At 40.6% G+C, this 248611-nt stretch overlaps 1 protein-coding gene across 4 annotated transcripts; it reads left to right on the forward strand.

Annotated features, from left to right (window-relative positions):
* Positions 1-72436: 72436 nt before the first annotated feature.
* Positions 72437-202014, forward strand: LOC113134847 (cadherin-18-like). 4 transcript variants are annotated; one of them, XM_026314389.1, is made up of 12 exons: positions 72437-73509; positions 126348-126642; positions 130463-130582; positions 149571-149738; positions 152809-152996; positions 155170-155423; positions 160342-160478; positions 189876-190000; positions 193190-193304; positions 199114-199383; positions 200195-200378; positions 200559-202014. In XM_026314389.1, exons 1-12 carry the CDS (start codon positions 72586-72588, stop codon positions 200848-200850), a joined length of 3072 nt encoding a protein of 1023 aa, XP_026170174.1. In that variant the 5' UTR covers positions 72437-72585; the 3' UTR covers positions 200851-202014. The 4 variants fall into 4 exon arrangements, with proteins under 4 accessions (XP_026170174.1, XP_026170172.1, XP_026170171.1 ...); XM_026314387.1 differs by having other exon boundaries at positions 149571-149742; positions 152813-152996; positions 200195-202014; XM_026314386.1 differs by having other exon boundaries at positions 200195-202014.
* The last annotated feature ends 46597 nt before the right edge of the window (positions 202015-248611 follow it).

Here is a 248611-nt window from a genome sequence, read left to right on the forward strand (position 1 = left end):
AAAAAAATATTAAGCATCATACATCATAAATTCAGACATTTAGACAAACATACTTTGCCCTCTGGGAGAAACATGCAGCATTTCATCATTTTACACAATATCTTTACATAGTTTCACATATCTATAAATTCAGGGACCAAAAGACTGAAGGCTCTGTCTCAGACAGTAGACTGAACACTGTATTCACTGAAGTTGCTTCCAATGTGATTTTTTTCCAGGGTTAATGTTCAGTGATTTTAGCAGTTGCTCAATATTTCTCTGAAGTGGGGTTCAGGAGAAAAAGCCATGCCCTCAGTACAATCAAAATGAGAAAATGATTTCTATCTTAGCAGGAAAGCGAAGGCAGTTGTTACCAGCACAGTTCAAACAACATGGGCTTCTCTTTATCTTGAAAAACTCAAATTCACCAGGTAGGGAAATGACTATAATGATATAAAATGTTGCTTTAAGTGCTTTGTGACCTTGTTAAAGACTTTTACTTTCTGTAGGTTTTAAGTAAGCCACTAATGACTTTTAGTTGAGAACAACTTTAGGCTGGTGGTCAAACATGAAAAAAGATGACGAAAAGCTCTGTGCATTGATCATCTCACTAGAGCAACGTGACACCAATTCATAGGTAAGTTCCAACATTATGATAACCACATTTCATTAATATTATACCCAGGGATTAAACTGGGTTGGTGCTTACTGGAGTTAAACTCTGTTAAACATCCAAATGGCACAGCTCAGCTCCATCTACTTGAGTATTACAATGTTGGAAACTCAAAGACCTCCTTTTTATATGGAGCCAGAACAGTGACATTTAAACTTTGGCACTGAAAACAAAATCGGAACTGAAAAATAAAACAATGGCATTGAAACATTTGTACTGAAAAGAAAAACTTTGGCATTGAAAAAGTGTCAAGTTGTTCCTGATATATCACATTCACAAGAATGGGACAAATGCAAGGTCAGTGACCCTGACCTTTGACCACTAAAATCTAATCAGTTCATCCTTGATTCCAAGTGGACACTTCTGCCAAACTTGAAGAAATTTATCAATTACTTCATATTATTTGTATTGTGCCAAATCACAATACAATCATCTCAAGGCACTTTACAGAAACCCAACAAATCCCTTATGAGCAGCACTTGGTGGGTCCAGTAACGTACAGCTCCAGGACCAGGAACACCTGCACTAGGTTCAGAGAGAGAGAGAGAGAGAGAGAGAGAGGCTTTCCAGCTTTTTTGTACTCACGTCTATTTTCTGGTCATTCTCCTCTGTCGTACAGTAACCCAACATACACTGATTTAAAAAAAAACAAAAAAGCAAAACTGCAGTAATAAGTAAACATGCTGTATATGACTTGCCTCTTATGGACTGCTCTGAGTAGTTGGCTTGTAGTTGTCTCTCATTGAAATAAATAAATATTTAAAAAATATGTTCTCTACTTTCTTCCACTAATACTGCAGCTTACAGTTTCCAGACACTGCCATTTATCTAAAAACTAAAGGACAATACACTGTTGCAAATAAAAACAGTTAAACATTTGGGAGGCCATTTTATTTGTCCCTGGGAAATTGCCAAATCAATACCTGTCTATGTGCATCAAATCCATCTTCTCTTCTGCAGCTACGGTGATGGAAAATAGATTTTGTTGATTGCTATGGCATAACTGATAGCTTCAGAGACTGAGGATGACCTTCATTGTATCAAGCCTTAATTTCAACTGTGACAATGGATAACACTTGGCTCGCCACGACAGGGTCAATTCACTCCTGAAAGTAAATTATGGCCACAGTGTGATTGTTCCAATGAAAACTTGCCAGGATGGGAGAAAAATGATATATGGAATGTGAAATGTGTTTGGATTTATATGGAATTGAAAAATCTATTTCCCAGCTGATTTAATTAAAGACAAAACAAAGGCATTCTGCTGCACATTGGGAAAAAAAGAAAAACAATTGTGTCAAAGCATGGGGTGGAGAAGTGTTCGGGTTTACTGATATTGACTTTTCAGATATATTAGATCTTAATGTTAATTTGTGTTTTTCTAAAAACAACTTACTAAAACAGCATTTGGTATTCTGCTTATTAAGCATTTTATTTCATGAAGTGAAGTGCTGATGCTGAGGTTCACTCAATACAAAAATAGCCTCAACTTTACATAAACTGCAAACCTTCCAAAATCCAAGCAACCTTTCAAACACAGCAATGTTCAGAGATATTGCAAACGCTCTAAGGAGTTACATCAAACTACTGCCATACGAACAACTTGGTGAATCTACACACAAAGCAGAACAAACGGGTCAAAGGATAATGCTGCTTAATTACATTCTGGACTTAATTTTAGTTAATCAGTCGTATCAGTAACAATAAAGTCCAGCAGGTCAGAAAAAACACAAGCAGCCACAGTCAAGGTCCAAGCAATGATTCCAGAGTTCAGTAATTAACTAAGGTGTTCATTCATCATAACTACTAGGCATAATGGCTGAGAATGAAAATTAAGCTCATTATGTAATAAACAACTAATGTTTCTGGAACAACCTTATGCAAATAATGAATATCATTTCTTATGCATGGCAGACCACAGTACACATTAAGCCACATTTAACCCTAACTTGGTTACCCTCAGCAAAATCTGGGATCAAAACAAATTTTATCATCATTTAATAATATCTGAATACATTCCTTAGAGGCAATGCCTGGCTGCAGATCTAGCTGCTGCCAACTCCATTCCTCATAGGGCCACTGTCTTGCTTGTTTTCCAACTATCCCTGTCCAGCCCATTGCTGATTACCCGGATCAGGTGTGTTCAGCCAATCAGAAGGGTGAAATGGGGTGGGGGGTGGGGAAAATTTGAAAACATGCAGGACATGCAGGCCCTCAAAGAAAATGGGTTGAACACCCCTGACCCTAAATGATCAGCGCCCTGGGTTTTTGATGATCAACCGGATTAATAAAAGGTCACAAATTTCACCTTAAAAGAGATCCATTCAAAGATGCTACCTTTATTGTCAGAATTACTGAGGAAGCCTTCTTGTTTTATTGGGGTGCCAAATGATTTTCAAATGTAATGCAAAATGCAGAAAAGAACAGGACAAGATTTATTAATGCAGGAAAGCTTGAATGATTTTTATTGGATTTTTATTATTTGCAATGGTCAGTAATTCAGTCCAGAGTGTGATGTGGGTAATTTGCACCCTGTCTCAGTAATACTTACAACTAATTATCTAACATTTTTCTGTGAACTTTGCCAAATCTTGTCCAGAGAAGTGGTCTTTTATTTTAAAATGGATCTCTGAGATTTTTCACCAGGAGTGTGAAATATGGCTTTTGTATGAAAAAAAGAAAAAATGCTTTTGTTATTCTGATAGAGGGAAACATGTTAACACCAGTATAAAGACTTTTTTTAGTGGATTTATGGAAATGTATTAGCATTTATTGGTTTTCTCTTTGGGACTTTCCTACAGGCAGTAACGTTTTTATATATTTTTTGGTCACATGAGCCATTTTATAGAGGTTGTAGGGTCTTTCTGAACGATTTAACATGTTAAGGCATCTTAACATTGTCATGGACAAACAGCTGTTGCACATGCCTCCTCATTATTGTGCATGTGTTGTTTAGTACAGCACCCCCAGGAGATTTGGCAAGGTAGTCTGCCAACCATAATGGAATGCAGAGTGCAATAACCTTGTTAAAGCTGTAATGTGAATGTGCCATCAGATCCCAGCATCCCATGATTGTCTCTGTTACACATGTAGGCCTTTGTAACACAGTTATTTTAATTAGTAGAAATGGTTTCTCCCCATGGCTCATCAGTGAAATGGTTAGCAATGTTGCCTCACAGCAAGAAGGTTCCAGGCACGCTAGGGTCTGACCAGTGAATGTGTGTATTTTCACTTGAATGGATTTTTTTTTTTCTTTTGAGGTTCTATTTATTTTAGTACACAGACGAAAGAGGATAATCAACTTTTGCCTTTGTTACTCTTAAACCTCTGTTCTTTCTCAGTTGGACATTGTTTCCTTGGAGCTGTTCTGTGTCTGTTTAAATAAGGACACACCACTTCATGGGTCTGCTGGTTGACTGAAGGCCATCATTAACACTGCTGTTGTTTCTGAATACACACTCTTATCAGGAAAAGCCTGGCTTCAGATCCAGCTGCTGCCACACTGGATCTTCAGTTATTCTTTCTGCTCTCCTTCTCTTACACCTCTTTTGTTCCTGTTTTTATTAACCCCTCAGTTTGCATGGGGTTTTATTTTTGAGCTCTAGAAAAGGTAAGATTAGTAGATAAATACACTTAATATTTCCAGGTAGAGAGGTAGAATATTTAACAAACTTGTCTCTTATCCTGCAGGAGGGAGCGGGAGAGCTTTTTAAGAGATGAGTAGAAGAGTGAGAAGAAGAGACTGCCCTGTAAAAAATGATTCATGGGGTTAGTGGGTAGCTTTTTCAGTATAAAAAAATTAAGCTTGCTACATGTACATATTGTAATCAGTTGGTAACTTATTTTATTGAGCTGGTCAAAATGAAAACAAGGAAGATTGTCCCAACTTTTATGTATATATATATATATATATATATATATATATATGCAATTCTTATTTATATGTATGTATATATGTCTATATATACATATATAGACATACAGTTGGTAAATAAGTATTTGATACACTGCCAGTTTTTCAAGTTTTCCGACTTACAAAGAATAGCGAGATCTGTAATTTTCATCGTAGGTACACCTCAACTGTGAGAGACAGAATCTAAAAAAAAAATCCAGAAAATCAAATTGTATGACTTTTAAATAATTAATTTCCATTGTATTTCATGAAATAAGTATTTGATACAATAGAAAAATAGAACTTAATATTTGGTACAGAAAGCTTTGCTTACAATTACAGAGGTCAGACGTTTCCTGTAGTTCTTGACCAGGTTTGCACACACTGCAGCAGGAATTTTGGCCCACTCCTCCATACAGGTCTTCTCCAGATCTTTCAGGTTTTGGGGCTGTCGCTGGGCAACACAGAGTTTCAGGACCTTGAAATGCTTCTTAAGGAGCCACTCCTTAGTTGCCCTGGCTGTGTGTTTGGGGTCATTGTCATGCTGGAAGACCCAGCCACGACCCATCTTCAATGCTCTTACTGAGGGAAAGAGGTTGTCGCCCAAAATCTCGCGATACATGGCCCCGTCCATTCTCCCCTGAATACGGTGCAGTTGTCCTGTCCCCTTTGTGGAAAAGCACCCCCATGCTTCACGGTTGGGATGGTGTTTTTGGGATTGTACTCATCCTTCTTCTTCCTCCAAGCACGGCGAGAGGAGTTTATACCAAAAACTTCTATTTTGGTCTCATCTGACCACATGACCTTCTCCCATGTCTCCTCTGGATCATCCAGATGGTCTTTGGCAAACTTCAGACGGGCCTGGACATGTGCTGGCTGGAGCAGGGGGACCTTGCGTGCGCTGCAGGATTTTAATCCATGATGGTGTAGTGTGTTACTAATGGTAACTGTTGGGACTGCGGTCCCAGCTCCTTTCAGGTCATTGACAGGGTCCTCCCGTGTAGTTCTAGGCTGATCCCTCGCCTTTCTCAGGATCATTGATACGCCATCAGGTGAGATCTTGCATGGAGCCCCAGCCCGAGGGAGGCCTTCTCACTAAACTGTTTGCCTATTGTCCTGTAGCCCATCCCAGCCTTGTGCAGGTCTACAATTTTGTCCATAGTGTCCTTAGATAGCTCGTTGATCTTGCCCACCCATAGTGGAGAAGTTGGAGTCTGAGAGATTGAGTGTGTGGACAGGTGTTTGTTATACAGGTAACGAGTTCAGACAGGTGCAATTAATACAGGCAATGAGTGGAAGATAGGAGGGCTTCTTAAAGACAAACTAACAGAGCCAGAATTTCTGCTGGTTGGTAGGTGATCAAATACTTATTTGATCAAATAAATACTTATTTGATTATATAATATATATATAATAAACATATTATAGTTTCACCTTTACTGTATCATGTTATGCTTCCATGGATAACATTATTATTGGGAAAAAGGCTGTCCTCCTACAATTTTTAATTTTTGTTTTTTTTTTTTTTTTTGGCTTGATAAGACTATAGGCTTGTTTAAGAAGTGAATGCTAAGTTTGACATTAAGTTAGATGATAAGTACATATATTAATGGCTTTTTGGTTTTGCAGCAGGATCTGTAGAAGTATAAATTTCAACAGAACCGTACTGACTTATTGATCTCCGCCAGACTAATTTTTGGTATAGAATAGAAAAAGAGTTAGTCTGGCTGGACAGACTACTGACTTAGTAGTCAGTATTTCTGAGTAGAATAGAAGAAGAAAAAAAAAACATAGAATAGTTTAAATGAAGTAAATTGACTACTTAATATTACCAAGACCTTTTCATTAAATTTATGTTGGTTCACCTTAATAAAGCTTTTAGAAGACAAATCCAATCATGTTTGTGTTATGGTTTGTTGTTTCTGATTTCCAGTATGGACTTTTATTTTGATTCTGGAGTTTCCTGTATCTCCTATGTTAGTCATAGGAAGCTTTATGCTTATCAGTTAGATAGATGTCACCTGTGTTCTATTAGTCTTTTTGTTTCTAATGTATCTATACATCCTGAGTTCCTTTGTTCCTTGCTGGAGGATTGATGTGTTATGCCTCTCCTGACCCCGAATGGCAGAGTAACGTTGTTTCCCGGTATGCCGAGTGGTGGAGTTTATGTTTTGTGCCTGTACGCTGAGTGACAAAGTTTTGTACTGAGACGAAACTCAGCGTTTCAAACTCATAACAGTTTGTTGTACTAAGACTTTGTCTAGCTATAAAAGTATCATGGGATTTACTCAATACTCAGTTGAGTTGGAAGAATTTAAAAAGACCCATGCAAATTGTTACCTTAATTTTTTTTTAAAGATAAGCCAATGAATTATTTTTTAGAGTGTATGAGGAATTTGGGCCAATGAACAATGGATGAATAAAAAATGTAGGACACCCATACAAAGACAATAGTGCCTAAGGGATAAAGAGAAGGAAGCTATGAGTAAGGACTCAAACAGAAAGGATTGGGGGGATAGGGGCAAATGACCAGAGATATCTCTTGGTTTGACTGTAATGAGTAAGAATTGTAGACTCGTATCTGCATGTATATTTAACGGATGGCATATAAATACTGCAATAGAAACAACTGTTATATCATTTATGACCTGCATATGCAGAGTTACCAACATTTGTATCACCAAAATATTTAGAAATAACTTGGCACATACTATAATATGTGTTAACTCACAATGCATGTTGTAGTCGGCCTTCCTGCACAGAATCTGTCACTAGCTCACATTGTATTTAAAAAGACTGCTATGTCCTCAATGTTGACAAAAATAGAGAAAGGCAGCTAGAAAGAAGGAAGAGGAAAAGATGATGTCACAGTGTGGTGGTGGTGGTGGTGGTGGTGTGGAAGGAGGAGAGGAGAGGACCCAAGTGCAGGACACCAAGAGGCTTTATTAGCTTGGACTCACCAGACACAGGCAAAAAAATCACTAACGCCACTCGGCATTCAGGACACAAAACAAAGAAACAAATGGGCGAAAATCTCTCCTCAGACAAACATAACGTAAGCATGTAATGCTCCGACCAAGAACAAACAAACTCGGGAGATATAAATACACTCAGAACCAGGGACTAATCTAACACAGGTGAAACTGATCAAACTAATGAACATAAAGCTACCTAGATCAACATAGGTGAAACACGGAACCAGAAAAAATAAAAGTCCATAAACCAGAACTGAAAAATACACCTCATGACAGATGAACATGGAGTTTTAGATGGAAGAAACAAGTTCTGACCTGAATCAGTGCAGTCTTTAGCTAAAACATGTAAAATATCCTCATTGTGACTGGGGTCATTAAACAGGTTACAGTGAAAATCACAGATTAATCAAAAAGTATAGGAAACACTCATCTACATTCAAAGTGTCAATTAGGTAATTATACAAGTAGAGTTACTAAAGACATGTAAGCGTATCTTGTCCCAACCATGTAAAATCTGAATCTAAATAAATTTGCTGTTGAATATAATTGGAAAAGTTGATGGTGAAAGCTGAGTGACAGTGACTGATTTGAATGTGGTAAGGAAAAGCTATTACATGTGACAACAACAGTCACTGTAAACTACAAAAGCCTGCAAAGTAAAACTTTATGTGGTCCTTTGTTTTGTTCCAGTGCCTGGGATTGTCAAATAATAACTCACTGCAGGTTACAGCTAGAAACCAATGTGAGGATTTCATATTGCACTCGGAGGGTGTTATTTCCCCCTGTTTTCTTATATGAAGGCCAGTTTACACAGAGCATTAGTGGCCTGTGAAAACAGTCTAATTAATGTACAAAGGCTTCTGTGGCACCATAGGATTTATTTCAAGGTTTAAGAAAATTATTGATACCTCAACTTGGATGTGAGACTCTTAAAAGCCTGTATAACCAACTGCAGTTATAATGTTTGAAAGAACATTTTTACAGAGAAGGTCCTCCTAGGAACAATGGCAGCACTGTGCAAATCGGGAAGTACTCTTTAAATGAATATCTGAAACCTCTGAGAATGTACTTAGGCTATTTTTGTCCAGCCAGGCACATTGTTCAGTATAATACTATTCAAACCTGCCTCATAAAATGTATGTTTATATTGTAGAATACATTTCAGATAAAACAATTATCTGTGTAGAACCTGTTCACCAACAATGCTTTATCCTGTTTTTGTAATGGAAAACAGCTCATACAGTACCAGTGTGGGCATGGGATTGCAGGGTGGGGTGTACAAAGACCTTGGTAAAGACTGTGGTTTTGTCCTGTCTTATGATGCTACTGAATTTTTCAATACTTAAACAAGATCACAATTATCTCTTCACCATGCCTTGAGCTGCACAAACGTCATAGTTCAAAAAGTTAATCATGTTGTACTTGCCACAAGTGAATATTGTAGAAGAAAATAAATGAAGTATGTTGTAAATGTTTTGTAAATATCTATCTATCTATAAGAATATAGTTTGTTCACATTATATCATTATAAAGCAAGATAGACAACATCAAATCTCTGTCTAGTTTGCAATTTGGACTACATAACTATATCACCATATCATTACTCACATGGACATGCAAACAAATAAAAACAAGTGTCCTTGCTAGCCTCCTTCTTCCACCAAATATTAGTGTGCAGGTGTGACATGCAGTAAGTTTAAATATCAGATTGTGTTAATCACATGTAATTCCTCCATTACAGAAACAGCAAGGCAGCTTTTATATAACGCATTTCAAACAACACAGGGACAATTCAAAGTGCATTACAAATGAAGATAAATTACACGTAGACAAATATAATTGTAGACCAGAAATCTAGCTATATTAGTACAGGGACAACAGAGGAAACAAAAGTGCAGTACAGAAACCAATTAATCAAAGACACAGGAAAACTGCAGAGTTTTCAGTTTAGCGGCTGAGTTAGGCCACCTTTGAGATCATCAGCCAGTTTACATTCCTGGGTTTATATTCTTCAAAGAGATCAGAAATATATTTTTGCTCCATATAATTATCACTGAGTGACTTATAAACTAGCTGGAGCAATTTAGAAACTGCTCTGCAGGTGACGGGGAGCCAGGGTGAACTTAGGAGATGTTTATTTCCCCTGGTTCTTGTTAGAACTCTAGCAGTGTTCTGAATGAGCTGACTAAAGGCATTTATGATAGTCCACCCCACTGGTGATGAAGGCATAAATAAGTGTCTTGCTTTTTGTTTGAGATGATAAAATGCTGATTTAGGTACAGCCTTAATTTGACTGCAGAAGCTCAGGTCTGAATCCATTAATCCATTAAGTGACCAAGATTTCTGACATGTATTTTTGATTTTATAGCTCTGGACTCAAGCTGGGCAGTAACTTTTTTCTTGTTGCCAAAAACAATGCTTGTTGTCTTGTCATCAATTAGTTGAATGAAAATTGCTTCGAGTCATTCCCCACAATATGGACTGATGGGGGCAGTGGTGGAGTAAAGGTTCAGTCCCCCTGAACTGACAGGATTAAAGCAGTGGAGCTGCTCAGCCTGTGGTTCTACTGGGTAGTGAATGTGTAACAAATGTTTAGAGTGATCTGGTGGTCCCTCAATAAAATCTTCTTGACCAAATAAGAGAAAAAGCACTGGTAGAGTGAAACTAAGGCACTATAGTCACTTGGTGAAAGAGCTAAGTAAATCTGAGTGTTGTCTGTGATCAGGGCAGTATAGGGATGGATAACAGTTTCAGCAGGGTCTTGTAGGTACACATTTAAAGTTAGTGTATATCTCCTAGGTAGAAGGTTATGGTCAGAAATGTGCCCAATCAGCACTACTCTAGTGTAAGTAATTTGACATTAAACTAATGTAACATGGAACTGCATAGATATAATCTACATGCCTCCTATAGAAATTAATCAGAAGATAAAAGTTCATCAAACAAAATCATAACTATAATTATTAATTACACACAGATCCATAAACTCATTATATATCGGTTACCCTTTTACAACCAATTTATAATATTATCATCCTGATTTTAGATATTGTAACATTTTGTAACATTCTGAAAACCTGTATCAATAAAATATCTGTTCTGGAGGAAGGATCCATCCATTGCTCTTCCAGTCTCGACCTTTTACCTTGTTCAAGGGTTTTGTGTGAAGGATTTAATCTAAATGGAGAGTCTATGGATAGATGTGTTATTGTAAAACCCTTTGAGATAACCAGTTTTTGAAGTGCCATCTTAAGAGCTAGGTTTCCAGTGTTGTAAGTGAGCTGATCACATAACCACTGTGGAACAAAAACACTTATTTTGTTGCTTATTTTGATTGAGATTTTTCTCAATCAAAATAAGCAACCAGAGTGGCAGGGCAGCCAGTCGACTAGGAGCACTTGTGTGCCATGGTTGTACTAGAGACATGTAGACAGTGGATGTCAAACCACTTCTCATTGCGCTGAATATTTACACTTGTCTTCACCCACTGTTTGGATTGGAAAAGAGCCTACACAATGGAACAGCAATATTAAGCTGGGACTTTGTTCTCAGTTTGCAGTATAACAGAACTGGAGACACAAACACAGACTGGAATATACTGTCAGAGATACTCTGTGAAGATACACTGAGCACAGTAACCATGAGGAAGAAAGATGGTCTGAAACAGCAGCTGAAAAACACAATACCACCACCCTTCCATTTGTTATTCTTGGAAATGTATGCTCATTACAACATAAACTGGCAGAGGTGGCAAAAGTACTCACATTTTAAACTTAAGTAGAAGTACAGATACTTATGTGAAAAAAGACTCTGGTAAAAGTACAAGTACTGACTCAACTCCTTTACTCAAGTAAAATTAAGAAAGTCTGTTTTCATAATGTAACGAGTAGAAAGTACAGATATTTGTGTTTAAATGTAGGGAGTAAAAGTAACAAGTCACCAGAGTAAAGTTCAGATACCTGAAAAATCTACTTAAGTACAGTAATGAAATATTTGTACTTCATTATGTCCCACCTCTATAAACTGGATCATCTACATGTGAATGTGGACAATGTGCAAGAATGCAGTACTGTCTGTATCATGGCCTTCATAAAGACATGGCTTAACAATCAGATTTTGCATTCAGATCTGCATATTGAAGGTTCAGGCATAGGACATGGCGTGACAGAGACAAGACCAACACCAGTAAGCAGAAAAGGCATATGCTTATACATACTGTGTAAACAAAAAGTGGTGTAAGATTGTAGTTGTATGGTGGAAGTATGTAAGGTTCATTGTGAAATACTGCCATGTCTCTTTGCTTCAATTATTTAAAAAGAAAATTTCTAACTTACATACAGCGCGCAGACGTATACAACCAGCCCATCAAGTTGCATTGCCCATCAAGTTATATGGCCCAGATACAGTAGATAAAGCACACACACAGCAGATACCTTCGTTACAAAATGTATATGTATGCAGTTTAGTTGCACAGGACTGTTTTAGGAAAGAGAGTTGGCTGTTTGTCCTCATGAAGCCAATTAAAATTTCCACAATGTTAAAGTAAAGTAATACACTATCAACATACACACTAATCAAACACTTTGCCATGGCAGACTTTGATACTTTGAACTGCGACCACTGTACAGATGTGCCTAGGTTTTCTACTAGATTACGTCAACCATGATGAATGCTATGGCTCTGTTCCCAGCTCATACAAGTCTTTCCACCTGCTTGGCTTTGGTATCAATGATTGTTGTTGGTCTGTGGTTACTGCATACCAACGAGTTATTCAGTGAAAGAGACCTGTTAATTAAATATTTATGGCCCAGTCAGAGAATAACACTCTAGCCCTTAGGCACTGTTTGGAATGCCATCGAAATGGTAAGCCACACTGCTGTAGTTGCGTCCCATATTGCCTATATTGTTTACAGTACCCTTTTGATATCCATTATTATCATATAATAAATGTATCTAATTTTAAGTGGTGTTAATAAATTAAATATAAACTGCTCCATGTCATCTCTGTGTGATTTACCACTGTTATACTAGAGAGTTAAGTTAAGTTAAGTTAAGTAAGTTCCTAACCCAGAACCACATTCACTTAAGGGTCTAAATCCACTCATTTACAGATGAGACTCTGCTACATGAATTAAATTCATTCTTCATTCATTTTGACGCTAAAGATTTTAGTGCCTAACTTATGGTTCTATTTGAGCCACACTTACTTAGGCAGTGGCAGCAAGCTTCTACCCAGTCTGTTACTAAGCATTTTAAAGTGATCAAATTGCATTAAGCTAATAGTCCAGATGAAATAAGTTGAAGGATGTTAAGATACTCTGTTAGTATAACCTGGGGCTATATATCTATATGTAACTGCAACAGCAATTACCAGGACTATAAGTCGCACCGGAGTATAAGTTGCTTCTGTGTATAAGTCGCATTTCTAATTAACATAGCATAACAACAAGCATAAGTGCATTACAATATTCATTCATCTGTGTTAAGTACTGTTAAACAACTGCGCCAATGCTGAGACTCACTCCAAAGTGCAGGTAATAAAGTCTGCAGCCGAAACAAAGTTTGAAGTCTGCAGGATAGCTCTTTCTTTTGGACAGCATTTAAACTTGTGTTACACTAGGAGTTAGAGATCAGTGTGAACATAAATGTTTTTACTTTTTCTATGGTACAACATTTTCTTCAGAGTCAAGAGTTTCAAGAGTGCCATCTAACACTAGTGACTACTCGACAAAATGACTGTAAAATACACATAAGTCACTTCGCTTTAGAAGTCACACTGCAAGGCAGAGGAGTAAAAAAGCGGGCATATGATACGGGCCCACCCGGAGGCCTGGGGACAAGGTATGGGTGTTCTGCCCCGAGAGGAAGAGGGGGTTGTCACCCAAACTATCTCCACACTGGCAAGGACCTGGGGAGGTTCTTGACCAGATTTCTGAGGTGGTTTACTGGGTTAGGATGCCTGGGCAAGGTAGGCGAGTGGTGCTACATAAGGACCGGTTAGCACCGTACCACCCGCTGGCCCTGGAGCAACAGACTCATGAACCTCAAAGGAGCAGTCCATTACCTGCTCCCAGCCTTGGAGCGGACAGTGATGGCCTTGGGGCTGAACCTGGTGCTGGGAGAGGGACACCAAGGAGGCCGGCACATTTGTCAGACTTTGTTTTGGGGAGTTAGGGTTGTGAGGACACTAACCCTCTTGGGTGGGAGTTGTGTAATGACCCGGCAGTCACAGTTGACGGCCAGGTGCTAATGGGTGTTGTTAAATGTTAGTTGTCGGTTAACACCGTGTTTATGTTCTGTCATCTTCAATGTTACTGTGTTAGGTTGGGTTATGTTTTGGGAACTGGGTTATGTTCATGTTGGGTTATGGAAATGTAGCTGTCACCGTGACTTAGAGTGACGTGTGGGGAAAAGGGGCTCGGTGACAGCGCATGCATTTGTTAGAGTGAATTCTGCTTGTTTGTTGTGTAATAAATCAGCTGTGGGAAGACAACACTGCCTCCTGCTGGTTTGTCGAAGCAATTGCTCTAGTTGTCAGAGACACTCTGGGTCGTGCGGTGTATGGGACACGAGCGCTCTCTCTCTCTCAGTTATCAAAAGAGTTCGGCGATAGCTGCTAGCTCCCTGCTAGCCGTGTAGCTCAGGGCCAGTAACCAGATAAGCTTAGCGTAGCTCCAAGGAGAACCCACAGTCGTTACAATACATTTTACCACAAATATGCTTTTTATTAAACATTTTACTGATATATTCAGTATGAAAGCATTTTGGAATCACCAAAGACATGTATGATATTGACATATGACACATGACATGTAAACAATATATCCTCATTATGTTAAATAAAAAACACACTTTCACACAAAAAGTATTCCCTGTGGAAGTACAGTTAAATGTAATGTCTCAAAGACAGGGATTCTTGCTGTCTACTAGCATAGTGCCGAATGATGTCTTTAATATGTAAACCATCTTTGCCCCCTTATTCTATTGTTCAGGATGGCTATACTTACATTGAAAACCTCATACCACTTAACTGTCATCATCCCAATAAGAGATAAAGTGTATTTTTAACTATTTTGGGTTTACTTGGGAGCTGTTAATTTACACATCCTTCTTTTTGTATCCTTCTCTCTTAGAGTATTAGCTTCATTACTCTCACTCATTTTTTTTTTTTTTGTGTAGAATTATTCAGTGTTTTTGTAGTTAGGGTCACCATTTTTATTGATTACTGTTACTGATGTTACTGATTATTAATACATTTGATATTGCTAAAGGGAAGAAACACAAGACATGAGGTACTCTGGCAGGTTGTAAACAAGTTTTTATTATTGTAACCACTTTGTTTGGACCCAATTCTGAAACTGGTGTAGAGAATGTACTGTGTTTACAATAGACATTCTGGGTAAAACTTTCCATCTTTGTTTTACCTTCGATAAGTTTAGTGATTTATGTCAAACTCTCAGATGGTATGACTGCTTGTGTTCCAGGACCTCTCTGATTTATTTTTAGGAATATCACCTTGCTTTCAGAGATAAACACTTGGTCAGTACAATATTATCAAGGTACAGCTAAACATCAATTGTTTAGCTAAGGTTTTATTAAAAACTCACTTTTTGAGGTGCTTTGATATAAGCACTATTTCCAAAGCCAGAAAAATAAAAGCATTGAAACAAACACAGCAACTATACCAGAGCTCAAGAAACTGACAGACTTGGTTATGATGAGTCCGACTTTCTCTACCCTGCCACTGATGGGTGGCCAGGCCTTCATCTTATCTGCTGGACCAATGCAGGAAATTCACCTAGACAGGTCTACGTTGCATTCATGTACTCCAACTAAGGAAAGTCATTGCATTTTTAAAATGAGTCTGTCAATCTTTTTTAAAATGTATAGAACTCACAAGTCTGGAGAGCAGGACACTTGTCTCCATTTACAGTATGCCAGTGTTCACTGGAATATTGTACCAGCAATGATGTTACAATCACAAAGTGTATAGTCCTAAGTCTGACATTAGCAACAATCTTTCACTGCTAATGTAGACAAATTCACTGTCTGGCATGTACAGCCGGTAGACAGGTAACATGATTGGTCTTGCAGTGTGGTTTCAACCAAAGGTCAAGGAATTTTACACGCCTAATTAAGCTGCACATTGTTACTTACAGTACCACTAGCTTAAGCTTTAGCTTGTTCACAGGTAAGACTAGTTTGTGTATTAATAAATAACTTTTATTGCCACTTTACACATAAAATGGCCATTATTGTAAGTTTCTTAATGTACATGGTTGTTAGTAAGATCATTTATACACACAGTTTCTCTTTCTCCTCTGTGGCCTCCGCCTGAGGCCTTTTATGAGTTTGCGTGTATGTCTGTAGAACTCACCCACATCAATGCAGAGCTGATGAAGGACTCACTCTTCCCGCATTTCCATAAAGATAAAAATTAGCAGCATTAGTACTATTAATGCAACACGGGTCAATAGAGGCCACAAGAGCAAAAACTCAGTGATGCCTGAAAAAATGTCTGCAAAAAATTGGCACTTGGATTATATTATTATATTATATTATATATTTCCCTTCTCACCCCTATGGGTGGTGTGTGTGTGTGTGTCTTCCTCAATCTCGGGTCCTCTACCAGAGGCCTGGGAGTTTGAGGGTTCTTCGCAGTATCTTAGCTGTTCCTAGCACTGCGCTCTTCTGGACTGAGATCTCTGATGTTGTTCCTGGGATCTGTTGGAGCCACTCTCCCAGTTTGGGGGTCACAGCCCCGAGGGTGCCGATTACCACGGGGACCACTGTTGTCTTCACCTTCCACATCTTTTTTAGCTCTTCTTTAAGCCCTTGGTATTTCTCCAGCTTCTCATGTTCCTTCTTGGGATCGCTACATCTACCACTACGGCTTTCTTCTGCTGTTTGTCCACCACTACTATGTCCGGTTGGTTAGCCATCACCTGTTTCTCGGTCTGTATCTGGAAGTCCCACAGGATCTGTCCATACTCTGGAGCTCTGTAGTTCTGGAGCTCTGGAGACTGCCAAACAACGACTCACAGTGGGAGGGCAGTAACACAAGAACAGACCCACCAAGGCTGGAGACTGAACAATACTGGAAAAACATATGGGAGAGGGAGGCATCACATAACACCAATGCCCAGTGGCTGGCAGACCTGACAGCAGACCACAGCAACCTCCCTGAACAGGAACCAGTAACCATCACAACAGCAGATATCCGAGAAAGGGTCTCAAACATGAAGAACTGGACAGCACCTGACATGATCCACACCTACTGGCTGAAGAAGCTAACTGCCCTCCATGAGCGCCTGACAGCTCAAATGAACCAGCTGCTAATGGATGGAACTCACCCAGAGTGGCTAACTGAAGGCAGGACAGTCCTGATCCTGAAGGACCCCCAAAAGGATGCAGTCCCATCCAACTACCATCTGATAACCTGCCTCTGCACAACATGGAAGCTCCTGTCGGGCATCATAGCGGCTAAGATGAGTAGGCACATGGCTCAATACATGAGTGGGGCCCAGAAAGGATGGGTAAGGACACAAGGGGAGCAAAACATCAACTACTGGTGGATAAAGCAGTCACTCGAGACTGTAAGCCCAGACAGACCAACCTGTGCACCGCCTGGATTGACTACAAGAACGCCTACGACTCAATGCCTCACACATGGATCCTGGAATGCCTGGAGCTGTACAACATCAATAGGACCCTAAGAACCTTCATAAGGAACTCAATGGGACTGTGGAAAACAACCCTAGTGGCCAACCTCAAGCCGATTGCACAAGTCTCCATCCAGTGCGGCATCTACCAAGGAGATGCTCTGTCCCTGCTGCTGTTCTGCATAGGCCTGAACCCCCTCAGCCAGATCATCACTAAGACTGGCTTCGGATACCGACTACAAAATGGAGCAACCATCAGCCACCTCCTCTACATGGATGACATCAAGCTGTATGCCAGGAATGAGCGAGACATAGACTCACTGATCCATACCACCAGGATATACAACGACGACATTGGAATGTCATTCGGACTGGACAAGTGTGGTCGAATGATAACAAAGAGAGGGAAGGTTGTCAAGACTGAAGGAGATGAACTTCCAGAAGGCAGCATAGCGGATGTTGAGGGAAGCTACAAGTACCTTGGAATCCCACAGGTAAACGGGAACCAAGAAGAAGCCGCAAGGAAAGCAGCCACAGCCAAATACCTACAGAGAGTAAGGCAAGTCCTAAGAAGTCAGCGGAATGGGAAGAACAAGGTCCAACCCATCAACACCTATGCCGTTCATCAGATACCCCACTGGCATAATAAGCTGGCCAAGAGAGGACATAGAAGCCACTGATGTCAAGACAAGGAAGCTTTTCACAATGCATGGAGGGTTTCACCCCACATCTAGCATCCTGAGACTGTACGCTAAGAGGAAGAAGAAGGCTGGGGACTGGTGAGCGTCAGAGCCACCATCCAAGATGAAACAGCAAAGATCCATGAGTACATCAGGAAGATGGCCCCAAGCGATGGAATACTTAGTGAATATCTCAGGCAACAGAAGCCCAATGCAGAGGAAGAGGAGCAAGAACCATCATGGCAGGACAAACCCCTGCACGGTATGTACCACTGACAGATAGAAGTGGCTGATATCAAAAATCCCACCAGTGGATGGAAAAGGCAGTATTGAAAGACAACACAGAGGCACTAATCATAGCAGCACAGGAACAGGTGCTGAGCACAAGATCAAGGCTGGGATCCACCGCACCAGGCAGGACCCCAGGTGCAGGCTGTTCAAAGATCCCCCTGAGACAATCCAGCACATATCAGAAGGTTAAAGACATTAGCAGGCAGGGCATACATGGAACGTCATAACCAAGTGGTGGGCATAGTGGGAAGGAATATCTGTGCCGAGTATGGGCTGGAAGTTCTGAGGTAAAAATGGGATACACCTCCACAGATGGTGGAAAATGACTGAGCTAAGATCCTGTGGGACTTCCAGATACAGACTGATACACACTTTATAGCCATACTGACTCAAACTTACATGGAAATGGCAGACAGCCTGTACTGACTGAAGAACAATCTCAGAAGAAACCAAAAACAGTGCATCTCCCCTCTAAGTTAACCAAATGCACAGAAAGGTAAATAAAAATCAGTTACATTGAATATAAATCATTTCATACACTCACGCCGTTGTGCTGCTTAGTATTTCCCCAGCATGGTGGTGGGTGCTTAGCCGTTTTGTCAGTCCAGTCAATCTCCTAGGGATAGGGATAGGGATCACCTAGGGATATCCTAGGGATATTTGGGCCTAAAAATCTCAGAAATAACTTTTCTAAAATTATAGCTACTCTAGATGGCATAGCCCTGGCCTCCAGCACTACTGTAAAAAACCTTGGAGTTATTTTTGACCAGGACATGTCCTTTAACTCACACATAAAACAAATTTCTAGAACTGCATTCTTTCACCTGCGCAACATTTCCAAAATTAGGAACATCCTGTCTCAAAATGATGCAGAAAAACTAGTCCATGCGTTTGTTTCCTCAAGGCTAGATTACTGTAACTCATTACTATCTGGATGTCCTAATATCTTAATAAAAAGCCTCCAATTAATCCAGAATGCCGCAGCCAGAGTCCTGACAGGAACTAGCAAGAGAGATCATATTTCTCCTATATTGGCTTCTCTTCATTGGCTCCCTGTAAAATATAGAATAGAATTTAAAATCCTTCTTCTCACATACAAATCCCTTCATAATCAAGCTCCTTCATACCTTAAAGACCTCATAGTACCATATTATCCCAATAGACCACTTCGCTCTCAGAGTGCAGGCCTACTTGTGGTTCCCAGAGTTCTCAAAAGCAGAATGGGAGGCAGAGCCTTTAGCTATCAAGCTCCTCTCCTGTGGAACCAGCTCTCAGCCTGGGTTCAGGAGGCAGACACTCTCTGTACTTTTAAGGCTAGACTTAAAACCTTCCTCTTTGACAAAGCATATAGTTAGGGCTGGCTTCAGGCAACCCTGAACCATCCCTTAGTTAGTTATGCTGCTATAGGCCTAGACTGCCCAAGGACCATTGGTGCACTGAGCTCCCCTACCCTACCCGCCCCCCCCCCCCCCCTTCTCTCCGACCTCATGTATATTCCACCATTGAATGTTACTAACCTTGTGCTCTCTCTCTCCCCTAGTTTGTGCTCTCTCCCTCCCTCTCTCTCTCTCTCTCTCTCTCTGTACCTTCTGCAGGTGTCCCTGGTCCTGGAGCTGTTTATCGCTGATGTGCAGTTACTGGCCCCACCAACTTGCAGTGTCTATTTGTTGTTTATTGTTGCTGTTCTTTTCTCTCTGCTCTATCCACTCACCCCAACCGGTCGAGGCAGATGGCCGCCCAAACTGAGCCCGGTTCTGCTGGAGGTTTTTTTCTTCCGTTAAAGGGAGTTTTTTCCTCTCCACTGTCGCCAAGTGCTTGCTCATAAGGGAATTGTTGGGTTTTTAGTTTTAGTTTTTGTAAAGTGCCTTGAGATGATTTGTATTGTGATTTGGCGCTATACAAATAAAATTGAATTGAATTGAATTGAATAGTCAGCTGTTGCACTGTGATGACATCATGACTATTTGCTATGTCAATATTGCCACCACACAAAATGTGACAGCGCTACTCGCTGGATACTCACAAGAAATACACTTCGATGGCAAAAGACAGAATCATATGCCATCCTGGTGACATTTGCTGGGCATGTAACTCTTCTCAACATCTTGTAACGGCTCACTTTCTGCCTCAGTCCTGATCTCACCCTCTAGATGACTTTCCAGGTCTTCCAACCTTGGACCAACAGGATCATTAATCTCTTCCACCATTGGAAGAACTCAGTGGATTCAGCTTCTGTTCTATCTATTCCAGGCTCACAAACAGGAGGAGTTGCTTGTTGGTTTTGCCCCAGAGGTGGATTTTTGCATTCTGCTGGGCCATTTTTTCTGCAGCTGTCCTTTCTGCAAATTCTTTGCCTCTCTCATGGGCGTCCTGAAATGTAGGGAATGCTTGACTGAACTTAGTGAAGACATCAGTGATGATGCATGCGACTCATGATGATGAGGGTAAATAAGTGTGAATAAGTGTAGTGTAGTTGTGACTTCAAAAAGATGGGTAGCTAAGAATGGTGTTCGGGGTGTGTGGACATTGGTGTGGACCTTTTCGCCCACTGCTCCAGGTCTTCATGCCTACCTCCCCAAAACATCTTTGCTTCAACAGGCCAAGTGTTTGTTTGATGCCTCGGTGGCCCATCTGATCATGTACACTAGTAAGTACTTTACCGGTAAAGGCAACTGGTGAAATTTTCTTCAATCTCACAGTACAAGAGCCCATTTTTTTCTCTGAGTTGAAGCCACTGTCTCAATAGGGAACACTGGTATAGGCAAGGCTCGTCTCTTGAAATGAGGGTTTTTGTTTTCTGTCCCAGAACTCTTTCAACACTTTAAGCATTGGGTCGGAAGCTTGGAAATCCTGGAGTTCATCTTTGGAGTAGCTAGGAAGTAGGAGTGTTTTCGTGCACCAATTCACTTGTTTCACTGTTACTGGGTGTTACGGCCACTGGCCTTCCTACTCCTCTTCCCTCCCTGTATTGCCTTGTTTCCCTGGTTCTGTCTGTGTGCTCCAGACTGTGTGTGTGGTTAGATCCAGGAAGACCAACATCTGTCTGTGATTGGTGGAGCTGTTCTCTGTATTGCCATTGGCTGAGGAAAACCGCGAATCAGCAGCTGCAATGTCATCACCCATGGAGCGCGCCTCCCCGCCCGATTGGCCTACCACTCAATCTCTCCACCAACCGGCTACCCACACCCCAGCACACCAGTATTTAAAGTGCTGTGTTCCCAGTGCTCGGGGATGGCTGCACCTCCCCATGTGCAGCTTGCCTCGTTGCTGTGGTTAACCTTGGGCTTTGTGATTTTGTTTGGTAGTACGTGTGTACATGATAGCTGTTTTGCCATTCCTATGTTTTGTTATCTGTGTGTCCTTGTAGTTGGTTACTCTGAGTAAGTTGGCCTGGTCAGCCATCTTGCCCTTCTTCTTTGTTTTTTGTTTGACTTGATTGTGCTGGATCTAGTTTCAATAGAACAAATTCTGGAGATATTGGATGTTTGTTGGCCACTGGCCTCTTTATTCACCTTTGTGTTTTGTGTGTGGTTTTAGCTCCAGAGTCTGTTACTCCCTTAGTTTTTGTACTTGAGAATCTCAATTTTCTTGTGTTCTGAAAATAAATGTCTGCTTGGCTTTTAAACAATCTGGCTACTATGTTACTCCCTTACCTCCCCTAGACCCTTGGGTTGTAACACTGGGACCAGTTAGCTTAGCTTGCTAGTAATATGGCTTCTCCCTCTCTCTCTCTCCTGCTCGGTGTGCCACATGTTTAGTTATTCCTCTGCCTCCTTTAGTGATAATGATACCTGTAATAAGTGTAAGGTTCTGCTAGCTTTGGAGGCTAGGATCACTGATTTGGAAGTGCGGCTCCACACCTTTGAACAAAAGCCAGCTAGCCTAGCCCCGTTAGCAGGTGTGGAGCTTGAGTGACAGTCCGACAGAAACATACTCCTAAGCAGAAGCCCACGGCTCATCACCTGCCTGCTCACGTTTCTAACAGATTTTCCCCGCTGAGCGACACACCGGCTGAGAAACCGATAATTGGCAATTCTATAGTCAGAAACGTGAAGCTAGAGACACCAGTGACCATGTATTCCTGGGGCCAGAGCGGGCGACATTGAGTCAAATTTGAAGCTGCTGGCTAAGGCTAATCGTAAATATGGAAAAATTGTTATTCATGTCGGCAGCAAAGACACCCAATTACGCCAATTCGAGGTCACTAAAATTAACGTAGAGTCAGTGTGTAACTTTGCCAAATCAATGTCGGTAATTTTCTCTGGATCCCTCCCCAATCTGACCAGCTTTGACAGGTTTATCCGCATGTCATCGTTCTTTCGCCGGCTGTCTAAGTGGTGTCCAGCAAACGATGTGGGCTTCATAGAAAATTGGGTCACTTTCTGGGGAAAACCTGGTCTGGTAGCGAGGGCCGCACCATCCCACTTTGGATGGTGCGGCCCTCATCTCTAGAAATTTTTGAGTTTCTTAGCCAACCTAAGGTTTGATAATCCAGAGCGGGATGCAGAGACTCAGTCTAAAACGCCTCTCTGCAATTTCCCGCCACCCCCCTCAAAGCACATAGAGATTGTGTCTGCCCCTCGAACATATAGTCAAATAAATCAGAAGTTAACACAAGAGAAGTTATTCATAAAAACCTAATAAAAATTAAGACCACTCGTCTTATTGAACAGAAAAACAGAACAGTGTTGGAATTTAATAAAGGCCTGTGTGATGATTACAACACGAATGAATTATTTGCAATATCATGAATTAGTTTTGGTGATAGTATGATGATTAAAGTGAGTGTCAAAGGGGATTTAGAGAAGTAGAATAACATAGAGTAGTAGTTGTAGAGGCAGCAGGATTTTGTTTGTGTTGTGTGAGTGTTTGTTTACATACAGGGACAACGCCCGATGAATGGGGGTTACTGGCCCAAGGAGTGGGGGTCGCAGGCAGACACACGACAGCAGTTGGGAATTCCTCAGCATGGACCAATCAGCAAAGGAGAAACTTGGGACCCTGCATTCCATTCTCAATGTATATAATATTGGGTTAGAGAGAGTCAGGCGTAAGACTTCGTGAACTGACAGACTGTTGGTGATAGGGACAGTCTGACCCAGAGCTCTGTAATGCTTTATTCAGTGAATGTTTAATAAATATAATCAATTGGACCAAGAATATCTTCTCCAGAGTCATCAATTAAACGAACACACGGAACAGAGGATTTGAATGCCTGTTCCCACAGTTTGGTGACCCCCAATGTGATTGGTGAGGCAGAAGGATGGTTGACGAAGTAGATGGACGGCTTACTTTGACACACAACTTGTTGGCCAACATAAAAAGGTAAGCAACGCCTGTTCATATCAAAAGTCTGCAATTGAACATTCTAAAGTTGTCGGGTGTCAGAGGTAAGCCACACTTCTATCCAAATTTAATAAATGTTATGGTATCTGGTGGCGTCGGTGTGATGAAGGAAGGAGTGAGGCCCCAAGTGCAGGACACCAACCTTTATTCTCCCTTGATCGTCCAGGACTCAGGCAAAACACAAATGTTTTCCGTCATTTGGCGGGCAGGCAGACAAACAGAACGGGGAAGCGGTAAAACACCCATGTACAATGCTCCGTCAGAGAACAAAGGAAAGCCGGGGACATATATAGACCGAAACTCAGGACACAGGTGAACGTAATCTTACTAATGACCAAACGAAACACAAAACTACCTGGGATTCCACTGAATAGAACCGGAACACAGGAAACTTACCAAAATAAAAGACATGCAAGAAACAGATCTCGGGTTCTAACAATAAATTGCTGAATAAAGCATTTGCTTAAAGATTAATGGTTGAAAATAAGAAGTAAAGAAAAGAAGTTTGTCTGGACAGCCAGGTAATGCCATCAACAACACCAAAACAAAACCTAGGACAAAGAGAGCTAATGATGTGCCCACTTTTATCTTTTGGGCCAATCACACTTAAACTGACCAGTTTGATGTTTTGTAAAGTAGTTAACTGTGGTAATATGTGACAGGAATAACTAACATGGGCAGACAAGTATATTTATGTCACTAAAACATGTAGGTTACAAGACTCAATGCACAAAATGATCCAACAGGCTTGAACTGCACACTGCAGCTGTTTACTTCTATCTGCCCTCCAGCCAGTAAACAATGTCATTATATTATTTGATGCCACCTATTCCTGCTCTTACTATACCTTTCTTTACACCTTATACCTACTAATTATACCTGTTTTTGAGAAATTCCACTTCAGGGAGAAAAGTGGGTGATTTCCACTGGTGCAACTCTACCACCAATGTGACCACTCCTGGGGCAGGCTATGACCCTTCCTGGTTTACTGACCATTTTACTGCACATGCTGATCTGTGGTGGTATTGTGGGGGAAACCAATTGAGACCAGTGCTCCCACCTTGTTAGCAGGGAACCTGTGCTCTTATACAATTGGTGATGCCATTTTATGTGTTACCTCTGTCTGGTTCTTCCCTAGACATCCCACACCGTGTAAAAAGAGACAATGCAGCAGCCGGCAGTTTTGATAACTCTCAGGATCCTGCCAGGGACTTCCTGCGCTGGAGTTTTATTGTGAAAGACTGTGCAGGATCCACTCTGTCTGTCTGTTTCACTTTGTTTTAATATTGATTATTTTCACCTGTGTCTTGTTCTGTCCCTGAGTATATATGCCCCTCCTTTTCCCTTTGTTCCTCGCTAGCATGTTTGTCCTGTGTTGCTTGCCCTTTCCAGTTTTCAGTCATAGTTAGCTACCCAGCCTTTGTTCCAACCCTGCCAGAGTTTTCTCCTTTGTTTGGATTTTGTCTTTGGAGCTTCATTTGTTAAGTAGTCCTGTTTCATGTGTCTCTTTGAGTTTTCCTCTCTGTGTCTTGTGTATGTCTAGTTATTCCGAGTCAGTGTTTGTATGTCTGTTGCCTGGAGTATCCCCAAGTGTGTGCATGACCAAGGCCGTTAGCACCGAGTCCTGTATGCGTGTGTTAGCGTCCCCTGCTGTGTCCACGAGTGAGTGTGTGACCCAGGTTGGATGCCCTGATCCCGGGTTCTGTGTTTGTCTGTTAGCGTCCCCTGCTGTGTCCACGAGTGAGTGTGTTACCCAGGTTGGATGCCCTGATTCCGGGTTCTGTGTTTGTCTGTTAGCGTCCCCTGTTGTGTCCACGAGTGAGTGTGTGACCCAGGTTGGATGCCCTGATTCCGGGTTCTGTGTTTGTCTGTTTGCGTCCCCTGTTGTGTCCACGAGTGAGTGTGTGACCCAGGTTGGATGCCCTGATCTCGAGTTCTGTGTTTGTCTTTTAGCGTCCCCTGCTGTGTCCACGAGTGAGTGTGTGACCCAGGTTGGATGCCCTGTTCCCGAGTTTTGTGTTTGTTCTGTTTGCCTGAAGTGTCCCCAGTGTGTGTGTGACCCAGGCCGTATTCCTAGTTCCTCTGAGTCTGTGTTCTTCCGAAGTCTGTTTGTGTTGCCTGTTGTGTCCCTGAGAGTGTGTGACCCAGGCATAATTCTTAGTTCCTCTGAGTGTGTTCTTGAGTCTGTGTCCCCGTGAGTGTGTGTGATCAGACCATCTTTCTGTGTTCCCTGTTTGAGTCTGTGTCCCCGTGAGTGTGAGTGACCAGACCGTAATCCTAGGTTCCCCAAGTTCTGTGTTCGTGCCTCGGCACCTCTGAGTTCTGTGTCTCGTTATGTCTGGTGTTAACCCTTTGTTCGCCTTTGTTCCTGTGTTTATTGATTTCTGTTAATAAAATCACCCTGCACTGAGTAGCAGTTCTCTGAGCGTTTTTGGTCTTTTCAAATTAAAACCTCACGGTTTTGACAATAACAGAGGACAGACTGACGTCATCAGAGACCAGGGGAGAGAGCCACGCCCCGGCAGTTCATATGTCAGTGTTGACCCCAAAGGGGGAGGCACAGGAGTCAGATGACGAGGAGGTCACGGCATTTGGAGCACCCCTGTGACAAGAGAGTTGGTCTCCTGAGGGGAGACCAAAAGGGGGACTGTAGGACTTTAATAAAGGCCTGTGTGATGATTACAACACGAATGAATTAGTTGCAATATAATGAATTAGTTTAGGTGATAGTATGATGATTAAAGTGAGTGTAAAAGGTCAAAGGGGATTTAGAGAAGTAGAATAACATAGAGTAGCAGTTGTAGAGGCAGCAGGATTTTGTTTGTGTTGTGTGTGTGACAACGCCCAAGGAATGGGGGTTACTGGCCCAAGGAGTGGGGGTCGCAGGCAGAGACACAACAGCAGTTGGGAATTCCTCAGCATGGACCAATCAGCAAAGGAGAAATTTGGGACCCTGCATTCCACTCTCAATGTATATAATATTGGGTCGGAGAGAGTCAGGCGTCAGACTTCGTGAACTGGCAGAGAACACTGTTGGTGATATGGACAGTCTGACCCAGAGCTCTGTAATGCTTTATTCAGTGAATGTTTAAGAAATATAATCAATTGGACCAAGAATATCTTCTCCAGCGTCATCAATTAAACAAACACACGGAACAGAGGATTTGAATGCCTGTTTCCACAACAGTCAGATGTGGATTATTAAATATCAGGTCTCTTTCATCTAAATCTCTGTTAGTAAGTGATTTGATAGCTTACTCTGGCTTACTGAAACCTGGCTGCAGCAGGATGAATATGTCAGTCTAAATGAATCAACCCCCTCAGCCACAAAAACCTCGAGCACAGGTCGAGGTGGAGGAGTAGCTGCAATCTTCCACTCAAACTTATTATTAATCTTTCATCCTCAGAACAATTATAACTCATTTGAGGGCCTCACTCTTAGTCTCTCACATCCAAACTTTTTAACATTCATGTAGATGTTGAAAATAATAGTCTCAGCACTGCATTTAATTTAATTTAATTAGATTAAATTGGTTTCACTCAAAATGTTAATAAACCCATCCACTGTTTCTATCACACTCTTGATCTCATTGTGACTTATGACATTGAAATTGAACATTTAATAGTTTTTCCAAAAGACCTATTTTGTCAGATCATTCTTTAATAACTTTCGAATTTAAAATGATGGATCATGCAGCGTTTGCGAAAATTCCACTACAGCAGATGTTTGTCTGACAGTGCTGCAGAAAAGAAAATTATTCCATCTTTATTTACATCTATGCCATGTGCCAACACAATGAAGGGCAGCTGCCTCAATCCTACTTACTACCAAATTGATCATGTTGTTGTTAATTTAAGGAAATTTCATTTAATTTATTGAACAGGAAAAATTCAAAGCAGTGGTCGTACTACAATTAATTGGGCCTGGCTCAGTGAAGAACTAGTTTATAGCAGGTTCCTCTTCTGCAGTACATAAAAGATAGAATCACAAACACAAACAGAGATGCAGGAAGCAAAAACAGTTATTCTTAAAACACATCCATACAAAAAGGACTGTTCACTAATACAGGAAAATAAGAACAATCCCTGGTTTATTTTCAGCACTGTAGCCAGGCTGACAAAAAGTCACTGCTCTGTTGAGCCCAGTGTTCCCTTAGCTCTCAGCAGTGATGACTTTTTTTCTTTACAAATAAAATCACAACTATTAGAGATGAAATCCATCAGATGCTTCCTATAGCTGAAATGAATCTTCTACTATAGTAGCTCTTGAATCATCTGTAAGACCTCAGTTATGTTTAGATTGCTTCTCTTCCATAGATCTCTCTGAATTCACATCAGTAGTTGCTTCATCTAAATCAGCGTCTCTTAGACCCAATTCCGACTAAACTGCTTAAAGACACCCCTTAATTGACTCATCTTTGTTTGACTTGGTAAATTTGTCTCTAGTATCAGGCTACGTACCACAGGCCTTTAAGACTGCAGTAATCAAACCCTTACTCAAAAAGCCTAGTCTTGATCCAGGAGTCTTGGCTAATTATAGACCAATATCCAACCTGCCATTTATTTCTAAAATCCTTGAAAAAGCTGTTGCAAAGTTGCAAAAATGAACTATTTGAAGATTTTCAATCAGGATTTAGAGCACATCATAGTACAGAAACAGCAGTGTTAAAAGTCACCAACGATCTTCTCTTAGCCTCAGATAATGGACTTTCTTTATTTGTCCTGGAACTTAATGCTGCATTCAACATGCATGAGTGAGGATAGCGCACCACATGTGTCTCTCGCCCTACATCCTAACCATGAGACTAAAGAATTGGGGGGTATCCTCAAGAGGGCGTTGGCCCACAAAGACTGGCAGACCACCCCCATACCGCAGGTCTGGTACGCTCCCCAGATTAAAACTTTTTGCATTCAGCTGACAGCCACAGACCCTGCTATATTAGAACACAGAGAGGTGTCTAGGTACCATGACATGGCACGCACTGACCATCACCTAGCGGCAGACATGTTATCTCAGCTGTCGGACTATTTATGGGCTCAGTCTCCCACGGACGTGGGCTTAACGGACTGTGCCCCGGTCACCTTCCAGGTCCAAGGGGGGCTTCCCCTTTGGATCCGCCAATATCCACATAAACCTCAGGCAGAGGAGGGGATCAGGGATACTATTGAAGGCCTAATACGAGCGGGGGTGCTAGAACCCTCCTCGTCACGGTGGAACACACCCATTTTACCGGTTGAGAAAAAGGGTACAGGTAAGTTCCGTATGGCACATGATCTTAGGGCCATTAATGACATATTGGTAACTTCCACCATTCCGGTTCCTAACCCATATGTGGCCCTGGCTAACCTTGACCCTAGCCAGACTTGGTTTTCTTGTATTGATCTGGCCAATGCTTTCTTCTGCCTCCCGTTGGCAGAGGAGTGTCGTGACATTTTCTCTTTCATTTATTGGGGACGCCAGCTCAGGTACACCAGACTCCCTCAGGGCTTCGCTCTCTCGCCCGGTATTTTCAATCAGGTTTTGAAACAGGTGCGACATTCCTGCGCTTTGCCGGAAGGCACCACCTTAATCCAGTATGTTGATGACCTTCTGCTCGCCGCACCCTCTGTTGCGACCTGTCTTCAGGCCACGGAGTTCGTGCTGCGTCATTTAGCCAAGAGGGGCTTTAAGGTCAGCAAAGCTAAACTACAAGTGTGCTGTAAACAAGTTGCCTTTTTGGGTCGACTGATTTCGCAAGCAGGGGCGGGATTATCACCTGCTCACACGTCTACCATCCTGCACCACCCCCGGCCGGGATTGGTAAAGGATATGCTTTCCTTTCTGGGGCTCACGGGCTACAGCCGCTCTTACATCCCCGACTATTCAATTTTATTTATATAGCGCCAAGGGTAGGGGAGCTCAGTGCACCGATGGTCCTCGGGCAGTCTAGGCCTATAGCAGCATAACTAAGGGATGGTTCAGGGTTGCCTGAAGCCAGCCCTAACTATATGCTTTGTAAAAGAGGAAGGTTTTAAGGCTTTTTATAGAGATATTGGGACATCCAGATAGTAATGAGTTACAGTAATCTAGCCTTGAGGTAACAAATGCATGGACTAGTTTTTCTGCATCATTTTGAGACAGGATGTTCCTAATTTTGGAAATGTTGCGCAGGTGAAAGAATGCAGTTCTAGAGATTTGTTTTATGTGTGAGTTAAAGGACATGTCCTGGTCAAAAATAAGTCCAAGGTTTTTTACAGTAGTGCTAGAGGCCAGGGTTATGCCATCTAGAGTAGCTATAATTTGAGAAAGGTATTTCTGAGATTTTTTGGCCCAAATATAATGACTTCTGTTTTCTCCGAGTTTAAAAGTAAAAAGTTACTGGTCATCCAGGTCTTGATGTCAGTTAGACAGGCTTGAAATCTGGTTAACTGGTTTGTGTTAACAGGTTTAATAGATAGATATAACTGAGTGTCATCTGCATAGCAGTGGTAATTAATAGAGTGCTTCCTAATGACATATCCTAAAGGAAGCATGTACAGGGTGAACAGAATCGGTCCTAGCACGGAGCCTTGTGGAACTCCATAACTAACTTTTCGACTATATCAACCTCACTACTCCACTTCGATAGCTAGTCAAGGAACAGGGCATGCGGAATCTTTCAGCACCACTCATTTGGACAACTGAGGCAGAACGGAACTTCATCTCCCTCAAGCAAGCTCTGGCAACGGCCGCAGGTCTGGCCATTCCTGATTATACTCAGCCCTTCTTCTTAGATGTTTCTGTAAAGGACGCAGTTGCCAACGGCATCCTGTTCCAGAAGAAAGGGGGAGTCAGGAGAGAGACTGCAAAAGGGGGCATCCCCCCAGGAGAGAAGTCTCTGGAAAGAGAGAGGGGCTACTGAGGTAGAAGGATTGTGGAGGGGGCCGGATGGTCGTCCCATACTTCCTCCCGGAATCAGGAGGACAGCCCTCTTGGAAGCTCACGGGGTGGGGCATGTTGGGACAGCCCAAATGTTGAAGAACCTAGAGCAATGGTGGCATCCATATCTTAAAGATATGGCTAAAGACCTGGTCAGGGAATGTGACATTTGTACTAAGTACAACACCAGACCGACAGTGAAACCAGAGATCGGTAGGTATCCACTCGTTACCAGGCATGGACGAGAGATTGTAATTGATTTCACAGATATGGGCATCACCGTTCGAGGGTACAGGTATGTACTGATGTGTGTGGATGCGTATTCAGGGTGGCCAGAAGCATGGCCCGCCAAAAGGGAAGATGGTAAAACGGTTATTAAATGTTTGATAAATTATTACATCCCCAACCATGGTTTCCCAGAGAAAATTAGGTCAGATAATGGGACACATTTCAAGAATCAGGATTTGCAGAAGGTGGAGGCCATGATGGGGTTGAAACATGGGTTTGGAACGGTGTATCATCCACAGTCTCAAAGAAAGGTGGAAAGGATGAATCAAACTGTAAAAACCAAATTGGCAAAAATCTGTGCACAGACCAAATTGAACTGGGTTGATGCATTGCCATTGGCACTCATGTCCATTCCCTGTTCAGTTAACCAATCCACTGGGTTTACCCCTTTCGAACTCCAAACAGGGAGACCCTTTCCAGGGTCCCACACCACTAGCCCAGTAATTATTGTAGAGAATGAGGGTCTGTCAGTCAAAGCATATTTTAACTTTCTGCAAGCTCTCGTTTCAGCTTTCTCACATCGGGTGGCGGACCAGCACGGCGACGGAACACAAACTTCACCCGACGCCGACTGGGTGCTGTTGAAGGTGATTAAGAGGAAGTGGTCGGAGCCACGGTGGACAGGACCCTACCAGGTGACAGAAAGAACATCACACGCAGTGAGGTTAAAGGGAAAAGGAGACACCTGGTACCACTGGTCGCAGTGTGCAATAGGAGAACCGCCATCCAGATCTTTGACCGAGGTCCAGGAGGACCTGCTACAATATACCTCTGTCTCGGCTGAGGCAGGGAAGGACCCTCCTCAGAAAGGGGCAGAATAATCCCCGGGGAGCGAGTCAGGTACTGAGGTAGTCCACCCTCAGTCTGAAGAAAGAAGAAGCCGTCCGAGAGGGAGGCGGTGAAAAAGAGCGCCCCTCTCCAACAAGAGGTGTGCCAAGCCTCCAGCCGACGAATCAGAGCACAGAGGGAGGCAACGTCGAGGGATTGTTGGTTGTGATTTTGAGTGGTAGTTTTAGTTGTTGATTTATTTAGTTTATAGAGTATCAATTTATATTTTCTTATTGATTGAATAGATTACAGCACTGAGAGATGTGATCTCCTAAAGGAGATTAAGAGAGGGATAGCAAAATTCCAATTTGTTTAGATGGGCTCTTAGGAGAGCCCAAAAGGGGGACTTGTGGAATGCAGATGCACCTATGGGGGCTTCATATAAGATAAAGGAAGTAACTGGCCTTAGTTTGCTCAAGCGACCCCCACTCAGAACATATAGAAGACAGTTGGCAATAACAACTCCATATAAGGTAATATCATAAATTCCTTTTGGTGGGGCGCTGCCCAACAGTTTAAACATTGTATAGTTTCCATCTATTGTTTAGATCTCTCTGCCTGCGTGTGTGAGTGGATCTCCGGAGACGTCTCTGTACTTTTACAATAAACCGGTGTGTCGATTCCTAACTTACATTCCGTCTTCTTTTATCCCTACATTAATGAACCCGGGGAAAGTCACAAGGTCTGATTTTCAACAGTAGTTAATCCAGGCGGTGCACAGGTTGGTCTGTCTGGGCTTACAGTCTCGAGTGACTGCTTTATCTACCAGTAGTTGATGTTTTGCTCCCCTGGTGTCCTTACCCATTCCTTTCTGGGCCCCGCTCATGTATTGAGCCATGTGCCTACTCATCTTAGCCGCTATGATGCCTGACAGGAGCTTCCATGTTGTGCAGAGGCAGGTGCTTCCTTTTGGGGGTCCTTCAGGATCAGGCCTGTCCTGCCTTCAGTTAGTCACTCTGGGTGAGTCCCATCCATTAGCAGCGTGTTCATTTGAGCTGCCAGGCGCTCATGGAGTGCAGTTACCATCTTTAACCAGTAGGTGTGGATCATGTCAGGCCCAGGTGCTGTCCAGTTCTTCATGTTTGAGACCCTTTCTCGGATATCTGCTGTTGTGATGGCAACTAAAAAAAATCCATTCTCACCCCTTCAGGTGGTGTGTGTGTGTGTTCCTCAATCTCAGATACCAGAGGCCTGGGAGTTTGAGGGTTCTTTGCAGTATCTTAGCTGTTCCTAGCACTGCACTCTTCTGAACTGAGAGCTGTGATGTAAAACTCTTTGTCTGGAACCATCCGAAATGCTTCTTCACCCGTGCATCCAAACGCACAGCAAAAATAAGTAAATTCTATGATGAAGCTTGATGTTTTATGCCATTTTTTGGGGGCGTGCACATAATTACGTGGCTCACCTCATATTATTTCCATATGAACAGTGCACTCAGTGCGAGGCAGGATCACATTAGCTATAATGAGGTTAGACAGGACAAACCGAACCGCTCCTTACTTTCATACGAATTACATAACAAGAGATTGTTTTTACTTGAATTATTTCATTTAAAAGAAGACATTTAGGCCTTTCCATGCATACATTTCTGTATGTTTTTGAGGCTAAAATTGGGTTGTTTTATTTACGTGTCTGTGAAGAGAGATGACAGAGACAGAGAAGACAGACGGCGAACCCTGCCTGCTTTCTTTATTTTACTAAACCACAGCATTTTGTTGTTATTGAGTGTATACAAATAAAACTAGACCCTTTACAGATTCAATATATTGAATAATATATATTGCCCTTATCTGTACAATAAAAACTGACAGTAATTTAAGTTAATTTCGGCGTTATCAGGAGAAGATGCCACAAAACGAGCTATCATGTTTGTCGACCCAGAGGATTAGATTAGACCAGTGGTCTGTATGCTGGCATTAGCATAACAGTGGTATGGTCTGAGGCACCAAGGTAGGGGAGGGGTAGGTCTTGTAAGCTCCTCTCTGGTTGGTGTAAACAAGGTCCAGTACACTGTTTCCCTGTGTTGGAAAGTCTATGTGTTGATGTATTTTGGGAAACAGACTGTGCGTGGTTGAAATCCCCAGCCTAGGTGAGAAAAACATCTGCTGCTCACTGACATGCTGGTACAGTTCATTCATTGCCTGACTCCTGGTGTTGCTGGGGTGGATGTATTCCCTTGGTAGATAAAACGGTCTTGATTATCATAAACGGCACCAAGGCACCAAGCGTGTATGATGTAAACACAGAACCCGCCACCGCGGTTCTTATCTCCTCCGACGAGAACTCTGTCCGCTGAATGGTGCAGTCTGAGACGTTGTTGCTGAGCACACAAAAACACAGCACTCTCTCACACTCCTCTGAGTTGAGCATATTAGTCGGATGTAGTCCAAAGAGCGTTCGTTGGCCAGTGCGATGGTGGGGATAGCCGGCTTATGTGGGTTAGCCACTAGCCTAGCCTGGATACCTCCATGCTTACCTCTCTTCTGCTTCCTCTCACGCCGCTTGTGGTGCCTCCACTGTGGGTGAGATGTAGGAGTGGGGGTTGGTCATGGTGTGGACTTCCAGAGCAGACCGCGGTCACGTAGCTCTTCGGCAAGTATGGAGTTTAACTCTGTGAATGTGGTTGTGCTGACATCAAGCAGAAACTCACGACTGTATGTGCACTTGCACTCAGCAGGTTTGTGAATAGCTTAATTACTTGATCACTTTTAGTGCATACAGTAGTGTTAAAATAATACACTTTGGTGTAAATGGAAAATGGTATTATCGACCTAATTTGCCCAGATTAGAGTAATACTAACTGCCTGGAGGTGTGTCTCAACAACCAATGCTGGAATAAGTAATATTCATGTTGCCCACAGAAATCCTAAAAGATCATGGTGTGGGAGTGCAGACACACTCTGTGACTAGTATTGCAGTATAGTGTAATCCTATATGTTTAGACACGTGACAGGGTCACCGCTCTTCACGTCTTTACTATTAGGGAAGGTAAAGGGAATAACAACTCCATATATGGTAATAGTCCGAATTCCTTTTGTGGAAAAGTACTGGTATGTAGGGCGGTGACCAAGTTACAAGGTATATATTCAATTCAATTCAATTCAATTCAATTTTATTTGTATAGCGCCAAATCACAATACAAATCATCTCAAGGCACTTTACAAAAACTAAAACTAAAAACCCAACAATTCCCTTATGAGCAAGCACTTGGCGACAGTGGAGAGGAAAAAACTCCCTTTAACGGAAGAAAGTGAAAATATACATTCTATAGATTTCGCCTAGAGCTCAGATCTCTCCGTGTGCCACATGAGGGTTGATCTCCAGAGCGCTCTGTATAGTTTTAATAAAACCTGTAATCAGCTGAACCACCCAGCCGCCTCTGTGTACTTCCTCATCAACGGACCTGTGTAAAACATGAGTATTCAACAATGGCAAAGAGATAGTTTTGCCTAGTTCTAAACTGACAATTACTTGCCCAATACTTTCATCTATGAAATATTTGAAATCACCAGCTGGTATAAATTTCATCACTCATTTGGGCTATTATTAGTAATGCAGCTCTTTCTCCATTTCTCCCTTCATTTCTCCTATTCTCCTCACCACATCTCACTCATTTCCCAGCCTCTTTGCTGCATCGCAGTGTGGTATCTCTCTCCATCTCCATTCTTTTTCAATTTTCTTCATTACTCTCCTGTCTCTTCCTCTGCTCTCCTTCTCCATCTTTTATCCACTTCTTTATACTTACTGTCATTTTTTACCCTTCATTTTTTGGGAAGAATCTGTAAATGTTTTAGCCTTCTTTGATCCTTTCAGAAATTGGGTTATTCTGACCTGCAACACACTTAAGTGAAAGTATTTGAAGCTGAAGCCTCTTCACTGTTTCACCATATCTGAACTAAGATCAAACCTTAAAAAGCTCTACTGCTGTGGTTAAAACAGAGATTTATATGTGGTGGTTAACACCTTTGTAAGCAGTCTAAAGGTAGCGGACATGGAGAGGACCAAAGCATTGTGTTTATTTGTTTCTTCTGAGTTTTGCATTTTCAAGTTAACAATGTTACGTCTGATTTTTGCCCTTTTTTTTTAAATTTGTTTGTCATGAGTAGATAATTTTAGGTCCATTAACTTAAGTCCATTGTGTGTATTATTATGCTGTTTGCCCACCCTGAAGCCAAAATGTCTTTTTATAAACCTCTGTTCTTTAAGGGCTGTAATTGTTGCTGATGGTTCTTTGGAGCTGGGAAGAGGGGGGTTTCATTTTCATGTTGCATCTGGATCTCTGGCTGGTGTGTAACAATATCATATAAAAAGGTTCTTCTCATAACTTCTAATTTTTCCTTAAAATCTAATTTAAACATCTTCTTTAGTATCAACAGCATGAATTTGTAAATATCATGATATAAAGTGTAAAACAAAAATGACTGTTTCAGCTAACTTACTGTACTCATAACCTCATAACATCACTATTTACTTTTTTTGTATAATAGGAATAATAGTCAGCGAAAGTTTATTTTCAATACTTTTATATATATAAATATATTTTCTGACAGGACTACAGCTCAGTATGTCCTAGTCCTATTAGTGGAACTCGATCCACTATCTCCAACACTGGTCTAGCCTAGATACAATGGATAAAAAAATGACAGCAGGCTTTTCTTCACAGTGTGTGGGGTAGCCCAGCTCAGAGCCACAGATACATTGCAGGGTGTGTAGTCTGTAGCTTTTAAATATTTGTGCAACAGTCACTCATGCAATGGTGAATTGAAAAGTGCAGTTTATTCTCGTTTGCAATATTTTTAATGGTTGATTGGTTTATGGTTGTGAAGCTACTATTGGATCAAAATATAGCTGCTATTATTATGTTTACAGTATAACTGCAGTATATTGGAGCTGAACAGATTTAAGGAAAGCATATATTTATATAATAAAAAAACACAGCCTCACCAGATTCAGGAATAAAAATAGTAGTAATTAGATGTCACATTTGCTGTGTGTCAAATATACTAAATAAATATAATATTTGCATAGTCTCTGTCCACATCTGTATAAACTGCGTCTCAGTGTGTTTATTGGCAATAATAATATAAAACTCTGTTGTGTACACAAAGCTGCTTCCGTCCTCAGCTGCACTGTCTCTGCCCTCAGAGCATGTCTTGGCTCTGCTGTTGGCATTTATTTATTTATTGGTTTGTTTATTTATTTATTTACAAGTCTTTCTTTCTGTCTCAGGAGTCCCTTGGCCAATTACTGTGACAGTACACTCAGCATAAAATCTGAATCCACAGAGCAGTGCCTCTATAGTGCAAAATCCTGTGCAGACATACAGTATCTTGCTGCTTCAGCATTAGCAAGAAAAATGGTATTTGGCATAGTATTAGCAGTGATTTGGGAGGATGGTTAACTGCAACTTGGACGATGTTCAGCGCTATTCTCTGATCAGGAAAGAGGCATTGATGGTAGTTCTAGCACTTACACAGAATGGACTCTGTGTGTTTGAGTTGTTGCGTATGTCTGCTTAAATATCTACAGTAGCTGCCAAAGGCACTCCTAAAAATTGTGGACCCACTGAACACAGCTCATTTTAGACCCTGAAACAGCAACTATATCAAACCATCACCAGACAAAATGTTGATTAAGAACAATTCTGCCAGACCAGAGGGCACATTCATTTAATTATTTATTTATATCTGCACAAGGCAAGCACACCATAGTCAGACTTTAGGAAAACATGCTAATTCACCCATTCAACATGCTTGACAGCCTTACTCTACAGCTTGACACATGTATAAACGGTTTACAACTTCCTGCACTGTCACTGAATGTTGGCACTAAAAGGCTGTGCTGCAAAATTGTGCAAAATGAATGGACTGAAAGCTAATGGACTGAATATTTGTAATCTCTGCAGATTCAGCATGAATTTGAAGATGACATAAATTTGAGGAAGTGATATTAAAAACAAGTGAGCTTACCAGACCTCTGTAACCTGCTCCTCATTGCTGCCGGAGGTTAGTAGTTTGAGGCTATATTAACTGCCACTAGTGGCCAGCAGTCACATTGACTTGTGGGTAATGTAGGTGCTAGAACGGAAGGCATATACATATTTCTTTCCTATTTTTTAGATGTCCATTATGACTCTGACAGTGTCTTACAGGTGGACACTGATAAACAGATGGAGTACTCTTTTAAACCATGTGATAGCTACAATTTCAGTGAAATAACCCTGAATTACAGCATTTCTTGTGATTGCAGCAGTGGCTGGGCCCAGTCATAACCTCAGATAGGAGTGCAGACAGTAGAGCAGTAGCAGAGTACTTTGTGTGAAAATACCTGTTTTCTGTATCTGAAACAACTGATGCAAAGACAAAATAACCTAGGGTTACTTAGCAGGATATATTTATCTTGTTTTTCTGCACTGATATTAGAAGACATTCTAACCAAAGTAAGCAAAGCTTCTAAAATGTAATGCTCCTGTTCCTTTGTTTGCTGCTGTAGTGTCCAGTTTGAATTCTAATTCAATTAATGGAATGATAAATGTAGTAATTTTTCACACTTAGTTGTTTCAATAATGCTCCTTTCCTCACCCTGCAGAACACTGCAGGGGAGGAATCGCCAGACCTCATTACTCATTCAGCTCTAGACCTTTCTTTATTTTCATGCCACTGTCAGACTTTTCATCCCTTTCAAGTGTTGCTCTTGTTTTACACTTTTCCAGAGAATCAGTGTACAGTGGAACTGTGACTAAAGTTCCTAATATTCTCAAATCCCTTCTCCATGGCCTCAATCAGCCCATGTAACACAGAGCTCAGATTTTCTCACCCATGTTGAAGCTTTTTGAACAATTTCTGAGGGGCAACTCACATGCTCTCAGTTTCATTTTCACAGCTTTGTCAATATTGCCAAAGTGTTAAAGTAAATATGTTGAAATCCAACCAGCTTGTGCTGTTATGATCCAAAGTCAACCACATCTTGTTTGACAGATTTTCCAATCTTTTCACAGGGATTGTTTCTAGTAATCACAACTAAACACTTATTGGAAATAATCTACACATATAATATTAAACAATTTATATTGCAAGTTTCATGTGTTCATACAGATATTTGTCTACATTTTATACAAAAGTGACTCTGACCAACAAAGGCCAAGCCACTTGCAGTAAGTCCCATTTGCGGATAACTCAGTTCCATGCTTTTATTTTTTGTACCTCTCCTGTTCTGTGGCAATTCCTTCATTTGCATTATTCCCTTAATACCTCTTCCCTGCGTATCCATATAAAGACCCCTGTCCCTTTCTCTTCAGTGCCAAATTGTAACTCACCTTGTGCAGTTCTGTGCAACTGCCTAGTTCTTTATCTCTGTTAGATTTAACCTGAATCCGCCTGTTTCTAACCAAGCCTCCTGCCTTTATTATCTGGCTACCTGGTTTGTGACTGTCAGACTGATTATCAGATGCTGTTTTTGGTCTGTCTTCTGATCTTGAGCTTTAGACTGATATAGTTTGTATGTTTGTCAGCCTTGTTAAGTTTACCTTTGTCTGCTAGATCCCTGGCCTGCTTTCTGACTCTGACTGTTTTATTCTGTATTTGTACCATTTCTCACCTGTCTGACTGTTGGGGCATCTTCAGCAACCAACTCACTCTCCTCTGATCTGCCAGTGGGAAGCAACAGCATGTGGCCTCTGGCTCATTTGTTCCACCAGAGAGCCTCCACATTCTCTTCTTTGACTGCTGAGCCAATAATAACACAATAACATATAATAACATATATGCTACTAAGTCAGATGGAAACATTATACAAACAATGAGATGATTTTGATTATTTTATGTTATACAAATAAAATTTAATTGAATTAATTTGAATTAATATTTAAAGTAAAATTTTCTTATGGAAAAACAAACCATCATCAAACCATCAACAAACCACCACCATGAATTGTTTTAAAAACCCTCCATAGGGCAAAGGTTCATGGTGGTCTAGAATTACCAAATTTTTATCACTAGTTCCTGGAGGGATATAGAGCAAATGTTCTGCAAAGAAATTAACATCTATGACCTGCCTTCATCAACCCTATTTTCAAACAACAGAGCTGCTTTAAAAATACTTCTCTGACAGCCTGTTGGGAATTACTTAAAATGACCAGGTCACCTCCTCCATGCAAACTTACACCAATCTGGAACAATCCTGATATCAGGGCAGCATGGTGGTGCGGTGATGGGCACTATTGCCTCTCAGCAATAGGGTCAATTTTTTAAGTCATTTGCAAATTCTCCCTGTCTGCATGGGTTTTTTTCTGTGTGAGTTTGTGTGTCAGTGAAAGTATTTGTCTGTCTCTGTGTGTCAGCCTTGCAATGGACTGGTGATCTGATACTGGTTATTGTCAGCTAGGACTGGCTCTGCCCATCCCCACATCAACCTGGATATACCAGGATAAACTGTAGATAATGGATGGATGTATGGACATTGACATGGACGTTTCAGATTAGCTTAAGTGAAAAATGCTGTGGTATGTGGCATTGTTTCATACTCATACATTGTCAAAAAACATTAACATAAAATACATTTATTAAAAACTGCTCAGATAGTTTTACTTTACCACTCAAAAATGAGAGAGCTCTTTAACTGAGTTTTCAGTAATTCCATGTCATTTCATGTAAGATTATGTATTTCAGGTAATACCGTCCCCATGTGAGCCCAGTCAATAACAACATGGAGGAAAGAAGTTGATGTGCACTGACAGTTAGTGTCTCGTTCCACCACTTTATAAATGTCTGGCTGCTGGCTGTCAGCAGCAGTTAGATGAGACATCTCAATGACAAAACAAGGCCAAAATGTTTTTGGAAGGAAAATGGTAGCTGGAACTTTCTGATGATAGTGAATTGAAAGATACCATGTAAATAATATAAATGTATTATATTTTATACATGTTTACATGACAAACATATGTCATAACAATTATCAGGAATTGTCCCAAAGCACTTTTTTAATTCAGTCTTAAAGTGGTACTGGAGTGATTTAGTTTTTTACTTCCATAAAATTTGGGAACTTGCAAGAGACAGATTTAAAACATGTCAGATTTTTAGCAGCGGCAGCAGTTAATTTTCAGCCCCAAAGCCCTCCAGTATAGTGCAACTTGACTGTGTTTCATTAGACCCTTCTTGGCTGCAAAATGTCCATATCTTTCCAACTCCATGTACCCCATTTGTAGCGCAACCTTTCTGTTACTTTTTCCATAAATTTTCATACATTGGAAATTTAAGGGTTTATGCTACCAGTCAAAAGTCTGGACATACTTTACCATAGAAATGAATGAGAAAGTGTGTCCAGACCTTTGACTGGTACTGTATATATAACATACGTACATCTGATATCCATGTATGTATAAATAAAACCACACAACAAAACAAGCATTCTGTGTCTGGAAACAATTACAGTTTGTAAATATATTTTTGTGAACATAAACTTTATTACATACACTCAAAACTCAATTATTTCTTTGGTGTTTGATTTGCAAAATAGAAATCTTGGAATAATATACAGCGCACAAGAGTTAAAAGGTTAATCAATGTAAACATTTAAAAGTTTCATTATTCAATAACATTTCTATTTTGCAAATCTTAGTTGAGCTTCTTCAGTATATTAACACTGAAGCGACTGGTCACATATATGACTACAACCTCAGATTAATCTGACTTTATATTTGATGCATTTTGAAGCATGCCTGCTTTTCTTTTCCATTAAACTACAGACATTTGGGCATCATGGGTACATGAGGAAATTAAGGAAACCGCAGAACAAAATTTTAAAATTGCAAATAGATTTCATTCAATTGTGCAGGTATGTCTATTCAACTTCTTAGTGAGTGTAGGTATGACAAGATATTTGAAGCATTATATAGCTGGTTTTTCCATCATAAATTATTTTCTGAAATCTTTTTATTTCATTGAATAACTAAGATAACTAAAATACTTCTTTTTCTTTTCTTCCTTCCCTGAGCATACATAAAATGGTTATGAGTTAGCGGTTATAAACAAAATTCATCATGGTTGAGAATTTTTCAGCAAAATAAATAACATTAATTATGCAGTATTTATTAATAAGCAACTGTGCAAAATATGCAGTAAAAATAATTGACTCAGTGTTAAAAGTCTTTTGAGTTTCCAAAAGTTTGTCATAAAATTTTCAAGTTTTGACTTAATGGTTTTGATACATCCATCCATCCATCCATCTTCTATACCCGCTTTTTCCTGAAAGCCAGGGTCACGGGGATCTGCTGGAGCCTATCCCAGCTCTCTTTGGGTGAAAGGCAGGGGTACACCCTGGACAGGTCACCAGTCCATCACAGGGCCACATAGAGACAAACAACCTCACACACTCACACTCACTCCTATGGACAATTTAGAGTCACCAATCAACTTGACATACATGTTTTTGGACTGTGGGAGGAAACCAGAGTACCCGGAGTAAACCCATGCAAGGACAGGGAGAACATGCGGTTTTGATACATCTATAACCAAATTTAGTAAATGTCATCATTCTCCTAGCATACTGGTGTTGCATCACTGTTGTCATCAAACAACAGCTACAACAATGCTGGACTTGGAATGACAGGAATATGAGGACAGAGGAAGGGGAAAGAATAGTGTCTGTGGAAGATTCCATCCATCATTCCCTAATGCCTCTGACAGCATAATATCAAGATGAAACTAAAGTCAGAGCATAGAGAAGAAGGCTGTCATACTTTCACAGTGTAAGGAGAGTTGTCTCTCGTTCTTTTGTACAAAACAGAATTTAAAGCTCTCCACCTTTCTTTCTCTCAACATATTCATGTTTATTCTACATTAAATTATGCATGCAGTCTCATATATTATATAGTTTCACAATAAATAATGCTGCTTTCCTGATTAAATCATTTTTGGGGTGGTGCTGAAATCATTCTAAAGTTACAGAAAAATCTTTGAAGCAATGTTTAAGTAGAACTACTTTCAGGAATGAAAATGAAATGTAAGGAAGGGATGTCAAGTTTGTGTAAGACGCTTGGTCTCAGTTTGTAATGCAACTGTCGTGTGAGCACACTGAAATAGAGAGGGATGACAGGCACAAAAGAGGAGAGAAAGAAGGAGTACCAGGGATCAAGCATACAGTCCACAGGAGCGAATGCTACTTCAAACAAGAAGAACATTGTTTCAAACAGGAAGAAGCAAGTTTATGCGCATGCTGATCTACTGCATAATATATCTGCAGTAAAATGTAATTTTGTTTGATGAGTTCTTGAGATCTGTGTAGAAAAAGCTGGAATTCACACTATTTTGTTTATTGCTTTCCCATTAGAAAAAGCTGTGCCTCTGCTTCATTCTGTGCTGGCAATTGAATTTTGATTTAATAATGAGTAGCTGTCACTATCAGTGAACAATACACAGCACATTCCCAGTGTGAGCAACACAATACAAAGGGCTCTTGACATTCACTTTACTTTGTTGCCATCATCAACCAATCTGCATGCAGATCCCTGCTGATGTAATTTAATTTTATTGAAAATACTGTACACTTATCATTTTTTACCTGCTTCTTATCCAAAAAGATTATCAAAACACTGAAATATGTCATTTATCATCCATTCATCATTTATATCCCCTTACTCCTATTTAGGGTCACAGGGATCTGCTGGAGCCTATCCCCTACACCCTGGACAGGTCACCAGTCCATCACTGTCATATATCATTACCTTCTGATATAATACAAATTAACATCTGCCTCTCTGACTGGCAAGATAACATATTTTATCTGTACCATCTTCTGACTGGTGTTTAGGCTCCACCTGTGCACATAATCATATTCCAGTGATCAGTCTTATCTGTGTGTGGATAATATTACTTTAAATTAAGTAACCTGGAGCTCATAGGGTAAATCCCAATTCTCTTAAGGTGTATTCACACAAGGTGGTCCGTACTGTGCCCAGGCACGTCTGACCCCTGAAGTCCAGTTCATTTGACGTTTGTGACTGCTGTGTGTCGTGCCCTGGCACAGAGCATTGAAACAGAGCAATGCTACCTCTACAAGCGGGCCAGGGTATTGTTCAGTTGGCCTCTGTATGTTACACAGTGTGATCGCTAACTACTTGGGCATGGAACACTATGTGCTATACCAGAGCACTTCGCTTCAGTGGTATCTCAGTGACGTAAGCATGCTCGTTTCAAGTGCAGTGTGAGTGTAGACCAGCAGAAGAGTGGGGAGGTGGAGTAATCATGCTTAGCTGTGCTTAGTGTGAGTACACCCTTATTTTATCATTCCTCGGTCATCAGTCGATCTGGACGTTGTCCTGGTCTGCCATGAGGATGTTCCAAAACTCTTAATTCTGCTCTTAGGAATGAGGGGACTGCCTGGAAGTGCTTTAACCAAGGATATACAAATGCATCCTTTGCAGAAGTCAGTTACAGACTGACATGCCCCTTTATCAGAAATCAGTTTGTAATTGATGCCTTAAGGATTGGAGAAAAATACATATCATGTCACTTAAAACATCTTTCCTGGGCTCCTCTGTCCTTGCTTCTTCTCCTTCTATCTTATGTGAACAGGACTAAGACATGAGGAAAAGACACAAGTGAGGGAAACATGAATCGTGTTAGTGCAATTGGGATTTACCCATACATTATTTTAACTCATTTGTGTGAGAAAATAAACTGTCAGCAGGTCTGCCTGGGACAAAAAATGTCAGTTCCACATACTGTGCCCTTCAGTAGGGGACAATTTGTACAATTTGACCACATTAAAATACAGTATGTTTGTCTCTGAACTGGCAAAACTGGGGAATTTAACATAATAACACTTGTTATAGGGCTGTGTGGAACACAAGAGGTTACATATTGCAATCATGTTCTATGAACAGAGTCTGCTGGCCTTGTCTAGTCTACCAGACCTCAAATCACTGACTGAGACTGCTACTACCATTTAGATAGCCTAAAGAGGGAATGGATGGTAGCTCTTTTCTGATCGGCAAACCAGAACCTGCGAATTTCAGTGTGCTGCTCTGCAAGAGTGCATAGACAGGCCTATAGAGCCACTTGAGGTTTAGTTGTGACATCAAATCTAGAGTTCCAATATGCAGCCATTTCTACATATTTTCTGTATTCACAGCAATGTATACTTTATTTTCAAGGGAAATCTTTTTGTTACCTCCATGTAACAGAGCAACTGTATGCTTTTAGTACTCAGAACAACGCATGACACCTCAGTAAAAGCACTTGGTGCCCTAGCTTCACAGCAGTACCAGGAGTCATGACCAGCACTTACTCAAAACTACTCAAGTATATAAAAAAGAGCTCTTAGCAGGGGACAGCAACTGTAGCTAGTCGATGTGATGCTTAGTGCTCAATGTAGTTACCAAAATACACAGTGATATATACTGTACATATACAGTGTGATCGCTGTCACTGTCATCACATTGTCACTGTCATCTGGATGAAAAATTACATATAACACTGATAATATAAAAACAACTAACTGAGTGGTTCAAGTGTTAACCTAGTAGAAGTTGAGTAGCTTACTTTTACACTGCACTGAGAAGGTCTGCCACCTTAGCCTTAGTTCGCTCACGTTTACATGTCCCTATGAGTTAGTATGAGTAACACACAGGCAAGACTTACATTTGCAGACCTAACCAGGATACAAGTGTTAACCGGGATGGTAACAATCATATCAGCGAAAACATTTCAAAGTCTTGAATTCAGTCTTGTAGTGCATTTTATTACCCTTGCTGCTCCGTGCCCTCACAGTGTTAAAGTGATGACAGTGAACTCTTTATGCCCAATCCAGAATGAGAATGATTTCGATGGCTTCTTTCACGACCCTGAAAAACATCTTTGAGATAATGTCTTGTTGCTGTGCTGTATAATAATCCATATATAATCCATTGTATTTCTTGGTATTGAGTTTACTCATTTTGTTCAGCTTCACAGTTCCTGAAGCATGAGCTTACACTCATCTATGAAAGGACCTTGGCAGTCCAGCAAACTACAGTGGCTCTCTTTACTCTGCACACTGATATAAAAAAAAAAAAAAATTTCAAATAATGTACTGTAAATATCTGTCAGGAGTCCTTGTCATAGTTGTAGACCACACATTTGTTCAACACTTGGGAGATTAGACAGTGTTTTTTAAAGTGTTGTAAATGGTATTTTTCTAGAACTCAGCTTTAATGTGAGGTATTTGCCTGGGAAGTGGTGCCTAGAGTCTACAGCAATGCTAGCAACTCTGTAAGGCTGCGCCTATAGGCACAGCAGTGGTGCATTATATTAGTTATAGTAGTTATTTCAGTCTGGATCAAAAGTGGTGGACAGACCAACCAAGGACTCCCCACTAGTGTGGCTAAAAATTGTATAAGAAAAGAAATATTTACTTCCTTTATATTTACTGGATCACGTGGGTGTTTGCTTGGTGACATATCAGAAGAGGATGGAACAGATCCATCCTTAAATATATAATCTATGAAATATGGTTGTACATCATAATATTTTCTAGGTTCGAGAATAAATCAGATTCAAATATATATTCAGAGAAGAACTTGTCTCTTTATGCTCTATAATCTTTAGAGTTATGACTATAGAAAAAGATTGATGAAGCTCAAATACTGCTTAGAGGAATTGTATTAAAAATTGCATGTCAGATTTATTTTCTGCTGTTTGTGTCTATTTTGTATTGAACTACTGGCTGCCAGCTGGTGACACTGGTGTAAACCTTGCCTTCTTTTCTGAACAGCTCTTGTGCTGAGTGCTTAGTATTGCATCCATTACTAGAATATGTTTGGTGTAGTAGATATAATTTACCAGAAGATCTCTTAAAGTTGCATTGTAACAGAACTTGGCCACTCTGACAAGTATCTGCATAGACATTGCTGCACACATGCACACACTATTTTATGTAAGTCTACTCAGAATGGTTGCATAAATATCTATGTTTAAATTACTTTAATTATCCTGCATCCTTAAGTTTTGTGTGTGAGTGTGCATGTGAGCTGGAACCATTGTGAAACAGCTTTATCCTACTGATGATATGCTGCTGCATTTGTAATATTTTTTGCCCATGTATTCTTGTAAGAATCCTTTTTTTTTTACACCTCAGACTAGGGTTTGCATATATTTACTTTATTTTCATTCTTTACTTTCTAAAATTCGGATCTCCATTTTGATCGGTGTAGTAATGACTGACGATCTGGAACATGGTGTATCTTAATGTATCTGATGGGACTTATGTGTCATATTATACACAATGCTACTTCCTCATACCAAGGAACTGCAGCAATATAATACACATCAGAAGGAGAGATTTTATTTCAGCTATCACGTTTGAGTTTTAAAGTACAAACATTTGGAACTGATTTTATAGATTGACTGATTGAATGTTTGGTATTTTGTTGCCCACCACAGGGCCAACAGCTGGAACAAACAGGTGGGAGGTTCATTCTAATCATTCTAATAAGGAGAAAAGACATGTCAGAACAGTCTTGGCAGTATTCTAGAATTCATGGGTGAATTATGGTGCAAACACTCCTTTATCACATTTATATACCCATTTATTTTCCTTTTGTTAAAGACTCAGCTAGCACAGCTGTTCCATTGCTCCCAGCCATTCTACACTACTACACACCTACAATACATGACCCACACTCAGTTTCTTTAGCCAAGACTTTTATGCCACCTTATGATGTTCTGGCTCGTCCCAACCTAGTGTCTTAATCACATCCTCAACTCTCAGATATAAGCAGGGCTTAGGGCAACCTCTTCCCTTTCTTTTCTTCAGCTTAAGCACTAAAGAGCACTATTCCAGCTAAAGAGCACCTATTTCTAAAAGAGATGACTTCAGCAGACTGCGGCATCACCAGGATCTGTGGCGAGAGTGGTACTGGCTACATCTTCACAGACTACCTGCACACCGCTGTGTGTGCTGCTGTATCAGAGCAGAACATGGAGGAAGGGCCCTCATTCCAAGAGCGACCTGCGTTGTCCCTCAAGAAGCCCCGCCAGAGGGCAGAGTTAATCATTCTTGCTGCTAAAGAGTGCTATCAAGGCTGAGGAGACACTATCTGTTCTCATGGCCCCCCCACCTCTCTCCTTGCTAAAGAAATTCCCAGCCCATGCAATGAGCTCCAGTTGTACTGGAGCTGGCCTTGGATCAGGAGTCGGACCACTCTGCTTCCTTGCCTGACCATTCATCAGGGGGATTCCCACTCCACCCTGTCCCCGCCAGGGAGCCGCTGCAGTTTCCTGCCTCAAGGCATGCTAGCTGAGCGGCCAACGCCAGATTCTATGCATCTGCTAGCCATGGGATAGCTCTTATAGGAGCTTCCTGACATCGTCACATCGACAACTAACAGTTTTTAGCTCCCCGATCCCAAAAAGCTGGCCCAGGTGACTCAGGACGCCCAGTTTGGCGGATATGACCTTGCAGCAGGCCCTGCATTATGTATCAGGCTGGCCTTGATCTCCCACCATCAACACTTATCTCTCTGCAGTGCTGTCAGACCACCAAACCAGTAACAACATTGGGTCAGGTGATGGGGGAGAAGGGACCACTGTCCTGGTGTTGAAACATAGCCTGGAATCGCTGTTTGGGGCAAAATGAGATCCTACAAATGTGCCCTTCAGACCTGGCCCCCAAGCTCCTAATCCCCCTCTCTCTCCATTTTTCATCGGCCCTTTTGCGCAGCGCTCCCCATGGGTTGCCCCCAGGCTCACTTCCAGGTGTGCCAAACAATGGCAGAGGGGCTTAAAATGATGGCTCGTCCTCTCTCAGGTTTTTATCCAGTGGTGCAGGAATTGTAAGATGGACTGCTGGATGGACAAGCTTATGCGAAGCAGCCATACTCTTTAGTTTGCACGGTCCCCCTCCCCCATTCACCTGGGTGATAGAAACATGCTTCATCTTACTGGCGCTTGTACAGGCACTGCTAACAGAAATACCAGATCTGTTGAGTTATTTCCATTGTTTACATGGTTCCCCCGCATCTCTCCTAGCTGAGGAAATTCCCAGGGTGGAGCTGAACTCAGACATGGGGCCCTGTCTCTCAGAGGAGAGGGCGGTGACCCTCTTGTACCTACTGCACCGCTTCACTCCCCACCATGTGGGGACGTGAAGCTCCCCTGTGCTGTCACAGGGGGGTCTCCTGGGTGTTTCATTGACTTGTGTCGGTGTTCACTGATGCCTCTGTTCAGCAAGGGGGGTAGTGGGGGCGTGCCTCTTGTGGGCAGTCATAGGGAGTGGCTGCCCAGCAAGAAGGCACATATAAACGAGCTGGAGCTGCTCACAGTGTGGAAAGTTGAAGGACCACTGTTGAAAGGCCATGTTCTGGTCTGGATGGGTAACATGACAAGGGGATGTGTTCAGGGCATCTCCTCTTCCTTGGTGCCTCCAGTCTCCCTGATCCCTCCTCTGCTGGCAGGGGTTCAGGTGGAGGCTCTGGAGGTGATTCAGATCGCTCTGGGCTGGCCTGGAGCATTGTGGTTTACTCTGCTGCAACGCATGCTTGCCTCTTCTCTGTGGAAAATCGCATTGAGAGAGGATGCTCTCTCTCAGGTGGGGAGAATGATCCTCAGAGCCCAGTGATAGGGCAGCCCCGGTGGGTGTGGCCGCTGAGAGGGGATGTTTAGAGGGCTTGGGATTTTGCCCCGGCATTGTCACTCACAGTGTGTGTACTTTGTCTACTACAGTATTGTATGGGGAAAAATGGGCCGCACTTCAGCGATTGTGCACAGAAAACAGAATTTTCCATTGCCTGCCCTGTCACTATGGTTTTATCTTTTCTCACTTTTCTCAGCAGTTACTACTGGAGAGGAATTTGGTGTTTACCTCTATCAAAATGTATGCTGTGGCTAGATCTTCATGCCACAAAGGATTCGGTGACAGATCAGTGTTCAGTCATCTGCTCACCAAGGGTTTTCTGAGGGAAGTGAACAGGTAGCGCCCAATCGCATGTCCCTTAGCTTGCTAATGGGACTTTACTGAGGTCATACGGCTTCCCTGTTCAAACCTTTGCAGCATATCGCACTCTGTTTTCTGTCAGAAAAAACTGTTTTACTTCTGGCATTAGTGCCTGCAGAGAGGGTGAGCGATCTGTCAGCTCTCTCTGTATCCTCAGCTTGTCTACACCCTTTGACCCAATGCTGCATGCCTAAATTCATCACTAGCTCGCTCAGATCTAGAGTGATCACACTGGGGGGTTTCTTTCCTCTTCCCATGTATCCACAGAGGAGGCTGCGTCACATCTTCCATGCCCCGTGTGTACCCTGGAATGTTATGTTGAACGCATGGTGGAGTTTTGCCATTTGGAGTTGCTTTTTGTTCGCTACAGAGAGTGCTCGCTGGGCTCCAGCATGCCAAGCCCTTTGGTATACAAATAGTTTAATATTTTAAAAATAGTTTAATTTTAAGATACTTAAACCCCTTCACTTGGGTTGCAATCCACTTCCAGCTTGAAGGCAAAGAAACACCTCAGATATGGAGGTGTTCACTCTCATTCCAGGCACTCACCTGCAAACCATGCCAGTGCATGCCGAAGGTCTAATGAAGGTTTGATCATAGAGATTGTTTTCCAGCACCTAAGAATATGTTTTGCCAGGGAGATTAAGAAGTTTGGTACCCAAATAACTGGAGCACACAATCTGGTGCCCTTTTCTAATATGTGAATCAGTAGTTTGTCAGTGCATGAACACTATGCCTGGCCTTCATGCGACAGTGAAGGGCACAGTATGATGATTGATCGGGAACTCCCAAGGAATTACTGTGTAATGTTTACCTATGTTAACGTAGAAATTTATCAAATATCTACACTGGGTGAGACACATGCACACATGCAAACACCATTAATAGTGATATTAACGTGGCTATTTTTAATATTGTTATATTAACAATGTATCACATTAATGCGACAATGTAAAGAGGGTCAGAGGGAATTATCACCTAAATCTACAGCTGCCCATGCCTTTATGGAGTATAATAATGAGTTTCAGCTCATTGTTCAGTTTCCACTTCCACCACTTTTACAACATTATTCCAAACAGTTGTGAAAAAGCTCCAACAATATCATTTGTCCCTGCATTACATTACAATTCACTCTACCCTTCCAGTGGCACACTTGCCACACCTTTGTTGTCATGGTCATATGCTGCTATGACTGTTCTGTTGGCTTCATTAGACCTTCATTAGTCCAGGAGATTAGTCCAACATCCAGGTGTGTTTCTTCTGTTACAGAGTTTGTTTAGCTTATCAAAATGAATCTAAAGGTAAATTCTGTTGTTTCATTTGTAGATGCGTCTTAACATTTGTTTTAAAACCTTTATTAATTTAATTGCATTATCTGCAATTTTAGAGAAGTTTGAACTATTTAAATCAGTAATGTGAATATCTATTGTTAAAATTAATTAAGGGAACTAGGTAAGTACAGAACCGCCTGGAGTTTTGTCAGAGTCCTTGCTGAAAAGGTTTACTTCACCTCCTCACTGCTCTTTAATAGAAGTCAATACAAATTATTTTTAAAGGGTTTAAACTGACTGGATGCACCCCTGCCTTTCACTGAAAGAGGGAATGGCAGGAATAGGCTCCAGCAGATCCCTGTTACCCTAAATAGGAATAAGCGGTTATAGATAATGCATGGTTGGATTGGTTTAAATTGGCAAGTCATTTAATCAGAGATATGGGTAGTTTTATTGGCTATAGATGGTTCATATTCAAACCACAGTGAAATATTCTTAAACACACACTGTTTCAGATTTATAGTATGAATATGCAGATTGGAGTAGTTAGCATAAAGAGGAAGCAAAATATCTTACACTTGTCACAATTTACTATGTTTGACTGACAGGTGATCTGTAGGAAATTATGCTTAAATATACAATAGAGGGGGCAGCACGCTGATTTAGTGGTTAGCACTGTTGCCTCACAGCAAGAAGGTCCCGGGTTTGTAACCCATCAGGGACCTTTCAGTGTGGAGTTTGCATGTTCTCCCTGTGCTTGTGTGGGTTTTCTCCAGGTACTCTGGTTTCCTCCCACAGTCCAAAAACATGTATGTCAGGTTGATTGGTGACTCTAAATTGCCCATAGGAGTGAGTGTGAGTGTGTGAGGTTGTTTGTCTCTATGTGGCCCTGTGATGGACTGGTGACCTGTCCAGGGTGTACCCCTGCCTTTCACCCAGAGAGAGCTGGGATAGGCTCCAGCAGATCCCTGTGACCCTAAATAGGACTAAGCACATATAGATAATGGATGGATATACAGTAGAGCGAAATCACCTTTCCTAGGTCTGTTTTGTGACGCAGTGTTTTTTTTTTTAAGTTTAATGGTGTAAATGTACATATACAACATGACAGCAGCTGTCATTGTAACATGTTTAAGACAAAGTAAATGCTACTACCTGTAAGTCATATAATAATACAAAAATACAGAATTAAAAGGGGTCCTCCTAAAAACAATGAAAGAAGTCCTATCAGAAAAGGAAACGAAAGGGCCATTGTTTACATTCAAATGACAGCAGGTGTAGGAATTAGGTTGGAAGACAAAGAGAGTCAAATAAGCAACAAAGTCCACAGAAGGAGGCCAGTGTGAGCGGATGGGTCATATCAGCCAGTGCAGCTTCATGGCTTGCTTGTGTTTTTTAAACAGATTTTAAACTTTGGGTGATTTGTAGAATTTATAATGGTTACAAGAATTTAATTTATTCATTCATCATCTATACCTGCTTATTCCAAATTAGGGTCACTGGACTGGTCATCATTGCATCACAGGGCTACAAGAATTTCATGTAATTCATAAGGTGTTTTCAGAAAACAGATTTTTCCACTGTGATTTGTAACATTTGTAGAAGCATAGACAGTGTCCCCATGATTGGACTGTCAGATCAGGAAATGTTTCTGTGGTGCTACTTTCTGCATACAAATGAGACACATTTATCACTTGAATAGTGTGTGCACAGGGAAGTCAGATTATAACCAAAGGCGCCTTAACCCAAACAAAAATTGCAAACCAGACAATAAAATAAACTATAGCTATAGCTGTAGCTATAGTTATAGCTATCTCTGATACAGATAACCAGTTTGTCTGCTGAAGAGAACCCATGAGCTTATATGTGACTGCATGCAAATAACTACTCTGTGCTGGAAACTCTTTTAATACAAGATATTTGAGAAATTTTGTGCAATTTTGTGCAATTTACACACCACTCTCACCAGAAAACCCAGAATCCTCAGTGCAACATCACCCAAAAAGCCATTTCTACAAAGTCAAGTTAAAATATAGAAACAAATTTGAAAGAGCTACTGAAAATGTTGAAGATTATCCAGAATCCCAAATATTTAAAAAACAATAAATAATTCAAGTCTTTCAAGTCCCCCTCTGTCTGCAGGGTTTTCTCCAGGTACTCTTCGTAAAGACTTATGTCGGTTGCTGTTGGCCTTAATTTTTTTTTGGACAGTATACCATCCACATGGCCCCTTAAATAACTTTTCACTCATGTGACTCCTAATGATGAAATGGGGATAATACCTGCTGTTCCAAGTCCAATATATTTTATTTCCCGCACCAGTAAAGAATTATAACTTCAGTATTTCACATGACATTTTACATTAACATTTTAGGGTAGTTCGCTTTGGATTCCTATTCTTTGTTTCCAATACGTCTGACTGTGTGAGTTATTTTTGGGATACTTTATTGCTGTTGTTAGTAAGGTGATGACATGAAATGAGAAAGATGCAACCACAGTTCCTAGTTGAATTTGTGGCTCTTAACCCCATGAACCACAGAGACATCTACTGTTTGTTGCCCCTTCAAACTGCCATGTAATGCCTGCATGTCACTGGATCTCAGTAATTTGTTTGACTATAATGATATAACTTCTATGAGGTATATCAAATGCAAAAAAATTAAATCTGACCCAGCAATAAAGAACATGTCATAGTGAGAGATGAATAGAAGCTGACAAGTGTTCACAAGTGTGTGAACTGCAGAAGTCAATTTGTGGAACTAATCATTGTCTTCCCTGAGTCTGTGTGTTCCACTGCATATACATATATATATATATATATGTATATGTATATATGTGTGTGTAGAGAGCGAGAGAGAGGAGAGGAGATTAAACCAGAGGTGATGGGGAGAGGGAGTAAAGAGAGAGAGGTGGGGGCAGAGGCGGTCTTTTATTTTCCTCAGTGCTACAGCCACAGTGAGAGAGAGAGAGAGGGAGAGAGAGAGAAGAGAGAACCAGAGGAAGACAGAGACATACACTTGCTTGTCCACAGTGGCAGGCAGATGTAGAGTGAGCGAGCAGGATTGAGAGAGAGGGGAAAAGATAGATGAGAGTAATGCAGCGGGAGGAAGGCGAGTCCAAAAACATCCGTCTGCAAGAGGTAAAGACCATCATTCCTTTCATCTCTTCCTCTCATTTTTAGCTTTTCTTATGTCTCTTTTTGTTATTCTTTGCCTTTGTTTTTCTTTCACTCCTGCCCCACTGCTAAGACATGCAATTTAACTGCTGCAGCTCTTTCTGCTGTGTGTGTGAGTGTGGGGTAGAAAAAGTATCTGCAATTGGCACACTGTTCTGACTACTTAATGTGTGTCAGCAAGAGGTACATCTATTGTGTGTGGACTATTTGAGCACATGTATGTATGTAGATGAATAAAAATTCAATTAATACCAGTTTCACACTCCATATGTGAAAAGGCTGGTTTTGGGCATAGAGAATATTGTTTTTATGACTGCACATATGCTCACTGGTAACACACAAATACATGCACACACACACACCCTCAAACACACTCTCCGATAGCTCCATCCACCAGTATGTTGGTAGTGCAGGACTCCAGGCAGAGCAGAGCTTAAAGGAAATCAGATGCACAGTGAAGTGTGATCAATTCTCTGCAGTATTCCACACAGACCAAGCAGCTGGAATGCAGATTTTTAGAATATCCTCCCTTATCTGTGGATTTTTATAAGCCAACAAGAGTGCAAGATTTAAAGCCATTCTGGCAGCAACTGCAGTTTTCTAAGTGCAGATGCATGAAATGTGAAAATCCACTGGTAAATCAAGATCTGCATTTTCATGGGTAAATATAGCCAATTGAGACCCAGTGAAAAGTTTTACAGGAAAATGCTTTTTAATGTAGTGATCTCCATTTGTTTGTTTGTTTGTTTTCTTATTTTATTTTGCCTGAATCTTTGGCTCATGTCTGTGGTGTTATACCAAATATATTCCACTCTTCCCTTTAATTGTAGGTTTGTAATGTGAAACAAGTGGAGAAATTCATTTTCCTTGACACCTTTTCAATCTCAATAGCAGGTTAACATTTGGCTTAAAATGCCTCAACAAATATTGGATTCCTTACTGTGAAATTAGGTAGATATTTCCATGTTGCCTAGAACACTAATCCTAAAGACTTTCCAAATACCCTGACTTTATCTCTTGTACCAGCAGCAGTTCAGCAGCCTTCACTTATTGAGTGCAATATGTGAATAAAATTTCTTTTACATTCTTAGTCCTCAGAGGATGAACTCTCCACTACTGCTCTTCCCCTAACTATTATAGTTGTGGCTTTGCATGAAATGTTTCCACTGTTGGATGGATTGACATACTCATGACATTGGGTGTGAGTGAACCACAATGTTCCCTTAATTTTTCATGTAATAGCATATCAGGACAGAGTTTGATTGGTCAACTACTTTTATGTCTATGTCCATATACCTGCAAAACCATATGCTAAACTAAGATGGATGCTGATAGTCACATTAGCACTCCTGTGCGCACAATTGCAGAGCCTTATTGTTTGTACCGGTATTATAGTTTCTTCTGAAATAATTGTGTATATTAAGAAGTATTTCTTGGAACAAGGTAGTCTCTCTTGGAATGATTTCACATGTCATCATTTAAGTCCAATGCCAGTGTCCAGGGTTAATGCAGAAAGTCGTTTGTCCATTATGTTGCAAGGGTATGGTGGATGGGTCTATGTTTAAAATCATTTTTACACTGCCTGTTTACAGGCTTATTAGTGCCACACCATTCTGTATAAATGGGACCTAGCTGGCAATGCAGGTCAGTCTTGTCCCTTTATTCTGAGAGAGGTAGCAAAATTAGCACTGTAACTGTTCCATCTAAGTCTCTGTGAATAAGGGCAGAGAGGTGCTGAGGGCAGAACGATCTGATGTTTTGATGATGTGTTATTTTTTCAACCCATTGTCAGGGGATTTGGACAGCAGTTATTGACTAAAGAGGAGAAAGCTCTTGCTGTTATGGCCATTGCTGCTGTGTATTTTGGGAGAATGACTGAAGAGGAGCTTGAGATCACAGCAACAACAAAGCAACAGTGTTACCAGTTGGCTTTCTGTTTCATTTGCACTTGACATTACATTAAACGTCACACCTTTAATAGGGGATCCCAGTATAAAGAGCCACCAGTCTGTACATATATATATATGCGTGTGTGTGTATATATATATATAAGTTTATATATATATAGTTTTATATATATGTTGTTTTGTCAGTTTTGCTAAATTATTATTCATGTTCTTAACAAAATCATCTCTCAGTCTGGTGCTGTTAATTAAGGGGCTTCATTTTTAGTGCCAGAAGTCTTCAATTATCTAGTGAAGGGTCTGAGGCATCTACCAGTATGCACTGCAGAGCAGCTGGGAACACCCAGGACAGGTCTTCTTTTATCCAAAAAATCCATGATATATCTACTACATCATACTTACACATTATCAAAATAGCAACAGAGACACTGATTAAAACACTGAAATGATTTCCAACAAAACTCAGTTGACCCTCAGAGAAAAGAACAGACAATGTTATTTTAAATAAACAAGTCGTGTATAAATGAGAGCAAAACAATATATCATCTTCTGCATTATAAACAGTGGCATTTTCCCACAAACTGTAGTCACATGTTATTTTTTCCATTTCAAACTGCCGCTTATCAGAAATTTAAGAAGGTTCAGGCACAATAAATATAAGTTTTGGTATTCAAAAATATTCAGAACACAAGTTACATAATAGTAGATGATACATCTGAGGTATTATATTAGCACACCTAATTAAAAGTGAGTGGTTATGCATTGGTGTTTCTTGACGTTTGGAGTGCATTAAGGGCCTCTGCTGCTCTAACATCTGACTCCAAGTGATAACAGGATGACTTTTTGGCCTTATTAATGTTGGACAGTATTAATTTTTAATCAACCAAATAAAAATATTGGTTTGAAATAGAGATTATTGTATCATTTGGAGCCAAGTCAGGATTTAGACTGCTATTACTATGGTCAAGTAAACCACATCCAATACAGAATATTTTTAGTCAGGTCAGTCACAGACATCAAATGTCCCACAATTAAAATGATAGCATACGTCACAGTTGTATCTCTGTTTGTATTAAACAAAGCCTAAGATTCTTCAGTCATGCTTAAGGCACAGTATGGGTATGTACACGATATGTACATTTGCATGATGATTTTTATAGGTAACGGGGGTTCGCTGTGTGACAATTTTTGTAACTTTACTAGTCACCTGTGCAGAAGTGAGAAGATAACACAAAGTTTTCTGAAGCTTTAATTTTTTTGTATCTGTCACTTTTCACAACCAAGTTCAACATCATGAATGTCATCCAAGAGAAACTGTTGTTATCCCCAAGTGTGTCTACCCTCCTCTTTCAGTTTTCACTTTGCCTTCAAGAGTGACCATTAATAATAGCTATAAACCTATAAACATGCAGTTGGGCAACACACTATATGAACTAATTCTGTTTGGCCCTTTGGATATATCCTCTGGGGACCATGAATGTTAGACCATTCAGTATCTGCTGAGAGATATCAGTCTAAATCAAAGGAGTGGACCCTTGAGCCACACAGCCTACATTTGGGGCAACAGATTTAATAGGACAAAAAAATAACCAAATTAAACTGGGCTCCAGAGGGATAAACATCAAGTGCAATAATTATACTATTGCTACTGAAAGAAGAGAATGAGCGCCTTACTATAAGTAAACACATGTTCGGAATTTAAATGAGATTATGACTGACTGGGTACTGATTCCCTCAAGATATGGAGGAGTAATTTGCTGGTGCTGCTGCTGTTGCTACATGCTGCTATTTTCAATAATAAAGTAGAAGGAATTGAACTAAACACCACATAGTTTCAAGAGCAGACAAGGATCTAGTGGATGGACTTGTCTGTTTACGTTAGCTGACTTATGAATGTAGAAAGAGTGCAGGGACAAAAGCTGTCAAGTGGCTCACATCCGACTCACACTTTATACCCGGTGGACGCAGCAGTACCGAATGATCATGTCAGTTCTGACATATAAAGTCACAGCTAATAAGCAGCACATATGCATTTAAGATTTCCTTATTTAATGTGTGTATCTTTTTATTATATGGACAGGCTGACTGATGGTTGCATTGGAAAGCTAGTCAGAGCAATTGGGTGCAGTCAAGAATAATAATAATAATAATAAGTTGCAGAATTATTCAAGACATATCAAAATCATAACTACAATTTTGCAACTTGGATATACAGTTTACACCTGCATTACACCTGAGTCACAATTATTACTTGAAATCTCATCACTAAAAAGGTACCTGCAACGATAAACAAACATGTCACATCAGCCAAAGTCTGCTGTGTAATTAAAGCCTAATTTATAGGACATAGTACTATAGTGATCATGTACACTGTTTCTTAAAACGTCACACCTTCTATTTAATCATATAACCATCTTCAACTGAACAATTACATGAACACTGGATAGTAATAAATATGGGAATTTTGTACTTTTTTTAAAATAAGAATAGTACCATTTTTGAGAAATATTGTGAAATAGTGAACTAGTGAAATTACATTATGTGTGACAGCATAATGTCCTGTTAAAATAAAACAACAATTAATGATCATTTATCTTTTTAAGACCAACAGCCACTGGGGCCAAACATTTAGTGTAACGGTAGCACAAGGGATGAGTCACATAGTGAAAGAAATGGATCAGTTTTGTTAAAGTATCTAACATCAGTTTACATTGTACTAAGTTTTATCTACTGGTCATACCAATTAAAACTGTAGCAGTTCACCGGAAATTAGAAATTCACACCATGTTGAAGCCCAGTGTAGAAGCCAAGTGTCACTTTTTGCTAAGTGTAGTGACTGATTCAAATTAACAGCAGGTCTTCACACAACTGTTCCACACTTCATTGTATGTTTCTCACTGCTACAGAGGGTGAAAGAATGTGGAAAGTTACAGGTTATAGTTTTAAAAGTGTGGGAGTGTCTCAGACCGTTCCATCATTCAGTAGTTGGTGGTCTGCCCAGAAAGCCAGACAGTTTGCAGAGAATACACTGTAATAATTTTGTTTACAAAGCTGACACTTCATCTTCTCTACTGTTTCAGCAAAGTCTTTTACAGTAGCTGTGACTAATTACTGTAAATCAGTGTTGTGATTAGATCTGACATTTACTAAGCACTGGCAGTAAAACTGCCACTGCTTGCTCATTAACCTACCTAACCCAGACCAACCCATTATTTATTTTATTAGCAAACAAAATGCACATCACACATTTAAGTCAAATGTTTGTTATGTAGCTCACAGATATGGCTTAATTTGCCAACAGGCTCAGGGTCAGGTTAACTGTTATTACCATATGTTTGAAATGCATACAGGGAAACAGAATGTAATTTTTCATGGACCTCATTGCAACATAGCACACTTACTCTAGCAGCAAGTTGAATGGGACAGTTTATTTCTTCTCTTGTTGCAAATCTGACATGTTGGAATTTCTCCATGACAATGTTTAAAAAATCAGAATCAGCTTTATTGGCCAAGTTTGTGCAGCCAAAAAGGAATTTGACTCCTTTTCACTAAGCTCACTCTATGTATAATAATTAAATGAAGTTAACCCTTTGATGCACCTATGCCCATTTTTGCGTATTAACGTAACTTTATTGAAGGCACATCTAAGGGTTAAGCTTTGTAAGAAAGGAATATAGGGGGTTTAAAATAAAAAGGATTTTTTTTTCCCTTTTGGCTGCTCCTGTTTGGGGTCACCACAGCTGATCAATTGATCCACATAATCAATTAGGTTACAGGTTAAAGTTTCACGCCGGATGCCCTTCCTGACTCAACCTCAGTGGTTAAGGCTAGCGGCCCTTGATCTTCCAAGTTGGTCTCCGATCCAAGTATTAACCAGGTATTGGCCTGCTTAGCTTCTGAGATCAGACGCTATCGGGCACTCGCACTTGGGTTCGGCCAAAATAAACAAGAAATGAGATTAGATGGAATTAAATGAAATTAGATTTGGGACAATAAGAACTGAATAAACTATATGATGGTGGTATAGAAGGTGACCAGCTGCTCCTGTGGCAGGTTAAACTTTCTTAGCTGCTGCAGGAAGTACAGTTTCTGCTGGACCTTCTTCCAGATGTGGTCTATGTGGAAGGTCCATTTCAAGACCTGGGAAATTGTGGATCCCAGAAACCTGAAGCTGTCCACAGTAGACCCAGTGGTGTTAAGGATGATGAGAGGACAGGACGTTTTTTTTTCCAATATATTTTGCACAACAGTCTACATACTGTACATCCAGAAAGATATTTTATTGTTGTGACATCATTATCATGCACTGCTTTGCCACAGGTCACTGACTCATCAGTGAACCAGTGTTCAGTAACCTTATCAGTGTAGGAAAAAGGGAGCAGTTTGAGATGCATCTTCTTACTTTTATTTGTTGCTTTTTATTGGAAATTCCTGTTATGACCCATATGTTCTGTCACCATTGGTCATAATAGTGAATCCAGTTAATTATTATTTTAATTATTAAACCTTTATTTTACCAGGAAGTCCCTTGAGATTAAATCTCTTTTGCGAGGGAGACTTGGCCAAGATGCTCACTAGTGCACACAGTCAACAGCAACAGACAACACAGAAAATGGGCATAACAAATACAACAACATTACAGTGCCTATATATACTATACACACTTAAGAATAGCAAGTGCACATTTCTGTTAATTTGTAAAGAGAGAAGAGATGGGCAGTGCATGTGAAAAGATGTATGTAGAGAAATGAGAGTTCAACTTATCAAAAGAAGGAAGAAATATATTTATGTGAGTGTGTTTTGGTGATTAAATAGCCACAATTGTATTGTACTTTTGGCTAAAAGCAGGTCTATATTTTTCTACTGTGTTCTAGCAGCATGCACACAAAGACACACAAGCACACAATTATGATTGGACATGACATGCACTGCATTCCTGACAACTGCAGAGAGCAGTACCAGTCTTAATGAGGAATAGTGCCAAAATAACAAGGAGAGAAAGATGGAGACAGCAAGCTGACAAACAGTGAAGGTTTCACAATATTAATTTTTTTATGTTTTGCAAACGTTTTATAAGGAGGAAGAAAAGCATTGGGTTTTATAGTGCTTAGAGACACTGCTTGGTAGGTGAAAATGTCCAAGTTTAGTGTCCCTCAGCGCAACTATCAGTGTAACAGGGACACTGTGATAAATGAGATGACAGTAACACATATACTGCACCAATTTCCACTGCAGTTGTCTTATTTTACTAAAGACACAAAACTTACTGCATCAGTATAGCTTGAAAAATGCTATAACTGCATGCCAATTCTACGTTTTGTTGCTTTAAAGGCAATTCTCAGTCAGCTTCTTATTATGAGTGGTTTAATTTTATTTTATGAGTGAGTTATTTCACTTGGGAGATTTCTGCATTTCTTTTTTCCCTCTGTGCTCTTCTCATTGGTTTGCAGTGAATAGAGCCCAGTCAGAAACAGATGATGTCACATACCTCAGTGCACTAATCAGAGTTTAACAGCATTAAATTGGAATCTAATGACATTTGGTGGTTTGTTTGGTCACTGTTAACCAAATCAAAGCAAACTATACCCTGAAGTCCTGATGATGCACATTAGCTTCATTACAGTTTATAAATGCCAAACTCTTGACTAATACCTGAAGATGTTTTTTTTTACATTAAATCTTGATATTGTTGTTATAATTATTTAATGTTATAGAAAAGGAATTTTACTATAGAGAATAATTTTATTATAATGATTTTTCCACCCACAGTCCAAACACATGCAGCAGAGGTTGACTGGTGACTTTAAATTGTCCATAGCTGTGAATGTGAGTTTGAGTGTTTCTCTGTTTCTGTGTGCCAACACATCTTTCCAGCGTGTACTCCAGCTCCCGTCCAAGTCAACTGGGACTGCCACACCCCATCCCACACAAGTATCGATGGATGGTTTCAAATTCGCAAGAGTGTAAGGAATTATAATTTTTTTTTATAAGCTGTTCAAAGTCACAAATGACAAAAGATACGTTACATTATTGTATTTAACATTGAATCGAATGTTGAAGTATTGAGTCAGATGTCATCAAGTATGTAAAATATACTTTACATTTGTATTTGACTTCAGCGGCTGTAGCCAATTTCCAGCATGAATCTGGTAATAGGAAGGGTATAACCTAGCCTTACACAGACAGAAACACATTCATATTCACCTGCACACCTACACGCATTTCAGAGGCTTGCATATCTTTGGACTGTGGGAGGAACCCCACAGAGACATGGGTACAACATACTAATTTCTCACAGAAATCCCCAGTCAGCTCTAACAAGGTTCAGTTTTTTTGGACTTCCTACATGAAGTCCAATTGGACCAAATGATTTGTATACTAGAGGGAATTGATGTTATCGTGGTTGTTGGCTCCATTGAAGAACTTGTTGGACACGTGTGACTGAGCTGTACACTGTACTGCTGTATAGTTTATATGTACATCTTTAACCCTTTATGATGAACTGTTCAATTTGTGTCTGTATAGTGTTACTGTATTAGTGTAGTCTATATGACTATATAATGATTTTCAGTACCTGAATTCTGTTTGAATTCAAAGCAACTGACATTTTGGAAATAGTGAAATTGTTCCCTTACTGTGAAAGTGCATGTTTCCTCTAACAGCAGAGGTAGTCCATTAGTGGCCCTTGTAGGTTTGAGTCTCTGAAGTGTAGAATGCAGCAGCTTTTCCTTAAATAAGTGAGGTTTTGAGTGAGAGTGTGCTAAAATGAGTGAGCAGATCCACTGGCAACGTATGGTATTGAACTTCAACAACCTGCAGTCTGGTGCCCTTGAGCAAGGCATTTAACTGCGAGTGTGTAATCCTCTGCCTCGCTAAGACTCACCCTGGGTGTTTGCTGTAATTAATGCGTTCTCTGGTTCTCTCTCACATTTGATTCTGTTGAGTAAATTAGTGCTGCTTGGTGTTTACAGCTTTCCAGTGGCTGTTTTGCTGCCAGCAGGCACTGTCAGGATTTCAAATCTTATGACCTATATGTCCTGTCAAACCTACCATCTGCTAGTTTTCTCTGCAAATTTTTAAGAAAGTAAAACTGCCATAGAGTCTTTTTACAGGAAGGAAACATTGTGATCTAGATGGACTATCCATATATGAAATCTATTGAACACTGACATCCAAACAACATAAAGAGAGCAGTACTGAAATGTGCTTAGGTTCACTATCTTACCATTCATTCATCCAGCCACATGTATAATCTTGTATCAATCACAGTTTCCTGGTGGTAGGTCTTGCATGCTGCTATAGCATCACTGTACTGTATAGCCCTCTACCAAATGATATTAATCCACATCTAAAATATATTGCCACATTTACTTACAGTTAAATCTACCCATATGGTTAGTCAAGAACTAGACAGGTTTGTTGCTTCCTGCCTGTGGCCATAGTCCACGAACAATAATGTCGTTAAAGCAACTAACTAAAGAGAATCTTGGGAAATTAAGGGGAATTTGATTACAGAATTACCGTGTAACTTCTGTTATGGTTCAGTGATGTTTGCCTGAGAGACAAATAGTTGCAAGCTAAAGAAAATGGCTAATTGCTATATGTGCACACGTATGGAGACAAAAGCCTCACTTTAAAGTTAACCTGTTCTTGGCCTAACCTTCTGCCAGCACTGCTAAACTACCATTAGATGGAAAAGTGTCCTTTTCTTGTAAGCATTGATGTTTTTCTCCTGGCTTGTTCTTTGGCGACTCCATCCAATCCACAGTAGGAGAGTGGGGAGAAAATTAATGTCTTTTGTAGACTGCAAATTTATCTCAAAAATGACCATGTGAAACAGTGAACCAGTGCACTGTGTTTTTCTTGTGTTTTCTCCACCATGCCATTCATGGAGGAAAGATGACAAAAATGGCAATGAAAAAGCAGTCAAACCGTCTGGTCTAGAAAACATAAGTATTAAACAGGGAGTGAAACAGAATTCAGCAGATTTTGGAAAATGTTTTGTAAAAATTGTTAAATAATATGTTTGCATCTTTCTAACCAAATAATCAGACTGACTTGCCTTTGCATTTTCAGTTAACACTGAAGCTGCAATGGTGGTTTATAGGAGCAGTTAATGATTGTTTTTGTGGTTGTTGTATTGTGTGTTGATTTACAACAAAGTGCATAAGTACACTGATCTTATTTACCTGTTATTAGTCATGTGTGAAATGCATTCTCACTCTGGCACAGGAAGATGCCATGCCTACTCTTAATCCAGCCAACATAAGATTTCGACTGACTGACTAGGCTGCTGTTTTCCCATTACGGAAACAGCTGTCAATGAGACACATCCTGACCTATTTGAATCACTGAAAACTAAATGTGGACAGTGATTGAAGTGCACCCTGTTCGGCAATGGCTTCGTGAGCAATATAAGACGCTGCATTGTTGGGTGAAGGGCTTCAATGAGGGGTAAAGAATCATTAGGTTTTAGAGAAATTATGCACAATCCCATGAGAGTTATTAATGACTGTGACAATAGGTCATAGTTTATTTTAAATTCTTTAATGATACTGACATGGGAATACCGTCAGCCTAACAACCCAAATACCACTGCAATGAAGTACCATACGTTTTCCATAAAACAGTCAATCAAGGTTGGGGTTTCATTCCTGAGGTTTGCTACATTATCAGAGTAACTTATAGTATAATTATGAAAGAGGCAGTATTATAGTAACTGTAAAACAGTGCAGATAGACTTTTCTTTATCCCTCCCAACCCCTTACTAAATAATTCATTCAGCCTCTTATGACTGACCTTTTAATATAAATTACAGTAGAGTCCCCAGAATCACAAGACACCTAAAATGGGTTGACAGTGATACAAAATAAAGCCTGCTGTGCAGCACAATGTGTGTGCTGGCAATAAAGACTGCTGTAGCACAGGGGACTGTAGCTTATCATTCAGACACAGAACAAAAGATAAAGAAACAGTCACTTAGATCACTACTGAAACCTACAAGCTACATATGGTTTCTTCATCAGCACAGGGTGAAGATACCTATGACTGCTTGGACAGACTTTAGGTAGATAGTGATTGAATATTAAAAAGAATGTTGTAATTCCATACATCACACATAGAAATAGAGTGAAACCACATGAATATGTATAGAAAACTAAAAATTAAATCATAGGCTTAGTGAGCAATAAAATTAGTGTTTTGTGTTTGATATTGCACAAATGTAGCATAAATTAGATAGATAGATAGATAGATAGATAGATAGATAGATAGACGTACCAAAGTAGAAAGAGAACAGTAGAAATGAAAGTCAGAAACCTTGTCAGTATTCAAGTCAGAGCCTCAGCCTTCCTTCAGAGGTCCACTGTGTATTCCCCTCCAATTAGCATCATAATTAGCAACATTGGATGCTAATCCATGGCTAATTGGCTTTGATAGATCTCTAGAAACCAAAAGAAACTGTAGAAAAGCCTCTGCCCTTGGACTGCAACAGAAGGGCAGTGCTACATACACTGTTTTTTCATATTTCTGTTTAAACTGTTTGATCATTGGAAAGCATACCTTCACACACACAGTTCACTGTTTAAAGTACAGTAAACTCCAAAAGGTCACAATTGATTAACTCAGTTGATTTGTTTTGATTCATTCTCCCATTACCTAGCTCTAGCTTACATTTATGTTTTGGTAAAAGTACAATACACTGTAAAGCTTGCTCTTTTGGAGTAATTTTATTATAATTCTGAACATGTTAGAATTCATTTACTGTATGTGGTGAGTAAATCCTGCTTTTGGATGTAATTATTTCCTTCAGAAGTCTGTAGTGGCAACCTGTAAGAGTAGAAGAAGTTTCAAGAGGACTAAGACTTTTTTCAATCTCGTTCAGTGAAAAGTGAGGTTTCAGACAGTTACAGTCCACACTGTGGAGTTTTCCTTTTAGAGGTCATTACTACACAGTGGACTAACATTTCTGGTTATAATGAAAAAAAAAAAAGTACTTTTGAGTTCTTTCTTCACAGTATAACTAAAAATAAAAAGTTTTTTAAAAATAAATAAATTCTGTGAGCACTGTCACCAAGTGCTTGCTCCTAAGAGATTTGTTGGGTTTTGTTTTTGTTTTTTTGAAAGTGCCTGGAGATGATTGTAATGAACTGAATTGAAAATTGAGCTGAATCTTGGTAAAATGGCCACAATTTCAGTGTCTTGCGCCTATGAGTTACTGTTTGAACTGTTGATATGTAGTTGTTTAGAAATAGCTACAAGACACATTCCTAATTTCTGTAAATCTGCAATCTTCTACGATCTGCACTGTCCTCCTTGGACCTCCTCATTGTGCTGGGTGTATGTCAATGAGGGGTGGTCAAAAATTCAACCAAAATTATATCAGTAGTTCAATGGTGGTTACCAAAAGAGTCTAGTGGAAGTAAAGAATGCCAAGGGCCATTTAACCAAATAATATGTTTACTAAAGCAGTACAGGATTAATAATCAGTGTGAGTGTAGGTATATGTTTGAGCCAGTGTTGTTTGGTTGTTTGGGTTCTCCAATGTAGAGTTCTGACCATTCTTCCTTACATTGGACAGCATATACCACATTGCTCATATTTTGGGTGGTAGGTGTCCGGTCTTTAGGGTGAACCAGTCTCTGTCTCTATGTTTTTGGTATTGGTATCTGATGTTTCCCAAAAATCCATTTAAGCCTCTCTGAAACACCTGCTACATAGGGAATGACCAGGTTTTTCCTCTGTGCATCTTAAGGCTCAGCGGTTTCTCTTGTTTTTCTGCCTGATGTGGATGTTGCCTTGTTGAAGGCCCACTTAGGGTACTTTGAGGGCTGTAAATGAAGGTAGTGGTCTGTGTGTGTGGGTTTCCTGTAGACTTCTATTTCCATCAGACTCAATGACGACCTCACAGTCCAAAAAGGCTAGACTGTTCTCTTTGGTGTTCTCTCTGGTGAATTTGATGTTTGTGTCTACTGCATTGATGTGATCTGTGAAGGCTTGAACTACCTGGGTCTTGATTTTCACGTAGGTGTCAACCACATATCTGAACCAGTGAGTCGGTGCCATCCCTGTGAAGGAGCTGAGAGCTTTCTTCTCCACTTCTTCCATGTACAGGTTGGCAACAATGGGTGACACAGCGGAGCTCATGGCGCATCCATCTTTCTGTCTGTAAAATTCAGCTCTGTATGAGAAGTATGTGGTGTTCAGACAAAGGTCCAATAGCAGGCAAATTTGGTCTGGGTTAAGGCTGCTCCTGGTAGAGAGGGTGCTGTCCTCTTTTAGTCTTCTCCTAACAGATGTTAAAGCATCAGTTGTAGGGATGCTGGTGTAAAGGGATGTAACATCAAAGGACACCATAGTTTCATCTCTATCCAGTTTTAGATCTCTAACTTTGGAGGCAAACTCCTCTGAGTTCCAGATGTGGTGGTCTGTGTGACCTACCAGTGGCGTTAAGATGGTGGCAAGGTGTTTGGCAATGTTACATGTCACTGAGTTTATGCTGCTGACAATGGGCCTGAGAGGGGGCTCCTTCTTAGTGTATCTTAGGGAGCCCCTACAGACAGGGGGTGGTCTCCACAGGATACAGACTGTAGTAGGTGGTCCTCTCAATGGCATTGTCCTTTTCCAGGTTCTTTAAACAGTCAATCACCTTTTTCTTGTCTGCTGTGTTTAGAACCACTGTGCATCTCCCTTTGTCTGCAGGGATGACAGGGCCCTGCTCTCCTGGGTGGTGAGGTTGGATGGTGTCTTAGAACTATAGAGTGCTGCAGTGACTTTTAGCTGAGTTCCTCTACTTCTGTGTTAGGTAAGCCATTGTTGCAAATGGCAGATTCTGTGGCTGTGATAAAGTCTACCACAGGAACATGTTTGGATATGACCGCAAAGTTAAGTCCCTTGGCTCGGACATCTCTCTCTGCTTGGGAGAGTTCCCTGTCTGAAAGGTTCTTAACCCGTTTGTCCTTTGTGACCACTGTGGTTGTGCCATTTTCCTTTTTCTCCTGTCTCCCTGCGAAAGTGAAGGATATCAAACTTCTTGCTTTGTCTCTTTTTTAACCTTTCTGGTGTTGAGCCAACTGTGCCTACAGGACAAACTGTATGACTGCATCCCAAGCAGGTCTGGGCAGAGTGGAGGAAAGTTCTTGGAGAAGGTGGTCTGTAGTTTGTTTCAAGGTGTCAGTTGTAAAGTGAACCTGTCGTATCCTTTCATTTAGTAGCTGTTCTTGTGCCTTCTGAAGGATTTTGTTGTCTCTGTGGCACTTGACTTTGGAAGATACAGTGGGTACGGAAAGTATTCAGACCCCTTTAAATTTTTCACTCGTTGTGTCATTGCAGCCATTTGCCAAAATCAAAAAAGTTCATTTTATTTCTCATTAATGTACACTCAGCACCCCATCTTGACAGAAAAAAACAGAAATGTAGAAATTCTTGCAAATTTATTAAAAAAGAAAAACTGAAATATCACATGGTCATAAGTATTCAGACCCTGTGCTCAGTATTGAGTAGAAGCACCCTTTTGAGCTAGTACAGCCATGAGTCTTCTTGGGAATGATGCAACAAGTTTTTCACACCTGGATTTGGGGATCCTCTGCCATTCTTCCTTGCAGATCCTCTCCAGTTCTGTCAGGTTGGATGGTGAACGTTGGTGGACAGCCATTTTCAGGTCTCTCCAGAGATGCTCAATTGGGTTTAGGTCAGGGCTCTGGCTGGGCCAGTCCAGAACGGTCACAGAGTTGTTCCGAAGCCACTCCTTTGTTATTTTAGCTGTGTGCTTAGGGTCATTGTCCTGTTGAAAGGTGAACCTTCGGCCCAGTCTGAGGTCCTGAGCACTCTGGAAGAGGTTTTCTTCCAGGATATCTCTGTACTTGGCCGCATTCATCTTTCCTTCAATTGCAACCAGTCGTCCTGTCCCTGCAGCTGAAAAACACCCCCACAACATGATGCTCCCACCACCATGTTTCACTGTAGGGATTGTATTGGGCAGGTGATGAGCAGTGCCTGGTTTTCTCCACACATACCGCTTAGAATTAACGCCAAAAAGTTCAATCTTGGTCTCATCAGACCAGAGAATCTTATTTCTCATAGTCTGGGAGTCCTTCATGTGGTTTTTGGCAAACTCTATGCGGGCTTTCATGTGTCTTGCACTGAGGAGATGCTTCCGTCAGGCCAGTCTGCCATAAAGCCCCGACTGGTGGAGGGCTGCAGTGATAGTTGACTTTGTGGAACTTTCTCCCATCTCCCTACTGCATCTCTGGAGCTCAGCCACAGTGATCTTTGGGTTCTTCTTTACCTCTCTCACCAAGACTCTTCTCCCACGATTGCTCAGTTTGGCTGGACGGCCAGGTCTAGGAAGAGTTCTGGTCATCCCAAACTTTTTCCATTTGAGGATTATGGCGGTCACTGTGCTCTTAGGAACCTTGAGTGCTGCAGAAATTCTTTTGTAACCTTGGCCAGATCTGTGCCTTGCCACAATTCTGTCTCTGAGCTCCTTGGGCAGTTCCTTCGACCCCATGATTCTCATTTGCTCTGACATGCACTGTGAGCTGTAAGGTCTTATATAGACAGGTGTGTGCCTTTCCTAATCAAGTCCAATCAGTTTAATTAAACACAGCTGGACTCCAATGAAGGAGCAGAACCATCTCAAGGAGGATCAGAAGAAATGGACAGCATGTGAGTTAAATATGAGTGTCACTGCAAAGGGTCTGAATACTTATGACCATGTGATATTTCAGTTTTTCTTTTTTAATAAATTTGCAAAAATTTCTACATTTCTGTTTTTTTCTGTCAAGATGGGGTGCTGAGTGTACATTAATGAGAAATAAAATGAACTTTTTTGATTTTGGCAGATGGCTGCAATGACACAAAGAGTGAAAAATTTAAAGGGGTCTGAATACTTTCCGTACCCACTGTATATTAGAATTTCCATCCAACTAATGAAGTTACTGAGTAGTAAACAGAGTACACACACACAGGTCCATTCCAGAGCACATGATTTTAGCATGATTGTACACCACGCAGTGGCTATTCAGCAGACATCGTTGAGCTGATCCAGATGCATTTTTTGCTGAATGCCATTTTCACATAGTGAGATTTGACAGCAGCCTTGTCATGATTCCATTCCTACTCCATTCCAACAATGGATAAGGTGTGCAGGAAACTGTTCATTTCAGATAAAACTCCACAGGGCACATTAAATTGCTGTGGTTATGGCAAACAAAATAAGGACAAAAGGCTTCTGAGCAACAATGAGGTGCTGAACTGTCAAACATTAAGAAATCACTGGGCTGAAATATCATAGAGCCTCTTCAGAGGAATCACCCTCTAGTCATAGTCTAGAGTTACAAAATGTAATCTTACTTTTTATTGTCCAATGTCATTTTACAATAATAATCCATGAACTCTTAAGTACACATGGCTTTTTCTCTGATTAGAGTCCATTAGATCCTTGAAGCTCCAAATTGAACGTCATGTACAGATAAGACAGTTTGGCCCCTGAACTGTCAAATTCATTCATGTAATTGCAATAATAGAGCAGTTCTGTGCATTCACAATGGGACCATGTATAATAAGCTCAGACAGAAAGGCTGCCATTAAATGAAAACTAGCATAACAGGTTGAAACTCATATTATCATTTGGAGATAATGTGTTCACCCAGAGAGATAGGGAACCGTGTTTTATTGATAGAGTTCTAATTTATTTATGCTTCAATTTCATTTGCTGTTAAATACAATGAACACAGTCACTGTATGTAATATATTGGCTGTTTGTGTATCATTACAAGAGAAACTGCAGCATTTTAACTGATGTACAATTTATACTGACAACATTGGTTTTCTGGGCCTCGGCATATCATTAATAAAATAATTAATAATTAATAAAATGCACATCATAGTAAAAAAAACAAACAAAAAAAAACAAGCAAATTAATTTAAGAAAAACAAACCCCAACATTCGGTAATCTAATTCTGTGTATTAACATGGAGGGGGACCAGCAAATAGCCAATATGCAATCATTTCAAAAATAATTTCTTCAAGTACAAGGAGACAGTACACGTTCTCATTACAAATCTACATTAACTTTGTGTCTGGTGAAAATTAGCTTCGTAGCTCAAGCTGATGTATTCTCATTCTTTTCTTATAATCAGTTCATTCAAAATCAATCACTCACAAAAGACAGATGGAGCAGAGAGAAAAGAAGACTCATTTCAGCAGAGGCTTCTTCAGCTAGGCTCTATCATTGATGAAACATATAACTTCTGTATTTTTAATGCTTTGCATGCTTGTAGACGAGACTGGTGCAGGTGGCAGGTGGAGTGATTTAGATTGAAAGTAATGCAAGAAATCTTGCAAGCTTGTGCAGTGCATCCAATAAACAAGGAAAGAAAATACAAAACAATCCAAGCAACATGCTGGAGTTCGGGCTGTCAAACCAGCACATTCTTTGACTGGAGAATTAAAAGCTTTTGTTAGTTGCTATTGTTCTCAAGCTTCATTTTCTGCTTGAGATATGCTAATGTCTTCATTGTAACAATACATACAGAAAACTAAAGATGACAAACTGTGATAAAGTAGACATCTTGCTTGAGTAATTGGATAAGTAAGTATGTGAAAATGTGGAAAAAGTAGGTAAACAGGTGCATATGTGTAACTGAGATTGATTTAATTATTATTGTGATAGCTTAATTTAACACTGAACACTACTGCTAAAACCACACTTTAAAGTTTGTATGCCATATATCTCTTTTTCATATTGTCTGAGTAGATCGGTGTCAGTTGCAAAACTTATTTGCAGACACATTCAAAGGCAGTACATAAATGGCACTGCAATCTGTGTAGATTTGGAACATGATGACAGAAATCTTTCATTGTGTGCAAACTGGCAATTAGCTCTGTACTAAAAATTAATGACTTTAAGGTAAATCAACAAAACTAGTCTTAATCAGTGCTTAGCTTTGAAGCCTGGTCTGCTTTAATAAACAAACCTTTCTCCACTCTGAAACAGTTTTAGTGATTTACTTAAAGCAACACGCATTGTACAACCTTAAACTTGAAATTAGCCTTCCATAAATATTTGATTATAGGAGAGGTTTCAAAAGAGGTTGCCACTGTGAATCAGTGTGTTTTTGCAGGTTCATCCATGTTATATAGTGGCTTTTTTATTAGTTGTTGAGTGTAATTGAGTTTACTGGTACTTCTAGTTTTTAAAAAAAAGGCATTTGATCATGTTTTTTTCCTCTTTCTTTTAGGAGAGAAAACCATTGATGAGCATCTGACCCAACCAGCAGCTGTTTACATTCTGCCGTCAACATCAACAAAACAAAATTTAGCTTTTGACAATAGGTAATATTAGAAATATATACATGCATACATATATATATAAAATATATATATATATATATATATTGTTGACACAAATCTGTTGTGGACTTCAGTATATGATTGGTTTGTGCCTCTTTAATGTTTAACTAGTTGAGCTGCTTAGCTTATAAAAAATAATCCAAGTGGTCCTCATGTGGGAACAATGCAGGAAACAAGAGAACACCACACAATGTTAAAGCACTAAACGTGATTATGGATTTCTTTTTTATCTTTCTGGGGGAAATATATGGAATGATTCTTAGGACTGTACTATGTGGACATTTCTTGCTACCCAGAACTGTAAAAAGGACTGTGAATCTGTGTGTTTGAGTGTATACCCATAGTGGTATGACACAGTGGAGGTGAGAGGGGAAGACATTTCCAGACCACTCTGTCTTTACAATGAGAGTTCCATTTGGCGTGGCAGCAGTTTCCTGTCTTTGTCCTCTGGTGGTCTTCCTATGTGTTGTCTCCCAGAGTTGTTATGGGACCCAGGTCAGTCTGAGCCCTCACACTAACCCTAAGCCCAGCCTGTACCAAAACCCAAGGCTCAAATTACTACCTGAACCAACCCCAATCCCAAGCACCAGTCCTGACAAATATATGACTGCACTGAAGCCCAGCCTGCATTCAAGCTCCAGCCAGAACATCTGGACCAAGTCTCAGTTGAAGTCTAGGCTTAACACTATTTCCTACCATACAGACAAACACAAGTCAAACTCAAACTTTCCATCTGCTATCGCCAAGGCCACATCAAGCTCAAACACTAGACTGGAGCTAGAGCATGCACACAGACAGAGTTCTGATACAAGGCATGGGTTGGCAAACAAATCAAATTCTAATCATGTGGAAAGAAACACTTTAAACTATCCCAAGAAATCTTCAAAACTCAACACCAAAAACAATCCAAAACCAAGGCTTGCATCTCTGTCTCAGTCAAAGCCCAAGGTAGGCACCAACTCTAAGGTAATAACAAATATGACAAATTCTGAGTACAACACTAAATTACCTTCATTACCCAGCTCCAATCAAAGATCCAACTCATCTGGTACAATGAATCCCAGCAACTACTACAATTCCAACCCAGCTTTGATATCCAGTCCTAAATCCCATTCCAAAGCCCGACCTCCTTTACAAGCAAATGCCAGGTCTGACTCCAAGAACCCCAATGCCAACTCCAGAATATCCATTAGAGCACCAAGAAACCAGACCAAGTTAGTGGACATAGACAAGGATTCCCACCATCGCCCCAAGAGAGGCTGGGTCTGGAACCAGTTCTTTGTTCTGGAGGAACACATGGGACCTGAACCTCAGTACGTTGGAAAGGTAAGATATCTTTATTATTTTTTCCTCCAAAGCTGTTAATAAATTCAACAAATGAACTTTGTTTTCCTTTAAACCAATTTTGTCGTCTGAAAATATTTTAAGCAAAGAGCATGCTCTCTGGTACTGGTTTAATGCTTATTATTAAAGCTTATTCATTTTTATCTTTTTGAATTACTAGCTTGGAAATGAACAGCATTGTTTGTGCCAGCAATATACTTTAATATATTTTAATTATTCTAATGGTCTAAGAATTGGCCATTGTGTTGCTTTCTACTAAAGTGCAATTTTCACTACTACCATGAACAATTTTAATATCTCTGTATGATCCCCATTATCAAAATCAGGTTTGTAGGCAAAATGTAGTAGAATCTACCCACTGCTGTTGCTCACAAAATGTTCACATTACTGTTGTACAGCTGTAACAAATCTAGCAATTGTTGTGAGTGCACAAAAGCAAGATACACAGGCAGGCAGTAAGATAAAAAGCCAGTTTACTTGGTCTTTGTTCAAAAACAAGGTTGGCAATAGGAAGGCAATTAGAGAAGGCAAATACAAAAGAGAGTGGGCAGTCAAAGACACAAACAGCAGACATTATGGGCAGACAGGTAGACATAACAAGGGCTGGGAGACAGGTTAAAAAGCACAATATATGATCCTGCAAATGAGTGAAGCTGGATGAATGAGTGATAGAGGTGTAGGCAGGTATGCACAAGTGACTACAAATAAGAAATAATCAGGGACACTTTACAGCAATTGGACAGTGAATCAAAGTGATGGGCAAATGTGAATCAGACTATCCTCATTCCCAGAGCATCAAATAGTGATGCTCTGTCAAGTACCTGTGGTCTCATACAGATGTCAGTGGATACCTTTGCTGTATGTTAGTGATGCCCAGGATTAACCAGCATTAAACAGCATTAACCCAATTGTGTCAATAATTGCACTCAGCTCTTCTCATCAGTGTGTCAGTGGCTAAGACATTGAACACCTTCAGTAGTGTCTTAATGCTGTTGCTTTGTGTAAGAATGGTCAAAATTAGGGCAAAACTGGGAAGTACTCTGGATAGTAGTGTTACATAAATGCAAATAATTTCCATTTTCAATATAGTTTTTGTCATTAATAATTATAAAATGATTGATCAGAACAGTTGTAAAGAGTATACCTGTGTGTAATTATTATACATGAATTTGGTGTCAGGTATTGGACTGTACAGTGTTGGCTACTGGACTGCATCCCATGCCACTGTCTTCAGTTCAGCAGCCTCATTTTCATAATTTCTGTCATGTAGTAATGCTGAGTTTGCATTTTATCCATCATCATGCAGTGAAAATTTTACCACAGTTTCTCCTTCATGTCTGCCACAAATGCATTTTAAAATAGAAATGATAAGGTACAGTAAATACCATTCCTTAGTGATTTTTTCACACCGACGGGTATAATGAAATTATAAAATTAATACATTTATAGATTACTAATTTATTTTTGTAACATTTGAGATTTACCTAGCAGATTTTTTTGGGGAAGAAATAAGAGAAAATTTGATTTGGATCTAGTTAACTACATCTCTCAAATCAGTAATTTAGTACAGGTATAATGACGTGCTTACTATATTAACAGCATTTTGGTTATAAATGTATTGTCAAACTCGGGTAGAACAGTGGATGAGTCATGGGCACAGCAAGAAGGTTCCTGGTTTGAAACCCATCAGGGACCTTTCTGTGTGGAGTTTGCATGTTCTCCCTGTGCTTGTGTGGGTTTTCTCCAGGTACTCTGGTTTCCTCCCACAGTCCAAAAACATGTATGTCAGGTTGATTGGTGACTCTAAATTGCCCATAGGAGTGAGTGTGAGTGTGTGAGGTTGTTTGTCTCTATGTGGCCCTGTGATGGACTGGTGACCTGTCCAGGGTGTACCCCTGCCTTTCACCCAAAGAGAGCTGGGATAGGCTCCAGCATTACCCTTGACCCTAATTAGGAATAAGCAGAGGTGGAAAAAGTACTCTATACTATACTTAAGTAGAAGTACAGATACTTGTGTGAAAAAAGACTCTGGTAAAAGCAGAAGTACCACTTCAGCTCTTTTACTCAAGTAAAGTACAGGGTCTGAAATGAACTTAAGTAATAAAGTAAAAAGTAAAAATGTTTTTTGCTGTCAATGATACACAATACATCTTTTGATAACTCCACAAAACTAAAAAATTTCGACACAAAAAAAGGAAAATCTTCTTCTTCTGTTAACAACCTGCACAGTGCTGGTACAGGGAACAAAACACAAAATGTATTCACAATGAATCGTTGTTGGAGCTGACAACATCTAACAGTTGTTTTAAATACGGCCATGATTGGGGAATGTCTTGCTTTTCTGAATCTGGTTCATCATCATCGGACTCAGCAACACTCCCTGGATCCCTTTTTACCTCCATGTGGCACTGCAAGTTTTCTCTGTCATAACCTGTACACTCACTCGATTTCCCTCTTTAGTTAGTTACATCTTTTACGTCGTGTTGTCATCCATGGAGGTTGAAAACGTAATGAGCCTGTTTTCATAATGTAAGGAGTAGAAAGTACAGATATTTGTGTTTAAATGTAGGGTGTGTAAAAGTAAAAAGTTGTCAGAAAAATAAATACTCAAGTACAGATACCTGAAAAATCTACTTAAGTACAGTAACGAAGCATTTGTACTTTGTTACTTCCCACCTCTGGGAATAAGTGGGTATAGATAATGGATGGATGGATGTATTGTCAAAATCAGGTTGAACTGATTTGAAAGAAAAAATAAACCGAAGTTAAGCAACTGTAAAACCTGGCCTGTATGTAAGAATTGGAAGTATTGTTTTGCTGATATTGTTTTGCTGATAATGTTTGATTTATATGGTGGAGAAAAGACTGTAAACCAAAGCTTTCCTGAAAATATGTTGTTCACAGAACAAGGGAGAGAGAAGCAAATGAAGAAAACCTTTAACATTAACTTTTACTATTTAAAAAACATCGCAAAGTATTCAAATATGCTATGTTTTCACTGTACTCCAGGAACTCCCATAGAGTAACTTCTGCATGACTTCAGTGTTTCTCTTTGTGTTTTCTCTATTCTTAGTACACCTCTTTACATATAAATAGGTTTATTGTACTTACACATCCAGCAGACAGAATAAGGAGCACCTTAGAAATCTACAATCTATTATTATTCATTTAATATTTAATATCCTCCACATTTTATGTTCCTTAGTAAAGTACTTCATATTAAATTCAACTTTACCAAAAAAATAAAAAATAAAATAAGATATTGGTCCTAATGATATACAGTATTGGAAACTTGCAAGCGTGGAGTATGTACAGTGTGAGTGAATGGAGTTCTAATATGTATAAAATGGCATGTATTATGTATGCGTAAAGCTTTAAACTGAGAACTGGATCTCCCCAAGGTGACACAGACAGAGACATGAATCAACAATGTGAGGATATCCGAAGTCTTCTAAAACCAACAGAAAGCTACTGACGAGTCTGGCTGTCTCTTTTCACCTGCATATTGAAAAGATCAGCATCAGCTGTACCTGTAACACACACAAATCTCTGGTTTAGAAATCTCTGGTTTAATTAACTAACTTAAATAACTAGTTTATTATAATTTTAGTTGTTCCAATTCCCCAAACAGTGGTGAGTCTGTTGCCCTAGAAAAAAATAAATAAATAAAAAAAAAATATACAGTTTTCATTGGCAAAAAAACTCTACGTCTACACTAGAGATATGGAAAGTAGGGGAGACCAGGGATGGTTTTAACAACAGTCTCACCTGAAAGGGAAGACCTAAGAGTCATGTGATCAGATTCATGTATGACTATTTCTTTCCTGATCTTGTATGTGGAATTTGAGGGCTGTGTGAATAGGAACTAAGAATTTACAATCAAACACATTACAGGTAAGAAAGTAAGTTGTTTTAATCAAATCTGGAATTTGTTTAGTGGTGATACTGTTAAAGATAAAATTATACAATTTGTATTATATTAGAGAGTAGTCTCTAAGTTAAAATCGTTTCTCCAATTCTTTTATTCCTTCTGCTACGAGACTGCTAAATTCGGATGCTGGTGTTTTTCTAGTTTCTTCTGTCCATTAAAAGAATAAACTTGGTTGGGGTTGGGGCTCGCAAACTAAATGTTATAAATTTTAGGGGTTAAAGGATTATTTGAATGATATATTTTGTCTGGACTGATTGGACAGACACACAGTATGTTTGTATGTGTGCTTGTACATGTTCATGAACCTGAACATCCTGTATCGGAGCATTGAAATACAAACATGGCCATGGTGCAACCGTTGTTTTGTCTGTTTGTCTGTTGTCTCTGAGACCTGGCTTGCTGTTTAGAGAAAGTGTGCCCTGCAATCAGCTAATGTGACTGACTGGAACAACATTCTCAGGGGAAAGGTAGAGGATACACTCTCAGCAGAAAAGTACTAATTATCGAAAAAAGGAATAAGTAAGAAGAAATTACACTTGCAAATGTAAAAGACTGACAATGTATACGCTATGTGAGTGATGATAAAATACAAAGTCTATATGAGCAACAATAACATTTTTTTTTACCATGACAACTGCAGGTTAGGGGATAGATCTAATATGAATTATTTATTATGTATTTTTGGAATTTGTTGAAGTTTTGGTGTGCACTTAGAATAAACTAATTTATGCATAGTCTCAATTTTTAATTCCTCACTCTTATTGTTACAACTCCTTCAATTTGAGATGTATTAAGGAATTCTGTGAAACAGCTGGAGAGGGTGGAAAAAATGCTATTTGACGTAGACATGTCAGGGTACATTGTGTCAGTATTTCATATCTCTAATATAAATACACTATGAGCTATAAGTGCTGAGACAAAAAGTCACCCAGTGTCCTCTACAATAAAATACATACACCACGCTGCACATAACACAGTAGCTTACACCAACACACCTTAGTAATTTGGAGAGTACCTGTCCAAATTTTTTTATTTAGTATTTAACTTGACGGTTATCTCAGCTGGGCACAGTTTTCATCAGTTAACTACAGAAAAGTATTGTCCAAGTTAGCCATTTTGCTTAGTATTATATGTAATCGTTATCTGCTCCACTTTTTTCCTTCCTCTTCCTCATTTTTCTTCTTTCTCTTCTCACTCCCACAGAGGCAGCTCCTCTTCATTTTTTTCTTTTTCAGTGGATTTCATTGTTGTCATTCGCACAGAGTCATGCACACTGCACACCACTTGCACAGTGAGACATGAGGTCAGGTGTCCTATTATCATTTCAAACTTTGTACATTTCCACTGCTGTAGTTTAAAGTTTGTCCGCTCTCTCCCATGTGCTCCCAGCATTTGCTCCCTTTGCCTGCTGATAAGTGGCGGATCTGTGCCCAAATGTAAACACTTTGGAGGATCTTGGTTTGGGTCATAGTTGACTCAGTTTTGCCTGTTATCACTCAGTGTCTTGTGTTAAACATTTTGACCAGTTAAATATGGTCAGCTACTGTACATTACAGAGTCGGAAATACATTTGCAATGACACAGTACACTACCATACAATACATTTTCAGGTGCTAAATCAAAAACAATTATTTAAAAGGTTCCCTAGATTTGGGATGGACTACAGCGTCTTGTGACAATTCCTAGAGGGATCAGCAGTGACTTGTCTATGTATTCTGACTAAAAATGACTGCACGAAATGATCAAAGAATTAAGTAAAGAATTTAAGCATTCAGTGCAAACATTTATTACTGTCAGTTCTCTGTTTACCATGACAATTGACACCATTCTGTCAATTCTGCATAAATAAAAAGTATACAAGCATGTGATCAGCTGTAGTCTGTCAAAAAATATATCATCAACATCATAAATTATATCAGTAAAAACAAAAAAAAAATGAAAAATGGCACATCAAGGGACCCTGATGGTTCACTTAACATCTCGGGTGTCTTTGCTTATTTAAAAATAATCACATCTGAGACATCTAGTGTATTCCCTGTCTGACAATGGATTACATAATCTGTATACTCAATGACTCTCTCTAAAATGACTGTATCTTTGAAGCTCTGTAATCCATAATAGTTGAGGCAAGGATATAAATAAGTTCTCAAATGTCTAACTCAAATCCACATAGCCTCCTTTCTTGTGCTTGCATTGCACAGTTTGTACTGCCAGTGAAAAGCCCTCACTGCCATCTGATTGTCTGTTAATATATTAGAGGCAAGTAAAATGGACAGACAGGCTGCCAATATTTAAAGGGCTTCTATTTCAACACTAAGCATTAATTGTGCCCACGGTGCTGATGAAAATTACCTACTGTAACAGAAAGTTCCTGACCTGTATATATAGTTTCTTAAATAAACTCGATCCAAGGTATGCATGAAATAAAGTTAATTCTAGCATGACGTGACAAGTGAACAAACTGCACTGATGCACCTTGTGATATCACAGTCAGAAACAGTGTTTGTGCTGTTTCCTCCAAAGAAGAGTGTGTTGCTTCATTATAGCATTACATTTGTACAGAACTTGTGCAAAATCTTATTTATTTCTGCGTACCAACAGGCTCTTAGTTCTTGTGGAGAGATTAATTTGGCTCCCAGTAACACAGGAGAGGTATATTTCCAGTGTTGTCTTTAATACTAGTCAACTAGAATTGCTGTTGTAAACTACATCTACACTAGGTACCAAAAAACACACTGCAACCTGTGAGTGTGAGGACACCATTTTCATGTGAAAATGATTTTGTCACTGCTGGATTTTGTTAGATTCTCCATCTACACTAAAACTGTCTGAAAAACGGCTCATTTTCTACTTCATCTTTCTTTTTTCAATTAGTTTTCAATTAGTTGAACTACTCCAAAATCCATACTCCCCAGGATTTCCACATGCATCGCAAAAACTGCACAAGTACCATTTTGGGGAGTCATTGATCTGTCCTTTAATACAGTTGAGAATATTTTCCGTGTCTCCTGCCAAATAACTGAATGAACAAAAATAGTGTTTGTTTGTGGTTGTGAGAAATACTTACTGGAAAACACTCGATATGTCACTGAAACACATTTTACCACAAGGTTTTTTTGTTGTTGTTTTTTTTTTTTTTGTTTGTTTATTAGCTATGCCTTCTCATTCTTTGAGGTACAATGTGTTTCCACTGGTTTATGTGTACAATTGCTGCAAAGTTAACCAATTTCTTTTCTTTAATTCAATTTTCATTCAACTTTCTGAAGTTGGTATTGACGTTACAGGCTTATTTTAATGTAAATCATGTATAGTGGTCCAGTTACCATGGTGAGTGTTCTCTCAATTTTTCTCCTTTGTTTCTTTCTTCATTTGTGACATTTGGTCCTTGAGAACAAAGGTGTTTTTTGTGGTTTCAGTAGTTAAGATCAGCTGAACATATAGTGGCAGGGAAAAAATACAACAGCAGCAGGACTTGGAAAAAAGCAGATGTCTTGCTGCACTTGAATTAGTCAGTGCAGCTAAATGCAGTCTGTCTTTTACACAAAATCTGCCTGTTATTAAATGCCAGCATTTTATGTAGTTTGGGGCTTGAATAAAGTTTGTTGGACAGTAACCAGTGACTTTTCTTATGTCGCATGAAAAGAATTTTCAAATATTTTCTTAACAAATTTATTCAAATGGTAGTGCACAGCCTATTATCAACATTTGACTGTATGACAGTCAGTACTGACAAGTTGAACACTGTAGAGTAGAATTTACCACAAGATTCTTTTCAATTGTGAAGGTTTTTTTTTTTTTTTTTTTTTTTTTTTTTAATTTTATATTTTTTGGATACTCAGGGTTTGTGTTATCAAGCAAAGTTAAAACCAGCAGTGATTGACTTGTATTGACAAAGTTTGATTGCATTGGATTTGATAATGTTCTGGCATCTTTTCAGATTTCACAGTTTTATTCTTTTTATTGTCTGGATGAATGAATTAATTGAATAACATCAGACCAAACATCCTCGCTTGCGAAGCTGCATTGTTAATCTGTCATTTAGTGGTGTATTTTCATTTTAATTTCCTCTAAGCCTAAAATCAGCTGTAGAACATCTTATCTGAAAGCAGCTTGCTGAAGTTTGAAATGCTCAGTGTTGGTTTGGCCTGAAACGTGACTAAAATCTGAAATATTTGACTAAAAAAAAAGACTAAAATGTCACATTGTTGCACTGAATAAAACTAGACTAAAATGACCAAATCTTAATGATTTTCAGCCTAGAACGTTATGCTTAACGCCTTAAGTTATGCTGATGATGGCCTCTGGACCTCTTGGCCTCTCTTGTTTTCTGTGTTATCAGCATGCAGGAAGTTTTTGTGTAGGTGTGACTTGTTACTGGCTACACACACCTGACACACACCAGGGTTTGGATTTGGACCTATGAATCTAGTAACAATTACTGATTTCAATATTTTAATAAGACAACTTTTAAAGTGGGCAAATTTGAAACTCAACTAAAAATACAATAAATGAGTAATAATAAAATTATCTATAAATCAGTCAGTCATGCCAATCCAAAGGCTAGAGAATAGAAATAGGTTTTAAGTCGCGCTTTGAACATGGAAAATGTAGGGGCTTGTCTTATATACAAAGGCAAATTGTTCCACAACCTTGGGGCAGCAATAGAGAAAGCTGTATCTCCACGGAGCTTCCTCCTCGTCTTCTGTACAAGGCAAGCTGATCTGAGTGAGTGGCCAAGAGTGCTGGACTGGAAGTGCTAGGGTCAAACAGCATTACTTCAGTCTTGAAGTAATTAAAATGGAGAAGGTTCAGCACCATTCAAACTTTAATGTCACCAAGACATGTCAGTAAACAAGCAATTGAAAAACCCTCCTTTCATTTCAACAGAAAATAAACCTGGGTATCATCTGCATAACAATAGAACGATACATCATGGTGTCTGAGGATGAAACCCAGAGGAAGTAAGTAGAGAAAAGAGCAAAGGGCCCAAAACCGAAACCTGGGGGACCCCAGAGGAGCAGAGGGGGATTCAAAGCTGGCAAGACCCACAGGGAAGGTTCTAGCTGCCAAATAAGATCTAAACCACTCTAAAGCAGGGCCACAGATACCCATGACATCATGCAGGCGAGAAATCAAAATGTGGTGGTCAACTGTGTCAAAATCAGCAGATAAATCAAGGAGAATCAGCATCAGACGCAATAAAAATATCATTAAAGACTCCATAGCACGGATGATTCCGTGCTATGGAGTGGTTTAAAACCAGACTGAAGGTCTTCAGGATATCATGTTCATCCAAGAATGCTTTCAATTGAGCATACTTGAGGGTTCTTTGAAAAGAAGCGTAGAGAGAGGTCTTCTTAATTAGTGGTTGCACTACTACATGCTTGAAATTAGAAGGAACCATACCAGACGATAGACTACTGTTAATAATATTAAGGACCAAATGGCCTATACAAAGGAAAACTTCTTTAAAAAATCAAGGGGGTCATTTAATTCAGCTACTACTAGGTCTGTCCTCCTGTACTCTCTGCACCATCAGTCTGTGCTGACACACACACACACACACACACTGAACATCTTCTGTAAAAATACAGTAGTTACAATGAGAAGCCATGATTCCAAATTAAGTTTGAAAGTCTCTGATGCATTGCATTTACAGTCACATTACTACAGTTTATGTGTATACTATGTAAACAAAAAATGGCCTGCATAACATAGTTTCTTACAGTCACCTAAGTACCGACTGTCAGTGAGAATATGTTCATTTGTACCTGCAGGATGCTCTCTGTTTGCTTTGTGCTGTTTAATAATTCCTTCCATAGCACACTTCATGTTTGGAGAAGTTGTAATGAGGCTGGCAGCCTACCATGCTACAGTTGTTTTTTTTTGTACCTGACGTACACATGCAGATTCTTCACAATGGGATTAGGATTCATGTTGAAAAGATATACATTGTGGTTACAGATGTAAGGGCAAAGAGACAGTATAAAGCAACAAACTGAGCTCTGCCTTTACTTACCACTCAAGACCTGCCATTTATTTCCCTTTGATTATTATTTGATTTGCATTTAAAAGGCATCTAGACTCGCTTAGACCAGGCTGGAAAAAGTGTGTTTTAAAATGTCTACATCACATGTTTCAGTGGCTATTTTCCATATTGTGATGTGAAGCCAGTCCAGAAATGTTGAAATATAATCATTACATTGTTCTTTTAACCAACAAATCATAAGCATAAATAGTCATTTTTCAGACATATTTTGTCCTGTTTTCCATGTTCTTTCAATATGCACGTGTTTGAGGCTACAATGATTGTGTCTCCTCCTCTCTTATACCTAATCCAGCACTTATTGATCTTGGATATATATTTTTTTAAAAAGATATATTTTGATGATATTGGTCATTAAAATAGGCACAGACACTATTTATAGAATAATTTAAAATAGAGCTGTACTTCTTAAACTGATTAAATAACAAAAAGCATATAAGACGAGTCTCATCAGCATGTAATGAAATAAACGATTGAACATAACAAATGATTTTAACAAATACTGCAGACATGACCAAATAATAACCTCAATATTCTTCAATTTCTTGACCGACTTGCACAAAGTGCAGTTAAACTGCCTTGTAGATATGACACACCATCCAAGGAATTATGGCCGTGTTGTGTAAATATGCACAAGATTTGTGTTCCACACCAACATTCACTAGTGCAGGAAGTAGTGCGGGCTTTATTTAGCCATTCGGAAAACAAGCATGTAGAAATTAGAGTGGTAGAAAGGCTTGTGGCATGTCTCACATTTATGCTGGCAATAAGTTTTCAGACCTCCAACAAATGTACCTATTTATCATAGATACCAACAAGACTTTTTGTCATATATAAAAATGTCCACAATGTTATTTTTATAGAAATCTGCAAATGGGAGCTGAAGTCAGGGTCCAAATAGTGATATAACAATTGAAAATAGCTTCAAATTGTGGAAAAGAGTTTATAATCCAGATAGCCAGTCCAAATAAACAATAGGCGTAGTCTCAAAGACAACATGATGTCACTATAGCTAATTAAACTCAGCAACAGGTTACACAAACAGCAACAGCTGGAATACTAAGGCATGGGGACTACTGATTCCCTGAGAATTAGGTGATGTGTTGTATAGTAGCTGACAGAGGACAGAGGGACAGGAAAAGGGACATGACAGAAAAGCCCAGGGGCATGGATGTATGGAAAGAGGAAATGTCCATAAAATAGCAAGTGCCTGGGGAACAAACATTCAGGGAACTGTGACACTACAGGTGTTGGATGAAAAACAAAAAATGAGTCAAGATATAACAGAAAGTGGCACATATTCCCAAAAGGGGAATGAGGGAGATGGGACCCAAGTGCAAACTAAGGAGTTTTTATTTTAGGCAGACTTCAAAACATAAAGGAAAACTTAACGTTGACAGAACAAAAGACACAGGAGCCAGAATACGGTGATTCCACTACCGTAGCTTGGTGAGGTACGCCTGAAGCAACACAATCTCAGGTAAGGCACAAACAAAGGGCTACTGAAGTCCAGGCAGCTGTAGAGGAACTCCGTCGGTCTACTGAAGTCCAGGCAGCTGTAGAGGAACTCCATCGGTCTACTGAAGTCCAGGCAACTGAAGAGGAACCTTAGTGGGGGGACGGCTTCGTCGGCGCACTGAAGTCTGGGCAGCTGAAGAGGGGCCTCAGCGAGGACATCTTTGTCAATGAGCTGAGGACCTAGGAGTTGAAGAGGGGCTGACAGACTGGCCGATGTGGAGGATTGCCCTTTTGGACCGTGTTGGACCAGGGTTGGTAGGGAAACTGGGCCTGGATTGGAGGGCACTGAGTTCTGGTTGAGCAGTGCTGGACTCTGGCTGGAGAGCGCGAACCTCTGGATGGGGGGCGACACTAGGCTCTAGCTGGAGAGTGGCAGCACTGGATCCTGGCTGGGCAGCAGTCACACTGGGCTCGGGCTGGGCTGCAGCTCTGGAACCTGGCTTGGATGCGGTGGTGCTGGCAGGGCAGTGGCGTTCGGCTCTGGTGGGGCAGTGGCGCTGGGCTCAGGCTACACAGCACTGGCCTCGGGCTGCAAAGTGCTGGACTTGGGCTGCATAGTGGGAGCTAGGGTTGGTCTCTTCTGGCAGCAATGTTGCTGGCGTCAAGGTGGCTGAACTGGCATGCTCATCGACTGGCTCATCGGGTCGAGACAGTGGAGGCACTGCCTGCAGCTCTGGAGACTGGCTGGGCGGCACTGGGCCCCAGCTGAGCAGCACTGGGCTCCAACTGGGAGGCACTGGGCTCGGGCTGGAGGACTGGAGATGCGGTTAGCCCTTTCTAACGGTGGCGTCGCCGGCATCAAGGCTGAAAGACTGGAAGCTCAGGCTGCAAGGCTGGGAACTGGCCCCCTCTGACGCCACTGTTGTTGTGAAGTGGCGGATGTGCAGCTAGCAGGAGCACTGTCCCGCTCCGCAACATCGAGTTTCCGATATCCTACCTTTGTTTTGAAGGGCCCACGTGGGGCAGATCATCTCCCAGGTTCCGGTCTAATTAATGTGACAACATTGTTTACCTGTTTACTCTCTTATGACCCACAGCTCTTATACTCACCTTCAGCCACAGACAGATTGCTGGATTGTCTGCTCTCCACTGCCGAGAGAAGAGAAGAAAACGTGTTTTTCTCAGAACCAGGAAAACTCCAAGAGTCAAGTAAGCCACATCTTTCCCAATTACACTGAAGAGGATTAAGTTTCATTCTGTGGATAAATTATCACACACGAAGCCTTGTCTTCTTTGGCGAAGTTTTTGTTGGACAATTTATATTATTGGAAGTTTAATTTCAAGTTTAGTGTTTCCTTGGTCTGTAAATAAGCCAAGCGAGTAGCAGCTTCTCCCTCCAACCACGTCTTGAGTTTTTTATTTGGAGGAGATTTTCTGTTATAGTAACCACGGGCTGTCAGACCAGACCTTCCCTCTCTGGTCTGTTTTCTGTCAGACCATCGGGGTTCCCTGACCAGGACCATCAGAACCATCAGATGTTGCTCTGTGGGCCCAGTTCTGGTTTCAGGCTTCGATCCGTCTAGACTCCCCCGAGGTTACTGGGAGTGGGTCTAGACAGTAATCATCTCTTCCATAACTCTTCCTGGCAATGCATTCACAACCTACTGGTCAACCATCACTCCACGATCCTCAGTCATCTTCTCATGCCTTGTTTCTTGTTAAAGAAAGAAACCAGAAAAGACTAAGAGTGGTGTTGGCTTTAATTGGTCCTCTAAATCATTGAAAACCTGACAGGCACCATGGAATGAGCCTTAAGCTCCTGCCAGATGGCATGAGCCTCTGCCAGTGTCAGCAGCAAGGCAGACTCATCATCTGGCACTGGAGGGAAGCGAGTCGGTGTTGAAGCCTGGGCTGGTCGGAGACTGGGAAGCCAGCGGCGAGCATTGAGTAGCTGGTGTCAGAGACTGTGAAGCCAGCGTTAAGGGGTGAAGTTCCAGCGGTGAAGGCTGGGGGGCCCAGCATCGAGGCCTGAGTAGATATTCTGTGGGACTGGAAGGCCACAAGGTGGTAGCACAACCCTCGAGCCGACCCGATCGGGACCCAGAGGCGCTGGCACTCCTCCATCAAGGAGTGAACTGTGGTTACCCAAGCTAACAATTGGTCTGCCCTCTGCGTGGTCACGTAGTCAGGAGGAGGTATGAACTGCTTCTTTAGCCCAGTGCAATACTCCAGGACTTCCCAGTACTCTGGGCTTTCCGGATAATTTCCCTAAGGGTACCCAGAAGAATGGAGGTGAGTGTCCTCCCTAGTTGCTGGGACCATTATAGGGTCCCAGCAACTTATAGACTTATAGATTATTCTGTCACGTATTCCTGAAGGAGGAATGAGGGAGATGGGACCCAATTGCAAAATAGGGAGTTTTTATTTTAGACAGACTTCAAAACAAAGGAAAACTGTGACAAAACAAAAGACACAGGAGCCAGCACACGGTGATTCTACTACCGTAGCGTAGTGAGGTCGGTGAGGTACGCCTCGTTTGGCTGAATAAAATTTCACTGCAGCAGGAGTGAAACTACAAGCAAAAGAAATGGCTGTTCATGTTACACGCATGTAGAAAATTTTAAAAACATGAGGGCTTGATATGACAAATCTGGGGGCATGGAGAAGATAAAACAATTCTCACAAGATATTACATTTAGACTGTCTAGACAGAGGAGCCAGGGGCAGGTGGGATATTACCATGCTACTATTAACACCCATACCTCTGTGTGTGTCTGCATATGGAGAAACAGTGAGAAGCCAATGGTCAGCTGGTCCAGTGGCCAGTTGGGATGCATGAATGCAATGTGGCTGATCTAATCTGCTCTGACATTGACATTGCATGACATTGACACTGCACTCTTTATGAAGGTGAGAACATGCACTGGGACTGAGACCCTGGGGAGTTTTTGTGTATATGTGTGTCTTTGCATGTGTATGTCTGGCTGTATGAGGGTTATGCTATGTGGCTGGCTCACTGAAGGCGGAAGCAGATGTGCTTAAGGTGCAAAAATGCACACATACAGAGGGAGGATAAACACATACAGAACAACTCAGAGCTCCCCAGGTCAGACTGAGTCATTGTTTTGTAGGGTGCTGTGACAGCCAAGCTACATTTTTTTCTCACTCAGATGACGCCTCGCTTTTTATTGATCGCTTTGAGCATTAACAATGGGGAGGTTGAAGTGCAGGGCCAGCACCCACTTTGAAAACACATGCGTGCACACACACAGGTGCACAGAAACTCACATAGTGTGCATTGACATTGAGTGATGGAGAGAGCTATTCTGCTTGAAGGAAGTGCAGTAGAAAAGCACAGGTGAGTTAAGGTGAGTAAAGAATAGTATAGGAGAGAATAATGCTGCAGAGAGGAAAGCTGAGGCAAAAAATGGGAGGTTAAAAAGAGAATCAAAGCAAAGTTAGAGGAAAGAGAATGAAACTGCATCCAAAATATGCTGCAGAAATACAAAATGCAAGAAAACAACAGTATACATTAGCATGCCATTTACACTTTACCCATTTTGAGGAAATAGGTCAAATTTTACTTGAAACACTGTTGGAGTACATGTGACTGACGTTGTGCAGGATTTTTTGGTCCTGCACACTTGTCTTTATTACAATTGTAACTGTCCTAATGCCAACCAGCCATAGTGCACTGTATTTATTTTTTTTATCTGTATTTAAAACAGTGCTTCAGCCCTTTGTATTTTTTAACACATTGCTGTTTTTGGCCTGAACACCAGTACTCCAAGAGGCCAAGCAAAGGAATGAAAGGTGAGAAACTGAAGACAAGGAGAGAACAGGAGTGTTGAGCAGATGATGAGAAGCCATATAAAAAACAGAAGGGTAGAACAGAAGATGAAAGGAAACATGAGAAAAGAAAAGTGAAGGTGAAGTGAGGTAAGCAGAAGATATGGGAGAAGGGATGATGAAAGGAGGGAAGCGAGGCAATAGGTGGAGGGAAAGAAGGAAAACAGATGAAAATTAAAAAGACTTGCAGGAAAGACATGTCTAAAGATTCCTTTAGGGCACTGAATGTGAGACAGTTTGCTTCTGAACCCTGACACTGAGCAGTGCTTCACACTTTTCTGAACTACAGCCTCATCACTCCTGGTATTCTCTGCCACTGTGTCCTGGCCCTTCTGTCTATTTAAGCTTTCCCTCCTTCTTCCACTTACTTCAGATTCTGCAGTGCCCACATATCAGTGGCCAAGCGACGATGCAAAACATATAAAGAGAAATTTGCCAGGAAGCGGTGAACCTATTCCATCTTGTTATTACGTTTATAACCTCCATGTTCTGTCAATCAAATTTCACACTTCTCCTCACACATAAATGAGCTTGGCTGACCCTGTGAAGAGATTTATTGGAAAGGTCTTCAGAGTAACAACGGCTGCTAGACTTAATTTAATTTATTTATTTATTTGGCAATCAGGTACAGGTAGGACCAACAATGAATTACAGCACCATCACTTCCAGGCAGGTCTCCTTGATAACACCATTCACAGGGTGCATTTTTTTCCCTCTATGCACTGAGTTGCCTTGATTTCATTACTGCCTCTGCAGTGCCTGAGGTAAGGCCAACAATTTTGAGCCTTTAAGGGGCAATAAGAGGCAATAAGACAGAGTCCACAGTTTCTGTGTGATTGTCTTACTATATCCTCTCCCACAGAGAAAAGATGCCAGAGGCAGGCACCAGAGCAGCAGATTTAAACAGGCTGATAAATGCTGACCTTTAGATTGAAATGCCCTAGGACACTGTATTCCTACATAATAATAATAACTCCTCTCTGTCTCATCTAGCTATAAAATTGTCAGAAAAGAAACCTGAGTTTCAAATGGGTGTTAAATGGGGAATTGCTTCACAGAACTGGCTTTTTAGCTCCTTTTGTACTGGTTTTATAGATCTTTTTTTGTTTAATTCAGTCTGAGAGCACTGATAAACCCACTGTACACTACTTAAGAGACAATGCTGACCAGCCATGTGTCTTGGCCATTTTAATCAAATACATCTCATCTTGAAAAAAATACAATCCACCCTCACAACATGAGTAGCCACTATTTTACAAAGTTTATGTGGTTGAACACCAGACCTGGGGTCTTTGTGGGTTTCTCCAATAAGTCAGGTCTCTTCGCACAGTCCAAACACATGCAGGTTAGGTTAAATGGTGATTTTAAATTGCCAGTACGTGTGGATGTGAGTTTGACTGTTTGTCTGTGTGTGTCTACATGTCAGCCCCATGATAGACTGGTGATCTGTCTAGGGTGTACCCCCTCTCTTGCACAATGTCAACTGGGATTGGCTCCAGCCCCCCACTCTGGGTGTTTCACCATAAGAGTTAGATAATGGATTGATGGATGAATAAATGAACGGATTGCACAGTTTTCCTTCCTCTTCAAGCTGCCTGTTTGCAGTGTTTTCAGTGAAATATTCCACAGAATATTGTTAAAACTCCTGAGTGAGAACACCAATCAAAAAAAGAGAAGTAAAGTAAATAAAGTATAACCAGAAAGCAGACAAAAACATGCAATTCACCCAGCCATACAGTTCAACCCATATTACTTGCTTTATTGCAACTCATAGTTTATCACTTAAACTTTGAAAATAGTCTTCAAACAAACTTTACTTACATAATGTGACAATGAATATGTCGTATTTAGATAAATCAGCAGTTTCAATAGCAGTCTTACTAGTCTTAATAACAGCACTTGCATTGTCATTAAGTTTTTGACGCCATCCACATGTCCAACACTGAAAGATTATGAAAAAAAAAAAATCCCTTCTCAACCCTATGGGTGGTGTACGTGTCTTCCTCAATCTCAGGTCCTCTACCAGAGGTCTGGGAGTTTGAGGGTTCTTCGCAGTATCTTAGCTGTTCCTAGCACTGCACTCTTCTGGACTGAGAGCTCTGATGTTGTTCAACAACAACCTGCTGTTATGTGCTGGATTGTCTCAGGGGCATCTTTGCACAGCCTGCACCTAGGGTCCTGCCTGGTGTGGTAGACCCCAGCCTCTATCGATCTTGTGCTCAGGGCCTATTCTTGTGCTGCTACGATTAGTGCCTCTGTGCTGTTTTTCAGTCCAGCTTTTTCCAGCCACTGGTAGGACTTTTCGATATCAGCCACTTCTTGTATCTGTCGGTGGTACATACCGTGCAGGGGTTTGTCCTGCTATGATGGTTCTTGCTCTGATATTCCCTATGTATTCCATCACTTGGGGCCATCTTCCTGATGTATTCATGGATCTTTGCTGTTTCATCTTGGATGGTGGCTCTGACGCTCACCAGTCCTCGGCCTCCTTCCTTCCTTTTAGTGTACAGTCTCAGGATGCTGGATTTGGGGTGAAACCCTCCATGCATTGTGAAGATCTTCCTTGTCTTGACATCAGTGGCTTCTGTGTCCTCTTTTGGCCAGCTTATTATGCCAGCAGGGTATCTGATGACCGGCAGGGCGTAGATGTTGATGGCTTGGACCTTGTTCTTCCCATTTAGCTGACTTCTTAGGACTTTCCTTACTCTCTGTAGGTATTTGGCTGTGGCTGCTTTCCTTGCGGCTTCTTCTTGGTTCCCATTTGCCTGTGGGATTCCAAGGTACTTGTAGCTTCCCTCAACATCCGCTATGCTGCCTTCTGGAAGTTCAACTCTCTCAGTCCTGACAGCCTTCCCTCCCTTTGTTGTCATTTGACCACACTTGTCCAGTCCGAATGACATTCCAATGCCGTTGCTGTATATCCTGGTGGTATGGATCAGTGAGTCAATGTCTCGCTCATTCCTGGCATACAGCTTGATGTCATCCATGTACAGGAGGTGGCTGATGGTTGCTCCATTTCGTAGTCGGTATCCAAGGCCAGTCTTAGTGATGATCTGGCTGAGGGTGTTCAGGCCTATGCAGAACAGCAGCGGGGACAGAGCATCTCCTTGGTAGATGCCGCACTGGATGGAGACTTGTGCAATTGTCTTGAGGTTGGCCACTAGGGTTGTTTTCCACAGTCCCATCGAGTTCCTTATGAAGGTTCTTAGGGTCCTATTGATGTTGTACAGTTCCAGGCATTCCAGGATCCATGTGTGAGGCATTGAGTCGTAGGCTTTCTTGTAGTCAATCCAGGCAGTGCACAGGTTGGTCTGCCTGGTCTTACAGTCTCGAGCGACCGCTTTATCCACCAGTAGTTGATGTTTTGCTCCCCTGGTGTCCTTACCCATTCCTTTCTGGGCCCCGCTCATTTATTGAGCCATGTGCTTACTCATCTTAGCCGCTATGATGCCCGACAGGAGCTTCCATGTTGTGCGGAGGCAGGTTATCAGGCGATAGTTGGATGGGACTGCTCCCTTTTGGGGGTTCTTCAGGATAGAGGGTGAGTGAGAAGGTAATGAGTTATTATTCAGCAACACAATACTCAGCAAGCAAGCATGGAACGTTTTTTGTTGTTTGTTGTTATTTTATTGGCCTCAATTGTTTTTATAATTGGCAATTCATTATGCAGATTGGTCATGCAATTTCAAAATGCATTTTGCAACTGACAAATCAATATGCAATTCACTTTGAATCATGTTGGTTAAAAATTTTATTAAAAACAAAATCAATTGAATGTCATATTGCCATGGGTTCATGGCTCTTTATTTAATAGATAGAATAGATTATCTGTTTCTCTATATTTGCGCTTCCACAAACAGCCTAATGGGACACATGGTGGCAGAAAGGAGAACTGCATTATTGAATTTTTTTAGCCTAGATTAAAACCACTGCATACTAGGGGTGGGTAAAAAAACATTTCTATGCATCGTGTTTCTCTTCAAAATGATTTGGAATGAACACAGAAAAGTTAATAATTGATTTTCATATTTGATTTAATAAAGACTGCCAGTTGGACACATTTTACCACTACCAGACTAAAACCGGCTTGTATGTTGTATTTATAAAGATTTTCAACCAGACATTAATGAAGGTCAAACAAAACAGGTTTCAATTGTGGACATTTGTTTGTTCGTTTCATCAATTTGTCACTGTGACTGTAACTTTAGACATATAATATGGAAAAAAAACTGCAAATCATCCAAAATGATCACGATTGATTATATCTTACATGAAATTGGAGCCACATAGTATTTATAGAAATATCTGATTTTTTATGTTTGCCTGTGATTTTCGTGTGTTAATATTGATTTCTGTGGAACAATGTATGTGAATTAATATGATAAAAGTGAGTGGTACCAAGTTTCTCAGCAACACACCTGCTGAGAAACCAAGTGACTGGGGAAAATTGGTTAGAAATGTGCACAGGCAGGTGATGAGCCATGGGCTTCTGCTTAGAAGTATGTTTCCGTCATACTGTCACCCAAGCTAATTCTCTCTAATTCTCTGCTGTTGCTCTAGAGCTGCTGTTGGACAGCTAACCCTGACCCTGAGCTCGGTGGCTTCACATCTGCTAGCGGAGCTAGGCTAGCTGGCTTTTGCTCAAAGGTGCGAATTTAGTGATCCTGGCATCCAAAGCTACCTGAACCTTACAGTTATTACATGTACCAATAACCAACAGTGGCACACCAAGAAGGAGATAGAGGGAGAAAGAGAAGCCATGCTACTAGCTAGCTGAGCTAACTGTTAGGCTAACATGCGCTAAGTCTGGAAATAGCAAGAAGTACTGGGCAAAATAGAAAAGGTATTTGACTAGTACAGGTATATGTAGCGGTTAATGGGTTGTACAGAGAATTTAGTTTTTAGATGTGTTAGACTAAAACTAGTCTGTAGCTAATCTGTAAATGAGCTGTACAGAGCGCTCAGCACAACACACTTCCAACAGGAAGTGAATTTGCTTACCCAGGAAACAGCATCACTGGGTTTAAAAGGTACTCTGAACAAAAGTTATTTAGTTAATTTTTTTTAATGGTATGTTTGGCAAGATGCAAATAGATTGTTGTCTAGGGCGTCTATACCGCAATGCAAAAAGGGCAAATGCATGTAGAGTACAGATTCTTATTTTTCACTTCAGATCACCTTCATCAAGTGCATTAATAAGTTAATAGCATAGTTAAATTGCTGAAATTCAGTGGCCTCAGTTAATTAAATTACCAGCTCATCCTTGCTCAGGTTGGATGAAGAATTTTTGGAAGCAACAGTCTTGACTTTGCACAAACTAAGCTTACGCTTCACAACAAACCTGTTTACTTTTTTGGACTTGAAGTTGAAATAGTCCCTTAGATGTGGGTGAGAAAATGTTCAACTTCAGGCTCAGATGCATTAAAGTCTGTGTTTGGGTCTTGTGTGTCCATTTTTTTTTCATGCCAATCCTTGGCTACTTGGCACATGCTGTGGCTGTGTGGCATGGGAAACAACATAATTTCCTTGCTTATAGTTCGTTTTTGTTATGACAAAATGAACACACTAAAGTTATATAACAGTAGCAAAATTTCACTTTTTAAAAAATACTAAAAAGTATAATTAGACATAGTGCATGCTCACAATGTAATTCCAAGTACAAAAGACATAGCTTTGATTTCAGTCAGAATTCTGCTCTGGCTCTAAGGCTGAGCCAGTTTTTATGTTTTCTTCTAATAACTCAGATATATTTATACTAAGTAAAACACAACTATTTACTAGGTAAGTGAGCTGAAATTGGACTGTAAAATAAAGTCTTATAGTAGTTACCCATCACATACTGTAAGCTTTGCATTATCTAGTAAATTCTTAGTAATTAGGGGACTGTAAAAGGAAGCATTACCATTATTTTTAAACAGACAACAGAATGGAAACAGGCACATAGAGTGACACATGCACAGCAAAATCTCCAGTATTAAATAAACACTTAAAAATGTTTATATGTGGACAGTGGAAACATATAAACACTTTTTAGTTTACTCACAACTCTGAGTTTATTTAACACTGGTGACTCTTCTATTTTGTAGTAGGGCACATATACATATAACTTATCAAATATCTGCATCCACATTTTCTGTTTACTGGTTTTTCCCAGTATACAGTAACTTTATTACAAAGAGGAGGGTGATTAATAGCACAAAAAAGAAAAAGTAACAGCCAAGATAATCAGAATATAAACAAATACAATAAAAAATATACTTAATTAATGTGTAGTACACATTCACCATGACTGTTTGTCATTTATATCGCGGTTTAGCATATGTTACATTATAATGTCTGTAGGTGATGCTCAGCTTACACTGACACATACAGCACCCTGCCTATGCACAGACTATACTTTGGCTCATAGTGTAATTAATGTATATTTAGAAACTGTAGTAAAGAAAAGGCCCTGTGGTCAATTTTTGCTCTTAACTGTGATTGTGTGGGAGTTCTGCCTGTGTAACTGGCATCCCTCTTCATTGTCTCCTGTAAAGTTTTGAATAAGGAACTGTTTTTTCTCCAATGTAGAGTACTGAGCATTCTTCCTTACGCTGGACGGCATATACTACATTGCTCCTCTTTTGTTTAGGTGTCTGGTCTTTAGAGTGAAGCAGCCTGTCTCAGTGTGTTGGTGGGTTTGAAGCGAACTGATATCTGATGTTTCCCAAACACCCTTTTAAGCCTCTCTGAAACACCTGCTACATAGGGAATGACCAGGTTGGCTGATGTGGATGTTAAAGTCCTGATGACTCCTAGTTTGTGTTGCAGTGGGTGATGAGAGTCAAAAAGGAAGTATTGGTCTGTGTGTGTGAGTTTCTTGTAGACTTCTATCTCTAGGTTACCATCAGACCTGATGACGACCTCACAGTCCAAAAAGGCTAGACTATTCTCTTTGGTGTCCTCTCTGGTGAATTGGATGTTTGGGTTTTGATTTTCACCCAGGTGTTATCTACATATCTGAACCAATGAGTCGGTGCCATCACTGTGAAGCTGAGAGCTTTCTTTTCCACTTCTTCAGTGTACAGGTTGACAACGATGGGTGACACATGGGGAGCTCATGGCGCATCCTTGTTTCTGCCTGTAACATTCAGCTCTGTATGAGAAGTATGTGGTGTTAAGACAATGGTCCAATAACAGTAAGAAAATAAAAAAGCTAAATGGGTAAAAAACGGAATAAAAAATAAAGTCAGTAAACACTACCAGAGACTTAATACTAAAACTAGAGAATTATTTCTTAATCTTTATAAGTTAAAATTGTATTGATTACAAATTTTATTTTATGTTATACTATGTTATACTACATTCTGTTATACTAAATAATAAAATGAAATTAATGATCAAAATATACTGCTTTTTCATATAAAATAAAGCAAGTCATGCCTAGATAGCCAGCATTAGTAAGGCCATTTGTGCAGTGTAAATACATCATATTGTCTTTTTTAATGGACTTTTCTTTAGGAGTGTTGCACTAATTAGGGTGACATTCTTACACATTAACATCACAATAACACTGCATGTGTTTTACATATACAAAAACATGTCAGGGTTTCAACAAGGGTGAGGACCCAAATACACACAAGACACAAGGCTAGGAACGAGTGGCCTAACAAACAAGAAACAAGGCAAGGAAAGACACCAGGAAAAACACAGTACCTGATAAATCCATGCAGAAACACAAATCACACAGAGATAGTCCACAGATCACAGAGCACAGTCAGGAACAAGATGACAAGGCAACTAGATCACAAGACAAGGCAACTCTCTCACAGGAAGACAAGGTAACTAGATTTCAAGACAAGAAGATCAGACAAGGCAACTAGAAGACAAGGTAATTAATAGTGATGTTACCCCCAAGATTGAGGCTTCAAACCACGCTTCTAACTCTATAGATTATTTATTGCAAAGCAGTGGGCTGGAGCTCACTTCAGTGGGCTGGAGCTCATCACTAACATCTGAACTATTTCACTGCTTCATTCAGACTGAATCAGCTGACTGGGCCGATTTGACAGGCGGAGCTTTGAAACTTGGTGCGAATGTAGTGTATTTAAGATGGATGAAACGCCATTTCACGTTTTGTACCACATGTACTCTGCGTTACTAATAGCTGTCGCTTTTGTGAATGTCGGACTTTTCAATAATAATGGAGCCATTGCGGAAGCACACATTTCCAATACACCAAGCACAATACCAAATAAAATATCCAGTACACCAAACAAAGTAAAAAAAAAAAACACGTGAAAACACCAAACACAATCATGCCTACTGCGTCATTGCATAATGCAAATATCTTCCCAGTTCAGTATGTAATTCAGAATGAATAATGACAATCCCATCTCAAAATGTATTGTTTTTTTTTTTAAATTACTGTTTCATAAATGGAATTACTTAGGCAGATCATTTTTAATATGTTATACAAACAAAGACAAAAATAGAGGTTGGAATGCCAGGTCATTTCATTAATTGGCGCAACATGAGTTCAGAAATCTTATAATAGACATGAAAGGTTCATCATATTTGCAAGGCTTCATTTGGCTGTGCAACAACCACCATTGCCAGTAGATGTCACCTATGAGTGTATTGAATGAAGCTTCGAGTAGTGAACGGATTTTTGACACAGTGGTTCGAAATTTTTTTGGTTTTGTGAAAAAGTATTCAGTGGTACAATGCCATATTCTGCCAAAGAGATGGACATAAAAATCTTCTGGAATTATTGTGTTCCAGTGTTTTTGATTGAGTCTGTTCTGGCACATACTTAGACACAAAACACTGTAAGAAAGCAGAGTACAGAACTACCGTGCTGTACAGTATTGCGCTGTTTTAGTATATCTGTGTTTATTTTCTTCTCACATTCCTATGTCCTTTGCCTGTGTAAAACAAAAATAATGTTGAAATGTTTAATCCAGCCATACTTTATCTATACTTGCTCATTCCTATTTAGGGAACCTATCCCAGCTGTCTTTGGGTGAAAGGCAGGGGTACACCCTGGACAGGACACTAGTCCATTGCAGTAGAAATGTTTAATAATCGTAACAAGTAATCAAGTTGACAGCTGCAGCTGTCAGTCTATCCAAATACTGTACTGTATGTTTATGTCCTTTCTCATTTTAGATAAATCATAGTGAATTCCCCAAAAGGAACAAATCAATAGAGGTGTGTAGGGGGGCTGGTGCATTGTCATGGAGATGGTTCTGTCTCATTGGTGCACAGGCCTCTGAGTTATCGCTATGGGTCATATCCCTTCTTCACGCCTGCGCACTGAAGAGAAAATTCGTTATGCCCACCTGGTGTGTGCCCCCTTGGGCGAGCTCTCCCCTTTGTTTTCTTCAGCCTAAGCACTGAGAGCAAGATCTTTAAGCCATGACTTTGGCAGACTGCGTTGTCACTAGAATCTGCGGCGAGTGTGATACCGGCTACTTCTTCTAGGACAACCTGCACCCCCACTGTGTGGGCTGCATGGGAGCGGAACATGGCAGCAGAGCCCTCACCACAAGGGCGAACTGCACGTTTTGCAAGCGGCTGCCCCTCGAGGCACTCCTCCAGAGAGTGGAATCTTTCATTCTTGCTGCCGAAGAGTGCTGGCAGACCAAGCAGAGGCCCCATCTCTCTTCTCCCGTCTCTCTCCCACCAAGGAAACTCCTGGCTGGGATGACAAGCTCGAACCCATTCTGGAATTAGCCTTGGCCCTGGAGTTGGACGATTCTGCCTCCTTGCCAGACCACTCGCCAGACGGCTCCCAGCTCCACCCCCTCCTCTACAGGGAGGAAATGCAACTGTCTGCGCTAGCATGCTAGCTGAGTGACCCACGCCGGCCTCTTCTATGCCTCTGCTGGCCATGGTTCAGCTATTACAAGAGCTCCCAGGCATCATCATGATGGCAGCTAACAGGTGTAAGCTCTCCATCCCTCCTGAGCTGGTCCAACCACTCCAGGATGCCCACGGGCGCAGTAAGCGCCATGCCATGTACCGGGAGGAAAGAGCCGTATGACAGCAGTATGTTGGCTGTCACAGAGAGCAACAGAGGGGTCTTCACATGATGGCTTGCCCTCTCTCAGATTTTTATCCAGAGTGGTGCAGGCGTTGCGAGATGGACCGATGGATGGACAAGCTCATCCACAGTCGCCATACTCTTCAGTTTGCATGGCCCCCTCTGCCTTTCAGCAGGGTAATAGAGACTCGCCTCACCTCATCTGCGCATATGCAGGTGTTGCTTACAGAGGTACATAATCTGTTTTCAAAGGGAGTTGTTTCTGTTAACCGTGGATTTTATTCCCATTATTTCTCAGTCCCCAAGAAATCGTGAGATATGAGGCCCATCCTGGATCTGACGCGGCTCAACAAATCAATGCAGGTCAGTAGATTTCACATGTTCACGACGGCCCAGCTCCTGTGCTGTGTTTACCGGGGCGACTGGTTCACGTCGATAGATCTGATGGACGCATATTTCCACGTCTCCATCATCCCCCAACACAGGGAATTCTTACACTTCCGTTTTCAGGGGACCAGCTACCAGTATAAACGCCTGTAATTTAGTCTCGGAGCCCCTTCCGAGACAGGGAATGAGAGTCCTTTTCTACCTCACTGACCTGCTTCTGCTTGCCCACTCTGCAGAGGAGTCATGGCAGCAGACAGCAGAACTAGTGGATGATTTGAGTGCGTTCGGTTTCACCATAAATTGGAAAAAGAGCCCCAGCCCACTCAGTCCATAGTGTATCTGGGGGTGTGAGTTTCACTCATTACAAATGAGGGCCCATCTCTTGAAGGAGAGAGCAGTGACCCTCTCCCCCTAGTGTGTCACTTTGCTCCATGCAGATGCATCACAGCTCGATCGGTGATGCGCCTTCTGGGGATGATGGCAGCGGCTCACCCGGTAGTGCCACTCTGCCTATTGCATACGAGGAAGCTTCGGCGCTGGTTCATCCGACTGAGGCTCGACCCAGTACGCCACCACATACTATCCCTTCCCCCGTCAGTGGGCCCGGATCTGTATTACTGGGGCAACCCTCGTGATAGATTCTAAATCCAAACTGACTCATAGAGTTCTGTAAGAATTTTTTTTTAAAATGGAATGCAGTGTGTGGGTATGTACTTTATACCTTTGTCTGGACCACAGGGTGGCATCCAGCCATCCCACCAAAAATTGCATTCGCTTAATTAGTGATAGAGCAGGGTAATGCAGATGGCCTTCTGGCTCTGCAGTGGAAGATTAACATTTTGTGCTCACAGTGGCAAGTCTTCATCTTGTCATAATATGAGCTCTTCCAAGCATTCATCCAGCCCATCTAGCGCAAGAAATCTTTTCTTACCAGTGATTGGTCTTCTCTTAGTCAGTAAGATTTGGGTTGAAATGCGTAAACATTATTGGACAAGAATGTGAGCTCATCCACATTTATTGGCCATTATGGTTAAAATTTCAGGGTTTTTCCAATAGCAAACAGGTTACTTTGGTAACGAGAATTTCATTATTTCCTTTATGGATCACTGTCTTATTAAATTCCATAATATTTTAAACTTAACCACAATAGTATTATCATCATTTCTGTCCTCTGTTTAAAAAGGCTAGCTGTAATTGCTCAGTCAAGAGGCAAGGATGTTCTTTTAAATGGTTCATTCATGATAAGGTAGAGAGTCAATTACATTTCAAAGGTTTGTATAAACCCATTAAAATGAGAAATACTCTAAGTATGTACAACATTCAGGGTTACTCCATGTGAGGAAAGCAGCCACAAATGCAATCATTTTCACCACATTAATAATGACAATCATAGGCATCACTTATGTATATGCACACACGCTACACACAAATACACACATACCCTTCTTAGCAAATCCATCGTCTGGCTACCTAAAAGGGAGCGATCTTGTCAGATGGCTGCAGCACTGCTGTAGAATTGACCTTTCCATCAAGCAATGTGCAGTAATTTGGGGTAGTACAGCTGAGGATACAAAAGGCGTTTGCTCTAATCAGGATCTGCTGTTCATAGTGTCACGTTTGTTGCTGCTAGTTGTGGAGGGAAAAAAAGGTAAGAGGATACAATTTACAAGCAAAGTTACAAGTCATGTAACTTTCTAGCTTCATAACCATACTGTGTCCCTAGATAAGATTATGGATATCTGGTGTTTCTGCAAAGTGCTGGATTAAGTCTTCTGCCAGTTTTTTCATTCTTTCAATACATAGAAATAAGGCTGCCTTTTTGAGTTGATATGACCAGTTAGGCTGACATTACTGTTGAAAAATACAATCAATATTTCAACACTGATGGGTGATAATGTTGGAAGAAGAACCTAGTTTAATATTTTTGTTAGCAACATTTACACAATTTAACAGCATGTATTTAAAAAATAGCAATAATCATTTTTTTAATATTTCTTATCTTATAAAATTGCCTTTCATTAGGGCAGTTCTAATTAAATCTTATTAAAGCTGTTGAGATTTCTGCTACAGTTGAGTTGACTATCATCTGCATAAAAGTCAGAACTGCTACTTTGCTCTAAAAAGGAGCATATAGTTAATAAATAAGGATCAAGGATAGACTGATCCCTGAGGAACCCCACAAAGGAGGTATATGGACATAACACCACAGTATTACCACAGTACTATGAAAATAAATTATAAAAAAAAATTAAATGGGACAATTTTAAAAGGACAGGATGAACATTTAATTCTCTCAAAAAAAGTTTTAAACCAAGAGTTATCTGAAATAGCACTGAATCAGCAGAACAGATTTTGTTTAATCATTCTAATATTTTACATTAAAAAGTTTTTAGAAGCTGTTACAAGTTTCATGAAAGGGATCAATAGTTTAGTTGGTTTTGTCTGTAGTACAGCTTATGATAGTAAACAGTATTTTAAGGATCGAATGAAAAACTTAATGTACAGAGGTTTTTGGTTTCTTTATTCAATTTGCAGTTCATTTTAAAATTGGCAATTCAATAAGCAATTTGGTCATGCAATTTGCAAATACATTTTGCAATTCACAATTTAATATGTACTCAATACACTTTAAATTATTTTGGTTATAATTTTAAATAAAAAGCTAAATCAATTGCATTTCATATTGCCATGAGCTTTTGGTTTCTTTATTCAAATGTGAAACAGTCTCCCAGCTGTTTGCATTTTCATTGCATGCTCTTTTGGTGTCATGATTTAAATTGAAATGCAAACTGTCACTTCTCTCATCAAGGCAGGTCCATCCTGCAAGCTTGGAGGAAGGGAGTGCTGGTAGAGCTATGAAAACTGAGGCAGAGAAAACACCAAGGTTGGGCAGCAATGAGGATATCTTTATAATATTGCAGTTGATGTGCTAAATATTTAAAATGGATAATGAAACTGCTTTAGGATCATCATCCTGCAGAATGATGACAAGTCATTGTGTGGTTTGAAACAACTGGTCTAATCGGTGCTCACAGAATGCTGCTGTATATTGTACCTCTGCATCCCTTCTGTTGCTTCTGTCAAGAGTGAAATCATCAATAAATGCCAGTTGCACTGGCGGCCATACATGTCAAAGTCTTTACAGAATCACCATCACATTTGACAGATGAGGTGGTGCTTTGGGTCATGAGCTGTTCCTTTTATTTATTTTTTTTTTGATGCTCACTTCTCACTTCTTTCCATCATCTTGACAGGTGTTTATTTTGTTTAATCCAACTCTATCTTTTTTTTTTGGAGGTTTTGCTAACTGCAACCCGCCCTGGGTTCAAGGGGTCTTATTAGGAGCTGACTTCTTATGGTGAATGCGTTTAGGTTAGGGTTATAAAGTTTTTGTTGATAAGAAAACACATGAGAGGTCTATAAGGGTTTCTTACCATTTTCTAGTGTTGCAGTCTCCACCCTTTTTACAGTATACTCAGTAGATGATTTTTATATTCTCTACTTGAGAGTTGTATTCTGTACTTCATAGTATAGGGCAATAGTACAACTCTATCAGAACATTTTTTTTTTATTGCAGGATTTAATACTTTGCAGTTGAATACTTTGGGAAGCTCACATTCTTTTTTCTGCTAGATCTATTTAACATTTCGAAACTGTTAGGCAGAAGATGACATATGCTGTCCTGTATTTAGTTTCTTTTTGCCAAATGGCTGTCAAAACTCACTTCGTGAATTCATGTCATGCTAGTATAAAATGACTGGGAATGGGAAAATCACTGGAATCTTTATATTAATAATGAATTTTTCCTATTGTGATGCCTCTCTGTGTTCGTAATCTCTGCCATTGTTGTGGTCTGATGGGAAATTAGAGCACACATCTTAAATTAGATGCACAAATCAGCTGTCACTCTTCTTTATACTCTCAGTCCCAATTCAATGCTTATTGGAAAATCAGATCACACTTCTGCATGATCTGACTTATTTCTTCTGCCATAACAAATGTCATTAAAGTCCAGTATATTTAGGCTTAAACAAAGAGGAACAAATGGAGGAAAAGATGGTGTCAGACGACAGATAGCACAATGTAAAATGCATTGAATGCGCAGAAAACAAATACAAATAAACACTGAAATTTAGTATTGTCCCTAATAGAAAGACAAGACTATATTCAGAAAGTAGAATGTACTGTTTAAAGTAAAAACTATATTCTAAAAAAAATGAAGGTTTGTGCAAGGCACGCTAGGGTTCATCCAGTGAAGACCATCTTTTGGGAGAGCCCTTCTGTAAGGTTTGTCCCACATAATACAACTCAACAGCTGAGCTAAGTGAATGTATCCATGGCAATGACAGTTTCCCACTTATTGTGGAGAGTTTGTCTCACAGTTTACCTGTTTATTTATGCCCTCTGCCTTAATGCTAAGTGCCCTCCAGAGCCATGAGTGTGACTTCACATGGAGTGACGCTTGTGCAGAGTGAAGTGCTGTGAAGAGGGATCGATTTGGGAAATTGCCTTTGTTTGAAGCATTTGTTTTCAGCTCATTCAACATGCCCTGAAGAATATTTTACCTAAACTCTGGGAAGGGAGAGAAACGACTTAAATATTTTGAAAACCAATGGTTTGGATTAAGAACTAGACTGGTTTAAGTACTGATCATTCATGAGTTTATTTACTTCATTGCCTACTTACTAATGTAATTTAGGGAGAGATGTATATTTACCGTTTGTTATCAATGTATTTATTTTCTTGTAGCATGCAGGACAGTCGAGCGTTGATTAGCACTACTGCCTCACAGAAAGAACTTTTGTGTTTGAATCCTGTTGAACCTTGGGTCTTTCTGTGTGGAGTTTGTTCTCCCCATGTGTGTGTGGGTTTTCTCCAGGTACTCTGGCTTCCTCTCACAGTCCAAACACATGCAGGTTAGTTTATTTGGTGACTCTAAATTGCTCGTGTTTGTCTGTCTCTATGTCTCTGCCCTGTGATAGACTGGCGATCTGTCCAGGGTTATCCTACTCTCTCCTACCCCTACTCTCACCCAGTGTCAGTTGGGATTGGCTCCAGCCCCCTGTGACCCTGGATATGAGGTAGATGATGAATAGATAATTCACCACAATTTATTTAGTTAGTTTTCATTTTCTTATTTTATTCATATAATTATGGACTGGTGATTAATGATGTATGGATAAGAGATGTATGCGGTGCAGTTGGATTTCTGGAGAAAAAAGTATTTATCTGAGCTTAAACTTAACCACATCCAACATCAACCAATGAGATATGCAGTTTGGGTTGAGAATCAGTGTGTCATCTTTGTACATAGCTACCTAACTGCATCTATTAAAATAGCCCACAAGTGTTGGTGAAAGGATGCAATTGTACAACTAGAAATACCATTAATACTGATTATGGTTATAGTTATGGCAGCACAATGTCATATGAATAAAGTTAAACAGCAATTCACTTGCAATAGCAGTCTACACTTAGCATTACATAGCATATTATTTGATTTTTTTGTTGTTGTTTTAAAGTCGGGGCATATACAGTATTTCTTTCTAAAAGTGTAACTATGGAGATGTTTGCAGTGCATATAATGATATATATAGAATATCAAAATATATTTAGAAAGTGTAAGTTAATCTAAAAATATATGTCATGTCTGTGTGTTCAGTTTTGCTCAGAGAATAAAGTAAATTTTTGTATGGAACCTACGACATTACTTCCAATTCTACATTATTGTGGCTCAGCCATTATTGCTGCTGTATCTGCTGATTGTGTTGGTAACTGGGACAATTCAGTCCCAGAACAGCATACACCATACTTCAAGTTTACCCTGGATTATCTAAAGGTTGAGTCATGGCAACCGGACTTCCAGTTTTTCAGTCAAAACGTTTCACCACCCATCCAAGTAGCGTCATCAGTCTGAGGGAAAGCTGGTATGGAACCTCCAATTTATCTTCCAGGTTGGTTTCACTCCCCCATAGTCCCATAGGCTTATTAGGTGAGCTATGTAAATCAGGTGAGAGTCATTAGACCCACACTCCTGAGTTGGTTTCACTTCACACCTGGTCTGAATAGACTCGTTAGGTGAACAATAGAAGTGAGCTCAGGTGAGGGTCATTAGGATCTAATGGTGGACTCATGTGACCTCTCTGATCCACAAACTGGCTGCAGAGTGTGTCCTCCCTGGAAGACATTTGATGTGTTCCTTAATTTCCTGGGAACAGATGAAAGGACAGCCTGGTAGATTGAAGACAGGTTATGTCTGAGCCCTCCACTCCTGTTAAGGGAGGGGTTTTCCACTTGGACATATGTAACTTTTCTGACTCCTCTCTCAAACCATCTGTCTTCTCTGTCCAAAATGTGTACATCACTGTCTTCAAAAGAGTGTCCTGTCTCTTATAAATGGAGGTGCACAGTTGGTCCTGAGGAGCTGCTCCTCCTGTGCTGGGCCATCCTCCTAAGTGGTTGTTTACCCTACATTGTAGGTGCACCTCATAGTTGCAAAACCTCACATGTAAAGGAATAGTTTTACACAGGACATGCTGATTGCTAACATTAACCTACTTGATGAGGCAGGATTTGCTGAAAATAAAACAATAAAACAATAAAATTTGTCTTAATGTATGTGTGTTGTGAAGGAATGGTGAATACGCCTCCTTACACTAAGTCTAACAGTGTTTCACAATTTTTGCATCAATATACAGTAGTTGCATTGTTCATCTATTAGCTTCTATTATCAGTCCATCATTTCATCCACTGGTTCAATGAGTTATCTTTTTAGTCATTTGTTTAGTTTAATCTTTATTCATTTTAACTCTTCTTACTCCCCTGCTTTCAGTTTCATTGGTTGTATGTGTGTGCATTGCCCTGTGGCAAGCATCATTCTGGGACTTTCCTTGGCCATTAGGCTGTCAAAGAATCAAAAGACCCACATCCAGCACTGAATGCATCACATCTCTCTCCGTCTTTCTTCCTTTCTCTGCAGAACTGTTACTTTATGACTGTCAGTGTGGATTTGATGCCACCCATTTGTTTGTCATTTTTTCACCCATTTTTTCTCCTTTTGGTGTTCTTTGTGAGTCTGTTTTTACCCTGCTGCCTTTGCTGTTAGTGCTTGCATTTGCCTGTGTAGTTGATTGACATTTAGGAATATTTTTGAGAAAAATGTGATTTGACCAATGGTGATGTCCTGGTGGGCTAAAGATGCATGATTCATACTCAAAGCTCTCAGTGCATCTGATGTTAAAAATACAGTTTTTAACATTTAAAAACAAAAAAGACAAATAAAAAAAAACATATTTTGGACAATATACTTGAAATATAGTGATAGGCAAACATGTTGGTGTTTGAGAACAGCAGAGAATATTTCACTTTCAGCTCATGAAACCACTAAATTAGGGTGATTTTCATTTCTCAAAAGGGTAAAGTCCATCAAATCCAATGCGAATGCCAATATTAGGTTCCTAATACATCTAAGCAGTGGATGTAAACTAGGCCATGCCTACAAATAACTGAGATGTGCTCCTTGGTCAAATACAGTAAGTGAAGCATAATTATTTATGATTGAGAGCTGATATTTCAACTGCCTACTTAGCTTTTGTACAGGAAGAAGCCACATAATGATGTCTGTTATCTTCTACCATTACACAAAAACTGGAAAAGAATCACAGAAAATGAGAAACTATCAGCAACTAAATGTAATAAAACTAAAGCTATGAATGCAAATTATTTTGTTATGCACTTCCCCTCTTGTACATGGACATGAGGTGCGCTTTATCGCTTTAAGATCTACTCCTGACAAACATATATAAGTAGAGAGTGATGGTCAGTCATCTCCCTCCAACAGCATCTGGTAAAAACTGCTTTAATGGATGTATAAAAGGCTTTGGATAGGGTAAAGTGGTCATATACTTACCCCAGAACAACCTCTAATTATTGACTGGACAAAAGCACAGCCACATAAACCAAGAGAGGTGTGGTCTGTACCAACATTGTAATTAATATAAATGAATATCTGAACCTTTATACCGAAAGGCTGCCCTCTTTCACATGAATCTGTTGTGCAGGAGCCTTTGGCTTGAGCACTAAGACTTTTTGGGATGAGAACAGCTCATTGTTAATGGTAAATGGTAAGCATCAAGTAAGTGTTTTTAGATTCAATGTAATACAAGGCATGCTGTACAGATTGTAACAGATGGTACTGCAGCATCATTAGATGAACTCAAAAATTGTTTTAAGCTGATTGTCAATTTCCTACAATATGTGCAACTTACATCTATTTTGAAAATATACTGTATGTTGCAGAAGATACATAGGCATAATCTAAAAATGATAATGTACACAACTCAATACACTCTGTCTCTGTCACTTAAAACATGTATAGGCGTGCACCTAAACATGGCTCAATGCTGAGATATTCTGGAAACTACTACAAAGTTTGAGATATTATATATCTGAGAATTCTACATCATTTGAGATAGCTGTATTGGCATGCCCTTAAAGGTTTTGGATTGAATTAAATGATGAATTTCAGTGAATGTTCAAGGGTAAATGTACAGATCTGCTGCATCCAGCAATATGTTCAGGCTACTTTAAAAACAACTTGACCATATGCAACAAACACATCAAACATTGCTCAACATCACACACACAAACACATCAAACACTTCTCTCTCTGATATACTGCCTCAGTATACTGACTTCCAAAAAGTATACTGAACAAAAGTACAGAAGATGAGGTGGCCATAAAGTAAACAATGGTTCCTGAATAAAATAATTATCCTTGATTTCACTCTTTAGTTTAGTTACATCCAAGTAAATGGGTAGAGTAAAAATAAACTATATCTAATAAACTATTAATGTTTATTGTAACCTTACATACAATATTACAATATTATTATCACACTATTATGTCAACATGATCACTGATTATTACAGTTCTATTTTTTAAGCTCTTGTGTTTGTCATGGTGTCATGTAGTCATGTTTTAATGATAGATCTACAGTATGTATGGTATGTATATTGTATGTGTATTTTTGTCTCTATGATTTAAGAGTGTTATTTGTATTGTATACCTATAGTTAACATGTATTCCACCTTACCTTATAGGAGTATTGGGGGATGTATGTATTTAAATGAGAATAACATTTTAGTGAGGAATAATTCAGGAATGAGTGAAATCTGTTTTCTAAAGCCATAGGTAGTGACTTGCACAAACTCTAGATTAACAGACATGCAATTAAAAGCATCACAGCAATACCAACGATAAAGTGACATGCTGTGAACCTCAGCAGTGTACAGTCTTACTGTGACAGTATATGGGATTACTATCTATCTAGTCTGTCTCTATCTAGTGTGTGTACAGAACAACCCTTGTTTGGCTGCTACGTTGACATTAATGGAGGTTTCAGAAGAGTCATTCTGCATTCATTGATTGCCCTTTTCAAAATGCACACAACTACAAACCACAATAGATTTGCACTTTTAAAAGAGAAATTTGACAAAATTTATTTTAATAATTTCTTAGCCAATTTAGACCAATGTGGTTTTTAAACACACACTAAACTAGTAAAATAACTTTATGAGTGAGAAGTAGCAATATGTACTGTAACAGCAGATGGGTTTCAATAATTATTATTTTATTAGCAAATGTTCTTTCCCCATTTTGTTTGCTGATGTCATTGACTGATTTGCTCCATGCAGTGACCTGAGGATAAGGACTATTAGCGTTGGTTGAGATCCGGTGTAGGCCATAAAATGTGATTGAGTTCATTTTCATAATGAGTAGATAGTTTAGGGAGCCTTGCAACCTGCATGGAAGCATCTGTTTTTGTTTGATTCCTACATTAAACAATTCAATTTATTTCCAAACTATCAGGCGCATCCATGTTTAAAGAGAGTGTCCTGCAAAGAATGAATCCATATGTCGCAATTACAGTTACGGAAAAAAGTTATGTTACAGTTTTGCGACCTGTAGTGACTGAAGGAATTATGACACAAGCAAAGGGGGAAATTAGGTGATGTTTGAATATATAGTATTTAAAATGGCCAACTACAGTTTGCAAGACTTGTTTGACTATCAAATAATGAAATATTTGTTGGACATTGTAGGACACTTTGTAAGCTCTCTACTTTCATGTGATGTGATTCTGGCTAGTCATCTCCATCATATTGCAGTCACATCCAAGCACACTGGGATGATGTCACAATGGCTTATTTATGAATGTTTACAGCATTTAGAAAGACTGCAACTTGCTGAAAAGCCAGAATAGGAACAAGCCTCCAACAGAACACATATCAACTTAGTTGTCAGCGGCAGGTGAACATAAAAGGAGACAGATGCAAGTATAACAGACTACATCTGTTGTAGTAATGCATTTTACTTCCAAAGCTACTAGTCTGCATCGTCTGTAAATCCTGAAAAACAATAAACTGGCAGCTGCCACCCCACCCTGTCAAATTGAAACTTCAACACTTAGCTGTTAATCAGCAGAGCATTGATGACAGAACCTAACAAACAGTTGTACTTCTCATTAAAGCAGTCATAAACACAGTATCAGAGTGACATGTCTTACATCCAACCAGGTGTTTAATTTTTCTGTGCAGAAGCATCAACCACACTGTTTAATTGTAGAATTCTGAACAAATCATATCATAAAGTTAAGAAGACAAGTGAGTTCTGACTCATGTCGACTGTCAATTTGACAAACTGCTCGCTGGGATTTGTACTTCATTAGCTTTGTTTTTTTATTTAAACACATCCAGAGACACCTATATGCAGTCAGTCATACAGGAGATAAAAAAAACTAAACATTTTATGATAAAGTACTTTACCTCTGAAGTAAATGAATTACTGTCACAACCACTGCTGCAAGGAATGGTCATCGTCCAGGTAATCTAACCCAAGCTGCTGTGATTGAATGTTGGAAATAGCTTTTAAATGAGTGGAAGGGAGTGAAAGGAAAGATGCTTTGCATGTGTGTGCATGTGAGCATGTGTGCGCGTGTGTGTGCGTGATGTTAGGAGATAGCCAATCAAAGTATCTGTAACATATTGTGTGGGCACACTGGAAAAATACATGTATAGTTGACTGACCCTCAATGTCTGATTCTTGATAAAGTCATTCATCAATGCAACAATGAAACTGAAAAAAAAAACATTCATTATTGCCTCAACTGAAACTTTAGAAGGTGATGTTAATGTTGAAAAGCCACGAATAAATAATGGCTTTTTAATGTTCACTGTGATTGATTAGACAACTCAAATTTCACAAGCTGATAGAATTGAGTGAGAACCAATGGCTGTCTGGAATAAAATATTCAAATTTCCAGTTCACAGCAGTATGTTGTGCTTAAAAGTGTATTCCTGCTCTTGGAAACAGCAATCTACAAAACAGTTCCAACTCTAGCGCCACCTAATTGTTTGATCCAGAGCTTTTAACCATATGATGCAACATAGATGGTAGTAGTGGTGCATGGTATGTCAATAACAGAAAGACCTCACAATATCCTACACTAAAAAAAAGGTACTATACCTCGCTTTATAAATATTGATATTTGAACGACAGTTTGAATAACAGCCATATGTCTTATGTTAGGTTGCTGTATGGCAGCAGGCAGCACTGTGTGTGTCTATGTGTACAGTGCTCTGCTGTAGAGTGGGAGTGTCAACTGCTCTTTTCTCTCATGCTTCTCTCTGTAAACTGCAGCTTTCATGGTTAAAAAAAAGGCATGGCTGCAACCAAAAGTGCTCTTGTAGTTGCAGCTAAACTATCTACGGCTTGTGAACTGTGGTGTTACATCAATGTCAAAACTAGAGGGTACAAAAACAGGTGAAAGGTGAAAAATATAGACCTGTACGTTTTAATAATTTGCATACACAAATATCTCTCTTGCCAGCATAGAAAGAGCTGCACATATGTTTATCACAACATCATGCATCATGTTTTTTCTTTCTCACGTTTTTTTTCTTCTCTGTTTGATAGGTGATCTTACACACCACGTAGATTTCCCTCGGCTGCTTTCTGTGCTCGATTGACACGGGGGGTGGTTTTGACAGTTGGGGAAAGTGGGCTCATGGATGTTTGTGGCATTAAATGCTTTTGGTTTCTTTTGTGATTGACTGTACATTGAGTGATTGACTGAGATTGATTGACCACTTCTGCAGAAGTGATTACACTAGGTTGTAGATTTCTCTCTGATTTATAGTATATATAGTAGCAAGCTATAACATACAGAAGCAGCCATATGCTTGTTCAGCCTCTCATTAAAAGGTAGATTTGGCGTCTGTATCAGAAGCCAGTGGTACCTGACAAAGTTTCACTATTTGATGCCTTTGAAATGAAAATCTCTTGTGTCACTTAATAGCAAGGTCTTTGAAATGTTAAAGCTTTGTGACATCAATACGGTCACCTAGTGAATTAAGAAAAGAATTTAAAAGATTCATAGTACAGCATCTATAAAAAAATCAACATTAGTTGGCATTAAATTCAACTTTATGGACAGTGGTTTGCTGTATGAATGTGTGCGTTTGTATGTGTTGTCATAAGAGCACAATTCTCTGTGAACTATGGTGTTACAGAGAATCACAGCTCCGTTGAGCCCAGTGTTCCCTTAGCTCTCAGCAGTGATGAATTTATGAGTTTCTTTACAAATAAAATCACAACTATTAGAGATAAAATTCAGCAGATGCTTCCTATACCTGCAATAAATGAATCTTTTACTACAGTAGCTCTTGAATCATCTGTAGGACCTCAGTTATGTTTAGACTGCTCCTCTCCCATAGATCTCTCTGAATTTACATCAGTAGTTGCTTCATCGAAATCATCAACGTGTCTCTTAGACCCCATCCCAACTAGACTGCTTAAAGGCACCCTGCCATTAATGAACTCATCTTTATTGGACTTGGTAAATTTATCTCTATTATCAGGCTACGTACCACAGGCCTTTAAGACTGCAGTAATCAAACCCTTACTCAAAAAACCTAGTCTTGATCCAGGAGTCTTGGCTAATTATAGACCAATATCCAACCTGCCATTTATTTCTAAAATCCTAGAAAAAGCTGTTGCTAAGCAGCTATCAGACCACTTACACAAGAATGAACTATTTGAAGATTTTCAATCAGGATTTAGAGCACATCATAGTACAGAAACAGCACTGTTGAAAGTTACCAACGATCTTCTCTTAGCCTCAGATAATGGACTTGTTTCTATACTTGTCCTCCTAGACCTTAGTGCAGCATGCGACACCATTGACCACAACATCTTATTACAGAGACTGGAGCATGTGATTGGTATCAGAGGAACAGCGTTAAAGTGGTTCCAATCCTATTTATCGGACAGATTCCAGTTTGTTCATGTCCATGATGAACCTTCCACACGAACAAAAGTTAGTTATGGAGTTCCACAAGGTTCTGTGCTAGGACCGATTCTGTTCACCCTGTACATGCTTCCTTTAGGATATATCATTAGGAAGCACTCTATTAATTACCACTGCTATGCGGATGACACTCAGTTATATCTATCTATTAAACCTGTTAACACAAACCAGTTAACCAGACTTCAAGCCTGTCTAACTGACATAAAGGCTTGGATGACCAGTAACTTTTTACTTTTAAACTCGGAGAAAACAGAAGTCATTATATTTGGGCCTAAAAATCTCAGAAATAACTTTTCTAAAATTATAGCTACTCTAGATGGCATAGCCCTGGCCTCCAGCACTACTGTAAAAAACCTTGGAGTTATTTTTGACCAGGACATGTCCTTTAACTCACACATAAAACAAATTTCTAGAACTGCATTCTTTCACCTGCGCAACATTTCCAAAATTAGGAACATCCTGTCTCAAAATGATGCAGTTTGTTTCCTCAAGGCTAGATTACTGTAACTCATTACTATCTGGATGTCCTAATATCTTAATAAAAAGCCTCCAATTAATCCAGAATGCCGCAGCCAGAGTCCTGACAGGAACTAGCAAGAGAGATCATATTTCTCCTATATTGGCTTCTCTTCATTGGCTCCCTGTAAAATATAGAATAGAATTTGAAATCCTTCTTCTCACATACAAATCCCTTCATGATCAAGCTCCTTCATACCTTAAAGACCTCATAGTACCATATTATCCCAATAGACCACTTCGCTCTCAGAGTGCAGGCCTACTTGTGGTTCCCAGAGTTCTCAAAAGCAGAATGGGAGGCAGAGCCTTTAGCTATCAAGCTCCTCTCCTGTGGAACCAGCTCTCAGCCTGGGTTCAGGAGGCAGACACTCTCTGTACTTTTAAGGCTAGACTTAAAACCTTCCTCTTTGACAAAGCATATAGTTAGGGCTGGCTTCAGGCAACCCTGAACCATCCCTTAGTTAGTTATGCTGCTATAGGCCTAGACTGCCCGAGGACCATCGGTGCACTGAGCTCCCCTACCCTAACCCCCCCTCCCCCCTCTTCTCTCCCACCTCATGTATATTCCACCATTGAATGTTACTAACCTTGTACTCTCTCTCTCCCCTAGTTTGTGCTCTCTCCCTCCCTCTCTCTCTCTCTCTCTCTCTCTCTGTACCTTCTGCAGGTGTCCCTGGTCCTGGAGCTGTTTATCGCTGATGTGCAGTTACTGGCCCCACCAACTTGCAGTGTCTATTTGTTGTTTATTGTTGCTGTTCTTTTCTCTCTGCTCTATCCACTCACCCCAACCGGTCGAGGCAGATGGCCGCCCAAACTGAGCCCGGTTCTGCTGGAGGTTTTTTTTTCTTCCGTTAAAGGGAGTTTTTTCCTCTCCACTGTCGCCAAGTGCTTGCTCATAAGGGAATTGTTGGGTTTTTAGTTTTAGTTTTTGTAAAGTGCCTTGAGATGATTTGTATTGTGATTTGGCGCTATACAAATAAAAATTGAATTGAATTGAATTACATATGGTTGTGCATTCTACAACTCAAAACAAGAGCAGCAGTCAACATGAGGGCTCTCTCCTGCCCTGTATCCTTCACCCTATTCACATACTTGATGTATGTGTGTAATTCTACCAGTCTGTGTGTGTTGGAGAGATCAGTTCACTAATCGTACCCTGTTCGGGGAATACACTTGCTGCCAAGAATTAAGGAGAGCTACAGCAAGTACGTGTGTGCGCCTGCCTGCCTGGATGTGTGCTTGGTGGCTTGCCAGGCAACTGTGTTTGTGTGTGTGTCCTAAGCCAGGATCCTGTGTGTGCTCATATTTCTTGCTTCGTAACCAAACATGGCATCATCAGTCTGACACTCACTGCTAGTGAAGGCAGATATCTGTTTGATGTATGATTCATTTAGCTCTTCATACCCACAGAAATCCATATTGACATCTGGGACCTCTCTCCCTCTGTCGCTCTCTAACTCTGTCTCAGAAATACAGCAGCAGGAGGCTTCTGATCAGATTTGGAATTTTGTTAAGATGTAGAGACAGGAGCTTCACTCAATGATGAATGCCCATGATAACATTTTTCTGATAGCAAGCTGGTATTTTCACTGGTTTATGTTATGCCTTATCATTGGTGGCATGAACATCAATTTGCAGGTTGTTCAGGGAAGGACGGATTTATGGAGTTTTGCTTTCATTTTCTTTGTATGCTGATAAAAACAGATTTTTACAAATATTTGCAAATGTCATAGGTAGGTCAGTGATGGGGTTACATGGAACCATAGCTCCACCAAGAGTAACAATAGGACTGTTGTAGCCTCACCAACAAATGATCTGCATTTGTCAGACAAAATTCTTACAATCGGGGGTTAACCCTCAGGGGTCGACGAACGCGCGTGTGTGTTTTTTGGCATCTTCTCCTGATAACGCAGAAACAAACTTAAATTACTCCATCAGTTTTGATCGTACACGTAAGAGCAATATATAGGGGTTTGGGAGCATGTTATGTGTTATGTGTTATGTGTTTTGGGGAGATGGATTAGTGGCACTGTAAGTGTGGAGGATTGTTGTGGGAGAGACCTCCCTGATGATGTGTGTCTGTAGGGAGAGGGAGTAGTTAAGCTGAATTGTGCAACTAATAAAAGAGTATACAGGGACGTGCGGTGTATGGGGCACGTACACTCATAAAATACTAAGAAGTAGTGTGTGTCTTTTTAGCTAGCTAGCTGCTGTCCAGTCAGGTAGACCTGTTGGATTACTACAATATGATCAAAATACTACCCATCGTTGCACACCCTTTAATAGTATACCAACTCCTATTCCATAAAAGCACTAAAGTCATATAATAATAGGTAGGGGGCTGCTGGTTAAATGTCTCATAGGCCGGTCTGTCTGGAAAAAAAAAACTCCTATGCCAACTTTTTTTGACAAATACATTACACAGCCACAAAGACCACAGTGCCGTCAACCAATTTGGCAGAAAAACCTATAGGGTGCTAAGAGTTTTATGAGCCAATCAGACAAATATGGTATGAAGATGTATCAGCCTGGCCCAAAAAATACATCGGCTCAGCGGGGAAGTACCCAGTCTGCCAGATGGCCAGTCCAGCCCTGGCTCCAAGAATATAGAAACCTTTTTTACATGCCCCAAACACAACTCAAATGAATTACTTAAACATCAAACTCCGCACAGCAGCACACTACTACAGCACACAATGCCCACCTCAAATGAAAGCTGAGACTGTACAGACTCTGAAGATGTGTGTAAAAACACTGTACAACAAAGCATCAGAGAGATAAAAGCCAAAACAACAATGGCAGAAATCGCTTCTCTAAACAATAGCTGTAAAATTTCTCTTATTTTTGCGGTTTTACTGTGAAAAGTGTATTTTACTGGTAAATTCACACTAAATCCTGTTTGAATTGTCTCATGCAACATTCAAATCATTCTGGGTGTTTCTGAAGGGCTTTTCCAGCAGAGTTCTAAAAAAAGGCACTGGGTTAAGGAAACCCAGTTGACAATATTTCTGCTGATAAAATAAAAGACACTGTGATGGACTGGTGACCTGTCCAGGGTGTACCCCTGCCTTTCACCCAAAAGAGAGCTGGGATAGGCTCCAGCAGATTCCCGTGACCCTGGTTAAGGAATAAGCAGGTATAGAATGAAATGAATGGATGGATGGAAAATGAAAGATAACATATAGTTGTGATGGCAGGTGTGTGATATATCAGGTCTAAACCATGTTTTAGTTCTAGTAAACTGTACATGGTGTTTACTATTTTCATAACTTGTGCTCATTGTCTAATAGATCTAGATACATGAAACCTGGTGTAACATCCATCCATCATCTACAAATAGTAGCCTGGGGGCAGCTGTGGCTCAGGAGGTAGAGCAGGTTGATCATTAACCAGAGGGTTGCTGGATTGACCCTTGGCTTCCCTGGCCCACAGGCCGAAGTGTCCTTGGGCAAGACGCTGAACCCCAAGTTGCCCCCAGTGGCTGTTCCACTGGTGTATGTGAGTGTTTGTGTGAGGGAGTGGATGAATGGACAAATAGTGTAAAAGCTTTGAGTACACTTGAGTGTAGAAAAGCGTTATACAAGTATAGGACCATTTACCATCTATACCCGCTTATTCCTAACCAGGGTCACAGGGATCTGCTGGAGCCTATCCCAGCTCTCTTTGGGTGAAAGGCAGGGGTACGCCCTGGACAGGTCACCAGTCCATCACAGGGCCACATAGAGACAAACAACCTCACACACTCACACTCACTCCTATGGGCAATTTAGAGTCACCAATCAACCTGACATGCATTCATTGATGAAAAACAATTGGAGGGTATTAACATTAAGGAATATGTTGGTTTATAACGTGCATGATAGTTATGTATGTGAGTGTTTATGTTTAGAATTCATTAAATGAATTTAAATATTTTCCATATAGACATGATATAAATTTTTGTGCTGGGGCTACAGTTTTAGTTAGGGCTCTTTTGCCTTTTGCAAATGTGGCATGTGCTGTCAGCAACCTGTGTCTGGGGAATGAGGGGCTGGCTTTGGACATCATCCTGTCCCAGGCATGAGCAAGACACACTTGTGTTTATGAGTAATTTTAGAATTGAATGTATGAATGTAACTGCTTAGATTTAGGGACAATGGAAACATCAATAAAAGGCAGCCCCACACACTCCGGTTATCACACAGACCATTAGTGATGTCACCATGTTTACAGACTCAGCAACTTGCTTAGTAAAGTTACTAAAATTAGGATAATAGTCTGCTGTGCTCCACTCACCTTCAAAACATTCTGTCTGAGAAAGGTCTCATTTTATAGGAGCAGTGTAAAGACAGTTGATAGTGCCAGGCTCAGCCAATGAGAACCAAGCTACTTTAGGATTTAAGTTCTTATACAGGGACAAGTGAAATGTCACCTCACCTTCTCTTGTACACATGTCAGTGCGATAATGTCTACCTAAAATGATGGTCACTTTTGGGGAAAATGTAACATGCTCATAATGGCAATGCTAAAATGCGAATGTTTGATTAACGTATTACCATACTAAATATTGAAGATTTCACCTGGCAAATGGCAAAATGGCAAATGGCATACACTTGCATCTGTATGTTTTCACTGCATCATAGAGTTAAATCTTCTTCTTTTCCTTTCGGCTGCTCCCTTCAGGGGTCGCCACAGCGAATCATCTGCCTCCATTCAACCCTATCCTCTGTATCCTCCTCACCCACACCAACTATCCTCATGTCCTCCTTCACTACATCCAAGAACCTCCTCTTTGGTCTTCCTCTAGGCCTCCTTCCTGGCAGCTCTAACCTCAGCATCTTTTTACCAATATAGCATCATAGAGTTAAATAATCATATAGAATCAGACTCACAATGACAGTTGCCTAAATATTTAAATAGTTCAATTTATTTCAACAACAACAAGACACTGCACCTTAATTTACTGACCTCTCTTTCCATTTTCTACACTGTTCCTTTAAATTTGACCAACCACAACTAATAAGGAGCTGTGTGTAGTCACAAGTCTACTTTCAAGGACTGTCCCTGCTAAGGGCAAAGGCAGGAGAAAAAGCACAGAACCTGAAAATGCCACACAGAAAGGCTTCATTACACTGGTTCATTTATGACAACAGAATAGTGCACTGATCTTGTATAAACTTGATAACTAAGTCAAATCAGAGTGAAATCACCTTATCATGTCTCAGTGTTCTCATGGTTAGTGATGAAGCTTATTGTAACATGCCTTGTAATTCCCAACAGAAGGGAATTAACCTGTTTAAATTAATAACCGTTGCTTCCTGCCGCCCACATGCTTTTTGATTCATATTTCACACCCTCACAAGCCTTTGTTCTTCTTGCTGGAGAGACATGCACAGGGGGAACTACTTTAGCCTCAAAATGTCAGTCGCTACTCCTTCCTCGCCAGCTGCTGCTTAGAAACGCTGTTGTTTCATGCTGCTGTATTTTTATCCTCCTCCCCTCTTGTCTTTCTCTTCTCCTGTCTCCTCTTCTTTGTTTTAAATGTTTTATTTTGTGCCAGGGAGATGGATTTTCTTTGTCTTTACACTGCAGCATTGTTCAAGCTCATACTGGCAGTGTACTCTGTTCTTCCCTTAGTGCAGCTCATCTCACCATGTTGTCTGTTTCTGTTGCATTTATACAGACTGTCAAGATTTCAGTCCTTTGAGTATTTGTTCTTGCAACAAAATTTTGGAAAGCAGAGTGTCAGGAGGAATGTTGTTTGCATATTCACCATTTTCTTGTGGCCTGAATAATATGCTCCACCTTAGAAAAAAAAAAATCTGTGTGTTCTAACAGTGGCGCTTTTCCTCTGCTGTGTGCCTTTGAAGGTCTTTTGATGTGTGAACAGTATTTTTGGGTTGAGCTAGAAGCATGAAGGTTGGAGCAAGGTGTAACTGGCCCGATCAAATCCCCTCAAAAGATCAGAGAGGAAAAGTATATATAAAAAGTTATTTATTATTAATATTTTGGGGTTAAAAATCCTTTAAGCATCTATGGAACATGCATTATTGAGTTGATTTTTATTTTAGGAGCAATTAAACCATTCTTTAATATATAACTTGTCAATGTAACAATGTATCTACTACATTTTTTTATGTTCATGTTTTCTATGTTCTGTTCACAATAGAACATAGAAAACATATCAAACGTTTAAACTGAGAAAATGTATCATTTCAAGAAAAACAAGGTCATTTTGTAATTGACATCTTAGAAAAGCTGGGACAGAGGCAATAAAAGGCTGGAAAAGTAAGTATTTATGTTCTATTGTGAATAAAATATGTGTTTATGAGCTTTGCAAATCATTACATGAAAGAAAGTCAGGTGTTAGACACTTCACTGACAGGTGAAGGTTCAGCAGACAAACAAGATGGCAGAACAAGCTGTTCCGTAGGGGCTAGTGTAGCTCTCTGTGTCGCTTTGGACAAATAGAAAGTGGCTGTATTGATATGGTGCCTCTGACTGTGACACCTATTGCTTCATTATAGTTATAATTGGTGGCTAATAAGGTGCCATCATTATAATAAGAAGTCATTATAAGATAATATGATAGTGACATATTCTTTATCTTAAAGAAAAATGTGATGGTTAGTTAGTTGTGAGATCAGAGTGTGATTGGTGCTGCTCTCCTGGCCATACTGACTTATATCCTGCAGAATATATTATGTTCCTTCTGGTAGCTATTGCAGAGTCACCTAATGAAAATGTGTCAGTAAATGTAATGTTTAAGAACTCATTTGTGGCTGCATCAGTCAGAATTCTTAATTGTTGCAAATGGGAACCAAGTGACATAGCCAGGACATAGGTAACTTCTTTAAAACAGACAAACGGCTTTGGATACGTAAGTTATGTTTGTCCTGTATGTATGTGTTTGTATCGGTTGGCGCTTTCAAATGTGTGCAATGTGGAGCCTACCACAAATTTCCTCAAGGTCAAAAAAATAAATCTTAATTTCTAGTGAGGGTGTTCACAAACACACTGGAATCCTGAAAATCTGTCTTCTGTGTTATCATGCATGTAACAATCGTATTCTGCTTCCAGACACCTGGATAAGCTCAGCAAACACTGTTAATGAATTCATTTCCCATTTCTTACCTTCATTTTAATTAAACCATAATCATAGTGGTGGCGCAGAAAACTCTCATATGTTTTTGAAAGAAATGTGACTGTGATGTTAGTTTGTGATTTTTGGCAACATTGTTCAGCTTAGAAAATGTAATGTTTTTGTACTGCACAGGGATTAGAGGTAGGTTGTGTGAATACTTGGAGTACAAAGTGCAGAACTTTAACATCAGGCTGTGATCAAGTAGACCCCCACGATCAGTCATCATTGTTCCAGTTTGACTTCTGTTCTTGGTCAGTGGTATTTTTGTCACCTGAGTGTATAGGTCTGCATGTCTTGATGATGAAATGTTGGACTGAGGATTAGGTTATGGAAAGTTGTAGGCTACATGAAGCTAGTAACTTCTGAAATCATTTACTGTTGAAGTTGAAGGCGAATGTTATTTATATAGCTCACATTTGTCTCAAGAAACTTTACATTCTGTTCAACTTCAAAAGGTTGACCATTATTAAATTAGATGTAAGCAGGCAAGAGGGGACTGGCATGGGTCAGTGTCTACAGACCAAAAGGTTTCACATTTGAATCTCTAGGCCTTTCTGTGTGGACTTTGCATGTTTTTCCAATGTATGATTTTTCTCCAAGTACTCTGGCATCCTTCTACAGTTCAAACACATGCAGCTTTCCAGAAGGTGTGAATGTGAGTGTTTGACTGACTAGGAATGAATTAATTTAATGAATGAACATAATTTAACTCAGTTGTTATGTATTACCTTTACACTGGTATGCAAAGCTGGGTTGTAATGCTGCAGGTACTACATCAAATTTGATGTATTGGCTCTTTTAGCAGCAACTTTTTTATGGTAAGTGTTGCAAACAGGTGATCCATCATCTTTAATGATGCCCTCATCATTGTTGGTGTACCCAAAATGCTCCAACACTACTGGAAATGAAGCTTCCCTGTTTGGTCCCTCTGCCATAGTTAATCTAGCGTGTGTATGGCAAGCCGATTTAACATTAAATAGATTTCAATTGAATTGTGAATAGTAATATATTAGTTTTGGATATTCAATAAGATATATTTTACATGTGTTAAATTACAGATTTCTTTAATTGGAGTCCATTAAAGAAATCTGTAATTTGACTTCTGACTAATCAAAATGTCAATGCAGATATCTTAAATGACAGTTGACTAGTCATAAATACATTACAGATATCTTAAATGTGAATAGTGTCTGTTGATTAAATGCTAAAACGGCCTGCCATATTTATGTGTAGTAGCCTCAGTGTCTCTGATAAGCATGGCACTTTAAGCTGGTTGCAAGTTGCAACAGAAACACTCAACAATTATTTAACGGTGACGTGTTAAAGTGCGGATAACCTTGAAATTGGTTAATCTCTGCATCCATCCATCTATTATCCACACCCGCTTATTCCTAGCCAGGGTCACAGTGATCTGCTGGAGCCTATCCCAGCTCTCTTTGGGTGAAAGGCAGGGGTACACCCTGGACAGGTCACCAGTCCATCATAGGGCCACATAGAGACAAACAACCTCACACACTCACACTCACTACTATGGACAATTTTAGAGAGGAAACCGAGGTAGCCGGAGTAAACCCACACAAGCATGTGTGCAAGGAGAACATGCATGCTCCACATAGAAATGTCCCTTACGGGACCTTCTTGCTGTGAGTGACCTGGGACCATCTCTGCATCCCTAGTGGGAGATGTTGAGGCCAGTGGGTGAAGTTGAGTGTATGGGTTTGTTATGTTAAGTGACCTCAGTCAATCACCACCTGCTGCTTGAAACAAATTAAACTCTTTCGCATAGTATTGAGTGAGTTCATAACACAATTTGAAGCTGGAATGTTTTGAATTAGACTGTTGACAATTGTAGCAGTAGTAGTAGCAGTAACATGGCTATTTATATGAAAGCCATGTGGGCAGGAGAAGTTGAGAGAGCTATTGTCAGTGTCAGACTGAAGTGTAAGGCTGTAGCTGTTTCCCAAAGAGGTAAGTGCCAATGCAGACCTAACAAACTCCAAACAGAACTGATACAAAAACTTTATTTTATTGACTAGACATAATACCGAAGATAGAGGACAATAATGTATGTTAGGGTGAGCAAGTGTAAGCGTATTGGATAAAACAAATATAAGGACATACAATGTTGACTCCATTCATGACCTGAAAGTTGTTTCATTTTTTTCCTGTCTCTTTTTGTGCCTTTTGATTCTTAAATCAGATGGAGGAAGTGCAGTAGCAAAATATAACCACTGTGCATGACTGAAGAAAAAGTCTGGATTAAAGCATCAAATTAGGACTAGCATATTTGAGCTTCAGGATTTTATTTTTACGACTTTCCAAATCTTTACATAAGAATTCATGATACTAAAGTAGTGTTTCATTTCAAGAAGAAGAGGAGTACTTTATTAATTTTCAAGGGGAAATTCAATTGTTACAGCAGTTATACTAATTTAAAGTTATTAAATTTAATATTATTTAAATTATATTAATGATAGTAATTAAAGTCATTAATTAAGTAATTAACTTGAATGTAGAAAAATAATAAAGTAATTATTTATTTTTGGGGGTTTGTATGTGGTGTGCGTGTGTGTGTGTGTGTGTGTGTGTGTGTGTGTGTGTGTGTGTGTGTGTGTGTGTGTGTGTGTTATTGTTTATATTGTGGAATTATAGAGTCTTATGGCCGTGGACACAAAAGACTTCCAGTATGGAGTGTATTTTGTCCACCATCCTCCTCTCTGCCACAGCCTCCAGACTGTCCAGTTCCAGTCCAACAACAGATTTTGCCTTCCTGATTAACTTATTTAGTCTGTTGGCCTCACCAGCCTTGATGCCACCTCCCCAGCACACAACTGCAAAGAACAGTGCACTTGCTACTACAGACTGATAGAACATCTTCAGTAGCTTGTTGCACACACCAAAGGAACAGAGTCTCCTGAGGAAGAACAGTCTGTTCTGTCCTTTCTTGAAGAGTGCATCTGTATTGTTTGACCAGTCCAGTTTGTTGTTAATGTGGACTCAAAGGTATTTGTAGGAGTCCACAATCTCTACTTCATCTCCAAGGATGGAGACAGGGACTGGGATCTTCCTGCTCCTCCTAAAGTCCACCACCAGTTCTCTTGATATTGAGCTTTAGACAGTTGTTGTTACACCAATCAACAAAGCTTTTTATCAAGTTTCTGTACTCTTCATTGTTATCATTATTAATGCATCCAATGATGAGGTGACAGGTTCCTGAGTTGTAGTGGAAGTCTGAGGTGTAGAGTGTAAACAGGAATGGTGCCAGTAGAGTTCCTTGGGGTGCACCAGTGCTGCTCATCACCACATCAGATATGCAGCCATCTAAGTGAACAAACTGTGGCCGCCCAGTGAGGTAGTCTTTGCACTTAGCGGTTGGGCTGAATAGTATTGAAAGCACTTGAAAAGTCAAAGAACATGACTCTCACAGTGTTGCCCTGCCTCTCCAGATGGAAGTATGCTCTGTGCATCTTCCACTCTGATGTGTTCCTGATATGCAAACTGCACGGGGTCCAGAAATGACACTTGAGACCTCAGGTGTTGCAGGACCAGTCTCTCAAACATTTTCATGACGTGATGTTAGCGCTACTGGTCTGAAGTCAGTAAGGGAAATGAGACGGTCTCTTTTTGGTAATGGGACAATACAGGAAGTTTTCCATAACTTAGGCACCTTTTTGGGCCTCAGAGAGAGGTTGAAGAGTTGCTGAAAAACCTCTCCAAGCTGTCTAGCACACATCTTAAGTACTCTGGAACTGATCTCATCTGGTCCTTTTGCTTTGTTGGTCTTTAGTTTAGCTAGTTCCTTCTTCACCTGCTCTGTGGCAAAGACTGGGCCTGTGTATTGTGTTGATGAGTAGTCAGATGGTGAGGGCAGGGGAGGAGGTATTGGGGGTGAGGTATACTTCAATGTTGTATGGCTGCTGATCGAGGAGATGGCATCAGTGGGCAATGGGGAGGCAGCATTGGCAGAGATGTTGGGTGGAGGGATGTGAAGAGACCCCAAGGAATCAGCTAAGGTGGTGGAGGGAGGAGAGATGGTGTGTGAGGACACTGGGTCAGAGTAAGAAGCAGAGGTGGTGTCAAATCTATTGAAGAACAGGGTAAGTTCATTAGCAAACTTTGAGTCTCCTTCCACAGCAGTGTGTGACTTCTTATAACCAGTCATTATTTTCATCCCATTCCACACCTCTTTGATATTGTTCTGTCTCAACTTGTGCTCTACTCTGTCTCTATAGAGCTGCTTTGCCTCCCTCAGCTTCCTCTTGAGTTCTTTCTGCACCACCCGGAGTTCCTCCTTGTGTCTTGCCATGAACGCCTTCTTATTCTTGTTGAGGAGTCCTTTAATGTCCTTGTTTATCCATGGCTTATTATTGGGGAAACAACAAACTTTTTTGGCCTCACAGAAGCGGATGTAATCTGTGATGCAGTGAGAGATGCCTTTGATGTCCTCACCATGAGCATCCATGAAAAGGTCCCAGTTTGTAACCCTGAAGCACTCCTGCAGGGCCTCCTCAGCATCCTTTGACCAAACTTTCACATACCTCTTGGTAGCCGACTGCTGTCTTACTACAGGCTTGTATGTTGGTACTAAATATATTAAGTTGTGGTCTGATCCACCAAGTGGGGGTAGGGCTGAAAAGCTGTATGCCTCCTTCACATTGGCATAAAGGAGATCAAGAATCTTATTTTCTCGTGTCGCACAGTCCACATACTGTTTGAGGTTGGTCAGAGTTCCCGAAATACTGACATGGTTAAAATCCCCATTAAATAGTATAAGGGCACTGGGGTGTTTTGTCTGGAGACCAGCGACAACTGTGTGGATGATGTCACATGCACTCTGTGCTGCAGCTGATGGAGGAATGTAAACAGTCACAACAAAAACGAACACAATCTGCTGAACATGTGTTGGAAATGTCTGTCGCTGGCTGGACTGTACTGTATTTGTGTTTTGTTTGTCTTCATCATTTGTCAGGTCCTGGACCCTGAGCATTGCCTTCACTATCCAGCAGCAGCTCTGAGCCTGTATTTAATTATGGCTCAGGTCTTATATTAATAGATCGAGTTGGGTCCAGAATTGATTTAAAGATAATTGCAGGTAACAGATTGGTTCATGTTCATATTGCCTGCCTGGGCAAGTGAAGGTTTGAAAATGGAACCAGAGTGACAAAAGGAAAAAGATAACAACAGCCTCACATATGTGAACTTGTTTTAAAGATATTTTCTGTAATATGTTTTATTCATTCTGAAGTCTAGCTGCCATCCTTGCCACTGCCCCTCCCTCACAGCAAATTTATGATTTCTGCTGCTGTGTGATGTGACTGGGCGTTCTACAAGTTGTGGCCTCTTCATTCATCACATAAAACAGCAGTACTGATGCTTCTGCAGAATTCTGGGTCTGAGTATTACACTCATGCGAATGGGATTGTTAGTAATTTTTATCAATCTGAAGGTGTATTTTGATGCACATATCTGCAGTAGATAAAACAAGTTTAGGTAACAGAAAGAGGGCAGATATAATACAACTGAATAGTGCTTTTTGACTTTGGAGAGGACTGTGTGTGTCCATTTTTGCCAAGCAAAGTCTCAGAAATTGCTCTGAGTTGCAGTAAAAGATGGTCTGAGTACATTTTAAAGAAACACTACTGTAGCCCAAAATGATTGCTAAAATACAACATACCACCCAATCATCATAAACACAGCGTAAGCGGCAACCCTCCTCTCACACCAGCATAACCACAAAAAAAATAAATAAATGTGTGTACAATGAAGTTGTCTTATTTTACCATTTTTTGTTTTTTATCTGACTTACTCTTATCCATAATTTGGTTGGTGACACATCTAGCTCAGGATGGACTGCATGTTGTAGAATGTGTTCTGTCATCCATAGTAACTTTCTTCAGATACTAAACCTTCAGTACAAGATGTCACACTCCAGTCCTACAGTACTCCTGCTTCTCCTTTCCTGATTGGATAACTGCTTCTCATTTCCTGCTCCTCACCATTAACTGACCACTCATCCTGACACTTGGCTATTACTCTGCATTAGATTCTTGTCAGACACTGTAACCCCACCCCCCTACTCTCCCTCACTCATTTTCTCCTTCTTACAACTCCAGCTGCACTCCAACTCTGACAAGGGTGATGGCTCAGTGCGCTACATACTCTCTGGTGAAGGGGCTGGGTCTATCTTCATCATTGATGAGACAACGGGTGACATCCATGCCACCAAGAGCCTGGACCGTGAGAGGAAGTCCCAGTATGTCCTACATGCAAGGGCCATTGACCGGCTGACAAACCACTCATTGGAGGCAGAGTCAGAGTTCATCATCAAGGTCCAGGATGTCAATGACAATGCACCAACATTCCCAGATGGGCCATTCTCAGCCACTGTTCCTGAGATGTCTGATATTGGTAAGACAGGACCCTTACCCAGTGTCTAATAATGCAGGTGTATTGAATAGGTTAAATAAATTTTACAGTGAAGTTTAACAAGTAAGATTTAATGATATAAATTAGGAAACAGAACTCAGAACACTGCACAGAACAAATAAATATGTTTACAGTTTTTAAAAAGCCTTATAACATAAGAAATGTGCTTCAAGAACTTTGTCAAAAATTATATTCAAATGCATATTTTGATAAGATTCTCTCAGGTTTTGTCCTGGCATAGGAAGAATTTTAAATGCATAGAGTACTATGGGTTTAGGCACTAAAATATACCAGGGGTGATTTTAGTATAAATGACATAAATAATTTTTCATTTATCAATTATCTTTATAGAAAGTGCAGGAAAGGGAACTAAACCTAAATCTAATCAGTATTTGCAGCACTTTCCTTTGCCCTTAAAATAGCAGCAGTTCTCTCTGGTTTGACCTGCACTCAGTTTCTCCTGGTACTTTGCAACACCTTGGAGATGCTGCTGCAGTTCTTCTGTAGATTCAGGCTGTCCCAGTGTTTGTGTCTCCTCATGTGATCCCAGACTGACTCCACACTGCCTAGATATGGGTTCTGTGGGGGTCAGACCATCTGCTGCAGGACTCCTGGTTCTTCTTGCCTCTGGAAATAGTTCTTCATGAACTCTAGTGGGTTCTTTTTGGGCTTGTTCCCCCTGCACAATGAATCTGGGCTCAATCTGACACGTGATGGTGTTGTGTGATAAGAATCTAAAACATGTCTAAAATTTCTGCACAGCACTGTATATGAACACATTAACAAAAGAGAATGGCAGATCATAACTTTTGTGTGTGTGTGTGTGTTCAGTGCTTTTGATCATGTATATGTTATGTTCTTCACGGACACCATACTTGTCAGTTAGACAATTATTCACACTGTTTCTCCTACCAGACAGATTAGTAGCCCACTGACTAATCCCCAGAATCAATCACGCAGCATAACTTTGTAAAAACAGAAAACTAACAGAGCATTTTCATTTCAGCCTTCAGTTTTGCTTCTTAGGTCCTGTCTTTGTTGTTCTCCAAATAGATCATTATCTCTCTCACTGTCTGGCTCCTTCTCTTTCCTTTTCTCAGAGCATCTGTCATCTCTCTGAATGTCTCTCCTTACTTTTTATCCTTCCAACTCTGTTCTTCATCACCCATCCCTCCCTTGTCTCTTTCACATCCCAACTCTTCTGCTTTCTCAGTGCTTTCTGCTTTCTCTCACTTGGTTCATTCACCACTTTGCTATTTCTTGCAGCAGTTATATTTCTTCTTCTGTACTCTGCTTCCCTGACCTGCATTAATCAAGACAAATTGATTTGTGTTGAGTCAGGAGTGGACAGTATAGAAATTCATGAGATATGTATATAGTATGCTTTTTAATTAACAAAGGCAGTCTAGACCTTTGAAAAAGTAATGACTGTGTCAGGGTAAGGATTAACTTCTGAGGATAGGCGCAGCAGGAAAACAGGAGAAACAACCTACAATTGTTACCGTATGTAAGTACATTACTTGAATAAATATCAATGTGCAAATGTAGTACTGTCTGGGTTCACCAGAACCACAAAAGACATTATACTGTACAACTGTTTTTTGTGTGAATACACATGAAACACAGCTTATGACAGAAAACCAATAGACTGAATCATAGCATTATACTGTGAAATTCTGAACATACAACTCCCAGCACTGTGATGTTCAAAAAGACACCTTAGCACATTTTGAGCAGACGGGGACTTTAAAACTTAATGTTTTTGCAGCTCTTGACACCTCCGTAGCATAAAGCATACTTCTTCACAGAGCAACATAATAGTACTTACACCTTACTGATGCACTTTCCTTTTATCCTGCTTTTATACTTCCATTACATTTCAGAGAGAAAATTTTAACTTGATGCTACAGTATTTACTTACATACCTAAAAGATCTCAAGTTGGACAAGCAACATTAAATACAAAATAAAAAATATATAAAACCAGAAATAAAGAATGCTTGTATTACTTACGCTGTGGGCAAATAAATACAGAAATCAGTACAGATTGGGGTTTGTGTTAGAGATTTTGTTCCACTAGTTTTACTGAAAACAAAACAAAAAAAATAAGCTGTACAATAATAATAAAATAATTAGTTACTGAAGAATTTAAATGCATCAGGAACCTTAATTTAACATGAACGTAACATCTTAGACTGCCTTTGCCATGAGAACAACTGTGCCGCAGGTCTACCATGATGAATGAAATGGATATAAGCTTTGGCTTCTCCTGTCTGCTGCTACATGGTCAGCCTAATGGGCTGTGGCTCTTTACAAGAACACTGGTGACAACACACACTCTGCTTTAGTGCAGCTCATACTAAACATTCAGAGGGGATGTTTAGAGTGTCACATTTACATAGAAACAAGATATTGTCATATTATGAGAGAAAAAATTGTTTTTATTTGAGATTCTGACCAGAAGCAGGTGCGTCAACAGTGACAATAACATTATGGTTAGTGTTTGGGTTTGCTTGTAATCTAATGTGTTTGGATGGACTATTTTCTGAGCTGCAAATTAGATACTAGGACCAAAGGTTAAAATTGCAGTTGCTAGCTATAATTTTACTTGTCAAAGAATGACAGTACATCTTTAGGTTGATAATGCAAGAAAGAATTATGTTTAAACATTTGGTTGATGCACTACCTTTCCATGTCTTTTAAGCCCACACTGTGACCTTTATAATAGTTAACTTAGCTTTCTGATTGCTTAATCAATTAGAAAACTATAGATAATAATTGCTTCTTAGCAGTATCATGATTCTGCTTCAAGAGAGGTCAAGCGATATTACTAAAATGTCCTGAAAGTCTTTGATTTTCTTGAAGAAGTTCTCACTGTCGCTGTATGGTCCAGTAGGCTTCTCTCTTTTCCTTCAGTTGATTTTGAGATGGTTTACCAGCCCCAAGCTGTTAATATGAGACACACATTTTTTGTAGTTACACAGTAAGCATCATTTTCATTTGGTGACACAACTTTCCAGGTCTGTCATCAATGCGTCCCACTCTCTGCAACCAGGTTTTTTTCTTCTCAGTTGGCTGTGGAGAGCAGTAACCGCAGGAACACATGGGAGGGACATTTTCCATTTGGTTTAGCTCTTCATGTCATTATCCCCTACTGGATAACCTTAACATGGTATTGGTTCTATATCACGTACTCATGCTATGTTGACCAGACTGCTCTGGAACGATGCTAGCTGCAGTGGTTAGTTTTGTTTGGACACAAGCACCATCACTGCTTGGTCAAAAGTGAGTACCTGCACCTACAGTATAATCCCACTCAACAGTGATGTCACAGAGTTAGACCGCTGAAGGTCAGCAAAAGCCGATTTTTCCAACAATTGCGAAGTTAAGCCTTGACTGTACTTTAGGATGTAGAATACAGAATATGTTCAGTTTACTTTTCTAGCCCATTCGTAGTTCGCAAGCTTGTATTGTGGAAAAGTCATGGTCATAAATTTTGGGCTTCATGCGAATGTATGCACGGGGTCAATGATGAATGAGAAATGACATAATTTAAAATGGTTGCAATTCTCAGAATAAGATCAGGATTGACAAATACAGAAATTAAAAATGAGAATTTTTAAAACCGCTTTATTTGTATTTATCATTTCTAATCAAGAAGTAAATTATAAATTTTGTTCCTTAAAGACATAAAAGTCCTGCCATAATGTAAACACTAAACATTTTTCAGTACTCACAAATACTTTCTCTCTTCATTTACATGTGGCAGTGAGTACCAATCACCATTTGCTCCCTTTGTGCAGGAACCTCCGTTTTCCAGGTGACAGCCTCAGATGCAGATGATCCGACCTATGGTAACAGCGCCAAGATAGTTTACAGCATCCTGGAGGGACAGCCCTACTTCTCTGTCGACCCCAAGTCAGGTAAAACTGCTTTTGTGTTCACTTTAAATATATTAAAACTGCTGCAGAGGGGAAGTTCAAACAGAAAGTTATATAGGAAGCATCTATCAGTAGTAGCTCTGTAAACAAGCTAATGATGTCAAAGAAATTACAGTGTAAATGTTTTAAAACCTGTAACAAAGAGACTTTTTACATAGCATTTAATGATGCAAGTGGTGAGTTCCTGCAAATTGCTATCAGCATTGGGGCCCGGCTGATGTAGGTAAAAGTGTCGCAGGTGGGAGAGGCCCTTCAAATAGCAGCCTCCATCTGTTCTACAATTTTTGGTGAATTTTTGGTGCCACTTGGCACAGAACAAACCCTTTATTTTCTAATATGCATTTTTCTTCTGTTAATTTAATTTAATTTCAAACACCCTCTGTGTTTACCGGTTGTCTTGGTAAACTCCAATTTCCATCAATACAGAGTCCTGCCAGATGTTTGCCTCATTGCCCAAAGGATGTTAAGTTACCACAAATGAAACTCAACATTTATTCCAGAACCTTTACATTAACAGTATGGCTGTCAACATTAACGCATGCGATTAATATAAAAAGTTTAACGCGTTAATATTTTTAGAACGCAAATTAAACACAGGACCTCTTTTGACCTAACACCCTCCCATAACTTAGTTGGGTGTGATAAGGTTAAGTGAATGTTCAGTTCAAGCGCATGTCAAATGGTGCAGCAAGTTGCATTTTAAAAAAACATCCTGATGGATGTACTTCATCACACCACACCTTCATCAACAGTACCTTGTTATCTCTGGCAGCCCACATTGTACAGAAAACAAGATCAGCGCTGTCTTCTGAAAATGTCAATAAGCTAGTTTGTCTTAGTAACTGGTTGACTGTAAAGCGCAGCTGCACACTGTTTAAGGTAATGTTCATTTAAAGTGCAGAATGGAAATGTTAAGTTTCTCCTATATGGTTATATAGAACTATATTGCTTACTTTGTACTGACAGAGACAGAGTCTAACAATTGCTTTTTTGGTCTGCTAACAATCTCTACTCACCCTTATGTTATCAGACATTTGAGTTAACATTTTTTATATGTTAATGTTGGAGATAATAAAACTGAAAAAAAGTCTGCTTTAACCTTACTAAATTTATTTTATTCATAAGCTGCGTGTTTAGATTATAAATCCATAAAGTTTCAAATTGTGATTCATTGTGATTAAACACAGCCCATATATGTGATTAATCTGATTCATTTTTTAATTGATGGACAGACCTAATTAAAAGTCTTGCAGCCTTGCCTTTATAAGTAGGCTACCTACTGTAATTGACTTTCTTGTCATGATAAATCTATGAATGGACCAAGTACATTGGCTGTTGCTGTGAACATGCCAGAACAGGGAGAATTCACAGACGAGATGCTGTATAAAGCAAATCTCCTCCTGAGTCCTGCCTTTTCTCTCATTTTCTTCTTTGTTCTTTGCATCTCTCCCAAAGAAAAGCTATCCCACACATGATACTGTGACCATTAAAGAAAAAAATAAAAAGAGAAAAGGCCTTGTAAAAATAGTGTACAGTGTCTTCAGTGAGTGCATTTCAAAGCACATTCCACTCAAGGTGAATGGAATTAATTATTGACAGAGAAGGAGGCCTCAATATGCAAGCTATGCTATCTGCATGGTGGGGGCTTATGTGTGCAGAGGTGCTTATTTGTATATAAAGAAAGCTTCACAATGAGACAACCTGAAAGCAAATCTATTTATTTCAGTTCTGCATCATTTCATTTATACATATTCAGCAGTTATCATGTTCCCAGTTGAGTAAAATAGATAATATGTCTGTCTACTGCTTCAGGCAAAATACAATATGATAATTAATATGGTATCTTGACCATTCACCCAAATACACAAACTGTGCTTAGCAGAGCTGATTTCTTTGATGTCATATTCCAATTAATTTCAAGAAAAACAAATTAGTATTGTATCATCGTTTGGCTAGAGCAATACAAAAAAATGCAACTTAATTTACAACAGCTTCTTTCTTTCTAAATATATATATTCATTTTGCAGTTTATTGGTTGTAAGATGCTACAGTAAAGTCTAATACAACAATACTAATGATAATGTTTAGTATTGTTCAACTATATGATAATTTTATAGGATGTAGTTTGTGTCAACCCTGTCACAGACTGGTGATGCATCCAGACTTACAGGCCTCTTGCCTGCATCAGCTGAGACCACCCACTGTAGCACCCCAATAGCAGTATAGAAAATGGATGGATGGATAGTTTGTGCTGCTGTTAAAATACAGTATATAGCATTACACTGACAGGTGTTTCTCTTTTTTTTGTCCATACCATTTATATCAGTGTAACATAAACACCTCTTTATATAATGCAATACAGTCCAGTATAGTTCAGTTTCAACAGAAACTAAACAATATCACCTTGACTGTTTTATTAGGCTGCAACCATTGTAGCTTGGTGTACCCAATAGATGGCCACTTGCTGATGTACTTATCAATAAAAACAGAAGTGTGAATCAAAATGCTGATTTATCAAGGGGATTTGTCTTTCATTCACTCATGTAGATGATAAAGGTGAAAGCAATGGAACTGCCCATTTTGTGCATTAAATCATTTTCTTGCATGGTGTTAGCAGATCACACCGATGTGACTTCCTGATAGGTCAAAGTGATAGTAATATACTGTATTTAGGCAGGTCTACCTGCTGCCTTGCTTAAGCGAGAACTCTGCTTCACATTAATTTCCTGAAATTCTGCCCCAAATTTTTGAGTATCAAGCGTCCGTTCCCAGCAGACATGAAAGGTGACTCTGAAAGGTTTAAAATTTGCTGCTTCTTGGAGGAGGGCAGTTGTCGTCAGGCTACATTCCCAGGGGATTGCATGTCTTCCAAAGTCAGCCCATTTTTAAGCAGAGAAAAGTCAAAATCAAAAAATCCTGAGATGCTTCTCAAACCACACTTTCAGGTAATCCACTTCCCTGTTCAGTATTTTCAAAACATTCATATTTTTCAACAGCTTTCATATTGATTCTCCCATACAACACTTGTGAACAAGCATGTGTGTTGATTTCTTCATTATTGAGTGCCTAACCTCTAGTGTGCAATTGATGAGTTTGTTCCTGACCAACACACACAGATGCAGAAGATAATGCCTGTTTAGTAATGTGGTCTCTGCTTATTGCACCACAGACTTTGAATGGTCATTTTGGTCTTTGCACCATATGCCACAATACATATACAAACAATACACAAACATACCCACAAAATTTCTCAGTTCTGTTATGGTCTGATGAGAGTCCCACCCTTAAAGCGAGCCACCATTGAGACTAGATTATGTGGATGGAATGTCAGGAAAAGGATCAAAGTCATTGTGCAGGAGCCTGCACAGGAAGTCCAGTTGATGACTGGGGAAAGATCAAGAGATAAATTCTTTTTTTTTTTTATTTTAAATGCTATCGAATTATTGCCAATGTGCAGAGACTTCTGTGGATATATGCAGTTTTCAGTTAGACTTCCAGGTGGGTTTCTAGTTAACTTGCTGCTTAGTGTAATAGCAGCTCCTGCATGGGAGAGGGTGCATCAAAGATTGTGGACAGTGCAAAAATACTTGCATAAACTACACAGATTGGAACAGATAATGTGCTGAGGCCTTTATAATTGGTAGCGAGGCAACTAGACAGTCTTTTGTGATAAACAGACCTCAGTGTCTAAGATGTCCAAATGTACTCAATCTGTAGGTCAGACCTGAGCTAATGGTAGCCAGTGTCAGCAAACATAAGATATTATTGTGAAATAGATATTACTGAGTCAGTTGATTGGCTTGACTTTCTGTTTGCACACTGCGATACTACTTTTACAAATGGTACATACAGTAGACACACTCTAAAGCATTTAAAAGTAGTGTATGCTACACCACAGCATGAATATCAATGTTAATTCTTTGAATGCTCTGAATGTAATATGTAACATTTTTTCATAAATAATTAATAAGACAATCCATCAATTCAATATCACTACAGGGCATATCCTGTCTAAACAAGACCTGAGAAGACTGAAGCTTTGTAGTTGTTTGTAAATGTTCTGGAGACTTGAAATATATATTAAATTCTTCAGTGCAGCTCTGCTGGAAATGTCTACCTATATTTCATCAGTAATTCGCAGGAATATGAAAAATACCCCAAACAACACAGTGCACAGAAATACAAGGTTCATGGGTGTTGTTAACAGGGTTAAACTATTTTAGGCAGTATCATTTCCCTTGGTGGGAGGTTAGATAATAAAAACCTCAGACTGAATGGGCACAGCACCAGCAGCTCCTCCTCTTACTGCAAACAGGCCTTCCCTGCTCTACATAGTTGTCTTATACACCATTTCACCAGTTTCTTTCTCCTCTCCATCCACCGTTCACCAATTGTTACCTATGCTCTCCTGTCTTCTCCAGCTAGCTAGCTGGAGGGATTTATTTGATTTGCTCTCTTTTGAAGTAGTGCTATTTTAATGAAAAAGCATGATTTAGTGAGATCTATTAGGATACACAGTTACTGTTCTCATCTAGTTGGTCTACAAAAACTCCAAATAGGCAAGGTCAGCCACAAAGGCACATGCACAGAAGCATTTGGAAAGCCAGATAACCTCCACTATATTTGTAGTACACTGGTAAGGCAGGGTTTTATCTTTTCGATTTGCAAGTTATTGTCATATATCGCTAGTCCTCTATTGAAGGTCAAACCCTTCTAAGAGATGTTCACAGTATGGTACTGAAATTGCTTTGTTCCTTTGCTATGGTTCTACCTGCTAGCTCTCCCATTTGTGAAACTATAGTTTTAACCAGGCTCTTGTAAAGAAATAAAATTACCTGCATTAAACTTGTTATTTTTACTAATCCATTTGCGCATGTTTGTGACTATCTACTTTTTCCTTTGCAATGGGCATGACCCAATCCAGGAATAGTTTAATGGGTCAGTAGGCCTATCCAAACTGCAGCCAGCCCTTTCTATTTTGTATTCTCCTGTGTTTTGTCCAGATCAGCCTGCTTGTGATGTAGTGTGATGTAGTAATAAAAGCTGGGCACTATTGTAGGAAGATTTTATATCAGAGTGATAATTGGAGGCATTTGACTCTGTTCTGACATCTGAGCTGGCAAGATACATGCACTTGCCGAACTCCAGCTGTAACAAAGTTATCTCTTCTTGACAACTGTTGACATGTATGCTTGGTGTAGTCACTGCCTGAAATGCCTAAAAATATTTAATGATGAAAAGTATCACACTTTAACGCCAAACTCCTTGGGGATTTTTAACCAACACAATTTCAGGAGTCGCATTAATATATATATATATATATATAGAGAGAGAGAGAGAGAGAGAGATAGATAGATAGATAATATAGCAACAAATAAAGCAACATTACAGTTTAAAATAAGGACCAGTGTATCTGTAATTCTGTATTTAGCTAGGAAGGAAAGCAAGTATACATCAGAAGGCAATGATGTCTAAAAGACATCATTTCCACTGACTTTGTATGCAGCTGTGCTGTGCTGCCTCTAAAATTCACTTAACATTCTGTCTGAGCAGCCAGCAATGACTTTCCAAAATTTCATTTTCTCCAGAATTGATTGAACATGATATTAGATTCATATAATAGTAATTAATCTGAGTGGCATCGTACAATAAAATGAGCTGACAGTAAAATGACAGGCTAATGTAAGTTTAATAATTCTTATTTTGGTAGTATGATCTAGACTGTTGAAGTTAATATAATGTTGGGTATTGTGTAGTTGGTTTCGGCTGATAATTATTTGTGCAGCAGTTTTGTTTTCACCAGTGACTCTGGTTAAACAGTTATTTTAAATCAGAGCACAAACTCACAGCCTCTGTCTGATTCCCTAAAATGGCCTGTGAATTCACCTTGTACCAAACTGGAGCTGGCTGCATAAATTTGACCACACAAGCTGAAATATTTTCCAAGTAAATTTTAATTACAATTTTATTCACATTCCACAGAATATAATATTCTTTTTTAATAAACTTATACTGTAAAATGTATATATACTCTCCAATGCAAAGTACCAACATTCTGCTGAATAGGCTGTAGAAATTAATACAATTTTGACATTTGTGGAGAAGAGTTTAAGTGATCATGCCAACATTACAATGTAATTTATGCAAACAGTGGGAATCTGTGCTGATTTCATTATTAAAGAGGGGACACTGCTCTCTGTTGCACCAACAACAGGGAAGACAGGTGAATTTTTATATTAAAATCTTGCCCTTGGCAGCTATAAAACTCACTGCAGGACTCCCACCTTTTCTTAATCTTTATCAGTATGATTAGTGTGACTTTTCCCCCTTTATGCTGCACACAGAGACAGGAAATGAATTCTGGGCTGTGGCCACACACACTCAGCTGCCAGTGTGTCTCTGAGAATAGCAGATGAATGCTAAACACTTGTTTAACATGTTGCACAGCATCTCAGTCAACTGATAGATGAACTTAGCTGTGCAGGCAGGTGGGAGCCAAAGACAACATGTTTGCTGGAATTTACTTGACATTAGTTGGAGCGCAGGGGAAATGAAGAAGGAAGGAAAATACAATGAGAGAAGAAATAAAGAAAAAGTAGAGAAAAAATCAGGACTGGAATCTGTGCTGCAGTAGAAGAAAGAAATTAAATAGACAAGTTAGGAAGCGTTTTTTGTAAGACACTGTGGGGACTTTGCACAAGCTATTAGATTTTGGTGTGGGGGGCAGATGGCTGATCTATGTTTCATTTTTAGAGTTCTTTGGACCACCTGTTAATAAGGAGAAAATTGCAGATAATAAAAATTAATGAAGTTATGCCATTACATTTGCAAGAGCAAATGCCAGAGCCTTACTACAGGACTCAATCTGGAATCAAACTTGCACTGTCAATGTAACAGCGTTAGGCTCTGTACCATCACCATCCTCCCCTACTCCCCTACTGTATCTTACAAATGTCACATACATGCATATGTTTGACATACAGGGGATACAGGGAGGTGAAGTGCCATTCCTCAGGACCTCAGTGCAATGTACAACAGCAAACACCACAACTCCTAAGACTATAAAAGTGTGTTCTTACATTGGCAGCAACAGCTTGGATATAAATAAGATCCAGTTTAGTATGTTGTCTTATAGCACACTTGACATGTTGGTAGAATTTCACCCAAATAATTTTTTAAATGTACATTTAAAAATGTGTTGCTGTTCTGCAGGTAGACCGCTGCAATTATAGCAGTAGCAAATTCCCCTGATTGGCACTTCAAAACTAAACTCCACCAGTGGAGAACAGTGTTTGGACACAACCACAGCATATGTACAAGCAATTGTTCCTGTTATGTTTCTGCTTCTATTGCTAAATATGAAATATATGCAACTCGACATCCTGAAAGCAGCACTACCAGACTACAGTGTTAGACATAAGCTGTGCTATTGTGTATCTGTTACTCATGCTTGTGGCTAAAGGTTTATACATACAACAGAGAAATTTGTTCTCTGTACCAGGGCTGCGAGAAAAAAATGTCATTTTTTTTGTTCTTGACACATCATCTGGGCAGAACTTTTTTCTTGCGTGGTGTCTGACAACTATTGTGTGATTGGTCAGAAATGTGAATGGGTGATCGAAAAGTGTATGTGTTGAAACTTGCTTGGTGGAAAAAGCGAATAACAATTATTCCCCTTTTTGGGAAACACTCCTAAAATTTATTAGTCAGGCCATAAACGACTGTTCATGTTACACAGTGCTCAGATGAGTGAAACTGCACCATTGCAGTTAGGTGATTGTGAACTAATCACCAACAAGGGTTGAACGTCTTCCCAGACCAACCAGATCGACTCAACCACAATGACCAATAAGATGAATTCCCTACCCACCGCGGCAGAACACAAAAAAAGACAACACAGAAATACATAAGACAGAGAGAACCCACAAACACAGACAATCAAGACAATGAAGTAAAGAAGAGACCTGCTTCCATTCCCCATGCAGAGGAGAGAATCCAGTAACCAAAGAGTTGACCACTAAGTTCGTGCCCTCCTCCGTGTGTGGTGTTGTAGTAACCAGCTCACCTTAAGTTGACAATCACCTCAGATAAGCTCCACGGGCTAATCCGGCAGAGCCAGCGGTCAGCGAACAGATGCTCTAGGCCCACAGCTGAAAGACATCCAAGGAACACACTTCCTGTAAAACCTGCTGGCCGCACTGCAGTCGACCACCCCACAGTGGGACGGCCTTAACCTCAGTAAACTCAATCCTGGTGGACAGATAAGTAACTGTGGTTGCGCCGATTGTCTCAAGCTTATCCCAGTTGGCCTCCATAGTTACCAGATAGCTTATAGTGGTACTGTTCAGACCTCACACTCAAATATGAACATAAATTAATTTTAAAATCTCTTTTCCACCACTGCAAAAGCACCTAGTGTTTATACAGCAATTTTAAGATGTTTTAAATAGTTAAACATCAATGATGGCAGTAACTGGTGGAGTTTAGTTTTGAAGTGCCAATCAGGGGAATTTGCTACTGCTATAATTGCAGCGGTCTATCTGCAGAACAGCAATTAGCAAATACATTTCCACCACAAAAGTATATATATATGAACGTAAATTCTAGAGAGAGGGTTGACTGATACAGAGAAACATGGCATGCATGAAAACACCTTATTTGTAATGTAAAATAATGGTCCTTTATTTCCTAGTGATATTTATTTAATGAAAATACGCTTCACAAAGAAAAACATGAAACCTGGATAAGAATTTCTCTTTCCTCCTCATTTCTTTTCCTTCTGACTTTTTTGTCTTCGTTCTTTGTTTTCTGTCATTAACATATTTAGTAATCAGATAAAAAAGACAAGCTACTAGCAAGGGCTTAGCCTCAGTGTTTCTCTGTTAGTGTTGGTAAAAAAGGAAAAACCACCCCATGAATATTGTTGTCATAAGCTGCACCAAACATCCATTCTTTCTTCCTCTTATCTGTGCCATGCTGATATTATACAGTAATTTCCTTTCTGTGCAGCTCTCTGGTGGCCTTGGAAAGGAGGTGCCGGCTCTGTGCCTTCATGCTTGTATGAGCACATGAATTATCAGGAGAGAAAATGATGGCTAACCTTGGACTCTCTGAAGTGGAGAGAATCACAAGATGAAAGCCAAACATTCAGACTGACAAAACGGCTGTGTGGATGTGTGTATGTGTGATTGCAGGGGGATCTTTTCAATATAAAATCCCTCTCTCATTTCTCTTCCTGTCTCACTCTTGCCTTACTCCGTCTGCTGTTGGCTGGAACAAAAAGTTATCTTGTGCAACATCCATATAGTTCTGCCTACCTCCTCACCAGAAGGGGCTAAGAGAAGTCAAAGATAGAATGTAACAAACTGATGAAGTGATGTGGTTAAATAAACTAAACATAAATCTTTGATGTACATTTCATGCAGTGGTTAATACTGAACTTTTTACTCAACTAAAATTATTATAGCTGTTTAGTATTGTAGATATTAGTTACTTCATTATTTTCAATACGAAACATGAAACCTCCGTGGAGTATAACATGATATATAACATGCTCAATATTATATAAAATAACCAACAAGTCCTTCAGCCTCAGAAAATGGCCCATACAAGCCTTTGAGTGGCAAACGTACTGGACCTTTGTTGACATATAAACTGGTTATAATGGCTATTGTTATGGAATCAAGTTTTATTAGGTTTATGCACAAAAAGAGCTTGGTTAGGTATATGCCGGTTATGGTTATAGTAACCTTTGTCATCATGGTTACGATAATAAATGTGGGGTTAGGTTGCAGAAAATCATTCACAATATTTAAACCGATGGGAAAGTCCTGTGTTTTCTGCCCCACACATTCACCTCAAGCTGCTCCTAATGCAAATGTTGTTGCTCTATATACTAGATCACCTGACTTCCTCCTTTACTCATGTCAAGATCAACCACTGTTGCTAGAGGTCATGGCTAAACCTAATTGTAAGATGGATGGAGTGTTCATGGTAATGCAATAACATGTCACCTAGCGAAACAGTGGGAAATCATGGAAGGATTTTTTTAATAGTAATAGTGAACAGCAGAGTTATAATAGCTTTGGATACACACACACAATGCTTGTTAGTAGGACACCACTGAGCATGACTTCAGCCACAATCATATAGTGTAACTGGATTAACATTTTAATCATGTGTAAAGCTGATAACTAAAAGTGATTCATTTTGTACCAAGTTCATTAGACTTTTAATGTGCTCTTGTATTGGGTTCTCGATGTTGTCCTGAGAAAAGCCATCTGCTCAAAAGTAATTACATGAGATAGTTGGAACAAATGTAAAATAAATGGATATTTTAAAAGTTAGTAGGAGAGTTCTAAATTCATTAAAACAAGATTTTGCATTTGGTACATTTTTTCTTTCTCTTACACCCAGCTTAGTTCAAACATGTGAAGTTCAGTTTAGTTCATCAGAACCTACAAACACGGTGTGGAACTGTAGTACTGGAGCTCACATGTGCTTAAGTAATTACTATGAGACTGCATACTCCTAAGTCACTCACTATTTAACAGAACCTAGTTTTAATTATATTTGGTTTTCACACACTGTTCTCCCTGTCAAAAAACTGTCACCATAAAGTTTGCAATATCTTTGTAATTAAATATACATATTACAACCCAAATCAATGCGTGTGAATTCGGACAATTGTCTTTTGACTGAAGCAGTAGAAAAATGAGTTTCATTTTTTTCCCTAGGAAACTTGTTGTGTACACACTATTAGTGGTTCAGGTTGCTTTTTGGGATTTATGAGGTGATTTGAGATTGTATTACAGTGAAATAAACAACCTGAAATGGTCAGTTTCCCATGTTACCCAAATAGAGCAGTTAATGGACACCCAGACAATTTTAGCTGTAACCATTCACCCATCTCAGCAAACTTCCATTGTTCAAATGTCAATCCAAGGTGATGCTGAGAAACATTGTGAGTGTATTAAAATGCAGTTTTCTTCCTATATAGTCCTTTGGGTGCCTTTTTCAAAATAGTTTTTCAAAAGTAGGTTTCTACTTTTGAACAGCCTGAAGAAACCAGCAACTGTCTTCTCAGCTCTGAAACAACTGCTGCTGACCGACAGCTGCTGTTGAATGGAGGCTGGAGTCGATGTCGACTCAATTGACTAGAGACTGTTATTAAGGTTTTTGAAAAAATGTTGCCTATGTATGTGGCTACAGAAACACAATTGTTTTGTTATTGGTAATAACAAAAAGGTAAAATAACATGAAAAGGTAAAATATAGTTTTAAATGTTTAGTAGCAAGGTAGCACAGTAGATGAGTGGTTTGCACTGTTCCTGGTTTGAAACCCATCAGGGACCTTTCTGTGTGGAGTCTGCATGTTCTCCCTGTGCTTGTGTGGGTTTTCGCCAGGTACTCTGGTTTCCTCCCACAGTCCAAAAACATGTATGTCAGGTTGATTGGTGACTCTAAATTGCCCATAGGAGTGAGTGTGAGTGTGTGAGGTTGTTTGTCTCTATGTGGCCCTGTGATGGACTGGTGACCTGTCCAGGGTGGACCCCTGCCTTTCACCCAGAGAGAGCTGGGATAGGCTCCAGCAGATCCCTGTGACACAGCTTAAAGTTCCATAAATGACTACATATTTTTACCTCAACAGCAAGAGAGCAAAAACTCATTTCTAACTATGCTGATGACTATTTTGGATTTAAAAAGTCACATATTGTTGTTGGTATTAATCAGCAGTAACATATTACTTACTTGCTTGTTTATGTTTATAATATGAAACTACTATGATTACAGTTACTAATCTCAGTGATGCTGAGTTACTTTGGCTTGTTCAATCACAATCACAAACTTTATTTCACAAATCCATTAAAACAGATTAATACAGATGACAGATGGTCACTGTCTTATTGGGAATTTGATGAACATTTTAGTCTACGTGGTATCTGGACAGACTGGTCTGGTTGTGATAAAGTTAAGGTGAACAGTGCAGTTTTCTAAAACAGGATAAACTTGACCATCCATCCATTAGCTATACCACTTATCCTGGAGCTGATGCCAGCCGATAGTTGCAAGAGATCAAAATCCCAATTAGTTGTATATGAACTCTGTGTTTTCTTGATGTGGGAGCTGATGTGGCAAATGTTAGCCATAGGTATGCATATATTCTGAAAACTTCCAACCTAAATGACCCATATGGGTGGTTTGTTCCTTCCCTCTAATACGACCTATAAGAGCATCTCATGAAACAGTGCTCCGGTGCTGGCAGACAAAATGGGAAGATTTTAGCTGACATGACAACATGTGTTGCGCTAACAGGTTTAGGAGAGCTTTGTCATCATGGAAACAGTCATAAACATGTTACAATTATGGAACAGGTTTCACTGTAAATAGAAACAAAAAGTACCTGATTTAGATTTTGGTAAAGGTTGTTTTAGAACTTCAATAGAGGACTAAAAATGTTGAGGTGTTAAGAGTTCACAGATAATAGTGAGGGAATGAGAGAGAGTTTAAGTGTCTGACAGAGACAGAGAAAGGCAGCCTGTGTAAGTGTGAGAATGCTATGTAAAGTCTCTGCTGGACAGACTGTTTTAATAATGGTGTAGGAAGGCATTACTATTCACTGTAGTCAGTGGAATTCATCTTTCCAAGTGTGTAAACTTGTGAGGTTGTCAAGTACAAGTCCTGGCCAAACCCTCATCCATTACTAGATGTTGCAGTGAGTGGGATAGAAATAGTGATGATCATTAGCTACAGTATAGCTGATGTTTCAAACATGTTTCTATGTTGTGTCCTGTAATGCAGATGGTATAAAATGTACTTGCAAAAAACATATGTTTGTATTTCATTCTGTAGTATGTATGTATGTAAATTTATCCAGGTCAAAGTGGAAATATTAGTGTCATTTTGATCAAATCTAATGATGCTAAATACTTGCACTGACTTTCCAGAGATTAAATGCGAAAACATTTGCTGAATTCTAATGTGTATGCTTAGCTTCCCTCCCCTTGCTTTTTGATCTCTGTCTGTCTCTCTGAGCTAAAGTAGTGAAAATATCCTCCTATAATCTGCCTCCTTTTCCTTACTTTCTTGTGTCTGTGTGCAAGGGATTACAATGAAAATGAGACAAGAGCATACAGGAGAGAGCTGCATTTATAACATCAAGTACCCTTTTGGGCTGCTCTCATTTCAGCATAAAGGAAGGCTTTTGGTTTTCTGCTGGTGGGGGCCAGGTTTGTGTCAGTCTGTCAATAGGACTGAAGGTAGGATTATACAGCTGTCTGGGAAGAGTAGTCTCACTATGTCCTTTGCAATCAAAATCAATATTGGCACAAAATATAAACACATAAAAATGAAACCCAATGAAAACCAATTCCAGTATTGTGGAATTGTGTCAATTTTTGTTCATGGCTCAGGACAGTTAATCTCTGCTGCCATTCCTGCAGAAGCAGAATTCTTCCAGTCCCTCTAGGTTTTTTCCCACTCTTTCATGCCAGTCCCCTCCACTCATTTCAAACTCTCTCTGCTTCCTTTTGTCCTTTATCTTGCTCTCACTCAACCCCCTCACACACTCTGTCTGTCAGTCTATATGTGTCTCCGGTTACGCTCTGTGATACAGGTGCATAATGTGTGCTGCCTGTCCCGTCTAGTCTGCACCGTGTCTCTCTGCTCGGTCTAAAGGGGCTGATAAGGCCAGATGGCTCTCTGCTTTGTAAGCCTGTGAAGCGAGTAATGCAGTGGAGCAGAGCCTCCAGGCTAAACACTTTCTGCATCTCATGTGGGAGAGGGGTGTGTGTGTGTTTCTGTCCTTGTTACAACCAGTTTAGGTTCAGACCTTCGAAGTGTGGAGGTTTTGCAAAGTAAGGTCATTTTGACCAGTTTTTACTCATGCCACTGCAACTTTTGGATTTAGTTTTGTTCAGTATACTGTCTTAAAATTGTCTTTATGATTTACTGCATTTTCTGTAATGTTCATCAGAAGATGAGTGCACTGCAAATGTGTGGAGCATTTTCTGAACACAGTCTTCCACAACTGTATAATGAGCTCATCCACTGGCTCACACAACTATAGCTCCGTCTCTTGAGCTCAGTTAGTGTTTTTCTTTTAATTTATTTCAAGTAAAGTATACCTGAAGAGGAACACTCAGACAGCATTACAGTTAGTCTAATAACAGTCGTAAAATAAAATGCGCATGAATTTAAACTAAGGTATCAACCTTAAATGTTGTTAGAATGAGACTTCAAATTAGTTTGATATGTTTCTGCATGAAAACATCTTTCACGAAATTAGGAACAAAATGGAACAATAAAAACACTACCCTAGTAATTCCCCAAACTATTTTCAATATTAATCACACAGTAATCTTAACTGTGCAAGTGCAATGACAAGTGCAAGGCACTAGGGCTTGGGAACACAGACTCTATGGTCCATGCATGCATGCTATTTTTGTTTGTGTGCTGTAAATGCAGCAATACAAAGTGCAAAAGGCCTGGGTAAAGGTAAAGCCACATGAGAGGGTTTACAGGGTTTTACAGCATACAGACAAGCAGAACACCAAGTAATAGCCAACTAGTCAGAGGTGTGTGTGGTTTGTCTGTAGCAGCCCAGTGGCACTGGCATGTGACATACTGAAGGTTACCACAGTGAGCAGTTCTGTGTAATGGCTCTGTGCTCTGCTGCAGCACCTCTTAACTGAGATTCAGCAGATTTATTTATATAGTTTCTGTCTTGCTGCCTTCGGATTCAACGCAGATTTAATGAACTGAGTGAGAGGGTTTTCATATAGTATAAAGCAGCTGTGGACATCATATAATGTAAGATTCACTTATATTCACGTGTAGATCAATCAAGACCAATATTTAAGTCAGAACCAAAGTGGTGGAAAGTGACTGAATGACCATGTCATCCACAGAGATACAGTAATCATAACTGAGTTCAACAGGGCTAGCTTTTCAATATTAAAGCTTTATTATGAACATTTTTCATTTGTTGGTTCAAAAGTTGGGAAGACGAAGACTGTCCTCAGAAAGACAGACAGCTGCTGAAATTCCTAAATCAACTTATGCTTTTGTTTACCGGACAAGGGAGAGAATGACCATAGGGATTTTGGCTCTTGCCTGTCAGGAACAAAGGAGTAAGTATCACATCTTTGTTATAGCGCCATAAAACCTCTTAGACAGGAGGTCATAATGCACGATTGGGTCAACAAATCATGTGACATGGGATGCATGATGTGGCTGCATATTAGTTTTAATGCCTTGTCTCTTACCAGCTGTAAATATTGATTTTAATGATGAGCACATCATACCATAACCTAGTGTTCTCTAGGTTTAACAAACAATCATGGAAGTGGCTTATAATGGTCATTATCCGAGATTATTGATTAATACAATTGCTAAAGGCCTTTGTCACTTGAACATGAACAAATGCCATTTTTGACCACTATTACTACAACTCTGCACTTTTGCATTTTTTATTGAGAGCAGACATTGGCACCAACCAGGTGCAGCTCAGTGCAACACGAGGGAGATACTGAATACATAGAAGAATGAAAACAGAATGAAAAGGTAGAGCCAGGGCAATCTTCAGTAATGCCCAATCCTATGAGTTCCTCTGGCATTTTAATGTAGCAAGTGAAGAGAGGAGAGAGAGAGGCTGAAGTCGTTATGGAAGAGAAATGAGCTTAACCCACATGAAGGACCTGAATTTTCAAAATACAAATACACACTGAAAATACGTTAATATACATTTCCCTAAATATGCTATGGTACAATGAACAGCCAACTACTTTTGCTCTACAGGAAAAATACTTTTAGAAGTGACTGGAAGTCAATAATGGCATTACGGCAAATTCACTGTAATAATCCTCTTGACATGACAGAAAAAAGATATTTTGACTCACCAGAGGAAGCAGAGTTTGAACATTTGCTTATGCTTAAAATGTTTTGTCAGATTTATTGAAGCTCAGGTCTCATCCTGAGGACAGCAGATGGTTTAACTCTGAACTTCTAATCTGCAATAACTTTAAAGTTTAATGCTTAGGAAACGACATGTGTGTGGTCCCCGTCCTGAATGATTCCATTACACTGGAGGAAGCGGCTTAATCACACTATATTATATATTACATACTATATTATAACTTGAGACTAATATTTGTGGCTGCTGTATCGGTTTATCTGTTATGATAAATGTCCTGTTAATTGCTAAGATCAGGCACATTGTAAACAGGTCAACAGTTTATCAGATTATCTTTCTAAACTAACCCTACAAAAATAAGATCCAGTGTAATAAAGCAGAATGGCCCTTTAAATGCCTTACCTTGGATGGAGAAACACTATTAGCGAAAGACTCCAGTGAATGTCAGCTAGGGCATCAGTGACAAATGGTGAGTCTGCTTCAAAGCTTAGCAGCTGTACAGAAGACTCTCTAGATCAGGTCAAGGTCCATAAGGCAATACCTGCGGGTTTCACAAACAGGTGACTATATGGGGCAAAGCTGAACAGACTCTTTGTAGGTTTTTGACTGAAAAGAATATGAAAAGAACGTGTAATAAATAGGGAGCAATAAATAATTTTTAATATTTATTTTTACCGACTGCAAGTGCTACATGTTCTACATTGCAGTGGAAATTAGCAGGAGCAGTGATAGATCATGGATCACAGCACTACACTTTTTAATTTAAATAATTTTCAAGTGTTCAAGTCTTTTTTAAACACATGCATCAGTGTTCATTAGTCCATGTAACAATACACTCCACATGATATAAGGACAAACATAAAACTTGTGGACAAGTTACCAAACAAACGGATCAAAAACCCTCCTAAAATAACACTGATGCGTAAATCAACAAATTGCATCCTTTGTGAGGAGTAGCAGGAAGCAGGAACTAGTAAGTGTGAAGACAAGCAGAGAGACAGCTCCTGTATTCCTGCAGATCCCATCAGTATCAGCACCCTGGGCATGAAGTCACAGGACAGGTGTATTTATAGCCTTCAGCCTTGACCACGATTAAACAATTTGGTGGAAAGCATGTAGATTTAATCAACTACTCTATGAAATTATAGTGTATAATTTTGAAGTACTTGTACACATATACTTAATTTAAGTATAGGGAATTGGTAGGAACACCAAAGGAGTTAAGCACCAGCTATGATGTGCTAAAACAACTCCAGAACGCAAGACCAGATGGCCCCACCTGTTCAATCCCTGGTTTGAGTTACAAGAAAGCCTATGACTCCATGCCACACACATGGATCCTGGAATGCTTGAAACTGTACAACATCCACAGGACTCTAGGAACCTTCATCAAGAGCTCAGTGGGAATGTGGAAAACAAACCTGGAGGCCAACTTCACATCAGGAACATTACACACAGCCCGGTGGTGTGTGCCAGTGCAGGTGGAAGGTCACACACCACCAGTGTTGTTGGCTGTTACCAAAAGTTTACTGCAATGAAGCTAAGGGGACACTTAATCAAAAACAAACAGCACATTGCTGCTTTATAATTTTTAGTCATCCTGGGGTTCTAGAAATGATAGTCTCAGTCTGTCCAGATTACAATATCTCAATAACTATTTAATGGCTTGAAATGCTGTGCAGATGGTTCCCAGGAGATTATTGTCATCAAATTAGAGTTTCGGTTTGTTCAAAACTTAATGGTTTATGACTAAATGTCTGCCAAACTAATAAGACTTTTCTCTTTTTTGAATTCACATGCTGTAACTGTGGCTCCTGGCCATCTCCGATCCTATCAGCCTGTACACTACAAGCTGCTGTCCACTATCAGTCTCAGTGCCCAACAGAGTGGATTATAGCTTAACTTTGGGAAATTAGTGAACAATTATTATAGGACGTTTAGGTAACTTGAATCCTTAACATTGTTTATTGTCTCTGGATAAAACTGATCTTGATCCAATACTAAATTCTCCTCATTGATTTTCCTGCTTGTCATTCAGAAAACTGCTTGCCCTGGTCAGAGCAGCTACAGTAGCAAGCTGAAAAAGCTGAACCATCAAAATCCATTTGCTTTAACAAGAGCTACAGCTGTTTTCCATTTGCTTGTTGCTTTGTTTACACTGGTGACCACAGCAGCAACTGTTCACTATCTGAAAGCAAATGAAAACACATTGAAGGTGCTTTCACACAGCGAGCAGCAAGAGGAAACTGCTCACTCTTTGACAGCACCTTTCCTGAACCAGTGTGCTAATCTACTTGTAATGCAATGGTAGATAAGAATATTTTTCTTTCTTTGGCTTAGGGAAAGACAATTCTATAGCCAAAGGAAACTTGTTGAAAAGCCATCTGGCTTTTATCAATATTGTGAAACAGACTTCATGGATAGACTGATGATTTTTTTTTTTAACTTTGTTAAGTGTGGAGAAAGTTTGTGTTAGTGGGTCACTCATTCAACATTAGACTTTCTCACTAAAAAGTCTTCTTTTCCAGTGTGAAAATAATGTTTTCATCAGTAAGCTTTCAAACTGAAGCTGCAATGTTTTCCCAAACCTAACCATCCAGCTGTAGAGTCTAAACCTGACCACATTAGAGTATAAACCTAACTAAGATAAGATAAACTTTATTAATCACAAAAGGGAAATTTAGGAATTTTAGTTTTAAAATATGTAGTTTTTGGTGCCTAAATCTAATCCATACACAGAAAAATTGTCAGTGTTAATTTAACAAAAAAGTGTTTATATGTGACCAGAGGAACAGCATACAGTATAAACTCTTTTTAGTGTTAACACCTGGAGAGTTGATTTAAAACTGGTGATTTTGCTGTGTATGATTGTAGAAGATACACCAAAGACAAACAGTTGAAAACTATATAACTAACACTTTTATGATGTGATAATGCTTAGTCAGCTGTTGTTTTGGGCCATTTGCTGATGAACATGAGTCTTTCACATATATCTTCATTAGACCTGCTCTCATACTGATGACATGGACATATTTTTCTTTCGTCATCTCTGCCTCAGGTATTATTCGTACAGCAATGTCTAACATGGATCGTGAGACCAGGGACCACTACACTGTGGTAATCCAGGCCAAAGACATGGCAGGCTCAGTCGGGGGATTGTCTGGATCCACTACTGTCAACATCACTCTTACTGATGTCAATGACAATCCTCCAAAGTTTTCACAGAGTAAGTGATTCCACACAATGCACTGCTGACAGCAGCAGGTCGACATTGAAAATGCTGTCTCATTTCTATGCTTCATTTTTATCCTGCAGGTGTTGCCAAAGCTTAATTGGTTTAATCACTTGGAGAATAAGATGCATGCTTATAGATTTCATCATGATACAGATAAATTTGCCATAATCTCCAACTTCCACCATTGCAAGTCACATCACTGGTGTCATTGCTGTAAAACATCTGTGATGACAGTCGTTCAATGAGGAATCTGGATTCAATTATTTGCTGAAAGTATTCATTTTTCTCTTTCTGATAAAATTACTAGGCTGTGAACAAAGTGGTGTTGCACCACAAATGGTTCTGCGAGACCTATCCTCAGCATGATGCCTAAGACACGTTTTCAGCAGAGACACAAGAAGCTCTTCTTGCAGTGCATTATTTGAATGTCTCCACCTACATGTGCTTTGAACTGGGCACCAAAATACAACACAGAAAAGCAAAGTCAGGAAGTAACAAACTCTCTGAGCACTATGTTTTCTGGTTGTTGAGCTGCCACAAAAATAGTGCTCTCTCTTGTCTTTCCCATTTTTGGCTTCTTTGCTGCCACATAATAATGCTTCTCCTATTTAATCTTATAGTGCTAAAATGACTCAGCTGTTCTAGTTGAAACTGCAACTGTAAGAGTTTAAAAGTTCAGTCATAACTGGCATCACTGGTGTTATACTGTTGATTTTTACATGTACAATCACAAACTGGCTTAAAATCCTTTGCTTCCTATATGTCAGCTCTCTAAAATTAACAATATATTCACAGTAGTTCCAGCTGAGATACTCTGTTCCTGCTGATGAGCGTGCATGCCCACACTATATGATTAACAACCCCGATACACTAGCTCTGACATACACAATCGTTTGAACTCCTCATGGGGACTTCACATTGACTTCATTGACTTTTCACGTACCTTAACCTTAACTATAAGCATTATTTGCCTAATTATTACCTTAAACTTACCCTAACTTTTCCACCAAGTCATCACTCTAAAATTCAATTATTGCCATGTTTGGATCAGGGTCAGCACAGTGTGTGTGTGTGTAAACAGGTTTTGGTCTCCATAAACCTTGAATAATACCAGACATACAAAACAGGCAAAGGGCAGAAAAAGGATAGAAAATGATTAATATATGACATTTTTTCTGGATCTACAATTTTGTGTAAATGGACAATGCCCATGGTCAGAGAATTACTCACAGACAAAACACACAAAATCATTCTGTGGTTCTGTCACTTTTTTCAGATACTATTGCCTGAGGACAGATCCCTAAAAGTCACTTTTTCACATTATAAATTGTCTTAACTCTTGTGAAGTTCCTCTTCTTCCTGTTATTATAAACTCAGCATATCTTATATGTCTAGACATTACTACACTATTTCCATCAGTACATGTCATATTATTCCCCAGTTTCATTTTTTACCAGCAATACTGTTTTTATCCAGTAATTCTGTTTACCTCTTCTTCCATTCAATCTCTATGAAGTTATGAAAGTCATGAAACCCAGAACTTACTGTTCTTAGTATGAATAGTACAGTCCAGATAGAACCTTTAGAACCTTTGCAGTCTTATTGTTGGCAGTTTAAGAGTGATCAAAAAAGAAGGAAACAGTGTTAAGAAAATATTATTGCTTTTACATAAGAAATGAAAGTGATGAGTGTGTCATGACTGTTTTACTGTACTGATGAAATTAAATCTTCAGAAGCTAAATTACCACATTAACTGTTAGCAAATCCTTCATTGTTTTCAACTGGCCTTCATTTGCAATGTGCCTTTATGTGTTTGCATTCACTTGTAAACAGACTTTATTTGAGAATGTTAAGTGTTATTCTATAGTTCATACACCCTCAGATCATATCAGCACAGTAGGAGCACAGGGTCTCACAGGGTCACTAGAGACAGACATCATTATCTTTACTGCTTATCCTGTAGAGAAGGGGTCACCAACCCTGCCCTGCTTGTTTTCCAACTATCACTGTCCTTTCAGTTTCTGACTGGCTGAACACACCTAATCCAGGTAATCAATAGTGGGTGGGACAGGGACAGCTGGAAAACAAACAGGACACCAGCTTTTGAGGAGAAGCATTGGTGACCCTTGCTATACATTGGTGTAATCATTGACTCAGACCTGAATTTTAACAACCACATAAAATCCATCACTAAATCTTCCTAATACCACCTGAAAAACATTGCTAGAATAAAAGGTTTTCTGTCTAAACAAGATGCAGAAAAACTTGTTCATGCATTTATTTTCAGTAGGTTAGATTATTGTAATGGCTTGTTCACAGGTCTTAGCAAAAAGTCAATCAGGCAGATGCAGCTAATCCAGAATGCTGCTGCCAGAGTCCTTACAAACACCAGGAAACTGGACCATATCACACCAGTTCTTAGATCACTACACTGGCTTCCCGTTAGTCAAAGGATAGATTTTAAAATCTTATTGCTAGTTTATTAAGCACTAAATGGTTGTGGACCAAAATATATTCAAGATGTATTAGTTCCCTATGAGGTTTCCAGACCCCTCAGGTCATCTGGGACAGGTCTACTGTTTGTTCCCAGAACCAGAACCAAACAAAGTGAAGCAGCATTCAGTTTCTATGCTCCTCACTTGTGGAACAAACTTCCAGAACACCTGAGGTCTGCTCAAACTGTCAGCTCATTCAAATCAGGACTGAAAACTCTGTTGTTTACTGCTGCCTTCAAATAATTGTTCATCCTTGTTTCCTTAATGTGTTTTTATGTCTTATTTTAATTTACTTTATTTGATTTAAATTTATTTTATTTTAAATGTCTTTGTTTTTAAATGCTCTTTTCAATACTTTTAATGTAATTATATGCCTTGTAAAGCACTTTGAATTGCATAGTGTATGAAAGGTGCTATACAAATAAATTTGCCTTTGCCTTTCGAGGGTTGCAAGGACTGAGGACAAGTGTTGAGTCTCTGGGTGGATGTCTTCAGGCTGCATGTAAAAATCACTAAATATTAAAATGTAAAATGTAAAGTATTGTAAAGTTGTCTTGTTGTTGCAGAGAGCTACCAGTTGTATGTACCAGAGCTGGCTCCAGTGGGGAAGGCAGTGGGTCGGATCAGAGCCAGTGATGAAGATGAAGGGCAGAATGCTGAAATGACCTACAGCATCACCAATGCAGATGCAGCTGCCATCTTCACCATCATTACTGATGCTGACCACAAGGAAGGAATAATTTCCCTTAAGGAGGTATAAATCAGACATCACAACACAGGCCTACTCTGATGCCTATGTACACGTATAGTATATAATGACTGAGCTGCAGTTTTGGGTGTGACTGTGAGGAGCACTGTAGCAGGCAAGAACAGTATTAAGCTTTCTTCTTTTGCTTCTGCTTTCATTTAGCTCTTTACAGCCATAATGAAATGCTAGTCTGAACAGTATGACAATGTTTTGTCTTTTAGAGGTTTTTTCAACAGGGATCCAATAATGCAATAGTACAGTTTTTGCTGAAAAGCTAATTGGTTTCTCACATCGCTGCAGTGTAATAAAAAAATATTTCAACAATGTTCTGTTCTCTAGCTGTTAAGCAGCAATACAAAATAAAGCAGCTAAGCTTTAAAAGACAAAGTTACATGGCAACTATGCTTTCTTATTTTCTCAAACAGAAGATGAGTATCTGGGATCCAATAATTGGGGTAGATGATTTGCATACTAGACTCTATAGTAGTAACAGGTGAGAACCGTGCCAGGGAGGAAAAACCAAGAAAGAACAGCCTTTGTTTGGCTGTGTCAAAATACAATTTAACCCTGGCACAAGTGTTCACTGGGAACCAAATTTAACTCACTCTCTCAGTTACATTATGTATGGTAAAGCCATGCAACTGCAATAGTACATAAATAGCATGTCTTTTAGCACAGTAGCTGCAAATGTTACTAAGAACTGACTGAGCTTGAAAGGTGTTTCCCATAATAGTAGTGTTTTACTTTGGAAAATGATGCAAAAAGTGAAACAAAGACAGCAGAACTTAATAGGCCTACATATAAAGTATCCTAATATAGGTTTTAATAACTTGACAGCTAGTTTACGTACATAGAGGTGACAGAATTAACATATCCCTGTGGAAGTACCTCAATATCTCAATATTAATCCAATTTTAAGTTTAAAATTAAATGTAATAATTAAAGACGTTATGTACAGCTAATTTGAAACAGCAAATAGGAAATGTAATCATTTGCAGGATTTTGGTTTCAGTGGCAACTTTTTTAACGAAGAAGGCCCTAATTCATTAATGGCACTAAGATGTAGGTTATTCTAAGGTTTAGTCATTAGTACCTCAAATCAAGTTTAGTAGCAAACCATGGTATTGTTGATTATTTCTGGGTAAATTACACAGATTTTATATATATATCCTATTATATGTTATATAGCGCTACACTCGATACTACATTTTATATAGCTGTTGTGGGATAGTACTATATCCATTATATCTGTATGAGCAAAGAAAAAAAAATTCTGTCAAACTGCACTTTTTTCAGGATTGTAGTAAAAAAAGCTGCTGATGATCTGACATTTTGCTTGAGACTCACTTTGATGGGGGTAACTACTGAACTGCTCTTATGATAGACAGCAAAATCAAATTTATTAAGTGAAAGTGCCCCAAAATTGTGCCTTCACAGTTTGAACAGTTCTGTTCTGTTCAACAATACTCAAGTAAACTGTACAGGAAATGGAATTGGACCAAATCCAGCATGCATTGCCATTCCTCCTTGCTTCAGCCAAGCTGAAATCCTTTGAGACAGTCAAGTGTGTCTGATTTGCCTCTGCAGCCTTTGAACTATGACAACAGGAAGTCTGTGGTCAGTAGGAGTGAGCATTACTGGGTTTTCAAAGTGACAAGTTAAAAATAGTTTTGATTTTCTTCATACCTCTTTTCCAGCTGCTCAAACTTGAGAACAGCAGAAGGCTCCAAAATTGCTTTTCTCTTCTTCCCCACAGTTTAAAGTTTGGTTTTGCAAGCTTGTTGTAATAACTATTCTGGGAGTGTCTGATGTTTTTGTGAAAAATTATCAGTGGGTGTTCTCAGGCATCCGTTTCCATTCACAGCTTGGAATTCCCATGGTCAAGGCATGAGAAAATTCAAAGCTGATAGTGTAAAGAGTCATGCTGACTCACTGAAGGGGCAGGTGTACAATAGGTAGTACAGGTAGTACAATAGCGGACGGGTCCTGTGTAAATATTGTATTTTCTGAAAATGACATGTTCAGTTGCTTGTTACTTAGTCCACTATTACTGTTAACTGCCAGTTATTAGCAGTAGGTGATTATGATAAGAAATGAAATTTTCTTGCTTGTTGCCTCACACTGTTGGTCTTTAAAATCTGTCCTTAGTATGATTACCATGCTTTATTCTCCTTCCCAGCCTCTGAACTATGAGAAGAGAAAGGTTCACACACTCAGCATTGAAGGTTCCAACACTCACTCAGACTCCCGCTTCATGCACCTTGGGCCGTTTAAGGATTCCACTTCACTGCGAGTGATTGTGGGGGATGTGGATGAGCCTCCTGTCTTCTCTATGGACTACTATATCATGGATGTGTATGAAAACTCACCTGCTGGCACCCAGGTTGGCACTGTAACTGCCATGGACCCTGATAGCACCAACAGCGCTGTCAGGTAAAAGAAGTAGTTGGTGATGTGATGTGTGTGTTTTTGAATGTGTATGGCTGGGAGTGTTTGGAGATCAGGTGTCCTGGAAGGAAAAGAGGCTTTGCAGTTGTGTTGCTGTGTCACAGTGTGTCGCTCCAGCATGTACAGCAGGTCCTCTGTTGAATTTGACCACTTTGCAAAAGAGTCACTTCTCTGAAAATACTACATTTCCCTCTTTGCTCCTTATGGCTCCCTTGGCAATGGAGCAGTGGAACAGTGGTGATTTCTGTCCCCTCCACTCAGTCTTGGCAGGTAGAAAGAACGGTGTGTTATGGGCCACGTAAAATGGTGATTTGTGAGGAGGGAAAGCCTTTGTACTGATGATGGGACACTATCAACAAATATTGGTCCATCAGCAGATGGTAGCTGATGTGGATTGTTGCTGTACTACAAACTAAATTCTGCTTTAAATTACATAGGTGAAATTTAAGAACAGGTATTGCAAATTGAAGCTGTGTAAATGGTCAAAGACCATTAAGTGTGGAACTATATATAAAATGTATATTATTTATTTATTTATTTATTGGTTATGTGAGTGAAAGGACACTTCAAATAAATTTAAGGGGAAAAAAATGTTGACCTCCAATGATAAACATACAACACAGACCTAAACCCCAAAACACTGCCAGTCTCAGTTTTTCCTTTGAATTTATGGTACACAAAACACTGAAATCCCAGTTTATTAAAATAGATATATCTTTGCACTGGGAAACTACACTATCTACTGTGACACCCTGAGTATAATAAACTGTGTTTTCATTATGAGGCCGACTGTCTCTTGCTTTATGTTTACTTCAGTGATTAGATCAGTCCCATGCTTGCAGGAAAGCTGCAGATATTATTGCATTTAAGCAGAAAAACTGAAAACTCCCTATATCTAACCACTCAAAATCTCCAGAGGCAATAATATTTAGACTTTTGCTAAAATAAAAATGTAGTAACAGCTTTGATGGATTCACCTTTAAATCCACTTTTCTTTACTGTAGAAAGTGAGTCTGTGTGCAACAGCTGATTGTTTACTGTACAGTAAAGCATTTCAGATCACAAGGCTACAGTAAAATCATAGTGTCACAGTAAAAGATTTAAATAATTCATGGAGCTTCCACTGCTGTGCCACATACATATATTATGCAGAGCTTCTGTCTGTATATGATGGCACACATATTGATCCTGTGGCTATTTGATGTCAAAAAGCAGTTATATTTTATATTTTTTGGTCAAAATACTACATTGTCTAAAAGGAAATGTTTCAACCAGAAGTGTGAGAGTTGCCAAAGTTGTGATGCTGAAGGAGATGGAGCCAACTTCCAGCATTTTGGATACAAGCAGACAGAGCTCAGATGGGTGGGTTTGGCCCAATTTAACCCCTGCTTATCATGATTATTGTGACTGTCTATGAGCTATGGCCAAGGCCAAGAGAAAATGCCAGCTATAGTTTTATGCTTCTTCTAAAGCTGATACTAGTGTGCACTGACCCTGATGTTATTCAGACTTGTAGCCTTGTGATTCAGCATGTGGAAGTTGTCTTGGCAAGGAGCCAGAAGGTGTAAACATCGTTTTACTAACCGTAGAGGTAGTTGAGCTCACGTGCTCTAGCTTGTCAACAGCAGAGAGCCTCTCAACAGCTCCCAAGATAGCACCATGGCAGTGTAGTTGTGGATTGAAAAAACCTAACCATTTATGACCATTTCCACTGCGTGTGTGTCCTATATAAAGCAACGCAGGTTATATAGATGATAGATGAGGTTGATGGTGCTGTAATTATGTAGCATTTCTGAGCTGGCTTTCTTATTAAACAGAACCATGTTTTTTTTTTTTTTCTGTTTGTTTTGTTTTTTGATAACCTTAGCCAAGGGTTTGCAAACCTAACCTTCATAGTTTATTTGGCATCACCACTATGTTTTATTATGAAATTGTATTTGACATACCCATACTTAAATCCATTGATCAGGGGTGGGTAAATGTTAAAAATGTTTATTATGTCCTGTTGAGGATGAAATTGCTTGTTCCACAGAGACTTGACAAAATAAAGAAAAATGCAGTGATGTGAGCTCCTCGTAAACACAACTGAGCAGAGGCTATAGAATCAAGACCACAGTCTTTGTTACTCATGCATACAACACAATCTGCCACTAATGGAGAGTATATGAGCAGTTTATCAAGCAGCTGCTGAACTTGCAGAAACGGGAATTCAATTCAATTCAGTTTTATTTGTATAACGCCAAATCACAATACAATCATCTCAAAGTACTTTACGAAAAACAAAAAAACCCAACAAATCCCTTATGAGCAAGCACATGGTGACAGTGGAGAGGAAAAACTCCCTTTAACAGAAGAAAAAACCTCCAGCAGAACCGGACTCAGTTTGGGCGGCCATCTGTCTCGACCGGTTGGGGTGAGTGGATAGAGCAGAGAGAGAAAAGAAAAAAGTCTTCAGAGCTTTGGCCACAGTAAGTAAGTCCTCATTTTAAGTCTTAAACCAATAAGAATGTTCACACACCATGCTTATGATAATACTTGAGACATCATGACATGTCCTACCCATGGGACATTTTGCCTTACTTAACACTGTTTCTGTTCGTGGCATCCACCGTTTAAAAGCTATAAGTCTCATGATTTTAGGTCTTTCAGGGTCCCCAGATCACTGCAAAGACTGTTTTTCATTTTTTAGAAAAATTAAATTCTAATTTGAAATGTTTGGAAGTAAATAATGATGTCACCTTTCATGACGGACGAGGGACTGTGTTCAACCATCCCCTCACCCTTTGATTACCTGGGGCTTGATTTAACTACTAAATTTACTGCGAGCCACAAGATATACATTTACACTGCATCAAAGAATTCAATTACTCAAATTAGTTCTATAATTTGCCCAGCTATATTTGGAAGTTCTCCACCTGTCACATGCAGTGACATTGTCAAAAAATGAACAGGATTTTTCCTGCCTAAAACTTGGAAACTTTCCACTCTACTACAAATACTACTGCCCAGGGAGCAGTGTGTGTTAACTTAAAGGCAAATTCATGCCTCCTTGTGATGGAGCCAACATAACACTAACTTCCCAAAACCAACCAAGCATTTTGATTCAGGCCTTACGCTAGTCAAGTTGCAATGCTGAACCAGCTCAGTGGCCAGGGCCAAAGAGGCATAGAAGGGCTTTCTGTCCTCAGCCCAGCTGCTGCCTACACAATCCCCAGTCCAGTGACAGATCTCTGACAAAGCACTGTTGCACAGCACTGGATGGACCAAGCACTATGACTGGTTCAAACGCTTTCAACATTTACATCACCTCAAGCCCATAGGGCCTTTAAGATCTTGAAACCTGGTGATATCCAACTGTTATACATTTTCACTTCTTAGCAGCAGTACAATAACAACAATAACTATGTATTTTTTCCAAGGATATTCAACTTGAGATTATTGACTTTCGTTAGTTATTTAGAATTACAGGTTTTAAGGAAGTGGACTGTTTAAATAACTAATGCTGCATTCATCAATCCAGCCCTATCTAATTGGTTATGCTCTGCTACAGAGCAGTAATTTGTGTAAATATATTTACCAGACTATAAGTTGCCCTTTTTTTACTCCTTTGGCTTGTCCTGTGACTTATACAGCAAAGCGATTTATATGTGTATATTTACAGTCATTTTGTCGAGTAGTCACTAGCTCTCTAAGACGCTGTTTCATCCTCCCTGATGTTGATGGTGTTTAACATTACTTGACATAGATGAATGAATTTGTTAATGGACTTCTGCTTGTTGTTATGCCTAGCCTACGTTCTTCATAGGCTAATTTAGACTATAATCAGTATAATTAGAAATGTGACTTATACACCAAAGCGAACTATATGTTTTTTCTGTTCAACAAAGCTGTTTTTGTTAAAAGCTACTAATACTCCGGTACTGTCAAATCCTGATCATTATGCCCTTGCAAACTATAGCGCATTTATTTTATGCTCACACTGAACATTAGGTTAAGAGCTCAATAGTCTAGCATTTATGACAGATTTATCACATTATGATTGCAGCTTTTACAGTAATTTAATACATTTTTAATGAGGTACCATACTGTACAATATGGCAGGCACAACAGCAGAGCTCTCAGTCACCACATTTGGTTAATGATAGTGGTAATTCAGTGAGGTCAGTTCACCTTAAAGACTGCTAAAAAATATGTCTACTTCACAATGTCTGGATATGTAAATGGTGCAGCAGGAGCACAGTTTTTCATAAAATAACTGAACTTTTTTATAATATGTAAACTTAAGTTGTTTTCTGCAGTTGTCCAGAGTTATCAGCATTAGATGTGACTACATTGGGAATAATGGAGGCACTTGCGTCATCCTTGTTGTCAAGCAGGGCATTGAGGTGATCGGTCTTAGGTACAATAAATATGTATTGTATCTACCTAAGTGGTTTCTTCAATTTAATTATCTGCAGCAAGAAGGTATAAAAGGCTAATTGTATTGGTGTGTGTCTTTTGAAATCTGTGGCCACTTGTGGTGCTTTGCATTTCAGCTCAGTGTCATGGTTCGGACATTAAATTAAAACCACCACCAGTCAAACTGAGAGACTGGATTACTTTTTTTGATAGGGTGTTTTTGAAAATGACCACAATGACTGGAAAGAGTTTAATCTACAGCTACCATCTACTGTACATTAAGTGTTGTAATAAATGGTATATATGGGTGATTCTTAAGCTCAAAAAGATAAGGAAATAAATATGTACAGTGACACATTTGTGGGGTAGAGTTGTGTTTTGTCACCTGAAATTGAGACACAGCATCAGTGTTCCCCTTCATAATACATTCATCATGACAACTATCTGTTCACTTCTGTGCTATATGTTCAAAGCTTGTAATTGTAAATGTAATTCTGTATCGCAGGTACTTCATAGAAAATGAAGAAGAAAAACCTTTGTATTTCACCATTGGGGTGAACAGCGGAATTATCAGGACTACACAGGTTTTGGACCGAGAGGAGACAGCGTGGCATAACATCAGTGTGATGGCTGCAGAGGTTGGTAAGTTCACAACCACAGCAGAAAAGATCACCTATGTGATTATTATGCATATCCATCCACCAGCCCACTACCCAACAGTACCCACCTGTCCCAAACGCTATCTATCATTTGTGTTTTCCCTGCCCTGGTGATCCCAGGAGGAAATAAATTCCTGTTCTTGTTCTGCATTTGGGTCCTACCTCTCCTTCTTCGCTCCAGCAGCACACCAACACATAACAATAATGCACTAAACTTATCATTATTTACTGGTTTTATCTATACTTTGCTATAACATTATTAAATAAAATAATTATTTTCAGGAAGCTACCTATGAATTTAAGGATTAACAGGATCTTCAGTCACACCTCGGAACACACAGAGGTTTCTCTCAGAGGATCTCAGGTTGCATCCAGGCTCATATGATTTCAACAGATCAGATATGTAGTATAGCCTGGACAAAGGCCTTTAAAAGTTAACAATAAAATCTTAACATCAATCCTAAAAATTAATGGGAGCCAAGGAGGCCAAAACAGGTAGAAAATAATATCTACTTGTTCTATTTAAGAATCTAGCACCTGAATTCTGTACAGTCTGAAGCTGATTAATGGATTTTCCCAAAATGACCCTTGTGGGATACCATACTTAGGATGGCATGTAATTATTAATAATAAATTAAAATAAACCATTTTAATGTGCTACCTGTTATTCCAGGCAAGTGTCTCAGTCTCTCGAATAAAATGCAATGATCTACTGTCTCAAAGGCAGCACTGAGATCAAGGAGGATGAAGTGATCACATTCCAGCATCAGAAGCCAATAAAATGTAATTTGTCATGGTCTCTGTGCTGTGATGCCTATAAAAGCCTGATTGGAATTTATCAAAAATGTTACTGTTTCTGCTGTTAAAAACAAGTCTTTAAACATACAGTACCGGGTACTGGGTTGTCTGGGTAGAAGCCCAACCAGAAGGGTAGGGCTCTGTTAAAAATCAAGGTGCAACCAAATCAATAACTGTAATTAAAAACTTGACATGACATCAACTGGACTGGAAGACAGTTTCATATGTGACACAATTTCTCATAATTCAGGTAAGGACATGAGAGGAAACTGATTTAAAGTGTGTATATCTGTGCAACCGGCCGGCTGGAGACTGAGGCAAGAAACTAGCCATAAAATCAGGTGAGAAGCCTGCTGGAAACTCAGACGAAGCGTGGGTTGGTGACTGAGGCGAAGGGCTAGCTGGAAACTCACGTGATAAGCCTGCTGGAAACTCAGGTGAGGGGCTGGCCAGTGACTGAGGTGAAAAGCTGGCTGGACACTTGGGTGAAAGGCCTGCCAGAAACTGAAAGAGAACCTCGGTGGGGCTGCAGTCATTGGCACCCTCAGGTTCTGAAGACAGGACAGGAACCTCAGCAGGGACGCTGTTGTCGGCACACTGAAGCTCTGAGTTCCTGGGTGGAACCTCAGTGGGGACATTGCCGTCAGTGTACTGAGGCTCTCTCAGCCTGGGGGGCTCTCTCAGCCTGGGGGGTAACCTCAGCGGGGAGATGTCATAGAGGCTGCGAGACAGACGATCCTGATAATGGGTCCAGTGACTCTGGTTGCGGCGGTGGAGGCTCTGGCCGAGGCGGTGGAGCTGGAGGCTCTGGATGCTGCAGCTCTGGAGGCTCGGATTGCTGCGGCTCTGGGGACAATGAAGAATCTGGCTGAGTAAGCGGCACTGGAGAAGCTGGAGACCCTAGCCGAGTGGGGCTAAGGACCCTGGTTGAGTAGGCGGCGCTGGGGATCCCGGCTGGTGCGGCTTCGGCTGAGGTGGCGGTACTAGAGACTCTGGCCGAGTGGGCTGGGATGGCGAGTGCTTGTCCGGCTGTGGCACAGGAGGCAGAGCCTCGTCTGCTATGTCTCCTTCGGACGACTGGGTATTGAGATGCTGAAGATGAACCTCGGTGGGGATGGCGTTGCCGATAACCTGAGGTCCAAGTGACTGGAAGGAAGAACCCTCAACGGGAACGGCTTTGTCAGCACACTGTGCTTTGTCGAGGGGGCTGCAGGGCAAGAGGCTCAGGCTGCTGCGGTGCTGGAGCCTCAGGGGGCGAGAAGGCAGCTCTGGGCTCCGGTGAGGAAACAGTGTTGGGCTCTGGCTGCAGGACCAGAGTTGCAGCTACTCTTGATATTTTACCAACAAATTTTTTTTAAAATGTTTTTAACAGCTTAGCTCCAGATGTATTGCAGATTGTCAATAGCTCTCTTCAGTCAGGGCAGTTTCCCCAGGCCTTAAAAACTGCTGTTATAAAACCGCTTCTTAAAAAGCCTAATCTAGATGCTTCAGCAGTAAGTAACTACAGGCTAATATCAAATCTTCCATTTCTGGGAAAAATAATTTAAAAAGTAGTTTTTCAACAAATTCACAGTTTTATGGTGCAAAACAGTCTTTTTAATGCACTTCAGTCTGGATTTCGCGCACACCACAGCAGAGACTGCACTTATTAAAATTTTAAATGATTTACATTTGAATAATGATGAGTCCAAAACCTCTGTTTTAGTACTACTGGATCTCAGTGCTGCATTTGACACAGTTGATCATGATGTGCTGCTTTATAGACTAGAAATGTGGGTGGGAGTTACTGGCACAGTGTTAAATTGGTTAAAATCTTACTTACAAGATAAAGACTATCTTGTCTCACTTGGTAATTACGAGTGTGAGCGAACAAAAATTAAATGCGGGGTTCCTCAAGGGTCTATTCTTGGACCTCTCTTATTCAATATCTACATGCTGCCCCTTGCTCAGATTATGGAATACTACAACATTGACTACCATACCTATGCAGATGACACTCAACTTTATATATATGTATCATCTCATGATTATAGTCCTCTAATTTCATTATGTGAGTGTATTAATCAAGTCAAAGAATGGATGTGCCAGAATTTTCTCCAGCTCCATACAGACAACACAGAAGTGATTGTTGTTGGCCCCAAAAATGAAAGGTCAAAGGTCATTGCTCACCTTGACTCCATGTCATTGAAAGCTACAAATCAAGCCAGAAACCTTGGTGTAATCATTGACTCAGACCTGAATTTTAACAACCACTTAAAATCCATCACTAAATCTTCCTAATACCACCTGAAAAACATTGCTAGAATAAAAGGTTTTCTGCCTAAACAAGATGCAGAAAAACTTGTTCATGCATTTATCTTCAGTAGGTTAGATTATTGTAATGGCTTGTTTACAGGTCTTAGCAAAAAGTCAATCAGGCAGATGCAGCTAATCCAGAATGCTGCTGCCAGAGTCCTTACAAACACCAGGAAACTGAACCATATCACATCGGTTCTTAGATCACTACACTGGCTTCCCGTTTAAAATCTTATTGCTGGTCTATAAAGCACTAAATGGTTGTGGACCAAAATATAGTCAAGATATATTAGTTCCCTATGAGGTTTCCAGACCCCTCAGGTCATCTGGGACAGGTCTACTGTTTGTTCCCAGATCCAGAACCAAACAAAGTGAAGCAGCATTCAGTTACTATGCTCCTCACTTGTGGAACAAACTTCCTGAACACCTGAGGTCTGCTCAAACTATCAGCTCTTTCAAATCAGGACTGAAAACTCTGTTGTTTACTGCTGCCTTCAAATAATTGTTCATCCTTGTTTTCTTAATGTGATTTTACATCTTATTTTAATTTACATTTTTTTATTTAAATTGCTTTTATTTTAAATGTCTTTGTTTTTAAATGCTCTTTTCTATGCTTTTAATGTAATTATATGCCTTGTCAAGCACTTTGAATTGCGTAGTGTATGAATGGTGCTATACAAATGAATTTTCCTTTCCTACTCTGGCGGCACCGGGGAATAGTAGCGAGTAGCAGTGGTGGTGATGCTGAGGCAGAGAAACCTCATGCTAAGGGGAAGTGAGCTCAGGCTGAGAAAGATTGAGCTTAGGTTGAGAGAGAAAAGCCTCAGGCTGAGGAAAAGAAAATTCAGGCTCAGGGAGAGAGACCTCAGACTGAGGGGAAGAAACCTCATGCTGAGGGAGAAAAATACTCAGGCTGAGGGAATGAACGCTCAGGCTGAGAGAGTGAGGACCCCGACTGAGAGAGAGTGAGCTCAAGCTGAGAGAGAATACACTCAGACTGAGGGAGAAAATACTCAGGCTGAGTGACAGAAAACTCAGACTGAGGGAGGAAAAACCGGAGATGAAGTTGACCTCCTCCCGCGTCGCCGTTGGCGTCGCGCAATGGGTGTGCCGCTAGCGAGGACAGGAGCGAGGTCCCACGGAGCCAGGGGCTGAGCTTTCAGCTCTTGCCAAATGACGCATGCTTCTGTCTGTGTCAGTGATCGAGGAGCTGGGGTGGAAGCCTGGTGAGCTGGTGGTGAGGCTGGAAAAGCCGGCGGGGAAGCCTGGAAAATGACAAGAGGGCGGCACAGTTCCCAGGCTACAATGATGGGAAACCGCTGGTGCAGGCACTCCTCCATCACCGATCGAACGGTGGCCACGAGGGCTAGCATTTAGTCAGCCCTCTCCCTTGTCACGTAGCCAGGCGGGTGCATGAAGCTCCTTGTCAGCACCAAGCAGTCAAATATCTCTGCATATCCCTGGGCGTTCTGGATAACGTCTGCCAGAGTTGTCAGGAAACCGGAGATCAGTTGGTCCTGCGGGGTCGAGTCCGCTGGGTCCACGTCTGTTACGTGCAGGTGGTGTGCTGAGAAGGGGAGGTGTAGGACCCAAATGCAGGACAAAAAACAAGGCTTTTATTTCCTCCTGGGAATCAATCAATATGTAAAGCTGCCGGGGACCAGTGCAGGAGAAAGAGGAAGTCCTGACATGGTAAGGGTCCCCGGAAGGAAGTCCCAAAGGGGAATCGTGACAAGAAGAGGCCATGGTCTAGGATACGGGCTATTTATTTGGCTTCCTATTGGGATGATGAGCCATTTGAACACTGTTCGCCACCAGCGGTTGGAAGACTGAAGTGTCACTGATGATCCAAAGGAGTTTGTGTCGGTGCTGGAGAAGCATTAGCTTGGTGGCCCAGGGTGCCATTGGACAAAACCACATAGCGGTTGAAAAGGCCTAGGCAGGGGGGTAAAGCACCACCACCCAGACCACTAATTGAGCCCAGGACAACTGATGGTTGGGTGTCAAGCAGGGGAAAGGCTGTGGACAGGAGTGATTCCACAGAGGGCTTTCTTAGAGGGTTGTACTGAGTGATGCACTCTGTTTAGACTGTGTGGAAGCCAGACAGCAGAGAATGTTTCTCCTGCAGCTCCTCCAAAAGCTAACTGATATCTTCCCTACAGTCAGGTATCTTTTTATTTGCTTTCTGGAGTTGCAAGTTCCTCACCAGGCAGATTTAGCTTGATGTTTGGGTCCAAACAAAACACCATTCACTTAATTTCAGTGCTGTCCACTATACTAATGTTATGCCTATTTAACATGCATACATTGTATAGTCAGTATATCAGTCAGAGGTTCAAAGCCAATGTTAATATTTAAATAGAACTCCCTGGAAATGATGAAACCCATTAAAATTATGGAGCCAAAACAAACCAGCCCAAGCAGTGGCAGCCATCTTTTGGTACTTATGTAATAGCATGGCAATATCATTTTCAAATAATAGCCACTGGTGGCAGTTTTCAAATCCAAATGTTGATCATGTTCAATTTAACTTGCTGAATGTATTGAAAAAATGTGTTTAAAAAAACAAATTCCTATGTAGAGCACAGTATGCACATCTACACATCAAATTGTCACTTCATTCATTACTCTTCCATTTGTCTTTGAAGTTTTGCTTGACCCCAAAAACAAATTACATAAAGGATTACAGACATGTTAGAAGGCTATTGCATTTCTATGACATTCTTTGGAATTCCCTTTTAGCTCCCATTCCCACTCAGTGATCTGACAGGACCTCTGCATAACATCACAGAGATTGTGTCTCTGCTGAATGCATCTAAGAAATAATCCATCAATTCTTTCTTCTTATTCCTCCCCTCTCATTTCTCTCCAGTCGATCCTTATCTTGCCAATTACCCTTTCTCCTACCCTTTACTGCGCAACTGTGTGAGTAATGGACTGAGCAGGGGCATTCATAAATGTCAGGCAGTTCAGTCACCATCATGTAAGGCTCTGGGGGATTAGTCTAAGAACCAATCTCAAGTGCAGGAGGGACACCTGCCATATAATTAAAGAATTAAAGATGTCACTCCAGCACGTTTCACCTCATGTGAACTAGTGGGAAATGAATCTCAATTTAAAATCGGTCTTAATGGGAGTAGAGGTTATACAATGGTAAATTGGTAATTTTTCAAAAAAAAAAAACATTTCCCATATGACAAGGGGCTGAGCAACTCAAAAGAAATGTTTTTTTTCCCCATTCCTTCTTAAAGACCTTGAAAGACAACTTTCCAGGGGTGGGATATATTAGGCAGCAATGGACAGTCAGTTCTTGAAGTTGATGTGTTGAAAGCAGCAACAATAGCATAAGGTTCTGAGCGACTTTATCAAACTGTCCCTACTTCCTATAGACTCTTACTTTCTAAAACTTCCTGTTCCTTGCTTTCACCCTTGTTAACTACTTCATGTCTGATTATTCTTTTAATTGTTTTCACCTTTCTTGTTGGTCTGTTAGTGTTTAAACATCAGTCTTTTTCCCCTTTGTTATTTACTGTGACAGTGCTTGTGCTTCTCCATGGCTATTAATGGACTCGGGTATTTTATCTGGATTCTGGCCTTCCCTGGTCTTTTGGTTGTACTCATATTTATGTGTCAGTTGGAGTTACCATTTTGTGATTCACTGTTTTTGTATCGTCTTCCTTGGATGTTGTGTTTTCCCTGCCTGTGCTCATTCCTTAGTCCTGAATGAATCTGTGCACTGTTACCACCTTACTTCTCTGGTGGTGACTGCATATGCGTCCATACCTTGATACTGCTTAGTGAGTTATGGCAAGAACAAATACAAAACAGCAGGTGTTGTAGGGTTTTCCCAGTGCTGTGGTCAAAAATCCAAGGAGACATAGGTCGTGGCTGCCCAGAGACACAGATGTGTGTGGGAAATGAAAGCTAGCCTATCTGGTCTCATCCCACAAAAGAGTTAATGTAGCACAAATTGCTGAATAACATAATGGTGGCTTTAACAGATGTGTCAGAACACACAGTGCATCGCAGCTCATTGTATATGTAACCATAGATGAGTCTGAGTGCCAATACTGACCTTGTCCACTGCTGAAAGCACAGAAGGGTCAAGTACATGAACATCAGAGCTGGACAATGGAGGTATGAAATAAAGTGGTATGATGATTCATATTATCTTTACTACATGGAAGGCCCAATGCATATATATATTTTACCTGGAGAAGAAATGGGATATGCTGGAAAAACAAGTCAGATCCATGGAGACCCCACCTTTCCACTTACAGGATTTTAAAGATCTGGTGATTATATGTTGGTGTCAGAGGCCAGAAGAACCTTCAGAGCTGTTTAGGTAGCATGAGGAGGACCTACACAATAGAAAGCAGGTGGTTGTAATGTTTTGGCTGATTAGCATACAGGGTGGTAGGATTGATGCAAAGGGAGCCATTGACCACCTTTGGAGAAACAAAAAGTCCCAGCATTGCGTTCAGTTGTCCCCTGAAAAATCAAGGGCAGAACTAAGGTTTTTCCATCTTAAGACTCTCAGCAATAGCTATTAAATCTGTTATTTAGCCAGCCGTAATGAAACTGTTGGTTGCTGGTGTCGGTGCATTCGAACAATTACCTGTTGCAACATTCTGTATTGATGTTTTGTGTCATCTTTGGTGGCAAACAGAAAGATTTTAACATTGCTGACTATTGCTGGTGTGTATGTGTATAGCACATACATACGTGGACAAAATTGTTGGTACCCTTCCACCTCTTGTCTACCCCGCCCCCTTTTTTGCAAATGGCCGAAAAACACATAGCTAAATTAAACTAGCTGTTGTTCTTACATTTTAAGAGTTATTTTGACGGCCTTGGTGCCGTTTGAAGCAAAAGCGTCCCAGTTTTCTATCGGCGCGCTGTAGAATGTGAAACATGACTCCCCTCCCCCTCTAGCGTCGAGCGCTGCCTGCCCAGTGTTGTCATGGCTGCATTTACAGTAAGGAGGGGCTGCGTTAAAGCCCACTGTTGCACCATCTGGCACGACTTCCTGTATATTGATTTTTAGGTCTCACCATTGGCTACAAGATGCGTCTGTCACCATTTACGAACAATTTGACTGGGTAATTCTCTTGTCAATCGAAGTTAGACTATGCCCCCTGACTGGGATTTTCTCTGAGGATGTGAATTCTATTGGTTTTACCGTTAGTTACGCTGTGAAACGTAACAACAAGTTTTATTGAGGCCTCATGTGATTCACAGAAGCTTGCTATGTCAAACTTTATTGAATAAACTGACAAAACAGCCGTAAAACGAAGCGGTTTACGGCTTATTATGAGGAGGACGATGGATTTATGGATTTACTGTACAATATTACGTCTTTTTGGACTAAAACATGGGTGCACTTTGTTCTATGGATTCTAACGAACAAAACGATAAGCGACACTCTATGTTTGAGTACACATATGAAGTTACACGAGAGAAAGGTAAGGAACAGCGTATTGTACTGTATTTGTACTTTTGTTTAAATATTAAGAAACTGTAGTCGCTGTGATTATTCAATCCAAAATTGCTTTATGTCATTTGAATCGTGAGACTTTAAGGTTTTATTAGACATAAAATTTTTTAGACTGTATACACATTTTCCGACGATCTTTTGAGGCATAGCGTTATCTGGACATACAAAAATCGGAGCGGATCCGCTCTGGGGTAAGACTAAAAGGTTAAAGAAAGAAAACCCCACAATTACCTCTAAGGTAACCTGAAACTGACAAAACTAATAATAATGAAAATGAACTAAGAATCGGACATTGCTTTTGAATTTTGGTTCAACAGAAACGTTAATGAAACTGGCCTGGACAAAAATGATGGTACCCTTAGCTTAATATTTTGTTGCACAACCTTTTGAGACAATGACTGCAATCAAGTGGTTTCTGTAACTTGTTGACAGGTATGTAGTGTTTTTTTTTAATGGTTAATCTTTTTATCATCAAAAGGGAAATAAAAAAGGTCTTTGTGCAACTATCACAGAAGTTAATTTTGTTGTGAGCAGTTAGAGACGTGTGTTGGTGACAGCAGCAGCCTGGAAACCTGAGCTGCATCAGGGATGAAGAGATTAACAACTTCCTCCGTAGCTGTAAGTCATGGGCAGATAGTGTGTTGTTAGTGGTATCAAAGAGTAAAGGCCACATTAGCATGTAAACAGACTGAAGTGGCATTTGTAGGTATGTTTACATGCTCTTTAATGTGCTACAGCTGAGCAGCTAATTAGCTATTTAGCCTACAATTTGATATTAGCAGTGCACTATCCCCTGTTGAATGTTTTGCTGAGTGGCTCATTCAACAAGCTGGGGTACAGGACAAGACCTGGCTTTCACGTTTCTAAGTTAGACAGCAAAGAGACTTTGGCAGCAAAGTCAAAGTGGGTTGTTGGTCCAAGTCTGTGACTCCTGTGCTGTGGAGCAGCTGCCCAGCTGTTAGTCAGTGTGACCTTCTGTCCATAGGCGTTACTGCCTTATAAAAATATGGTTTGCTGTATGAAAATGAGCTCTGCATCTACACAGACACAGAACAAATGGCTGTGATAGTCCATGATAAAACTAAACAATATCTCCCTTTTGGTTTCTGATTTTTATTCAAAAAAAAAACAGATTGATTTACTGAGTAAAAATGAGTGCGGCAGTAGCAAAAATATCACAATCCCATTGACTTCTCCGGTGGACAGATTTTTGATGAATGATCGGTGTCATTACTAACCATGGTGACAAACATTTCTGTACTGCTGGTTCACAACACCCATGTTCACCACTTGAATTCTTACAGGCAGTAGGGATTTTTGGGTTAGTAGCAGTAGCTTAATACTGCTTTGCAGTGCTGTGTGACAGTGAGCAGTTATGTACATTTAAACAAGATAAAAGTGATGGATTACATGCTGCTTCATCTCCTGTGAATCCCTCATGCTTAGCTAGGACAAGCAGTGTGTGAGTGGCAGACTTGGCAAAGGCACTACCAAGCAATACATAAAGTGAAAAGTACAGAATACACATTGAATGACTATTCAAGAAGAGATGAAAACAACAATAAACATGTATGTAAAAAAATGCATTTTTGTCTAAATGCTGTAGATATTGAGGCTAGACTTTACAACCCTGTCTCCTAGAAATTACATTTGTGTGTACTCTCAGGATACACCCAGCCCAGCAGCGCGCGATAACACAGATAGGAGAATGCACACCAAACTTTACAGCTATAAAATTAGATGCCTAGCTGGAATATTGAAAAGGAGATATACTTGTATTTCTCCATTTTTTTAACTTGCAGATCTCCTCATCTTCTTTGTCATTATTAAAGCCAGCACTGAGTTACATATGCTTTGCAGTGGCTTGTATCAGAGAGGTCAGGAGCAAAAGTCACCCTCATTCTGTCTGCAGTTGAGACTGGATAAAAAAAAGTTCAGCTCTCTGGTGAATTAAGTAGTGAGTAGAGAAAGATTTTTTCAACTGATGCGGTATCTGACTTTCACCCCTGCCTGTTACCTCAGGTCTGATCAGAAAATGCCTCGCGTGCAGTGATGAGCTGCTCCCAAGATATGCCTTTATAAGCCTTCTCTAATGGGATGAGCTGAGAGCAGCCCAGCAAAGTAAAGCACAGAGGTGGAGAGAGGAGATTTAGATGGGGAGAGATCACAGAGAGGGAAGAGATAGAGACAGATACAGACAGCAGGAGTATGAAACAAGACATCAGGTTTGCAGATTGAAGTTTACCGTCCAAGAATGTTATATCTTTAACCTGGTTGTTGTTTAAAGGAACAAAATTGACCTGTTCATGACAACAGAATTTTAAAGAAAGAAAAGATTTTTAGAGCATGACATGTTTTTTCCCAGGCTGAATCAAAGGAAAGGTAAATCTGTCACTTCATTTAAAATTCATTTCAAATGATTTACAGATTAATAGAAGTATGAATAAATATCTTAGTGAAGAACACAGACACATACACAGGGCGAAAGGTTAAGGTTGTATTAAACCAAGATTATACCATTGGTTTAATACAGAAAAAGCACCAAGTGACTTTAAATTGCAAAACACAAGATGATTATTAGCATTTACCATAAACCACAATCTTTCCCTGACTGTGTACTTTTGTTGTAAAAGCCTAACCACAGTTAGGGATTTACTGTCATGTGTTTTATACATGCACCACCTACTTTGAGCAACTCCACTTGTAACTTAGTTTGCTAACTAATGTGACTTGAGAGTTTCCCCAGTGGCTGCAATTCCTGTCCGTTTTATAAAAATTGTATCGACACCTTTATGCCTACACACTCCAGTGGTACGATAAAATTAAATCATTGCTTGCAGAATTCAATTAGGCTCAAGTAAATACTTTTCAAGTATCAAACGTCTGCATAATTCAATATTAAAATCATTTTGGCAGCATTGTGGTCAAACATATTTCAGTGTGTCATGTAGTTATGATCAGTGGTGTGTGAGATATTGAATGTGACAGATGAATGAACAAACAAATGGAGGTTGCGAACCCCACCCGCTGGCAACAATGATAAATATGAGATATGCAATAGCAAAACTGAAAAGGAAGAGAAACATGACAGATGACATCTTGATGGTCAGGCACTAAAATTATTGGTGAGAGTTACCGTTATTATTTAATTAAACACAGGTTTTTAATATATTTTCATACATCATCTGCCTTCCTCATGTCAAAATCTCCTTAAATTATCCTTTTAACTGTCCACTTTACTGCCTCATCCTGGCACCTATAAATGTTCTGATTCAGTGGAGTCTCACAAAGCAAGGTGAATGTGGGTTTAACTCTGGCTTTATGGCCTCACAGAGGTAGATGAACTTTATGGCAATGTGCAAATCCAGTGCACTTTGAAGTAAGTTAAGCTCTGTGCACAGACATGACAATCTTTCTTTGACGTGACAATCTTTTAAACATTACAGGGAAAATATGCATATTACCTCAGGTTAAATGTTATATTTGTTAATATCAAGGAGAAAAAAAACTTTGTAGGTGGATTTTTCTTTCCTTGAACAAGTTAGAAAAAGAAGTCCCTTCTACATATACTCCCATTGCATCTACATTGTATAGCAGTAAATGCAAAACTTTGGGGCAAATTATTTATGTTATTTTTTGAACTGAAAAGATTTAAACACAAGCCCTGAAGCAAACAGATGTGAAAATTTATTTATTTATTTAAAGAGTAGTACATCACTCCATATTTCCTCAAACCTAAGACTGGACAATTGTGGAATGTTCCAAACTTTGGCCACCGTACTGAGTCAGTATACACCTCCACACCCTCGCCCTTTTGGTAAATATCACAAATATCTGTGCTTCTGTACATCCAATTTGAACTAATATAAATATATTACATTAATGTGCTCTAATTTGAGTAGGTTTCCATCAATATTGAAAGAACTGTGTGTGAGATATAGCTCCTTCATATCCTACCGCTAAAGTTTTAATTTAAGGCTTCAAAAGTAATTGCTACTGAGTAAAATGTGTTTATCAGCTATTAGATAGGTTGCAATTATATTTGGGTCAGATTTATTGTAATTACTTCTGATTACTTCTCTATTCCCAACGGCCTCAGGCTGTCATGATCCCAGTTCTGGACTTCTTAGTTTGGGAATTTATTTGGGTTGTCTTTCCTGTGCTGCCTGGGTTTTACCAGGTAGCTTTGTGTTAATTTGTGTTGATTGGTTTCACCTCTGTCTGCTCTGCCTCAGTTGTCTCTGCCTCACCTGGTTCTATCTAGTGATCAGAGCAAGAGTATCTATACCTGCTCTCTCCTGCACCTAGTTGCTGGATTGCCCTGTTGTTATCATTGTTGTTGTGCTGATTGAGTGTGACTGCGACTCTGACACTGTGACACTATGACTGTGTGACTGTGTGGCTGTGACCTAACCTGTGTTTCCTTGACTTCCTCCTCGTGTGTGAGTCTGGTGTCTCCTGGTGATTCCCTATGTGAAAGAACACTAACCCAAGTCTCCGTGGTCTCTCTCTGTTCCTGTGTTCCATGTTCCCAGACTCGAGCTTCCCTGTTTCCCTGTGTCGCCCCACCTTGCTGGAACCCCTCTTCGTCCATGTGTTTCGTGTTCTCTATATTCTCTCTGAGTTGCATTCCTAGACAGCTCCTGTGTATACTTCAGTTTGGTTGAAGTTACCAATGATAATAAAGAGCTTTGTGTGCGTGTTGGGTCCGAGCACCTGCAATACGCACCACCTCGTGACATAGCTGTGATTTGTATTTAGTGGTAATTAGTAAATGTTAGCAAAATAGTGAACAACATAAAGATATTGTGTGTGTCATTGAGGTCCAAGAAATGTGTTGAAAAAATATTTTCCTCATAAAAAAGGTTTAAATTATTTTTTTTATTCCTGCACTATTTAGGTCCATGTTAACATGCTGACTTCTTCCCTGTTACTGCTAGCATATTGCTGCATTTGTTGGCACATCACCACAACCTGATTAGTTGTGAGAAGCAGCTGGTAGGAATGTGAATCATTCGTTGGCATAATGCAAGCCAAACAGACACCCATTCATAAAACACTGCTTAGATATATATTTTTTATGATACATTTAAATTAGCACAACTGTGGCAATATTCAGCCTCTAGTGGGGCCTTAGACTTTTAGTTTTGTTCACCCACAATGCAATAACTCTACCTTAACCGTAGATATTACCCATAAGGCAAAATATTAGTCATCCTTTATTTTATGTTATCAAAAACATTTCTTCATTTTCTCTCTCTCTTCTGCAAATAACCAATAGCAACAGTTGGCATCAGAAGAAATCTTATGGCGTGGCATTATCCACACACCCTCTCTCTGTGGATCTCTCTCTCACACACATATACGCATCATTAGAACATGTTTTGCAATGGACCACAGTGCCCTCCACAATTATTGGCACCCCTGATTAAGATGTGGTATAATTGGTCGTTATTGGGTCTTTCAGCAGGGTAATGACCCAAAACATGTGGCAAAACTAAAAAATGGTTCAGCAGACACAAAATCAAGCTCCTCCAATGGCCATCTCAGTCCCCAGACCTCAACCCGATTGAAAACCTATGGGGTAAACTGAAAAGGAGAGTGCATAAGAGAGGACCCCAGACCTTGGATGATCTGGAAAGATTGTGCAAAGAGGAATGGTTAAAGATCCCTCTCTCTGTATTCTCCAACCTTGTGAGACGTTAGAGGAGATTAAGTGCTGTCTTGTTGGCAAAAGGGGGTTGTACGAAGTATTAAGATCAAGGGTGCCGATAATTGTGGCACACATGATTTCATATAAAGTCAATTATTTGTTAATGTTATTTTTGTTTTTTTGCTGAATAATTGTACTTCAGTTAAAGGTTGGATTTTTCTCTTTTTTTCTGAATTTTGGTTCTATTTTTAAAAAGAAAATTAATTTATTAGAGGCTTAAAATTCAAACTTAGTCAGGGGTGCCAATAATTGTGGAAGGCACTGTATATACTCTACTGTTCACTAAATAAAAACAGACCCAATCATTCAGTAGTTAGCTTAGTAATCTCAAAAGCCAGTGTTGGCACCATAAAGTGAATTTAAAGCAGGACTTACAGTACGTCTTGAAAAGTTGCTGACAGCAAATGTTGGTGCCAAACCTTCTACTCAGGTGCAAATTCTTTGCGTTACATCCCTCTCAAACACCAACTAAACCAGATGGGTCTTTCTTTTGCAGAGCATTGTGTGTCTATGGTCTGAAAGTATCTTAGAGAGAGGAGCTAAATTCTTCCATTTTTCAGTGTCACTAAATGTTAAGGCATGTTTAAAAGCAGTCAATGCAGTCGGCATTCTGATTAGATGTTTGAGGTACTTTGAGATAATAACATCCTGGATAGGATTTCATGAGCTGAGATTGTTTTTTTTTTTGGATTTAAAAAGTTTCACTTTAGATGTGATATTTATAAATTTATTAATGAAGCACAAAGATTTGCACCAAAGGCTTGGCATACTAACATATTTGGGGGGTAGGTCGACAAATGGCCCTCCATGACACCAAAGCTGATGATACATCATCAGATCCATGACTGTTTGCTAAGTTAAAATGGATTAAGATGTCAGCTCTAGAATGAAACACTGACAGAAAATGCTGTGACAGGGAGGTGGTTTCTTCTGCTACTATTGGACAGACAGCAATGCATAATCCCATCAAACTGTAAATGGTAATCACAGTTTCAGAGGTAAATTAATACAAAATATGAATAATATTTTTTTTCATATTGGTATTTCACATTCAGCTGTTTAGTTATGGCTTTAGGTGACAGTGTTACATGAAAAAAATCATTGGGCTTTATTTTCAGGAAATAGGGCACAGACAAAAATGAAAACAGCAGGGCTGATTACAGTTGAGCAGTTAGGTTATAAGACAATTCTGGAGATCTTCAGGTTGGTCAATCTTAATATAATTTGTGTTACTGTAAGTGCACTTGAACTGCTACACCTTTAACTGTGTGGAGTACTTTACATAGAACCTAAAAACACTGTCCTGAGTCTATTTTTATCCAATAATGACTCATACTTCAGACAAAGGCCGCTGATCATGACCAGGGTATCTTTTCCTTAGATAGCCTGCACTACAGTCACAGTTCTTTCAGTCAAATAATTTAAAAAAATCTAACATCATCTTATATTCTACTTTTTCATAATTCCATACCAAGTGTTAATTGCATAAGTGTAAATATATGACAAATAAAGAGAGATTGCTATTTTTAAGTTGCAGACAAAGTAGTTAACATTACATTTGAGAAAATATGAGTGCATCTGATGGAGGTGAGACATTATATCCATTGCAAGTTATACCTTTTCAAGAAACTAATGAACAGTAAGAAATTCATTATGTGGAAAAGATGAATAAGTTATCTTTTGGCATGAGTTCATAATCAAATTATTTAATGTTTCTTCTGTCCATAGTCATATTATTTAACATAGTTGATGCACAAAAGTCTTATGACTAATATTAGGACTAAACAGTCTGTGCTAGTCTGCAGGTAGCAGAAAGTGAGAAATAATAGTTATCCTTAAAGGTTTCTGACAGCTAGTAGTGCCATGCAGCAAGATTTTATTCTGGCCCAGTCTTCTTTGCACTCTACAGTTTTAACAAAGATGGGGCTACTTCTTCAGCATTTCACAGCTTCAGCTCCCTTGAGGTATGTCAGTTTGCTACATTATGTATGTAGATTACTGAGCATACTCTAGCTGCTGAACGATTTACACTTGTTGTTCAAGCTGTGCTTCTTATGCAAGCTCTCCATTGTCCATTGATTGGCCAGAGACAGTCTCTGTGGTAGTTCAGGTTTAGAGCTAACTTTTACAATTCAGATATCTTTGTCAATGCATGATGAGATCACCACTGACAGATTTTCTCCAGGTTTACACCGACAAGTAACTGTATTACAACCTGCCTATTATTGTGTATCCAGCAAAACTGCTTTGATCCTCTACAGGGCCTTCGAAGGTTCTTCTAGTCTTTCACACCAACACACCAGCATTAGATCCTTAAAGTCCTGAAAATTGGGGCCTCTGTAGATCTGACTTGTTTTTCTAGCGCATCGTAGTGATTTTCCAGGTAACTGTCACATATGTCTCCCTGTGATGGAAAAGCCATTTATATGGCATTTACATATACATAGACATTTATAAGGCCTATAGCATTATAGTTTGCAGGCCCTGTACCTGGTTAGGCTAGGCTAAAATCAACACATCCAAACAATAACAAACACAATCACCACAGAATAATAAAACAAATACAAATTAGGAATAAGCATGTATATGCACAAATGGGTGTATATATGTACACAACCATGTACATTGACAAATTGACATATTATGCACATATATCACTTTATACAAAGTCACACATAAAATGCATGTTACCTTGCATAATAGACAAAGTTGTTGGTACCCTTCTATTAAAGAAAGAAAAACCCAGAATGGTCACTGAAATAACTTAAAACTGACAAAAGTAATAATAAATAAAAATGTACTGAAAATTACCTAATGAAAATCAGACATTGCTTTTGAATTGTAGTTTAACAGAAGCATTTTAAAAAATGAACTATTGAAACTGGCCTGATAGTACCTCTAGAAAAGATTGAAAAGAATTTGACCATAGTGATATGTTAAACTAAAGTGTGTCCTGTAAGTAGCATCACAGGTGTCTTGTAATCAGTCAGTCTGCCTGTTTAGGGTTTGGTATCATGGTGTACACCACTGTGAACATGGACCACAGAAAGCTAAGGAGAGAGTTGTCTCAGGAGATTAGAAAGAAAATGATAGACAAGCATGTTAAAGGTAAAGGCTATAAGACCGTCTCCAAGCAGCCTGATGTTCCTGTGACTACAGTTTGACATATTATTCAGAAGTTTAAGGTCCTTGGGACTGTAGCCAACCTCCCTGGACGTGGCCACAAGAGGAAAATTGATGACAAATTGAAGAGATGGATAATACGAATGGTAACCAAAGAGCCCAGAACAACTTCCAAAGAGATTAGAGGTGAACTCCAAGGTCAAGGTACATCAGGGTCAGATCGCACCATCCATCACTGTTTGAGCCAAAATGGCTCCATCATAAAAAAGCTGGACTGGACAAAACTGGATCTTTTTGCCAAGTCACATCCAATCTACAGTATGTTCACAGACACAAAATGAAGCATACAAAGAAAAGAAGACTGTACCTACTATGAAACATGGAGGAGGCTGGGTTATGTTCTGGGGCTGTTTTGCTGCATCTGGCACAGGGTGTCTTGAATCTGTGCAGGGTACAATGAAATTTCACGACTATTAAGGCATTCTGGAGTGAAATGTGCTTCCCAGTGTCAGAAAGTTTGGTCTCAGTCACAGGTCATGGGTCCTCCAACATGATAATGACCATAAACACACAGCTAAAAACACCCAAGAATGGCTAAGAACAAAACATTGGACTATGCTAAAGTGGACTTCTATGAGCCCTGATCTAAATTCTATTGAAGTTCTGTGGAAAGAGCTGAACCCTGCGGTCTGGAGTAGGCAGCCTTCAAACCTGAGACTGCTGGAGCAGTTTGCTGACGAGGAGTGGGCCAAAACACCTGTCGACAGGTGCAGAAGTCTCATTGAGAATTACAGAAATTGCTTGATTGCACTGATTCAATTCAATTCAATTTTATTTGTATAGCGCCAAATTACAATACAAATCATCTCAAGGCACTTTACAAAAACTAAAACTAAAATCCCAACAATTCCCTTATGAGCAAGCACTTGCCGACAGTGGAGAGGAAAAACTCCCTTTAACGGAAGAAAAAACCTCCAGCAGAACCGGGCTCAGTTTGGGCGGCCATCTGCCTCGACCGGTTGGGGTGAGTGGATAGAGCAGAGAGAAAAGAACAGCTACAATAAACAACAAATAGACACTGCAGGTTGGTGGGACCAGTAACTGCACATCAGCAATATACAGCTCCAGGACCAGGGACACCTGCAGAAGGTACAGAGAGAACAGAGAGAGAGGGAGAGAGCACAAACTAGGGGAGAGAGAGAGCACAAGGTTAGTGACATTCAATGGTAAAATATACATGAGGTGGGAGGAGAGGAAGAGAGGGGAGGGGAAGGGAGGGGGGGGGGTAGTGCTCTATTGGGATAATATGGTACTATGAGGTCTTTAAGGTATGAAGGAGCTTGATTATGAAGGGATTTGCACGTGAGAAGAAGGATTTTAAATTCTATTCTATATTTTACAGGGAGCCAATGAAGAGAAGCTAATATAGGAGAAATATGATCTCTCTTGCTAGTTCCTGTCAGGACTCTGGCTGCGGCATTCTGGATTAATTGGAGGCTTTTTATGGAGATATTGGGACATCCAGATAGTAATGAGTTACAGTAATCTAGCCTTGAGGTAACAAATGCATGGACTAGTTTTTCTGCATCATTTTGAGACAGGATGTTCCTAATTTTGGAAATGTTGCACAGGTGAAAGAATGCAGTTCTAGAGATTTGTTTTATGTGTGAGTTAAAGGACATGTCCTGGTCAAAAATAACTCCAAGGTTTTTTACAGTAGTGCTGGAGACCAAGGTTATGCCATCTAGCTATAATTTTAGAAAAGTTATTTCTGAGATTTTTTTGCCCAAATATAATAACTTCTGTTTTCTCTGAGTTTAAAAGTAAATAGTTACTGGTCATCCAGGCCTTGATGTCAGTTAGGCAGGCTTGAAGTCTGGTTAACTGGTTTGTGTTAACAGGTTTAATAGATAGATATAACTGAGTGTCATCTGCATAGCAGTGGTAATTAATAGAGTGCTTCCTAATGACATATCCTAAAGGAAGCATGTACAGGGTGAACAGAATCGGTCCTAGCACAGAGCCTTGTGGAACTCCATAACTAACTTTTGTTCGTGGGGAAGGTTCATCATGGACATGAACAAACTGGAATCTGTCTGATAAATAGGATTGGAACCATTTTAACGCTGTTCCTCTGTTACCAGTCACATGCTCCAGTCTCTGTAATAAGATGTTGTGGTCAATGGTGTCGAATGCAGCACTAAGGTCTAGGAGGACAAGTATAGAAACAAGTCCATTATCTGAGGCTAGGAGAAGATCGTTGGTAACTTTTAACAGTGCTGTTTCTGTACTATGATGTGCTCTAAATCCTGATTGAAAATCTTCAAATAGTTCATTCCTGTGTAAGTGGTCTGATAGCTTCTTAGCAACAGCTTTTTCTAGGATTTTAGAAATAAATGGCAGGTTGGATATTGGTCTATAATTAGCCAAGACTCCTGGATCAAGACTAGGTTTTTTGAGTAAGGGTTTGATTACTGCAGTCTTAAAGGCCTGTGGTACGTAGCCTGATACTAGAGATAAATTTACCAAGTCTAATAAAGATGAGTTCATTAATGGCAGGGTGTCTTTAAGCAGTCTAGTCGGGATGGGGTCTAAGAGACACGTTGATGATTTCGATGAAGCAACTACTGATGTAAATTCAGAGAGATCTATGGGAGAGAAGCAGTCTAAACATAACTGAGGTCCTACAGATGATTCAAGAGCTACTGTAGTAGAAGATTCATTTATTGCAGGTATAGGAAGCATCTGCTGAATTTTATCTCTAATAGTTGTGATTTTATTTGTAAAGAAACTCATAAATTCATCACTGCTGAGAGCTAAGGGAACACTGGGCTCAACAGAGCTGTGACTTTTTGTCAGCCTGGCTACAGTGCTGAAAAGAAACCTGGGATTGTTCTTATTTTCCTCTATTAGTGATGAATAGTATGCAGTTCTGGCTTTACGGAGAGCTTTTTTATATGTTAGTAGACTGTTTTTCCAGGCTAGAAAAATTTCCTCTAAGTTTGTGGAAAGCCACTTCCTTTCCAGCCTTCGTGATGCCTGCTTTAAAGTATGAATATGTAAATTATACCATGGGGCTAGTCTTCTCTGATTCACTAACTTCTTTTTCAGAGGGGCCACAGAATCAAGCATTTCACGCAGTGAGGTTACAGCGCTGTCAACAACATGATCAATTTGGTAGGGAGTGGGATTGAAGCAGCTGCCCTCCACTATGTTTATACTTGGCATAGATGTAAATAAAGATGGAATCATTTTCTTAAATTTATTAACAGCGTTGTCGGATAAACATCTGCTGTAGTGGAATTTTCTTCCAAACGCTGCATGATCCATCATTTTAAATTCAAAAGTTATTAAAGAATGATCTGACAAAACAGGATTTGGGGGAAAAACTATTAGATGATCAATTTCGATGCCATAGGTCAGAACAAGATCAAGGGTGTGATTGAAACAGTGGGTGGGTTTATTAACATTTTGAATGAAACCAATTGAATCTAATATAGAATTAAATGCAATTGTGAGGCTGTTATTTTCAACATCTACATGAATGTTAAAATCTCCCACTATAATGACTTTATCTGATCTAAGCACTAAATCAGACAGGAAGTCAGGGAATTCAGTTAAAAACTCTGAGTAAGGGACAGGTGGACGGTACACAATGACAAGTAGAACTGGTTTTTGTGTTTTCCAGTTTGGATGCGAGAGGCTAAGAGTGAGGCTCTCAAATGAGTTATAACTGTTCTGAGGATGAAAGTTTAATAATAAGTTTGACTGGAAGATTGCAGCTACTCCTCCACCTCGACCTGTGCTTCGAGGAACATGATAATTTTTATGACTGAGGGGGGTTGATTCATTCAGACTGACATATTCATCCTGCTGTAACCAGGTTTCAGTAAGATAAAGTAGGTCAATTTGGTGATCAGTTATCAAATCATTTACTAACAGAGATTTAGATGAAAGAGACCTAATATTTAATAATCCACATTTGACAGTTCTGTTTTTCTGTTCAATAAGAGGAGTGGTCTTAATTTTTATTACGTTTTATGAATAACTCCTCTTCTGTTAACTTCTGATTTATTTGATTTATGTTCGAGGGGCAGACACAGTCTCTATGTGGTTTAAAGGGGGCGGCGGCTCTAAGGAAACTGCAGAGAGGCGTTTTAGACTGAGTCTCTGCGTCCCGGTCCCCACTCTGGATTGTCAGGCTTTAGGTCGGCTAATAAACTCGGCCAAATTTCTAGAGATGAGAGCTGCACCATTCAAAGTGGGATGGATGCCGTCTCTCGCTACCAGACCGGGTTTTCTCCAGAAAGTGGCCCAATTGTCTATGAAGCCCACATCGTTTGCTGGACACCACCTAGACAGCCAGCGACGGAACGACGACATGCGGCTAAACATGTCATCGCTGGTCAGATTGGGGAGGGGTCCAGAGAAAACTACGGAGTCCGACATTAATTTAGCAAAGTTACACACCGACTCAACATTAATTTTAGTGACCTCCGATTGGCGTAATCGGGTGTCATTGCTGCCGATGTGAATAACAATTTTCCCATATTTCCGATTAGCCTTAGCCAGCAGCTTCAGATTTGACTCGATGTCGCCCGCTCTGGCCCCAGGAAACATTTGACTATGGTCGCTGGTGTCTCTATTTTCACGTTCCTGACTATGGAATCGCCAATTATCAGAGTCGGTTTCTCAGCGGGTGTGTCGCTGAGCGGGGAAAATCTATTAGAAACGTGAACAGGCAGGTGATGAGCCGTGGGCTTCTGCTTAGGAGTATGTTTCCGTCGGACCGTCGCCCAGGCTAATTCTCCGGGCTGCTCCGGAGCTGCCCTTGGACCGCTAACAGACCCTGAGCTCGGTGGCTCCACACCAGCTAACATCTCTAGTCTTTGCACCATCACCATTGTGTTTTTGTATCAACTGAGAGAGGCCATTTATACACTAAAATATTGTTTTTACAAAGGAAAACTTTAAAAGGTTATCAAAACTTAAAGTATACTTTTGAAGAATGTGTTACCGTTCTTCCCCTCTCAGTTGTCTTCTTACCGTGGTACGAAGGCTGATCGGCTTTTTGTAGCTCGTGGTAGCTGGTAACACGCTACTAATATGTATACTAAGGCCGGGCTATCGGTCGGAGATGAAGTAGGCACGGGAGGCGGTGCGAAGTCCAACTACATGCAACTTTATTTACCTCTTCCCTGGAACAACATGCACCACAAAACCACAATGATAACAACTTAACCTGGGAGTAATAGCCGCGGCTTTTCTAACTTCGAATACGGCTCCTGTGGCGTGGCTCATCTCCTGCGGCTTCTGAAGAGAGAGAGACCCCCCCCCTTCGCCCGCTAACACAACAACAAAAAAAACTACCCACAATCCCACCTTCTTAAAGGGCCAGGCCAGTAACACTACCCCCACTCTGGATGATGATTAATCCCTTACCATCACTCCAGCACATTAATACATGGCAAATTAACAAGGACACTATAAATCAAACAATTCCCTCTACCGGCCATAACACAGGAAGACTGTGCAATGTCCACAAAAGCTCAACATAAAAATAATTTTACATCCCCTTAATCTCAAACCCCTCAGCAATGTGTCCATAGAAGTCCATGTCGACAACCTGGGAGCAAACAGTGGGTTAACGGCATTAGCTTACGCCTGGGGAATGTCCTCTTGCCATTTAGCTCGCCAAAGGCTACAAACAGTTAACATCAATATTTAGCAACCCGCTACTCCATCGGCTCATAAGACCCCCCCCGGTATAGATCATAACCTGTAGCTCACTGAACAATAACAATGGAAGCAAATCGGCATATAAACACTTCGGTGTCGGAATCTTCATCAGACAAAGGGGGTGGCTCCTCCTGTGGTGTCGATGCACCTGTGGTCTGACAGACCCAGCTGCTGTCCAAGGGGGTCCTGGAGAGGTATGGCTTCAGCTTGTCGTGGTGAACGACCTTAACCCTTGACCTTGGCCCCTTTTTGATCTGGTACACTAGGTCGTCCAGAAGGCCCACAACAAAATAAGGGCCTTCGTAGGCAGGCAAAAACTTCCGTACCTTGTTCCTCACTCTCTTGGTGCCTTTAATCAGGTGCCACACAGCGGCCCCGATTGGATACTGAACTTGGCAGATATTTTTATCATACTGCTTCTTGGCACGTTCTGAAGACTTCCCCAGAGCCTCTCGTGCGAGTTGGTGGGAGAGCTCCAACCGTTCCCGGAGCTGTAAGACATAATCTGGTAGGGAGCTGGTACTCCTATCCCCTGGTGGCAGACCAACAACTAAGTCAATTGGCTCTGTAACGTCACGACCCAACAACATCATATTAGGTGTTAGGCCCGTGGAGCTGTGTTTGGTAGCCCGGTAAGCCATAACTGCATAAGGGAGCATTAAATCCCAGTCCCAATGACACCTCTCTGCTGTAGCGGCCAGCATCTTCTGTAGGGTGGCGTTGAAACGTTCCACCTGCCCGTCCGATTGTGGGTGGAAAGGTGTTGTGCGCGTCTTTTTGATGCCCAGCAATTCACACACGTTCTGAAAGACCGCCGACCCGAAATTAGTGCCCTGATCGCTGTGTAAGGTGTGTGGGGCTCCATACCTGCACACCCACTCTGAAACGATTCTTTCAGCCACTGTCGAGGCTTTTTCACAGGGAACTGGATACACTTCCACCCACTTACTGAAATAGTCCTGTACGACCAATATGTATCTGTTATGTCTCTCTGTCTCATTTAAAGGCCCCATGAGGTCAACTGCGATCCTTTCCATAGGTGCTCCCACCCGCACCGTGCCCATGGCTGCTTGTGCCGTTTTCTTAGGCCGGGCCCTAGCAGCACAGTTGGTGCATGAACGGCACCACAATGTCGCATCATCCCTGATGTTGTACCAATAGTACCTTGTTTTAAGGCGTGCTAAAGTCCTTTCCCCTCCAAAATGGCCTCCGACGGGGCCATCGTGCATTTGCTCCATCACAGCCTTATGTAAGGTGTGAGGCAGGAGGATTTGAGGATAAAACGTCCTGCCTTCCTTGCAAAAGAACTTCCTTAGTAATATTCCATCTTTCAGGTATAGTCTTTTCCACTGGGACCAGTAGGCTTTAGTAGCTGGGCTGCAAGCGGCTATATCATTCCAGCATGGTCGGCCCTCCCCCTTATCCACCCACTGCCAGATTGGTGCAATATCGGGGTCGTTCTTTTGGGCTGTTTTGAGCTGCTCTAGTGTCCAACCTTGGAACAGACTAGTTTGAGGTGAGTCACTCACTCGGTGTATGCTTGGGAAGGCTGAAGTGCTGCTGCTATCTGTGTTCACTACCCCCACTAGACGTTGCCCTGGGGTGGACGTGAGAGGTGGAACTGGTGTGAGATAGTCACATGGATCACACTGTACTGCCTTGTCCTGGCGCTGGTCACTACTAGGCCCAGGTTCCGGTATGGTGCAGGCGCAGGAACCCCGACACGGCCGTCTGGAGAGTGCATCTGCATTCTGATGGACATTACCTGGTCGGTGGACAACCTTAAAGTCATATTCAGCCAGCTTTTCTAGCCACCGTGCCAGCTGTCCCTCAGGTTCCCTCAACCTGGTCAGCCAGCGTAAGCTGCTGTGGTCGGTTCGAACAGTGAATGGTCTGCCAAGCAGATACTGCCTAAAGCTGGAAGTAAAATCCACCACTGCCAGGAGCTCTCTTCTGGTTGTGCAGTAGTTTTGTTCTGCGGCTGCCAGTCGCCTGCTCCCATAGGCTAGCACCCTCTCCTCACCCCCTTGGACTTGGGAGAGAACAGCTCCGATCCCACAGTCACTAGCGTCTGTGTCAAGAAACATTTCTCCACCATCGAGGGGGTAGCCCAAGACAGGGGCCGATGTCAGCAGTCTTTTTAACTCATCGAACGCTCCTTGACATTCAGCTGTCCAGTTGAAACGGGCATATTTCTTCGTCAATTCATGCAAAGGTTTGGCTATACTGGCGAAGTGTGGCACAAAGCGACGGTAATAGGAGGCTAACCCGACGAACTGCCGGACCTCAGGCACATTTCTAGGTGTGGGCCAGTCTCTGACTTTCTGGGTCTTTTGGGGGTCAGTAGCGATACCTCTGGAAGAAACTACATGCCCCAGGTAGGCCACTTCCTCTCGAAACAGACAACACTTGGGTGGTTTTAGTTTTAAATTAGCCTGTCGCAGCCTGGTGAAAACTTGCTCCAACCGCTCTAGCATTTGGGTGCTGTCCTGCCCCAACACCACAATGTCATCCAAATACACTAAACAAGTCTCCCATTGGAGCCCTGCTAAGACACGGTCCATAAGTCTCTGGAAAGTGGCTGGGGCATTACATAACCCGAAGGGCATCACATTCCATTCAAAAAGTCCTTTACGAGTACAGAAGGCTGCCGCTTTGCGAGCTCTAGGTGTCATTCTCACTTGCCAGTAGCCAGAGGTTAAGTCGAGTGTGCTGAAGTACCTGGCATTAGACAGTGTGTCGAGAGTGTCCTGGATTCGTGGCAGCGGATAGGCATCCTTTATTGTCCGTTCATTTAGCGGCCTATAGTCCACACATAACCTGGGGGAATGATCCTTCTTCTTCACCATCACAATTGGTGCAGCCCAGCTGCTATTGCTGGGTTGAGCTAGACCTGCGTCGAGACTTTGTTGTAGCTGCTGGTCTGCGGCTTACTGCTTATCGGCGGCCATTCTGCGGGGCGGCTGTTTCACAGGAGGCCCCGGAGTGGTCTGGATATCATGCTCCACAATGCTGGTGCACCCAAGATCAGCAGGACCGGTGGAGAAAACATCGCCATACGACTGCAGCAGGCGGGCTAGCTTGTGACGGTCACCCTCCGACAGGCTGGGACAGCTCTCGGCATACAGGGCCTGCAAATGCATAGGGACAGAAACAGAGTTAATGTGCTCCGGTGGGACAGAGACCTGGACAGGCTGGACCTCCGAGATCCCCAATACTTGGGCAGGCTGGATAACACCGACGGCGGCTCCTCTCTTCAAGGTAACGGGTGTGGCCCCTGGGTTAAAAACCCGGATAGGGATCATTGTAGATTGCTGGGGTCGGACGACAGAGCGCGCCACCAAGACGTGATGTCTCTCAATGAACGCCTTGGTAGGACTGAGCATCATGTCCCCACTGGCAGCACATCGGGGGCGGAAGAAACCAGGCACCATGTACTCGCGACCCGGCTCCAGGGTGGTTGTGCGGGCGACTCGTGCCAGGTGAGTTACAGGCTGGCCGCTGGGGTCGTAGTGGGGCACCTGCTCCCCAAAAAGGGTTATCTCGTTACGGCCATAGTCCAGGCAGGCATTGGACTGTTGCAGGAACGGGTGCCCCAGGATAACTTCCGTGCTTTCGGCTGTTTCTGCCATAATAAAGTTCACGTCAGTTGTTCCACCCCCCACTTGGACTGGCAGTACAACTTCTCCCAGGACAGCTAAACCCCCAGGCCCTATCCCCTGCAGGACCCTGGCCGTAGCTGGCTGTATGGGGGGCCTAGAATGAGCTGGGAGGGCGTTGAAGTGATGTAATGGCAGCACATTTCTTCGGGCCCCCGAATCCAATAGAGCACAAAGTCGTAACCCATGTATCAGTATCTGAATGGACACCTCTTCCTCTTGGCTCCTATTGCAAACGATCAGTTCGCTGGTGTCAGGCGGTGGGTTCAAAATAAAACCCCCTTGTTTCCGTGGGGGGCGGCGTGGGGAAGGGCACTGTCTTTGTAGATGCCCCACAGCAGAACAGTTATGGCAGACGACCTCCCCAGATGCACCCCTCTGGAACTCGGCCTTGTTAAACCGCTGCTGGCGAGCTTGTGATGCCCCCCGGTGTTGCTGGTGAGGCGTTGCCGGTGTACGCTTTGGCTGGTCATATACAGTTACCGGGACATCCTCGATCGCTGTAGCTGTCCTTGCTGCAGAACTCCGGGGGCCCAGGCCAGGACGCATCATCCGTGTTACAGCCTGGGCCGCTTTCTTCGTGGTTTCATACCGGTGGGCTATGCCGTAAGCTCTGGCTAGCGTGCAGGGCTGTTCTTCTAGTAGTCTTTGAATAATGTCGGCATCTGCCATGGCATTGGTGAAGATCTCCACACTAACACGGTCCTGCTCCAACTCAGTGAGGTCACCATAAACGATAGCCACCTTTTCATAGATGTCGTCTCGGAGTGTGTGCAGGGCTTCACCCGGTTCTCTTACTCGCCGTCTTAACTCGATTCCTATGGCCACAGCGTGTTCTGAATGCGGCCCATATGCAGCGTCAACCTCCCTCTTAATGCGGTCGTAGCTCCAATGAGCAGACTTAGGGTTTTTGTGGATGATAGCACCGGCTGCACCCGTCAGGCCAAATCTAAGTTGGACGGCTTTAGTCGGTTCAGTCCAGTTATTAGCTCGCGCACATGTTTCAAACTGGTAAATAAAGTCTCTCCATGACCCTGTTCCATCAAACTGCCCTGGTTGCAACGTTGGGATCCTCTCCTTAGTACTGTAGCATTCCTCATCACTACCGTCGTAGTAGTCACCAAGCACAAGGGGTGTGGGATAGCAGCGAGGTACTGACAGTGCTCGCCTCGGGCCGGGTTGACCACCGTCACTCAGTTCAAGCTCCCTTATCTGTTGCCGTGTTGCATCGTGGAGCAGGGGCTGGTCACAACCTCGAGCTAGCACGGCATATCTGGTGTTAGCATAGGGTACAGAGTGCGGTGTAATCTGTGCTTGTGCAGCAACACTGGGAGTGGAACAATGGCAGTTCCCGGCTGTATAACAGGTCTGGGCAACGTTATTTACATTGGTGTCCTGCTCAGGAGCAAAGGGTGTCGGTGACACATCCTCACTTTGACGAGCTGCCATAGACTGACAATCAGTCATCATGATTGGTGTCAAGAAGGGGTTCGTGCATATCGATGGTGGTGGGGTAAGCTGCCACGTCGCTCCCTGTTGCAGCATCTGTCTGTGGCCAGGCTTGTTACCCGCGGGTGTAGTTAGCTCCGTAGTAGCCAGGAACGGGTTGGTTTTATTACCGTTATAGTCCACAACCAGTTTGGTTGGGCTCATTTTAGCTCGAGCAGTCCCAGTCATGTCTAACCAAAACGGATTTGTGCTCACATTATATTCTGTTGTCTTCAATTGTCCCTTAATGTCCACGTTGTCGTTATCCCAGGGAGTGGGTGCCGCCATTTTTTTTTCTCTTTTTCCGTCAAAACTTTCGATCTCCGACTCGCTACCGAATCCCGGACGAGCCCCCAGTGTTACCGTTCTTCCCCTCTCAGTTGTCTTCTTACCGTGGTACGAAGGCTGATCGGCTTTTTGTAGCTCGTGGTAGCTGGTAACACGCTACTAATATGTATACTAAGGCCGGGCTATCGGTCGGAGATGAAGTAGGCACGGGAGGCGGTGCGAAGTCCAACTACATGCAACTTTATTTACCTCTTCCCTGGAACAACATGCACCACAAAACCACAATGATAACAACTTAACCTGGGAGTAATAGCCGCGGCTTTTCTAACTTCGAATACGGCTCCTGTGGCGTGGCTCATCTCCTGCGGCTTCTGAAGAGAGAGAGACCCCCCCCCTTCGCCCGCTAACACAACAACAAAAAAAACTACCCACAATCCCACCTTCTTAAAGGGCCAGGCCAGTAACAAATGTCACAATGATGTTGCCGGTAAATTTGTAAAACTTGTAAATTTGTTAAACTCTCATGGAGACTTTGAAAAAAAAGATGTGGAAGTTCACACATTTGAGTTTTTTGTTTGAAGAATACATCTCTGAACCTAAAGACTGCTTGAAATATCACTCCACTATATTTTCAGCACTTATCAACTATTCTAAGCCACAGTTTCATTTAGTTCGGGCCATTTTAAAACATCTTAGTAGAATAGACATTTCAGATGTATTTTCCTTGAAAATACAGTAGTGCTACAGCAGCTAAAACTTGTGTGTTGCGTTTCTTTTCAGATAACCCACGCATGGTGAGCCATGTTCCAGTCACAGTCCAGATCCTGGATATCAATGACAACGTTCCATCCATCTCTGGGGGCAACACTGCTGTGATAGTGTGTGAAGGCACCAAAAACGGACAGGTAAGTTGCTAATAAACAAATTTTAAAAATTTTGACTCTGAATTCCAAAATTTGTTGAGGTGGTTTTTTAGAATCTGCCCAGAAAATACAAAAACACCCTGAAGGCAAAGTGATGAGGGGGTATCAACATCTGGGGTGCAATGTAACCCTCTCAGCATAGCATGGAGCATAGCAGAACAACCCAAGTGAATTTGTGGTGTGACACTGGATTCAGGAGTTTGAATTGATTTCTCATCATAGGAGACAATCCCTCCAACTAGCTCTGTCATGATCTGCCACAGACCTCCTGGTTTGGACTTTTATTTTGTTCTACTTCCTGTTTAGGCCTTGCCTGTGTTCTGCAACCTTACCTACCTATTGCCCTTTAGCCAGTCTTTTGTATTTATAATGGCTTCTCACTATGACCGGGTGACAGATCCTCACTTTACTCAGTTACTAACTTGTAAAATACAGAGAAATGGTGAGGTTTCTCTTCGCCTTCTGCCATATTGGCGAGGAGGGTCTCTGACCTCACTATACTGTCTCCCATAGTGATGCGCCACCTACTGGCATGAGTGTATTTGTAACTTAACCAAAGCTATTTCTAAAGTCACTCTTTCCCATTACAAACAGTATAAAAACGTAGTGTGAATATACATTACTGTGTGTCACGCATGCAACTTCAAATTCATTTCTAAACACAACATATCAACAAAGTTTCTAAACACCAGTGAACATATGCATGCAAACACATTCCTGCTCTTTCTGCAACTCACACACAGGCACATGCATACATTCATGTTGCTGCCTTTTTGTTGTGTGTCTGACACCATCAGTGAGGGATTTATCAGCTGAGCTGCAGACTTAGCAGCTTCTTGAACCCATAAATTATTCAGACTGCAGAGCACAGTGATGCCTTCGCTGCTGGGCCAAATAGCAGCAGAGACGGTCATATTAAACCCAAACATGCCCCTACCCTGTGTGTGTGTGCTTGTATGACTATGTAATAATTTAGCTTGGCTTTAGGCAACAGACAACACATGCCAGCACAGTCTATGTCAAAAAAGGATTCTTTTTTTTCATCTTGCTGTCATTAATAAATGACATAAATAGACATTAAGTGTTTTTTAATGTATGGCACAAGAATGTTGCCTGATAAATTTTACTGTTGCATGTGGGGATGCAGTCATGTATTAAATTTTAGTAATTGATTGAAAAACAGTGAGATTGGCTGTATAGGTTGTGGTGTATAGTATCGTATAGTAGTATAGATAAAGTGCTCACTTTATGTGTGTTGTGGTAAATACATGGAAATGCATTTTTTTTATATATTTATGTTCGAAAAACAGTAATGCCTGTAGAGGAATGTGATGACATGATTTAAATTTCTGAACTCAAACAGATTTTGATTCAATTTCTGAATGTTGCTAATAAATTAGGTCTGAATGACAGGTAATCTTAAGGATTTAAATCTTCAGTTAGACTTAGACTAAACTTTATTGATCCACAATGGAAAACATAAACAGGCAGGACAAGTGAATAAGATACAATAACAAACATGAATAAAATGGAATTATCTGTTGCAAAGGGCTGAGTTGTTGTACAGATTATATTATAATTATAGTGTTATACAGCTGAAATGCCACAAAGGTGAAAATGTTAACTATCTATGACATACTGTCACACAGTGAGGAGGATGCAATGAGCCATACACAGGGACAAGAGTCAGACTGCTGCATTCATTCGTTGTTGATTGAAACTTACATCAGTGTGATGGACATGAGTCACATTGACTGGGATAAAATTCACCCCACTCCCAAATAGAAAACTGCAAACATGAGAATAGTATGACACTAAATAATTATGGGAAATGAAATGGCAATTCAGTTTATTAGACAGTGTGTGACCAAACACCCCTCTACCATTTACTGAAATTCTAAAGGTGGTGGCATCAGCTCATGCCTCAGTTTCTGTTGAGGAAGAAGTGTGCTCCTAAGGAAATACTGAATTTGCAATTTTTTATTATTACTTGTCCTTTGTGTGTTTGCCAGATATAAGCAAGTGTATTGATACAAAATACTGTAGTTGCACAGGTGGACAAGGTAGTTCTGAGTTCAGTTTATGATTTATTATTATGAAATAGATTTGAGGGCTGTCAAAGCTGATAGAAATAGGTTCAATATTTGACAGCCCACCTGTTAGTGGGCTGTCAAATAACAGTTTCCAATTAGACTGGAAAAGCAGGTGTTGAAAATGAGCTGTTCTGACTATCTGCAGGTCTGGGTCTGGTCTAACCAAGGCCTGTAACATATAAAGTAAATAGTGAATAGTATGTGAAGCAGGATACCAGAAAAGTAGCCTAATAAAATTTTGTTTTACGTTTTAGTTTTTAGTTTAGGGTTTTACGGTTACTTTTGGTGGGGAATATTCTACCTGCTGAATACCAACAGCAGAAAAGAGGATTCTGCTTAGAGAGAACTAATCCTTTTTATTAAAAATGCATCATCTTTTAAATCACTAACATCAAAACCATAACACATAGGAATAGATGGAAGATGTGTAATGGCACTGCCATAGATTTTTCTCTCATATACCAGTTTGTTTTTCATTTCGGCTACTTACACGGTGTAGAAAATCACATTTTTTTCTTCAAGGAAACAAGGAACTTTTTTCTTCTGTAGCTGAATTTTAAATATTGAATGCCAGTCCCTCAGGTCAGGAAACGGGGAGGGGGGTATTAATTAACAGTTACTGATGTGTTTTCTGCAGCAAAAAGAAATATGAACACCTAAGCTGTTTAGCTTCAAGTTCACTATTTAGAATTATCAAATGTTTGAGTTGTCTGATACATTTAGGAGACTGTGACACAAAGATTCTTATAAAATGAATGCTAATTGAAATTGTGCTTTATGATAGCACATTTAGTGATGTGGTGTTTAAACAAGAAATCACAGCCAATTAGTTTGCTATTTTGTGTAATGGATTGTAAGAAAATGCAGTAGGTCAGACTGGGTCACTGACATAAGGTCAGTTCAGATTGTGTGCACTGAAGAATACGAACAAATACTGTCAGTGTATTTATTTCTTAATAATTATGCCTTTGTTAACTACCCCCTTTATCTCCTTTTCTGTAACCTTTCTTTATCTCTCACTTGCACTTCTTGTCTTTGCTTTTAAATTCCTCTACATCTCCTTCATCTGTCTCACCAGGTGATTCAGACCATTCGAGCAGCAGATCAGGACAACTTTGCAAATGGAAAGTTTTCCTTCTTTGTGCCTGCTGATCATCAAGCTAATCCAAATTTTACCGTGAAGAACAACGGAGGTAAGATTTCAGTGCAAATGTATTCAGTTGGTTAGAGCCGTTCTGCAATAAATCCTCCTTTCATGAAAGTTAGAATGTTCAGTTAGCATAGAGTGATAATTTCTAGCCTATTAATGAGGTTAGGCTAAATAACAGAAACACCTCTGTGTATAATGCAGTACAGCTCATCAGCAGCACAAATGGTTTAGGACATTGCATTCTTAAAGCACTAACTGAATGGAATAAATTCAAGAATGAATTAAGAACATGACATGTTATCCTTTACTGTTGTGAATTTGACATTTTGTAACCAAATTCTGTTCATTCAACCTGTGGCAGGAAGCCTTGATTGATAGTGGATATGTCTAATATATCTAATGCTAAAGCAATAACACAGCCATTTCAGCTCCAAACACATAACACTGCAAAAATGACTTAACATTGGACTGTGAGATGACTTTGGAATTGTTGCAAGATAACATGATGCACCCTAGCCCAAATATACACAGCGCAATGGGTGACACTTACTGTGTGGAGTTTGCATATTCTCCTTGTAAATTGCCCATAGGTGTGAATGTGAGTGTGAATATCAGTGTGCCAGCCCTGTGATAGACTGATGATCTGTCCAGGGGTACTCTGCCTCTCGCCCAATGTCTAAAAACCCGAGCAACACTGAGAAACTTCGTGCAAAATATGTGTGCAACTCAATGAATTGGGTGCCATCTCAGAACACTGTATACAGTTTTCTTAAAAAGGAAACTCCACTAATGTTGTATGTCAGGAAACTGTAAGTTATGTGTGGATTATGTTCTTTGACTTTTCAAGTGCATTCAATTCCACCCAACCAGTTTTACTCAGAGACAGGCTCATAGGGATGAGGGCGGACCCCTCCTTTGTTTCCTAAATTATTTGACAGAAAGGCCAGAGTTCATCAGGCATCAGAGGAGGCAGTATAAAACAGAAGGATGCAAGGCAGCTGGACAAAGTGGTGCAAAAAGCTGGTTCAGTGACTGGAATGAGGCTGGACTCACTGGAGGCTGTGGTGGAGAGATGCAGACAGAAAAAGGTAGAGACCATCCTGGAACACACTGACCATCCCCTTCACAACATCCTGATGGATCAGAGAAGCAGCTGCAGTGGACGACTCACCTCACTGAGCTGCAGGACTGAACGATACAGGAGATCCTTCATCCCCACTGCCATCAGGCTCTACAACACCTTAGACAATGGAAAATGACTGACCAACATTAACTGGACTGTTGAATTTTCCTTTGGGAAATTGTTCTCCTCTCATTTAATTTTCATCAGTGTGACTTCAGGTGTTTAGTGAGTACTTCTGTAAGTAAAATGGTATCTTCTTATCCCCAGCATAAATTTGTGTGTGGTGGTAGACAGGAGTAGTTTTTCAAGGACTGTTTTAGCCCACTGCTCATCTCTGCTTGAGGCTAGCAGCTACAGTACATTAACCACTACTGGCATAATACACTCAAATCTCTGACCAAATAGTTGGCAACTGTGCTGGTCCCCAGTATGCCACTGAATTGCAGACAAACCCCAATGCTATTAACAGCAGTTTCTTTCCCACTTGGCTCTATATCTACATGTGCTACCAGCTACACCAAGTCCAGTTAATTAATTTATGAAGCAAAAAATAGGGTGTGTTTTGTTTCTACCAGTACAAACACATTCTGCTGGCATCCTTGCCACAGTGTCCCTTGTCTTTCTGCTTTTCGTGGAACAGGTACCCTCCTCCCCCCTCCTCTCTTCCTATTGAGGGCTGATTTAATGTCCAACAGAAAACCTGTGGCACTGTTGCCTTGGTTACCCAGCTGCTGGAGTTGTGTTTATTTCCTCTCCTCATTTATCTTTGATTCTATCTCTCCAGAATAAATGTGTGTGTGCATGCTGGTCATTTTTTTAGTTTTTAGGTATGTGTCAGTTTGTATCATGTTCTTTGAGCTTTGGTCTTCTGTCTTTTTATGTGTGCTCACCCATCACATCTAGGCTCACTGTGACTTCCCCCACCCCTGTATCCACATATACTTTTATCTCTGTCTCTATCTCTCCTCCATCTTTCCTGGCATTATGGCAGTTGCTTTCTGTAGTTGACCTGAGAAAGAGGAGAGGTGCACTCAGCAGATTTAACAGGAGTCTCAATAATAAGACACAGTGACAAGTTTCTGATAGGAAGGTTGGATAGCAGTCTGTGAGCGAAACACTGCTGGCAATTTATGTTGTTGTTGTTGTTTACTTCTGCTTCCACAGAACATGGGCTGGATAGCTGCATTGCAGGTGCTTTTTGAGTGCACTCAAAGCACTTTTATTCTATTTTTCAATTTACCCATTCACACACACAAAATCACTCAAACACCAATTGATCAGCCACCAGGGGATAACTTGATATTTATTGTCTTGCCCAAAGATACTTCGACGCGTGAACTAGAGAAGCTCAGGATCAAACCACCAACCCTTCAGTCAATGACCAACCTGCTCTATCTCCTGAGCCACAGTCGCTGCTCAATTTACTGAAGTGTCTAGAGAGACAGGAAGAAGAAACAACAGTTACAGGATTAGTAAATCACCTACATAGCAGTGTAATCTTTGTGAGAGAAGATAATCAAAAGTGAACCAACATTATAAGTGCTGCACCTGAGAATTTTCTGTGATTCTGTGAATAGCAAGAACAATGTAGTATAAAAACTAAGCTAGCAGCCTTTAAAATCAATAAATATAACAGCCTTTCTTAATGATAGTACCATAAAGATCAACATGTAATGACAGTATGAAGAAAATGTAAAATTAAAGCACTTGACAATCAGAAATCTTTTCAGTACACGTACATATAGGCGCAAAAAATGAGGAAGCCACTGTCCGGGAGAAAAACTGGACAGGCCAAAAAATACATACTCAGACTAGAAACGAATGTTGCATCCCTTAGCTAACTAATGCTCCAACAAGGAACAAAAAAAGACAGGTGGTATAAATAGACAGAACCAAAGACTAATTAAACACAGGTGAAAGTAATAAAACTAATAAACACAAAGCTACCTGTGACTAATGTAGGACTGTCAAAGGAAACCAGAAACCAAAATAAAAGTCCAGCCGGAAACTCAGGAACAACACATCAGTCATTTTTGTTGTTAAAGAATATAAATATACTGGCTGTATATTTTTGCATGGCCAAACCTGTTGGCTCTTGGCTGTTACAGCCTTTGTTGTGATTCACCACTGTCTAAGGTGTGGTGCATTGGTGTATATTAATTTGTCTTTTTTGGACAAAAGCCTATGATACACCTCTACATGTTGCTCATCCCTCCTACAGAAATTCCGTGGAAAGCCTGAACTTGCTGGGTATTTTACTTGGTATATTATTGATAATCAATTCTCCTTTGTGACTTTTTAAATTATTCACAAATCCCTTCAAAACTGATGTTGTCTTACATATAGCCTACTGTAATACTTAGCTTTTTATGATGATTTATATGTGAAGATTCTCAGTCGTCCAGGTGAAGCTATCTAGAGGCTCAGTCATGGCAACTGGTCTAGATTTTAGGTCAAGACTTTTTACCACTCATACAAGTAGCATCTTCAGTCTAAAGGAAAGCTGGGGAAATTTAATAATTATCCTGCAGGTTGGTTTCACTCCACCCCTAGACTAAATAATCTCATTAGGGCCAAATTTACAGGTGAATTTTACAGAAAAAACATGGCTGCGCCATGGGCTCCCCTCTGTCACCCATGGTTGCCAATCTGTATATGGAAAAAGTAGAAAAGGGGTACATTCACAGGGATGGGACTAACCCATTGGTTCAGATATGTGGATGACACCTGGGTGAAAATCAAGACCCAGGTAGTTCAAGCATTCACAGATCACATCAATGCAGTAGATGCAAACATCAAATTCACCAGAGAGGTGAACAGGCTAGCCTTTTTGGAATGCGAGGTCGTCATCGTGTCTGATGGGAACCTAGAGATAGAAGTATACAGGAAACCTACACACACAGACCAATACCTTCTTTTTGACTCCCATCACCCACTGCAACACAAACTAGGAGTCATCAGGACTTTGCACCACAGAGCAAACAACATCCCTACCTCCATGGAGGCCAAGAGAAAGGAGGACACTCACTTGAAGACAGCCCTCAAAACCTGTGGCTACCCTTTGTGGGCCTTCAACAAGGCAACATCCACATCAGGCAGAAAAACAAGAGACACAGCTGAGCCTCAAGATCCACAAAGGAAAAACCTGGTCATTCCATATGTAGCAGGTGTTTCAGAGAGGCTTAAAAGGATTTTTTGGAAACATCAGATACCAGTTCACTTCAAACCCACTGAGACAGAGACTGGTTCACCCTAAAAACCAGATACCAAAACAAAAGAGGAGCAATGTGGTGTATGCTATCCAGTGTATGGAAGAATGCTCAGAACTCTACATTGGAGAAACCAAACAACCATTCAACAGGAGGATGGCCCAGCACAGGAGGAGCAGCTCCTCAGGACCAACTGTGCACCTCCATTTAAAAGAGACAGGACAGTCATTTGAAGACAGTGATGTATATATTTTGGACAGAGAAGACAGATGGTTTGAGAGAGGAGTCAGAAAAGTTACATATGTCCAAGTGGAAAACCCCTCCCTTAACAGGAGTGGAGGGCTCAGACATAACATGTCTTCAACCTACCAGGCTGTCCTTTCATCTGTTCCCAGGAAATTAAGGAACACATCAAATGTCTTCCAGGGAGGACACACTCTGCAGCCAGTTTGTGGATCAGAGAGGTCACATGAGTCCACCATTAGATCCTAAATACCCTCACCTGAGCTCACGTCTATTGTTCACCTAACGAGTCTATTCAGACCAGGTGTGAAGTGAAACCAACTCAGGAGTGTGGGTCTAATGACTCTCACCTGATTTACATAGCTCACCTAATAAGCCTATGGGACTATGGGGGAGTGAAACCAACCTGGAAGATAAATTGGAGGTTCCATACCAGCTTTCCCTCAGAGTGAAGACGCCACTTGATTAGTGGTGAAATGTTTCGACCTAAAAACTAGAAGTCCAGTGTTTTTCTTGTCCTGGAATGAGCCCTAGCTCACCACTCGACTTTCACACGTCAACATCTGCTTATGTACTTTATCAAAAGAACAACTGGCTTTCATGATAAACTAATTTGGTTGTAATTATTTACAGTGTATTCAGAACAATATTATTCTCATGATTTGATCAAGTATCAATCAATCATGTAACAATGAAAACATTTCATTATGGAAATAACTCAATTTGTACAAAACCTTCTACAATTTCTGGATCAAAAACCTGATCTGTGAGTTTGAAATGTTCCTTCATGCTTTCTTTTTTTAATTTTGGGGGGATCTATTTATCCACAAACACCGTTTCTCCCTCTTTAACATACATTATACAAAGTAAAATGTTTTCCCTATTCCTTTACTATTATTACTCATAATAATAAAATAAAGAAATGCTACTACTACTAACAATAATAATAATACTAATAATTGTTATTATAAATGTGAATTGATCTATAATTATGAAGAATTATGCTTATTATCATTCAATCAGTATTTTTTATTGTACTTAAATTACTTAAATTACTGTCTCATTATCTCCACCTTTCTTACATCTTTGTCATATCATTCAACCTCTACCATTCTTTAATATTCCTTTATCCTCCTTTCTTTTTTGATAGTTTTCAAGATTGTCTGTATGTAACTGAGCTACTGTGACCAAGGAATTTCCCTTGTGGGCCAATAAAGTTGATCTATTCTAATCTAAATTACCAATCTCACGGCTCTCTCTTTACTTCCTGTCCCCAGATAACACTGCCAGTATAATGTCTCGTCGGCGTGAAGGCTTCAGCCTGGACAGAGACCAAGAGTTCTTCACCCTGGTGGTTGTGGTGACCGATGGCGGTGAGCCTCCTCTTAGCAGCACTACTACCCTCACCCTGAAGGTGTGTGTGTGTCAGAAGAACACCAGGGGGCGCAACAGCAACAATGTCTGTCAGGCCCAGGCCTTCCTGTCCTCAGCAGGCCTCAGCACGGGGGCCTTTGTGGCCATATTGCTTTGTATTGTCATATTATTAGGTAAGTAGGGTGAATGTTGTCTACTTATATTTCCCTGATCTGTATGTTGTTTTCAAACCACTGATTATATCATATGCATAACTATATTGACAGACTTTCAAAGATTGGTAAGGCACTGGACATTTCTGTATGAGAAACGTTTGGCCTTACTCCGTCCTCTGTCATTCTTTGACAGAGGACAGTAGATGTTCACCACCTAAAGGAATGTGAGGTGTGGCGTCCAAATAAAATTCACACAAATATTCTGTGTTGGCAGGATCAATACCAGATGTTGGGATTGGTTTTGAAATCCCATTCCAACATCTGGTGTTAGCAACTAGACATTTTAGTAGTTCTGTGATATCCTGTCCAGCAAGGAGTTCTCTTGTGCTGTTCAAGGTTAAGAATTTTATCAACAAATGTGATCTGCCTAAAAAAATAAAAGAAAGAACAGGTGTACTTAATTGATCCACCAACAAGGCATTTCTAGTCTAAACAGCTCTAATTTTTTTAAACCACTTTTGAAGGCCCAAAGAGATGAAAAAACAGCAAAACATTGGTCAAGAGTCCAAAATATGAATACAGATGATGTGCATCACAATATATAATTTGGAAATATTTTCATCAATACTCCTTTGTTATTTTAAATGCTGCATTTATTAGACAATCATTTGTTTTAGAAGTGGGAGTGTTCTTTTGAGAATTTGTATCCTCTTTTCTCTTTCTTTAGTTTCTAATTGCTATATGCATGAAGGCTGATTCTCTATATTTACCCTTCTTTGCCCTTTTTCTTTTCTTTTATTCTATTCTACCTCTTCTTTTCATCCTCTAGCCATAGTGATGCTGTTCACACAGCTACGAAATAAAAAAACAAGCAAAGAGCCCTTGATACTTTCTGAAGAGGATATCAGAGAAAATGTGGTGACCTATGATGATGAGGGAGGCGGGGAGGAGGACACAGAAGCCTTTGACATAGCAGCACTGCGAAATCCCAAAGGCTCAGAGTCTCACAGGAAGTTCCACAGCTACCTCAGCTGTAGACCAATCCCATACGGAGAGGAGGAAGAGGTTGAGGGCGATGAGGGGCGCATTGTGGTGGTAAGGAGACGGAAAGCTCAGGAGCTGGATTATGGGAACTATAGCCCAGAGTCAGAGCCTGCATGGTTTGTTATTGACTGCATTCCCCGGGAGATCAGCCAGTCAGCTCCTTCACTGCTGATAGATGGTCATGACGTAATTCAGCAGATAATCCAGAAGAAGGTGGCCAAAGCAGACTCTGACACACGTGGCCCACCTTATGACTCACTTCAAACATATGCCTATGAAGGCTGTGGGTCCTTGGCTGGGTCAGTCAGCTCTCTGGGCCTGACTGCAGCAGCACCTGAACTAAACTATGCTGACTTGGAAGACTGGGACCCAGGCAGGCAAACACTGGAACATATTGTTGGAGATCAGCCAGCTACAGGTCAAATTAATCCAGACTCCTAAAGATTACCATTCAAAAGTTTGTGTTTTTACTTTGGGCCTGATTTGGTGAAGCAAATTAGTTTTTACTTGTGCTGTTTAAACCAAGGATGCAAAATTACTGCCACAGAAATATGGCATTTACGAACATTTACGAATAGGTGAAATCAGTGGATAAGAAAAGCCATGTAACAGGAGAGAAGAGCACATACAGACTGAAGAGAAACTTAAGTGAAAACATCACTGAGTGCTTTGCTGACATGAAAGGCAAAATGAAAACTGACAGAAGACCATGGTTTTAAAATGACAGGTCAATTTGCAAACAGTTTTCTGCCTCTGGTCTGCTTGTTATGTGTGTTGGTGGAAAAAGCATAGCTAGCCCAAATGATTGTGGCCTTGATCTTCACTGTTTCTGAAGCTCTAGTCATTCAAAAGAAAAACAAACCTGCACAGCTAGCATGGACAATAAAAAATTGGCTTCAAACACAATGATCCAAGGTGTGAGGTTCAACACACCAATCATCCATTGTCTTGAATAATGGGGACATGGAATTTTATTCATTTGTTATTAATAGACAAACATGACACTAACTGTGATGTGGTGTGTCAGAAGAAAGAGCTAGAGAAAGGTGAAGGCTCTGCTGAGAGAAAGGCAGAATCATCCAGTCCCTCTCGCTGAAAATTGGTGATTATTTATTATTTACTTATTGTGTCAGAAAACCCTAAATATTCATGCATGCAGACAGTGACAGCAGTACCCAGAAGCATCAGCCACCCAGCTGTGGATTAGTGAAGGTTAGCTAATCCAGATTCCAGTTTCATGAGCCTCCACTCTGAGCCTAACACTAGACCAAACTAAGAAAGAATGTGATTTAATCTCTCCTGGCCATTTTTGGACTACAGGAACTAAACAGCCCTACCTAAGCTATTATAAATACTTCATTTGACACTGTCAACCACAGAAATGTTCACCTTCGCAGCTGTTCTTAGCTCGCCTCAAATGGATGTCATCAAAAGGAAATTTGTCATTAGCCGCAGCAAGAGCATGTTTCACTAAGTATGAAATACATACACCCATATATGGGTAGATCATTGTTGGTGAAATATCATCTCGCTGCAGTGTATGTGGAGGCGGAGTAATTCAGTATGCATCTTTTGACTGGACTGAAAACAGTAAAAGGACTGTTGGAAGAGAATGAATAAGTCAATGGAAAAATAATCAGGAAGATGATGAAATTAAGCCTATTTTCCCTGATGTATATTTTTATTGATGAATAAAAAGACCAGTTGTTTCAGAAAAGCAGTTGGACTATGTGATTTGATTAGTTTTGGATCCATATGTACAAACCTGGAAAAGTGCCATAGTTTTCACTGATTTTCTGTTATTAGGTCAGGTGCAGCAGATGGGATTCTTATTATGTGTTGTGATATTTTTGTCTCAACGTGCCATGCAATCCTACATTGTTAAAAAATGCACTCTCCCTGCTTTTTCACTCTCCTTTTGAATGCTCTAACTGGATTAACAGTGACGTATTTAACTCAGCAATGTGGTGTAATCTTTGGCTTCCAATGCCAAAGATGAGGGCAGCTTTTACAGTCATCCATGAGTTTGTAAGAAACAGTTTGCCTGTCAGTGTATGTACAGTAGCTTATCCCTGGAGCCCCCGTAAGAGACATAAATAAATCACCATGAAAGACTTTTGTAAAACTTTTCAAATGATTAATGCAGTTTTTGTATTGAGTTAGTTGGGCCATTTAACATCCATTTTACATTTTTGGTACATACAGTATAAATATATGAATGACACTGTAAGTGCTTCATAAATTTGGCTCACCCAACATGTTCTTATATTTCTTTCTTATTCATACATGTTTGCTCGTCAAACAATTTCTTAGGTAAAGGCTAGGTAGAATGAGCAAAGGAAAGGTTTCAGGACACAAGATCATTTTTGGATAAGCTCAAATGTCACACAAATTATAAACAGTGTCCCTGCATGTGCTGCTTATTTATTCAAGAAGTAATTAGGGAGGTTGATGCATTTAGAGTCTTTGAAAACAACAGTGACCTCAACACAAACTCAGTGTGGCTGGTGTAATAGAAGGGCTGAAAATATGAATAATTCATGACAAATATAATTGGGGTTCTGAGTGAGAACTGTATTTAAATGTCTGCACAGGGTAAATGGCAAATATCAGCTCTGTAACTAGCAAACTGACTGATGGAAATTCCAAAACACTTTCCTCTGCAAGATTCAGACTTAATAAAGCCACTAATGATTCTCATCTATAGTTTTCACAAGCATATCCACTTCCGTTCTTGGGAAGTAACAAAGCCACAACAGCAAGCTTAACTTCTAACCTTAAAAATGACTAGTATGTGTGTGTTTCTCAGGGATGGCTCTGTTTTTTTTAGTGAGCTGAGCAGTAGGTGAGCTGTCGACATGGCAATGTATGAGAGCTGTGTAGCAAAGGTTACCATGGCAACCTCACTTTTGACCCCAGTTGAAAGTGAGCCAGCTTTCTGATAACAGAAAATCTGCTTTCCAGAACCCAGAAAGGCCCCCGTCCAGTCTTGCTGCATGGTACAGTGCTCTGATGAGCAAGTTACATTGAAATAAAACAATGAATAATAAATGAAAAATATTTATTGAATGGAGGAAAGAAATAAAAACAGTTAAGTATAGATGTGGGTGAATCAAAGTATCCATGCGACTCATACTTCATATGTCTTCTTTTGAGTTTCAATACCAGCTTCAAATAGATCAATACAAAAACTGCTCCCATTTTATGCACATGCACACTCATTGCTGCTTTTTCTTGTTCCTCTGCTTTGCTGCTTGCAATCATATAATCATTCTTTTGTTATCCAAAGAATTCATTTCTTTTTATTAGATTTTATTTTTTATAATTTTTTTAAACCACTGAGAGCTCTTTCATCTGTTAACATACATTACGTAATTAACAAGAAAGGAAAAAATAAATGTCCTAATGTTTGGCAAATGATTCAGTCAAATCTGAGTTGTAACAGAAATTACTCTAGTAACATGCATTTCCCATAAATGATGCTGGTACCTATTGTATTGAATCAAAACCTACTTTTGTGGTATCTTCCACCCCGACAATGCATACTTTTTTTTATACTCGCTGCGTTACTGCAATCTCATTACTTTCCCCACTAACAGAACTTTGTTACTGCACCAGACTGCCATCTGTTTAGTTACATTAAAGTCGATTAGACAAACTTTATTGTATAAAGAGTTGTCCACTGATACACTGAACTAAAACCCATGTCATTGTCTTCTAAGGTCCATTCTTTTCTGCAAGAAGCTGTGAGGCCATAGGACAGGAGATGGTGATGGTCAATCATCATGACCTCTTGATTGTAATTGAACAGTTAGGTAATTCTCATTCATTCCAGTTGCAAGAAAAAACATTACTTGCTCATTGTGCTCCAACTTACATTCAAACCCTGTTCACCCAGCCCTCAATCGGCCTTACCCATACTCCATCAAGCTGCTGTTTAGTGAATGATAAATGATAACATTATTTCATGTGACAATGTTTTTAATGTTTTATTTTTGGATATTAAACATTACAAGTTTTAAATTAGTAGTTCAATTTTTTGGAAATATGTTTATTTGACTGAGGCAGCACAGTGGAGTTCTGCCTCACAGCAAGAGGGTTCTGGGTTCAAACTCCAGTCGAACTCTTACTGTGTAGAGTTTGCATGTTCTCTCTCTGATGTCGGGCAGCATGGTCAATGAGTGGTTAGCACTGTTGCCTCACAGCAAGAAGGTTCCTGGTTCGAGCAGCAGGAGCCTTTCTGTGTGGTGTGTGTGTGTGTGGTTGTGTATAGCCCTGTGATGGACTGGTGACCTGTCCAGGGTGTACCACTGCCTTTCACCTAAAGAGACCTGGGATAGGCTCCAGCAGATCCCTGTGACTCTAATTAGGAATAAGTGGGTATAGATGGATGAATGGATGAGCTGATGTCATTCCCACTTGGCTCACTTTATGCTGTCACATCTCCCACATAGGCCTATTCTGAGCAATTTGAATCCATGCATTGTCTCCTTTTACTTTCAGTGCCATTCACTACACTTATGTTTAATTAGCACCTTTCATTATTAGAGGAAAGGCTCTCTGCTCTTCAAATTCCCATTATTCAATAAAAGCTGGTTAAGCCAGCCTTGTATTGTCTTTGGTTTGTTTTTAACTGATTTGTAATAGATGCTATCAACACAGCTTTTGTTGCCCAAATTAATGTCAATTGAATTTAAAAACAAACTGTTTGAATGTGAAGGTTTGCACATTAATGTGCAAATGACGAATTGTCTCATTCTCTGCTGTTTCAGCACTGACAACCACTCCACATTTTATTCTATTTGCTTTAGAGATACAGTATCCTTTTCATTTACCCTGTCTCACTTTTATAATTTTTCTCTTCATGGTTTTTCCACTGTTCCTTGTGCAGTGTCGCTGTCCAAAATACATTAAGAGCGGGACTTTATTGTCTCCTCTCGACCATCTTTTTTAACTAGATAAGAAGTGACTTCTGCAGAGCAGAGGGCAAATTGTGTTTACAGTGTTTCCTTGTTCATTCAAGCAAATTAAAGATAAGTTGTGCTTCACAGAGAATTTCTCTACAGTCCTACTGCAAAGAATCTGTGATTCAAACCAATTGTTCTATTCAGCTAATGCAATGGTAAGGTAGTGAGCCGTGGACCATATGAAGACAATGACAGAAGCTTAATTCACAAATTCATGAATTGTGGTTATGCACTCACTTCTGTTTCACAACTGATGGCAAATCACACTTCATTGCTTCTGTGTAATTTTGAGTGCACTACGGCACAGCAGGGTCATATGAAATTGGATAATGCAACAGTGCCAATCTGATAGACTGCTCTATTTTAGACTAGTCTCTCCATTCCCTTAAAGGTCAGTACTGTCAAAACAGTTTGCAGGTGGTCAGTGGAGCAAATTTGCCCATCATATTTCACCATGTTTGAAGTCTGAGAGCTCCATTCGGATACAGTTTGCTCCCATGAGTTAATGCACTGATGCTGCCATTGAAATTAAATTACTTTTGGCTGAAAAGTTGTTTTAAATGCTTGTAGGAGTCACTGTACACATCAGAGATTTAGATTTTGATACAGGTACTCCAAGTCAAACTGCAACACTGCGATGCCCGGAGTTAACTGAACATGGATGGTCTCTACATGGACACCCAAGGGGCACTTTGCACAACTGTAATCACCAATAGGTTTGAAACTGTCACTGCATGCCTTGAGAATGAAAATAGGCAACTCCCAATGCATCTTGATTCTTACTAATTATGTTCATAATTGCATTGTCATTCGTACAACATTTCTTAGCAGAGACGGTATAGATTGAAAAACATACGCCTTCCTAAAAACATGCCTAAAATCACCCCTGGAGGCTAAATGATCAATCTGTACAACAAACAGGTGGAAGTATCAATACTTGCTACTAAACCTACTTAATCATAATCAGAGGCCCAGTTTCTCAAACTTTTCTATAGGCAGTACGGCTGATGCAGCCTCCTGTTGAAACCTGAAATTTCAGTGGTTAAGAACAACATTTCTGCAGGCAATTTTAGAGCTGCTTCCTTTGGCTTTGAGTTCACTGCAGTTCGCTTAAATCAAGTAAACAAAAGTGTTTCCTGTACAGGTCATACTAGCATCATGTCTGAACCCTCTGGAATGAAAGAAATCCTGAATAAAACCCATAGCTGGGAGTGAGCAGTAAACATGTTTGCACAAATCTGATCTACCATTCTGGTATTTATTCTTTTCCCAATTACTGTCATAATACACTCCCTGCAGGCTGCACACAATGAATATGAAAAGAATCATTAATTCAAAACAACTCAATTTATGAAATGTCCTTAGTGTTTTAAACTTAGCCCAAATTTATTCATTTTAGCTATTTATTTGTACATAGTTGCATGTACATTTCCTACTAGAAATCACTTTCTTCTTAGGACTTTCTCTTCTCTTCTTTATTCTTTTCTGCATTTTTGTACTCCAGTGTCTTTGTGGTTCTTGTTTCCTCGTGAGTGATTACCTGACTGTTCACAGTGCATGGCCTCAGTCTCCTGTGTCTCTTTAGCTTCATGCTGACATCTTCCCTGCTTTGTGCTCTCCTGGTTCCAGAGTCACCACAAACTCTCTCACGGTCGCCACGGTGAGGAGTCCCTCACCGTTCCTGCATTCCGTGGTCTTCGAAATCCAGCATTTCCCCTGGCTCCAGCTTCCCTGATCACTGAGCCAGTCTCTGCATTCCTGGACACCCAGTGTTTGACCTGTGTAAATAATGTTCTTTGTCTGCATCTTGGGTCAGAGCAAACTTTAATACACACTCTAGACATGACACAATCATTGTAAACCACATGTTCACGCTACAACAAATAGATGATGGCAGTTGTGTTCTACACAAACAGGGAACTGATTTGTTAAAATATGTACATACATCAATGAAATTTTAATCACTGCCCATTTGATGAATCCCATTATAAGATGAAAGTTACTATGTGCTGTAGCTTTTCTTTGTATGATTATGAATAGGTACTTGAATCATCCTACAAGTAAATGCAAAGACTATTTTGTGATTTAATTTACCTTTCGACAAATAAATGCAGTCTATGGACATAAATGTATACATCACCTATATGATCATCAAATATCATAATTCAGAATAACACATCTTTACAAATCAACCCTGCCTCATTGCAGCCCTTATTATACTTTACTGTGCAGTGTCTGCCATCTATGTGAGAATAAATTAAACATTAACAGCTACTTCTCTGTACACAAAGCACTATTAATTCTATGTGGCATGTTCAAACAGACATGGTTGAAAAAGACACTTGACAATGTCCCCTGCTTCCATCTGCTCCACTACATGGAGCACCCATTCTGTTGCAGGTCAGATCACTTCAACCCACAATGATCAAAAAGTACCACAGTAAAGACTACCTCTTTTCCTGTGTGCAACCAGAACAAGATGTCCTATAAATAATGAACTGCATAATGGCTGGTGATTATGCCTGGGCAGAGGATGAAGTACTCCTTGCTCTACAGCAGAGACAGGAAGGTAATTATCTACATCTAGAGGAGGAAACAGGCTAGGAGATAGCTAGTTAGGCTGTTGTGGAAGGAGGGAGATGTGGTCAGAGACCATTACAGTCTCGCTAATGAAATAATATTCTTGATAAAGGTGCATGTGATTTGAGTAGAGACTGTAGGCACAAGCATTATCATAGGAACAGAGCAGGATAGATCTGAGAAAGTGCACATAAAATAATACATGAAATCAATAAAGCTGTTGTGTTTCATTAAAGCTCCACTTTTCAGTATTTTAATAATTAAATGATTTTGTAATGTATAAGGGCTCAGCCATAGACCAGTGGAGGTTAGATGTATAGGGTTTGTAGGCAAGTCAGTTTTTTCTGTAAGCGAGTTAGGTTATACAGTAAAAGGGTGGAGTCTAAAACAAATTCATTCACCTGCCCTCTGACAGCCACACAGAAGCTGTATAGTTGTTATTAATAAGACAGACATTTTATTATGAAAGACACTGTTGGTATTTTTTCTGCAGAGTAATATGACTGGTAGTATCAGCGGAGTAGTAAGGAGAGAGTAGAAAGTAACTGAGGATGATGTGGTATACCTCCAGGTATTTAGGGCACCATGTCAATCCGTGTCAATATATATATATATATATATATATATATATATATATATATAGTGACTGGATAGTTCAGTGGTTAATCACCAGTGTGGGCCCTTAGGCAAGGTCCTTAACGCCACTAGCCTACCTCACTGCAAATAAGCGATAGAAATACTGGAGTCATACCGGCTCGGATGTCGCCAAGGTCAACAAGGTCCGCGTCAGGTGCTAGGGGACGAGGGCAACCTGATGAGAAATGAGCTACTGGAACACGACACTCATGGACGAGGGCTGAGAATAGAGAACTGTTGGAATGCTACTACATGAGTAACCCCAGTGATAGGGGTTACATGAAGAGGATGTGGGACCTATGGAAACTTCGAAACCCACCATCTATACTAGGACCAAAACAACTAGTAGCTCTGTGTTTCAACATCTGCAAACGGCAGCTGCTATCACAACTAGAGATTGAAGAAATACAACACAAATGCTACGGCAAGGGGGAGCCAGGACGCCAGGTCAGGGGGGAAACAACACCACCCCCACCCGAGATTGGGTATCAAGCCCCAATGACAAGCCCCGACACGCTCAACCCAAGAGCAGCTGACCTGAGAGTGAAGATCGTAGGCAAGATGGACACCTGGAACCTCCGTAGCTGGTTACCAAGACTAAGTGATTTACCCTCTGAAAGTCTACTAGAAGATGTGAATGCAGCATTATGAACAATCCCTACTGTGACCATCACTGAGACCAACAAGCTGATATTCACCACGGCAACAGTGATCCTTGAGATGCTTGGCCAAAAAATACACACTACCACCAAGGAGCAGTATCCTGCATGGAGAAGGAGGTTAGAGGCAAAAATAAGGTCAACACGGAGAGAAGTTAGCCAACTATCAGAACTGCAGAGAAGTGGGATGAAGTTGGGTAAGAAATACAGCAGGCTGTCCATACCCACCCAGAGGCTCTGGAGACTGCCAAACAACGACTCACAGCCCTGGCCACACGCCTGAATAGGTACACCAGAGAAATAGAAGCACAGAGAATAAACGGGATGTTCTCCACCGAACCATCCAAAGTATACTCTCAGTGGGAGGGCAGTAACACGAGAGCAAACCCACCAAGGCTGGAGACTGAGCATTACTGGAAAAACATAGGGGAGAGGGAGGAATCACATAACACCAATGCCCAGTGGCTGGCAGACCTGAGAGCAGACCACAGAAACCTCCCTGAACAGGAACCAGTAACCATCGCTACGGCAGATATCCGAGAAAGGGTCTCAAACATGAAGAGCTGGACAGCACCGGGGCCTGACATGATCCACACCTACTGGCTAAAGAAGCTAACTGCCCTCCATGAGCGCCTGGCAGCTCAAATGAACCAGCTGCTAATGGATGGGACTCACCCAGAGTGGCTAACTGAAGGCATGACAGTCCTGATCCTGAAGGACCCCCAAAAGGGAGCAGTCCCATCCAACTACCGTCCGATAACCTGCCTCTGCACAACATGGAAGCTCCTGTCGGGCATCATAGCGGCTAAGATGAGTAGGCACATGGCTCAATACATGAGCGGGGCCCAGAAAGGAATGAGTAAGGACACCAGGGGACCAAAACATCAACTACTGGTGGATAAAGCAGTCACTCGAGACTGTAAGACCAGACACACCAACCTGTGCACCGCCTGGATTGACTACAAGGAAGCCTACAACTCAATGCCTCACACATGGATCCTGGAATGCCTGGAGCTGTACAACATCAATAGGACCCTAAGAACCTTTATAAGGAACTCAAAGGGACTGTGGAAAACAACCTTAGTAGCCAACCTCAAGCCGATAGCACAAGTCTCCATCAAGTGCGGCATCTACCAAGGAGATGCTCTGTCCCCGCTGCTGTTCTGCATAGGCCTGAACCCCCTCAGCCAGATTATTGCTAAGACGGGCTTCGGATACCGACTGCGAAATGGGGCAACCATCAGCCACCTCCTGTACATGGATGACATCAAGCTGTATGCCAGGACTGAGAGAGACATCGACACCACCAGGATATTCAGCAGCGACATTGGAATGTCATTCGGACTGGACAAGTGTGGTCGAATGATAACAAAGAGAGGGAAGGTTGTCAGGACTGAAGGAGTTGAACTCCCAGAAGGCAGCATAGCCTATGTTGAGGGAAGTTACATGTACCTTGGAATCCCACAGGCAAATGGGAACCAAGAAGAAGCCGCAAGGGAAGCAGCCACAGCCAAATACCTACAGAGAGTAAAGCAAGTCCTAAGAAGTCAGCTAAATGGGAAGAACAAGGTCCAAGCTATCAACACCTACGCCCTGCCGGTCATCAGATACCCCGCTGGCATAATAAGCTGGCCAAAAGAGGACATAGAAGCCACTGATGTCAAGACAAGGAAGCTCTTCACAATGCATGGAGGACTTCACCCCAAATCCAGCATCCTGAGACTGTACACTAAGAGGAAGGAAGGAGGCCGGGGACTGGTGAGCGTCAGAGCCACCATCCTCGATGAAACAGCCAAGATCCATGAGTACATCAGGAAGATGGCCCCAAGCGATGGAATACTTAGTGACTATCTCAGGCAACAGAAGCCTGATGCAGAGGAAGAAGAGCAAGAACCATCATGGCAGGACAAACCCCTGCACGGCATGTACCACCGACAGATACAAGAAGTGGCTGATATCGAAAAGTCCTACTGGTGGCTGGAAAAAGCTGGACTGAAAGACAGCACAGAGGCACTGATCGTAGCAGCACAAGAACAGGCCCTGAGCACAAGATCAATAGAGGCCAGGGTCTACCACACCAGGCAGGACCCCAGGTGCAGGCTGTGCAAAGATGCCCCTGAGACAATCCAGCACATAACAGCAGGTTGTAAGATGCTAGCAGGCAGAGCGTACATGGAACGCCATAACCAAGTGGCCGGCATAGTGTACAGGAACATCTGTGCCGAGTATGGGCTGGAGGTCCCAAGGTCAAAATGGGACACGCCTCCAAAGGTGAGGGAGAATGACCGAGCTAAGATCCTGTGGGACTTCCAGATACAGACCGACAAACAGGTGATGGCTAACCAACCGGACATAGTAGTGGTGGACAAACAACAGAAGAAAGCCGTAGTGGTAGATGTAGTGATCCCAAGTGACAGCAACATCAGAAAGAAGGAACACGAGAAGCTGGAGAAATACCAAGAGCTAGAAAGGATGTGGAAGGTGAAGGCAACAGTGGTCCCCGTGGTAATCGGCACCCCCTGTGTGACCCCCAAACTGGGGGAGTGGCTCCAACAGATCCCAGGAACAACATCAGAGATCTCAGTCCAGAAGAGCGCAGTGCTAGGAACAGCTAAGATACTGCGAAGAACCCTCAAACTCCCAGGCCTCTGGTAGAGGACCCGAGATTGAGGAAGACACACACCACCCATAGGGGTGAGACGGGAAATTTTTTTATTTTTTTACACACACATAAAAAACATAAAAAACAGCTGTCTCCCTTTGGAGGCTTTGTGCTTTGTCATCCCACTCATCCATTTTTCTGTCTTTATATGACAACACAAGTGGTGTCTTTTCTCCTGTCATAATTACTACAACCAATAGATTAGACCAGTTTAACAGGTACCACAGTTAATGCCTGTATATGTATATATGATAATTCTTGCTTTTACTTGGACTGTTTGTACAATTTAATTATTTATTGTTTTATTTTTTGTGTCTCTTTTTTCAGCGTCCCTTTTTTCTTTAACCTTTACCTTTATTTTAGCCCTTTGTATTTTTATTTATAATTTATTGGTGCATTTGACTGCTTAATTAAAAAAAACAGCAATATATAAGAATGGGCAATGCACCATTGCCTGTTAATCTGTTTACATTAAGTCTTCAAGAAATTGCCACTAAAGAAAAAAGACAGAGCTGCCATTCCACCAGGTGGTCCACCAGTAACCATAGTGTAGCTGTTAGTTCATATGCAAATTAGTTTTCTTTCTACAGGAATATTTATAGGCAAAGTATTTGAATTCAGAATTGTACCCTTTCTGTTGGGGATTGTAACAATCAGGGGTTGACACTTTAGAGTTGCAGCAACAAAAACACCTTCCTTCCTGTGCATGTTTTTCTCCTAATTCTCAGTCCTACTTGCTATCATGATTTTTTTTCAGCTTATTTATGTTTTTCATAAATATATTTATGTATGAAATTTTTATTATTATACACTGAAATGTATAATAATAAGTAATGTAATATTTTGGGTTGCTTTGGGTTATTATCAAGGACTATTGGACAAAACCTTCTCCAATCACACCTTGGCAAAACATGAACATAAACAAAAATTTTACTTTAATACTATTGTGGCAGACCTAAAGCAGCAGAATATGTTCACTTTCCTGATTGAGGCAGGAGTGATATCCTTTAGACAATTTATGGCTGTAAAACTGTCATGTGCTTGTGTCGGAGTGGAAGTGCGGGAGTGAAGATAGGACCCAATTGCAGGACAACAAAAAGGCTTTATTTCACCTGGGAACTTCCAGGGCTCAAGACAAACCAAAAATCAGTGAACCGGATGAAATGGTAAAAACTATGAAAGACCGGGTGAGGCAGTCATCACAAAAACACACTCACTACTTGTGAACAACACCAACTAAATGCAACTAATGCTCCGGCGGGGAACAAAGGAAAGAGGGAGGTATAAATATGGAGAACACAAAAGGTGATTAAACACAGGTGAAATCAATGAACAGAAATAACTTGTGAAGCTGCCGGGGGCCAGTGCGAGGGAAAAGGAAGTCTTTACAAAATAAAGATCACCCGGCAGGAAGTCCCAAAGGGGAATCATGACAAAAACTCTTAGTTCCCCCTGTGTAAATAGCATGTGTATATTGTAAATAGCTGAATAAATCTTAAAAAGACAACTGACTGGCATCATTAATGATATTGTACAGTGACAGTAAATACGACACTGAATCAGGAGAACTCTCCCTCAGATTGCAGACTGATATCTTGTATTACTCATTAATTGACTGGTTGATCCACCAAAAAAGGATCTGGTGCCCCAAATTATTAAGATGGCTTATGATATTCATAATTCATACACTAGACATAATAAACCTTCATGTTCAAATTTATTATACTACACATACGGTATCATATATTTGTGTGAACATGCTGCAGGAATATTTATAGGCCAAGTATGTGAATTAGAGGGATAGTCTGATGCTGGAGTGTTTGTCTACCTCTCCAGCTATAGTCAAGGACACAGAGCAGAGTGGTGTACAGTAAGAGAGGACTTCAAAGGAGTCGGTTGTGAGGAGAGAACTCAAACATGCTAACAGAATGGAACTGATCTCATTAAAATGTCATGAAGATCTTTTTAAAACACTATTTTCTCCTTGTCAGTTTTGTCTCCTCCTGCCATTGTTTGTGACTTCCAAACATACTCAAAGGAGGCTTGTTGTGACAAACTCAGAGGGAATCTAACTTATTCAAATTGTCATTGTAAGGGACCAAGCTGGCACAGACGAGGACACAAGCAAAAATATCCAAAAAAATGGGTTTTTATTTTCCCAAAAGAAATAGAGAAAATAACTTAACTTTATAATCATAATATGAGCTCTTAAAACCAGTCAAAGAAACCAAACTGAACTCAGGCTAAATCCATTCAAAAAAATTCAAAAAATGACACCACTGTGCAAACTAATTAAGAACAAACTGACCCACAGACTGAACACAGAAGGAGATATATACAGTGGGTACGGAAAGTATTCAGACCCCTTTAAATTTTTCACTCTTTGTGTCATTGCAGCCATTTGCCAAAATCAAAAAAGTTCATTTTATTTCTCATTAATGTACACTCAGCACCCCATCTTGACAGAAAAAAACAGAAATGTAGAAATTTTTGCAAATTTATTAAAAAAGAAAAACTGAAATATCACATGGTCATAAGTATTCAGACCCTGTGCTCAGTATTGAGTAGAAGCACCCTTTTGAGCTAGTACAGCCGTGAGTCTTCTTGGGAATGATGCAACAAGTTTTTCACACCTGGATTTGGGGATCCTCTGCCATTCTTCCTTGCAGATCCTCTCCAGTTCTGTCAGGTTGGATGGTGAACGTTGGTGGACAGCCATTTTCAGGTCTCTCCAGAGATGCTCAATTGGGTTTAGGTCAGGGCTCTGGCTGGGCCAGTCAAGAACGGTCACAGAGTTGTTCCGAAGCCACTCCTTTGTTATTTTAGCTGTGTGCTTAGGGTCGTTGTCCTGTTGAAAGGTGAACCTTCGGCCCAGTCTGAGGTCCTGAGCACTCTGGAAGAGGTTTTCTTCCAGGATATCTCTGTACTTGGCCACATTCATCTTTCCTTCAATTGCAACCAGTCGTCCTGTCCCTGCAGCTGAAAAACACCCCCAGAACATGATGCTCCCACCACCATGTTTCACTGTAGGGATTGTATTGGGCAGGTGATGAGCAGTGCCTGGTTTTCTCCACACATACCGCTTAGAATTAACCCCAAAAAGTTCAATCTTGGTCTCATCAGACCAGAGAATCTTATTTCTCATAGTCTGGGAGTCCTTCATGTGTTTTTTGGCAAACTCTATTCAGGCTTTCATGTGTCTTGCACTGAGGAGAGGCTTCCGTCAGGCCCCTCTGCCATAAAGCCCCGACTGGTGGAGGGCTGCAGTGATAGTTGACTTTGTGGAACTTTCTCCCATCTCCCTACTGCATCTCTGGAGCTCAGCCACAGTGATCTTTGGGTTCTTCTTTACCTCTCTCACCAAGGCTCTTCTCCCACGATTGCTCAGTTTGGCTGGACGGCCAGGTCTAGGAAGAGTTCTGGTCGTCCCAAACTTTTTCCATTTGAGGATTATGGAGGCCACTGTGCTCTTAGGAACCTTGAGTGCTGCAGAAATTATTTTGTAACCTTGGTCAGATCTGTGCCTTGCCACAATTCTGTCTCTGAGCTCCTTGGGCAGTTCCTTCGACCTCATGATTCTCATTTGCTCTGACATACACTGTGAGCTGTAAGGTCTTATATAGACAGGGGTGTGCCTTTCCTAATCAAGTCCAATCAGTTTAATTAAACACAGCTGGACTCCAATGAAGGAGCAGAACCATCTCAAGGAGGATCAGAAGAAATGGACAGCATGTGAGTTAAATATGAGTGTCACTGCAAAGGGTCTGAATACTTATGACCATGTGATATTTCAGTTTTTCTTTTTTAATAAATTTGCAAAAATTTCTACATTTCTGTTTTTTTCTGTCAAGATGGGGTGCTGAGTGTACATTAATGAGAAATAAAATGAACTTTTTCAATTTTGGCAAATGGCTGCAATGACACAAAGAGTGAAAAATTTAAAGGGGTCTGAATACTTTCCCTACCCACTGTATAGTGGCTGATCAGACCACTTAACACACTTAACAAAGAAACAAACTACCACTAAACTACAAATACCAAATAAATATTAAATTAATCTTAATCTTAATATCACCAATAAAATATTAACCCAACAAATATCTGAAACTTCAAACGTAACTTATACAAATAAACAAAACCTCCAAAACAAATTTCCCTACAAGGTGGCCAGCACTTAGTACAGTCCAATTGGCCACTCCCTCTATTTAAGTGTATTTCCTGGAGTGCATCCTTTGCCTGAGACCTGCCAGAACATCCCTCCAGGAGCAGCACCAACCACCATCCCAGCATTGGTAACTCAAAGAAATAATGATTAGAAAATATGCTTAAAGAGTAACTAAATCAAAGTGTGACTATACAAAGGTTTCCTAACTGTGCGCGCTACAGATAGAAGACAATGTATTGTCCACATGCAAAATAAATGTGAAACAAAATGTGTGATTTATTTGTGTAATCTGAAAACTAATGTTTAAAGTAAATTGAAACTAACTTAAACTAAAGAAACTCAGATGTGTAGTGCTTGAGGATTACCGACATTAGTCTCAGCTATGGGTGGCCACAGGTGCAGCCGTCACAGTCATGCGTTGAGGAAGTCACCAAGTTTAAAGAAACACATGGCAATTGTCTGAAATGATAGAAAATTAGGATGATTAAATGTATGTAAAATTAGCTGCTAGCAGTTCTGATTCATAATGTATCCACTAAAACTGTCAGAAAACCTAAGATGTGGTTATAAAACAAAAAGCAAGAAGCTCCACCTGTAACCTGCGAGGAACTCTGATGATATTAATGATGGACCTCTGAACTACTGAAACAAACAAAGACCAGAAGTTCCACATTAACATCTGTATCAAACATTAGGAATTAATCTGAAAGATAATTTACAAAATTAGTCCATTTCCATCATTTAACATTTCTTGGGACCAGGTTGCTGTTGTTTCCCTCCAAGATGCAGATCTTAAAGAAGTAGTGGCTGGCACATGGTCTGCCACACCTCCTCCTGTCAGATGATAACCATAATAATAACTGACAGAAAATTAAATTAATTTGTTATTAAAATGTAGAAAATCTAACTATGTGGTCAGAGATTTAATAATATAAAAGCTCTTTGAGAGAAGCCCTCAGAGTCATATTAAAATCTCAGAAACTTTATGATAGAGACATGAACACTTGTGGCCCTCATGGATTTTGAGGTTTGGTGTTGATCTTATGATGTTATGCTATTCAACACTATTGGCTGGACCCTCCTGTTTCTGTTCGATTTATAAAATGTAAAGTCTGTGTCTACAGCCAGCTGGGTGGAATGCAGGAAGGCCAGGAAGAGTGGCAATAACAGAGCACTCCTCTCCATCGCAGTGGCTCAGCTCCTTTGCCTGCCTCAGCTTCTCTGCCACACTACCCCCAAATGAGATCCAACAGTGCTCACAGACTCACCTGTCTCTGTCCACATCATCATCTCCTTCCCATCAGCCCACTAACAATTCCCGACATTAATGCCATCACAATATATGACCCGCTCCCTGAACCGCCACCTTATCGTGGTGAAGGGATTTGAGTGTTCAAATGATCCTATAAGCACAGAAGGAGCCTGATCTTGTCAGGGAGGTTGATCAGTACCGACTAGAGATAGTCGGGCTTGCCTCCACGCACAGCCTGGGCTCTGGAACCCAACTCCTTGAGAGGGGCTGGACTCTCTTCTACTCTGGAGTTGCTCACAGTGAGAGGCAGCGAGTTGGTGTGGGCTTGCTCATAGCTCCCCAGCTCAGCTGCCACGTGTTGGAGTTTTCCCCCCTGAATGAAAGGGTTGTTTCCTTGTGCCGTCGGGTCGGGGATAGGTCTCTTGCATCCACTGGCAGGGGAGGAAGCGGGACAGACCTGGCAGGCCCAAACGTACTGTCAGAGAGGTCTTTAAATCCCACCTTCGAGAGAGCTTCAACCAGCTCCCGAGGGGGGCTGGGGACATTGAGTCCGAATGGACCATGTTTTCCACCACCATTATCGACACAGTGGCTAGGAGCTGTGAGGCTGGTCTCGGGTGGCTGTCGTGTCGGCAATCCCCGAACCCGGTGGTGGACACCGGAGGTAAGGGATGCCGTCAAGCTGAAGAAGCTGAGTCCTACCGAGCTTGGCTTGCTTGTGGGACTCCTGAGGCAGCTGACGCGTACCACTGGGCCAAGCGTGCTGCAGCCCATGTGGTGACGAAGGCAAAAACTCAGGTATGGGAGGAGTTCGGTGAAGCCATGGAGAAGGACTACCAGTCGGCCCTGAAGAGATTCTGGCAAACCGTCCAGCGCCTCAGGAAGGGAAAGCAGTGCGCTGCCAACACTGTTTACAGTAGAGGTGGGGAGCTGCTGACCTCGACTGGGGATATTGTGGGATGGTGGAAGGAATACTTCGAGGATCTCCTCAACCCCGCCGACACGTCTTCTGTAAAGGAAGCAGGAGAGGAGCTGGGGATTCGGGGCTGATCTATCCATCACCCAAACCAAGGTCACTGAGGTAGTTCGGCAGCTGCTCAGTGGCAAGGCACCGGTAGTGGATGAGATCTGCCAGGAGTACCTCAAGTCTCTGGGTGTTGTTGGGCTGTCATGGTTGGCACGTCTGTGCAACATCATGTGGCGATCGGGGACAGTACCCCTGGATTGGCTGACCGGGGTGGTGGTCCCAGAGGAAGCTCTCGACGTTCCTACTCTCACCTAATGACAAATGACAAGGTCTCGGATACAAGCGGCTAAAATGAGCTTCCTTCGCAGGGTGGCCGGGTGCTCCTTTAGCGATAGGGTGAGGAGCTCGGTCACCCGGGAGGAGCTCAGAGTAGAGTCGCTGCTCCTCCACATCAAAAGGAGCCAGCTGAGATGGCTCGGGAATCTGTTCCGGATGCATCCTGGACGCCTCCGTGGGGATGTGTTCTGGGCATGTCCCACCAGGAGGAGGCCCTGGAGAAGACCCAGGTCACGCTGGAGGGACTATGTCTCTCGGCTGGCCTGGGAACGGCTTCCCCCCGGAAGAGCTGGAGGAAGTGTCCAGGGAAAAGGAAATCTGAGTATCCTTGCTTAAGCTATTGCCCACGCGACCCGGCCCCGGGTAAGTGGAAGAAGATGGATGGATGGATGGACAATATATGACTCAACTGTGGAATCCAACTTCATTTACCAAAATGTGTATGACTTTTGGTGGTTTGTTCTGTGCATTCTGACTGCACAGAACCAGGTCTCACATTGTTTAATCTGATGAAACATTTGCTTTTATGTAATGTGAAATCTGACGCTTTGTCAGTGACCAAGCACTTTGTCAGACTCATTGTCCACTTCCTCAAAAATGTCTCTCATTAATGAAGATTTACCTTTGCTACACAAACTATTCTTCGTCTTCTTCCTCTCCCTATTATGCTGCTGGACATTAGCTGCTGGGCCCCAGCTGACCAGTTCTGCACATGTTCCCTGAATTCACACCGGGTGGAGGCCCAATTTGTATCAGACAAGCATAAACTTTTGATGGTGTGTATAAAAAAATAATAATGTTTCTTTTAGTTTTGCCTACAAAAACATGTTTATCATTTAAGGATCTGGGACAAGATTATGTTCCTTTTCTGCTGTTTTGCCAAACAACTGATTGAAAGTATTGGAAAAATAACTGTGAGAAAGATTGTGAGAAAACAATCCTTCACCCCCCTCAGCCTTCATCCAGTTAGGTATATTAGTTAAAACCAAGACTCACATTGAGTCTTTGACAAAATCAAATGCATGGAGCGCAGTTGGCGGCTGCAGGTCAGGAAAATATGTCGTAGGATATTCAATCACCAAACATATGTCACGAGCAATATCGTCGTCAAAGTGGGCCTTAGAAGTGAATGTGCTGAAAAATCATGTAGTATGTGTCATGACATGAAAAATCAGGGTGTAGGTTTGATCATTTACAGTCGCTAAGCTGAACATTTTAGCAGTATTACAGTCAGTAGGCGTGTGTGTGTGTGTGTGTATCAAAGTTTGACATCCCACAGAGTGTGTGTGACACAAATTGCTCCTTTAGCTGTCACAGCTGCATCTACTGCAACTTGATAATCAGGTTGAACGAACCCTCCCATTGTTTTTAGAGCACCTGCATTCACCTGGGTCTTTCATTTTACACAGTATTTTTGCCTTACATGTGTCACTCCCTGTCTCCCCATCAAATATTCTAGCATACTCTATGAAACAGCTTATGTTTTAAAAACAATTGCATTTAATCTCTTCTGGGGTCACATTCTCGCCAGTTTATGAAAAATGGAAATTTAGTCAGCCAGACACAAAGTTTAATTCAAAGTCAGCAAGCTGAATAAATGTTTTTAAGTGCCTGGAAATGGGAAAATAAATTAGTTTGCCCCTTTCATGCATTTTGGTGTAACTTGAAAAAGTGATATAGTATGAAGCCTGTTTTCTTGTTCTAATAAGTGCTGTTCCAGGCATGAAATACACACTAGTTTGACACTAGCCTCTCCCTGATCCCACCTCTATCTGATATAAGTAATCAGTGGTAAAAGAGGGCAGAACACAGCTCATAAAGCCAGTTAATGGGATTCATGGCTGAACTGCCAATCAAGAGCCCATATACAGAAGCCAGTTACTTTTCCTGTCCTTGTCCCTGGATTTTTCCTGGTTTCATCAACTTTAGGTCTATTTCACTATTGAGAAATTAGTAATTCCACTGGTTTAAGAGATGGCAGCAGTTGTTCAATAAATGTGACAGTCCTACAGTTCAAGTCAAATCTTAGTGAGCAAAGTTAGACAGCAACATTGTCAGTATAAAATCTGAAGCCCATGTTTTGATGTGTTTTTTTTAGTATTTTTTTGTTTCTCTTACTTCATTTCTTTTTGACTATAAAGGACTTTGAGAGCTGCTGTACCAGAATCAAATTCCTTGTTTGTCCAACATATTTGGCTATTTGATCTGATTCTGATTCTATTGTACCTGTCGACCTTGCTGGTGAAAATTTGCCAGCCACCACTGATGTTCAGCTCCTTGGCTCATCACTGCAAGTGAAATCTAATTAGTGTTAACTTGGCCTTAACAAGTTGGCTTGTTGTGATTAACAGACGGAGGCAGATGGAGCTGTGGCACAGGATCTCGAGTCACTTAAAGCAATTACAGCCAACAATGTAAGATCATTACTGATTTTCTTCAGTTTGTTAAGGGATTACAGTTTTTTCCAATCGTAAGGACACATTTCTCAATACTAAAGTGACTTTTTCAAAACAGCTAAACTGTGGATCATTTTTTATTGCTTTGGCACAACATGCATTCATTGACTACTTCTTTCAAATTCCATGAATTCTTTTCTCATTTTGATACAACTGTTAGAACTGTGTGTACCTACAGGCCAGTTTGCACACATTTACATAGTCAAAATTGTTAAACTTGAGTTCAAGACAATAAAATAATACAAAACTGAATAAAATAGCAGTTTTCTGCATTTCTACAATAACATACATCCGTTTTCTATACCAGCTTATTCCTTAACTAGGGTCACAGGGATCTGCTGGAGCCTATCCCAGCTCTCTTTGGGTGAAAGGCAGGGGTCCACCCTGGACAGGTCACCAGTCCATCACAGGGCCACATAGAGACAAACAACCTCACACACTCACACTCACTCCTATGGGCAATTTAGAGTCACCAATCAACCTGACATACATGTTTTTGGACTGTGGGAGGAAACCAGAGTACCTGGAGAAAACCCACACAAGCACAGGGAGAACATGCAAACTCCACACAGAAAGGTCCCTGACAGGTTGCGAACCCAGGACCTTCTTGTTGTGAGGCACTCACACTCATCCACCATGCTGCCCTTCTACAATAATGTTTTATTAAAATATATTTAGAAAAAAAATGAAATGCTATCAAACCTGTTGGACCAACCACAAGTGGTTCCTTTTGTAGCTGAAGACTTACACGTGTTACTCCTTTACATAAGAGCTGTAGTCTCAGATGAGATCAGGGCAACTATAATTGATCATGTAATAAATCATGGAGATGGAAGATTTATGACCACCAAACTCATAATCAAATGTCACTCCTGGACACAATGAATGCAGCATGCCTGGACATATCAGAGAGAAGATTGCCAGGGATGGATCAGGCATGCCAAAAGATTCTTCCCTAGGTGTATTGCCCTAGGTGACATACGATGTGATGTGGATGAGAATTTGTGGCTAAATGCAGTTAATTGATTAGGATTCCTACTGGTGTCAAATTCTTGCATTTTGGAATAACTTTGAAAAATAAAAAAATATATATATTGAAACATACACCATCATGTCTAATTCATTCCTGTAATATATATTTTGCTGTAAACAGTAGTCCTAAGTAGGTGTCCTTCTTTTACAGAAGAAAACATTGTTTAATGCCACCTGTTGTTAGTGTTTTCTAGGTCTTACTTTTATAGATGACCAAGTGTGGTTGTTAACTGACAACCCTTGCTAGTGTTATGAAAGAATGAGCTGGTCTGAGACATGTATGAAGTGTTTTGAGAGCTGTTGTGCATTTTGAATGTGAAATGACCTGTTGTGCCAAGCTGAAAGATGTTTAGGAGAAGTGTGTGAAGAGTTTTGAAAAAGTGACTTTGGTATTGAGAAATGTGTCCTAGCGACTGTAAAAAACTGTAACTGCATTACATAATGCATTTGCAGGAAACACTGCAAAACTGCAAGTACTCATAAAGAACAAGCTGAAGGTGCAATGGCTACTTTATTGGACAGCAATCACATCAACAGCCACAAAGAAATTCTGCCACTTTAGGCCTTTTCATTTTATTGGGATAAACATATATAAACACACATATAATATAGTATAGCACTGCTTAGTGCTTTACTTATCAAACAGTTTAATTCTGAAACACATGGAACAAGTGAGGCCAAGATCTGGCGACAAAGAAAGAAATAAAAATTTTCATCGCTGTGTATAATACTTCATCATTCTTTAATTTTTTTATTAAATCCTTGATAATTGTGTGTGTGTGTGTGTGTGTGTGTGTGTGTGTGTGATTAAAATACTTAAAATATTTTTTGGACACTGTTTGCAGAGAGTCAGAGACAACAGTAAGAAGTTAATAAAGAATGTATCTTTCAGGGAACAGAAAGAGCAGCAGAGCAGCATCCATCCATTATCTATACCTGCTTATTCCTACAGGGATTTGCCTATCCCTGCTCTCTTTGGGTGAAAGGCAGGGGTACACCCTGGACAGGTCACCAGTCCATCACAGGGCCACATAGAGACAAACAACCTCACACACTCACACTCACTCCTAGACACTGTTGGCTCACACCTTCTTGCTGTGAGGCAACAGTGCTAACCACTCAGTCACCGTGCTACCCACAGAGCAGCATAACTAATGATTTGACAAACATTTGTACAGAAAAATAACACAATTCCCAGTGTAGTAGTATTCTATAGTACTCCTGAAATGGGAATGTTATACAGTATGCTGTTTCTGAATGTAACCGACGCTTCCTTGCTGAGATGCGGACAGGAGGGAGAGAAACAGGGGCATAGCATGCAACAAAAGTGTCCAGCTGGAATCATAAACTTTTTGATGATAGTTTATGCACTCTAACTACTTGGCTACAAGGGCACACCATTTATTGATTCCTTGTCTAAGCATGACTTTCACAAGTTAAACATGGACACTGAACATAGGGTTTTTAACATGAGACCTGTAGGGATTGGTAGCTGTGTGTGTGAAGGTGGGCCACCTCCCTGTTCTTCTGAGAGGTTGCCTTTCCAAACAACTCCTGATTTTTCTTGAACACCAGCAGGGCAGATCTCCTGCTTTGGCCTTGGCTTCCTGCCCTCCCACCCTCTGTAGCCTGCCTCCTGATCCCATCCTCCTGCCCTGTGCTTCATTGACATTTTCTGTTTTGGGCCATCCAGGAAGCAGCCCTTGGGTGGGTACATTTGTGTGTGTGCTTGGGGTGAAAAAGGTGTTGCTGATTAGACATAGCTGCACTGTGTCAGTTATCAAGCTGACTACTTAAGCAGCATGCTGATCTTCACCTGGGGTTGGAGTATTCTCTCCTCTCACTCTTATTCATGCTCTATTCTTCAGTCTTCAGCTCTGTCTCAGTTTCTGTATTCTTAGTTCTCTGTTTGTTGTAAATAAATCCTTGTTCTTATTGCGTCTCTACAATCTCTGCATTTTGGGTCCACAACACCAAAGCCTTAACAGAATCTACCAATCCTGACAGAGAACAGTGTTAACATGGTTGCCTCAATATTAGTTGCTCACAGCAGCAGCTCAAAGTCATGCATAGAGTAGACTGCAATGTTGACAGCTATTTTACTGTGTTGTCTCTAATAGGCTATTAGTGCACTGTTGCATTTCTCAGATTGGTGTGTATTACCAATTACTCCACTCTATGTATGGCTGCTCACTACTCAGATACTGTGCAGTGCAATACGTCCCTGATTTAAGGAGGTATCTGACATAGCTGGAAACTACCAGTGTTTGGGGGCACAATCTGACTGAAAGAGACAGGCATTCATACCTGCAGGCTCTTTTGTCTTGGAAATGTTAGCTGCTGCAGTAAAGATGTGAAGGTCGGAGAAACTCTTTCCCTTTTACAGTATTAGAAGTCTCATTTTCACAGCATACCCACCAATAAATAAATATGCTGCCTCCTAACATTTGAAATGAGTGCTCATCACATGCCTCCAAAAGCTAAAAACTGCAAAGGGTAGGAATGTTCACTGAACTCATCCTTCTTTGTGTTTAATTCAATTCAATTTATTTGTAAAGCACCAAATCACAATACAATCATCTCAAGGCACTTTACAAGAAAAAAAAACAAAAAACCCAACAAATCCCTTATGAACAAGCACTTGGTGACAGTGGAGAGGAAAAACTCCCTTTAACGGCCATCTGCCTCAACCGGTTGGGCTGAGTGGATAGAGGAGAGAGAACCAGCCATAGAAGACAACAGCTGTCAGACAGAATGTTTGAAGAGGTGAGCCAGGGTTTGTGCTGATTAGGCATTACTCAATGAGGCACACACACATCAAAAAACACCTTTCATTTATGCTAAGTGAGGAATCTTTCCATTTAATAGGCAACAACACAAAATGATCACCTGTAAACACATGAAATTGTCAGGAACCAGGACTCTTGAGGACCAAAAATGCCACACCAAAAGTTCAAGCTCTCAGTAGTGTCTTCATTTACAATTGTCGAAGTCAAAAAATGAGGAATGACGATTTCTGGAACAGGTTATTGAAGGTGGTGGTTCCTACCTAGGCCCACACCAGGTAACTTCAAAGGGAGTCTAGGTAGATGAGGATCAGAAACCGGAACAGGGCCCGCATAGCAACATCTGAAGGTGCGGATGATTCTGGTCAGGAATCCTAATGATATGGCATGAAACTCAAAAAACACTCCTTACTTAACGAAAATTCGCCTCCTGACTAAATTTTAACTGTACCAGGAGGGAGAAGAACAAACAGTCACTAGGTTCAAACACCGTCCGAAACCAACTTAGGGAAATCTTGATTACAGTCTGAGTCTTTTACCATCATCGGATGAAACGAGGCTTCATGCGTGATAGCCTCTCCACAGAGACAAACTTTAATCCTTTTCAAAGTGACCGGAAGGGAGTAGTATCCAAATCGTCCTCGCTGTCTGTGACTAGAGATGAGTATAAGAACTGAGATCCTGAAAGACAAACAGGTGAACAGTGTTACCTGATTAATCCCGGAAACCGGGAGGGGACTGGTCGCACGTGGATACTTTTCAGAGCAAAAGTCACAACCGGAACCTCACGCAACCGGTCGTGACAGAAATAAACACAAAATGGTTGCTGTCTTGCATCTGTGGGTCAGTACTTCACTATGCTTACCCTGTCTTTTACTTGGATTAGAAACCATATTTATTCAGATCAGAATATCTAGATTACGAACTAAATCAAATAAAAAAGAGGAATGATGAAGTACAGGAGCAGATGCAGAAAGGCAACAGTAGACAACATACCTTAAATAACGTGTTTCTGTACTGAAGAAGTTTTCTTCCTTCCAGGAATCATAATGAAACCCCTGTCTCAGGCCCCCAATCTGTCATGATGAGCTTTTAAGATTTACTAGTGAGCTGTACAAATGTTTGTCAAATCAGCAAATATCAGGAATCCACCTGCTCTGCAGCCTGGAGTTGTTTTTACCCCCCCTTTTCCCGCTCTCTCCCTGTGTGTGTGGTGGTTGTGTTTGTGTGTTGGCCACAGCAGAGGCCATGGTAATAAGACGCACCTGCTCCTCATCATTCCATCAGAGGGAGCCCTTTATAAGAGCTTGACAACACCTAGGCACCAGATTGTACTTCTGCCTTTAATAGTAGCAGTCAATGAGCCTGTGCTGCTTGTGATATTTTTGCTGTGAAAGTTTTCCTAAAACCTACTGTGGTCTGATCTCCTGGCTCTTGTGTTTTGAGTCCCCTGGATTCTTACACTCAACTGGTTCTCCGCATTCATCTCTGCAGTCGTCTCTGCAGATTTCTCCTGATTCCCATGTTCTGTGTTTCCTGGATTCCTGTGATCCAGGAGACACCGGAGTCCCTTCAATTCTTATTGCGGTTCTTCTTTTCCCATATCTCCTGGACTCATGTGATCAGCTACACGTGAGATTATTCAACAATTCCCTGAATCCCCCTGAACTCCAGTTTCTCCCTGACTCCTACAAACTCCTTCTAACCTGAGTAATCCTCTGAGGTAGTGTTATTCAGCCAATGTCTGAACTCCTGCTGACACTTCACTGGCTGTATACTGTAGACTCTTTGAGAGACATAATTATGAAAGAACTCCCTGAAGTTCTCTGCCTCTGTGAATAGACTCCTTTTAACTGCAACTTGGGTCCAGTTTTAATTTTAATAGCAAACTGTAACAATAAAGCAATGCATTTACACAATGAATTGGTTTGTATCTGTATTCTAACAGGTAATGGCCGAGAAAGATATACATGGAGGCAGGAAGTGTTACAAGTGCTGTAAGTATCAAGGCAGCTGTCTATTGGTGTGGAAATTTTGATTTTCTTCCAGGATAATCCATCTCAGGTCCTGATCCAAGCAACCAAGGAAAATCACTTCAGACTGAATGTGAAGAGGAGTCTGGAGTTGCCTTAGAGGCACATAGACCTGGGTGCCCAAGCAGATGCCATGGTCGTTCACATTCCATGAATGGTGCACACAGACAAGTTCAAAACTCATCACGAAAGTAAATGCCCTGAAGTTGGTCAACTGCTGGAGGTCAGAGTGTAGACACACCCAATCAGCCCATGTACCTCACTGCTGAGACATTTAGCTTGGTGAAATGTTCTGTAATCTTATTGTTGGAGCAGAGTGGTTTGCTTCACCATCTGCTCTGACCATCTGGTCAGAACAGGGTGCTGAACCTCATCTACAGTGGCTGGTATGTACCTACGTGACTCTCTCACATACTTTACTGTGATGTGGGTAACAGAAATATTTCAACCCATGTAGTAAAAATGTCCACGACTGAGGCCGTATTTCTTTCCTTTCACTCTGCGTTAGTTTAATTAAATTAAACATTACATGATCAAATCATCAAGTTGTGGATGTGCAGCATGTCACTGATTCATCTCTTCCTACTTTGTGTGTGTGTGTGTGTGTGTGTGTGTGTGTGTGTGTGTGTGTGTGTGTGTGTGTGTGTGTGTGTGTGTGTGAGTGAGAGAGCGAGCGAGAGAGAGAGTCGCTCACTCACTCCCTGGTCTGTTGCTGCTGCCTCTTTAGTAGTTACATCTGCTCTTGCATTAAATATAGAGACTGGGTCAGAGCTGTTAGCATAAACTTGACATTTACAGACAGTAACAACTTTTGGAAACAGAACAGCATTAACCAATTGAGCCACTTTAAAACCATGTGAAACAGGATTACCATCTGATTTTAAAATTTCCTCTTTCCATAATGCACCAAAATCACGGGAACTTGTGTGACTCCAAAAGCATATTGAGAGTTTGTATAATGAAGACAGATTTACCTTCAGCCATTTTGCTTGTGTGAGTGCCACTAACTGCTGCTTGTGCAGTGTGATGTAGAGACCAGAAATCAGTGTTTCATGTTGTGTAACAACAGAGTCTACAGAAAGGACAGAAAGGCTGGTCTACAGAAAGAATGAGATCAGGGTTAGTGAATGGAGTTTCAGAAAGGTCAGAAGAAACAAACGGCAACACAAGTATGTTCATCTCCATCTAATTGAATTGGCAAAAGTTTAGTAGGATTAAACACAGTAAATGACAGAAATATCTGGCATCTCTGACAACACTATAATATAGCTGAGTCAATGGATAGATGTGATGTTTTCTGCTTCGGGAGGATCAATGAAATTGTATGTGAAACCAACAATCTGAATAACCAGTAGGCTAATGCCTACATGACACCTTCTCTGCTGCTGTAACTGCAGAGACCTGGGGCCTGTTTCAGAAAGCAGGTTTAGTGAAAACCCAGAGTTTGTTAACCCTGAGATGAGGGATACCCAGGGTTTTCAGTTTCACAAAGCGGGTTCAGATTGACTCTGAGTCAGTTACCGTGGTAACTTACTCTGTGAACCAAACCTGCTCACTGGCAGGTTTTATAAACCCTGAGTTGTTTCTGAGCCAATTGGCATTCAGACTGAAGAAGAGGCAGGAGACAAGGTGTGACCTTTTGTTTCGCAGCACTCGAGAGGCTAATCAAACCTCGTCTGGATGTCTTTTCTTTTCACGTAGAATACCTTTATGAGCTGTACTTTTTTTTGCCAGTTCGCTTCATTGTATTCATGATATTCTCAGCCCTTAAATATCCCATACGACTTCTCATGGACACGCTTCAAAATCAGAGCAAATTCTTTCAGTAGCTCTTCGTGTTTGTCCAAGTGGACATTTCATTTATAACATCAGTGATGCAGAATACATTTCAAAGGCAACTGTGTGTCACTTAGTCAGAAATGTGAACCTTGTGCTCAAATGTCTGCTGTACAGCTTTGTGGTTTTCCCACACACGTGTCTTATCAAAGAGGAATTCTACAAAATTTCAGGTATTACTACAAGCAACAATCGGCACATTCAGCCTGTAGCTTTGACACTTTATGCACAAATCAATTTGTCTGTTTTAGGGTTTCCAGGCGTGATAGATGCGACTCATATCCTTTCGCGGCTCGCTGTGTAAATGAAAGCGATTATGTCAATAGGAAGGTCTTTCACAGCATTAATGTACAGATAAATAGTGGCCTTTAGCATTCATTATGAAAGATAATTTCATCACAGGCACAGCTAAAGCAGATTTTTTCTTCTGTGTGCTTAAGGTCATATGTGATGCGTCATGTGATAATGAACTTGGAAGCAAAGTGGAATTTTTTCATGAGGGAGCACTAAGCACAATCAGGATTTAGAGCACATCATAGTACAGAAACAGCACTGTTGAAAGTTACCAACGATCTTCTCTTAGCCTCAGATAATGGACTTGTTTCGATACTTGTCCTCCTAGACCTTAGTGCAGCATTCGACACCATTGACCACAACATCTTATTACAGAGACTGGAGCATGTGATTGGTATCAGAGGAACAGCGTTAAAGTGGTTCCAATCCTATTTATCGGACAGATTCCAGTTTGTTCATGTCCAGGATGAACCTTCCACATGAACAAAACTTAGTTATGGAGTTCCACAAGGTTCTGTGCTAGGACCGATTCTGTTCACCCTGTACATGCTTCCTTTAGGATATATCATTAGGAAGCACTCTATTAATTACCACTGCTATGTGGATGACACTCAGTTATATCTATCTATTAAACCTGTTAACACAAACCAGTTAACCAGACTTCAAGCCTGTCTAACTGACATAAAGGCTTGGATGACCAGTAACTTTTTACTTTTAAACTCGGAGAAAACAGAAGTCATTATATTTGGGCCTAAAAATCTCAGAAATAACTTTTCTAAAATTATAGCTACTCTAGATGGCATAGCCCTGGCCTCCAGCACTACTGTAAAAAACCTTGGAGTTATTTTTGACCAGGACATGTCCTTTAACTCACACATAAAACAAATTTCTAGAACTGCATTCTTTCACCTGCGCAACATTTCCAAAATTAGGAACATCCTGTCTCAAAATGATGCAGAAAAACTAGTCCATGCATTTGTTTCCTCAAGGCTAGATTACTGTAACTCATTACTATCTGGATGTCCTAATATCTTAATAAAAAGCCTCCAATTAATCCAGAATGCCGCAGCCAGAGTCCTGACAGGAACTAGCAAGAGAGATCATATTTCTCCTATATTGGCTTCTCTTCATTGGCTCCCTGTAAAATATAGAATAGAATTTAAAATCCTTCTTCTCACATACAAATCCCTTCATAATCAAGCTCCTTCATACCTTAAAGACCTCATAGTACCATATTATCCCAATAGACCACTTCGCTCTCAGAGTGCAGGCCTACTTGTGGTTCCCATCAAGCTCCTCTCCTGTGGAACCAGCTCTCAGCCTGGGTTCAGGAGGCAGACACTCTCTGTACTTTTAAGGCTAGACTTAAAACCTTCCTCTTTGACAAAGCATATAGTTAGGGCTGGCTTCAGGCAACCCTGAACCATCCCTTAGTTAGTTATGCTGCTATAGGCCAAGACTGCCCGAGGACCATCGGCGCACTGAGCTCCCCTACCCCCCCCCCCCCCCCCCTTCTCTCCCACCTCATGTATATTCCACAATTGAATGTTACTAACCTTGTGCTCTCTCTCTCCCCTAGTTTGTGCTCTCTCCCTCCCTCTCTCTCTCTCTCTCTCTGTACCTTCTGCAGGTGTCCCTGGTCCTGGAGCTGTTTATCGCTGATGTGCAGTTACTGGCCCCACCAACTTGCAGTGTCTATTTGTTGTTTATTGTTGCTGTTCTTTTCTCTCTGCTCTATCCACTCACCCCAACCGGTCGAGGCAGATGGCCGCCCAAACTGAGCCCGGTTCTGCTGGAGGTTTTTTTCTTCCGTTAAAGGGAGTTTTTTCCTCTCCACTGTCGCCAAGTGCTTGCTCATAAGGGAATTGTTGGGTTTTTAGTTTTAGTTTTTGTAAAGTGCCTTGAGATGATTTGTATTGTGATTTGGCGCTATACAAATAAAATTGAATTGAATTGAATTGAATTAAGCCACAGATCTGATGAGTACTAACATACACCTCCCTATGTTCCATTATCCATGTATCTCTACATGTATATTAAAACGTTAAACTGCATGCTCTTCTTTTCTTTAGGAGAGTTTGATGCTTACCTCCCTGGTGACAGAGTCTACCCCTGCCAGCCACATCTTTTAACACCTTATCCTGATCCTGCACCTGGCCCACAGCACAATTTCAATTCAGCCCACCACAGGACATAGGCCAGAACTGAAATGACTACAGCCATACTTAAGGCCTGGTTCCAGTGCCTTCACAGGCTCAGGGTCACACCAGACAGGGCCTGTGACATTACTGTGGCATGTGTGGTTCTCCACAACATAGCGACAATGCGAAGAGAGCAATGTCCATCATACATAGTAACACTATGTCACCTGACCACGGTTAACTTGTGTTCTAAGTATTCTTTGTACAGTTGTTTCACAAAAATAATAATGTTCATAGTGCCATAGCCATTTAGTATTACTGCAACTCATTATTTAACAGGAGACACAATCTTACTGTGGGTAGCTGGGCAGTGGATGTGGATGTAGATGGATGGATGGCTCCTCCTCTTCATTACTACATTCAGCATTACTGATATATTACATATTTATCATATATAATGATAAATAATTCAATAATAATAATATCAATCTGTTTGAAGGAGGTTTTTATATTTCATTTTAATTTGCTGCCACATTGGTTTGGAACCGGTAGGGTCGCACCTGCATGGACGTTGAACATGCTCAGGGGAACATATTAATGTTGGAACATGAGAGGTTGAAATGAAAAATAAAACACATTGCTGTCTACCACTCCAGCTCACGTTCTTTTGCTGCTGTGGTTCTATTGATTTTTTTAAAATCAATATTCTGCATGCGAGGCAATGAGGATTGGTGAGGGAAAATATGCGGTACGCGTCTTCTTCTGTGTTGCCATGGTGAATCATTGTATCTGTGTTCCACTGATGTTGGCTTTTATATGTTATCAGGCACGCGCTTTACTCAGGGTAAGTTAACTCCGGGTTGATCGAACTAATTCTGATCTGGTTTTCTGAAACCGGAAACTGAGAGTTTCCCATGTCAGGGTCACTGTAAGGAACAGCAACTTTACTTCCTGTCCTCCGCTCTTAATGTGAAGGGACTCAGGTGTCAGTGGTTACCTCCCTTTTCCTCCCAGTAATGAGGTAACAATACTCACCTGCTTTGCTTTCTGTTATCCACAGCTTTAATACCTCTCCACAGCCATAGTCAAGTTGCCAGGTTGTCTGAGCTTCCAGAGCCGAATGTCTTTCCAAGCCAGCATTGTATTTTCGTTACTAAGCTGTTTCAAGTAAGTGTTGTTCTTTTTCCTTGTTATTCACACCACTACGAAGAGGAGTGATTTTTCGCTCAAGAGGATTTCCGCCTCAGCCAGGGGAATTAACTTACGGATTTACCGATTGGATTACGTATAAGAAAGAGAGAGACTTAACCCCAGTCACTGAGCCTGAAGGAGTTCAGTCTTCTAATTTCTGACTGCCATCCGTTTGCTCCCTCCAGTAAATTTACTTTAAGTGTTTCCTTTTATCGGAGGAGTTTTTTGTTGTCTTAACCCTGGATTTCTAAGTTCTGTCTGCTAGATCATCAGGAGCCCTGACCAAGGCACACAATACCATCAGTTTCTGCTCTGTGGGAGAATTCTCGGGACCCATGCTTCCATCTGCCTAGGCCCACCTGTAGATACCTGACTGGACCTAGGCAGCAACCCCGCTCACCCATAACTCCTCTGGTTTTTCTTCCCACATTCTGGTCAACTCACAAACCACAACGTTCTGTTTCAAGCTGGAAAATAAACTTTGATTTAACTGCGTTTCGGGTGTTGGAAATGAATTGGTCCTCATATCCACTGGTTCATGACAGTCACATCACCTTGTCACATGATTGCAGTCACTCTGCCTAAGCACGATGCAGAGGTGCTTCTAAAAATGCCTAGGTGCTTAGGATTTGTTGGGTTTCTACATAAAAGGTTTTGGGATTATTGTATTGTGATTTGGCACTATGCAAATAAACTGAATTGAAACTGAACTGAATTTGGAATAAATATTTTTACATTGTGTGCAGACGCCCAAAAAACAAAGAACTTGAGTCTTAATGGCAGGTTGTAGAATATTTTGGACAGTTTCAATGTGCCTGGCTGAAAGGGATGTGATCACATGACCCAAAACAATAACATACCATTGAACAAATTACAATGTAGACAGGCTGCCTTTGTGTCCTCCCCAAACATACTGTAAAAAATTGTGAGCTGAATTGGTCCTAAGATATTTCTAAGTGTGTCATTATATATTGTATGAAACTCACAGTGGTCTGGAGTACATAAAAGAATAACAACATATGAACATATAACCCATGCAGCTCAAAATGAATGGAAAACAAAACTAACTAGGTAGATAGACTGAAATGCTAAGGAATGCATTTGAAAGATGGACTTCTGGAAATTATTTGACCTCTGGAGGAACTTGGAACCAAATAATGAAATAGTGGATGTATAAGAACATCTGGAGCTTGTACTGCAACAGGTCACTGTTTCCAGATCCCAAATAAAACACAATAAAATAGATTCTTTTTAAAATTTTTTAAGGATTGGTGTGCACACTGCAGAATCATGACATGGGACAATAACTGCTGTTTTTCTAAATAATTCAACCACTGGAATGAATCATCTATAATTTCTGGTTTTAATGGACATTACTTTGGGCAAGGCCTGAAATTAGAGCTGGGATGGCTGCAGCCTCTATTTTCTGGCAAAAAAAAATGTGTATATCAACATAAAAGGTGGTGCCAGTTCTTTTTCACATGCACTGTTATAGAAAAACTTTCTTACAGTCAATAGAATAGACACATGTCTTTGGTAGGTTGCTAAACAGTAGCATGCATTTGAAATAGGGTCCAAATCCTCCCATCTGTCACTGTCATTTTCTAGAGTGACATATGATTGAATGTAAAAACACAACTGTTAATAGATCTAAACAAATGTGACAACATGACACATTTTTAAAAACATCTTTGTACCATTGTTTTTCATAAAGCTCATCACGGCCCATAGAAATGTGAAATGTGCAGTGGATCAAATCATGCAGCATGTACTGTGTGTCTGTGTGTCTTACAGTCAGTGTGAGTGAGTGTGTTGTCATCAGTGTGCCTGCCCTGTAAGCCGTTCGTCATTGCTTGGTTGCGTAATCTGTAATTCAGAGCATTGTACATGTGTGAGTGGTGTTTGTGAGGTACCTGTAACTCCAGGTATCAGTGAGCCAGAATAGTCAGCCCCACTCCGTTTTCTCAGTCAGCATTAGTCTTGATGTGTTTTAATCACTAACTTTAAACACAGGGCTGTTATACAGCCTAGCTGTACGCCCTATTTTCAACATAGTTCCAGTATTTGTTCTGCAGTGATTGCCCTGTAGAAACTTGCCAGGTATTTTCCCAATCACCAACATAAGAAGATGCTTCAGTTCAGCCACAGTGGGACTGAACTCTTGGCAGAAAATGGTTAGTTCATTACTGAGCTTCTCACAAGGTGACACAGATGAGTCATGGCTTATTTGATATCAGCCTCTGACCATAGACAGAAAGCAGCCATGTTCTCTGAGGACCTGCTACTTCCACCATGGGGAGGTGGTCAGTAGAGTAGCCTCTGGTACAGCTGGAAACAGGGGAAATTTTTCTGACTGTTGTTCTGTCTGTCTGGTTGATGTCCAGTGATGACATAACCTGATATGGTGGAGCTGCTAATGGAGCTGCTGGTACTGCTGTAGCTGCTGGTGCTGGATGGGCATGGTCGAGGTTTGTGGTCCACTTTGAGAACCTGAGTTCCTGAAGGACACAGAGAAAAACTGTCTTGAGCAGCTTTGTCAGTTCTTTGATAGTTTTCTTTAGTTCAGTTTTTCATTCATTTTTTTGACACTTTCTTTTTTCCCACTGATTTCCTTTGACTAGTCATCGGTCTTTCCTTGCCAATGTTCACTGTCCGGTGCTGAAAAAACCCTCTCAGGGAAACCCAAATAGTTTTACTCAAATATGTAAAGGAGTTGTAATTCATGACCATAATTAGTTTTCATGAAGTTTATATTATGAGCAGCTAAATCCACAGACTCATCTGGGTTCTTTTTACTGGATTTGTGTACTTTTTGTGTTTTTCCCAACTATTCTCTCCCGTAAGTCAAGTTTTCTCTGCTCTGGAGCGCTGTTCCTCATAGAGTACAAGATCCCTCTGTTATGTAAGACACAATCATCACCGTGAATCCAGGTTGTTTCTGCTCCAGCTTTTGGTTAAAAAGCAGTGTCAAAACAGAGGTAAGCTTGAGGGACTTCTCACTGTAGTTCTTTCAGGACAATCCAGTCCTTTTTCTCTTTACTCTTGTGTTCCCTGAACACTCCACGCACTCAGCCACCAGTAATGCAGTAAACATCTGTAAGTAGTAAGACTGTTTCTCTTTTACCTTTCTCTCTTTTCTTTTTATAGGACCTAGTCCATTTCTGTGTTCCCAGAACACCTTGTATCACCAGCCCTGCACCGCTGTGCTGGTACATGTACTTACAGTGTCTGCTTATCTTACTCTGCCCTGTAATGACTTGTCTTGGGAAGTTTTTATGGCCTTTTTTTATTTCTATTTTAATATATTTTTAGGTACATATTTTTTTACAATATTATTCCTGCTCTCATTTGACTATTTGGTTATACTCCTTTCACCAAAGAAATTTTATAGAATAGAAATTCAGATTCTGACAGTTCAGGACACACCTGCCTGCCTCTTTTGAGGTTTTCAGTGGAGTTGATTGGAGGTCCTGAACAGTCAGTCCCCTCTGTCTCTAAAAGTTACTAAGCAGGGGCTGAACAATTTCTTCCAGGATGATCATTCAATGTCTGGTCCAGATCCAAACACCCATGAAAATCACTTCTGACACCAAATTTTTGTGGAAATTTGGAGAAATTTCAATTTTCTATGGAGAAGCTGAAATTAACTTAGACTTAAATATCTTCTGAATATTTTGTTGTCTTTGCAAAGAGGTCACCATCACAACAGAGTGCTAAAGCAGTCTGTCAGAGAGTAACAGAGAAACAAAGTGCACAATGAGTTTTACACAGTATTATCAGGATGCTGACAACAACTGCTCAGGGCCAGTCATTGTCCCTGAGAGGAAGCAAAGTGATCAAGTGAATATCAGGTCAAAGTGTTCTAGACAGAAGTGCAAAACAAAAAAAGTACAAAAAATAAAAAAATAGATTTTCCATTACACTATCAACACACAGAGCAATCTATGGCAAACAAAAAGGGGAGAGGAGGTATTACAGAGTACCTGTGGAAGATTCACTTAACAGGGAATTAAGTGGACATGGCAGGATCAATAATGATTCTGGCTAGAGTGATTGGAGATAAAGAAATAAAATGACAATAAGATAAGATAAGATGAGATCAACTTTATTCATCCGCAAAAGGAAACTCAGATAGTCTTGTAGTTAATTAGTAAGTCAGTAGTAAGTGTAGTTAATAGTAGGGAGATGGAATTACATTTCAAATGTTTTATGGGTGCCTAAGTGTGTGATGCTACAGTGAACAGATGACCTTCAGGAATAAAGACATGGTTCATAGATTAAGACATGGAGGCCTATGCACTTAAATATACAATCAAATTTCACCAGTATAATCAAATAAAGTGCAAATTAGGAGTCAACCCGCAGCAGCTGTTATCATGATGATCTTCATATTTTATGTGTTTAACCAACATGTTTTCCAGTATATTGTATGTACTAGAGGGACATGGAGGAGCAATGATTGACAATGTTGCCTCACAGCAAGAAATTCTGGGTTTGAACACGATTTGACATGGGAGTTTGCATGTTCTCACCATGTCTACTCCAGCTTCCCCTCACAGTCCAAAGACATGTGGGTTAGGTAGATCTCACATTCAATCATTACATTACAACTTTGGTGTTGACGTTGAAATCTGTTTGGAATCTGTTTTGTCCATAGACAATTCCAACAAAGCAGGAAATCAGAGTTACTTTATGACATTCAACAGAAAGCAAGATGAGGAAAGTATGTGGCTGGAAGATGCAGATGCAGTGTGGCCTGTCTGCGTCTTCAGCCAGATCTTGTACTACAGTAGAGGCTCAGAAAACAGGCAGGTAAAAACAACTCACCACTGATAGTCTGCAAAAAGTCTGAGTCTACAGGTATCATGGTGTAACATGAACAATCTCACTGACAGTGAATTCCTGGAACTGCTATGGACCAGAGTAAAATTATTGATATTCATTAACCTCTTCATTCCACTTGGACGCTCATGTCTTGTAGTCAGCCCTTTCTTGTGAGTGCAGAGTCACAGCTTTCTAACAAACATGGACATATCTGGTACTGCTGTCATAAAAGCACTATTTTATTTTTATTTAATGTTTTGCAGAACTTTGTTTTTTATCTGGCGTTAGAGATGTGGGTAGAGGGGTGTGAGAAGGGTTAAGAGGAGAGTCATTCACATTCTTTTGCATTAGTTTTTTGTTAATTGTTTTCTACAGTCTGATGTAACTTTGTATTTTATTATTCAGTGCCACAATGTCATTTATCAGGGAATATAAAGCCATGGCAATTGTTTAGACTGTAATATATAATTTTCTTTCAGTCAGCCAATTTTCTGTTTCTGTGTCACCTGGCGTGTTTGTGACACTTTTAAATAAAATTGTGGTGATGTGCCTTTCCTGTGATGGACTGGTGACCTGTCCAGGATGTACCCCTGCCTTTCACCCAAAGAGAGCTGGGATAGGCTCCAGCAGATCCCCGTGACCCTGGTTAAGAAATAAGCGGGTATAGATGAGGAATGGATGATGTATCTTTTTGGCAAGACCTTATTTATTCATATAGTAAGTTTAGTTCAGGAGCTACACCAGTTTAAATTCAGGTAGGTCATTTAAGGGTTTTTTTTTTTTTTAAATAATCTTGAAACTAAAAGGTGAGCTAATTTTGGATGAGACTCAGCAAAAAGCTAAAGATCAGGACTGAACTAGAGACAGCTACATCTAGAGTACTATTATTCACATAAAGAATAGAGATAAGCAGAAGCAGAAGAGATACAGGAACCAATGAAAATGGAGTTCAATAGAGGGTCATAGAGTGATGAGACAATACACCAGCGGAAATAGAAGGTTTTATTAAAGCTAGGAAGTCAGAGTGTTTTACAGTTAGGGAGACAGAGCTTCCTTCTGAGACCATCAAAGGCTGGATATCTACAGGCTACTGCCTGCTGAAGTTTAGAGGATTGCTGTTACAGACATTGAGGTTAAGCTGCTGATTGTGATCGTACTTTTCCTTTTTTCTGTTAATGACATATCTCAACCATGGACCATTTTCTCCTAAGCCCATGCTGAAAAAAGTGTTTATGCACTCATTACTATGTGATCACTGTTGTCTATTGTTGGAATTGTCATGTGGACTATTGTAGTCTAACTACAGAAAATTACAGTAGGATTTCTGTTTTTGTATTTTGTTTCTTGTGCATGTTTGCATACTTGTATATTTCTTCTTTTCCTTTTATGATGGATATGTGTTGCTTACTTTAGTTTACACAATCAGTATTAGTATTTGTGTGAGTGTGTGTAATTCTTGTCAGAGCCACATTGGGGCAGCAAACACTAAGGGACAGTTTCGGGTCACTGCTGTCATGATATGAACTCTGATTTCTCTGAGACTTGTGTGTCTTGCATCAGACAAATTGTTCCACCTACTTTATTAATGGCAGAACTGATATGTGGTTGACCTGATACTGAATGAATTTCTGCCACAGGTCAGACTGGTGTGAATGTATATATGACTAATAGTTGCAGTGTTTTCAGTTGTCAGCCCTACTGTGCTGAAACGTGGAAGAAAGTTGGGTGTAAGACAGACTCAGGAAACTCACATTTTTTTATTTTAGGTGCAGTGAATGCGTGTGCCTTCCTCTAGAGTCTACATGTATGTCACAGCTAAATGGCTGCAGACCAAACTCTTAGGAGGAGCAAAAGTCTGAATAAGAAGGTTTATCCTTTGCACGGTGGCCTGATAAAGTGGATACTCTGCGCTTCATTGTCAGTGGCCTCTCCAAGGCCTTATATATGTCCTCAGTCTTTACAGTTACAGTTTCTTCATTTTATGTTGTGAGTACTTTTTGAAGTTTATGACTCCAGGTTTTGAAGTTTAATCTCCAGTTAGAGAGGGTGCTTGGTGATAATGGGTTGGCTTCCCTTTACCTTGACCTTTTTCATCCCAGCCCTTTCAAGCATCACTCTCCATGGGTTGCTTTTGATTTAGGTCCGGGCCTGGTGAGAGAGACCTATATGCTGGTTAACAGCCAGGGTTTCAGTAGGGCCCCCTCTTGGACTTCTATCCACAACTCCACAACTCTAAGAAGTATTTAGGTTGCCTGTAAAGCTACTGGCTTTTCTGAGGCTGATAATCCTAATAAACTTATCCTTTACAGCACAGATAGCTCTTAGTCTTTCTTAGTCTTTCTTTCATGAGAGCCAGTTTCATAATAGTGTTTGATGGTTTTGGCACCTGCACTTGGTGATACATTCAAATTTTTTTCGGTTTGACTCATCTTCATTTCTGGTCTGCCTTTTCTCTTTACTTAACTGAATTTTTCTTGCCATAATATGGATTTGTATAGTAGTTGTAGTAGCACTTATAGGGCTGTTGACTCTGTACCCACCATTCCTCTACACAGTTTAATTCAATTCAATTCAATTCAATTTTATTTGTATAGCGCCAAATCACAATACAAATCATCAGTAGTATATAATGGTTTATGTGGCGGGGGCTATTAAGGGGGGTCACTTTTTATGGCCGTAATTTATGACAGTCATAAAGATAATAAACCATAAAATCGTCGTCACGCTCCCCACCCACAGGGCGGCGCGATTTTCCTATTGGTCATGACGTTACTCATGGGCTGTGTCAGTGACGTTGTATAAATGTAGGTGTATGCGGGTCATTCAGTATGATTTTATCTAAGTTCGACATCGAGCAACCATGGGTAGCAGCGGAATCTCTAGTGACGTCGTTATCAGGGGCGGATGCGGCGGTGGGCGCGTCGACGGAAACGGTGACAGGGCGCATGCGTCGTGTGACCTAGGTACGTGTCCCGCGATCATTCCTGGCGCGCCAATCAAACGTCGTAGAAGGCATTTGTCTGACGATGCTGCAGGCCCCCGCGTTTGGCTGTACGAGGGTTCGCTAGGGTATGTTTACGAGTTTAAATATAGTGATGGGAGGGTCATGTTTCTCGGGGAAAATGTGTGTACCGGGGAGCGCTGGGGCCAGGGAGGGTCGCGGGCTATGACTGTGGAGGACTGGATGATTTTCCGCACTGAGATATGTAGCGATCTCAACCACCGAGGCGCTGAGAACGATACATATGTCATACAGTGGGCCAGTCCTGACAGTCAGCAGTTATTCAGGGTATTTGCCAATCGTTTTGATGCGCACGCGTCAGATTTCATTCTGATAAGAGTGTGTGATGACAGAGAGCAAATCGTATCGCGGCGTAACCATACAGAGTGGGCCATACACCCCTATCCGGTGTGGTCTGGCGACAATATCTCATGGTTTAAGGACTTCTATTTTATCCAGTGGGCTGACTGGTGGGGCCTGCAAGATGTGTTCGCCAAGATTGACAATGCAATCAGTGAGGACGCGGGTATCTCAGATGCTAGTGGGGTTAGGAGATGCTTGCTTTATGATGACATGGAATTTCCTGAGGAAATGTGTCTCTCGCCTGCTGAGCAAGGTGCGACCCAGAGCCTGTGAGACAGGACGGTAAGAATCTGCAGACCTATGCGGGGGTCATGTGTTTGTGTGTGTGTGTGTGTGTGTGTGTGTGTGCGTGTGTGGGTGTGTGTGTGGGGGGCAATTGTGTTTAACGTTGTATTTCATATTTCTAAAAAATAGAGATTGACGGGCCCATGACTCTGGAGGCGGAGGAGGAATTGTATCGCTGGATTCACCCAACATCAACGCCGCGCCCCAGAGATGAAGAGGAGTCTGCGGCCTTTGTAAAGATGATGGAGAATGGAGTGGTGCATTTGCTGTACAGAGCGCTAGCTCAATGCTGGATCGAGCGGGAGAAATGGTGCCGGGCCTGCGAGGTTGACTGTCTGTCCCAGGAAAACCACGAGTGTCTTTACGGGTTCCCCGCAGAATTCATGGAGCGTCGTTTTGACTTTGTTATGGAGAGGTTGTGGTCGGCCCGCTTCATTCCTGCTCTATCAGCATACCTGCGGAAGAATGGCCTGGCTGTCGAAAACGCAAGGATCGCAGGGGCTGCTGAAGTTATTCTGCAAAACCAAAAGACCTCAGAGAAACGCATCAAACCTGAAGAAGTCTGGGGCTTCAAGAATTTTGCTGAAATTGAAAATCTGTCAGTCCTCGTGGACACCTGGGCAGCAGGGGTAGTGTGAAAACAGCATTGTACCAAGTCTATCCGTTGTTATTGTGTTTTTTCATTAAACGCCACTGTATTCATTAAATATCTGTTTTTTCATTAAACGCCACTGTATTCATTAAATATCTGTTTTTCATTAAACGCCACTGTATTCATTAAATATCTGTTTTTTCATTAAACGCCGCTGTATTCATTAAATATCTGTTTTTCATTAAACGCCACTGTATTCATTAAATATCTGTTTTTTCATTAAACGCCACTGTATTCATTAAATATCTGTCAAGCTCTCCATCATTATGTTTTGATGTTTGTTCATTCATTGTGTATGTTTTTATCATATAACACTCTGATATTTGTGAAGCTCTCCATCATTAATCACAGCTGTATTCATTAAACGCTACTGTATTCAATCATTAACACTGTACCATGCTGATGATGATTGTGAATAAAAAACATGAGCATTGAAAAGAAACTAGTCATTATTTTACACGATGGAGGGGGTGATGCACAGAATTTATCATGATCCATCCCACCCCGGTGGACTATCAGGCATTAATAAGCTGCGCAGTGCAGTTAGAGTAGACGTAGGGGCTAATCCTGCATTATCTGATGTCAAAAAATATCTATGGGGACAAGATGCTTACACTTTACACGCACCCAGCAGGAAAAATTTCCCCAGGCGACGAGTGTTGGTGGGAGGTCTGGACCGACAGCACCAGTGTGATCTTGTGGATATGAGCGAATATGCATCAGAAAACGATAAAGTGCGCTATCTATTAATGTGCATCGATGTATTTTCAAAATATGCCTGGGTTCGCTGTCTAACATCAAAGAGCGGGCCTGTTGTAGCTGACGCATATAAGAGCATACTCGATGAAGGACGAGTGCCACTTAGGCTGCAGACTGACCATGGGACAGAGTTTCACAACCGTCACTTTAAACAGTTGTTGAAAAAGCACAACATTGTACTATTCTCTACATATAACGAAACTAAAGCCAGCGTCGTGGAGAGGTTTAACAGAACGTTTAAAGGGCGGATGTGGCGTTATTTAACAGATGTTAATTCACGAAGATATATTGATAAAATAGACGATCTGGTGCGGGCATATAACTCGGCATATCACAGGTCAATTAAAAGATCCCCAGTATCTGTGAATAGAGAAAATGAGAAAGAGGTGATCAAGACGCTGTACAGGACCAAGGATGAAATCCGCCCGCAGCCATTCAAATTTGAGATAGGCGACACAGTAAGGATTTTAAAACATAGAGGGGCGTTCAGAAAGGGGTACCATCAGACATTCACAGATGAAATTTTCACTATAAAAGGACGCCGACCGACAACCCCCGCTGTTTACAGCCTTCAGGATTTATCTGGCGAGTCTGTGAAAGGGGGGTTTTATCAGGAGGAGCTGCAGCCGGTGATTGTAGAGCCAGACAAATCCTATAAGATAGAGGAAATAAGAGCCAGACGCCGTGGCAAGTTTCTAGTAAAATGGCTCGGATGGCCCGAGAAATTTAACACCTGGGTGGATGGCAGAGATATCCGGAACATCTGAGAGAGATAAGCACCATAGGACAGTACGATCACGCTGTAATCAAGAGCGCCCCGGCGCCACCACCCTACAGCACTGTCAACTATCAAAACCGGGGGGTGGATTAACACCTACTGTGATCAGAGGCTTGAAGGATCAAAAGGAACATTTGTAAACAGTAGAGTGTCAACATGGAGAAGCGCCGGACTGCAAGCTTCCATGTAACTCTCCCAAGTAATGCATCGACAAAATTATATCCCAACAACAAGATATGGTGTTACAGGGTACACTTAGCCAAGGCAATACAACTGGACGACACGTATGAAGTGGGGCTTTCAGAAATACAGTACCCCGCGACGTGGCGCAGCTTCCCCAAAGATGACGCATCTATTTTGATAAAAGCACCAAGAACCGGGAAGGAAAATACCATCACAATCCCTGTAGGACATTATGACAGTGTGGACAGAATAGCACAAGAATTCAACAACGCGTGTGCGTTAGACGCAGGCACTATGTTTATAAAAATGCGCTACAATCAGATTTCACACAGAGTCCAAATATCTGGTGGTGAAGGCCTGGTACTGAAATTTAAAGGTCGGCTTGCCAGGATACTGGGCTTTGATCCGGATGAACCAGCCCATAGTATCCCGACCTGGGCGAGAATATTCACAGCACCACACCCTGCGGATATCCATGCAGGATTGTATAATATCTTTGTATATACAGACATTATCGAACATCAGCTGGTGGGTGACACGTGTGCACCGTTACTCAGATGCGTTAATATAACAGCGGAGAAACGAGGGAAAATACACACAGTCCACTTTGACAAGCCAGACTATACACGCCTCGCCAAACACCGGATCGATTGCATAGAGCTTTCGTTGAAAAACGACCAGGACGAACACGTCCCGTTTCTCTTTGGAAAGGTTATCGTTAAATTACATTTCCGCCCTGTGAGACCATGACGAGGTGCCCATACACGCCCGATAACGGCGACAGGCTGCTGAGATATTATCAGAATCAGGCCGGTGGAGAGCTGCACGGGTTCGCTGGGGCCCACACCCAATACGGGAACGGGCTCGGCGGATTATTCCGGAACCTGTTTAGATGGGCGGTTCCGCTGCTCAGAAACGGTTTTAACCTCGCAAAGCCGCATTTAAAATCAGCAGCGGCTAATATTGCAGGAGATGTAATGAGTAATATTTCACGCAAGCTGATGAATGGGAAGCAGGAGGGGGGAGGTGTTGCTGTGTATAACCCCCGGAGCCTTAAACGACCTCCTGGGGAGCCGGCTCACAGTCAGAGCAAAAAGGCGCGTAAAACAGCTAGTGGCTCTGTCAGACGGGGCAGAAAGGCTCCAGCTGTCAAGCGGCGCAGATCGAGATCTAACAGCAAAAGCGCGAGTAAAGACATATTTTAACAATGTCGCTCATTCACAACCAGTCCGCTGAATGTGTAAAGACTGAGCTGGATCTGTTCACGGTGCCGTGTACACAAACGAGCATCGAAAAATATACATTCATTGAAATCCCCCCAGTCTCTGCGATCAACGACAACTCGCCTATTGATTTTTTCATCTCATGCAGCGGGGAAGATTACCTGGATCTAAATGATACTCATTTGTATTTACGCGTGAAAATCACAAATCCAGACGGGACAAACATTGGAAACGGTGTAGACGTGGGCTTTGTGAATTATCCAGGATGTACACTGTTTTCGCAGGTGGATGTGATGCTGGGTGACAGGTTAATCACCCAGGCATCAAACACATATCCTTATAGGGGTGTGATTGAATGCTTAATCAATTATGGCCGGGATACCCTGGAATCCCAGTTCAGCACCGCGCTATTTGTCAAGGACACCAGCGGCCACATGAATAATCATACCCTGGACGGTGAAAACAGTGGCTTAGGGGCCAGAGGCCGCTATACAGAAAACAGCAGGATTGTGGAATTAATTGCGCCGGTGCATGTGGACCTGTTTTTTCAGGAAAAATTCCTGCTAAACGGACTCGACATTTCCATGAAATTCATAAGGGCGAAAGACGAATTCTGCCTGATGGCCGCGCCCAATACGCAATTCTGTGTTAAAATCCTGAGCGCCAGTCTTTTTGTGAAAAAGGTCACACTGTCAGCTCAGGTGAAACTCGCACATAGCCGTGTGTTACAACACACAAATGCCAAATACAGCGTCGACAGAGTAGCGCTGAAAACACACTCGATTCCGCCCGGAACCCGGGTGTGCTGGCAGGACAATCTATATCTGGGTCAGATTCCTAAATTTGTCATCCTGGGTTTCGTCGATAATGAGGGGTTCACAGGGAGTTTCACGAGAAACCCGTTCAACTTTGAGCATATGGACGTGGAGTACCTGTGTCTCTATGCTGACGGCCAGGCACACCCAGCTAAGGCGTTTCAGCCCCACTTCCCCCGGGGTCAGTACGTGCGTGAATATTACCAACTAATTCAGACAACCGGGCGCCATCTTAAAGACAGGGAGCTGGCGATCACGCGGGATGATTTTGGCCAGGGCTATGCGCTGTTCTGCTTTAACCTGGAGCCTGATGGCGGGAGTGGGGGAAATGTGTCTTTAATCAAAACCGGAAATGTCCGCCTGGAAGTGAGATTCAGGACTCCCCTGGCACGCACCGTTAACTTAATCTGTTATGCAGTCTACGATTCAGTTATTGAAGTGTCAAACAGCAGACAGGTGTTGGTGGATTATTATTGAGACATGAACACTATCGAATTGACTGGTGCTGCTAAAAAGATAATTGGCGACAGGACCTATTTTGTGGGCGTGAAGCCCTGTGACCATCTGACCAGGCTCAAAATAACCAAACGTCCTGCCGCTCTGATTGTAAACACCGATCCTTCAACCTTACCCGGAGAGCACTGGGTGGCCATATATCTGACAAGTGGTCGGCAAGCATATTTTTTTGACAGCTTCGGGCACGCCCCAGACAGATTCAATCCCCATATTGGTCGGTTTCTCCTGAAAAACGCCAGCAGAGTGCTTTATTCACGTAGACAGGTTCAGGCGCCCTTCTCTGTGACCTGTGGGGAGCACTGTCTGTTTTTCTTGAGCCACATCCAGAAAGGCATGAGCTACAGCATGTTTATTAAAAAATATGGCAGCAACCTGGCTCGCAATGACCAGAGGGTCTCAAGCTTTGTCGCTGGAATTAGACCTGCAGTTGTACACAACAAGTTTACATGTGTTCAATGTGTATTTCTGAGATGATGATGATAAATGATATTAAAGATAGTGTGTGTGTGTGTGTGTGTGTGTGTGTAATGAGCCAGTACACTGCATGTTTAAATGTATTCAATGTGTATTTCTGAGATGATAATAAATGATATTGTTGTATATTGATTTGTGGTGTGTTTTTATTTTAACAATGAGATAAAATAAAGACCTTGTACACAGAAATACGTTCAAAATGTTAGAAAATTTATTACAGGTCAGAAACAAAAACACATACAGTAGGATAACAAATATCTCGTGAATACATTCAACAGGTCAGAAAAATTTATTATGGGTCACACTCAGCAGGTCAAAAAATCATTTCAAAATACATTCAACAGGTCAGAAAAACATTTCAAAATACATTCAACAGGTCAGAAAAATTTATTATGGGTCACACTCAGCAGGTCAAAAAAATCATTTCAAAATACATTCAACAGGTCAGAAAAACATTTCAAAATACATTCAACAGGTCAGAAAAAACATTTCACCATATCAGAAAACATTTAAAAAAAATACATTCAACAGGTCAGAAAAAAACATTTCAAAATACATTCACCATATCAGGAATTTATTACAAACACATTCAACAGGTCAGATCATCACCATCATTACAGATAACAGAGCAGAAGAGTCAGTATTGAGCCCAGGGCCCAGAGGCATGTTTGTGACGTGCAGCCCTTAGGGGCCTTGGTGATGGTGTGACAGTTCTGCTTTTCTTTTCGCTGGTGTATGAGGAGCTAGATTCTAGCTCCTCTTTACCTGTCTTATACTCCTGTATGACCCGTCGTGCCAGGGTGTTTGGTACTGCCGATAATGGCACGTTCAGATCTGCAAGTGTTTTTAGAAACTGCTCCCAACCGTGAGGAGTCAGAGACCCTGAGACACGTTGGGGTGCAGTGACTCTTTTAATTAAATCGTATAAATGTGAGCCTCTGATCGTCTGATTGTTGATTCTAACCTCACCCTGGGCTGTCCATGAAAACACATCTGGTGATCTAGACAGTGCAGACATGATGTGCTCTGCATTTTTTCTCTGTTTCTTGGGGACATGTTTCAACACCTCATCAACCACCAAATCACGCACCCTGCTCTCATCGCTGGGCGCTCCCACACTCTCATCACTATCTCCCGCAGACCCTTGCACGGGAGGTGGCAGTGACAAAGTCAACACACTCTTTTCACGCTCCCCCTGTCTCACAAGCGCAAGGTACCTCTGTAGAATCGCGGTGTACTTTTTGGCCTTGTCATGCACATCAAGCCCTTGGTCATATAAAACAGCAGTCATCTCCCTATCAAGGTCATTCTGAGCAGCCTGCCTTATGTTACCGCTGGCATGGTTTTGCTTTAACATCTCCAGCTGTTGATGCGGTACAAGATACATTTTCTGAGCATGCTCCATATCTATCTATTGGCGATGAGGCTGATGATTTCAGGTAAGGCTGCTCCTAACAGCGAGATGAGGAAACCTCCTGACTGATTGATAAGCTTCCTCTTCCTGATGCCTGATAGTTTCCTGTCAGCTACCCGTCTGATCACCGATTTACACTTCTTCAGCTGTGTATACTGCTTGTCGCTCAGAGGAATATTCCCCTTTAACACGTTGAGGGCAATCTCACACAGAGCGGTAATAAAGTCCTTGTCACAGCTGTTTATGATGGCCCTGCGTTGCCTCGGTGGTGATTTATAGAGGAGCTCCAACAATGGTAGATTTCTACGCATACGGTGAGACATTGTCACTTACCCCGTCTGGGGATGTACACAACCTGCTGGGTAGAGAGCAGGTTTGTTCTAAGTCTCAGATGGTCAGGTGTCTTTGCTTTATAATCAATTAGTAAGTAGCCGTATGGTGCACTTGTGGCGTCACTGAACGCCTCTAAAAAGTATTTTGTATTACCAGGGTACATCTGACGTGCAATCAGTGACACCTGGTATCTGTCACGAGGGTTTTTGAACAAAACCAGATAATTGGTGTTTAAACTGATAGTACGGCTAGCTTTGCCCTGTATGAACAAATTTTGTACTAGGTATACGCAGCTGAGATTTCTGTGATGGACATATTTCGTGAATACATTCTGCACCTCCAAATTACCGCTGGCATCATTCATCAGATCATCAATAACCAGGAGGTTGTTTTTGTCTGGAGGCAAAAGGGTGTCATCACACAGCGACGCAGGCAGACCGTTGACAAAATTTATGTCAACAGTCTTTAGGAGTTGATCGTACGCTGCCTGCCAGCATGAATAGATATAGACAATATTATCAATCCTGTGTGAGATGAGGCTCTGCGCATTCTCAATGAGCGTTTTGACAAAGACGGTCTTCCCCTGTTG

Source organism: Mastacembelus armatus, chromosome 17, assembly GCF_900324485.2.
Source record: "Mastacembelus armatus chromosome 17, fMasArm1.2, whole genome shotgun sequence".
NCBI lineage: Eukaryota > Metazoa > Chordata > Actinopteri > Synbranchiformes > Mastacembelidae > Mastacembelus > Mastacembelus armatus.

Bases quoted from the DNA above. Each gene is read 5' to 3' on its own strand.
- LOC113134847 (XM_026314387.1), top strand. From the start codon at position 72,586: ATGAGAGTTCCATTTGGCGTGGCAGCAGTTTCCTGTCTTTGTCCTCTG. The intron at 73,510-126,347 runs GTAAGATATCTT...TTACAACTCCAG, and splicing joins AACCTCAGTACGTTGGAAAG to CTGCACTCCAACTCTGACAA. The intron at 155,424-160,341 runs GTAAAAGAAGTA...TCTGTATCGCAG, and splicing joins AGCACCAACAGCGCTGTCAG to GTACTTCATAGAAAATGAAG.